At 42.2% G+C, this 257,246-nt stretch overlaps 4 protein-coding genes and 1 pseudogene across 8 annotated transcripts; 2 read left to right on the top strand and 3 right to left on the bottom strand.

The window, feature by feature from the left end:
- Nucleotides 1-2,956: 2,956 nt before the first annotated feature.
- Nucleotides 2,957-5,163, bottom strand: LOC132887823 (uncharacterized). Of its 2 annotated transcripts, none has more exons than XM_060923494.1 (5): nt 4,910-5,163; nt 4,735-4,812; nt 4,235-4,585; nt 3,690-4,034; nt 2,957-3,551 (listed from the first exon to the last, which is right to left on the bottom strand). In XM_060923494.1, exons 2-5 carry the CDS (start codon nt 4,772-4,774, stop codon nt 3,445-3,447), a joined length of 843 nt encoding a protein of 280 aa, XP_060779477.1. In that variant the 5' UTR covers nt 4,775-4,812; nt 4,910-5,163; the 3' UTR covers nt 2,957-3,444. The 2 variants fall into 2 exon arrangements, with proteins under 2 accessions (XP_060779477.1, XP_060779488.1); XM_060923505.1 differs by having other exon boundaries at nt 4,930-5,163.
- A 28,271-nt stretch (nt 5,164-33,434) lies between these two features.
- Nucleotides 33,435-35,308, bottom strand: LOC132887818 (uncharacterized; annotated as a pseudogene).
- A 26,510-nt stretch (nt 35,309-61,818) lies between these two features.
- Nucleotides 61,819-195,258, top strand: pde5ab (phosphodiesterase 5A, cGMP-specific, b). Of its 4 annotated transcripts, none has more exons than XM_060933485.1 (21): nt 61,819-61,898; nt 112,949-113,567; nt 122,217-122,306; nt 122,391-122,462; nt 125,840-125,929; nt 126,057-126,194; nt 134,324-134,391; nt 157,039-157,156; nt 157,378-157,462; nt 162,902-163,077; nt 164,633-164,692; nt 167,969-168,115; nt 173,614-173,739; nt 176,029-176,123; nt 177,054-177,141; nt 185,120-185,220; nt 186,795-186,872; nt 186,974-187,037; nt 192,494-192,568; nt 192,674-192,757; nt 192,928-195,258. In XM_060933485.1, the coding sequence occupies exons 1-21, from the start codon at nt 61,894-61,896 to the stop codon at nt 193,048-193,050; spliced, it is 2,502 nt and encodes an 833-aa protein (XP_060789468.1). In that variant the 5' UTR covers nt 61,819-61,893; the 3' UTR covers nt 193,051-195,258. The 4 variants fall into 4 exon arrangements, with proteins under 4 accessions (XP_060789468.1, XP_060789461.1, XP_060789451.1 ...); XM_060933478.1 differs by lacking the exon at nt 61,819-61,898 and adding an exon at nt 107,778-108,034 and having other exon boundaries at nt 164,633-164,683; XM_060933468.1 differs by lacking the exon at nt 61,819-61,898 and adding an exon at nt 107,778-108,034.
- LOC132887806 (protein FAM200A-like) lies at nt 96,283-97,929 on the top strand. Its single transcript, XM_060923456.1, has 2 exons — nt 96,283-97,288; nt 97,411-97,929. The coding sequence occupies exon 1, from the start codon at nt 96,305-96,307 to the stop codon at nt 97,283-97,285; it is 981 nt and encodes a 326-aa protein (XP_060779439.1). The 5' UTR covers nt 96,283-96,304; the 3' UTR covers nt 97,286-97,288; nt 97,411-97,929.
- A 7,571-nt stretch (nt 195,259-202,829) lies between the features above and the next one.
- On the bottom strand, nt 202,830-226,884 carry mad2l1 (MAD2 mitotic arrest deficient-like 1 (yeast)). The gene is made up of 5 exons (XM_060923444.1): nt 226,719-226,884; nt 225,182-225,328; nt 224,122-224,242; nt 205,768-205,871; nt 202,830-203,129 (listed from the first exon to the last, which is right to left on the bottom strand). Exons 1-5 carry the CDS (start codon nt 226,780-226,782, stop codon nt 202,957-202,959), a joined length of 609 nt encoding a protein of 202 aa, XP_060779427.1. The 5' UTR covers nt 226,783-226,884; the 3' UTR covers nt 202,830-202,956.
- Nucleotides 226,885-257,246: the final 30,362 nt, after the last annotated feature.

Here is a 257,246-nt window from a genome sequence, read left to right as displayed (position 1 = left end):
ATGGGCAGATGTCCACATATCTGAGCTTTTGGAGAGAACACACAAAAATGCCGACGTGTTTGCTGTATTCAGTGAGAAAATGAAGGAGAAGGGGTTCACGCGCTCCCCAGAACAATGTCGGCTAAAAGTGAAGAAATTCCGTCAGACCTACATTAAAATCAGGGACATTCTTTCAAAAAGTGGCGGTACTAGCAACGCAAAAAAGAAATTCATCTATTACGATGGGTAAGGCAAATATCCCGACACATACCTCCTCCGTCGTGCGTGAAGAGCCAGAACTGTCACAACATGATGTGCGCTCATCAGAACTATCCTCCGTAGCCGCCTTGCCCTTTGAAGTCGTCGTTGATAAATTACTTGTACAACAGCATAGTAATCGCACAATTGTGAAAACAATAAAAACTGGAAAAAACATATAGCTTTGACATTAAAAAGAATAACAGCACAGAAAGCCTCCATGACTACTTTTGAACTTAACGCTTCGTGCGCGTGTCGTCTCTGACCAATAGCTGAACGACCTCAGGGCGCGTGGCTTTGTTGACAGATTTTGGTCCGCTTACTAAAATGTACAGTGTGAAAGCGAACCGCACCAAAATGAAAAAATAAAAAAAAACATTTGGTTCGGACCAAAGCAAGTGAACTATCGAACTATCCTGGTCTGAATACACCCTAACAAACCACTGAGGCCTTCACAGAACAAGTGTATTTATGCTGAGAGTAAATTTTACACAGTAGGACTCTATTAACTAATTAGATGACTTCTGAAGGCAATTGATTGCACTGGATTGTATTTAGAGGTATCAGAGTACAGGGGGCTGAATACTAATACACACCACATTTTTCAGATTTTTATTTGTTTAAAATTTTGAAGACCATTTATCATTTTCGTTTCACTTCACAATTATGTGCTACTCTGTGTCGGTCTATCACATAAAATCTCAATAAAAAACTTTTAAGTTCGTGGTTGTAAGGTGGAAAAATATGAAAAAGTTCAAGGGGTATGAATGCTTTTGCAAGGCACTGTATATATAAAGAAAGACAAAAAGGAAAAAAACGGTCTGAGAATCACTATAAAACAGACTGACTACTCATATTTTCCAAGTTAAACCTCTGAAATCTCTCTTGAGAGTGATTTCATTAAGTGAAAGTTACATTTTTGTCAATCTATGTCTTTGTTTGTCAGAACAAGAATGTTCATGTTCTTTAACTGCCAAAACAAACATACTATACAGCACTGTTAAGCACTAGATTTAGCATTAGATTTCTCATTATCATGTTGCACAGCATTTAAATTCACTTCAGTTTCTTATGGCTAGGTCTTAATGTAACAAACAATCTCTAGTCACAACAGCTAGCAAACGTTAGTATATATACTGGACCTGATATCCATGCTGGCATCCTATCCAGGGTGTATTCCTGCCTCATGTCCAGAGTTCCCAGGATAGGCTTCAGATCCACTGCCACACTGATCAGGATAAAATGGCTACTGAAGATGATTAATTAATTAATTAATTGATTGATTGATTAGGGGTGAGCACCTAGTGGTTAGCATGTCCGCTTCTCAATCGGGAGATCGCGAGTTCTACTCACGGTCGGTCATACCAAAGACCATTATAAAAATGGTGCCTACTACCATCTGGCAAGGCATACTGCAATACAGATGCGAGTGGGGAGTCAAACTCTCGTGGTTACCAGAGGACTAGCCCCCCACTGTAGCCCTAGCTATGTAATATAGGCGAGAGGCCGAGGGCTATGAAACTGAGATCGGCGCTGCCAAACGTACCATGAATGGTGCAGGAAGGACTTTGACTTTTGACCTTAGGGATATGAGAAGTGTAAAATAAAAAAAAATCCAACCACAATAAAATACTGTTTGAAAAGTTCTGATTGCTGACTGAATCTAATATATTATGTTTCTTAATTTAAAATTGGCATGAAAGTCAAAGTCCATCCCGTGCCAGGACCTGATCTTCCCAGGTAGTCTCCTGTCCCAGTAGTAACCAGGCACTTAGCTCATTGGGCAACACTGATCTCCGTTTCAGTAGCTCTTGGCCTCTCACCTATTACATAGCTAGGGTTACAGTGGGGCCAGTCCTCTGGTACCTGTGAGAGTTTGACTCCCTACTTGCAAAATCTTAAAATATATTATCTTAATTCTTACAACGTGTCAGCTTTTTTTTTTACAAAAACAAATAGAAAAAAAAAACGAACAGGGAAGCCATGGCCTCCAGGCTAGAGAAGCAGCTTTGGGACCAAAAGGTCACATGCTTGATTCTCTGGATCAGTAGGAATGGCTGACATGCCATCGAGCAAGGCATCTAACCTCCAACTGCTTTGCAGACTGCCTGCTGCTGTGTGTATGTCAGGGTCCTGTTGTATGTTGCTCTGGATAAGAGTGTCTGCTAAATTCCTGTAACGTAACATATCTTTCTTCTGAATATACCTTTCAACATAAGCATAAATGTGTTTAGGCTGGTAACATTATCTATGAAGCCTGTTTTTATTACTTTTAAATGCTATTTTGTAATGGTTATTAATAGTTAGTATAAATGTGTACAATACTATTTAATAATTGCAGTAAAATGCTGTATGTTTATGTGCATTAAGATAAAGTATATAATACTTAATTCTTGATGAATAAGGAATAAAATATATATCAATTATTTTCCTTATAGCATGTTTTTATTTTTTATTAGTACATACTAAACACACTTTATAATTATACACAGGTTATTATGAGTGTGCAGTAATATACACTGTAATAAAGAATAGAGGAAAGATCATTTAAGCAATATGGTACAAGCAAGAACATTCTTGTATTGAATATCAGCACGGCTGTGATTCGGCCGGAGGTAATCACAGAAGCATGGTTGTGAATGCAATATTGATTTTACACAACAGTTCTATAAACAAACAAAAAAATATGAATATCACGTAACTGACATTTCAGACACAATACAGCAAAATCTTTTATTTATTTTTGCTCCCAATTAAGCATCAAATGGTTAGAGATAGACTGACTGACAGCCCATAGTAAGTGCAGTAATGGCTTCAATGTAATGAACTATTGTTAGAAGTTAGATTTTATGTAGTGAACACAGATGAGCAGAGTGATACAAACAGTAAAATGTACCAATGTGGTTAAACGAAATATCAGCACACTTGGGATGTCACTTGTCCAATCAAATCAGTGCACCAGAACTAACTGTTGTAGATCATGAAATTAATGTTTGTAATTTTTTTTTTTACTTTTTTTAACCTTTATGAATTTTTGTTTGTTTGTTTGTTTGTTTGTTTGTTTGTTTGTTTGTTTGTTTGTTTTTTAAGAAAAGAAAAAAGTAACCTTACACTTAATTTGCAAATACGCATAACCATAGCCATAAAGCTTACAAATACAGGCTGTTAGCAAAAGTCCTTTACAAAGAAAAACATTTACAACTTTGATTAATGATATGTATGAACATAGAGGAGACAAACAATAAAAATGCAGAGAAGCACAGCTGATCTTATAATGGAGAGAAGGACTAGAACCTCAATCTGAAAAGGAGCATCTGCACAAAAAAAAGAAAGAAAAAATAAAAAATATGTAGCGAATAAGTTTTGTTTGCATAGTTCATTTTACATGCACAAAAGCAATTTGCTCAAATGAGTGAAATAGCCAGTGTTCGACACTTAAGGAAGTACTTTACCTTTGAGGGTCACCTTAGTTCTATTCCCAAACAGAATCTCTTCACATGCAGCCACAGCACAATAGTACATTCCACCATCAGAGAGGGTGATGTTCTTGGGGAGACTGTAAACACACGTCTGTGTAGGAGAATTAGCAGTGAAGCTTGTCTCACACTGGCCACTGCTTTGTCTTTGAGTGTAAATGAGCCCTGACTGGGAATCATCTGAGTCGCGTCTGAACCAGTATACACTGTCATCTCCTGCACAGCGATTAGTGACGACTGTACACGGAGACACAGGGTCTCCTGGTTCAACCATCTGAACCTTTTCCTGCTGGGTAACTGTGCTGATTTTTAATGACTGATCTTAAAGACAAATGAACAAAATTCAGTTATATAGTTTCATCAGTCGATATAGTACAAAACCTTATAAATGGCTAAATGATTATTAAATGATGAATCTCTCCAAATATTTTTTTCACAGAAGCACACTATTATAAATGTGTTACTGACTGAGCAGTTACATTTATAAATGAGAAGTAGCTGTGAGTAAAGCAGCTTCTTACCTTTCACGATTAGAACAGTGCCTTGTCCAAATGTGATATCATAAAGAAATGTGATAGCACAGTAGTAAGTGGCTGAGTCTGATAGTTTTGCATTTGAGATTCTCAGATTAAACATGAAAGGTTTGATTTCTATATCAAAGCGGATGTTGTTTTCAAATTCTTGATAAAACGTTGCAGGTTGAAGCTGATATGATGTAGCAATTACATGTGGCTTCTCTCCAAGCTTTTGTCTGAGCCATATAATAGTGGTTATTCTCTTTTCTGTAAATTGACACGTTAGATTAACACTGCCTCCAACTTCAACAGTTCTTAGTGGCTCCTGCCAAGTATCATCTTCACTGGATGAAAGATCTAGAGTAACCCCCCACCCAAAAAAAAAATAATAATAATAATTAATCACTACTAAGACACTGACCTCATCCCCTATATGTTATAAAATACCTACAATAACTGAATTTGTATATAATTGGCAATGAAATCTAATATCTAAGTCTACTTACTGATAGATGTGCACAGCAGGAAGGAAAAAATTAAAATCATTTTCTACAAGATTGACCTGTACATAGTACAAATACCCTCTGAAAAGAAAAAGAGAGAAAGATTAAGTGGAAAAAAATCCAAACCCATCATATACGAGTACGGTGAGATCAAAATTATATACAAGAACTTACTCACAAAGCAAGATTTTTACTCACAAAAGCAACTAACGCCAGTAACTACCCAGTGTCTTCTTTCAAAAGCGTGAAAAGCTGTGAATAAAACTTCCGCTAAAGAATAACACCTTCATAACTATGCAGGAAGAGACTGACTGACAGAAAAACATATTAAAATAGGTCACCTGCACACAAGGGAGTGGCATTACATAATCAAGATTTTTTTGGACCAGTTTGTGTCATGGATGCTGGTGCCAGATGGGTTGGTTTGAGTATTCCAGAAATTGCTGATCATCTGTGATTTTCACCAAGTTTCTCACACACACACACACACACACACACACACACAACAATGGAGAAAATTGTGTGTGTGTGTGTGTGTGTGTGTGTGTGTGTGTGTGTGTGTGTGTGTGTGTGTTGGGGGTGGGGATGGAGTGCATTACTTTTGTATAAAAGGAGTGTCTTTTGTGTTATTCCTTAAACTTACCTACTTAATCTTAAAAATGAATATATACACATGTATACAAAAATACATAAATATACAATGTTTTAGAACTAATATGCATATCCTAGACATTTTATAAATATAAATTTGATAAATACATTATACTAATGCATATTTATAAATACACAATATCTGACTGTAAAAACCTGTACATTTAACTACAACCAGATGTATATAAATCTACAAACTATTTTTTTAAATAATTAAAAAGTCCCAAAAAATTAGGGGAAAAAAAACCCCACTAATGCTGGAGCACAGGGGTGAAATACTCACCACAAATACAATATTTACTGTAGATTTTATGATGAATATGAAGTGATGGATTTGGATGGGGGTGGCATGGTGGTGTAGTGGTTAGCACTGTCACCTCACAGCCAGAAGGTTCTGGGTTCGAACCAAGTGGCCGACAGGGGCCTTTCTGTGTGGAGTTTGCATGTTCTCCCCGTGTCTGCATGGATTTCCTCTGGGTGCTCTGGTTTCCCCCACAGTCCAAAGACATGCAGGTTAGGTGGCTCTAAATTGACCATAGGTGTGAATGGTTGTTGGTCTCTATGTGTCAGCCCTGTGATAATTCGGTGACTTGTCCAGGGTGTACCCCCCGCCCATAGTCAGCTGGGATAGGCTCCAGCTTGCCTGTGACCCTGCACAGGATAAGCTGTTACGGATAATGGATGGGGCGGCACAGTGGTGTAGTGGTTATCACTGTCACCTCACAGCAAGAAGGTCCTGGGTTTGAGCCCCATGGCCGACGGGGGCCTTTCTGTGTGGATCTTGCATGTTCTCCCTGTGTCTGTGTGGGTTTCCTCTGGGTGCTCCAGTTTCTCCCACAGTCCAAAGACACGCAGGTTAGGTTAATTGGTGGCTCTAAATTGACCATAGGTGTGAATGTGAGTGTGAATGGTTGTTTCTCTGTGTCAGCCCTACGATGACCTGGCGACTTGTCCAGGGTGTACCACACCTTTCACCCATAGTCATCTGGGATAGGCTCCAGCCTGCCTGCAACCCTGTACAGGATAAGCGGCTACAGATAATGGATGGATGGGCTGGATTTGGATGGACCTCCTGATAAAGTTCTCCTGAGTCTCCTTAGCAGGATCCACATGCTGCATGCTACTATGAGGGGATTCTTGACTGTTGTCCTCTTCAGCCTTCCTTCTCCTTATCCCCTGGCATTGGATGGGAATCCTCATAAGGCTGATCAACTACAATGTCATGAAAGAACTAGAGACCAGAGGTTTAAGCTGTGACACGTGGAACATGGGGTGGATGCGTTGCATGGTGAGTGGTAGTGCCAGTCTGACAGAACATGGGCTGATTACCTTTTTGATGAGGAAGGGTCCTGGGTACCTGGGATCCAGCTTGCGGGAGACAGTTCTGAGTGGCAGATGGCGTGTGGAGGGCATGACTCATTGCCCCACCCGGTAAGTGGGCGCCTTAGAGCGGCGTTTGTCGGCCTGCCTCTTGGATGCTAGGGCGGAGCGAATGAGTTTTCTCCAAGCCAATGCCCACATCCTCTGCAGTGGCATATGAAGGTCTGGGCTGAGGGTACAGCGACCTCCTCCTCTTGGTTGGGGAAGAGTGGTGGTTGGTAACCTAGGGAGCACTGGAAGGGTGAGAGACCTGTGACAGATGAAGGAAGAGTGTTATGAGCGTACTCGATCCAGGGTAGGTATTTACTCCAAGAACTGGCATCCCTGGATGCCATGCACCTGAGTGCAACCTCCAAAGCCTGGTTCACCCGTTCTGCCTGGCCATTGGTCTGTGGGTGGAAGCCTGAGGTGAGACTACAGGTGGCCCCGATGAGTTTGCAGAAGGCCCTCCAGAATTGTGCAGTGAACTGAGGGCCATGGTCAGAAATGATGTCGGTGGGTAGTCCATGTAGGTGGAAGACGTGGTGGACGAGTAATTCTGTGGTTTCTTTGGCTGAGGGGAGCTTGGGCAGAGGAATGAAATGGACAGTCTTGGAGAAACGGTCAATGACAGTGAGGATGCATGTGTTACCACCTGAGTTGGGGAGTCCTGTGACGAAGTCCAGGGCAATGTGAGACCAAGGTCGATGTGGAGTCGGGAGGGGTCTTAGCAAGCCAGCAGGGAGTCGATTGGTTGTCTTGTTCTGGGAGCATGTGTTGCAGGCTGCCACGAACTCCTGGATGTCCTCCTTGATGGATGGCCACCAAAAGCACTGCTGGATGAGTGCCAGGGTTCAAGCGGCTCCTGGATGACAGGCCAGCTTGGAGCCATGACCCCACTGCAGTGCCTGGGTTCACACAGGACAGGGAACAAACAGATGGTTAGGAGGAATGTTGTTGGGGTTACCTTCACCGGGGTCCTGCACCAGGGCCCTCCGCACAAGTGTCTCAACCTCTAGAATGGCAGCTCCCACCAGGCAGCGTGGAGGAAGGATGGTCTTGGGCAGTTTAGGCTCCTCTTGGTGGGAAGAAAACATCCTGGACAGGGTGTTGGGTTTGCCGTTCTTGGAGCCTGGGCAGTAAGAGAGCATGAAGTTGAACCAGGAGAAGAAGAGAGACCAATGGGCTTGACAGGAATTAAGGCGTTTAGTGGACTTGAGATACTCCATATGGTCAGTCCAGACTAGGAAGGGGAGCTCCGATCCCTCAAGCCAGTGCCTCCACTCCTCCAAGGCTAGTTTAACAGCCAGTAGTTCTCGGTCGCCGATGTCGTAATTCCGTTCGTCTGGGGATAGCCGGCAGGAGAAGAAGGAACATGGGCAGACCTTGTCATCACTGGCCCTCTGGGATAGTATAGCTCTGATCCCTGACTCAGAAGCGTCAACCTCGACAATAAACCGCTTGGTAGGATCGGGTATGGTGAGAATGGGTGCTGTGGTAAACCTGTGCTTGAGCATGGAAAAGGCTTTCTCTGCTTCCTCCCCCCACTTGAATTGGGTCTTGGTCAAGGTCAGGGCTGAGAGAGGTCTGGCCACTGTGCTGAAGTTGTGAATGAAGTGCCTGTAGAAGTTGGCGAATCCTAGGAAGCGCTGGAGCTCTCATCTCAAAGATGGGGTGGGCCAATTGGCAACTGCCTCGAGCTAGAGGGGGTCCATCTGGATCCTTGCTGGGGAGATGATGAATCCCAGAAATGAGACAGAGCTCTGGTGAAATTCGCTCTTTTCTGCCTTGACGAACAACTTGTTCTCTAGCAGGTGCTGGAGGACCTGCTGGACGTGACACCGATGTTCCTCTAGGGAGCCGGGAGAAGATCAGGATGTCATCCAGGTACACAAAAACAAAGATGTTTAGGAAGTCCCTTAAGACATCGTTAACAAGTGCCTAGAAGACTGCGGACACGTTGGTCAAGCCGAAAGGGACCACGAGGTACTCATAGTGACCAGTGGTGGTGTTAAAGGCCATCTTCCACTTGTCCCCCTCCCTGATCCTGATGAGATGGTATGCATTGTGTAGATCTAGCTTGGTGAATACCTTCACTCCCTGGAGTAGTTCAAAGGCCGTGGTCATGAGCGGTAGTAGGTAGTGGTTCTTGACCGTGATGGCGTTGAGACCCCAATAGTCGATGCAGGGGCAGAGTGACTTGTCCTTTTCCATGAAGAAGAATCCTGCCCCTGCTGGGGAAGAGGAAAGACAGATGATCCCAGCTGCCAAAGATTCAGATATCTACTTCTCCATGGCTTGCCTTTCGATGGAAGAGAGAGAGTAGAGTCATCCTTTGGGTGGCGCTGTCCCGGGTAGGAGGTCGATTCCACAGTCACAGGGTCTGTGAGGAGGGAGGGACACTGCTCGGGTCTTGCTGAAAACAAGTTTGAGATCCAGATATTCCAAAGGCACATGAGAGAGGTTGGGGAACTCGCTAGCTGAAGGCTGCGGTGGTTTGGCGGGAGACAGAGCAGAGTTCAGACAGGAAGCTAGGCAGGACTGGCTCCAGCCTATGATGGTGTTGTCAGCTCAGTTAAGGTGGGGGTTGTGCTGCATTAACCATGGTAATCCTAGGGCAATGGGTACGTGGGGGTTGTTCATGACGTGAAGCTGGATAGTTTGAGTAGTTACCAGAAATCCTTAGGGTGAGCGGGGTGGTAAGGTGGGTGATGCTGGTCAAGCCGATGCCATTGAGTGTCAGGACAGTGAGAGGGACGTCGAGAGCAAGTAGCGGGATTCCCAGATGCTTGGCGGTGGCAGAGCAGATGAGGTTCCTGTCTGCCCCGAGTCGACAAGGGCCTGGAGGTGGTGACGCTGGTTGTCACAGATAATGATGACAGGAAGTAATGGACAATTAGCGGGGGACTGGTTCCGAGCATTGCCCACCAGGGCCCCTTGATTCACTGGTGGGCTCGTCCTTTTAGCGGGCAGGCTCAGCAGATGTGTCCCAGCTGACCACAGTAGAAGCAGACCCCCTGTGCTCTGGTGGCAATATCATTCCTCCGCTGACACCTGAACCCGGTCTACCTGCATGGGTTCGATGGACGCAGCGGGAGGTGGAGAGGAGGTGAATCTGGAGTGGTTCTTCTCTCTCCTCCATTGCTGGATCCGAGCGTTGATGCAGTTGGCGAGGTCCATGAGGCTGGAGAGGTCTGACGGCAGTTCCCGCGATACCAACTCGTCCTTGATGGCGTCGGACAAGCCATGCAGGAACGCATTGATCTGGGCATTCTCATTCCAACCGCACAAAGCTGCCAACATCCAGAACTTGATGGCATAATCCAAGGTAGACCAGGACCCCTGATGCAGCTCCATGAGCTCTCTGGCCTCCTCCCAGCCGGACAGAGAGCAGTCGAAAGTTCATCTCATCTCCTCAGAGAAATCCTTGAAACTGGAACAAAAGGGTGCATTGGCATCCCAGACTGCAGTTCCCCACTCTCTGGCCTTGCCAGTGAGGAGCCTTATTGTATATGCTACCCGGGAGCATTCTGTGGGGAAGGCCAGAGGTTGCAATTCTAGGATCAATGAATATTGAGACAAAAACGATCTGCAAGTACCTGGTTCTCCATTGTAGGGCTGAGGTGCTGGAAGTCTCAGTTCGTGGAGAAAGGCGGTGGCAGGAGCTGAAGTAGGAGACGGCTGAGCAGGGGTAGGCACGGCTTGACAGTGCTGTATCTACGTGGTGAGAAGGTTGAGTGCGTTGGACAGAGTGGCGAGGTTCTGGGTAATTTGTTTTAGGTCTTGTTGGTGGGTCCCGAGGAGAGTCCCTTGCTGTTGGATGGCCGTTCTCAGATGGGCGAGTTCCGCTGGATCCATGTTGGCCAGAACGTACTGTTAGGGTTGGTGGAGGTATGGTGAAGTTAGGATCCAAAAACAGAACACAGACAGTAATCCAATAAATAAGATGATTTAATACAGGGAAGAAAGGGTGTGGCAAAAGATAAACAAACAGGGCAAAAAACAAATAGCAAAAATAGTCTGGACAAAACGAGAACAAACAACTTGACAAAAACATGAGACAGGCAAAGACAAAAAAGCTAGCGCAAAAAACCATAAACAAGAAAAGACCCTTAGTGCAAGAAACCATGAACCAGAAAACCCTTAGTTCAAAAACCATGAACCAGAAATAACCCTTAGTGCAAAAAGCCAAGAACCAGAAAAACACTAGTGCAAAAACCATGGACAAGAGAAAATCACTAGAGAGAAAAACCATGAGGAGCAAGAGAGGCACAGAAACAGCTAGAGAAGCAAACGAGGCATTCTGGCAAAGTCTGAATCTGAGAACGGCTTATTTATACACAGCAGTGAAAACCAGGAAGTGAATACGGGTGAGAAGGGATTCCTGACCCGGATCCAGATCGGCTCTGGTGTGAGAGATCCGTAATCTCCGGAGTGGATGTCCAGGGCGGAGCATGACAGTATATTTGTCGGGAGTGCTTCAATAAGGACACTCAGAGAGCACAGGCCTCTGCCAATACCAAATGTCAGTGTGTACATGTGGGTTTGTGTGTCGGGGGTGTTGCAGGATAAATTAGAAGAGCACTCGGAGAGCTCAGACCTTTGCCAAGGCCAAATGCCATAATGTTAGTGAAAGTGAAACTAAATTTGTTGACAATCCAACAGCAGAGTGTACATCATGCCAATGTTATTTATGAAAGGGAGCTCAAAGAGTGATTTGTATTTACAACAGAGACACGAAGGTGAATTACACTCTGCAACTGTCAGGGAGCCCAAGAGCACAAAATACCAATTGTCAAATAATAGAATAGAATAGAATAGAATAGAATAGAATAGAATAGAATGCCTTTATTGTCACTATACACATGTACAATGAGATTAAAAGCAACTCCAATCACAGTGCAAACAGCATAAAATATAAAATATGCAATAAAAAAGAGAAGGAAGGGGGAAAAAGGGTGCTATGTACAGTGCTGTGTTCCACATTATGGAGTGGGGTATTGCATATTATAAGTATTGCACAGAGAGAGTCCGGGTATTGCACATTATTGCACATTATAGTATTGCACAGAGAGAGTCCGGGTATTTCACATTATAAGTATTGCACATTATAGTATTGCACATGGAGAGTCCGGGTATTGCACATTATAAGTATTGCACAGTGAGAGTTAGGCTATAAAGTCAGTGCATATTCGAGTTCAGGGTGGTTATGGCTTTTGGAAAGAAGCTGTTTTTGAATCTACTGTATCTGTTTTTGTCTTGATGCACCTGTAGTGCCTCCCTGAGGGCAACAGGTCAAACAGATCAAAACCAGGGTGGGAGCTGTCCTTGATAATGTTCCTAGCTCTGCTGAGGCAGCGTGAGGTGTAAATGTCCATCAGGGAGGGGACAGGGCAGCCTATGATCTTCTGTGCTGCCTTTACTACTCTCTGGAGCCTCTCCCTGTCTACAGCAGTGCAGCTGCCGTACCATACTGTGATACAGTACGTCAGCAGGCTCTCAATGGATGAGCGGTAGATGGTCAGCAGCAGGTTGGAGTCTAGGTTGTACTTCCTGAGGACTCTCAGGAAGTGTAACCACTGCTGAGCCTTCTTGATGACTGCCGTGGTGTTCTCTGTCCAGGAGATGTCAGCAGAGATGAGAACGCCGAGAAACCGGAAGGTGTGGACCCTCTCCACACACTCACTGTTGATATAAAGGGGGGCTAGGTCAGTGCTGTGCTTCCTGAAGTCAACGATGATCTCTTTGGTTTTCTTGGTGTTCAGAGCAAGGTTATTCTCCGAACACCAGGCTGCCAACTTCAGTACCTCCTCTCTGTAGGCTGCCTCGTCTCCCTTCGAGATGAGTCCGACCACAGTGGTGTCATCAGCAAACTTGACGATGAAGTTGTTGTGGGTTGAACTGCAGTCGTGGGTGTAGAGGCAATACAGGAGGGGGCTCAGCACACAGCCCTGTGGAGAGCTGGTGCTCAACATGCGGGTGGAGGAAAAGTGGGGGCCAAGTCTCACAGTCTGGGACCGGTTCGTGAGAAAGTCCTTTATCCAGGCACATGTGAGACAGGGGAGGCTGAGAGTGTCCAGTTTTCTGATGAGAATGTCCATGTTTATTGTGTTAAAGGCTGAACTATAATCCACAAAGAGCATCCGGACGTAGCTCTGGCGCTGCTCCAGGTGGTTCAGCGCAGAGTGGAGAGCTACAGCAATGGCGTCCTCTGTGGATCTGTTCACACGATATGCGAACTGGTGGGGGTCGAAGTCTGGGGGGAGGTAGTCCTTGATGTGCTGAAGAACTAGTCTCTCGAAGCACTTCATGATCACTGGGGTGAGGGCCACAGGACGGTAATCATTCAGGCTGGTGACGGGAGACTTCTTCGGCACTGGGATTATTGTTGCTGATTTTAGGCAGGGCGGGATGACTGCCTGAGCCAGGGAGAGGTTGAAGATCCTGGTGAAGGTGAGGGCGAGCTGATTGCATACATGTCAACCCCTTTGGGCGTCCACCTGTAGTATTAGAGGAAGAAATCCATAAAATCAACATAAAATCCTTATAGCCTTCGAATCGCACCAAACTTAATAAATAAATAAGTAAATATAACTTGCCTGAGAACTTCGTCCAGCATGTCGAAAATCGCCTCGCCCGTGCCGATATTGCACACGGGCATGTCTATGATTCTTGACTTCGCCCCTCTGTTTATGTCAAAGATCTGCACCAAAACGGCCAGTCGCTTGTCCGTCTTTTTGTCATTGGATTCGTCGATCATCAAGGAAAATGGCGACGTCCAGCAGTGCTGGATGATCGGTAGTGTAGCTTCGGGGGCCAAGCTCTTTTTGATTATTTGCATTGTTTTGGTGTGCCTACAGCTGATAGATTTCGCAATCGTACTGTCCATGCAAATTCGTGGCAACAGTTCTGTCAGGTGGTCCGCAACGGCTAGCGGCAAATTGTGCTGCGCAATAAAATTACAGATCGTAACTTCTGCTCTTGTTACACTTGTTGGTTGATCATCAGTCTTAGGCTTTGCAAACATCGTCATTTGCGGCTGATTCTGTTTCTGGTGCAAATTTTGCTGATGTAGTTTGGACCTCATGTGTTCCCTCACGTCGCAAACTCCAGACACCGCAACTTTTATATCTCGCACACAAACTGTGCAGTGCGCGTACTCCTCATTTTTCGCCTGAACAATGACACCATTAAATGTCTCTGTGGCAGCGGGGGCGTGGTCAAGCATCGGTCTATGATGGGAGGGCGGAGTCAGGGAAGGTAAGTAGCAGAATCACTGCACCTGATGTTAATTAATGTGTTTGTGTGTCTTCCCCAGTGATCGCACCCTATTTAAGGAGAGAGAGCGAGAGCAGAGGGAGCTCTCTCCCCAACCGCCGACCACCGGCTGGCCTACGCGGACCTTCACCGGGCTGTCCTCCAGCGGGTGGGACGCACCCCCGAGCAACAACGTCAGCGCTTCCACGCTTTGCGCTTGGAGGAAGTTGGCCAGCTGTTCGCGTTTGGCCAGCAACTCCGGGATGCCTGCTGGCAGTGGTTGAGGGCCGACAACCGCGACGCTGAGGGACTCCTCGACCAGGTGGTACTGGAGCAGTTCATCACGCGTTTACCAGCAGGAACCACAGAGTGGGTCCAGTGCCACTGCCCGGCGTCGCTGGATCAGGCAATCGAGCTGGCGGAGGACCATTTGGTGGCTGTCCCGACGGCAGGACAGCAGACGACCTCTTCTCTTCTCTCCTCTCTCTCTCTCTCCCCCCTCCTCCTGTGTCTCCTCCTTGCCCCATTCCCCCACCGCGGAGGCGGCGCACCCGCGGTGCCCTCCCGTTTCTCCCTTCTGTGTCTGTCTCTCCCCCCCCTCAGGTGAGTGAGCCCCAGAGCACTAGTGCAGAGAGGAAGCCCAGGCCGGTTTGCTGGCGCTGCAGGGAGCCGGGCCACCTCCAACAGCAGTGCTCGGTAATGGAGGTGGGCACGGTGGTTCGGATCCCCGATGCGCCAGGAGCCGCCCTCGATCGGGCCGGAGCGTATCGCATACCGGTGAGTATCCAAGGGGATACATATCAGGCGTTGGTGGATTCTGGCTGTAATCAGACCTCAATCCACCAAAGCCTGGTGCAAGACGAGGCATTGGGGGGAGCATAATTGGTGAAGGTGTTGTGTGTGCACGGGGATGTTCACAACTACCCTCTAGTGTCGGTCCACATTCTTTTCCGAGGGGAAAAATTTATAGTGAAGGCGGCGGTTAATCCTCGCCTTACCCACTCGATAATTTTGGGGACTGATTGGCCGGAATTTCAGGATTTAATGACACACTTAGTGAAGAGTGGGTCCTGCCATAGTTTAACAGGGGGAGGTCCCGGTGTCGCGTTGGTGGGAGCAGCTGTCACAGAGCCGTCTACGTCAGCTCCGCGTCAGAGTGAGGAGCCGCCGGCTCCTCCTCTCTCTGTTGGGGAATCCCTCACGGATTTTCCATTAGAGCAGTCACAAGACGAGACTCTGTGGCATGCGTTTGACCAAGTGAGAGTAATTGATGGTCAAACGCTCCAGCCAAACGCCACCCTGTCCTTCCCCTACTTCGCAATTATGAAGGATAGATTATACCGAGTGACGCAGGACACTCAAACTAAAGAGCGAGTCACGCAGCTTTTGATTCCGAAGAGCCGCTGGGAATTGGTATTCCAGGCGGCTCACTTTAATCCCATGGCTGGACACTTAGGGCAGGATAAAACACTAGCCCGAATAATGGTCCGGTTCTATTGGCCAGGGATTCGCGGCGATGTCCGTAGGTGGTGTACGGCGTGCCGCGAATGCCAGTTAGTAAATCCAGCAGCCATTCCAAAAGCGCCTTTGCACCCTCTACCATTAATCGAGACCCCGTTCGAAAGAATTGGGATGGATCTCGTCGGGCCATTAGATCGGTCAACATGAGGGTACCGCTTTATATTAGTTCTGGTGGACTATGCAACGCGATACCCGGAAGCAGTGCCTCTTCGCAATATCTCAGCACGCAGTATTGCGGAGGCACTCTTCCCCGTTATCTCCCGAGTTGGAATCCTGAAAGAGATTCTGACTGACCAAGGCACCTCGTTTATGTCACGTACACTGAACGAATTGTATGGGTTGTTGGGTATTAAGCCGATCCGCACCAGCGTGTATCACTCACAAACGGACAGTTTAGTTGAACAGTTCAATCGTACCCTCAAGAATATAATTAAAAAATTCGTAAGTGAGGACGCACGTAATTGGGATAAATGGCTCGAACCCTTGCTATTTGCAGTGCGAGAGGTCCCCCAAGCCTCCACGGGGTTCTCCCCGTTTGAATTGTTATACGGGCGTAAGCCGCGCGGCATTCTAGATGTGCTGCGGGAAAATTGGGAGGAGGGACCTTCACCAAGTAAAAATGAAATCCAATACGTTATTGACCTGCGCGCAAAACTCCACACACTCACACACCTAACTCAGGAGAATTTGCGGCAGTCCCAAGAACGACAAACCCGCCTGTACGACAAGGGTACGCGCCTTAGGGAGTTCGCTCCGGGAGATAAAGTACTCGTACTGTTGCCCACATCGAGCTCCAAATTGGTCACCAAGTGGCAAGGACCCTTTGAGATCACATGGCGAGTCGGGGACGTTGACTATGAGGTGAGGCGAATGGATAGGGGTGGGGCGCTACAGATTTACCACCTCAACCTGCTCAAACTCTGGAACGAGGAGGTCCCCATGGCGTTGGTGTCGGTGGTTCCGGAGAAGGTGGAGCTGGGGCCGGAGGTTCAAAAGGGAACATTGGCATCACGTACCTCTCCGGTCCCCTGTGGAGACCACCTCTCCCCGACCCAACTCGCGGAGGTTGCCCAGTTGCAGACCGAGTTTTCGGACGCGTTCTCGCCCCTGCCCGGCCGCACCAACCTCATAGAGCACCACATTGAGACGCCCCCGGGGGTGGTAGTGCATAGCCGCCCTTACAGGTTACCCGAGCACAAGAAAAAAGTGGTTCGGGAAGAACTCGAGGCCATGCTCGAAATGGGCATCGTCGAGGAGTCCCACAGTGACTGGAGCAGCCCGGTGGTCTTGGTACCTAAGGCCAATGGGTCAGTCCGGTTCTGTGTAGACTATAGAAAAGTCAACGCGGTGTCTAAATTCGACGCGTACCCAATGCCTTGTATTGATGAGTTGCTCGATCGGCTAGGCACGGCTCGTTTTTACTCGACACTGGATTTAACAAAGGGTTATTGGCAGATCCCCTTGACTCCATTATCCCGAGAAAAAACAGCCTTTTCCACACCATTTGGCTTACACCAATTTGTCACACTTCCTTTTGGGCTGTTTGGGGCACCCGCTATGTTTCAGCGGCTGATGGATAGAGTCCTCCGCCCCCACGCCACCTATGCGGCCGCCTACCTCGAGGACATTATTATCTATAGTAATGACTGGCCGAGGCACCTCGAACATCTGAGGGCCGTCCTTAGGTTGCTGAGGCGAGCGGGTCTCACAGCCAACCCAAAGAAGTGTGCGATTGGGCGGGTGGAAGTATGGTATCTGGGCTTCCACTTGGGCAACGGGCAGGTGCGTCCCCAAATTAACAAGACAGCAGCAATTGCGGCCTGCCCGAGGCCCAAGACCAAAAAGGGGGTGAGACAGTTCCTGGGGCTGGCTGGCTATTACCGTAGGTTTATACCTAATTATTCGGATGTCACCAGCCCGCTGACTGATCTAACTAAAAAGGGGACACCAGATCCGGTCCAGTGGACGGAGCAATGCCAGCGGGCTTTTTCTAAGGTAATGGCTGCACTGTGTGGGGGCCACTTTTACACTCCCCTGACTTTTCTCTCCCCTTTATGTTACAGACGGATGTGTCAGACAGAGGGCTGGGGGCTGTTTTGTCCCAGGAGGTGGAGGGGGAGGATCGCCCAGTACTGTATATCAGTCGCAAGCTGTCGGTGCATGAGGGGCGCTACAGCACCATTGAGAAAGAGTGCCTGGCGATCAAGTGGGCGGTCCTCACCCTCCGTTACTACCTGCTGGGACACCCTTTCACCCTCTGTTCGGACCACGCGCCCCTCCAGTGGCTCCACCGCATGAAAGATGCCAACGTGCAGATCACCCATTGGTATCTGGCACTCCAACCCTTTAATTTCAAGGTGATCCACAGGCCAGGGGCACAGATGGTCGTGGCAGACTTCCTCTCCCGTCAAGGGGGGGGGTAGTCAGCTGCAGGCCAGACGGCCGCCTGGCCTGAGTCGGGCGGTGGGGGTATGTGGCAGCGGGGGGCGTGGTCAAGCATCGGTCTGTGACGGGAGGGCGGAGTCAGGGAAGGTAAGTGGCAGAATCACTGCACCTGACGTTAATTAATGTGTTTGTGTGTCTTCCCCAGTGACCGCGCCCTATTTAAGGAGAGAGAGCGAGAGCAGAGGGAGCTCTCTCCCCAACCAGATGACTGATGTGTGTGCGTGTGTCTGAGAGTGAATATAGACACTGAAAAGCTAAATAAAAGAGTTTTGTGAACTCAGTTCTGGCCTGCCGTCCTTCTGTGCTCCACCCACCTACACGAACTGTCACAGTCTCCTTCCATTCAGGAAGATACCACCTGCCGTATCTCATTTTCTTTCTCGGTGTTCCCATTCTTTCACTCAGCAGATGCTATTCAAAATCTCTCAGGTGTAAACAATGTCGCTTTGCACAATGAGAAAATCGTTCGAACAATGACCGTTTGGCGCGTTTAAATGCAGATCGTGCGCATGACCGGAACAAGCGAAGTCTCGTAGTCATGATGCTGCATGAGGCTTGAGGAATAAACATCCGGTTTCACATAGTCTGGGTTATCTGCCCCTGCATAGATGCTGTTCTTTGTCTATAAATCGAGCTTTTGTATGTTTTTGCGACGATCAGCTGACGATGTTCAAGTAAGATACACAAAATAAATTTAGGTCAGAAAATACTGAAAATCCGTAAGACTTTGTTTATACGTCTGTACGCCTTGAAATGAGCTAAAATCCTTATAATTTCCGGACAATCCGTATAGGTTGGCATGTATGTGATGGGCGCATGCTCTGAGCACCTTGCCAGGTACTCCGTCTGGGCCGGTAGCTTTCTTGGGGTTCACTGCCAGGAGTATCCGTCTGACATCATGCTCCTGTACAGTGAATGGAGTGGTGCAGGAACCGGGTGGGGGTGGGGGCAGGGCTGGAGCAGATGAGTGCTGCTGGGATGTTTCAAAGCGAGCAAAGAAGCAATTTAGCTCCTCTACCAGCAGCACACTCAGGTCTCCTGTTGACGCATCACAGCCTCTAAAGTTTGTGATGTCTTATATACCCCGCCACACCTCCCGTGTGTTGTTGCTGGACAGGTGGAACTCTATACTTATCCTATGGTCCGCCTTGGCTTTTTTAATTCCTCTTTTCAGGTCAGCTCGAGCAGCTCTGTACAGAGCTCTGTCACCTGACCTGAAGGCAGCATCACGGGCCCTGAGGCGTGAGCGGACCTGGCTGGTCATCCAGGGTTTCTGGTTTGGGAAAACCCAGATGTTTTTGTCCACTGTCACATTCCCGATGCAGAACTTAATATAGTCCAGTACCGTTCCTGTAAACATCTCCAACTCCTGGTGTTCAAATAAGTCCCAGTCTGTCTGATTGAAGCAATCTTGTAGTTTGGAGAGCGCATTGTCAGGCCAGGCTGTAACATTCCTAATGGTGGGCCTGGCTCTGCGTCTGAGGGGGGTGTAGGCTGGGGAGAGCAGGAGGGACAGATGGTCTGATTGGCCAAGATGGGGGAGGGGTATGGCTCTGTACACATGCCTGATGTTGGAGTAAACATGATCCAAAGTGTTCTCCCCTCTAGTAGAACACTTGACATGTTGATAGAACTTCGGCAGTACAGTCTTCAAGTTGGCCTTATTAAAATCTCCCGCAATTGTGTGAACACCATCGGGGTGGGCTCGCTGCTATTTGTTTATGGTGTTCAGCAGGAGAGAAAGTGCTGTGTTTACACTGGCATCGGGTGGAATATACACAGCCATGACAATCACTACAGTTAGCTCTCTCGGTAGAAAAAAAGGTCGGCATCTTACAGACATGTACTCGAGGTCTGGGAAACAGTGTTTGTCTATAATTGTTCCGTTCTTACACCAGTTATCATGCACGTAAATACAGAGCCCCCCTCCTCTGCTCTTACCGGAGTCCTCAGTCCTGTCCCAGTGGAGCAGAGTGTGTCCTGCTAGCTGCAAGCTAGCATCGGGAATTCCCAGGTGAAGCCAGGTTTCGGTGATAATCAAAATACAGCAGTCACGAACATAGCGATTTCCAGTGAGTTGTAATTCCAAGTTGTCCATTTTATGCACCAGGGATCTGGCATTGGAGAGATACAGGCTCGGTAGAGGTGGCTTGTGTGGTTGTTTTCTTAGCCTTAGCATAATACCGGACCTGTGGCCCTGGTTTTGCTTCCTCTCCCTCCTCTGTCTGCGCCACCTCCTAGACCCGATAACAATCCACAGAGAGCCCGGCGGTCTCGCTATGTCATCTGGGATGTTATGCGTGGAGTGAAAATCGCTCGAAACAGATATCTGGTATTGGTCTCTGATATCCAAAAGTGTCTGGCGGGTGTACTGGATGTTTGCAGAACCGATGGTGCACAAGCAAGCAAGAAAAATACAATAACAACAAAAAAGAGCACTGAAAAGGAGAGCCATAAGCCGCTGCAACCATGCACACCGCCATCTTGAAATGATCAATGCTGGTCATTTGCACACTGCATAGACGCATACTGATGTTGGCAATCAGTCACTCTTACAGATAATCATGGCTGTCTCAAATATTCAACATATTTTTAAAATATTTTCATATACAATTCATTCACCTAAGATATGAAATATTATATATTAATTGTTGTAGTATGTTCCAGACACACACACTTTGTTTTATTACCCATGTCAAACTTGAATTTACTCACCAAGTGGCAAGGGTTATTTGAGGTCACACAGTGAGTCAGGATGTCAACTACTATCACACGTAATGAATGGATAGAGGCAGGGTTCAGAAGATATACCACTTAAATGTGCATACCTTGATGCATGCCTCATATTGACAAATTGCTTAATTGGTTAGGTGCAGCTTGCTTTTATTTGAGTCTGTATTTTATGAAAGGATATTGGCAGATCTTCTTGACTCTATTACCCAATGAAAAAACAGCCTTTTCCACTCCCTTTGGTTTACATCAATTCGTCACCCTTCCATTTGGGTTATTCGGAGCCCCTGCAACATTTCAGCAGCTCATGGATACATACCACCTATGCCACAGCGTATCTAGATGACATTATCATTTATAGCAATGATTAGCAGTAACACATGTAACATCTGAGAGCTGTTCTGAAGTTGATGAGATGTACGAGGCTCATGGCAAACCCAAAGAAATGTGCAAGAGGACAGGTGGAATTACAGTATCTGGGTTTCCACTTGGGTCATGGGCAGGTGTGTACCCAAATTGATAAGACAGCCGTGATTGCAATTTTCCCAAGACCCAAGTGTCAGGATGCAGGTGCTTACAGATGTAAGCGCAGGGGAAAGCAGGGAACGCAGACTGGCAAACAAATCCAAAATGCTAGACGAAATCGAAGTCGAGGGACAGGCAGGGGTTGATTGAACGGCAGACAAAGGAATATGGGCTAGACTAAAGAGTAACAAGAACGAGACAATAACAAGGGTCAAGAATATGATAAGGCAGGCAGAATAACAAGTCTTGGTATGACAGGTAAGACACTGAACAATACTTTGCATCAAGTACGTGTGGGAGAGGTGTTTACAGTATATAGCGTGGACTGATTAACCAGGAAATGAGTGACAGGGGTGGCACGGTGGTGTAGTGGTTAGCGCTGTCGCCTCACAGCAAGAAGGTCCTGGGTTCGAGCCCCGGGGCCGGCGAGGGCCTTTCTGTGCGGAGTTTGCATGTTCTCCCCGTGTCCGCGTGGGTTTCCTCCAGGTGCTCCGGTTTCCCCCACAGTCCAAAGACATGCAGGTTAGGTTAACTGGTGACTCTAAATTGACCGTAGGTGTGAATGTGAATGGTTGTCTGTGTCTATGTGTCAGCCCTGTGATGACCTGGCGACTTGTCCAGGGTGTACCCCACCTTTCGCCCGTAGTCAGCTGGGATAGGCTCCAGCTTGCCTGCGACCCTGTAGAAGGATAAAGCGGCTAGAGATAATGAGATGAGATGAGATGAGATGAGTGACAGGTGTAATAAATAGACAGGCGATAGCGGGTGCTGTGGTTTTTGGGTGTTGTAGTTCAGATCGCCCATGTTTGTAGTCTGACTGGAAGTGGCGCTCTTTATCGCGTTACTGACACCAAGACCAAAAGGGAGGGCTGGCTGGCTATTGTCACAGGTTCATGCCTAACTACACTACAACCCTGCTATAATTAACTCTTTTACTGCAAACTTTTGCATATAAACACACTAAGTTCATGTCCCCCTCCTTTAATGACAATGAGTCAGTGTCTTCAAAAAAACATCACTTTGTCACATCCACGTGCGTTGGTGCTTGGAGCGCAGAGTGTGTATTTCCATAACAGATTAAGAAATCATCACCTTCCTTCGTGATCCTTTAACTCAGTCAATGAACTGGGACAGTGACTTGAAAGGAGAAATTTGTAATAAGGAGAATGTGCCTAAAATTTCACATATAATGTGAGTGTTTGGTGTGAGAAGTGGGTCCATTTCAATATTATGAACATTTTGGTATAACAAACTATTTGGACATCCCCCAAGGAGTTTGTTATAGCAGGTTATTGTTTATTCAGTTGTCACTAACCCACTGACTTATCTCACTAAAAAGGGAGCACCAGATGTGGTCCAGTGGATGGAGGCATGCCAACAGGCTTTCACTCAAGTAAAAGCTGCACTGTGTGGTGGGTCACTATTACACTCTCCTGATTTTTATCTTCCTTTTATTTTTGCAGACTTACACATCGGACAGAGAGCTGGGGGCTGTTTTGTCCCAGGTGGTGGAAGGGAGAAGCATCCAGTGCTGTATATCAGTCAGAAGCTTTCATTGTGAGACACGAAATACAGCTCCATTGAGAAGGAGTGTCTAGCCATCAAATGGGCGGTCTTCACCTTTTGGTACTACCTTTTAGCTTTTGGAAACAATGACGCACACACCCATGTTTGCTTTCTGGTTGGGTCTTATCAGTCACAATGTATCCTTCCCTGATTCATTATGCTCCTCTCACAGGATCCTTTTACAGAAGAAAACAAACCAGTGTGCATTATGCCGGCATGCACATGCCCAATGTATGTGAATGGTCATGTGACATGATTTTTCAGGCGTGTTAGTATGGTTGGAGATTATTTCTAATACAGAGCTAAAACACTTGACTGGATGGAGATCATTTTTGTTTTAAAACATCATTTTAAAACTAAAATGTATGAATATGGATGGAGCTTTAATACAGGTAACATTCTCATGTACACACACTTAATGTTCTGTTTCGAATGAGAGTATATGTAAGTATCATGCATTAAGCCACACACTGTGGCTCTTGTAGCCATCCAGGCTTATGTTTTTTCCAATCATGTGCACGTCTGTGAGTTCTCTGCTCAGTTTGCCCACCGGGAGAAGCTATAGATAAAAAGCTGAAAAAGAAAAAAAGAAAGAAACAAAGAAGTAAAAACAAACAAACAAAACTAATCTGAATTTCAAGAAGGTTAATTAAAAAATTAATAAATATAGATGTTTGGTTTTCAACCTAAAATATTGAAATTTTATAAATTCAATTGTTCTTAATTTTCATTATTAAGAATTAAGGCTTTTGGATCCATGTAAGTCATTCATATTTAATTTTCAAAACAAATACAAGAGAACAAAAAAAACAACCTGTTTTGTTTGTAATTGGAGTTTGAATATAGAAATTGCAAAATAGAACACATCTTAAATTGCACCTACAATAAAATACATAAATGATGGGTTAGGTTAAATACAACATGCAACATATTTCTTGGTTATAGACCTCTGCTATGGAATTTGCCATCATATCACTACCATAGACGTCTGGTGTAGAGGCAATAGGCATGATGGCTTTGGAGCCCGATATGGCAGCAGTATTTTCGCAATGGCTCAAGAGGGTAGGTCATCAGTCAAAATAGCTGAGACTATTACTTCAGTAGCCAGAGAGGATTTTCTGGCCAAAGCATAAGGAGATTCTGTGCTGAACGTGGATTCTTTAAAATAAGCAGATGACCTGATGCACATTTGGAATTGGAGGTGGCCAGTGCTATTACAGAGGTAGCATTGAATGACAGCCTAGGGTTTTTTTTTTTTTTTGACTATCTAATACTAGCCTACTGCCAAGTCCACAAGATTGTGCTTACTATAATCATATTAATTTTCTAGATAGGGCTAGCATTTGTGCAAAATATGATGACAGGCTATCTCTGTACAAAAAGTGTCAAAGTCTGAGAAGGACCAGTAGGAAGAGAGCTGTGAGCCATGCATCTGACATACCATGAAGCCTCTGTGAGGTTTAGAAAATTATCTGGTGTCCTGCATAAACCACAGTCTCTGTAGGCTATGTGACAAGTTTTCTTTTCTAATGTTTGGGCATAAATGACTTGTATGCACTCACAGGCCTCATCCTACTATGGGTCTGTTATTTGCAACATGTGTCCTATGCATTCTGCATTTTAAGATTGCATGAAAAATGGAAGAAAACAGTGTTGAAAATAGGCCAGTGAGGAAAATCAGAAGGTCTTCAAATCTTAGTTCAGCCATTTTGTCTGCCAATAAAAAGTAAATCTAAGTAAAATTTGCATTTATTTCTAAAATCAAATGTCTAACAAGCTTGGCATATTATTTCATGCCAGCCATTTATCATAAATGTAGGGTATATAAACATGACTGGCTTTAGAGTACACTATTGAGAAAAAAGGTACATCTGATAACATCAAAGTTTGTATGTGCCCTTTGTTCTAATAGCTTTGACTACATTGGTGTAAGATCATTATCATTTTCCTCAGCAATCCTCAGCAGCTGTTCAAAGGCACTTAGAAAAGGACGGTACCAATGGAGGCACAACCAGGTCCTGAAGAATATTGCTGAAGCAATCAGCACAGGTCTTGAGTGGGTGAAGTAGTGCTGACCCCCCCCCTCCAAGAAGATCATCAGCTGCAAGCATCCTGATCTCAGCAAGAGACTGGCAACTATTGGTGGATCTTGGACAGCAGCTGAAGTTCCCAAGCCACACTGCAGTCACCACCCTGTGACCAGACATTGTCCTTGTATCTGAATCCACCAAGCAAGTGGTGCAGTCCCATGGGAAGATCGCTTTGACCAAGCCTTCGAAAGGAAGCTCTCCAAATATGTGGAATTGATAAGCAATTGTCAGCAGTCAGGATGGAAAGCCAGGTGTCTCCCGGTGGAAGTTGGCTGTAGGGGATTTGCGGCCCGTTCTCTAGCCAGAGCCTTCAGTAGTTTGGGCATTGAAAGTGAGAGGAAGAGGAGAGCCATCTGCAGTACAACGTAAGCAGCTGAGAGAGCCTCAAGATGGCTGTGGCTACAAAGAGGAGAGCCATGGGACAGAGTAGTTAGAGCTGTCTGAACACACCCGAGGGTTTGATCAACCCCAGTGGGTTGATCATCATACACTCTCCTGGAGGAGCGTGTATGATGTTGAAAGACCCGAAACACCAGATGATCCCAGGAACATCACTGGCGATGTGTCCAGACTAAGGCATCAGCAGATGTATGTTTACAACAACAAACATGACTGGCTTTAGAGTACGTTATTGAGACAAAAGGTACATCTGATAACATCAAAGTTTGTATGTGCCCTTTGTTCTAATAGCTTTGGTTACATTGGTGTAAGATAATTAGCATTTTCCTAAATTGGTAAAACATCCCACAATAACACTTTGAATATTTGCCTTCTGTCACAGTACATTTAAAGTGAGCATTCTTGATTGTGTAGTGGGTAGTTGAATTACTAAGATTTCACAATTAGTGCGCCACAATTTTCATAAATGAATAAAATGTACCTTCAATCATTTTAAGAGCCATCTCCCAGCTGTAGATGGTGTCATCTGTCTTGTGATGGTTGGTTCCTCTACTGCTGTAATTGTATCTGAAGATGGCCTTGAAGGCTGCCTTTGACAGAAGTTCACAGGAAGAGAAGAGAAAGTCCAGATGCACACCTGTGCAAGAGGACAAGTACATCTGTCTCTAGTTTGACATACAACAAAAAAAAAACTTGTTCTCTTGGCTGGCCTGGGAACACCTCGGTGTTCTTCCCGAGGAACTGGCCGAGGTGTCTGGGGAAAGGGCTTCCATGCTCAGACTGCTGCCTCCGCGACCCGGCCCTGGATAAGTGGAAGACGACGAGACGAGACTTGTTCTAGGCATTAATGGACACTCTCCCATACCCGCTCGCTTCGCTGGAACCATGTGTCACTGGTTAGAATGTTCATGGGAGAGTCATACCAGGGAAGTAGCAGTGGCTGGTAACCAAGTACACACCGGAATGGAGTGAGCTGTGTGGCTGAGTGTTTGAGTGAGTTCTGTGCTTATTCAACCCAGGGGAGAAATTGAGACCAGTCCTTTGGGTTTTCAAGACAGAACACTCTCAGGAGCAAATCTCCTGATTTGCTCGCTCCACCTGACCATTGGATTAAGGGTGATAGCCTGAGGTTAGTCTTACCGGCACTCCCAGCTTGTCCATGAACTTGGCCCATAACCTGGACATGAATTGAGGACCCCAACTGCTCACTGTGTCTTCTGGAAGACATGGGAAAATATCAATTCTGCTGTTTTGAAAATGGTGGGTAGGCCAGGCAGTGGAATAAGTCAAAGAGCCTTGGAGAACCGGTCAATGACTACCATGATGATGGTGTGATTTTGTGATTTGGGCAGATCAGTGATGAAATCTATGGCTAGGTGGGACCAGGGTCTCTGGGGTGAGGGTAGTGACATGAGCTTGCCAGCCAGCAGGGCCCGAAGTACCTTGGCTTGGGCACAAGCAGAACAAGAGGAGACAAACTCATTAATGTCAGTGAACATGTTCTTCCACCAGTATTTTGTCTTAGGAAGCTGGTATGTACGATGGCTGTTAGGATGCCCCATGGCTGGTGATGAGTGTGCCAAAGTGAAAGGTGGCCCTGGAATCACGGTGGGACAAACATTAGACCTGGAGGGCATGCTTCTGGGAGGTTGTGAGGCTGAGCTTGAGACAATTCTTTGTCTATTTCCCAGGTGAGGGCATTAATGAAACACTTGGGAGGTAGGATAGGTAAGGATTCTTGGCTGAAGGTGATGGAAGAATGAATTCTGTATAGAGCATCCACCTTTGTGCTTTTGGAACAGGTCAGAAAGAGATGGAGAACTGGAAGCGGGTAAAAAAGAGAGCCCGATGTGCCTGATGAGAGTTCAGTTGCTTACAGTAGCTGACTTGAGATACTTGAGGTTTTTGTGGTCTGTGAGAATGATGAATGGATGTGCAGCCCCTTCAAGCCAGTGCCTATACTTCTCTAAGGCCAGTTTGATGGTCAAGAGTTCTCTGTTTCCTATGTCATAGTTTTGCTTAGCTGGTGTAAGCTTTCTAGAGAAGAATGCTACAGGGTGTAATTTGGGCCTCTCCCCAAAGTGCTCAAACAAAAAGCCACCCTCTCCTGATTCAGAGGCAACAATGTCAACGGTGAGGAGGTTATCTAACTTGATAGCAAGGTCTGTTAGAGAGTCTAGGGTTTGCTGTTCATCACAGCATGCTAGTTCAGTGAGAATGAGTGAATCTAATCCCTGGCAGAACACAGCCTTCAGAGCCGGTTCATTCCATCTGCTCCTGGTAGTGAGAGCATGGAACTTGAGAGCGTATTCGACCATTTGGCCCCTTGCTGTATAGTCAGCAGCTTTTCATGAACTTCAATGCCCTCAGGCTGGTGGTCTCTTAAACAGTACAATAAAGCGTTCATATGACGTTGTGAGCTTGCCACCTTTCTCCCACACTGCGGTAGCCCATTGAAGCATCTTACCAATGAGAAGATTGATGAATTGCCCGATGTTCTGCTGATCTGTGGTGCCAGACTGTACCGTGAAGAAGAGTGAGCATTGTAGTAGAAAGCCCTTGCATTCTGACACTTCTCCAGAGAATTTGTACAGTCAGGGCATGAGTGCAGATGGGTTTACACTGGGCACTCAACATGTTAGGAGGGCCTGCAATACAGCAGCGGTAAGTTGGGAGATGTGGATGTCAAGATCACTCAACATTTGCTGATGTTCTCCTAACAATCATCCTTGCACAGAAATAGCAGTTTGCTTCACCTCCTTTGCTGTGTCCATGATGTCAGCTAAGTATCCTGTCAGAAAAGCAGGCACTTATGGAGGCAGTCACAAGGGAGAGCAGGTGTGTTGCAAACTGATAGCCAAATCCAAATTGGAAACCTTAATTGAAGTCAGGGTAAAGCAAGGGGTCGAGTGATGTGCAGACAGAATGTTGTAGAGTAGATGAAGGCTCAGAGTTGGGAACTTAGGTCAGAGTCACAGGAAGTCAACACAGTAAACAAATGGCTTGGTAAAGTCAGGTAGTAATACACTAAGCAATACTTCACATTGATTGTGTGGAGAGAGAGCTCTTAAGTACTGGGGGTAATGAGGAGCAGGTGCTGTGACAATTAGAATTCCAGAGAGGGAGGACGATGTAGCATTTGGGAGTTGTGGTCTGTGGCAGCCATGCTTGGAGGCTGCTACAAACTCTGGTTGTTAGCGCTATCTGTGACAACAAAGGGCAGGGACGTAATCAATGCGAGCTTATGAACTGCAATTACTGGGAATTCTTCGTTCATGGTGAATAATTGCAGTCCCTATTCTCAATCATGAATGGGTTTCAGAGGCTCACCTGCGCCCCTTGGCATAGGGTAGGCACACACTGGTCTGGCCGTTGTGGCACGCATGCAGCCCCAGGCATCTAAAGGACATCACATGTGATCGCACATTCATTCAGTCTGTCAATAATGAATGAATGAATGAATGAATGACACAAAACGAAGACATTTTTAAAAATATATTTTAATAATTTATTAATAATAATAATGGGCAGCATGGTGGTGTAGTGGTTAGCGCTGTTGCTTCACAGCAAGAAGGTCTGGGTTCGAGCCCCGTGGCCGGCGAGGGCCTTTCTGTGTGGAGTTTGCATGTTCTCCCCGTGTCTGCGTGGGTTTCCTCCGGGTGCTCCGGTTTCCCCCACATGCAGACATGCAGGTTAGGTTAACTGGTGACTCTAAATTGACCGTAGGTGTGAATGTGAGTGTGAATGGTTGTCTGTGTCTATGTGTCAGCCCTGTGATGACCTGGCGACTTGTCCAGGGTGTACCCCGCCTTTCGCCCGTAGTCAGCTGAGATAGGCTCCAGCTTGCCTGCGACCCTGTAGAACAGGATAAAGTGGCTAGAGATGATGATGAATAAATAATTAACTCATTACCACACAAAAAACAAGCATTGTAATCTTGAGATAATGCAATAATGTTCTTTTTGTCATGAGAAAATGACATTAAAAATTATTGCAAGCATGGTCATTCTTGCCTTTCGTAACACACAGCAAGCTAGCTATAGAAATGCTCTGGTTGACCAGCTAATGTTAGCAAGCTTTCCTCTCCCGTAATAGCATTTGTCATGTTACTGCTGTAACTATGTAAATGATGAATAAGAGACTTAGACAGGAAAGACCCATAGTTATGATTCATGAACAAATTAATCATTCCTACACTGAGAATAGGCAGCAGTCATGCGACAAGTGAACAATGAACAAATCACTCACTGAGAATCATACAGAAGATTAGATTAAAACAAATTGTTCATGAATGACACATCACTACTTTGTCATCAAGGTCAAAAACGCCCTTACTAATGTAATTAGTGGACATTTTTGCCTTTACTAGTTAAGCAGTGAGCATTTTTGCTTTGACTTGTTACCATGTAAGCTGCAACATTCAGCTACTTGTTAACAAGCTAATGTTCCTCAGGCCAACACATTAATTAGTGTGCAACATGCAAATGAAGTGGACAGGATAATGACAAAGTCCTGAGTCATGATTGGTTGGCATTTTTCATTTTGAACTGGAGAACCAATAGGAAACCTCAATGCACACTTCTTCCCCACCTCCTCATTGCATTTTGTGCAACTAGTGTTACCATTGAGCATTTTGGTATTTGGTAGTAAACAGTTTTAGCCTCTGTAGTTAACTAGTAAATTAAAAAGACACTCCAACTAGTTAACGAGTGGGCATTTTGGCTTTCACTAGTTCAACTATTGAACATTTTGGACCTAACTAGTTAAGTCAAAATTTCTCTCACTAGTGTAACTAGAAAACATTTTGAGCCTCATTAGTTAACTAGTAAAGTCAGAAGAGATTTTAAATGGTTAACTAATCAGCATTTTGGCGTTCACTAGTTAACTAGTGCAGAAAATTATAGGTCACTAGTTAACTTGTGACTGAAAAAGTGACGAGTTGAACTCTGACTAGTCAGACAAAATGGCGAACTAGTGGGACAAAATATTCAACTAGTGCTGACAAAGACTGAACTCATGGAGGAACTGATATCTGATATCAAGGATACTACTACAACTGCTACACAAAATATTATGCTTATTTTAAAATTTCATTAAAATCCAATCACTACTTTTTGAGTTATGTTGGGAACAGGCAGACAAACAAACAAATGGAGGCAAAAATATAACCTCCTCCAACAAAGTTGGCGGAGGTAAACAGAGTATTGCTTTCTGTTATCATTTGGGATTGGATTTAGATTTATTAGCTTTGCCATAGCAAGATCTATATATGTACATACATTATGGCTGGGAAACCACTACAGCTTGCGCCAATTACAGTGGCCCCATTGTACCGAACCTGCATGTCTTTGAACTGTGGGGGAAACCAGAGCACCCAGAGGAAACCCATGCAGACACGGGGAGAACATGCAAACTCCACACAGAAAGGTCCCCGTTGGCTGCAAGGTTCAAACCCGGAACCTTCTTGCTGTGAGGCGACAGTGATAACCACTACACCACCGTACCACCATGCCGGATTATTATAATATAGTACAACAGCACAATTTATGCAAACTGGATTAATAAGGATGTTCATTCATTATGAAAGAGTAAATGTGCTGTATTAATATAAGCCTAATTGCTAAATATACAGTGGTGCTTGAAAGTTTGTGAACCCTTTAGAATTTTCTATATTTCCTACCTAAAACAACATCAGATTTTCACACAAATCCTAAAAGTAGATAAAGAGAACCCAGTTAAACAAATGAGACAAAAAATATTATACTTGGTCATTTATTTATTGAAGAAAACGATCCAATATTACATATCTGTGAGTGGCAAAAGCATGTGAACCTCTAGGATTAGCAGTTAATTTTAAGGTGAAATTAGAGTCAGGTGTTTTCAATCCATGGGATGACAATCAGGTGTGAGTGGGCACCCTGTTTTATTTAAAGAATCGGGATCTATCAAAGTCTGATCTTCACAACACATGTTTGTGGAAGTGTATCATGGCACGAACAAAGGAGATTTCTGAGGACCTAAGAAAAAGTGTAGTTGATGCTCATCAGGCTAGAAAAGGTTACAAAACAATCTCTAAAGAGTGTGGACTCCACCAATCCACAGTCAGACAGATTGTGTACAAATGGAGGAAATTCAAGGCCATTGTTACCCTCCCCAGGAGTGGTCGACCAAAAAAGATCACTCCAAGAGCAAGGTGTGTAATCGTCAGGGAGGTCACAAAGGACCCCAGGGTAACTTCTCAGCAACTTAAGGCCTCTCTCACACTGGCTAATGTTAATGTTCATGAGTCCACCATCAAGAGAACACTGAACAACAATGGTGTGCATGGCAGGGTTGCAAGGAGAAAGCCACTGCTCTCCAAAAAGAACATTGCTGCTCATCTGCAGTTTGCTAAAGATCACATGGACAAGCCAGAAGGCTATTGGAAAAATATTTTGTGGACGGATGAGACCAAAATAGAACTTTTTGGTTTAAATGAGAAGCGCTATGTTTGGAGAAAACACTGCATTCCAGGATAAGAACCTTATTCCATCTGTGAAACATGGTGGTGGTAGTATCATGGTTTGGGCCTGTTTTGCTGCATCTGGGCCAGGACGGCTTGCCATCATTGATGGAACAATGAATTCTGAATTATACCAGCGAATTCTCAAGGAAAATATCAGGACATCTGTCCATGAACTGAATCTCAAGAGAAGGTGGGTCATGCAGCAAGACAACGACCCTAAGCACACAAGTCGTTCTACCAAAGAATGGTTAAAGAAGAATAAAGTTAATGTTTTGGAATGGCCAAGTCAAAGTCCTGACCTTAATCCAATGGAAATGTTGTGGAAGGACCTGAAGCGAGCAGTTCATGTGAGGAAACCCACCAACATCCCAGAGTTGAAGCTGTTCTGTACGGAGGAATGGGCTAAAATTCCTCCAAGCCGGTGTGCAGGACTGATCAACAGTTACTGCAAACGTTTAGTTGCAGTTATTGCTGCACAAGGAGGTCACACCAGATACTGAAAGCAAAGGTTCACATACTTTTGCCACTCACAGATATGTAATATTGGATCATTTTCCTCAATAAATAAATGAGCAAGTATAATATTTTTTCTTATTTGTTTAACTGGGTTCTCTTTATCTACTTTTAGGACTTGTGTGAAAATCTGATGTTGTTTTAGGTCAAATTTATGTAGACATATAGAAAATTCTAAAGGGTTCACAAACTTTCAAGCACCACTGTATTAACTTTACACATACCTACTAAAATAAATGGATATGCAAGGATACAGTTTTTGAAATAAAAAGTACAATACCTACTTTTCCCCAGATTCAGTTGAATAATAACATCTGGATATGATATTTTATCTTTTTATTGGATTCTTGTTCTTTGGTTTGGTTTTATCTAATTTGTCTAGATTGTTTTTGCAATCTCAGTTCCAAAAAATTTGGGACGCTGTGTAAACTGTAAATAAAAACAGAACACAATTTGCAAATCATGGAAACCCTACATTACATTGAAAATCGTACAAAAGTGAAATTTTGAAACTGAGATATTTTATTGTTTTTAGAAAAATAACAATAATAACAACAATACAGGGTTTCAATGATTTGCAAATCTTCACATTCTGGGGTTTTCTATGTTTTACATAGAATTTTAGAATTGAGGTTATAGCCATCCATCCATCCATTATCTCTAGCCACTTTATCCTGTTCTACAGGGTCGCGGGCAAGCTGGAGCCTATCCCAGCTGACTACGGGCGAAAGGCGGGGTACACCCTGGACAAGTCGCCAGGTCATCACAGGGCTGACACATAGACACAGACAACCATTCACACTCACATTCACACCTACGGTCAATTTAGAGTCACCAGTTAACCTAACCTGCATGTCTTTGGACTGTGGGGGAAACCGGAGCACCCGGAGGAAACCCACGCGGACACGGGGAGAACATGCAAACTCCACACAGAAAGGCCCTCGCCGGCCACGGGGCTCAAACCCGGACCTTCTTGCTGTGAGGTGACAGCGCTAACCACTACACCGCCGTGCCGCCCACCCCTGGGGTTGTATTATTATTATTATTATTATTATTATCTGCTGCAGATGTATTTCAAGGTTCCACTCAGAAGCTGCCTCCGATATTTACAAGCACTTGAACAGACACTCATGAAACAGAAAGAAAGAAAATATATTTTATTGGGTTACACAGGCTTGTGATGTGTTGCATTAAAAAAGGTATTTCGACATGTCACACAGAAACAGCATAATTGCTATTAAATTCACAACACTGAAAATGTATTTTGGTATTTTTTTATTCTGGTCAATTTTGTTGACACAAGACCAAATGCACATGAACATTGAGCATTTTTTTTTTTCGTGAACCAATTTCATGCTTTAAAGATGTGTTTTAAAAATATATTTCCAGTAAGTCATTAGTTCGCAACTATTTTCTTTTTCTTTTTTTAATTGGGAAAGATGTTTCTTTTCTTTGTAGTCTTTCTAAAGGTGGACTTTGTTTTTGAGAACCTGCAAAAGTATATCACAGTGATGATAACACAACAGAAAAGAACACAAGTTCTTAAGATAGAAACAAGCACCAAGATGTGAACTTGTTCAGAGCAGCCCAGACCTGAAAGAGCATTGGAGAAACAAAAAAAAAAGAAAAAGAAAACAAATTTTGATTTAAAATGACAAATTGTAAGTCAATTCTTTGGAAGAAAAAAAAAAACAGAAAACCCACCTGTAATGTCCACATTCAGCTTAGTTCCATTTCCAAACAGTATCTCTCCACATGCTGCTACAGCACAGTAATAAGTTCCAGCATCAGAGAGACTGAGGTTCGTCTTGGGCAGACGGTAAATACACTTCTGTGTAGGAGAATCAGTAGTCTTCTTCTTACACCAACCATTACTGTCTCCATGAGTGTAAATGACTCCTGGATGAGATTCTCTTGAGTTATGTCTGAACCAGTACACACTGTGCTCTTCTGCACAGCGATCAGTGATGACCGTACAATGCAGAATCACAGAGCCTCCATAATGAGCCTGTTTCATAACAGGCTGCTGGAGCACAGAAAGTGTACGCAGCTGTGAAGCTAAATCAGTGTGAAGTGATTTTGTTAGTATCAGTTTCAGTGGAATAATCAGCGTAAAAATGATAGCCATGATGGAAAAAGTATGTGAAATTAACATTTTTGTTTTTGGTAAGTTCACATGTTTCACACACTTTTCGCATGTGGACTTTTCAGACATAATAAATGTATTTTAATTTTATCATATGCAATGTTTCACTTATTTTTACATGTGAATTATTTTATGCATGACCTTTTTTTACACATGATTTTCACATTAATTATCACATATTATTCGCATCTCGTCACTTGAGTTTAAAGATGTTGCCCCCCCCAAGAGAATAATTAAAAATGAATCTAACATGAATCAACACCATAATTACCTTGTACTATCAGCTCGGTTCCTTCCTCAAACTGCACTACATTGGTATGAGCACTTCCACAGTAATATGTGGCTGAGTCAGAGAGCTGTAACTCTTTTATTTCCAGCTTAGTAATGCCTTTCTCATTCACTATGCTAAAACGAGCATCATCCTTGAATTCATCATGGAATTTGGCCTTTTGTTCATATTTGTAGAAATTGGAGATGAGTTTAGGCTTCTGACCAAGGCTATGTTTGTACCATGAGAAGTGCACAGCTATAGTATTTTGGTAAATGCAAGTAATGTTCACATCATGTCCTTCTTCAACAACAACCAGACTCCTGGAAGACTGAAAATCAGTCTGTGCTTTGACAAGGTCTGAAAACACACGCGCACACACAAAACAAGTATGACATTACATTTCATGGCATTTAGCAGACGCTCTTATTAACTACATTTAATGATATAGTACGATAACATTTCAATAATTCAACTTACAAACTGGACAAAGGAGTATAATTAATCCAACAGTCAGCATTTTTTTCAGTTTCTTCACATAGTTTGTGCGACTTCTGAAGAACTGAAGAAAATGTGTGATAGACAGAAAGTTAAGAGAGGATGTACCAAACGTAAGTGTGTCTCAAATACGGGTTCTCTTTGTGCTAGTTGTGGTTACTGCCCTTCAGATATGTGGTAACTTGACTTGTGCTCCACCTAACTTTCACACATGTGCAAAACATGCATCAAAGCAGATATAGGAAAATGATGATGTGATTATACGTATGTGTGAAATAGGTTATCTTCAGATGTGTCATATTTCCTTTTGTTAGCCATGTTTTTCTTTTTTTTTCTTTGTTTTTTTTATATCAGTGCAAATTACATTAAAAACCAGTTCATGTTCTTAATGCTTAACATAAAAAAAAAATCAACGACAACTTTTCCTCCATTCGTTTCATTCTGTAGTATGTGTTTTGTCACAGACTTTTGGTGTAAAGAAGATTGTGACTACATGTGGCAAGAACAATGTGTTTAGATTTCAACTGATTTTATACACATGTATGGATTTATAATCAAAGGTAATGAATATAAAACCTCATCCTCATACTGAACCGAATGGTCATGAGGATAGTCACAAATCTGCAGAAATCTTATGTACACCATCATTTTTATTGTTCCCTCTTTCATTATTTATCACATACAGTACATATAGGACAATTGTGTACCCCTCTGGTAGAAATACAGTACTATGCAAAAGTCTTAGGCACCCTATTTTTTTGTTGTTGTTTTTTCATACAAACTGTGTTATAGATTTCTATTTTATGACTTCTACATTATCGAGTCAGGCAGCACGGTGGTGTAGTGGTTAGCGCTGTCGCCTCACAGCAAGAACGTCCGGGTTCGAGCCCCGTGGCCGGCGAGGGCCTTTCTGTGTGGAGTTTGCATGTTCTCCCCGTGTCCGCGTAGGTTTCCTCCGGGTGCTCCGGTTTCCCCCACAGTCCAAAGACATGCAGGTTAGGTTAACTGGTGACTCTAAATTGACCGTAGGTGTGAATAGTTGTCTGTGTCTATGTGTCAGCCCTGTGATGACCTGGCGACTTGTCCAGGGTGTACCCCGCCTTTCGCCTGTAGTCAGCTGGGATAGGCTCCAGCTTGCCTGCGACCCTGTAGAACAGGATAAAGCGGCTACAGATAATGAGATGAGATGAGACATTATCGAGTCAGTAAACATTTTAGAGTCCAAATGTTCGTTTTCCAGCACAAAATTAAATGTTACAGAAAAAAAAAGTTTGTATCTGAGCAGCATATTACATAAGAGACGACTTTTCAGATTAAAAAAGAAAACATAATGAAGGCTGCTGGGTTTTAGTGCAAAATGAAGAAGCGAGTGTGACAGTCAAAGTGTCCAGAAGAACTGCGGCTGCTTCTGCAAGATGCTCCATAAAACCTACAGCTCACTTCCTTATAAAACTGCACTCACTGTACCTGAGACTACTTTATTTTTGTAAAAAGGGTCGTCTCACACCAAATACTGACTTTGTTTCATTTATTATGGCTTACTGTTGTTTATAGGGTTTTTTTAATGTTGAAACATTTCATTTCATTATTTTTAAGCCGTTTTTGGTCGACAGCATTTCTTTACATGTGCCTCAGACTTTTGTACACGACTGTATGTTATACTGCATGTCACCTGCTTTAACATTTTATCATATTTGTGCAGTGCAACTGTCCCCAGATGGTTCCAAGTAATAAGTTGTGTCAGCGAGGGCGTGGTTGAGCACTGGCTGTGAATGGTGAGGAGTCAGGTAGAATCGGGAGGTAACATGTGACGAGGTAACCTGAGTCTAATTACTGGCTGTCTATTAATGTGTGTCTCTGGTTGTCTTTCAGAAGGCCGGTAATGAGTGAGAGAGCTGCGTCCTGCAATCTGCATGCGTGCTTGCATGCACGTGTGTGTGTGTCATGGGCGCCGCCACCATTGAATGTGAAGGGGACGTGTCCCCTTCACATTTCATAATTCTTCGTTTGGACCCCCCCCATTTAACATAAAATATGAGTTCACCCAGCGCCGTTTCTATTGCTTTGTGAAAGAATCCATTCCACTTGATCGATAAGAGAATACACAGACCACTGAAAATCCACTCCGGGTTTTCCGGGCGTTCCCTACAACAGCTCAACGCGAGCAGACATTTTGGTGCAGCTGCTTGAAAGTGGAGGAAGTGACGTCAGCCCCATTGCCACCTCACAATGTCTAGCTTTTGCTAAAACCTTATTCTTTTGTTATATGCCCTCAAAATTAACCCTCGGCCACGTTAAATTAATGTTCAACTAAATAAAATAAGCTTAGCCTAATGGGGTATTCTTGGTTGATGATGAATTGTTTGCAGTATTTGCTCCTCCCCAGACACAATGGACATAAGGAAATTCTTTACAAAGAAGTGGAAAGTCAGTCAAAATTTCCCCACAGCACAGGGTTTCTTTTTTTTTTTGTCCCAATGGAAATGTTAGTGCAGTTAGCTGGCTAGTCAATGTTAGGAGATGTATCAGCTAGCTTAATGTTAGCTATCATTTAATTCAAACCCAGTAGGCCTGCCTGACTGTAATGCCAAGAATGAGGTCAAGTCTGCTCTGATGATATTTACTGATTCCCTGTTGTGATTTGAAGAACTTGTTTTGTCTGGTCTTTGCCAGTTTTCTGGAAAGTAAGATGGGAAATCAGTGTATGGGGAAGGAATAGTAGAAAGGAAAGCTTTCTACTACCTCGCTGGATGTTATTCCAGGTGGCTTGTGAAGGAAAGGGGGATAAAAGTTATGAAGTGGTAGAAATTGTGGTGGCACCAATGTAAGAAGGAGTTATATCTATAAATCTATTTGTTATACTAATGTGTAAATGCTACTGTAGTACCACCATTGCATGTAGGTTGACAAAACTGCACTTGTTCATTGTGTGAAGTTCTCTTTTATGTGTCATTGCTTGACCCAGTGTAATTTTGTGTTATGAAGACTGCATGATGCCATGTCATTTTTGTTATATCGCTAAATCGGAAAAAAAGTAAAATGCACCCACTAAAGTCACTGTTGGTGGTTAACAAAATTGCACCTGTTCAATGTGTGAAGTTATTTTTTATGTGTCACCGTTGCTTGACACAGTGTGATTTTGTGTTATGAAGTTTGCATGATGCCATGTCATGCCTGTTCATTGTGTGAAATTATGAATATTCTTATTTTTAAACATACAGTTGAGTGTCACTATTGCTTGGCACAGTGGCATGTTGTGTTACATCTAAAACTAAATAAAAAAGGAAACAGAATAAAAAGTAAAATGCACCCATAAAGTCATTGTTGGTGATAAATTGTGTCACATTCATCTCATTATCTTAGGCAGAGCAGTGGGTTTAGGCTGATGAATATATGGACTATTGTAGGTAAAATTAGGTGTTTAACAACCTGTTAAAATACACCAGAATGTAGGAAATGGCATCTAATTAATTAAAAATTTTCTGGGGGAGGACCCCCAGACCCCCCACCAGTGTGTCCCCCCCCCCACATTAAAAATGCTTCTGACGCCCCTGGTGTGTGTGTGTTGTGTGTGTGTGTGTGTGTGTGTGTGTGTGTGTGTAGAGATAGACACTGAAAAGTGAACATTTAAAATAAAAGTGTGCCTCGGATTGTAGTGCCTGTCTCAAGTTCTTCATTTATCCCAGCAAACTTTGTCACACAAGTCAGTACCTGTTCCAGGATTATCAAAGACTTGGTACTCTATTTTCATGACAATTTAGAATTTACTGGTTAATGTAAGCAAGTTATGAAGGTTGGGCTCAGCCAATCTGTGCTTCTCATAAGGTCATATCCTCTCTTCCAAATTTCACACCTTCACTTTTGTTTATTCTTCTTTTGAGGCTATTGAGATTATTTCAATATCAGGATGCAGGTGGCACAGCATATAGTGTTGCTGCCTCATAGCCCCAGGGTTCCAACAACAAAAAAGCTTAATTCTGTTCTTTTTATATAAAAAAAACTCATTTTTAACATGACTCAATAGGCCCCACCCAAGACTATGCATTGCCGTATAATCTACTTTCTCTTCTACTGCTGTAGGCATCAGTGATGAAATTCATTGGTCATCAAAATTCATCAGAGATGATTTTCATTCATGAAAATAATTTGTAGTCATTTTCATACAAAATGGTGTCATGTCAAAAGATTACAAAAATATGAAGGAAGTAAATGATTCTGTGTGATTTTTGTTGTTGTTGTTGTTGTTGATGGTTGTGGTGGTGTATATTTTTTATTAGCTTCAAGATAAACTAACATGTAAGTGATAACAGGAATGAACTTGTCTCTTGGATGTTCATTTGACTTGAAATGGAACTATAAACAATTAAAAATATCCATCCATTATCTGTAGTCACTTATCCTGTACAGGGTCGCAGGCAAGCTGGAGCCTATCCCAGCTGACTACAGGTGAAAGGCGGGGTACACCTTGGACAAGTCGCCAGGTCACCACAGGGCTGACACATAGACACAGACAACCATTCACACTCACATTCACACCTACGGTCAATTTAGAGTCACCAGTTAACCTAACCTGCATGTCTTTGGACTGTGGGGGAAACCGGAGCACCTGGAGGAAACCCATGCAGATGCATGCAAACTCCACACAGAAAGGCCCCCGTCAGATGCTGGGCTGGAACCCAGGACCTCCTTGCTGTGAGGCGACAGTGATAACCACTACACCACTGTGCTGCCCAGTTAAAAATATCCTCTTCTTAAATAAATAAATATTGTTGTAATTGATAACTGTGATAGCTGTGGTGTAAGTGGGATAAAACACTGGTGTAGTAAAAATGTGGTGGTAACAGTAACTCAAACCAAATCATCTTCCTCAGTTATAATATTTTACAGTTAATACACATACTGGATATAATTCCAGTTACCAACAGTACAGGACAAATTAGTTAACCATTGCTTCTCGTTCTTTCTGATCTATTACTGGGCTACTTCTCTTTTTGTCTGAGGAAGTACTTCTAATGTCACAGTGTGGCTTCTGTCCACTGAGATTTATTGCACATAATCACTGCATGTCATATTCAAGAAAAATATTGTGCACTGTGGCACATTTTATACAAGGCCTTCATTGATCTTATATGAAAGCCTTTGATTCAGTAGCATGCCAAGCCCTCTGGTGCATACTGTCACAATCAGGCTGCATTGACAAATATGTGGGACGATTGAAGTTGCTCCATGATGGCATGTTAGCCTGGGTAGCCTTTTAATCTGACCCCTTTAGTATAGTGACAGGAGTCAAACAGGGATGCATCATGCTCATTCAGAGCCATGAGCAAACTGAGCACATCATGGAGCTTTAGTACAGGGACAACAACACCATAGCAGCACACTTCCTTGGCAGCTTTCTCTCCATGATCGCAGATATCGACTCAGAGATTAGCCATCTGAGTTGTGCAAGTGGGACCTTTGCAAGGCTGAAAAATAGAATCTTTCAGTATCGTGAATTGCAAGTCCAAACCAAAGTCCTGCTTTAAAAAGTTATCAACCTCCCAACTCCGCTGTATGGAAATGAATCATGGACTACATACTTACAGGGGGCAGTGTTAATGTGCTACAGTGTTAGGTGTATAATGTATATAAAGTGCTACAGTGTTAGGTAATGTTACATTAGCAAAATTGTGTTAGTATAATTGACTGTGCAATATTTTCATAGTATGATGTTACAACGGTGGCACGGTGGTGTAGTGGTTAGCACTGTCGCCTCACAGCAAGAAGGTCCAGGTTCGAGCCCCATGGCCGACGAGGGCCTTTCTGTGTGGAGTTTGCATGTTCTCCCCGTGTCCGCATGGGTTTCCTCCGGGTGCTCCGGTTTCCCCCACAGTCCAAAGACATGCAGGTTAGGTTAACTGGTGACTCTAAATTGACCGTAGGTGTGAATGTGAGTGTGAATGGTTATCTGTGTCTATGTGTCAGCCCTGTGATGACCTGGTGACTTGTCCAGGGTGTACCCCGCCTTTCGCCCGTAGTCAGCTGGGATAGGCTCCAGCTTGCCTGCGACTCTGTAGAACAGGATAAAGCGGCTACAGATAATGAGAAGAGATGATGTTACAACCCTTTCGCCATTCCAACCATGACACATGCACAGCTCGGCATTATACACCAAACATACCATGACATTCAACTAACAGTATATGGCAGCATTTGAGATTGGTGTAACTCTGATTAAGCTGATGCTAGTCAGTATATCACTAAACATATCAGCTGTGATGATTTGGTCCCATCTTGAAATCTCTAAGAACATAGGCATGTCCCTGTGGTCTGTACCAAAATTCACGCCAATGTTAAAAATAGATCTAAATGCTATGCACTTAGGCTTGCCTAGTCTTGCTTTCACTCATAATTTATAGTTTTATACCCTCCAATTATATATATATATATATATATATATATATATATATATATACACACAGTATATTTGCATTAGTTTGCACAGAAAATGTATTCATTTAAAATAAATAAAATACACCTGCAACATCAAGTGCAAAATTGTGCTGGAGAGCATGACACATCTGCCCAATCAGCTAACTGCCACAAAAATACCACAACCTCTCTCCACCCCATACGTTAAACCAGGTTTAACTTCACATGTTTTTCTACCAGAGAACAAGCCGGTCCTCTTAAACTCACAATGAATATGACTAAATTACTATATCTAACTTTTCTGCTCCTAACCTTGTGTAAGTATGACCCACTGTTAAACTGCTGTTAAACTAGCATAAGAAAATTCATAAGAAATGTTTTACCTTCAGCATAATAATAATAGCTCATTTATAAGAATTTATAGGAATTCGTTGTGAGATTTTAACTTTATATATATATATATATATATATATATATATATATATATATATATATATATATATATAATGATACTGATGGGTAGTTAGTGACATTCTAATATTTTAGGTGGATTTGTCAGTGGATTTGTGATCTCGCAGCCACATTCATCCATGAAAATACGTGCAGGATTCTCCACAACATTTCAGTGCCACGTAAAGGCAGAAGGCTACTATTCATTTTTTTGGATAAAAGTTCCTCTTGAAGGGGCTTCACTCTATATAGCTAATGTAAATTCACTGAGGGGTGATGTGGAAATGTTTGGCCAATTTAATAATAATCCCAGAATCAAAGTTACTTTGAAAGAAACCAACTTCAGCTTGCTGGTTTTGTCCACGGATCCAACTGATATTGCAACATACATTTGTGGAGCACTTGGCTATGAGAAGTTATATTTTGGAAACGGGAGTAAGCTGATTATTGAAGATACAACTGGTGAGTTTGAATGGAATATGTTAAAGCTAATCATTCCCTTTAAACTACACTGAGACACTGTGTGTGACTTATTATATATAATTATGTGAATACAGATCTTTACCAGCCTGTATAGCTACTGCTCTGTAGATTTTTCATTTTTAATTTTTTTGAAGACAAAATGTTCAAAATGTTTTATATTAAAATATTATGCCAGACTTCTGCTTTATGAAGATGTGAGCTTAAACAGAGGCTATATAGATAAGACTTAAACTCTGCTCAGCTGGATTCTTTGTGTGGGTTTACAAACAATGAAAACAAGTCAATAAAATAATATAATAATTGAACCAATATTAATCAATCAAATGTTGGTCAGCTTTCTCACCTAAAACAATGCTTGACTCTAAGATTTAAAAAGAAAACATTTGTGTGACGATGTATACTGTACACTGTACCTTTTTACAGTAACTGAACCAACAATGCCAACTGAAAAGGAAGACGAAAAAAACGGTGGGTACCATCTAATGTTTTCTACAACAAAAAAAAGAACCTGTAGTAATTATTTGAACGTAAAAAAATATTGCTAGTCTTAATATATGTATACCGATATCAGGTGAACTGTATACATAAGGGACAAAAATAATAATAATTAGCCACTATTTCTTGAGTATAATTGCATTATTACTTATATATTTAATTTATCTATGGTTGCTGTTGTCAAGCAATGAAGTGCCAATGCCAGTATAGCCAATAGTACATCTAAATCAGTTGGCTGGTCAAATGTTCTGTATATATTGCCCACAATCTCAAATCAGAAAACATTAGGACGGTTTGTAAATAATCTTTAACCTGTATTGCACTCAAAACAATACAACAGCACATTATTTGATATTTTATATCATGAATTTTATTACTTTTTCAAAATAAACATTTCAATTTTGATTCTTGCAACACATTTTTAAAAAAAAAAAAAGAAAAAAGTTGGGATGGTAAAGTATTTACCACTTTTATAATGTTCCCATTCCTTCTCACAACACTTAAAAGATGTTCAGAGACTGAAGACACCAAGTGATGAAGCGTTTCAGGTGAAATTTTGTCCCATTCTTCCTGCAAACAGGTCTTAAGATGTGCAACAGTACGGGCTCATCGTTGCCATACAGTATATGGTTTTTATTTGCATTTTCAATACCATCCCAACTTTTTCTCATTTGGGCTTGCACACTGGATATTGTTTTATGAATATTTCGAGGTGAAATAGTGGTTATAATCAGTTCAACCATGCACAGTTCTTAGGACGTTTAGAAAGTGTAGCAGTTATACAACTACAAAACAGAAGTTGCAATCACTAACCTCATAACTCAGCTTAACCAAACCTCAATATTAATAACTATTAGCATGAGCTTCCGAACAGAATTCCTAAAAGATTGCTATTATAAAGCCATGTTGGTGTGATTCAATGTATCCTATTAACGCTTAAAAAATCTTCTTCTTTTTTTAGTGAAATTGTCAGTTTTTGTCTATGCTGTGTCAGTACTAGCAGCGACTAATGTGGCATCAGTAATTATCATCATTGTTCTCATGTGTCACCTTTTACGAAAGAATAAACCAGGTAAGTTGGAGCATGTACAAACGCTGAGATATGAACAACAAGCAATCAGTTCATATTTTGTACAGTGCTTTTCCTATTGTACAGTTATTCATATCAATATTGATAAGCACAGCTTCCTGGATAAAGACATTTTTTTTGTATATTTGAATTATTTTTCAGGTGTCACAAGACCAGACAGTGGTACAGATGAAAATGTATGCGGTATTTAATAGTGGCTTGACTTAATAATTGCACAGCACACTACGTACAATCTTTAAGGCAATTTACAGCCTATGCCAGCTGCTTTCACCATTCAATAATGTTAATGGGCTTCATTTTTGTGCTATTGTAAGCATAACAAATGTTTAACAGTGCAGTGTATTGTTAATTTGGTTGTGTATAAGCCAGTTTTATCTCCCGTTGCCACCTAGTTGCTATTTTTGTGCTCAGAAATAAAGATGGTGAAGGGCTAATGTGGTAGGGGAACAGGGGTCTGACATTCGAAATCTGCTGGCGCAGTGGAATTTTTTACCCAGCTGAGGTTATATCTACAAAACTGTTTACCTGACCCACTTTAGGACACAAGTTAAAAGTGGAATATTCCTAAACTCTGACATAGGCTTAAACATTCAGTCTCATTTCTTACAATCTGGTGTTGTAGCTACTTTACCCAGTTACTGAATAAAACCATAACCTGGATATAAGCTGGTAGAATAGCATTCACTTATCTTCAGTAAGCAATGGATCTGGGTCAGGGTTGCACTGAGAACCCTGTAAACACTTGATGTGAGGCAGAAATACACACTGCGTGTGACGCCAGTCCATCACAGTCACTAAATAGCTACAGGTTTAAAGCCAATGGCTTATCCATTACTCACATACAGATACTGATATACCGTAGGAAAGTAATCAATGATAGAGTCGAGTGTTGTCATTTTATCTCTTTAACACATGAATTTGCCAGCGACTTCAGTTTTCCATTTATGGATGAATGACATATTGTGCTTTTTAAATGTTTATGGTTACATTTAATATTATAGAACATTGTGGAGAGACTTTTTTTTAAGTGCATCTTGATATTTTACCAAGAAACTGGAAAGTGCAAACATCCACTGATCTGAAGCATTTCTGTGGCAGAAAACTTAATGAATGTACAAAACACTAATCCTTGAGACTCCTTCCATAAATGTATCTTAACAGGAAACTCTACCATATCATGATTATTTGTTAAGTAATGTGCTTCATTAGCCTTAAACTGTGTATAGCATGGGGCGGCGCGGTGGTGTAGTGGTTAGCACTGTTGCCGCACAGCAAGAAGGTTCTGGGTTTGAGCCCAGTGGCTGATGAGGGCCTTTCTGTGTGGAGTTTGCATGTTCTCCCCGTGTCTGCATGGGTTTCCTCCGGGTGCTCCGGTTTCCCCCACAGTCCAAAGACATGCAGGTTAGGTTAACTGGCGACTCTACATTGACCATAGGTGTGAATGTGAGTGTGAATGGTTATTGGTCTCTATGTGTCAATCCTGTGATGATCTGGCGACTTGTCCAGGGTGTACCCTGCCTCTCACCCATAGTTAGCTGGGATAGGCTCCAGCTTGCCTGCGACCCTGCACAGGATAACCGGCTACAGATAATGGATGGATGGACGTTTGCATTATGATCATGAAAATGAAGCCTATTATCATTTTAAATTGTGATGAAAAAACTATAATGAGAATCGCTAACAAGTGACTCTTTGTTTTAAACAGGATACAGGTGATGTAAATTACGCTGCTCTCACATTTAGCCATAACCCGAAAAAATCTCTACAGAGAAGAAGCAGTGTGGACACTGAGGTCATATACAGAGCTGTGCAGCACCAAACAAAGTAAGGGTGATAGTTAGCTAAATAATCATTATATTTTACATTCTGTATGTTCATTATTAATTTATAAATCCATTATATTATATCTATATCAACATTCAGCTTCCTGTAAAGGCCAAGCTTACATTTAACATTTATTATCATGAATTTCATTAAAACAGCATAAATGATTAGGAATGTGTTTGGTAATTGTATATTTTTGGTTTTGGTTTGAATATTTGTATATTTTAAATTGTGACTAATATTGTATTGTTCTTTTATTTGAAGAAAATATGTTTAAACTTTAATTTTAATGACTGTATTAATAATATCTATGTCTCTATGTATATATGTTTACATGTTACATACATGTTACATCTGCATGTGCTGTTTCAGCCATAACTGCTGTAAACTTTTGTTAAGAATTTACTTTTGTAAAATGGCTCATATGGAGGGCAAAGTTTCATCATTCTTTTTTTTTAAGTGCGCCTACAATAGTTTAAAATGAATATTTTTTGTGAATGAATAAAAAGCTAAATAACTTTTTTATCAGTGTCATGAGAGTCTGTCTGGGAATCAACTTTAGCCACAGAAATTTTATTTGTAACTTAATTTCACAGTGTCTTACAGTGTAAATAATTGTTATGAAATATAATAAGGTTTTACAAAGACCTGCACATCCAAAACATCTTTGTTTTTTCTCTTACTTTAAGTCAACAGCACTGGAATCCTTCATGCACTATTTTATACACAACATTCGGTATTTCTTCTTCACTGCAACAGAACTATAATCCTAGTACTGATCTATAATGTCTATTTTTAAGAAATTTGTATTATTGAGCAACTTTGTTCAATCCCTTTCAGTTTCAAAGTTCCTTTGGTCCTGAGAAAGTGCTGCTAAATTATTGTAACCACATGAAAGTGCAATGAACAGTCTCACACACACACACACACACACACACACACACACACACACACACACACACACACACACACATATGAATGCTTTTGCAATTGCATGGCAGCCTTATTAAGAAATTGTCCATAATCTACAAAAACATCGAGCAGAGGTAAAAATCACAAGTAGACTAGTTATGGATATGAAAACATGGAAAACCAGGGAATATAAAAAGCCTGAGGTAGACCACTGGATCCAAAACCACTAGATGGAGTAAAAGTACTCAGAAAAAATAATAATAATTTCACACACACACACACACACACACACACACACACACACTTTTATATTTATTTATATATAATGAGATATATTAATATCTCATTATACTCTGGGGTTAATTTTTTTGTGTCCTTGTAAGATGAAACTCAGTAGGATAGTCAGCACTATTATTTTACAGATTTAAAAAAAAAAATCTCTTCACTTGTACTAATAAGACATTGTTACACTTTATATATATAAGAAATTGTTCTGCATAAATCACTGTTCCAGCTTCAGTTTAAAATTTATTTCAAAGTTTGGTTTAAAGGGAAAAAAATTGTTCTTTTCATACTACAGTACATCTACATGACACAACATCCAATACATAAACACATACATATAACAGTAAGTGTGCAAATATAATCCACATACATAAATATGTGGATTATATTTACATAACAATTGTGAACAAACTGATGAAAAAATTGTGAACACTTTGAAAACAAATTCAGACTTAATTTCACTTTTAAAAAAAAGAAAAAATTAAATGTAGTACAAGTCACCTGATTGATTAAATGCCTTTAATACAGATAATGCAATATGTAAAACAGTTGGGCTGCAGATTGACAGTAATTTTAGAGCAGCATAGAATAATTCATAATGTGAAACATTAAGTGGTGTGTCAATCACTGACACTGCACTTGCTACTGTATAACTGACAGGCACCGAGGCCCTCGGGATATGTGAATATCTTATTATACTCTGGGGTTCATTTTCTTTGTGTCCTTGTAAGATGAAACTCAGTAGGATAGTCAGCACTATTATTTTACAGATTTTAAAAAATGTCTTCACTTGTACTGATAAAACATTGTTCAGTAATTTGTACTAGCCTACTGATCAGGTTTTAGCATAGAAAGGTCTGCTATGGGAATTGATGCTGCTTTACTAACACACCAGCAGGAGGTGTGTAACACACACACACACACACAAAACCCTACTTACACTGTAATTCTATCATGCATATGTGTAGTGAAGCAAAAACACAGAAACCTGATGACAAATGAACAAATTACCTACTCTGTCAGAAGCTGAACCTCTGATCAAGCCGCTGTGTATAATATCTTGAAATTGCAATTTTCACCTCTAACTCTGGTTACATTAATGGTTTTATATTATAGCAAGCTGCTGAGGTGGATCAGATGAGCTCCCAGATAGCAATGTGACAATTCATGGAACGTTCTATTAACTATACGCATCTTTTTAGTGCTATAGGAATATTCAGTCCGTCAAGATTTCTGGGTGTTCTGAGAACATTTTTACATAAAGTTAGTCAATGTCCCCACAGTGTTGCTGCAACATTTTCAGGAGGAACACTATCAGTAACATTTGCATAATGTTCATCTCCGACTACTTGGGAACATTGTATGATCAACATGCTAAGAACATTGTAAATATGTTTAAAGAATGTTATTTTTGTAACATTACTGTCTGTTCTGAAAGATTCTGTTTGGGGTGTTAGAGCAGTGAATTCTGGTTATTTATATAAGACATTGCTCCTCAGTTTACATTAGTAGTAATTGATAATTTTTTTCAAAAATCTGCTCTCACTTTCACAAGTCTTTACACTTTACACCAGCCTAAGTGGGGATTGAACCCATGGCATTCACTTAGGCTGGTGTAATCTGGGACTACAATGGAAACAAGTGTTCACACTTTTTTGTGTAATCCTGGTTTTTATGCCATGTTCATATTGTATTTTTGTATGTACTGCATTTTAACCAAATAAATCAAATCAAAAACCATAATGATTTCAAATTGTAATTCAGTAAACATACAGTAGTTTTTAAAATTCTGCATTAATTTCTTTCTCATACTCTAAGAGCAGCAGGACAATGCCGTTCCTCCACACAGTCTGCACATTTTTGCATCATCTCTTTAAAAGCATATTGCACTCAAATCCAAATAGTTTTAGGTTTTTTTTTTATTTTTTATTAAGCTTTCACCTCAGATACAATAAATAAACACATAATAATAAAAGGGGGGGGAAGGGGGGGTCACATAACAGAGCTAGGCTCCAATAACTGTGCCCTATAATAATAAAAAGGGGGGAGGGGAAAGATACATATACATATAAATAAAACTAAATAATAAATATAAATACATCATCACATCACAAAAAAAAAACTAAAAAATAATAATCTTTACTTATTTGATATTCAAAAGCCAATATTCAATATTCAAAATACTCAATATTCAAAAAAAATATTGAGTTACATGTTGATCCTGGGATTGAGATGCTGGCCTCTTCTGCCCCTCGGACCTGCTTGATCCATCCTGGTGCCCTGTGTCTGGTCGGAGTTTTATCGCCCCACTCCTGTGAAGGACGGCCCCATGAGGACAGTTGAGGGTTATACCTGTTAAAACTGTTAATATTATAGTCAGGCTGTCTGTTGTTGCCCAAATGAGGATGGGTTCCCTTTTGAGTCTGGTTCCTCTCGAGGTTTCTTCCTCATGTCGTCTGAGGGAGTTTTTCCTTGCCACCGTCGCCACAGGCTTGCTCATTGGGGATAGATTAGGGATAAAATTAGCTCATGTTTTAAGTCGTTCAAATTCTGTAAAGCTGCTTTGCGACAATGTTTATTGTTAAAAGCGCTGTACAAATAAACTTGATTTGATTTGATTTGATTTGAAAAGCCCATTCAGTAGAAGCCTAAAAAATATTCACCTCACAGAAACGTATTTGTGGATACCATGAATTAAAATATATCCTAAAAATCTCATAACAAAAGAATATAAAATATACAATTATAATATTCCAATTACTATAACAATATCGTTTATAATATTATTTATATTTAAAAACTGACTGAAAACCTCTAAATCTACTCAATAACAGCAAGCATTAGTTGTTAAAATATTTCGGGAAGAGCAGCACTTAAGGCAAATGGATTTCCAAGTATTAAAAGCATTAATGTCAAAAGCATTGTTAAAAGCATTAGTATAGTACCGTAAGTAGTTAACTGAGATTTAAATTGCTTAACAGATCTACTGTACAAGAACGTAAAGAAAGAGGCAGGGTGTTCCAAAGCTTAGGCAATCTATTAAAATAACTAGTCTGAAAAAGTTTAGTTTCGCACTTCGGAATTATCAAATCAAAAGCAGAACTGTTACGAGTAGTACGAAATGGCACCCTAGGTTTAATGAATTCATGAATCGGAAAGTCTAAGAGTCCTAAATGACACTTAAAGTAGAATAGCAAATCACTGATTTCATGACGATAAGATATTGGCAGTAAATTCAATTTAACTAATAGGGCTTTATAACTAATAGTATCTCTCCAAATAGTCAACAATTATTGAGTATTAACTAGAGCGCAATTACCAAACTATCCATCCATCCATTATCTGTAGCTGCTTATCCTGTGCAGGGTCACAGGCAAGCTGGAGCCTATACAAGCTGACTCTGGGTGAAAGGCGGGGTACACCCTTGACAAGTCACCAGATCATCGCAGGGCTGACACACAGAGACAAACAACCATTCACACTCACATTCACACCTACGGTCAATTTAGAGCCACCAGTTAACCTAACCTGCATTTCTTTGGACTGTGGAGGAAACCCGAGCACCCGGAGGAAACCCACACAGACACGGGGAGAACATACAAACTCCACACAGAAAGGCCCTTGTTGGCCACTGGGCTTGAACCCAGAACCTTCTTGCTGTGAGGTGACAGCGCTAACCACTACACCACCGTGCCGCCTATTACCAAGCTAAACAGCAAATATTTTACTGAACTACAATCAAAACACTTAAAATTACTGTATACAATTACAGAAGCATAGAGGAAAAGGCAGTAAAGGATGTTCTGAACAAAACAGGGTCCAACTTCAATATGCATGCAGCAACATCTTACAATGAAGCACTGAAGGTGATATGTATTATACTGGAAAAAATTGGTATGTTCCAATTAAAAAAAATTGGATTCTTTTCCCCCTGTGAATACCTGACAACAATAAAATCTATTCCATATGGCCATTTTGACCTATCCTATGTTATAACAAATGCTGGAAAGATAGTGTTGTCATCTCTGTAGTATGTTTTGAGATTTATATTTTTACGGGAAAGGCGACAATCATCCTGCAAATTTGTTGAATATAGATTTTGAAACATGGATCACCAAATCCCACTTAATCAGCATTGAGAAAGTATCAAGAATAAACCAAGAGCAAAAAAGAGCAATGTAGTAAGAAATATATAAAGAAGGAGGGATTGGATAATTCTTAAGTATGTACCTTTTACACTGTTTGATTCAAAGACAATTACTTTTCCATCACACACATTCAACCCCAAATCAGAAAAAGTTGGGATGGTATGGAAAATGCAAATAAACAATGCAAATAAATTCACTTTGAAGAATGAGATGGTACCTGTCCCCTCGTTACAAATAGTTAGTCCCCAAATTTTGAAATGGAAAATATGACAATGATGACCATATACCGTTGCACACTTTAAGACTTGTTTGCGGAAAGAATGGGAGAAAATACCACCTGAAACGCTTCACCGCTTGGTGTCTTCAGTCCCTAAACATCTTTTAAGTGTTTTGAGAAGGAATAACAACATTACAAAGTGGAAAATGCTTTACCATCCCAACATTTTTTGAAATGTGTTGAAAGAATCAAAATTTTAATGTGTTTATTTTGAAAAGCAAAAAAAGCAACAACAAAAAAATTCATGAGGTAAAATATCAAATAATATGCTGTTGTATTGTTTTGATTGCGATACAGGTCAAGAATTATTTACAAATCATTGTTTTCAGGTTTAATTTCAATTTCAACATACCATCTCAACTTTTTCTAATTTGGGGTTGTACATTTTAGTCTCTGAACACAGTTATAAAATCATTCTGTTTTATTTACTGATTTTCTACATAATTTAATAATTTTAATTCAATTTCCTGGTGGTGCGGTGGTGCAATGGGTAGTGTTGGTTCTTTACAGATTCAGGGTTCAATCCTGAGCTTGGGTTACTATCTATATGGAGTTGTTGGGCATGTTCTTCCCATGTTCACGTGAGTCCTCTGGGTACTCCAGTTTCTTCCAACTGCCCAAAAAAATGTCAGTAGGTTGATTTACTAATATAAATTACCCCTAGGTGTGTGTGTGTGTGTGTGTGTGTGTGAGACATCTGCATTCTGGACTCCATTCTGGTGCTGTATTCTGGACACCATGGCTTACAAACATGGCCATCATGGACAACAACACCCATGCACCACATTCATCAGACTTCTGATCATACATACCTGTTCACAATCACGCCACACACATAAATACTGACTCTAAACCTCAGTTCATTGTGAAGTAAATGCTTAGTGTGATTTTTGCCTGACTTTACCAAGCCGTTTGTTTTTGAGTTGCATTTCTGATTTTGACTTTGTTTGTTATTTTGATTCATGTATTTTGTGCATTGCCTCTAATATCTTGTTTGCACATCACCTTATTTATTTGCCTGTTCCTGATTATGACTTTGAATCACATTTTGGATTTGTCTGCCCTGTCTTTTCAATAAACTCTTTAAATTTCAACTGCCTCCACCTCCTGACCTTACCTGATAGATTACTTAGCCAATTCCATGGATGCAGCAGGAGAGGCAGGCTGGTGAAGTGCTATGGTATCTCAAGGGAAGCTTGTCAGATGAACAACAGCAACATTTGCTAGATGTCAAGATTAATCTGCTCACCAGTGCCTTCTCCCAAACCCTCAGGTCTCATCACAACTCAAGTGTATCACCCAAATCTCTCATCTCCTGTCACAAAAATTTCTTGGGTGAAACTGCAGAAGGTAAAGGCTTCCTGCTTCAAAGTTCCCTTTATTTCTCTGGCCAAGTTAACATTTCTGATCACCAGAAGATTGCACAGTTTCTCAACCTGCTCACTGGAAAAGCCTTCAGATGGGCTATTGCTGTGTGGAAGCAAGGCAGTGGGTCCCTTTCCTCCAATGAATGCTTTATGGAACTGTTTCACAGAGTCTTCGACTACACTTTGGAGAATTACTGCTTGCTGTGAGAAAGGGAAAACCGTGCATGGCCAAATATGCACTTGAGTTTTACATGCTAGCAGCACCAAACTTGCCTGTCAAGATGATAAGATGTCCCTTAACACCCTTATCCATCTGAACATCTGCCTTGACCACCTACTCAAGAACCGCCAAGCCCTCTGAGGAACAGCTAATCAGGTACCCACCACTGGTCCTCCTGAACCCATGAAGCTCAGATGATCAAAGCTCAGCCTCACTGAATGTGAGAAACAAAAAAAGGCAGGACTATGCTTTTACTGTAGCATTACTAACCACTTTGTTGCCCAATGTCCTAATCATCTTCGAAAATCTGAGTCATTACCCTAGGCTGACAGAATGCCAGCATCCTTGCACAGATACTCGGTGAGTCTTTTTTTAGTTATTACCTCACCAATTTTTCAAATTGTGAGTTCAGATATGGCACTCAGGACCTGTCTCTGCTCTCTCAGCTCTAAAGCCGCAGGCAATTTCATTGACCATGACACAGTAAATCAATTCAATCTGTCTGTGCAACCACTACAGCACCCTTTATCAATCAGCTCCATCGATAGAGAGTCCACTGGAACCGGCAGTGTAAACTACTGTACTGAGCCCCTCTTACACCAAGTCAGTGTCCCGCACCACAAATCCATTTAATTTCTGGTCACCATCACTAATAAGAACTCAATTATCCTGTGGTTCCCTTTGATGCACCTTCATGACCCTCAGATTTCATGGCATGACAAGGAAATTACCAATTGGTCTGAGTAATGCCTCCACAAATGTCTGCATCTCCCATGCATTGTTGTCACCTCCACCTCTGTAGAGAGCCCCAATGCCTCAGTCACTGTGTACATCCCAGAAATGTATCATGATGTACAAGACATATTCAGTAAAGCCAAAGCTAGTGGTGTACAGCCCCTCAGACCCTATAATTTTGCCATAGACCTCTTGCCCAGCACCAAGCCTATATCCACTGTTCCTCACTGAGCAATGTGCAATGGAAGAATATGTTCAAGAAGCTCTCCAACAGAGGTATATTTGACCTTCCACCTCTCCTGCTTCCTCTGTTTTTTCTTCATATAAAAAAAGGACAGTCTGCATCCCTGTATTGATTATCAGGAGCTAAATCAGATCACTGCTAAGTATACCTACCTACTTCCACTGATACCATAAGCCCTAGAAAAACTGTGTCCCAGAAAGGTGTTCACTAAGCTTGACTTCTGCAGTGCTTTATAACCTGGTGCGCATCAGACCTGCTGGTGAATGGAAGACTGCCTTTAGCACCATTTCTGGCCACTATGAGTACTGTGTCATGCCTTATGGGTTCTCTTGCTCCCCCTTGGTGTTTCAATGCTTCAGTAATAACATACTGAGGGATGTTATGGGCAAATTTCTATTGCATACATAGATGACATTCTTATCTGTCTCATGACACCCATGTCAAGCTAGTTCTTTCTTGTCACCTCTATATATAGGAGGATAAATGCAAGTTCCATATTTCAGACATTTAATTCCTACAGTAGGCTATATCATAAGCCCAGAGGGGTCAAGGACCCCTAATGTTTCCTTCAGTGTTTCCTCAGTTTCCCAAACTTCTATTGGATGTTCATTCAGGATTTCAGTTCTGTTGCCAACCCCCTCACAACCCTCCTCAGGAAGGGCCCCAAGTGTTGAACCCAGAAGCTGATGAGGCCATTGCAAGACTCAAGACCGCTTTCATCACAGCTCCCATTCAAAAGCACCCCGATCCCTCAAAGCCATTCATGGTCAAAGTTAACACCAGACAAATCTTGAGTGGGAGCAGTGTTGCTGCAGCATTTGGTGGATAAACATAAACCACACCCAATAGAATTATTTTCAAAGAAACTCTCGCCGGCTGAACAGAACTATGACATTGGAAATTGGAAGCTGCTAGGAATCAAGCTCACCCTAGACTGGAGGTGGAATTGACTAGAGGGGGATAAGTTTCCTTTCACAATCTTTGCTAACCATAAGAACTTAGAGTACTGAAAAACAGCAAAACACATTAATCCAAGCCAAGCCCAGTGGGCTCTCTTCTTCATGTTCTTTTATTGACCTGGCCCAAAGAATGTTAAGGCTGATTCCTTCTCCGATATGTACCTACAGTGATGCTTGAAAGTTTGTGAACCCTTTAGAATTTTCTATATTTCTGCATAAATATGACCTAAAACATCATCAGATTTTGACACAAGTCCTAAAAGTAGATAAAGAGAACCCAGTTAAACAAATGAGACAAAAATATTATACTTGGTCATTTATTTATTGAGGAAAATGGTCCAATATTACATATTTGTGAGTGGCAAAAGTATGTGAACCTTTGCTTTCAGTATCTGGTGTGACCCCCTTGTGCAGCAATAACTGCAGCTAAACGTTTCCGGTAACTGTTGATCAGTCCTGCACACCGGCTTGGAGGCATTTTAGTACAGAACAGTTTCAACTCTGGGATGTTGGTGGGTTTCCTCACATGAACTGCTCGCTTCAGGTCCTTCCACAGCATTTCGATTGGATTAAGGTCAGGACTTTGACTTGGCCATTCCAAAACATGAACTTTATTCTTCTTTAACCATTCTTTGGTAGAACGACTTGTGTGTTTACGGTCGTTGTCTTGCTGCATGACCCACCTTCTCTTGAGATTCAGTTCATGGACAGATGTCCTGACATTTTCCTTTAGAATTCGCTGGTATAATTCAGAATTCATTGTTCCATCAATGATGGCAAGCCATCCTGGCCCAGATGCAGCAAAACAGGCCCAAACCATGATACTACCACCACCATGTTTCACAGATGGGATAAGGTTCTTATGCTGGGATGCAGTGTTTTCCTTTTTCCAAACATAACGCTTCTCATTTAAACCAAAAATTCTATTTTGGTCTCATCTGTCCACAAAATATTTTTCCAATAGCCTTCTGGTTTGTCCACATGATCTTTAGCAAACTGCAGATGAGCAGCAATGTTCTTTCTGGAGAGGAGATGGCTTTCTCCTTGCATCCCTGCCATGCACACCATTGTTGTTCAGTGTTCTACTGATGGTGGACTCATGAACATTAACATTAGCCAATGTGAGAGAGGCCTTCAGTTCCTTAGAAGTTACCCTGGGGTCCTTTGTGACCTCGCCAACTATTACACGCCTTGCTCTTGGAGTGATCTTTGTTGGTCGACCACTCCTGGGGAGGGTAACAACGGTCTTGAATTTCCTCCATTTGTACAGTGTCTGTCTGACTGTGGATTGGTGGAGTCCAAACTCTTTAGAGATGGTTTTGTAACCTTTTCCAGCCTGATGAGCATCAACAGCACTTTTTCTGAGGTCCTCAGAAATCTCCTTTGTCCATGCCATGATACACTTCCACAAACATGTGTTGTGAAGATCAGACTTTGATAGATCCCTGTTCTTTAAATAAAACAGGGTGCCCACTCACACCTGATTGTCATTCCATTGATTGAAAACACCTGACTCTAATTTCACCTTCAAATTAACTGCTAATTCTAGAGGTTCACATACTTTTGCCACTCACAGATATGTAATATTGGATCATTTTCCACAATAAATAAATGACCAAGTATAATATTTTTGTCTCATTTGTTTAACTGGGTTCTCTTTATCTACTTTTAGGACTTGTGTGAAAATCTGATGATGTTTTAGGTCATACTTATGCAGAAATATAGAAAATTCTAAAGGGTTCACAAACTTTCAAGCACCACTGTATCTGAGAACTGTGACCTCAAAGCCAAAACTATCCTGTCCCCTTTTGCTTCATCAATAACATAACCTAGAACTTTGACAGAGAGAGTGCCAATGCTCGTGCTCACCAAGTCCCTGCTGCATACCCTGCCAGCCATACCTTTGTTCCCCAAGCACTTAGAAGCTAACTTGGTCACACACAGTTGTCATCGCCTGGTCAAACACAACTCCAGCTACTGGTCACCCAGGCATGCAACATACCTACAACCTGCCAAATATTGCTGGCTCAACGTGTTGACCAATATGTACAGGTACATTTCTTCAAGTAAAACCTGTGCCTGAGCCAAGGTTTGCTTCACCCTGCCTGCTGATAGTCACGCCACGGCCCATTCCGCAATTCCCCCGGTCACATATAGCCATAGATTTCCTCATCAACCTCCACAAGTCCAAGGGAAACATAGTCATCATGGTAGCCATTGACTGTTTTTCAAAGTCTGTGTGCCTAGTCCCTTTGCCTGGCCTACCCACTGCCTTTGAGATGGCCAAGCTCATATTTAATTGTGTGTTCTGCTACTTTGGAATCCCTGAGGATATTGTAAGTAATCGAGGCATGCAATATACCTACATTGTGTGGTATAGCTTCATGGAGAAGTTGGGGGTTTCCATGAGCCTCACATCAGGGAATCATCCACAAGCTAATGGTCAAGTCAATAGGGTGAATCAGGAAATAGAATGTTTTCTACAAGCCTCACAATCCATGTTCACAATCACCAGATCATACAATTAGGTCACAATTATGCCACACATAAATATGGACTCTAAACCTCAACTCATTGTGAAGTAAATGCTCAGTGTGATTTCTGCCTGACTTTACCAAATAATTTGTTTTCGTATTGCATTTCTGTTTATGACTTTGTTTGGTATTTTGATTCACTTATTTTGTCCAGTTTACACATAGTCTGACTTATCTGTCTGTCCCCGACTATGAATTTGAATAATGTTTTGGACTTCTCTGCCCTGGCTTCTCAATAAACTCTTTAAACTGCAATTGCATCCACCTTCCAACCTTACCTGACTCTCTCTGTGTGTGTGTGTGTGTGTGTGTGTGTGTGTGTGTGTGTGTGCGCGCGCGCGTGTGCGCGCGTGTGTGTGTGCACACATGAATGCACGCGTGCAGTGGTGCCCTGTGATGAATTAACGTCTCATGCAAGGTGTGTTCCTGCTTCACACCAAGTGTTCCTGGGATAGGCTTTGAATCAATTGCGACCCTGACCAGAATAAAATGACAACTCAATGAATAATTATATTTCCTTACTTACATTATGTCACATTCTCTCCCTTTGTATTTCTTCTGGGTGGCAGGGTGGGTCACTTGTTAGCAATGACAGCAAGAATTTTCTGGGTTCAAACCTCGCAGCCGACTGGAACCTTACTGTGTGGAGTTTGCATGTTCTCCCCATGCCTGCATGGGTTTTCTCTGGGTATACCAGTTTCCTCCAACAATCCAAAGACATGCAGATTATGGTGGGGTTTACATTAGACCGTATCAGCGGATCATCAGATTAACGTTTTTAAAACGATTAGCGTGCACACAGCAACACCAATACACGATTCGCGTGCACACAGCAACACCAATACACGGATACGCTCGGCTCCGCAGGCATCCTGCGCTCCAAATCACTCCGCCCTGAACAGCGAGTGCCCTCTGGAGGGTGCGCACTCCGGCCCTGCGCAGCTCACAGAGCGCGCGAGTATAGCGCACGAGCAGTGATTCGGGACTGAGCCGCTGTGTGTGTGATCCCAGCGCATATCACTTACCACTTGCAAGTGGAAGGATGGCAAGCCTAAAGACAATCATAAGTACACAATGGGCAGTATTTGCATCAGTATTTGCAGTATTTTCATACTTTTGTACTCTTTAATGAAAGGTGATACAAGGCGGAAGTCCGCGCTGTTTTTCAGCAGTCGCGTCACATGACCAACGCCAGCGAATCAGGAAGGTGGATGTCACAGTGACGTTGTCCAATGACGACGCCAGCTAGAGCTCAGCACAGCGTATCCGCGTATCCTCAATGTTTACACAGCACCGGACCAGACACAATCTAAATTGAATACGTGGACCCTGGCGGATTCCCGTTTCCCAGCGTTTCCAGGTGTTTTAATGTAAACAGACAGTGCATCCGCGAAGAAAACGAGACAGATACGGTCTAATGTAAACTTGGCCTATGTCAACTGGCTCTTCTAAATTGCCCATAGGTGTGAATGTGACTATGAATGGTTGTTCATCTCTGTGTTAGCCCTGCAGTAGATTGCCGACCTGCCCTGGGCATATCCTGCCTCCCTCCCAAAAGTCATCTAGGATTGGCTCCAACTTCCCCCGCGAACCTGATGGATAATTAGTTTAGACAATGGATGGATGGATGGATGTAATTCTTCTATATGTATTTCTCTACTGTATATATTACTTTTCTCGGACAGAATGTTGTCTTTTGCATTTATTTTGAACAATTCAGTTTCTCCAAACTTGATATTCCAGGAAGGATCTCATTACAGTCCTTGAATTGAATTCTAATGTTTTCATGACTCTGTATTTGATTGTGATTCATAAAAACCTAAATATCTTTGCCCGTGCTAGGTATTCAAACTAATATTTGTATAGAGCAGATTTATTGTATTGTGTATTTATTAGATTTCTGGCCATGTTTACACAGAATATGGCATTCCATTCTTGATGGATTCCATTAGGACTGCATCAGCTTGGTAATGTTCATTAGACACATCACTGAGTAAAACATTGAACATGTTGAGTGTCTGGATAGTCATATGGCTCAGTGATTACTGCAGAGATTAGTGTTATCTCTTGGACCTAATCTCATGAAAAATTCTAACAAGTAAGACATATTCCATGTGAATAACTTAATCCTACCCTACTCACCTGCCATCAACTACTACTCATACCTTTGCACTCTTTTTGACTCATGAAATTTAATAGATTTAAAGTCATGCCCTTATAAAATTACTTACATCTCACATGTGATCATCCATTTTTAACATGTGCTTATCTCAGTTTTATGTGACCAGATGTGGAAATTAATGTGAAAGTAAATGTTATGCCCTGAAATTGCACATGTGAACTGAGGTAAATATGTGATATTGTGTGAACATATCATAGAGACAGGAAATAAATGTATGTCCTATATGTGAGAAGAATGAATCATACATGTCTACATGTGAAAATATGTGAAATGACCGAAAACCACAAATGTAAATTTCACGTGTAAATTATATGAGGTCCATGTGATGTTTCTGCAAGGGTGACACCATGTTGCTCTGACTACTACAGTGATTCACTTGATGAGACTTGCACTTGCCCATGAGAAGTCTCTTGCACTCTCCTGACCAATATTTTATTGTGCATGCACCAAAACTAATTAATTGCAGTGAATTAACTCTCCTGAGTTCATGGCCCAACTGTTTTCTTACAACCTGTTTACATGTCTTGAACCCAAGAGTCTAGTTACCTCGAGGTGTTGTGTGCAGAGGGAACCAACAGTTTTTCCATACTGGATCCCAGTGGCCAACCTGCTTTAGAGTCCATTTACTGAGAGCTGTGTCTTTTCATTACTTACAAAAAATAAAAATAAAATTAGTGTAAGAACAAAAATAAAATGAGAAACGCAACAAAATGCACAAAAATGGGACAAAAGGAAAATGCATCTTCAAATTATCTTCAATAGTCAGACAAATATTTGTCTTACTATCCTTGTGAGGAGCTTCCACTGATGGAACTAATTAATGGTGCAGTTTTACAAGGAAAAAAAAAAGCTTTCCTCATGAGGACCTGACAAATGTCCCCACAACTCTGATATTCCTATTCCTATCCTCCAGCATGGTGGTGTAGTGGTTAGTACTGTCGCCTCACAGCAAGAAGGTCCGGGTTCGAGGCCAGAGGGCCTTTCTGTGTGGAGTTTGCATGTTCTCCCCGTGTCCGCATGGGTTTCCTCCGGGTGCTCTGGTTTCCCCCACAGTCCAAAGACATGCAGGTTAGGTTAACTGGTGACTCTAAATTGACCGTAGGTGTGAATGTGAGTGTGAATGGTTGTTGGTCTCTATGTGTCAGCCCTGCAATGACCTGGTGACTTGTCCAGGGTGTACCCTGCCTCTTGCCCATAGTCACCTGGGATAGGCTCCAGCTTGCCTGCGACCCTGTACAGGATAAGCGGCTACAGATAATGGATGGATGGATGGATGGATGGATCCCCATGACGACATTTTGTTCTCTACCAAGATATAAAAACATCCCATAATCCTTGTGAGGACCTTCCACTGACATAATAATGATCGTAGTTAATTAATGCTAAGCTACACCTAAACCTAACCATAACCTTATCCTCAACAACCAAAAGGAAATTTTATTTTTTTAAACAAAGCTGCAATTTTTGTATAGAAGAAAAGAAAAGAAAACAAATCCTTATGGGGAATAGCCAAATGTCCCCACAAGGTCAAAATCGTTAGATATTCCTATCATTGTTGGAAGTTTGATAACCACCAAGATATTTAAAAAAAAGACCCATGCAATATTAGGTTTTAAATTAAAATTTAATTTAATTTGAATTTTATTTTAAATCTAACCTACTGCAGCATCTGTGAGAATGTGCAAAGTGCAAACTAAGAATTTCACTGTACAAGGAAGCTTGTGCACATGACAGCAATGTTTTGGAATCATCTTGAACCTTGAAAACACACGCACGCACATGCACACACACTTGATGCCTCAGGAGAGAGATAGTTCAAAGGCTAAGGGAATTTTCTTCTCTCTAATAGCCCGAGAGTAATTCTGCAACTCTTCATCTCCTCCAGTCCCAAAAAAGGACATAAATAAAAGCCAGGCCAGCAGGAGCCTCTGTCAGAGAAGGGAAGTTTAAAGGAGAGAGAGAGAGAGAGAGAGAGAGAGAGAGAAAGAGGGGGGGAAGTATAGAGAGGCAAAGATAACGTGTTTTATTGGAGACACTGTGCTTATCTGTGCAGCATTGATATGAAACTTCAGCATGGGGTGAGTCAAAAAAATGTGACTGTTAAAAATTTGTTTTGGGTACCTGATAGTGACAAGTGTGTGTGTGTGTGTGTGTGTGTGTGTGTGTGTGTGTGTGTGTGTGTGTGTGTGTGTGTGTGTGTGTGTTTTATGCCAATATGACTTACATGAAGGAATGATTTGTATTTGTATCAGCAAAGGAAATCCAAAGAATATGAAAAATAATATTTCAGAACATCACAGTGGCTTTTTTTTTTCTCACACAAGCTATGACAAGAAAAAACACTAAGTTGGATTCTCCTGATGTGCTTCAACCGCAGCCTGCTGGTTCAGCTCTCAAATTGTTTCAGCATAATTTCCAATTTTAACACCTAACTCTTCGGTTCTCATATGTGAGTGCTTACATGGGAGAACATTTGTGAATATTTGCCCACATCATCATAAAAAACTGAGCATTCCAAGCTCCCACGATAGCCAGCTTCACTCTAGGGAGGACTAGGTCGTGAGAGTGTTTACGTCTGACTTTAGAAGAACATTCGTTCTAGTCTATTGCACTAGTTTGGCACATGTTAGCTTTGAGTACACACTAAGCAATTGCCAGACCTTGTTATACTTGCCTCACATGCTTGCCTGCATAAGAGCCTGTGTATGACAGTGTGCATGACCTTGAATTTCCACGAGACAAGGAAGGAAATTTCGTTCATCATGACTGGACGAATATATTGATTTTTACTCAAACCATCAGGATGTTGCAGGCAGACATGCATCAATTTACTCGCTAATTGTATGTTTCTTCTGCAGAAGGTTTTAGCCTGCTTATGATATGTTGTGCGCTGGATTTTGTACTAAGCTTTGACTTTATACAGAGAGTTAATAATCTTGCTACAAGACTGTTGAATATCAACAGCAGATTTTTGATAGATTACTTGCAATTCCCTTCTCTGGTAACCTTAATAGATTGGGTAGGATGTAGGTGATGAAAGCAATGAATCAATGTTAGCTGATGCGCTCTTGTTGTTCATGTTTTGAATAGTTTGAAGGCTGAAACAGGTGGTATTGTTTAGTTTGTGCCCAGGGCAAGGAACGCACATGATGAAGTATGAGGAATGGCGATCACTCTGGATTGTGCTTAATTTAAGTAAGAATGTGAATATTGGTAAACATAACCTATATTTTTAACACAAGAGGTTTTTTTTAAACACATTAGGTTTAAGATATGCATGTGCCGTTTTATTTTCTTGTAATCTGACAAACATTTTATGTAATCCAGTAGTATAATATCTATAGGAATTTTCCAAATCTATCATAGCCAACGGCATGATCATTTCAATGGATAGAAAAGGACTTTATTCAACTAAATATTTATCAGTAGAATCCGAAACCTCATTCTATTTCTGTCACCATACCAGATTTTGAAGTTATTGCCAAAGTCATATGCTTTTCATCATCCAGGACAGAGAACTGTCCAGAAAGACAGCAAAAGTGAAGATGATGCATATCTCAGTACCGTTAAGAGGATCTTGCACTTCCTAGTATTAGTATCTGGAGTACTTTTATGACAATAGTGGACATCTGAGGCTTTCATTCTTTTTTTTTTTCTGAGTCATTAATTCCCTTAAGGGGAAATAGCTGCAAAGTCAAGTTCTCATGTTGATCTTTAATTTCCATTTCAGGATGTAAGCTATTCCAAGACCTTGTTTCTAAAAATAATGGCGAGAATATGATGTGTGAATGAAAATAAAAGACATACCTGGAAAAAGTCACAGTTCTAAGTTTTATCTTCGATTTATCTTCATTAGTCTCTGTGTGCAGGGTAGATTCATCTAATGGCTTTTTTATTTGTGCTTAGAACAACAGGATAATAATACCCAGAATGTCTGAAGTCAGTGTATGTGGTAAGTAAAGAACCTTATTTGTAGGGAGGTAGTAAAGAAGGTTATTTTGTAATAAGGCAATTAATGCAATGTACTGACACAGAGTAACACACCATGTGGTCTTTAAAACCAAACAGAATAATTTGGGTTGAAGTCTGTCAAAGTCAGCATGAATGAGGTCCAGGAATAATATACAAAATTTTGGAAAAATATTGTTGTAGGTTGGTTAGCATCATTTAAAAAGAAATGTGTATAATGATGAGTTTTTTTTTTTTTTTTTTTTTACTTTTTTTCACCACTACTATCTGGAAGGCTCTTAACCACCTCATACCCCTAATACCTAATACACTAGTAAACTTATCAGATGAATATTTGTTAGTTCAACACTAACTTACTTACATCTATCTATCTATCTATCTATCTATCTATCTATCTATCTATCTATCTATCTATCTATCTATCTATCTATCTATCACTTCTTTATTATCAACACTTTAAGATTTTGTTTGTTTGTTTGTTTGTTTGTTTGTTTGTTTGTTTGTTTGATCGATCTGGAAATTACATTACAAGCTTATCAACATCCAGCACCAATAGTTTAGCTTGATACTGCCTGACAAGGAATAGGTTGATGTTGGGATTTCAAGGGATTTGGGATTTCACAATCTGATGTAGGTGACAGCATTAATAGTAAATCAGTAAAAGAGACACACGTCTGCTATGGCTGGTGTCCTTCAGCTTGTATGTACTTCCTGCCTAAAATCTGTTGTTTATTTATCACCTAATCAGTGCCACAAAATAATTCAGCCTCCAGACTCAATCTGTGCTGCCAGATGGTCTACTGCTGCAAAGAAATGAGCGGGCATGTGTTTTTGACATTCCATCAGAACATGAATGATTTATGTAGTTTTCTGTAATGGCCAGAATATTAGTTGTGTAAGATTGTACTTTCTTTCAGTTGTTAGATTTGTTTTTTTCTTGCCACTGGTGTAACTAAGAAATTAAGGTGGCTGGAAGTCGAAAGTCGCCTTTTCACTTTAAACCACACATAATATTGGAACAGCCTGATGGGCCTTGTACGGAACATTATTAATGAGTGTATTCTACCGGTATATACCTGATGTGTATATTCTGTGTGTGAGTTTTAATGTGTTAAGTACAGTATATTTTGCACTCAGAATATTTATCTAGATGTTGCACCATCTGATTGCAGTTTTCCATGCCAAACTATTTGATGTTGTTCTATTATCTGTTTTAAAATATTTCTTGCTAATAGTTTTGATTTGCAGTCTCAAACAAGTATTCATTCATTAGTTTTTTCCACATTTTGTAGTGTTACAAGCTGGAATTAAATTGGACTTACTTGGAGTTTTTTAGCATTTGATTTACACCTTATAGCCTAAAGGTTAGAAAAGCAGCTTTGGGACCATAAGGTTGCTGGTTTGAATCCCTGGACCAGCAGGAATGGCTGAAGTGCCCTTGAGTAAGGCACCTAACCCCTATCTGCTCCCCAGGCTGCCCACTGCTGTAGGTATGACAGGGTCCTGTTGTACGTTGCTCTGGATAAGAGTGTCTGCTAAATGCCTGTAATGTACGCAATATAATGTACACTGAGGGTACAAAATAAATTTTAAAGCAACACAATGGGGTTTTTTTTAATAATTAATAAATTTTTAAAAAGCAGATTTTTTTTTGGTTGCATAAGTATTTCCCACCCGATGTCAATACTTGGTCGGAACACTTTTGGTTACAATTACAGCTGCAAGTCTTCTGGAATATGTCTCCATCACCTTTACACATCTGGATCCTCATGTTTCTCCTGGCAAAAGTTCTATGAGATTGGATGAAGACAGTTGGTGAACAGCAATTTTCAAGTCTTGCCACAGATTCTCAAAGAGAGTGAGTTTTGGGCTTTGATTTGTTCATTCCAACACGTTCAGGTTCTTGGTTATGAGGTACTCCAGTGTAGTTTTGACAATAAGCTTAGGGTTATTGCCCTGTTGGAAGGTGAACATCCATGGCAGACTTGCAAACTGGAACAGGTTTTCTTTTACAATTCCCATATTTGGGTTCATCCATCTTGCTACTCTAACTAGTTTCCCAGTTCTGCTGATGAAAAGCATCCCCACAACATGATGCTACCAACACTATGCTTCATTGAGCAGTTTTGGGTTTCTGATAAACGTAATGCATCGTGCAAAGGCTAATTTGCTCAATGTTAGTCTCATTAGACAATATAGCCTTTTTACTTATGTTTGCTACATTTCCAAAATGGATTTTGGCAAACTCTAAATGTGATTTGGAATTCAGCTTTGTAGTGAATTCCACTGTAGCACTGTGGTATTAGTGCTAGGGTTGTCCTGTGAACAGCTTCTCCCATCTGAGCTGTGGATCTCTCCAGCTCTATCAGAATCACTCTTGACTTCTTGGATGCTTCTCTGAAAAATGTCCTCCTTATCAAGTCATTGACTTTGTGGACAATCTTCACTAGGCAAAGATGCTGCTGTGCCATATTCTTTCCATTTTTAAAATGGTTTTAATGGCATTTTACAGGATGTCTGGGATATTTTTGCATAGCTCTACACAAAAATATCTCAAACATTCCATGCCATAGCACTTAATTGATTCTTTGTCTCAGATTTTTTTTGATAATTTATTGGTCTTCGTGATGCTATTTGTTTAGGTATTTTCTTTGACACACACTGAAGCCTTTCAGGAACATCCATCCATCTATCCATCCATCCATTTTCTGCCGCTTATCCGGGTCCGGGTCGTGGAGGTAGCAGCCTAAGCAGAACAGCCCAGACTTCCCTCTCCCCAGCCACCTCCACCAGCTCTTCTGGGGGAATACCGAGGCGTTCCCAGGCCAGCCGAGAGATGTAATCTCTCCAGCGTGTCCTGGGTCTGCCCCGGGGTCTCCTCCAGGTGGGGCATGCCCAGAGAACCTCCCCTGTGAGGCGTCCAGGGGGCATCCTAACAAGGTGCCCGAACCACCTCAACTGACTCCTTTCGATGTGGAGGAGCAGCGGTTCCACTCTGAGTCTCTCCCGAATGACCAAGCTTCTCACCCTGTCTCTAAGGGAGAGCCCAGCCACCCTGCAGAAAAAACTCAATTCAACAGCTCTTTCAGGAACATGTATATTTATATTGAGATAATTTGATATTTTACTTGCATGCAGGTGGACTCCATTCACCTATTTACAGTGGTGCTTGAAAGTTTGTGAACCCTTTAGAATTTTCTATATTTCTGCATAAATATGACCTAAAACATCATCAGATTTTCACACAAGTCCTAAAAGTAGATAAAGAGAAGCCAGTTAAACAAATGAGACAAAAATATTGTACTTGGTCATTAATTTATTGAGGAAAATGATCCAAAATTGCATATCTGTGAGTGGCAAAAGTATGTGAACCTCTAGGATTAGCAGTTAATTTGAAGGTGAAATTAGAGTCAGGTGTTTTCAATCAATGGGATGACAATCAGGTGTGAGTGGGCACCCTGTTTTATTTAAAGAACAGGAATCTATCAAAGTCTGATCTTCACAACATGTGTTTGTGGAAGTGTATCATGACACGAACAAAGGAGATTTCTGAGGACCTCAGAAAAAGCATTGTTGATGCTCATCAGGCTGGAAAAGGTTACAAAACCATCTGTAAAAAGTGTGGACTCCACCAATCCACAGTCAGACAGATTGTGTACAAATGGAGGAAATTCAAGACCATTGTTACCCTCCCCAGGAGTGGTCAACCAACAAAGATCACTCCAAGAGCAAGGTGTGTAATAGTCAGCGAGGTCACAAAGGACCCCGGAGTAACTTCTCAGCAACTGAAGGTCTCTCTCACATTGGCTAATGTTAATGTTCATGAGTCCACCATCAGGAGAACACTGAACAACAATGGTGTGCATGGCAGGGTTGCAAGGAGAAAGCCACTGCTCTCCAAAAAGAACATTTCTGCTCATCTGCAGGTTGCTAAAGATCATGTGGACAAGCCAGAAGGCTGTTGGAAAAATGTTTTGTTGACGGATGAGACCAAAATAGAACTTTTTGGTTTAAATGAGAAGCATTATGTTTGGAGAAAGGAAAACACTGGATTTCAGCATAAGAACCTTATCCCATCTGTGAAACATGGTGGTGGCAGTATCATGGTTTGGGCCTGTTTTGCTGCATCTGGGCCAGGACGGCTTGCTATCATTGATGGAACAATGAATTCTGAATTATACCAGTGAATTCTAAAGGAAAATGTCAGAATATCTATCCATGAACTGAATCTCAAGAGAAGGTGGGTCATGCAGCAAGACAACGACCCTAAGCACACAAGTCATTCTACCAAAGAATGGTTAAAGAAGAATAAAGTGAATGTTTTGGAATGGCCAAGTCAAAGTCCTGACCTTAATCCAATCGAAATATTGTGGAAGGACCTGAAGCGAGCAGTTCATGTGAGGAAACCCACCAACATCCCAGAGTTGAAGCTGTTCTGTACGGAGGAATGGGCTAAAATTCCTCCAAGCCGGTGTGCAGGACTGATCAACAGTTACCGGAAACGTTTAGTTGCAGTTATTGCTGCACAAGGGGGTCACACCAGATACTGAAAGCAAAGGTTCACATACTTTTGCCACTCACAGATATGTAATATTGGATCATTTTCCTCAATAAATAAATGAGCAAGTATAATATTTTTGTCTTATTTGTTTAACTGGATTCTCTTTATCTACTTTTAGGACTTGTGTGAAAATCTGATGATGTTTTTGGTCATATTTATGCAGAAATATAGAAAATTCTAAAGGGTTCACAAACTTTCAAGCACCACTGTATGTGACTTTTGATGGTAACTGGTAGCATCAGAAATAATTTGCAAGTTTCACAACAACATGGATGAGTACTTATGCAAGGTACTGTAAATCACTGATTAGTATTTGTGATGGGGACTGAATGTATTTTACTGACAGCCTGATAATATCATTATAATTTCACATGGATATCTGGGATAAATGAACAAATGCTTGAATTTCTGTGGGTGGAAGAAATGTTCCAGAGATATAGTATTTACTGGCTGGTTGGTTGGTTGGTAGGCAGACATTATACTAAGTGTAATTTAAACAATTATAAATGAAACAAAAAAGAATAAAGATATAAAAATGAATGTAGTGTAAGAGTGTGATGTGGTAGTGCAGTAGGGTGTAAACACTGTAGATATAAGCAGTGGACTTGAGTGGACAGTGCAGTGCAAACATTATCAACAGTGTAAACAGTGGGTAAACAGGAATAGGAATGGAAGTAAAGTGGCAGCGCATATGGATATAAATAGTGGATAAGGTAGCTCAACTATTCAAATTCAGCTATTGACCAGTGAGCTTATGCTAAGACTGGCTCAGGGCAAAATCATGTCCCAGCACAGTGATGAGCAACTGGACAGTGTGATCATTGTGGGTACAAATGACCTTTCTACAGTGGGGCTGAATGAGTCCTCTACTAAACAAGCTTTGCTGTTTAACCAGTAGATCAGAGAGGGGATGCTGTTTATTGTCCCAAATGACTGCGAGTTTATTTAGTGTGCTCTTTTCCACCACCACCTCATACCCATCAAGACAGTAGCCCAAGACTAACCCAGCCTTCTTAATCAGTTTGTTGAGGTTTTTTTTTTCTTCATCTCCAGCTCTGGTTCTGCATCCCCAGCATCCTGATTCAACGAAGACCATACTGGCTACCACAAACTGGTAGAAGATCTCTAACATCTTGCTACAAACATTAAAGGAAATGAGCTTCCTCAAAAAGTAGAGTCTGCTCATCCATTTCCTGTACACAGCCTGAGATAACCTTCCAGTTTAGCTTGTTGTCAAGATGGACACCAAGGTGTCAACTAGCCTGGCTAACGCGACTTCAAAGCTCTCCGAGCATTTGGTCTGGCCAAGCGATTAAGCCAAACCGTTTCCCAAAGCCCGTGGTTGACCCGCCTCCCTGAAATGCCTCAGTTTGCTACTGGTCGAAGCCAGAAAAGGCTGTGACGAAGCTTAAACCAATCACATCACTCTTTCCTCTGACGTATGTGACGCGACGGGGCTAACTGGTAGATTAAACTCTTACCGAAGCCGGTCGGGAGCAAGGCGAAAACGTCCTTCCTTTCAATAAATACCTCCAGGGCTGCTCTTTGCTCCGTTTTCAATGAGAACTTGCTCCATGTTTGTAATGTTTCTAGTGAATGAAGCGCTTCCGGCATAGATTCTGTAAACAATCTATGGCTTCCGGTCGCAGTTCTACTACGTCACTGCCTTGAACACGCCTCTACCCAGGGCCATTGGAGATGCTCAAAGTTGATTGGTTCCCGATTTTTCGGGAGCTTGGAAATGCTGTAGATAGCCTGCCTGGCCAGACTAAGCTCGGAACAGGCCCTCGTGTTGCGTCACGCTTAGGATGGGCGGGCCCAGGCTAGGTGTCAACCAGCTCAACGTCCTGAACCATAATGGTAATGGGACTGGTTCTGGTCTTCTTCCTCCTGTAGTCCACCACCATCTCCTTGGTCTTGCCCACACTGAGGAGTAGATGGCTCTTCCTGCACTACTCCACAAAGTTGTCCTTGTACTCCTCTTCCTGTCCATCCCTGATGCACCAGACCACCACAGAGTTCATCTCATCTCATCTCATTATCTGTAGCCGCTTTATCCTGTTCTACAGGGTCGCAGGCGAGCTGGAGCCTATCCCAGCTGACTACGGGCGAAAGGCGGGGTACACCCTGGACAAGTCGCCAGGTCATCACAGGGCTGACACATAGACACAGACAACCATTCACACTCACATTCACACCTACGCTCAATTTAGAGTCACCAGTTAACCTAACCTGCATGTCTTTGGACTGTGGGGGAAACCGGAGCACCCGGAGGAAACCCACGCGGACACGGGGAGAACATGCAAACTCCACACAGAAAGGCCCTCGCCGGCCACGGGGCTCGAACCCGGACCTTCTTGCTGTGAGGCAACAGCGCTAACCACTACACCACCATGCCGCCCACCACAGAGTTGTCAGAAAATTTCTGAAGTTGGCAGATCTGACCTGTACTGAAAGTCTGCAATGTACAGGGTGAAGAGGAAGGGGAAGAGAGTGGGATGGAAGAGAGAGAGAGAGAGAGAGAGAGAGAGAGAGCAGAGAAGGATTTAGATATTATGGCTACTTCTAATTCTAAATCACACCTGTTAGTAAGTGATAAATGACATGAGAGGTAGTGAGATATAACGTGACAAAGGCAAACACATACTATACAGTCATACAACATAGTGTAAATACAATACAATACAATACAATCACTGGCTGCTGGTGGTAAATCTTTTTGGGGATGGGACACAGTGAATAATATATATCACTAATATATAATTTAAAAGTTTATATATAACTTTTGGCATTTGAATCTGAACTGTATTTCATCTGAATAACAAACACGGTACACAGAAAAGTTGCAACACTTTTTTTTTCCTTTTGTGTAATTTGTACTTTGATTAGACAATGTGTGCTCAGTCTATCAACTTTTAGCTTCTCCTCCAAGCATGTTTTAGTGGAAAAATCATGATAGAGTAAATAATCCACTTCGTTCACATTCATTACACCTGCAACTGAGTCCATAACACACCCACTGGTGATTGTATTATGGAAATGTCAACAAAATGGGTTAGAATACATTAGCCCATTGGAGCGCAAAACTAGGTGGGCGTGTCATGCTGTGTAATAACATGATGCGACTGCTGCTGACTGTCTGCATGAATCTATAGCAGAGAGAATCTCTGCCTACAGCACTGGGCTCAGTTAGCCCACAGCCAGGCTTCATATCATTCTGTGTGTTTTTTGTATGACCACTAGTGATGCTGTTACACGTGATTTAAAAAAAAAAAACACAAATAATCCTCTTTAAAACATCTTTTAACTATAGATAAGATGACGTGGATGCCCCAAATAGGAAACCTAATCCTGAATTTTCTTTTTCCTTTGAAAGATGGGGGGAGCTTAGCTCTCCTAATTCACTGAGATGAGCTACCCCTGAATACAATACATTTTGTATTTAGTGGACCCTCAGTGGCCCGTGAGCAAGGCCCTTAACCCTATGTGTTCCAGGGACGCCATATCATATGCTCTGACCCCAGCTTCCTAACAAGTTGGGCTATGCAAAGAAAGAATTTTACTGTGCTGTAATAGATATGTGACAAATAAAGGTTTAGTTTCAGGATCACATTCCTAATGACGTGTTGCTTTGTGGTCACTGATAGGACTCATAAAATTATAACTTTTAAAACCTCAAGGTCATGTTTGTTACTAACTTTCCATTTTCTGTTTGTTGGTTGGTTTGTTTGTTGTTTTTTAATCAATTACATAATTTCACAAACAGTACCAGTCATAAGTTTGGACACACCTACTCATTCACAGCTTTTTCTATATTTTGATTATTTTCTACACTGTAGAACAATGCTGAAGACATCAAAACTATGAAATAACATCTGGAGCATATATGGAATTATGTGGTAAATAAAAAAGTGTTAAAAAACAAAAACAAAATATGTTTGATATTTTAGATTCTTCAAAGTAGCCTGCGTTTACCTTGATGACTCTTTACACACTATTGGCATTATCTTAACCAGCTTCATGAGGGAGTCACCTGGAATGCTTTTCAATTAACAGTTGTGCCTCGTCAAAAGTTAATTAGTGCAATTTCTTGCCTTCTTAATGCGTTTGAGATCAAACAGTAAATAGTAAATAATAAAAATACAGTAAATAGCCCTATTCCACAACTGTAGTAATCTATATCATGTCAAGAAGCGCTCAACTAAGTAAAGAGAAATGACAGCCATCATTACTTTAAGACATGAAGAGTCTTTTAATTAATACAAATAAGGAAAAACCATTGAATTAGAAGGTGCATCCAAACTTTTGACTGGTCCTGTGTATAATATTAGAAAAGAGTTTGCAGCCATCATATGAATGGTAATTTAGCAAATGTATGTTCAGTGTGCTTTTATATAATTCTGCATCAGAAAATTATGCATTTAGATCAATTTTGATCTGAATTACAGGCATAAACACCTGCCTCTCTCAAACACAGTGGGTTAGTGATAACTGGGAAACCCTCCTGATTCTAAAATATTGTGCATTTTGTCCTTTTGTCACATTAGTCTGATGCATTCTGCACTTTTGTGTTGTCATAGCACAACAAATTGTACAAAGTGTGAAGTGTCCTCTTTTGTGTGTGCGTGTGTGTGTGTGTGTGTGTGTGTGTGTGTGTAGGGGGCGAGGCGAAAGAGCATGGTATGACAAAGCGATCAGGTTGCCTGAGGGAAATCAAGGCTGTTGTTTTACACACACACACACACACACACACACACACACACACACACACACACACACAAAATGAGCGTCTCTGTTTGTTCCACTGACTACACAGTTGGACTTCTTTGAACAGGTTGCTCTGAGGAATACCAAATAAGCCACAAGAGTTGAAATACAATATAATCATCCTAAGATGGAATAACATGAGATAAGGAGAAAGAGAGAATGAGGGACAGGAGTGTATTATTGGCAGAATAAAACTGGTGTGTTGCCATCAACGCTAATTTTGACTAAAAGCAAATTTTATGCCTGGCTTCTAAAAGCATCCAATAATCTGAGAGATAAGTAGTGGATAAAAGGCTCCAGAACGAAATTGCATTTAAATACCTCATGAATGCACATTAAGTCAAAGTCGGATCAGTAATGGAAACTATAATACGTAACGCATAATTGATGGACCATTTTGGGTTCACTGGACGAAAAAATGGAGTTCAAGCTCCGGTAACTAACAATATACTCAGTCAGCTGAGTGACTGAAAATAACTGCAGTTATTACCTTTGCCTGAGAGATGAGTTCCAGATGGACTTCCATTATGAGCATGAAGCTGTTTATCCTGAATTACATCTCTTGTTATATCTGTGAATGTGGGTATAAATCCTGGGGGTCACAGAGAGGCTGACAAGCATCTTTAATAAAAGACGGATTAGATGTGTTGCACATTGTGCTAGATTTGATACAACAGTAAGTCCCTTGCCATAGATAACATCTGCAATGCACGCAAGGACGACATGCCTGTGAGTTATTGCTATGTTGCTTTTGTTATGTAACAGCAAAAAATGTATTTCTGGACTTTGCAACTGCTTATGGGTTTTACCTCTGCATAGTATTTTTTAATAATGATTTACAGCCTACGAAATACTTCAACACGTGGCACCAAGTACAACGTGTATACGCAGAAGGTCATGGGGACGTAAATAACAAATCGTGGAAGTGGATCTGTGGATTTTTACTGCACCTATGGTTCACAATGATTTATCCAAGCTATTTCAAATGTAATCTTAGTGGTCTGCTAACAAGCACACAAAAACTATCTGTATATGCACCACTGTTTATTCAGCTGCAGGTCAGTTTATTTAATATCAGCAAAGGTTCATAATTAGCAGTTTGCAAACTTTTACCATAGTTGTAGCAACCCACAACAGTGACAGTGTCCTGGTTTCCAAGATTAAACCGAAGGTAAACAGTGGTGTGTATTTTTTCAACTATTTCACAGTAACAACTTCTTTCACATAACAACCCACTGCACAATACACTTGTATGCCCAGTCATATGTTTGATGAGAAAACTGATTATTAAAGCATCACATAAAATGCCTCTAGTCACTAGTTTATAACAATTTCTGAGAAAATTATATAAATATAGATTGGTATAATTTTCAGCCCTGCCATAACTTGGCGACTTGTCCAGGGTGTACCCCGCCTCTCACCCACAGTCAGCTGGGATAGGCTCCAGCTTGCCTGCGACCCTGTAGAACAGGATAAGCAGCTACAGATAATGGATGGGCGATATAATTTTCAGTGAGAAATTATAGAAGTGAAAATTATATTCAAGCTGCAAATTATATATCTAACAGGTCAAATAACTCAAACCTGTGTACATCATGTTCATCTATTAGGCCTGAAAATGTCATGGATTTCACGAGTTAACAATTATTCGCCAAAGGTGAAGTGATTATCGGTGAATAATAACCGAAGTGAAGTTGAGGTTTTTATTTAAATAATATTAGCTGGTGTTGAGTGGTACGGTATATCAGATATATTCCATTCAGCTAGCATGATATTGAACGAGTCGAAGACGAGTAGCTGAATGGACTATATCTGATATACCATAAAAAAGCCAGCCAATATTATTATTATTATTATTATTATTATTATTATTATTATACATTCCTTTTGAGTGTTCAACACGTCTTTTTCTTTCAAAATTCTTTCAAAATCTTCCGTATTTAATGAAGCAAACCTGGCGGCCATGTTTGTTTATAAACTGTCACAGTTGCTCCCTAGCGCTGAAGTTTTATGTTTCCAATGTATCTCTTTTCCAGTTTTTCAATGTCCATTGGTATGTTTTTTCTCTTGTAAATATGCGTGAAGAATATCTAATGAAGTTTTGGGAGCCTTTCAGGTGTTCAACGCATCTGCCTTTTTCCTGGCGAACAAAGTAATGCTTCTGTGCATGCACAGCAGAAAACTCTCTCATTGGATATTTGCATCAGCTCCGACGTGTGATGTCATGTTGCATGTTGTCTTGACAACCATGCAATATCGTAAACCATATTCAATGCTCATTCTCCATTGGGTAGAGTGATATAATGCGCATAGGATAAGTGATATGCTAACAATATTGCATGCTATCAAACCAAATGAATGAAACCCACTAGAAGGGAACATAACACATGTTTTTATTCCATGAAAAAAGCATCCTGTATATAATATATATAATAATTGCCAATATTCACTGAGCCTGAGGCAGATAATTGTTTTAGTATGAATACACAGGTGATTTTTTTTTTAAATCATATTAAAAAAAAGTCATTTATTTCAGACTTCAAAAGTGGCATGCAAATGTAATAACGGTGCGGCACAGACTTGTGTCACTTGTCTGTGCCTACTCGCATAAAATATTTTGTTTTGAAATCGATAAAATAAATCATAATTCCACCTTCCCTTTGAATAGTTTTAGACCAAACTTCGTAGCATCTTTAGTGCCTTTAGGAACAGCATTTTCTTTCATCATTTGTAATTCTTCCTCATTTACGGTGACAAAGCGATTGGCCGCCATTTTGCCGAGTCGCTCGAGGTGATTATCGAGAAATAGTCTGAATTTCTCGACCAATCAGCGTGCACAATTTTCTATAATCACCTGTGTATTTATACTAATGGTTATTAATGGCCTTTTTAATACTAATGTTGGTCATTTTGCTCAGTATTTTGTATTAGGTACAGTATGTCCTGATGTTAAATTTCTGTGTCAGGTTTACCTGACATTTAAAATATTAACTGTAAATGTTAGTCAACTATTTAGATTGGTGACCTGCCCAGGGTGTACTCCACCTCTCTCACAAAGTCAGCCAGGATTGGCTCCAGCTTCCCCTGTGACCCTGAGGGATAAGATACTGGATAGATGCATGGATGGATGGATGGATGGTCAGTGCTTAATATATTGTATGTATACAGTACTGTGCAAAAGTCTTAGACAACGAAAATTTCTTCTTATCCTAACTTTGTGTTAGATTTTTTTATGAAAAAAAAGAAACCTTACAGGAAAAAATTTCTATGTTAGTATAAAGAAGGTAACATATTATGTAAAAGACAAAAAAAGTGAAGATTTCCAATTTGCAGGGGTTACCTGCAAAAACAAGTATGATATTCAAAGTTTCCAAAAGAACTGTGGCAGATGTTTAGAAAACCCTCCCAGCTAATTTATTCATAAACATGCATTAAATATACCTGAGACTACTGCTGGATTTTAAAGACAAAGGGTTGTCAGGTCAAATATGTACTTCGTTTAATTTAGTACTGTTTACTGCTCTTTATAGAAGTTTTTCATGTGAATAACAATTCATTTCATTCTAATCTTTGCTTTAACTCTTTACCCCTTAATGACGACATATGACGACCCCATGTATATCCCATAATGACGACATATGATGCCTTGTCTAAAACCTTGTCAAAATCTTGTCTTTAGACTTTTTTTTTTGTACAGTGCCTTGAAAAAGTATTCATACCCCTTGAACTTTTTCACATTTTTCCACCTTACAACCACGAACTTAAAAGTTTTTTACTGAGATTTTATGTGATAGACCAACACAGAGTAGCACATAATTGTGAAGTGAAATGAAAATGATAAATGGTCTTCAAAATTTTAAACAAATAAAAATCTGAAAAATGTGGTGTGCATTAGTATTCAGCCCCCTGTACTCTGATACCTCTAAATACAATCCAGTGCAATCAATTGCCTTCAGAAGTCATCTAATTAGTTAATAGAGTCCTATTGTGTGTAATTTACTCTCAGCATAAATACACTTGTTCTGTGAAGGCCTCAGTGGTTTGTTAGAGAACACTGAAGAACAAACAGCATCATGAAGACCAAAGAACTCACCAGACAGATCAGGGATAAAGTTCTGGAGAAGTTTAACGCAGGGTTAGGTTATAAAAAAAAATATCCCAAGCTCTGAACATCTCAAGAAGCACTGTTCAATCCATCATTCAAAAATGGAAAAAGTATGGCACAACTGCAAGCCTACCAAGACATGGCCGTCCACCTAAACTGACAGAGCGAGCAAGGAGAGCACTGGTCAGAGAAGCAGCCAAGAGGCCCATGATCACTCTGGAGGAGCTGCAGAAATCCACAGCTCAGGTGGGAGAATCTGTGCACAGGACAACTATAAGTTGTACACTCCACAAATCTGGCCTTTTTGAAAGAGTGGCAAGAAGAAAGCCACTGTTGAAAGACAGGCATAAAAAGTCTCGTTTGCAGTTTGCCAGAAGCCATGTAGGGGACACAGCAAACATGTGGAAGAAGGTGCTTTGGTCAGATGAGACCAAAGTTGAACTTTTTGGCCTAAATGCAAAGCGCCATGTGTGGCGGAAAACTAACACTGCTCATCACCCTGCACACACCATCCCCACTGTGAAACATGGTGGTGGCAGCATCATGCTATGGGGATGCTTTTCTTCAGCAGGGACAGGGAAGCTGGTCAGAGTTGATGGGAAGATGGATGGAGCTAAATACAGGGCAATCCTGGAAGAAAACCTGTTGGAGGCTGCAAAAGACTTGAGACTGGGAAGGAGATTCACCTTCCAGCAAGACAATGACCCTAAACATACAGCCAGAGCTACAATGGAATGGTTTAGATCAAAGAATATTCATGTGTTAGAATGGCCCAGTCAAAGTCCAGACCTAAATCCCATTGAGCATCTGTGGCAAGACTTGAAAATTGCTGTTCACAGACGCTCTCCATCCAATCTGGCTGAACTTGAGCTATTTTGCAAAGAAGAATGAGCAGAAATTTCAGTGTCTAGATGTGCAAAGCTAGTAGAGACATACCACAAAAGACTTGCAGCTGTAATTGCAGCAAAAGGTGGCTCTACAATGTATTGACGCAGGGGGGCTGAATACTAATGCACACCACATTTTTCAGATTTTTATTTGTTTAAAATTTTGAAGACCATTTATCATTTTCATTTCACTTCACAATTATGTGCTACTCTGTGTTGGTCTATCACATAAAATCTCAATAAAAAACTTTTAATTTCGTGGTTGTAAGGAGGTGGAAAAATGTGCAAAAAGTTCAAGGGGTATGAATACTTTTTCAAGGCACTGTAAATATGTTGTCAGGGTGAACAGTATATACATATACAAGGGTGGCTGTAGCAACAGCTTTAAGGGGTAAAGAATTAAAGCATTTCTTTGCATATGCGTAACACTTCTGCACAGTGCTGTACACTCACCATCTACTTTCTATGGAACACTTGTACATCTGCACAATCATGCAGTTATCTAATCTGCCAATCATGTGGCAGCAGCACAAGGCAAATAATCATGCAGATGCAGGTCAAGAGCTTCAGTTAAAAGTAGACGGCCTTTCGATTTCATAAAATCGATGAAATTTAGTTCCCTCTGAAATTTGGTCATCGTGATATATGTTTATTTCTGTAATATCAAAAAAAAAAAAAACAGGCCATTAAATAACCAGGAAGTTATTTTAATTTAAGGGGATTCCCTAGCAAATAACACGCATGAAATTGCTCGCTTCGTGCAGTCAAGTAAACAGAGGAAGTCCAGTATGTGCATGTGCAAGTTCACCTTTCAGCGTCATCTTCTTCTTCTTCTTTAGGGCTTTATGGTAGCTGGCATCCAGTGTTGCATTACTACCATCTACAGGTTTATCTTTGACCGTGCACTGACAGTTCCATCATTCTGTCACTAAACGAACAGCTGATCACACCGAGGTGCTCGCTGACCGCAGATATTTATTAGTTTGGTCCTGCGTTTCCTTTCCTTCACAACATAACATCTTTTCTTCTCACTTTCCATTACTGTAGTCGGTCTTTCACGTTTCATTTGCGTCCTCCATTTTCCTTTCCTGTTTCACATTTGTATCCCACAATGCCTTGCGCGAACGGGGAAAGCCCACCACGTGATGTGTCACGGTGCAGCAAGAAATAATAGTGGAGAATTTAGGGCCATGTGGCCCAAAATTTATTAATTGTTTGATTTAAAAAAAAACTAATAAAATTGGAAGACTGTGATTTGAATTCAGTAGCTTTCGGTACACTAAACAAAAATAATTGGATGTCATGAAAAATTCTTTTTATGACCTAAACCTGAAAAATCTGAAAGTCAGTCTACCTTTAATGTTTGTATCAAATATCAGAATAAAGAAAATGTATGATCTGTGTGACTTTGATTGTGGCATGGTACCAGATGAGCTGGTTTGAGTGTTTCAGAAACTGCTGATCTCCTGGGACTTTCACACACAACAGTCTCTAGAGTCTAATAATAATAATAATAATAATAATAATAATAATAATAATAATAAAAACACTGAGTGAGTGACAGTTTTGTGGATGGAAAAAGACAGAAAAAGAAAAGAAAGCACAACTTTATTCATGACACACTTGTGAAATTTCCTCTCTGCATTTAACCCATCTGAAGCAGTGAACATACACATGCACACACGTGAGCAATGAGCACACACACACACCCAGAGCAGTGGGCAGTCATTCTAACAGCGCCCGGGGAGCAGTTGGGAGTTAGGTGCCTCGCTCAAGGGCACCTCAACCCAAGGCCGTCCCATATTAACCTAACTGCATGTCTTTGGACTGTGGGGGAAACCGGAGCACCCGGAGGAAACCCACACAGACACAGGGAGAACATGCAAACTCCACACAGAAAGGCCCTCGCCGGCTGCTGGGCTCGAACCCAGAACCTTCTTGCTGTGAGGCAACAGTGCTTACTGCTACACCACTGTGCCACCCAAGAGAGGTCCGAGGAAAATGGCCAGATTGGTTTGAGCTGCCAGGAAAGATACAGTGACTCATATAATCACTCTTTACAACTGTGGTGAGTAGAAAAGCATCTCAACCTGCACAAACCATCAAACACTGAGGTGGATGGGCTACAACAGCAGAAAACTATACTGAATTCCCCTCGTGTCAGCCAAGAACAAGAATCTGAGGCTATCATTGGCACAGGTTCCCCCAAACTTAATCATGTCAAGGTTGAAGGATTTTAGTCACATGTCTTCAGACATTCAGTGGATTTTCTGTTGTGCATGCACTGTCAGAAATAGGGGTACAGTAGGAGTCAATTTCTGTTCCTGAAAGGTGCAATCTACACTAATGTACCCCCTACTGTACCTCAAGGTAACTATGTGTACCTTTTTAGGTACATATATGTTCCCAAGCATATACAACCCCAATTCCAAAAAAGTTGGGACAAAGTACAAATTGTAAATAAAAACGGAATGCAATAATTTACAAATCTCAAAAACTGATATTGTATTCACAATAGAACATAGACAACATATCAAATGTCGAAAGTGAGACATTTTGAAATTTCATGCCAAATATTGGCTCATTTGAAATTTCATGACAGCAACACATCTCAAAAAAGTTGGGACAGGGGCAATAAGAGGCTGGAAAAGTTAAAGGTACAAAAAAGGAACAGCTGGAGGACCAAATTGCAACTCATTAGGTCAATTGGCAATAGGTCATTAACATGACTGGGTATAAAAAGAGCATCTTGGAGTGGCAGCGGCTCTCAGAAGTAAAGATGGGAAGAGGATCACCAATCCCCCTAATTCTGCACCGACAAATAGTGGAGCAATATCAGAAAGGAGTTCAACAGTGTAAAATTGCAAAGAGTTTGAACATATCATCATCTACAGTGCATAATATCATCAAAAGATTCAGAGAATCTGGAAGAATCTCTGTGCGTAAGGGTCAAGGCCGGAAAACCATACTGGGTGCCCGTGACCTTTGGGCCCTTAGACGGCACTGCATCACATACAGGCATGCTTCTGTATCGGAAATCACAAAATGGGCTCAGGAATATCTCCAGAGAACATTATCTGTGAACACAATTCACCATGCCATCCGCCGTTGCCAGCTAAAACTCTATAGTTCAAAGAAGAAGCCGTATTTAAACATGATCCAGAAGCGCAGACGTCTTCTCTGGGCCAAGGCTCATTTAAAATGGACTGTGACAAAGTGGAAAACTGTTCTGTGGTCAGACGAATCAAAATTTGAAGTTCTTTATGGAAATCAGGGACGCCGTGTCATTCGGACTAAAGAGGAGAAGGACGACCCAAGTTGTTATCAGCGCTCAGTTCAGAAGCCTGCATCTCTGATGGTATGGGGTTGCATTAGTGCATGTGGCATGGGCAGCTTACACATCTGGAAAGACACCATCAATGCTGAAAGGTATATCCAGGTTCTAGAGCAACATATGCTCCCATCCAGACGACGTCTCTTTCAGGGAAGACCTTGCATTTTCCAACTTGACAATGCCAAACCACATACTGCATCAATTACAGCATCATGGCTGCGTAGAAGAAGGGTCCGGGTACTGAACTGGCCAGCCTGCAGTCCAGATCTTTCACCCATAGAAAACATTTGGTGCATCATAAAACGGAAGATACGACAAAAAAGACCTAAGACAGTTGAGCAACTAGAATCCTACATTAGACAAGAATGGGTTAACATTCCTATCCCTAAACTTGAGCAACTTGTCTCCTCAGTCCCCAAACGTTTACAGACTGTTGTAAAGAGAAAAGGGGATGTCTCACAGTGGGAAACATGGCCTTGTCCCAACTTTTTTGAGATGTGTTGTTGTCATGAAATTTAAAATCACCTAATTTTTCTCTTTAAATGATACATTTTCTCAGTTTAAACATTTGATATGTTATCTGTGTTCTATTCTGAATAAAATATGGAATTTTGAAACTTCCACATCATTGCATTCCGTTTTTATTTACAATTTGCACTTTGTCCCAACTTTTTTGGAATCGGGGTTGTAAGTATATAAAGGGTACAAATAAGTACCTTAGACAGTACTGCCTCAGTGACAAGTTGTTGTACCCCTAAAGGTACAATAATGTACTTTATTTCCTGAGAGTGTGTCTATTAATTTAATTTAACATTTTCCCATGATTAATGTTATTTCACACATGATTCTTCTTACACAATTCACGTATTTCAATTATTCACGTGTGGCATGTGGCTTTGGTTTTTACATGTACTTTTCTCACATGGATAATCCTTTTTCACATGTGATCACATATTGTTTACAGAATCTTATGATAAACTTATGACCATCTGTGCAGTGCATGCGATTTTTCCATAAGGTCTGGTTTTCTGGCATTAGTACACTTTAGATTCCTCATAAAATATTTCATCCTACACAGAGTATTCAGATAATCTAAACATGTCCTAGCAGAAACAAGCCTGCTCTAAATTTATGCAGGAAACGACACAGAGGAAAACTCTGAGGACATTAAAGAAAGTGTAGTGTTTTCAGTTTGACTGCAGGTGTGCAGAGAAATGCAGATATCCACCACTGCATGATTACATCAAACGAGCTTATTTGCTCAGCGATCATTTGCATTGCACTTTTTAAGTCCTAATCACCAATGCAAATGTATTCCTATCAAATTTGCATCAGCGCTTTTCCTGCCAAGACAAAGCTGCCTCGGGTTTCCTTGGAGATGACAAAGTAAAAGTGCTAACAAGTATACACGGCCCACGTTTGTACATGGACACACTCACACATGCACTGTCTCAATCTTTAAAAAATGGTTCTTTAAGGGTCCATTAGATTGTTACAGGTTCTTCCTTAGCTTCCCTTTTTATTCTAACACTCTGTTGTAGGATTCGACATAGAATTTAAGGGTTCTCCAGAGGGACAACTAAAGAACCCATAATTATCCGATGAACCTTAAAGAACCCTTGAAGAATGTCAGTAATGGTTCCTTAGAAATCTAAGAAACATTAATTATTCAATTAATTTAAAGAACCCTGTTTTCTAAAAGTTATCATATATGCATGTGCATGTATATGTACAAATAAAAAAAGGCCTTTCTGTGTAGAATATTTAAGGGTTCCCCAGTGGAGCAACTGAAGAACTGTTAAGGGTTCCAGAGGAAGAACATTCTTGAGTAATTGTACTTCTTTGTACAACCCTGATTCCAAAAAAGTTGGGATAAAGTACAAATTGTAAATAAAAACGGAATGCAATAATTTACAAATCTCAAAAACTGATATTGTATTCACAATAGAACATAGACAACATATCAAATGTCGAAAGTGAGACATTTTGAAATTTCATGCCAAATATTGGTTCATTTTAAATTTCATGACAGCAACACATCTCAAAAAAGTTGGGACAGGGGCAATAAGAGGCTGGAAAAGTTAAAGGTACAAAAAAGGAACAGCTGGAGAACCAAATTGCAACTCATTAGGTCAATTGGCAATAGGTCATTAACATGACTGGGTATAAAAAGAGCATCTTGGAGTGGCAGCGGCTCTCAGAAGTAAAGATGGGAAGAGGATCACCATTCCCCCCAATTCTGCGCCGACAAATAGTGGAGCAATATCAGAAAGGAGTTCGACAGTGTAAAATTGCAAAGAGTTTGAACATATCATCATCTACAGTGCATAATATCATCAAAAGATTCAGAGAATCTGGAAGAATCTCTGTGCGTAAGGGTCAAGGCCGGAAAACCATACTGGGTGCCCGTGATCTTCGGGCCCTTAGACGGCACTGCATCACATACAGGCATGCTTCTGTATTGGAAATCACAAAATGGGCTCAGGAATATTTCCAGAGAACATTATCTGTGAACACAATTCGCCGTGCCATCCGCCGTTGCCAGCTAAAACTCTATAGTTCAAAGAAGAAGCCGTATTTAAACATGATCCAGAAGCGCAGACGTCTTCTCTGGGCCAAGGCTCATTTAAAATGGACTGTGGCAAAGTGGAAAACTGTTCTGTGGTCAGACGAATCAAAATTTGAAGTTCTTTATGGAAATCAGGGACGCCGTGTCATTCGGACTAAAGAGGAGAAGGACGACCCAAGTTGTTATCGGCGCTCAGTTCAGAAGCCTGCATCTCTGATGGTATGGGGTTGCACTAGTGCGTGTGGCATGGGCAGCTTACACATCTGGAAAGACACCATCAATGCTGAAAGGTATATCCAGGTTCTAGAGCAACATATGCTCCCATCCAGACGACGTCTCTTTCAGGGAAGACATTGCATTTTCCAACATGACAATGCCAAACCACATACTGCATCAATTACAGCATCATGGCTGCGTAGAAGAAGGGTCCGGGTACTGAACTGGCCAGCCTGCAGTCCAGATCTTTCACCCATAGAAAACATTTGGCGCATCATGAAACGGAAGATACGACAAAAAAGACCTAAGACAGTTGAGCAACTAGAATCCTACATTAGACAAGAATGGGTTAACATTCCTATCCCTAAACTTGAGCGACTTGTCTCCTCAGTCCCCAGATGTTTACAGACTGTTGTAAAGAGAAAAGGGGATGTCTCACAGTGGGAAACATGGCCTTGTCCCAACTTTTTTGAGATGTGTTGTTGTCATGAAATTTAAAATCACCTAATTTTTCTCTTTAAATGATACATTTTCTCAGTTTAAACATTTGATATGTCATCTATGTTCTGTTCTGAATAAAATATGGAATTTTGAAACTTCCACATCATTGCATTCTGTTTTTATTTACAATTTGTATTTTGTCCCAACTTTTTTGGAATTGGGGTTGTACTTCCTGTACTTAAGGACCATTTTGGAAGATTTGTATTCAATATTATTGAAGTTGAATGCTTGTACTCTTACTCAAGTAATAATAATAATAATAATAATAATAATAATAATAATAATAATGCTTCTATTGCACACATTTACATATCAATATGATCAAATGCTCATTACAAGATTAAAATCAACATAAAATATGACAAAGACACAAAATAGCTACAAAATATTTACAAGAGAAAACCCGATTTTACATTTACATTTTCATTTTGCCCAACACTCATTAAAAATCTCAAGTAACATTTTCTATTTTTCTGTTTTTTTGTTTTTATCTTTTGCTGGATTCATCAGCAATTTGTAGAATGACACGTCTCCTTCAACTCCTGTGAAACAAAATATCAGCTTTTAAAAAACTGTCAGCAGTCAGGAAAACTCTAATTAATTAACTAACTAACAACACTTTTTATCAGCTAAAAATATTTACATTTACTCTTGAATATTTGAATGATTTGTGACTTAGATGACCAGTCAAAAATTTGGACACACCTTTGAATTCAATGTTTTTTTCTTTATTTTTATTCATCAAAAGTCACTTCATGTCTTAAAGTAATGATGGATGTCATTTCTCTTTACTTAGTTGAGCGCTTCTTGACATAATATGGATTTCTACAGTTGTGGAATAGGGCTATTTACTGTATTTTTATTATTTACTATTTACTGTTTGAGCTCAAACGCATTAAGAAGGCAAGAAATTGCACTAATTAACTTTTGATGAGGCACAACTGTTAATTGAAAAGCATTCCAGGTGACTACCTCATGAAGCTGGTTAAGATAATGCCAATAGTATGTAAAGAGTCATCAAGGTAAACACTGGCTACTTTGAAGAATCTAAAATATGAAACATATTTTGTTTGTGTTTAACATTTTTTTTGTTTACCACATAATTCCATATATGTTCCAGATGTTATTTCATAGTTTTGATGTCTTCAGGATTGTTCTACAGCGTAGGAAATAGTCAGAATACAGAAAAACCTATGAATAAGTAGGGGTGTCCAAACTTTTGACTGGTACTGTACGTTCAAGTACATTTTTGGCTCCATTGTTCCACTTTAACTGAATATGGTTTTGACACAGTACCAACACTTTTACTTAAGTGCATGTATCTTTTCCAACCCTGAAGGGTGAATGGGCTGTTTGGGCTCAGCGATCAGGTGAAATCTGAAAGTTAGTACCAACAGAGACTGCTATTACTTTTGATAGGGCAGTCACTACCTTCCTTCCCTTCCTCTCCTTAAAGGAGATACACAGAACCTTTATTTTTAAATAAATTTCTGAGTGGACAGTATCTCCATCCTTGACTCTTGTATGCTGCATAAATGGGAATAAAAAATATACATATTTTTGAGAGTTAAAATCGACTGCAAAGTTGGCATTCGAGCCGCCCCGCTGAGCCAGCCAGCCCTGAGCACGTGATGTCACAGCGGGAACCGGTTTTAAGACCAAGGCCTTTTACAGCTATAGTCCAAAGTCATATAAATAAAAATTTTATGGCGAAAGTAAGAAATACCGTTACTGACTTGCTCAACTAAGACTGATTTGACTTCATTGATTGTGGGTTGACTCTCATTAAAACAGGATAGGTGTTGTAAGTTATGCAACATGCATGTACATGCATGCATTTTCACTGATAAAATGTAAAAGGCTGATTAAATAATCAGATGAACTGAGACAATCACATTCTGAAGCAAATTAAATAATCTTATACCGGTAACTTAAACACACAATACAAGTTACATGTATTAATCTAAATGCAGGTAAACAACGAGTGTTGTTTTTGTTGTTTTGTATCCGAATGAGAGTCGGAGCTTACCCGTCTGTGTTCTCGCTTCTTGAAGGCCGACCTTGTGGCTGAATGTTTTGAAACAATCTGACTTTCAGTTGTTTGTTCAGTTCTCCGTTCATTCGCTTCTTCCATGTAATAAAAATAATAAAAATAATAATGCATTTTATTTAGAAGTGCCTTTCAAAACACTCAAGGACACTATACAAACAGTAAAAACAAGAGTAAAAACAATGGTAAAAACAGTAAAACAAGACACAATAAAAGCACAGAGAAAGTAAATAGAGAATTTAGAGATGGTAAAAGTCACAATGAATATGCTAACTGAAACAAGTGAGTTTTCAGTCTGGATTTGAATAGAGGTAGAGAGTCGATATTACGTATGTCGGGGGGGAGTGAATTCCAGATTGGGGGAGCAGAGCGACTGAAAGCTCTACTCCCCATAGTACTGAGGCGGGCAGAGGGGACAGTGAGGAAGATGGAGGAGGAGGATCGGAGGGAACGAGAGGGGGTAGCCATGTGGAGAAGATTGGACAAATATGGAGGGGCAAGATTATGGATGGCCTTGAATGTGTGGAGGAGAATTTTGAAATTGATCCTGTATTTGATAGGGAGCCAGTGGAGAGTCTGTAGTGTTGTGGTGATGTGATGAAAAGAGGGCGTATTGGTGATGATACGGGCAGCTGAATTCTGGACCAATTGGAGCTTATGAAGGGATTTTTGAGGGAGACCAAAGAGGAGAGAATTACAGTAGTCAGTGTGGGAGGTGACAAGACTGTGTACAAGGATGGAGGTGGTGTGGGAGGTGAGGGAGGGGTGAAGACGATTTATGTTGCGTAAGTGAAAATAAGCAGACCGTGTAATGTTATTGATATGAGAGAGGAAGGATAGAGAGCTGTCTAAGATGACACCCAGGCTCTTGACCTGAGGGGAGGGGGAGACTATGGAACCGTCAATTGAAAAGGAGATACTGTCAACTTTGGAGAGGGTGGATTTGGCGCCTACAAGGAGGACTTCAGTTTTGTCGCTGTTCAGTTTCAGGAAGTTAGAGGTGAACCAGGATTTGATTTCAGCTAAGCAGGTGGTAAGGGAAGGGGAAGGGAGGGTGGAAGAGGGTTTTCCAGACAGGTAGAGCTGGGTGTCATCTGCATAGCAATGAAAGTTGATATTAAATTTACGAAATATATTGCCGAGGGGAAGGAGGTAGGTGATGAAGAGGAGGGGCCCCAGGACAGAGCCCTAGGGCACGCCAGAGGTGACGTAAGGGGGAGATGGCAGCAATATCCAGTTTAGAAATAAGACGGCTGCTTCATTCATTCTCCATTCTCTCCATTACTGAGTACTCTGCCATTACTGCTCGGCTCAGGCAATTACTAAAACCCGGGACGGAATGGGACATCACTGGTTTTAGCAACAACCGTGGGGAGGTCACTGCCCGAGCAATATGTCCTGTCCCGTTCCATCCTGGGTTTTACCAACAACCCTTGGCTCACTCCAGTATAACTGGTGCAACTAGACTCACTTTCCTTTTAAAAAAAAACAACTTTCCTTTTCTTGTAGTTTTATTTAATTGTTGATACTGCACCCTCTTTCAATATGGGCTTATAGCCAACGCTCCTCAACAGATCAGAGGTCTTGTACGAGTCTTCAGTAAAATGTGCAGAGCAAAGGAGAGACCACTTCATAGGTGCCCAATGTGCCCGTGAACTTCTCGCAAAATGCATCCAAATCTTTGCAGTTTGAACATTCTTGGGCTATGAATGCAACGTAAATCCACCTTCTGTCATGTTGCTGCACCCGCCAGTAACACATCTACGTGGCATGGTGATAAATTTGCTCAAAATGGAAGCTCAAAGTTGCAGTCAGCTCTGTGTTTTAGTATAGTGGAAATGGCGATGAGACCGATAGAATTCCTGCTGTGACGTTACAGACGTCAAGGTCATTCACTCAGACCGCTACCTATATAAATCACTTTAATCATAAAAATTACTATATTAGATTTATTGTTAACGCTTAAAACTATCCCTGTGCCATTCTTGAGATCTCAAGGCATTTATAAACGAAAGTGAGGCCATGGCTCTGCGTATATGCTTTAAGCCTTAACATGTAAACATCCCTGCATTTAAGGCAGTTTCATGATGGTACCGCAGAGCACCTTCAAAACAGGAACAAGAAAGTTCAAACTTGAAGGTGGAGCAGTGCTGGAGTTTCCTCGCTGTTCAGAAATGTGAATACAGGAGCTCCATATATTCTTCCACCAGCCGTGCCCCCCCCCCCCCCCCCCCCATCTAAATTTGTATTTATTTCATGTCATGCTGGACCTTCTGAAGCTCAGCAGGGATGCTTCTGTGTTTTCTCATGTTCTGAGAGAAAAAAAGAGAGACGGCTAGAGCAAAAGAGAGGAAGGGTGAGAGCACAGAAATGTTTGTTACCCCCTCCCACACCAACCCCACCCTCCTTCTCTATTTCTCTACCTGTAAAAATCACAGCATTTCAACCACGCTGATAAGTTATTCACTCAGGACACTGCCTTCTAGAGCATATTTTCTCCAGAAAATGCAGCTTGTGACCCCTGCGATCATTTCCAAGGAGACATGATGCTGTGGAGAATGAGGTGCCCGTTGGAGGTAACTGTGCCTGAAAAGCATGCTTGAGTTTGGGGTATGCATGTCACACTTCAGAACAATAAACAGTCCATGCATGTGAAGTAATGCATGTTAACTGCACGCAATTATCCATATTACTATGTGGGAGGAAAGATGAGATATATTTCAATACAAATTCATTTACCACTAAATTATATGTAAGGTTAAGTTTACAGTACAGTCTAAGTAGTATCCTTATCTTGTAGTTTCACTTCACCAACTTCAGGAAAACCTTTCAATATTACTCTTTTTTTTAGATTCTCTTCCACTTTAATGCCAGCCAGGTGTAAAGATCAGATTATTATATCTTTGTGGCATGGGAGTTCATTGTATTGTTTTTAAAAATATTAAAAGTTCATTTTAGGCCTGCATGTTTACTGAAGGGTTACTTTCGTAAAATGGCTAGAGGGCAGAGGGCCTGACCTGGCTAGTCTGTGCTTAAAAAACTTCTTCAGTGCAGTAGTGTTTGCATAAGGGTGTGTATTGGATCGTGGAGTCATTCAAATGCTAATAAGTAAGGCTGCACATATGGTTTGGAGATGACATAAATATTTCAGAAATAGCGTGCTATTTTATCATTTATATTTTATGTATATATCTTGCACTGCATTCACTTTTACAGTGCATTTTGACTTCATGTAAACCCATTACGCTCATACATATAATCTTCCTTCCAGCCTAATCTTTATGTAAATGGTTTCTCCAGTAAAATGACCTTGTTGAATAATGTTCATTGCTGCACACTGAGTGCACAGATTTTTCCATTTAGGCATTGTGTACAGAGACTTCTCTTTTGCTGTTATCTTCCCTGGCTACGCTTCAGGACAGGGTTTACAATAGCACGTTGAAATGTTTAATGTAGTCCAAGGGGAATTATACAACAGAATAGAGCGTTGTTTGATTTGTGACTGAAAGGCAAAGCAGAGAAGTTTAGCTTGAGCTAAAATGAGTGACTGTATCTGGACTGTGTTCCACTGCAGCGCCATGACTTTTGTGTGTTCACGTATGCACACAAATGTATCAGGTGACACCTTGACTGATGTTGCTTGGATGTTGTGGCCATCTACTCTGGTGGCGAGGAAGGAGACGGATGGAGGGAGCAGCAGACGGGGAGGAGTGGAGGGGGAGAGAGAGAGAGAGAGAGAGAGAGAAACCCCACCTTTATCCCCAACGTGTCTTAACCAGTTTCTCACACAGTCAGCAATGAGCAAACGAACCAGTTTAAGGCTGTGTTGTGCATCCTTACATATAAAAATTTACACAGCTCACTGAACATTATTCCACCAATCAAATTACATTACCTAGATATTACCAAAGGGCTGCAATTATCTCACTCCAATCAAGTACATGTGGAATCACATTTGTGCCCAGGAGAGCATATGTCTCCGACGTTTCCCTTGTTCCCTCTGGAGAAAAGGAGGCACCATCTGCTTGTAAGGCTACACCAACAGGGCAGGCAGCATAGTCTCATTGAACATACTCACCAATAGCAAATGTCACTGATCTGGTTTCCTTTTTTGTTTTCTTTTTTATTTCATGCTTTTATTTATGTCTGAGAGTAATCTGATAATCGAATATTTCTTGAGAAAATGATTGCTGTCTGAATCGTTGACAATCTTTGGCACAATTTATAACTCTTAAATGGTGACTGAAAATAAATCACTAAACAACGTTAGTTTAGCAGGCTTCAAATACATAATATAGACCTAGCCTGCACAGAAGCTTGAACAGATATTCATTGTGAATATGTGTGACGTTGTCCTCATTAAAGGTTCTAACTACCCGAATGCTGACTCGAAATATATCATTATTCTTTTTTTTTTGGGTTATTCATTTTGAACTTTCCTACAGTGCATTCATTTTGATAGATGACTTGCAACCACATGATCAAAATATGCTAGGTCATGAGCGTCCGCCATGATGGTGGATATACTAGGATGGCAGCCGCTGAAAGCGTGTCTGTAAACAATGCTGAATTTTCTCAGTATTACCACGATTTGAACGGTCGAGTGAAGATTCAATACAAAGAGAAGATAGATATGTGTGGTTTTGACACATATTATTGAAAAAAGTCAGACTTTTCTGAAGATAAGACACTTCTACAGACCATCGAGTACCCAGATATCGCGTTCTATCTGGTTTGGCTGCTGAAGAATCAAATCTGACCTTGGGCGAAACATAGCCCATGTTCTGAGTGGGTGCCCAGTCTGGATTGTTTCTATCATATAATTTTGCTGGCGCTCCTAGAAGCGAAATAGTAATACACGTGTTAAAATTATAACAACGAGTGAGTGAACCACAACAAGAAAACGCTCATTTTTTAGCAAAATTCTAGCAACACGAAATAAAATTCTTCCATGATATTATTGAGAAAGCTTTTGAATCTCACCTGAGATAAAATGATGACTGCAAACACAAGCTGTTTTGGTTTTAGCCTCTGTTAGATCAGCCCTGCCGATGTTGTTCAGCCATGCTCGTCTCCTCTCCGTACTAAACCTCAGGGTTTCCTCACCCTCTTTCCGAATCACGGACAGAATTCTAAAAAATCGGAACGTGCTGCAGTCACGAGTACTGTTGTGACCACAACCATCTCATCTCATCTCATCTCATTATCTCTAGCCGCTTTATCCTTCTACAGGGTCGCAGGCAAGCTGGAGCCTATCCCAGCTGACTACGGGCGAGAGGCGGGGTACACCCTGGACAAGTCGCCAGGTCATCACAGGGCTGACACATAGACACAGACAACCATTCACACTCACATTCACACCTACGGTCAATTTAGAGTCACCAGTTAACCTAACCTGCATGTCTTTGGACTGTGGGGGAAACCGGAGCACCCGGAGGAAACCCACGCGGACACGGGGAGAACATGCAAACTCCACACAGAAAGGCCCTCGCCGGCCCCGGGGCTCGAACCCAGGACCTTCTTGCTGTGAGGCGACAGCGCTAACCACTACACCACCGTGCCGCCCGACCACAACCATATACAGCAAAAAGATATGGCAAAGCTAAAAGAACACTTAAAGCAGTGAAAAAACAAAGAGAGTCACACACGCGTGAGTATGTTTTGTATGGAATGTCGCTTGACCTTGCATTTGTATCTCCACCAACATGGCTAACATCTGGGTTTCTATTTTGCTTTGACATCACTTGCAAGTCAAGGATAGCTGCGTATTCTTGAAATTAAACCTGTATATATTGTGATCAATTCTGTCTACGACTAAATTATATATTTTTTAAATACTCACACAACTCACATTGCACAAAATTTATTCATTCATCTTCTTACTTACAGTGGGGCAAAAAAGTATTTAGTCAGCCACCAATTGTGCAAGTTCTCCCACTTAAAAAGATGAGCGAGGCCTGTAATTTTCATCATAGGTACACTTCAACTATGAGAGACGGAATGGGGGGAAAGAATCCAGGAAATCACATTGTAGGATTTTTAATGAATTAATTGGTAAATTCCTCGGTAAAATAAGTACTGTATTTGTCACCTACAAACAAGCAAGATTTCTGGCTCTCACAGACCTGTAACTTCTTCTTTAAGAGGCTCCTCTGTCCTCCACTCGTTACCTGTATTAATGGCACCTGTTTGAACTCGTTATCAGTATAAAAGACACCTGTCCACAACCTCAAACAGTCACACTCCAAACTCCACTATGGCCAAGACCAAAGAGCTGTCAAAGGACACCAGAAACAAAATTGTAGACCTGCACCATGCTGGGAAGACTGAATCTGCAATAGGTAAGCAGCTTGGTGTGAAGAAATCAACTGTGGGAGCAATTATTAGAAAATGGAAGACATACAAGACCACTGATAATCTCCCTCGATCTGGGGCTCCACGCAAGATCTCACCCCGTGGGGTCAAAATGATCACAAGAACGGTGAGCAAAAATCCCAGAACCACATGGGGGGACCTAGTGAATGACCTGCAGAGAGCTGGGACCAAAGTAACAAAGGCTACTATCAGTAACACACTACACCACCAGGGACTCAAATTCTGCAGTGCCAGACGTGTCCCCCTGCTTAAGCCAGTACATGTCCAGGCTCATCTGAAGTTTGCTAGAGAGCATTTGGATGATCCAGAAGAGGATTGGGAGAATGTCATATGGTCAGATGAAACCAAAATAGAACTTTTTGGTAAAAAACTCAACTTGTCGTGTTTGGAGGAGAAAGAATGCTGAGTTGCATCCAAAGAACACCATACCTACTGTGAAGCATGGGGGTGGAAACATCATGCTTTGGGGCTGTTTTTCTGCAAAGGGACCAGGACGACTGATCCATGTAAAAGAAAAAAATGAATGGGGCCATGTATCATGAGATTTTGAGTGAAAACCTCCTTCCATCAGCAAGGGCATTGAAGATGAAACGTGGCTGGGTCTTTCAGCATGACAATGATCCCAAACACACTGCCCGGGCAACGAAGGAGTGGCTTCGTAAGAAGCATTTCAAGATTCTGGCGTGGCCTAGCCAGTCTCCAGATCTCAAACCCATAGAAAATCTTTGGAGGGAGTTGAAAGTCCATGTTGCCGAGCGACAGCCCCAAAACATCACTTCTCTAGAGGAGATCTGCATGGAGGAATGGGCCAAAATACCAGCAACAGTGTGTGAAAACGTTGTGAAGACTTACAGAAAACGTTTGACCTCTGTCATTGCCAACAAAGGGTATATAAAAAAGTATTGAGATGAACTTTTGTTATTGACCAAATACTTATTTTCCACCATAATTTGCAAATAAATTCTTTAAAAATCAGATAATGTCATTTTCTGGATTTTTTTTTCTCATTTTGTCTCTCATAGTTGAGGTATACCTATGATGAAAATTACAGGCCTCTCTCATCTTTTTAAGTGGGAGAACTTGCACAATTGGTGACTGACTAAATACTTTTTTGCCCCACTGTACTTCCTTATGGTCTTCGTCATGTTATGATGATGGGGGACCCTTGAATGCCCTCAGTCGTTGACAATCATGTCTTTTGGCTGCCTTCGTCTGGAGGCATGCCTTGCAGAGCTCCTTTCCCGATGAGAGAGCGGTCTGCCAGGTGCTGCGATTCAGCGCAATCTGGTGCCAGTTGGCATTTATGCCGAAGAGCCGCAGGTCCTCCTTGGCAAAGTCTTTCCAATGCTTATGTGGACGATGCTTATCGCGCTTGCCCTGCTTAAATTCACCAAACAGCAGTTGCTTTGGTGTTCTAGAGTCATCCATTTGTGCCACATGGCCGAGCCAGCGTAGTCTGTTGTTTCGAAGCATGGTCTTGATGGTAGTAGAATAGTTGCGGTGGAGGACCTCAGCATTGGTCTTACGCTGCTGCCACTTGATGTTCATTATCTGTCGGCGCGATCTCTGGTGGAAAACTTCCAGACGGCTGATGTGGTGAACTAAGGTCGGCCATGTTTTGGAACCACGGAGGAGAGATGGTAGAATTATCGCCTTGTAAATGGTCAACTTAGTTGACAGACTAAGGCCTCTCCTGTTCCGGCACCTAGTACACAAAGCACTGAAAGCTGCTGCAGCGCGAGAGACTCAATGTTGGATCTCGGGGTCAAGAGGTGAATCATCTGACATGTTGCAACCAAGGTACGTAAACATGTGTGCATGCTTTAGTGGATGGTCATCGATCATGATGGAGGGGGAGTGATCGGACAGTACATGCATCACCTTCATCTTCAGTAACCTCTTTATCCTGGTCATAGTCAGGATCTAGAGACTATCCTGAGAACACTGGGTTCATTCTCAGGAAATAAAGTACATTATTGTACCTTTAGGGGTACAACAGCTTGCTACTGGGGCGGTACCCTCTAAGGCACTTACCCATACTTACCCTTTATATCTGTGGTCTCCAAACCACGGCCCGCGAGCCAACTACGGCCCGCGGGCAGCGACTTTATGGCCCGCCAAGTGACGTCTAAACAAAGGTCAGGCATGCGCAATGCGATCCCTCCACATCCCTGGGTGCCTTCCGCTAATCACAGAGTGAGTAAAACAATATATCATTGACAGATGAAATACTAACAACAGACAATGGCTACCACTTCAAAGAAACGTAAAGTTGACCGCGAAAATTGCCAGTTTAAACCGGAATGGACGGATGAGTTTTGTTTCATTTTACCGGCATATCAGAACGCTAAGCCAACATGCCTGATATGCATGCAAACTGTCGCAGTCTGCAAGGTTGACAACATCAAGAGGCACTTCAGAACTATGCATGCTAGCTTTAATTCCAACTTCCCAGAACATTCTGATCAACGCAGACAAAAAATAACCACCATGCAGTCTTCTTTAAAGCGCTCAGTTTTTAGAATTGAAACGTGTAACACGGCACATCAAAGGGCAAGAGCAGCGTCTTTACGTGTTTCGTGGAGTCTCGGAAAAGCAAAGAAACCTTTCACAGACGCAGCCATGGTTAAAGAGTGTGCGATTGGTATGGTGGAAGAGGTTTTATGCCACGATATGAAAACCCAGCAAACTGTCGTGGAGCTATTAAAGCAGGTACCGTTGTCAGCCAACACTACCGCAAGACGAGTCGAAGTTTTAGCCGAGGATTGTACATCCAAACTGAAGGCGGATCTCGTTAAAGCAGATGCCATGTCCCTGGCAATAGACTCGTCGTGTGACCGAACGGATATGGAGCAACTGTCTGTTTTTGTCAGATTTTTTGATGGGAATGCATTCAGGGAAGAGCTGCTATGTTTGCTTCCTCTACCTGGGCGCTCAACGGGGGAGATTATCTTTAACGAGCTGACACGGTTCTTTGAGAAGGCTGGCTTGGACGTGGACAAAATTGTGTCAGTTGTCACTGATGGAGCCCCGTCCATGGTGGGACTTCGACAGGGATTGGCGAGCAGGCTGTCCGCAATTAACCCAAAGATGTTGACATTTCACTGCATCATTCACCAGTCAGTGCTGTGCGCGAAACTCGACAACAAAATGAAAGATGTCATGGATTTTGTGACCAGGCTAGTGAATTTCATTCGAGCGAATTCAAGTCTGCAACACCGGGTTTTCCGAGCCTTCTTGGAAGAAATGTCAGCTGAGCACAGAGACCTTTTGCTGCAGAACGACGTGCGCTGGCTGAGCAAAGGCCGTGTGTTGGAGCGTGTGTGTGACCTGCACGCCGAGCTTGTTTCGTTCCTCTCCAGCCTGCAGAGTCAAAAAGCGCAACAGTTCCAGACTTTTTTGACCGATCGGAAGGAGATGGCATACGTGTGTTTTTTAAGCGACATAATGTCTCATCTGAATCACCTTAACCTTAAACTACAAGGCAAGAATCACACTGTTGCAGACATGTACGAAGCTATTGAAGCATTCCAGGGAAAGCTGAACATTTTCGAGAGAGACATTCGAGGGAGAAAGTTGCACTTTCCTCGTTTGCAACAGCACTGTGAAAAGAACGGCATGCGCGAAGATCCAGCAATGGTGCACTTCGTGACCAAACTGGCGGAGAACTTCAAGGAGCGATTTGAAAGCAACCGCAAGCTCTCCCGTGACATCCTCCTTTTTCTGAGACAGCCGTTCTCTGTGACGCCTGATGGCCAGTGGACATCGGAGGCCAAGAAACTGCTGCCTTCTATAGATGAAGCATCGCTTCAGATGGAGGTCTCGGAAATGGCAACATCCGACACGCTTAAAGCGCACCACCAGGAGCGCGAGTTGGCTGAATTCTGGATCAATGTCGACCGTGATCGATTCAGAAACACCAGATCAGTTGCAATGCTCCTTTTGACAAGTTTCCCCTCCACATACATATGTGAAGCCTCATTTTCGGCAATGAACTGTCTCAAAAATGACGCAAGAAACAGATTGTCTGACGCACACCTTGGCGATTGTTTGAAGATTGCCACAACAGAATACAAACCAGACTTCATGAAGGTTGCCTCCTCATCCAGTCACTGCCATCTCTCACACTGATTGGTGAGTAAAATATTTGTGTCTATCAGTAGTAGGCCTATTACTCAGTAAGCATTTTATTATCCCAGACATTTAATATCTGGTCTGTTTGCTCTCTCTCTATCTCTCTCTATCTCTCTCTTCAGTGACTGACGTGGCTGATATGGTCCTGCAGAATCCTCTATCTCTCTTCAGTGACTGATGTGGCTGATGCGGTCTTGTAGAATCCTGCACCTCTCTCTCTCTCTCTCTCTCTCTCCCCGGCTAGGAAGGTGGTTAGTTGTGTATAGTTTGTCCATTGCCCATGTATACTGCTTTTCCTGGCACTAGTGTGGCAGCAGATATAGTTGTGTGGCAGCTGATGTTTTATTTTACATTTTTAAAGAAAGCTGATGTTTTATTTTACATTTGTAAAGAAAGCTGATGTTTTATTTTACATTTTTAAAGAAAGTGATAATTCTGTGCACTGTCTCCCTCCCTCCCTGTGTGTGTGTGTGTGTGTGTGTGTGTGTGTGTGTGTGTGTGTGTGTGTGGAGGATGGTTGTTAGTTGTCCATACTTTGTAATACACAGCCCTTCTGGACACTTAATATTTGTTTTTTTTTTCATATTGCAAAATGTTTGCTACTGCGAGTAGGCCTAATAAAAATTACTATTTTTTTAGTACCACCTTCTGTGTCTTGCATGGCCATGTGGGGTGGGTGGGTTTGGGGTGGGGGGGTGGCTGCGGCCCTTGGCCTCACTTACTGTTCATAATTTGGCCCTCCATGAAAACTAATTGGAGACCACTGCTTTATATACTGCTTGGGAACATATATGTACCTTTTTGACCCTAAAAAGGTACAATCAGTTTCCTTGAAGTCCAGTAACGAGAAAGCCCTAGAGGGTACATTAGTGTAGACTGTACCTTGAAGGACAGAAATGGACTCCTATTGTACCTCTATTTCTAATAATTTGTGAGGTGGGAATACACCCTGGATGGGACCCCAGTTCATCGCAGGGGTTAATAAACAAAATATGTTTCATTGCTTTTCTTCAGCAAATGGGGATCTATCACTAGTGATTGATTTCAAAAGTTCTAAGTGATGTTAATTGCTACATACTGAGTATTATGCCAAAATAAGAGCAAAGTTGTAATACAGTAAAGAATGGATATATTCATTGTGATGCTTTTACATCTTAGGGGAGCTAAATGTCCCCACAAGGCTAGAAATATCTGACAGATTTTAGCTTTATTATTATTATTATTATTATTATTATTATTATTATTATTAATAAACCTTGCTTTAGTCACATTTCCTTCTGGTTACTGAGGTTAAGGCTAGGGTTAGGTTTAGACAAAGGGGTTATTAAAGGCAGGGGAGGTAATTTTGGAGAAACCAGCAAGAGTAACCTAGCTTTTGAAGGTATCCAAATGAAAAATCTCACCCCTTCCCTCCAAAGCCACTCCTCTAAAACACAGGAACACGCACTGCCTGATTACTGCTGCTGGAAAAGTCCACCAGAGAAAGAACTTGGCAGGGGTTGGAGGGTGTAGCGCGTTATAGTAATAGCCGAGCTCCCGAAGTGCTCAAAGCAAAGCTCTATACAGTGGGGCAAAAAAGTATTTAGTCAGCCACCAATTGTGCAAGTTCTCCCACTTAAAAAGATGAGAGAGGCCTGTAATTTTCATCATAGATACACTTCAACTATGAGAGACAGAATGGGGGGAATGAATCCAGGAAATCACATTGTAGGATTTTTAATGAATTAATTGGTAAATTCCTCGGTAAAATAAGTATTTGGTCACCTAAAAACAAGCAAGATTTCTGGCTCTCACAGACCTGTAACTTCTTCCTTAAGAGGCTCCTCTGTCCTTCACTCGTTACCTGTATTAATGGCACCTGTTTGAACTCGTTATCAGTATAAAAGACACCTGTCCACAACCTCAAACAGTCACACTCCAAACTCCACTATGGCCAAGACCAAAGAGCTGTCAAAGGACACCAGAAACAAAATTGTAGACCTGCACCACGCTGGGAAGACTGAATCTGCAATAGGTAAGCAGCTTGGTGTGAAGAAATCAACTGTGGGAGCAATTATTAGAAAATGGAAGACATACAAGACCACTGATAATCTCCCTCGATCTGGGGCTCCACACAAGATCTCACCCTGTGGGGTCAAAATGATCACAAGAACGGTGAGCAAAAATCCCAGAACCACACGGGGGGACCTAGTGAATGACCTGCAGAGAGCTGGGACCAAAGTAACAAAGGCTACCATCAGTAACACACTATGCCGCCTGGGACTCAAATCCTGCAGTGCCAGACGTGTCCCCCTGCTTAAGCCAGTACATGTCCAGGCCCGTCTGAAGTTTGATAGAGAGCATTTGGATGATCCAGAAGAGGATTGGGAGAATGTCATATGGTCAGATGAAACCAAAATAGAACTTTTTGGTAAAAACTCAACTTGTCGTGTTTGGAGGAGAAAGAATGCTGAGTTGCATCCAAAGAACACCATACCTACTGTGAAGCATGGGGGTGGAAACATCATGCTTTGGGGCTGTTTTTCTGCAAAGGGACCAGGACGACTGATCTGTGTAAAGGAAAGAATGAATGGGGCCATGTATCGTGAGATTTGGAGTGAAAACCTCCTTCCATCAGCAAGGGCATTGAAGATGAAACGTGGCTGGGTCTTTCAGCATGACAGTGATCCCAAACACACCGCCCGGGCAACGAAGGAGTGGCTTCATAAGAAGCATTTCAAGGTCCAGGAGTGGCCTAGCCAGTCTCCAGATCTCAACCCCATAGAAAATCTTTGGAGGGAGTTGAAAGTCCATGTTGCCCAGCGACAGCCCCAAAACATCACTGCTCTAGAGGAGATCTGCATGGAGGAATGGGCCAAAATACCAGCAACAGTGTGTGAAAACCTTGTGAAGACTTACAGAAAACATTTGACCTCTGTCATTGCCAACAAAGGGTATATAACAAAGTATTGAGATGAACTTTTGTTATTGACCAAATACTTATTTTCCACCATAATTTGCAAATAAATTCTTTAAAAATCAGACAATGTGATTTTCTGGATATTTTTTTTCTCATTTTGTCTCTCATAGTTGAGGTATACCTATGATGAAAATTATAGGCCTCTCTCATCTTTTTAAGTGGGAGAACTTGCACAATTGGTGACTGACTAAATACTTTTTTGCCCCACTGTACTAAAGAGAATATGGTAATGCATCGACCTTATTTTTGATGGCTTTTGCCACCATTTGACGTTCATACATGCACCACCACAGGGTACCTAGTCTTAAGTGCAAGGCAACATATCTCATAAACACGACCACTGGACAACAACATTTGTATCTTTATTTACATAAGATAGATAGGGTTTTATCCAGCGCTTATTCTTAAAGGTAGACTGCCTTTCGGATTTTTCAAGTTTAGGTCATAAAAAGAATTTTCCCTGACACCCAATTATTTTTGTTTAGTGGACCAAAAGCTACTGAATTCGAATCACAGACTTCCAATTTTATTAGGTTTTTTTTAATTTAACAATTAATGACTTGAGGGCTACGTGGCCCTAAATTCTCTACTATTTTTTCCTGCTTCACCATGACCCAATTCAAGATACTACGTTATGCATCATGTGGTGGGCTTTCCCCATTCGCGCAAGGCATTGTGGAATACAAATTTGAAACAGCAGAGAAAAATGGAGGATGTGAATGAAACGTGAAAGACTGACTACAACAGAAAAAGTAACAGAAAGCAAGAAGAAAAGACGTTATGTTGTGAAGGAAAGGAAACGCAGGACCAAACTAATAAATATTGGCGGTCAGCGAGCACCTCGGTGTGATCAGCTGTTTGTTTAGCGACAGAATGATGGAACTGTCAGTACACGATCAAAGATAAACCTGTAGATGGCAGTAATGCAACACTGTGGATGCCAGCTGCTGTAAAACCCAAAAGAAGAAGAAGAGGAAGGTAAACTTGCACATGCGCACACCAGACTTCCTCTGTTTGCTTCAAGTTTACTCAAATCAAGTTTATTTGTACAGCGCTTTTAACAATAAACATTGTCGCAAAGCAGCTTTACAGAATTTGAACGACTTAAAACATGAGCTAATTTTATCCCTAATCTATCCCCAATGAGCAAGCCTGTGGCGACGGTGGCAAGGAAAAACTCCCTCAGACGACATGAGGAAGAAACCTCGAGAGGAACCAGACTCAAAAGGGTGCACAAAGCGAGCGATTTCATGCACATTATTTGCTCGGGAATCTCCTCAAATTACATAACTTCCCAGCTACAGAATGGCCTGATATTTTGTGAGATATTACAGAAATAAACATATATAACAATGATCAAATTTCAGAGGGAACTAAATTTCACTGATTTTATGAAATTGAAAGGCCGTCTAGCTTTAATTTGCTTATTTTAAAAAAATAACATGGGATAATTTACTAACACATTTTACACTCAGGTGGTGTAGTGGTTAGCACTGTCGCCTCACAGCAAGAAGGTTCTGGGTTTGATCCCAGTGGCTGACGGGGGCCTTTCTGTGCGGAGTTTGCATGTTCTCCCCGTGTCTGCATGTGTTTCCTCCAGGTGCTCCGGTTTCCCCCACAGTCCAAAGACATGCAGGTTAGGTTAACTGGTGACTCTAAATTGAGCGTAGGTGTGAATGTGAGTGTGAATGGTTGTTTGTCTCTGTGTCAGCCCTGTGATGACCTGGTGACTTGTCCAGGGTGTACCCCGCCTCTTGCCCATAGTCAGCTGGGATAGGCTCCAGCTTGCCTGTGACCCTGTAGAACAGGATAAGCGGCTACAGATAATGGATGGATGGATTTTACACTCATCAGGAACTCTGCTTTTACACAGTGCTTAAATATATATTATCCAACTACCTTATGCCTCCTTCACATATAAGAAACCATCTAACATTATCATAATGAATGTTAACAATGAACATGACTATTATTAGTTCTGACAGCTGTCGACTAGCTCACTAGCCTTAGCAATATGTCTGCAATATGGTTTCCTAGCCTTGTGGAAGACTCTGGTCATGTGTAATGAGTTCACAGACAGAGTGTGTACAGGTAGGTATGCCAATCAATTATTTCATTCAGACTAAATGAAATAACTAGATAGGCTTTTTATAGCCATACGACTGCCAGAGATGATGGATTGTTTTTATACCCTGCCCAAATGAGGTTTGGCGGGGGATATAGAAATGGGTTCCCTCCGGCTGACCGTCCAGTCACGTTTTCATTTCCAAGCCATATCTTTAAAACTACTGAAGATATCTTCATGAAACTTTGTATGCATATCAAGCAACATGTGAACTGATGCCTTTTGGTATTTTGGATTTTTGAAAAAAATATTTTACAAATTTTTACATAAAAAATAGATTTTGACTTGGTTTCTAAGAGCAATGTTCGTTTCCGGAGCATATATCCAAAATTATTCATGGTACAGATTTGAAACTTGGTATAGATGTTAATAAGGTGATGTAGCTGTGCCTTTTCATACTAAGAAATCTGAGAAATTTAAATTTTTCATGTTTCCATGGAAACAATTTCAGACTTGGTCTCTCAGGTTAGTCTTAGGTGTAGGTTTTGTTTCCGGAGCAGAACTTGAAAACTATGAGTGGTATGGTCTTGAAAGTTGGTATATGTGTTGATGAAGTAATGTATATGTGCCTTTTGATACTAAGAAATGTGAGAAATTTTAATTTTTAGCTCACCTGGACCAAAGGTCCAGTGGGTTTATGCCATGGGCTGCTGAGGTCGGTGTAAAGAGGTAGGGTTGGTTTCCTGCAGCAGAACTTGAAAAATGTGACAAATAATATCTTGCAACTTGGTATATAGTTGGTATATAGGGCGGGGGATATAGACGATTCTGTCTTCTTGTTGTTGTTTTTTTCCCTTTTTATTGTCAGAGTGGAGTTTGCATGTTCTCCCCGTGTCCGCGTGGGTTTCCTCTGGGTGCTCCGGTTTCCCCACAGTCCAAAGACATGCAGGTTAGGTTAACTGGTGGCTCTAAATTGACCATAGGTGTGAATGTGAGTGTGAATGGTTGTCTGTGTCTATGTGTCAGTCCTGTGATGACCTGGCGACTTGTCCAGGGTGTACCCCGCCTTTCGCCCATAGTCACTTGGGATAGGCTCCAGCTTACCTGCAACCCTGTAGAACAGAATAAGCGGCTACAGACAATGGATGGATGGATGGATGGATGGATGGATGGATGGATATTGTCAGAGCATTTGATTTATTCATTGATTGATTGCTGTTGGGATGTAATGATAATTTCAAGAAATACAGGGTTAGTCAAAATGATGTTAACACTAATGGATTATTTTTCTCCTGCAGATAGATGTACGCCACGGGTGACAGATTAAATGGTACTGTTGCTCTCTGGTTTTTGTGTGTTGAATATGAAGTTGAACAGGTTGAGACCGTCCTGTAAATCATCTTGCACATACAGTATGATGTACGTTTTGTGAATAAATGGTTTATACATAGTTTTCACTGATGTCACAGCATTCCGGGGAAAGCCCTTCAGCCGCCATCTTGTGGGGCAAACAAAACGGACCATCGCCATTACCGGCTACGTTATCTCGGACGAATTTATGAAGTTATATAGTCAGTTTTCTAAAATAAAGATCAATGTCGGCAAAATCAAGCAAACAGAAGTATATAGATACATTAGACGACATCTCACGACAACAGTATGCAGCCAAACTGGCCTTGATTGGGGGAATTGACCCCTATGAAGTGGACAAAGATGCATTTTCAAGTGACTATGCAGGGCTGCCAAAGCCTGAAACTGCCAAAGCCTGAAACTGCCAAAGCCTGCTCCAAAGCCTGAAACTGACTTCATCAAACTTTAAAGGCTGTCTGATATATACAACTTTATATATTCTGCAGCGCGCCTTTTGGCGGATGCCGCCTTTTCACGGCTGAATCGCGCAGATCCGATTTTTTTTGGGGGGGGGGGCGTTGGAGTGTCTGATTATAATTTCAAAGTAAATTCTGTATTAAAATTACTAAATAAGCAAATCCATTACAGTCCATGAAACATAGGAAGTATAAGGATGAGAAAAAAAACAGTTTAAATCGGAAAGCTGTGGGGGAGGAGAGAGAGAGTGGGAGGGGGGAGAGAGAGAAATAGGGAGGGGGAGAGAGAGAAAGAGGGAGGGGGAGAAAGAGGGAGAGAGATAGGGAGGGGGAGAGGGAGGGAGAGAGGGGGGAGAGATGGGAGGGGAAGAGAGGGGGAGAGAGAGAGGGAGGGGAGAGGGAGAGTGGGAGGGGGGAGAGAGAGAAAGGGGGGGAGAGAGAGAAAGAGGGAGGGGGAGAGAGGGGGGGAGAGAGAGAAAGAGGGAGGGGGGAGAGAGAGAGGGAGCGAGAGAAAGAGGGAGGGGGAGAGAGGGAGGGGAGAGGTAGAGAGAGGGGGAGGGGGGAGAGATGGGAGGGGAAGAGAGAGGGAGAGAGAGAGGGAGAGAGAGAAAGAGGGAAAGGGAGGTAGAGAGAGAGGGAGGGGAGAGGGAGAGAGAGAGGGAGGGGGGAAAGAGGGGGAGAGAGAGAGGGAGGGGAGAGAGAGAGAGGAAGGGGAGAGGGTGAGAGGGAGAGGAGAGGGAGGGGGCGGGGGAGAGAGGAAGGGGGAGAGGGAGGGGGCGGGGGAGAGAGGAAGGGGGAGAGGGAGGGGGAGAGAGAGAGGGAGGGGAGGGGGAGAGGGAGGGGGAGTGGGAGAGGGAGAGAGAAGGAGGGGGAGAGAGGGAGGGAGGGGGAGAGCGAGAGGGAGAGGAGAGGGAGCGAGGGAGGGAGGGGAGAGAGAGGGGGAGGGGGAGAGAGGGAGGGGAGAGGGAGGGGGAGTGGGAGAGAGAAGGAGGGGGAGGGGGGGAGAGGAAGGGGAGGGGGAGAGCGAGAGGGAGAGAGAGAGGGGGAGGGGGAGAGGGGGGGTTGGGGGAGAGAAGGGAGGGGAAAGGGAGAGAGGGGAGAGGGAGAGAGAGAGGGGAGGGGGAGAGAGAGGGAGAGAAGGGAGGGGGAGAGAGAGGGAGAGGAGAGGGGAGAGGAGAGGGGAGGGAGAGAGAGGAGGGGGAGAGACAGGGAGAGGAGAGGGAGAGAGGGGAGGGAGAGAGAGAGGGAGGGAGAGGGAGAGAGAGAGGGGAGGGGGAGAGAGGGGGAGAGGGAGAGAGAGAGGGGAGGGGGAGAGAGAGGGAGAGAAGGGAGGGGGAGAGAGGGGAGAGGGAGAGAGAGAGGGAGAGGAGAGGAGAGGGGGGAGGGGGAGAGAGGGAGGGGAGAGGGAGGGGGAGTGGGAGAGAGAAGGAGGGGGAGAGAGGGGGGGAGAGGGAGAGGAAGGGGGGAGAGGGAGGGGGAGAGAGAGAGGGAGGGGAGGGGGAGAGGGAGGGGGAGTGGGAGAGGGAGAGAGAAGGAGGGGGAGAGAGGGAGGGAGGGGGAGAGAGGGGGGAGAGGAAGGGGGAGAGCGAGAGGGAGAGGAGAGGGAGCGAGGGAGGGAGGGGAGAGAGAGGGGGAGGGGGAGAGAGGGAGGGGAGAGGGAGGGGGAGTGGGAGAGAGAAGGAGGGGGAGGGGGGGAGAGGAAGGGGAGGGGGAGAGCGAGAGGGAGAGAGAGAGGGGGAGGGGGAGAGGGGGGGTTGGGGGAGAGAAGGGAGGGGAAAGGGAGAGAGGGGAGAGGGAGAGAGAGAGGGGGAGGGGGAGAGAGAGGGAGAGAGGGAGGGGGAGGGGAGAGAGAGGGAGAGGAGAGGGGAGAGGAGAGGGGAGGGAGAGAGAGGAGGGGGAGAGACAGGGAGAGGAGAGGGAGAGAGGGGAGGGAGAGAGAGAGGGAGGGGAGAGGGAGAGAGAGAGGGGAGGGGGGAGAGAGGGGGAGAGGGAGAGAGAGAGGGGAGGGGGAGAGAGAGGGAGAGAAGGGAGGGGGAGAGAGGGGAGAGGGAGAGAGAGAGGGAGAGGAGAGGGAGAGGGGGGAGGGGGTGAGTGGTGGGGGAGTGGGAGGGGGAGTGGGAGAGAGAAGGAGGGGGAGGAGGGGGGGAGTGGAAGGGGAGGGGGTGAGCGAGAGGGAGAGAGAGAGGGGGAGAGGGGGGGGTTGGGGAGTGAAGGGAGGGGAGAGGGAGTGAGGGGAGGGGGAGAGAGGGGAGGGGGGGGAGGGGGAGAGAGAGGGGGAGGGGGAGAGTGGGGGTTGGGGGAGAGAAGGGAGGGGAGAGGGAGGGGGAGTGGGAGAGAGAAGGAGGGGGAGAGAGGGGGGGAGAGGAAGGGGAGGGGGAGAGCGAGAGGGAGAGAGAGAGAGGGGGGAGAGGGGGGGTTGGGGAGAGAAGGGAGGGGAGAGGGTGAGAGAAGGAGGGGGAGAGAGGGGGGGAGAGGAAGGGGAGGGGGGAGTGAGAGTGGGAGAGAGAGTGGGGGTGGGGGGGGGTTGGGGAGTGAAGGGTGGGGTGTGGGAGTGAGGGGTGGGGGTGTGAGGGGAGGGGGGGGGGTGGGGGTGAGAGAGGGGCTGGGGGAGGGAGTGTGAGAGGGGGGGGAAGAGTGAGAGGGAGTGAAGGGAGGGGGAGTGTGAGTGAGGAGAGGGGTGGGGTGGGGGAGAGTGGGTGAGAGAGAGGGAGAGGAGAGGGAGAGAGAGGAGGGGGAGAGAAGGGAGAGGAGAGGGTGTGTGGGGAGGGGGAGTGTGTGGGAGTGGTGAGGGAGAGAGAGAGAGGGGAGGGGGGGAGAGAGGGAGAGAGGGGTGGGGGAGGGAGTGGAGAGGGGTGGGGAGGGGGAGAGAGGGGAGAGGGAGAGTGAGGTGAGGGTGTGAGAGGTGGGGGAGAGAGTGGGTGGGGTGAGGGGGTGAGAGAGGGAGGGGAGAGGGTGAGAGAGAGGGGAGGGGAGAGTGAGGGAGTGAAGGGAGGGGGAGGGAGTGGAGAGGGGAGAGAAGGAGAGCAGAGGGGAGGGGAGAGAGAGAGGGAGAGGAGTGGGGAGGGGTGAGAGAGGAGAGGGTGAGGGGTGGGGAGAGGGGTGGGGAGGGGTGGGGATGGGGAGGGGTGAGGGGTGGGGTGGGGTGGGGTTGGGGAGGGGGTGGGGTGGGGTGGGGTGTGGGGAGGGGTGGGGTGGGGGTGTGGGAGAGGTGTGGGGTGGGGTGGGGTGGGGTGGGGGAGTGGGTGTGGGGTGGGGTGGGGAGGGGTGGGGGTGTGGGGAGGGGTGGGGTGGGGAGGGGTGGGGTGTGGGGGTGGGGAGGGGGGGGGGAGAGGGAGAGGGGAGGGGAGGGGTGGGGGGAGTGGGGTGGGGTGGGGTGGGGTGGGGGAGAGGGGGAGGGGAGGGGAGGGGAGGGGGAGAGGGGGAGGGGAGGGGAGGGGAGGGGGAGAGGGGGAGGGGAGGGGAGGGGAGGGGGAGAGGGGAGGGGAGGGGAGAGGGAGGGGGCAGGGAGGGAGGCGCGTGCGTGTGGAGGTCAGTCTCCTTGTGTTTAGGAGGCTGCCGCGTGCGCGCGCGATGTCGTCAAGTGCCGGCGGTCGGTGTGTGTGTAATGTGTGTGTGTGTGTGTAATGTGTGTAATGTGTGTGTGTGGTGTGTAATGTGTGTGTGTGGTGTGTAATGTGTGTGTGTGTGGTGTGTAATGTGTGTGTGTGGTTTCGCCTCGACATTCCCACATGAGCGCGTGTTTTGTTGGAGTGTGTGAAGCGGAGCGGCTGAGTGCTGTGTGCTGGCGGCTGTGAGAGCGCTATGGACGCTGCTCCTCCTGTCACTGAGAGGATGGAGGCTTGGCTCGACGACAACCGGGATTTCGCTCACTCCTATTTCATCCGGAAAGCGAGCCGGTGAGTGGGGGAGAGGGGCACTCAGGGGCTTTACTCTCAAACAACTCAACTCAACTGAGTCCCTGGGAGAGGACAGTGAGGGATGCCGCGCGTCAGTCTGTAACTTTGTTGCCGTCGGTGTGTAATGTGTGTGTAGTGTGTGTGTGTAATGTGTGTGTAGTGTGTGTGTGTAATGTGTGTGTGTGTAGTGTGTGTGTGTAATGTGTGTGTGTGTAATGTGTGTGTAGTGTGTGTGTGTAATGTGTGTGTGTGTAGTGTGTGTGTGTAATGTGTGTGTTGTGTGTGTGTGTAATGTGTGTGTAATGTGTGTGTGTGTGTAATGTGTGTGTGTGTGTGTGTGTGTATAATGTGTGTGTGTAATGTGTGTGTGTGTGTGTAATGTGTGTGTGTGTGTGTGTGTATAATGTGTGTGTGTGTGTAATGTGTGTGTGTGTGTGTGTAATGTGTGTGTGTGTAATGTGTGTGTAATGTGTGTGTGTGTGTGTAATGTGTGTGTGTGTGTGTGTAATGTGTGTGTGTGTGTGTGTGTGTGTGTAATGTGTGCCGGTGTGTAATGTGTGTATGTGTGTGTAGTGTGTGTGTGAATGTGTGTCGGTGTGTAATGTGTGCCGGTGTGTAATGTGTGCCGGTGTGTAATGTGTGTGTATAACGTGTGCCGGTGTGTAATGTGTGCCAGTGTATAATGTGTGTGTGTAATGTGTGTGTATAACGTGTGCCGGTGTGTAATGTGTGTGCCGGTGTGTAATGTGTGCCGGTGTGTAATGTGTGTGTGTAATGTGTGTGTATAACGTGTGCTGGTGTGTAATGTGTGCCAGTGTATAATGTGTGTGTGTAATGTGTGTGTATAACGTGTGCCGGTGTGTAATGTGTGTGCCGGTGTGTAATGTGTGTGTGTAATGTGTGCCGGTGTGTAATGTGTGTGTAATGTGTGTGTGTGTGTGTGTGTGTGTGTAATGTGTGTAATGTGTGTGTGTGTGTGTGTGTAATGTGTGTATGTGTGTGTAGTGTGTGTGTGTGTAATGTGCGTATGTGTGTGTAGTGTGTGTGTGTAATGTGTGTGTATAACGTGTGCCAGTGTGTAATGTGTGTGCCGGTGTGTAATGTGTGTGTGTAATGTGTGTGTAATGTGTGCCGGTGTGTAATGTGTGTGCCGGTGTGTAATGTGTGTGCCGGTGTGTAATGTGTGTGTGTAATGTGTGTGTAATGTGTGCCGGTGTGTAATGTGTGTGCCGGTGTGTAATGTGTGTGTAATGTGTGCCGGTGTGTAGTGTGTGTGCCGGTGTGTAATGTGTGTGTAATGTGTGCCGGTGTGTAGTGTGTGTGCTGGTGTGTAATGTGTGTGCCGGTGTGTAATGTGTGTGTGTAATGTGTGTGTAATGTGTGCCGGTGTGTAATGTGTGTGTTTAATGTGTGTGTAATGTGTGCCGGTGTGTAATGTGTGCCGGTTTTCGCTGCGCGACTCTCTGCGGTTATTATTACCCCGGAGCGGGTTTGTTTTCCCACATAGTGCAGTTGTGTATAAAGGCAGACTTTAACTCTGGGGTTTTGTTGCTGTGCTTATAGTTTACTTGTGTTCTGGTTTGCAAAGCTGGCAGTGTTAATGTGACTCTTCACTCTGAGCGTCTCATGTCCTGTTTCTGCCTTCTGCTGCTTCTGCGGCTCACCTGCATCACCTTACTGTGGTGATAGAAGGGCCAAAAGAAGGAATACCATTTACAGAAAGAAAACACTGGGTCACTGAAATTGCACTAATCTTTTTCATGAATTTTGTGGATAGTTTCACACACTGTAAAAAAAAAAGAAGACATATATCTAGAGAAGGGCGGCACGGTGGTGTAGTGGTTAGCACTGTCGTCTCACAGCAAGAAGGTCCTGGGTTCGAGCCCAGCGGCCGGCAGGAGCCTTTCTGTGTGGAGTTTGCATGCTCTCCCCGCGTCTGCATGGGTTTCCTCTAGTTTCCCTCACCGTCCAAAGACGTGCAGGTTAGGTTAATTCAAACTCCTTCCCACACCATGTGGCGGCGCTGATCTCCGTTTCGTAGCCCTCGTCCTGTCACCTATTACATAGCTCAGGTTACAGTGGGGGGCTGGTCCTCTGGTAACCGCGAGGGTTTGACTCCCCACTCACATCTGTATTGCAGCGTGCCTTGCCAGACAGCATATTTTTATGATGGTCTTTGGTATGACCTGACCGCGAGTAGAACCCACGATCTCCCAACTGAGAGGCGGACACGCTAACCACTAGGCCAACTCGCAGTAGGTTAACTGGTGACTCTAAATTGACCGTAGGTGTGAATGTGAGTGTGAATGGTTGTCTGTGTCTATGTGTCAGCCCTGTGATGACCTGGTGACTTGTCCAGGGTGTACCCCGCCTCTCGCTCGTAGTCAGCTGGGATAGGCTCCAGCTTGCCTGCGACCCTGTAGAACAGGATAAAGCGGCTACAGATAATGAGATGGGTGGATATCTAAAGTATTTACATGAAACACCGGGGTATTTAAATAATACTTCAGTGTCTTCGTGGGTGTATATGAGGGATGCAAGGAAACACGCGTGTCTTATCAGTAGACACAGAACATGCTAAATACCCTAGACATGCCTTCTAAGTGTTACTTAATTTTTATTTACAGTGCACCTGTTGAACTGGTCCAAGGTGTACACATTGCATTACACGCTTGTTTCTGCGTTTCGCTGTGTAATAAACTGACCTCGGCTCACATCACCCTCTCTTCTGTCCGCTTTGAGATACCCCATGGTATCCCTCTTACGCCCTTTTTTTTTTTGCATGTATGGGTTTCTGCTCTGTTCTGTTTTTTATTTTTTTTGCTTTACTGGAGACGCAAATACTGGATCAAGCCCCAGAACGAAAGCGTGGCTAGTCAGCCTGAGCCTCAGTGAATCAACATGTTTTATGCATGGAGGAGATGAGTGATGCTGTTCTAAGTGAGTGCTATCTATCGATTTAGCTATACAGACCGAAGACACTTACTAGACCCTGGAGATTTCCCTGAAGATCTCTCTCTCTCTCTCTCTCTCTCTCTCTCTGGATAACCTACCTCTTATAACCTTTTGTTTAGATAGAATTAGAAGATTAACTCCAGCAGATTTACAGCATTGAGTTTTATAGCCACAGGGGTTTTCCACTTGACTTGCAAAAGCCAAGGCTTCATTCAGTTTTATATGAAAGCAGAGGGACTTTGGACTTTAAGCACTTGAACGTATGGGCATGACTCTGTTAGAAACAGAACAAAATGATCTCTTCAGTTTCTCCTCATTTTGTGCGCGCAGAAAAATATCATGATGTAAAATTGTGCACGCAGTATTATTTTGAGCTGGCTGTACTAGTTATCATTTTAAAAGGGCAACTTTGTACTGTAGAATACTGCATCTAGTTTCACATGAAGTCATGCTGTTCAAGTTTTCAGGAAGCGTCACCGACATAATGACGGAGCTTAAGAACACTTTAGAAATGCTTATGCTTTTTCAGTGTATCATTAGTTAAGTGTTTTATAGTAACTTGAAAGTGCGGGTCTATATACACACATAAAGTACACTACCGTTCAAAAGTTTGGGGTCACTTTGAAATGTGCTTATTTTTGAAAGAAAAGCACTGTTCTTTTCAATGAAGATCACTTTAAACTAATCAGAAATCCACTCTATACATTGCTAATGTGCTAAATGACTATTCTAGCTGCAAATGTGTGGTTTTTGGTGCAATATCTCCACACTCAAAAAAAAAAACCCATTGGATTTACTTAACCGAGTTATGGCAACCGGTCCCACGAAACTGTGTTAATTTAGATGTATTGAATACAGTTATGTTGAGTTATTCAAAACATAACTGTATTCAATACATCTAAATTATCACAGTTTCGTGGGACCGGGTGCCATAACTCGGTTAAGTAAATTCAATGTTTTATTTTTTTGAGTGCATAGGTGTATAGAGGCCCATTTCCAGCAACTATCACTCCAGTGTAAGGTGGTGTTTACATTAGACCGTATCAGCGGATCATCAGATTAGCGTTTTTAAAACGATTCGCGTGCACACAGCAACGCCAATACACGATTCGCGTGCACACAGCAACGCCAATACACGGATACGCTCGGCTCCGCAGGCATCCTGCGCTCCAAATCACTCCGCCCTGAACAGCGAGTGCCCTCTGGAGGGTGCGCACTCCGGCCCTGCGCAGCTCACAGAGCGCGCGAGTGAAGCGCACGAGCAGTGATTCGGGACAAATAGCAGGAAGTGAAAGTCAGCGCCATTTTTCAGCAGTCGCGTCACATGACCAACGTGGCATGACCAACACCAGCGAATCAGGAAGGTGGATGTCACAGTGACGTTGTCCAATGACGACGTCAGCTAGAGCTCAGCACAGCGTATCCTCGTTCCTCAATGTTTACACAGCACCGGATCAGATACGTAATGGATTGAATACGTGGGCCCTGGCGGATTCAAGTTGTTCCGCCTGTGGAGTCGTTTCCCGGCGTTTTAATGTGAACGGACAGTGCATCCGCGACGAAAACGAGACGGATATGGTCTAATGTAAACACCACCTAATGGTACAATGTGTTTGCTCATTGGCTCAGAAGGCTAATGGATGATTAGAAAACCCTTGTACAATCATGTTAGCACAGCTGAAAACAGTTGAGCTCTTTAGAGAAGCTATAAAACTGACCTTCCTTTGAGCAGATTGAGTTTCTGGAGCATCACATTTGTGGGGTCGATTAAATGCTCAAAATGGCCAGAAAAATGTCTCGACTATATTTTCTATTCATTTTACAACTTATGGTGGTAAATAAAAGTGTGACTTTTCATGGAAAACACAAAATTGTCTGGGTGACCCCAAACTTTTGAACGGTAGTGTAGATCCTAGGAGCTCTTTGTTGTTCTTATAAATTGTTTTTGGTCGTTTTCAGGGAAATGGTCAATGCTTGGTTTGCTGAGCGTGTGCATTCCATCCAGCCATCCCGGGAAGTATCCAAGACTCTTCCAGACGGCTCGAAAACTCTTGCAGAAGCAAGCGCCCTGACCGCTTCAGGCTCCACAGAGACTCCTTCACCCAGTCCGGTTCCTTCTACACCCACACGCAAGATCTCTGCATCCGAGTTCGATCGGCCGCTACGACCTATCGTGGTGAAGGACGCAGAGGGCTCGCTTACTTTCCTCAGCGACACAGAACGGGTGCCCATGCCACCTCCAGCTCCTTCGCACAAGCTGGAGCGGACAGGGGGGGACCGTTGCGCCCGTCTTCTCGAGCTTGTGCGTGATGTGTCCAGCCACTTAGACCTGACGGCGCTCTGCCACCGCATCTTTTTACACACACACGAGCTAATCGCAGCTGACCGCTACTCACTGTTCTTGGTGTGTGAGGACAGCTCCAACCGAAAGTTCCTGGTCAGCCGGCTGTTTGACGTTGCTGAAGGCTCCACGCTCGAGGAAGCATCCAACAGAGGCATCCGCCTGGAATGGAACAAAGGCATCGTGGGACACGTGGCAGCCACAGGCCAGCCGCTGAACATTAAGAACGCCTATGAGGTAAGGCCACTGCGTACTTCTATCTGAATGCTTTTTTTTTTTACTCCCACTTTTTCAGGCTTGAGGAAAGGACATGATTGTACTATAATTAATTGCAATTTAGTCATGATCACAGTCTTTGCCTTATCAATCTTAACGGACTGTGACATCGATTCACTGAGGGTTAGCTACTCGGTTGATGTTATGTATCCGATTTGATTGACTCTGGTTCTGTAAAATCTCTGTCATGATTGCTTTCTAATTTGGTCAGCACTGGATCTGGCGTATGCAGCAGGGGTTCTCAGACTTCTTGCAGATTGACTCTAAAATAAATTTCATGGACCTCTAATCCAACTATTCAAATATTAGGGTCATTTGTCCAATAATATTCTGGCTATATATCGGTGCCATCGAGCTTATTATTCCTGGACTTTCCAGCAACACATTAGGTAGAAGTTGACATTATTAAAAGGTCAAATTGTTTTTGAGTGATTTTGATTTGGATTAAACCCATTCGATTCAGGTAGCTCATCAAATCTACAGTAATAATAAATAGCAATAAGAACTCAATCATAAATAGATTGTAATAGCTTTGATAATCGCGGGCTGTGATTCTCAGAGCAGTAATAAACTCATTGTATATTCTTTACATACCCCACTTTTAGAAACCCTGATGTACATAGTATGATTAATTGACGATATTCCAATGTCTGCATTTACTCTGTATTGCAGTATTTACAGAGTTTTTCATCTTTCAGTGTTAAGTGAGCAGTCCTATTCCAGAGACTCAGATTGTTTTGCAGGTCAAGGGGCCCACAGGGCCCCTCCTGGGAAAAAAAACAGGGGCCCGTTTCTACAATGGGGGCCCAGTGATTATCCTTCAGTTGAAGTGAACCTAGTGAGCGAAGCGAGCCCAATGAACAGCTGGGGCAGCCCAGGGGCTGTTTTTTTTTTCTTCTCAATTCTGTTTTTTTTTGGTATTAGAAGCCATATGAAGCAATGTAGATGACAAAAATCAATGCTTCAACCAAATATATTGAGATATTGTTTAATCAGTGGCAATATTTTGGAATCCAACCACAGGCCACTATATATCACATCTATATTATCTCCTCCTTGTAAATTATAATTTATTTTATTAACTTGTTTTCAGTTTGGTGTAGGTCTATAGTAGTAGTAGTAGTCACCAGTGGTAGTGGCAGTAGTAGTAGTGGTTGCTGTTGTAGTAGTTGATGTTGCAGTAGTAGTTGTTGTAAATCTAGTATAACTAATTACCTTGGGTATCAGTTTTTTCAGGTGAATGTACCGAAGAATGACAAAATAGATGTATTTTTCTTTTTTTTCTTATCCATGTTTTCTTGTCTCTTTCGAATATTCGTACATAGACCGTAAGACGCCACCTAGCGAAAGACTTAGATCAGGTTTTACTCGCTTGGGACGCTACAAACGGGGCGGCGTAAATACACGAATGGGTCCGACGTATATTCAATATGGCGGCAGTCAAAACAAATTCATCCGATGCTGAAATCTGTTGAATATCCAGATAATTATGTTGGAAGTTGCATATTTGTGCAAGATTTTCGATATTGAGACCATGAAGTCAAGTAATACCAGTCCCCCCAGGATTCCGCGGGCCTTTTTTGTGATTGTTGCGGGCTAAAATGTCTGATGTTGCGGGGGGGTTTTCCAAAAAATTGCGATGAAAGTTGCGGTGTTTTTTAGGTTTTTGTTGCGATTACATTGCGGGAGGAAGTGAAAGTTGCGAGAAATTATTGCGATTTTCTCTTTTTGTGATTAAAATTGAGTGATATGTTAAATATTAAGTTATTACTGAAAAACTATTGATTAAAAAAAAAAAGACACTGAGAAATGGTCCTATAAACAACTTTACCAATATAAAAGATTACCAGGACTACAAAAATGCAGAAAAATAGGCTTTACTTATCCAAATGCACCTGTTGGTTCAAAAGTTAAAGTGCAGAGAACCTCACAGCACAACATGAAGTTACCTTCAAATATAATATAAATGCCTCAGCTTTCATGTAAGAAAAAAAACTAGTAATACTAGTACTGTGTGCAGGCAGTCTCTCCTGAAGACTAAATTAAACAATAATTATAAACTAATAAAATAAATGGCTCAGGCTTCACAGAAGAAAAAAAACAATTGGAACAGAATCTCACAGTATGATGCTGAAGCTGCCTAAACAATGGAAAATAAAATACCATTTTGGTAAAAATGTTGGCATCCATTAATTTCTTGTATTAAGTAAAAAAAAAATAATGTGAAGTGCACACAGTCCTTCACTGTAAACATAACACACTTTCAGTAACAGAATTTAAGCCTATATAAACACTGACTCGCACATCATACATGCTGCTTCTCTTGAACGGAAACACAGAAGTAAGCAGTGTTGCCAGATACTGCTGACGTTTTCCAGCCCAAAATATGTTCAAAACCTGCCAAAATGCACTTTAAACCCCCCAACTGGGCGGGAAACCACCCAATCTGGCAACACTGGAAGTAAGGCAGAAGGTAGTTTGTCGACATCACCTCAAGACGACGCCAACGATTGGTCAAATTTGCAGGAAAGTTGCGGTGATTGGACATAATTGCAACACCACCCTGAATTCGCGGGGATTGGTTGAATTTGCAAATTGCAACATCGTGAAATCCTGGAGGGTCTGTAATACGCCACGAAACGTTCCAAATAGGGTATAAAATGCTCGTGTCCATATTGGCCCCTGCCCCTCTCAACAATGCGTTCATTATTCGAAATAGTGCGTCTTAGACGCGGGCGCGCCAACAATCTGAGTCTCTGCTATTCTGGTCCAGTCAGTAACTTGTGCTATTGTGTTCAGTTCTGTTACACTCCAGCCAGCATGTTGTGAGGATCTAGTGGGAAAAGGCAGTGACTAAACTAGTAGCGTAAATAAATTAACACTGTTAGACATATAGAAATAACAAACTTTGGTATTTAGTCAATTGATAATTAGATATTGACAGGTTTTTTTTTTTTCACAGTACTAATTTCTTGGGAAACACATACTGTAAATTCTCATGTTAGCCATTTTTAGCATTTACTTTTGGCCAAGTATAGTTAATAAAGTCAAGTTTATTTGTATAGCACTTTTAACAATAAACATTGTCACAAAGCAGCTTTACAGAATTTGAACAACTTAAAACATGAGCTAATTTTATTCCTAATCTATCCCCAATGAGCAAGCCTGTGGCGACGGTGGCAAGGAAAAACTCCCTCAGACGACATGAGGAAGAAACCTCGAGAGGAACCAGACTCAAAAGGGAACCCATCCTCATTTGGGCAACAACAGACAACCTGACTATAATATTAACAGTTTTAACATGAAGTCAGTTTCGTTGATGTTATAAACTCTTCATTGATGGAAACTTGAGTGCAAATTCAGCTTTTTAACTGCCGGTTTTTACACACTCATATCAAACATGTATTAACAATAACGTACTACTTTCTTGTTTCCTCAGGTAAAGTTACCTGAGGAAAGGCAGGCAATACACAGGACATTTCGCAAGAAACGTTGATGTTACTAAACGAGATTTTAAACAAGGTTTCTCTCAAATCGTTGCTATCTGCTGTTCCCCAGCCCAATGTCAAAAACAAAGTATTTCTTCAAGATGATGTTGAAGTAATTCGTATAAATAATACCTAAGATTAACACGCAAATTTTTTTTTCTGAAATTACATAATCTGTACCATACAAAAAAATAAAATGTAAAACAAGATAGACGTCGTGTCCTGTTTACCGTTTTGCCATTTTTCTGTTTCTTACCATTCTGTCGGAGCGGCATAGCGGGCTCGGAGTCTCAAACAAGAGCTAAGGTGCTCAGTAGAATATTAAGCCATACCGTATAGTTCTCAGATCCGTCAATTAGAGTTTGTTGGATGTTTACCATGGTGTCCAAACCAAACATTTTACTACTCTACAGACAGCTAGCTATTCATTCATATGCTTTAAAGCTTTGATTGTAAATGGTGGCGGTGTGTTTATTTCACTGCTCTTATTTAGCGGTTAAGATCTGCTCAGTTGATGTGACTAAGAAGTAAGTTTTTATTATGATCAACTGGTTATGCCATGGCATATATACTTACAATAAATAACATAGAAGAAAAGATTTTTGTTTATTTTAAATAATGAAAATTAAAACTAAATCCCAGCTGCTACTCAATGTGGATTAAATAATCACGATCATTTTAGTCCTTGTTTTACCGCATGTTTTATTACAATTATTTGGCAGTTTAAAGTGTCATTCCACCATTGGATGTATTTTTTTGGCATAAAATACAATATATTTTATGACAACATGACTAGACAGAGAAATCTTTTAGCTTCAAAATGATATATCAAACATAATTTTTTGACAACGACAAGTATATTAATTTTGCGACCAAAGTCACCTACCCTTTCAATTTCCGCGCGGTAGTGAAACGTGAGGTCATCGGCAGGTTCCCCTTCTTGTGTACCACGTCATGTGTGACGTGGCACAGATTATCAGCAATGGCGGATAGAACGCGATTGTCAGCTTCGGAAAAGAAGCGAAGGAAAATAGCAAGTGATGCCCAAAGGAGACGGTCGATGGTGAATATCGGCACAGCAATCGACAAGTGGAAATCGCGTTCTATCCGCCATTGCTGATAATCTGTGCCACGTCACACGTGACGTGGTACACAAGAAGGGGAACCTGCCGATGACATCACGTTTCACTACCGCGCGGAAATTGAAAGGGTAGGTGACTTTGGTCGCAAAATTAATATACTTGTCGTTGTCAAAAAATTATGTTTGATATATCATTTTGAAGCTAAAAGATTTCTCTGTCTAGTCATGTTGTCATAAAATATATTGTATTTTATGCCAAAAAAATACATCCAATGGTGGAATGGCACTTTAAGGTGTTTTATTTACTCTGATTTTTGTTTTTTTTTGTAAGCCCTTTTCTAAAACCTAGTGAAGAAAGATTCCATGTCTGTTTAGGCCTGTATATTTGACTCTATAAATTAAAAATATGTAAATGTTATTCCAGCACTGTGTGCAACATTTACACATGATGTTTTATTTATTTATTTATTTATTTATTTTCAGGCCACCTTTACAAAAACATGTAAAATATGTAAATTGCATATCTCTATTGTTATGCTTAAAGTATCAGCAACATCCATAAAAATATTTTCCTTCTTTTTTTTTTGACTTATCAAAAGGACATTTCAATGATCGTACATTTCTGGAGAATTGTAAGACGTATGAAATAGGAGACGAATTTATATGTACCCTGCCATTTTAACCCTTTGATGCAAAACATGGGTCAAAAGTGACCCGGCTGAGTTTTTATCTTCTATATCTTTGCAAGAAATTAATTCCATCATCCAGTATTCAAGGTATTCCTCAATTAACTTGTTTTTGATCATCATATATCCTTATTTTATTTTTTCCTTTCTTACTTTTTGAATAAAAACCCTTTTTGTATCACTACCCTTCTAATGCACAACATGGGTCAAAAACGACCTGCATTCATTTTCCAGGTTATTTCATGTACGGCTGAGTGTTTCTATGATATACTTTTGAAATACATTCATTTTGTCATTTACTTTTCCAAATATGCAGTAAACATCTTGTTTCTGTTTAGCACAAATCATCATTTTTATTTTTCCTTTCTTAAGTTATGAACAAGCACAGCTTTTGTAATTCTACATCAAGTTTACACACATGGGTCAGAACCGACCTGCATGCATTTACTCCAGCGTTTGGTGGGAACTGTGGATTGTGCTTGTGTCAGACATTTCACAGCTCAGCACAGCACAGCGCCCTTTGCCCATCTCATACATGCAAGTAATGTTTTTCAATTGTTCTGATGTTTAGGTTCCCTTGAGAGTGAGTAGATTACTCGTCAGAAAGTTACAAGTAATTACTATTAGCTACCGAGCTGTTGACATGTTGTTAGTTTTTTCTTTTTTATCAGACATCTAATTTTTTAGGTTTGTTTACCTGACATGTTTCGACGTACGACTGTCGTCTTCCTCAGAGTGTCACCGGATGTTATTGGTGACGCATCTTTTATCAGCTGATGTTTCCGAAGGCATGGCCTTCCTGTCTGGTTTGACAGGTCGGTCACGCCTTCTACTGTCTGTTCGTCCCCTGCAAGATGGCACTCCAGGTATGGGAGAGCATGTATGCTCCCTCATCCCGGTTGATGGTCCTCGGGCTTCGCTTACAGATCTCCATGGCCTCCCTGATCCAGCGCTGATGTTTATTATCTTCTGTGCGGAGCCCGAGGACCATCAACCGGGATGAGGGAGCATACATGCTCTCCCATACCTGGAGTGCAGGGGACGAACAGACAGTAGAAGGCGTGACCGACCTGTCAAACCAGACAGGAAGGCCACGCCTTCGGAAACATCAGCTGATAAAAGATGCGTCACCAATAACATCCGGTGACACTCTGAGGAAGACGACAGTCGTACGTCGAAACATGTCAGGTAAACAAACCTAAAAAATTAGATGTCTGATAAAAAAGAAAAAACTAACAATATTCAATATAAGACATAATGAACATAATCGAAAGAGCTGTTGACATATTCTACTTTAGTTAGCTAATTTTATTGTAGTTGGCTTAGCTAACTACATAGTTAATAAATAAATAATTGGCCCCATTCACCGCTAAAGTAATTACTTGAAACAAATTATTATTATAGTATTAAGACATTTAATTTTAAATCACACTTGGATGACCCATGTGTAGTAATATAAAAAGTATTTTTGTTCATAAAGTAGGAAAGAAAAAATTAAATGAATGATTTGTGGTAATTAAAAACAAGATATTTAAAGAATACTTGGAATATTCAATCATAAAATAAATTGATTTCAAAAGATAGAGCAAAGAAAAACTCAGTCAGCATGAAATAACCTGGACAATGAATGCGGGTCATTTTTGACCCATGTTGTGCATTAGAAGGGGTGTGCGTATGTTTTGCATCAAAGGGTTAAATCAGATGGGTGTACGGTGATTTCTGTATTAGTGTGTTGATGTTAAAGCAAAGCACTTCTGTCGAGCCCGTATCTTGGTTTATTCTATATCTGCTAAAGATATCTGCTGGTGATAACCGATATCGGTTTGTGGCATCAACTTGCCTTGTTATCTCTCATCTATGTTATACGTTTGTCTTATTATCTATGTAATAGATAATAACCTGCTCTCGATTTAACCTTTAAACCCATCTAAAGTCTCCCTGTATCTTAGGCCGAATCCCATTTCACCCCTTGGACCAACCCCTTGGCCCTTCCCCTCCATTTTGCGCGTTCACGTGAAGGGGTAGGGGTATCCCAATCCCAGTTAACGCGGAGGGGTAGGGGAAGGGGGAGGGCTTCTGTACCCCTCCAAACGGAGATTTTCCTGGAGCAGACTCCGAACGAAGGGGTTTGAGTGATTTCCCACAATGCCATGCGGATTTCAGAAAGATGGCGGTTCCCGCGGCGAAAGATTGTCATAAATGTATTTTCTCCATTATTTACGTGTTTTAAGTTGTTATCCAGAGGAAACACGCCGCTTGATTTGCTTTCGAGCTGAGAATGAGCAGCGATTTCTGAAATCCAAGCTGCTGCTAAAAAGCTTTGGGAGTGAGTATTGTTTTCGGTTGCTTGACTGCGTACGTTTTGTTCTGTTATTCTCGCTTTTATTGTTTACATGAGTGTTCTGACACCTCATTCTGTCGGATGTGGTGCACGAAGCGCCAAAGATATCCCATTCAGTGGTGTTAGTTAACAAATCACACCCTGCCAGCAGAGATTTCTGCCTCTGACTGTAGCGGCTGGTCGCAGCCAATGACGCGTTGCGTTTTGCTAACGTAAACGCTGACGGAGGTACGCGATGACGTATGCGATCGTTGAAGGGCTATCCCAATACGTAAGGGTTGAATTTCAAGCCCTATCCCTTGTAGCTCAGTTTCAAGGGGAAGGGCCAAGGGGAAGGCGGAGGGGAAGGGGGAGGGGTAGGGGTAGAAATTAGAATTGGGATTGGGCCTTACTACTCCAAACAGTTATATTCAATTCCTCAAGTTTTTAAATGGTCTTCTTAACTCCTAAATATATTCCGTGGTTATTATTACAGCAAGCACACTGGCTTTGGGGTCTGAAAGCAAACGTGCACTGTGTATAATATGGTTTTAGATATAAAAACCATTGTCTAACCCACACTGCTCTTGGAATAATAAAAACCATTATCTGTCTTGTTTACTTTATATATCGGTAGTTACAGAAGCCAGTTGCTAGCCAACAGTTTAAATGAGCTCATAGCTGGTATTTTTAGGCATTCTTAATTTAGTTAAATTGTGGTGCTCCCAACAACAAGTCTATAGAGAAATCAGAGAGAGTGTACCTACATTATTGACGTTAATTAGGGAGTTGTTTGTCTGAAGCAGCCTGGCTTAGAAGCACTAATCTTTTGCTTGAGAATTAAGGTTATGCTTTGAATTGACAGGGAAGCAATGTACATGCAAAAGCAATACTGTCATGCAGAAATTATAGACATCCGCAGATATCTGTACACTAGGCAACTAGTGCAGATTAAAAAAACAGCAAGTCATTTTCAGTTTTGCGTCTCTGGTTGTTCCCAAAGTATTTAAAAGCTACTTTTTTTTTTATCTCTAGGATCCTCGTTTCAATGCAGAGGTGGACCAGATCACAGGCTACAAGACACAGAGCATCCTGTGTATGCCCATAAAAAATCACAGAGATGAGGTGGGATAAAAAAATAAAAAAAATTTGAGGTGTAAATGTTTCTTACTGCTTAAATTGCTCAAATAGTGAATCATCTTCCCAAAGGTTGTTGGTGTGGCACAAGCAATCAATAAAAGGTGTGGCGAGAACAGCACCTTCACAGAACAAGATGAGAAGGTAAAAAAAAAAAAAAAAGCGTGGATAATAATTATAGACTGGTACCAAAATCCAGAATTGTGACACCCAAAGGCATTTTTGAGACAAAGTCGGCAACAGTGGCGGTTCTAGACCAGAATTACTAGGGGGGCCGAGGTGGGGCCAATGTTTTTTCAGGGGGGCACATATGGACAAAACATGGCAATGTTTAAGCGTTCAAAATGTTTTGTTTAGTTTATTTAAAACCAAAACAAAATACTGTACATTGAGCATAAATACAATGAGAGAAACATTCTGTCTCAATAGCCTAAACATAAAATAAATTGTGCTCAATAAATCTTAAAACCATATTTCTCTTTTTTGTAAAATAAGATTTCTATTTTTGCACACAATGAACCTTTTCTTCAGATGTGGCTGCACTGGAGTGTCGTCCAAGCACTTGCTGATATCCGGAGAAAGATGAATACAGTAAATATGAGAGTGCGACTGAGAACAACATTTATTTATCATTATTCATTTATTAATTTATTATTATATCTATTATTTTTATTTTATATTTATTAATTATTATTCAGACTTCACACTTTCAGGGTAGGCTATATGAATTGTAGGCCAACACTGCTCATACACACACACATTTGTTCAACATCACAAACCTGATGGTGCTGTACTTGATATGCATGCTGAATCTGGTTGTCCCAATGACTCGTTGGGTTGTCCCTCATTCTGTCCCTCAATCTGATCCTGAATGTCTTCATCCTCACTCTCAGATTGCCTCTCAGATGCCTCACTTTCCACCTCTCCAACCACCACCTCTGGCTCTCTCTCCACCTCTGGCTCTCTCTCCTCTTTCATAATCTTCATCTTCCTTACTCTCTCTATGTTGCTTTTTGCCAACAGGGGCAAAAAAGGACATAATGTCCTTCTTGCTCCTTTTCATGATGATAGCCTACAGTAGGCCTATACTAAAAAGTAAACGGAAAGGAATGTAGCCTCTACATATCACAAGGCCATTCAAGTTTTACAAGAAGGTTAAACACTGTCAGTTATTTACCCATTTCCCAAAAATCTTAAGTTAGGCTACTTATTGCTGTGCAACACACTTTTAAGAAAGTGCAATAAAACGGATTTATTATTGTAGTGAACAACAACAGTAAAACACGGATATGTGCAAACACTGACATTACGAAATTGAATAATTTTCCTTACCTTCGCCTCTTTGCAGTAGCCTAGTTCTTGCAGGGCTGCAGCTGTTATCTCTCACGTCCGAAGTTTACAATTCGCGCTGCTGCTGGTCTTTCTGCTGCAGGTAACAGTGTGTGTGTAGCGCTTTAAGGAGTCCATGTAGAAACTCCGTCATGTCAGTTCCGATCTTCGAGCCAGCGCACGTCGAAATTAATAAAGCTTATTATCTGTTCAGCACAGGGGCCACAACAGGGGCCAGGAGCAATTTTACAGGGGCACTGGCCCCCCCGGCCCCTATTTAAAACCACCTATGGTCGGCAAACAGTCTTATTTTGTCAATTTGGGTGTGCCGAATTCAAATCTGCAATATACCGAGCTCTATCTGACCTCTGTTGACCTCTAGAGGTCATTGAACTTTGGGCCTGTAAACGTCTCAGCTGAACCCAGTTTCTCAGCTTTCTAAGGAATGAAATGTACTAAAATGATTAATGAAGTTAGCAAATGGCCTTGTTTGTTAAATGTTTGGGTGCTGAATTCATTTTTCATTTGTAAAACGACATGAGAGTTTTTTTCTTTGTTGTTTGTTTTTTGTAAAGGCTTTACCCCGTTTAAAACAAAACAAACAACAAAGAAAAAAACTCTCATATATACTAACCCTGATTAACCTGTATACCCTGTATGCCCCCACATTTTGTATGCTGCTGAATCTGTCCTTTTTTCAGTAGCTTTGTATAAACAATAACCGCTAAATGTAATGCAATGTTATGTAAGGTGATCGCCTAGGCATTCTCATTGTGAAAAGTAAGTCACATGTACATGGACTGGCATTTAATGTTGTATTTGAGCAATTCCAGCGTTATGGACATGACACTTGAACTCAAAATGGCAACAAATGACCCAGTGCATGTTTTATTGTCTCCCAATATTTAAACAGGTGTTGCATATTTTAAGGCTGTACCATACTGGAGAAGTGATAGAACAAGAACAATTCCCATAGTACATCTAGGGCATGCCAGAAAATGCCAATAAAAGATGCGTTATGGATGTGACAGAAAAAGTATCACTTTTCTTGGGTGACTGTACATTTTTATCAAACTCTGTGAAATTGTAAACCTAATGTCGAAATGGAGATATCCATTTGATAGAGGGGTCCAAGGTGAATATTAAAAAATCTTTGTTTAAAATATTTTGTATTTCATGCAGAGTTTCGGAAGGAAAAGTCAGCGTTATGGATGTGACGAAATTCCGTTATGGATGTGACGCGTCTGAAATAGACATGGCATATGTTTAGAAAATCAGCAATTTAACCACCATAACCCTTTGAAAAAAACTCTAAATATCAGCTAAAACTATCACAGTTCTTAAATAATATTTAGGATGGCTATTGTTTTGCTGTTTTGTGGATTTTAGCATACATTTCTGTGGCTTGTGGCAATAATATAGAATTGTACGTGATCAAAGTTGATTTTAGCTTGGGTTTTACATTATAAGAAAGAAAGACTGACAGTGACACATTAGGTTGGTTACAAATTGGTTCAGCTTGTTCACATCTGTAAAATACAGGCCTAGGTGATATCTCTGGGAGTGGTTTTGATGTATTACATGTTGCTTTATTTTTGCATGGTGAGGTTGACATTTACATGGAATTGCCCATTTGTTCCTTTCTATTTGTTTTTTGTCTGTTCATATTCTTTTTGGGGGAGTAAAGTCAGTTTAAAAATGCCGTTAAATGCATAGGCCTATAGGCCAAGTTTAATGACCTTGAGGTTATCAGAGGTCATATGTCGTTTTACAAATGAAAAATGAATTCAGCACCCAAACATTTAACAAACAAGGCCATTTGCTAACTTCATTAATCATTTTAGTACATTTCATTCCTTAGAAAGCTGAGAAACTGGGTTCAGCTGAGACGTTTACAGGCCCAAAGTTCAATGACCTCTAGAGGTCAACAGAGGTCAGATAGAGCTCGGCATATTGCAGATTTGAATTCGGCACACCCAAATTGACAAAATAAGACTGTTTGCCGACTTTGTCTCAAAAATGCCTTTAACTCCTTAAATAAGCACTTTTTTGAATTTTGGTACCAGTCTATTAGTTCTGTAGTATTTTTAGGAAACGTCCCAAATGAGTAGGACTGCAGACATTGCTGTCCTTGTAGATGCTGTTTAACCCTAAAACAGTTCATTAATTTTTTTTTTTTTATGCATACACAGGAGTTTTCTTCCTACTTGGCTTTCTCTGGGATTGTTCTGCACAATGCACAACTCTATGAGACATCACAGCTTGAGAACAGGAGGAACCAGGTATCCTGCTGTTGTTGTTGTTGTTGTTGTTGTTGTTTGACTCCTGAAAAATAAATAATCTGAATTACTTTTAAAATGTAGCTTTTAAACTTTGTGGCTTATGTTGTCACATGTCCAATTGGTTTAGGTGTTGTTAGATCTGGCCAGTCTTATTTTCGAAGAACAGCAGTCTTTGGAAGTCCTGCTGAGGAAGATCGCAGCCACCATCTTGTCTTTCATGCAGGCTCAGGAGTGCACTATATTCATTTCCGATGCTGAAACATTGGTAAGTACAAAAAACGAATATTTTCCTTTTTATAACCTAGCCTGTCAAAAGGATATTTCAACATTAGTGCATTTCTGGAAAGTTTCTAACAGATGTCGTATGGACGAGAAGACAAATTATCACGGTCCCTGACATTTTAATCTTGTCATATAATATGGTTTTAAATACTGGGCTGGCCTCCGCAGGCCTTTCTCACTTCTTTAGCTTTGAGCCTTCAGCCAAAAATACCTGCTTTTTAGCTGCTTTGATAATCCAGCTTGTCTAGTGTCACAGCTGATGAAATTACTGTATAACACAGTGTTCTCCACTTCTCAAAAATAAAAGGTGGTGGCAGGGGTATGAGGGCCACCTAGGCCCCCAATGGGGTCCAGGGGGACAAAGTCCCCCTGAAGCTGACAGATTTTGGGCTTTTTTGACAGTGAAACTGGCCAATAAATGGATAGGAAATGCTAAATCATTGTTAAAATCTCATTCATTCATTCATTCATTATCTCTAGCCGCTTTATCCTTCTACAGGGTCGCAGGCGAGCTGGAGCCTATCCCAGCTGACTATGGGCGAAAGGCGGGGTACACCCTGGACAAGTTGCCAGGTCATCACAGGGCTGACACATAGACACAGACAACCATTCACACTCACATTCACACCTACGCTCAATTTAGAGCCACCAGTTAACCTAACCTGCATGTCTTTGGACTGTGGGGGAAACCGGAGCACCCAGAGGAAACCCACGCGGACACGGGGAGAACATGCAAACTCCGCACAGAAAGGCCCTCGCCGGCCCCGGGGCTCGAACCCAGGACCTTCTTGCTGTGAGGCAACAGCGATAACCACTACACCACCGTGCCGCCCATTGTTAAAATCATTTTACAAAAAATTAACACATCCTTACTGTACATATCATCTTTATTGTCAATGTGAGACTCATTTGACATTTCAGTTGAGGCTGATGCGCATCCCTGAATTAATTTTCCGTGTGTGAAAAATACATGAACTTCCATGCATAAACAAAATACCCAATTACAATAAATGCATACATTTTTTACAATACGCATAATTAATGTTAATTGGGTGAAACCACTCCAGTCCACGCACGAGCTGGTGCGTGTGCCTGAGACTGGCGCTACAAAGCCACCCCGGACTCCGTAGTTCGGGTCCTTTGACCCAGGAACCCGGGAGTCCTGCAGTAAACAACCACAGGGAAGCAACGGGAAAATGCAGCTCTCGTTTACACAATCACAGATGCGTAAAATAAAAGACCTGAACTTAATGTGTGTGCGCTGTTACAGGATTACTGTAACTGTGTACGGTCAGAAAAGACGAGAGATAAGCGTAACCGTTGCACAATAACGCTACAAACACCCACAAAGTTATTTAGCTGCTGGCTAGCTGCAGCTTCCAGCATTACTATGTGTCAGTATAGTGTAATGTGGTGCGGTGTAGTGTAACGCAGGGATAGACCTCAATCTGCACAGCTCTGTGTCGCAATCTCCATGCAGCCGGCCGGATGGTTTTCTATTGCAATCGCGTGGCCACTTCAGGTTAGCCTGGGCCCGCCCATCCTAAGTGTGACGCAACACGGGGGCCTGTTGCGAACTTAGTCTGGCAAGGCAAGCTATCTCCAGCTCTTCCAAGCTCCCGAAAAATCGGGAGCCAATCAACTTTGAGCATCTCCAACGGCCCTGGGTAGAGGCGTGTTCAAGGCAGTGACGTAGTAGAACTGCGACCGGAAGCCATAGATTGTTTACAGAATCTATGCCGGAAGCGCTTCATTCACTAGAAACATTACAAACATGGAGCAGCGGCAAGCCTTTGACACAGCGGTAGATGCTGTATTGAAAGCATTCAACGGGAAGTTCTCATTGAAAACGGAGCAAAGAGCAGCCCTGGAGGTATTTATCTTCTTCCTGTTACTCAAGCAATTTCCGTCGCGTCACATACGTCAGAGGAAAGAGTGATGTGATTGGTTTAAGCTTCGTCACAGCCTTTTCTGGCTTCGACCAGTAGCAAACTGAGGCATTTCAGGGAGGCGGGTCAACCACGCGCTTTGGGAAACGGTTGGGCTTAATATCTTTGCCAGACCAAATGCTCGCAGAGCTTTGAAGTTGCGTTAGCCAGACTAACTTCAGGTAGCTCTGTATGCATTCGTTTAATGGTCTTCTGCGTGTTAAATAGTTGCAAAATTATAATAAAGTGAATACGATTTATTTGGTGTATACTGATGAAGTTACTTTTTTTTTTTTTGGCCAAGGGAAGGGTGACGGGCCAGAATTATAATGTGGCAGTGTGCCACTTTAAAAGCGCCCGTGGAGAACACTGTAACAATTATAGTACAATAAAAGAAAGAAACATTTTTCATGTGATTCAAAAGGTTAATTACTAGAATTAGTAGTGCATTTGAGGAAGAGAAATCACTAAATTACTCGACTCTGGACTCACAGGATCAAATTTGGGCATCTCTGCTCTACATTATTTTAAATGCACATGTGGCAGCGGGGGCGTGGTCAAGCATCGGTCTGTGACCGGAGGGCGGAGTCAGGGAAGGTAACTGGCAGAATCACTGCACCTGACGTTAATTAATGTGTTTGTGTGTCTTCCGCAGTGACCACGCCCTATTTAAGGAAAAGCTAAGTAAAAGAGTTTTGTGAACTCAGTTCTGGCCTGCCGTCCTTCTGTGCTCCACCCACCTACACGAACTGTCACAGTGGTGCCGAAACCCGGGAATGAGCACAGGACGGCAGGCCAGAACTGAGTTCACAAAACTCTTTTATTTAGCTTTTCAGCTTCTATATTCACTCTCACACACACACTCAGACACGCACACACATCAGTCGTCTGGTTGGGGAGAGAGCTCCCTCTGCTCTCGCTCTCTGTCCTTAAATAGGGCGCGGTCACTGGGGAAGACACACAAACACATTAATTAATGTCAGGTGCAGTGATTCTGCCACTTACCTTCCCTGACTCTGCCCTCCGGTCACAGACCGATGCTTGACCACGCCCCCGCTGCCACAGCACACTAATCTAAAATATGTCATTCTTACATGCACATCTCCTGACACAGTTCTTTCCTGTTTGTTATTGTAATCTAATACAATACCTATCAACCAAGTATAATATTTAAATTATATTGGCTGGCGCTGAGTGGTATATCAGATATCAATATCATGCTAGCTGAATGGAATATATCTGATGTACCAAGAAAAGTAGCCAGCCTATGTTATTATTATTATACATACACACTCTCTTTTCCAGTTTTTCGATGTCCGTTGGTATGTTTTTCTCTTGTAAATATGCATGAAGAATATCTAATGAAGTTTTGGTCGCCTTTCAGTTGTTCAGCGCATCGTTCTCTTGCCCAGCGAACAAAGAAATGCTTCTGCGCACGCGCAGCAGAAAACTTTCTCAGTGGATATTCGCATCAGCTCCGACGTGTGACGTCATGTTGTCTTGACAACCATGCAATATCGTGAACCATATTCAACGCTCATTCTCCATTGGGTAGAGTGATATAATGCACATAGGATAAGCGATATGCTAACAATATTGCATGCTATCAAAAAACCAAATGAATGAAACCCACTAGAAGGGAACAGAACACATGTTTTTATTCCATCCAAAAAGTGTCCTGTACGTATGATAATATCTAGTATTGTTAAACATCTGCTGAAAATATTTCTACCGATCGAGCACTATATGATGTAGAAAATATGCAGAATAACAACACACAGTTGAGAAAAAAGTCAGTGTACAGTTCTGTTTCATAATGCGAGGCAGTGCTGCGGATTTGGGTTGAGTTGTGCTGAGTGGAAGAGTGGCAGGCCAGTCCGTAGGCAACACTGGGTTCATTTATAGTAGAACCACGAGCAGAAAACAGCCTGAATCGCTTCCTTATTCAACACTGCCAAAGAGGCAATTACAGCGTACACACACACACACACACACATACGCACCAGTTTTAGCTGTTCAAAAACACATTAAAAAGTAAGAATTTTGATAAATCATTATATTTACCAGCAGTAAGTTCGAGATGTACTTTACATCCATTTGAAAATACTTTTAAGTAGTAAGTCCCTGTACAGAATACAGTAAGTTACTCATGTTGTCTGCAGTATTGTGAAAATTGTTTCTGACCTGCTACTTTTTTATTATTATTATTATTATTATTATTATTATTATTATTATTATTATTACGTGTGTTCTAGATAGTATGGCTAAAAACTGTCATAATACATCTTTATGAAATCCTGGATACTGGAAAAAAGTAGAAGTCAAAGTTACTTGAAGAATATTTCTGACTTGTAGAGGGATTGGTATACTCTGTATTTATGAGTAGCACGCTGTGTGAGCACAATCGCTATCAGGCACGTTAAAATGTAAATAACTTTTCTAGAATTTCACCAAAACTCATTGAATTTTCGGCATTGTAAGAGAACTCCCTAAAGTATTATTCAGCAAAACCCCAGAATGATAGCACAAATCTAGAATTTTTAACAGAATTTTAGTTCTTAAAATTTAACGTAATTATGGACATCACGTGTGACATTTACACCTGTGAAAAATCACTTTGAATGCTGTTTTGAAAGTTTTGATCAAATATTCTCTATAATAAAAAATCTCTTAAATATTATAAACACACAGTCTTTTAATGTATCAAAAAATAATTTTGATAAAGCAAGGAAATTCGGAAGAAAATTTGTTTTTTCTTTTGCTTGTTGTGCGCGTCACGCTACCAAAATCTAACTAACCCCTTCATGAACAATTCCAACTTTCATGGACTTGTAGCGCGAATAAACCTTTAAAAAATATATGTAATACTTCTCACCCAGTAAATTAGAATCCTGGTGATTTATATCCTCGTAGCTTCAGTAGATCTAGAGATTTAGTCAGTTTAGTAAATCCCAAACGCTGTGAAACACGCCAGCCATCTATGGTGAGAAGTGCTGCTGTAGTTGAGAAACTCTCATTTCTCCCGCTTCCAACTAACTCCGTGACCCATACCAAAATAACAATGTCACGCTTATCACTTAAGGATGATTTATGCCAAGTTTCACAGAAAAATACAGTGAAATAAACTTGCTAGAAGCATTTTTCAAAATCCCAAACATTATGAAACATTTCTTGTAGGGTTTCAGGTTACAAATTTCGAGAATAGAGAGATTGCGGTGCAAAAGTTTGCCACTAAACTCGCGAAAATACTCCATCCTAGCGAGTTTCACAACCGAACTAGGCTACGTGACAGTCCGTGACCACCTAGGAATGTTCTAGAAGGTACGCTTCTAGGCACGTGCGTTCGAGAAAGACGCCACATGAAGGTAGTAAAGGTAGTATTTTCACTGTCTTATGACGTTTTTGCTTGTTTTAACGCGATAAACAATGCATTATGGGTAATCATTAAAATGCTGATTTCAAGGTTAAAATGGGTAAAACCAACTAATTTATATAGATATTGTAAAAATTGTGCCTAATAGTTATTTCAGTACATAAAATCAAAACCTGAATTTTTTATTTTTTTCTCTATGTTACACCATTGTGCATCTATAGCATGATACTCATCACTGGAGAGTTATTGATGTGCTGCTAGACTTAGATTAGATTAGATTAGATTAGATTCACTTTATTCATCCCACATCGGGGAAATTCACGTGTTACGGTAGCAAGAAAATGTCAAACAGATAACATAAAACTGAAATAAAAATTAGACAAACGAAGGATTAAATACAGAGGGCTATTTGTATTATCTACCGTGAAAAAGTATAGAAAAATTGCCTTATTGAGAGGCTCGGAAAAAATTGCACATTATAAGTAGACTCTGTATATATACACACATATATACATAAATAATATTTATATATAAATATAAGTATGCATAAAAATAGTTTAGGGCCTATATTATTGCACATAATAATTGCGTCGATGAGAGATGGCATAGGTAGTAGTGGTGAAGTAGTGCAAATTAAACGACAAAACAGGTTATTGGTGCTACGTTACAAGTTGTGGATGTTATACAGTCTGACAGCAGTAGGTAGGCTTCATGACTTGAAGCAGTCATGAAGCCCTCAGCAGACCTGAAGTATGTAATATCTGTTGGTGGTTGTGGTTAGAGATGTGAGCTAAAGCCATACTTTCTGGGAGGTTGGACTAGAAGACAACATTTTCTAGCTTTGGATGATAGAACATGATTTCTTTTGATTATAGTCATCGATTTGTCTCAATAGTGTATGCAGATGTGGTATCATATAGGGCTGGGCAAAAAATCGATACGATTTAAAAATCGAGTGGGCACGTCAAATCGATTGATTTTTTAAGAAACTCAAGTTTTTAAGATTTTTTTAAAATCCCCTGTCCCCATACAGTTTATATTTCCAAGCGCACAGCGCACGCATTTCATTTTTACATTCGCCAAGACCCCTCGAGACTTTCCGTAATGCACTTCCTGCAGTGCGTTTCTCTCGTCCCCCAGTAACATCACATGCACAAACAAACATGGCGACAGAAACAGACAGCGAGAAAGAGGGGCTCCTGCCCAAAAAATGTCCCACAACGTCCGTAATTTGGAATTGGTATGGTTTTGCAGCATCTGATGAATGCCAAACAACACCTCGTTGTAAATTGTGTCTGAAAGCGGTTGTCGTGAGTGGTAGCAGCACGACCAATTTGTTTCAGCATTTGAAGCGAAAACATCCGGCAGAGTGGGAGAAATGCTGCCTTCTTCGACAAGAAGACTTTCCTAACACTAGCTCTAATGCTAACACTGTAAAGCAAACTACTCTCCTTCAAAGCTTTTCAAGCTGTGTACCATATGAAAAGAGCGGAGCAAGGTGGAAAGCAATCACAGATGCGATTACCTACTTTATAGCTACGGATATGCTTCCAATTTATTTGGTATAGACTGAAGCACTTATTTTTCTCAAAATAAATTTATATTTTGGAAATAAATTTACAGTGAATAGTTATTTCATTTTAAAATGGGGGGGCGCATCGAAACGAATCGAATCGTGAATCGAGTTTTTTATGAAAAAAACGAAGATTTTTTGGGGGGGGTGAATCGCCCAGCCCTAGTATCATATACAAATACGTTGCTTATTCATTGCAAAGCAAATAGTGTTTAGTGTGCTACAGTGTGCTCAGCTTTTAAAATGAAGGTTTAATAGAAAGGAGCTGGGCTTTTATTAGCCTAAACAGAAAGTTTTAGTGTCCTCATTCTCGTTTTATAAGGAAATGTCTTACTGTTTATGATATCATGCAAGTCAACGCAGAGGGCCACTTTTCACATGATATCTGATCAAAGTTGACATTTTGCTCTGCGTGTGGGAGGTCTGTTTTCCTCTGCGGTGGTCTCCTGCAGTGTCAACTCACTTGCTGAGAGAGATGTGTATTAGTGGTCCTGGAAGCTATGCGTCGGTAAGAAACCCACATACACGAATCAGGCTGATGCACCCAAGCCCAACGAGAGCCCTGCAGTTTGTCAGCTTGACACAAAGTTTTTGTAGGCCATTGGTACATTACCATTGTGCCGTTTAGCAGAGGAAAGCCTAGCTTACATTTGGTCTTCTCGTAGGACAGTGAGTTATAGCGAGTGTTATAAATAGAGGTCAACATTAGCTAAAACGGAGACGTTAGAAAATGAGTTATCGTAGGATACTTCCTCTTCAATTGAATCAGGTTTGTTTTATCCGGTTTTCATGGTCTCTTTAAATTTGGAAAAGACAGCTTTTTCGAAGCGAGTTCAGGTTTGCAGACAAGTCCCTATAAGGTAGTAACCATGTGTCCAGGAATGTTGAAATAAACTCAACTTCTGGCAGATCTTAGATAGTATATTACATTTGTTCTGTGTTTATTGTGGAGAGTCATTACAGGTTCTTCTGATACGCCTGCTTGACTAAAGCCATTTGTCTACAGCCATTTTACAAAATGATTTAAACGTTGAAAGCGGGAAATTTGAACCCCTCAATAAGCCACGTGGCTGCTTAAATACCACTATGGTAGATTAACACGGGTAGTCATGAGAGCCGAATAGGATTTTAAAAAGCCACAGAGACTGCTGTTTTTTCTTCTGTAAACGTTTGCCCAAGTTCACCTCAGCAAAGAGCGCCGTTATTATTGAATTCTGTCTTTTCTTGATGTCTCACAGAATGCTTTCTCCAGTGTGTTCCACATGGAGTACGAAGACCTAGCCGGATCTATGGACTTCCCTAACAGGTAAAAAGTTCAAACACAAGATTATTGTTTTCTTGTGTACTTACTGGTGTTACAAATAAAGATTTGGATTCAGTGTTGCAGGTAGAGCAGAAGGAGATGAAAGAATCGCTATGTACAGTTCATTGCAAAGTTTTGGGACAAAAAGACAAATATTTTAACCAACAAGACAATCAGTTGAGATTAACAAGTCCTCCTTGATTATTTTCACAATGATGGTTTATATATATATATATATATATATATATATATATATATATATATATACACACACACACACACACACACACAGTGGGGCAAAAAAGTATTTAGTCAGCCACCAATTGTGCAAGTTCTCCCACTTAAAAAGATGAGAGAGGCCTGTAATTTTCATCATAGGTACACTTCAACTATGAGAGACAGAATGGGGGGAAAGAATCCAGGAAATCACATTGTAGGATTTTTAATGAATTAATTGGTAAATTCCTCGGTAAAATAAGTATATGGTCACCTACAAACAAGCAAGATTTCTGGCTCTCACAGACCTGTAACAACTTCTTTAAGAGGCTCCTCTGTCCTCCACTCGTTACCTGTATTAATGGCACCTGTTTGAACTCGTTATCAGTATAAAAGACATGTGTCCACAACCTCAAACAGTCACACTCCAAACTCCACTATGGCCAAGACCAAAGAGCTGTCAAAGGACACCAGAAACAAAATTGTAGACCTGCACCAGGCTGGGAAGACTGAATCTGCAATAGGTAAGCAGCTTGGTGTGAAGAAATCAACTGTGGGAGCAATTATTAGAAAATGGAAGACATACAAGACCACTGATAATCTCCCTCGATCTGGGGCTCCACGCAAGATCTCACCCCGTGGGGTCAAAATGATCACAAGAACGGTGAGCAAAAATCCCAGAACCACACGGGGGGGCCTAGTGAATGACCTGCAGAGAGCTGGGACCAAAGTAACAAAGGCTACCATCAGTAACACACTACGCTGCCAGGGACTCAAATCCTGCAGTGCCAGACGTGTCCCCCTGCTTAAGCCAGTACATGTCCAGGCCCGTCTGAAGTTTGCTAGAGAGCATTTGGATGATCCAGAAGAGGATTGGGAGAATGTCATATGGTCAGATGAAACCAAAATAGAACTTTTTGGTAAAAACTCAACTTGTCGTGTTTGGAGGAGAAAGAATGCTGAGTTGCATCCAAAGAACACCATACCTACTGTGAAGCATGGGGGTGGAAACATCATGCTTTGGGGCTGTTTTTCTGTAAAGGGACCAGGACGACTGATCCGTGTAAAGGAAAGAGTGAATGAGGCCATGTATCGTGAGATTTTGAGTGAAAACCTCCTTCCATCAGCAAGGGCATTGAAGATGAAACGTGGCTGGGTCTTTCAGCATGACAATGATCCCAAACACACCGCCCGGGCAACGGAGTGGCTTCGTAAGAAGCATTTCAAGGTCCTGGAGTGGCCTAGCCAGTCTCCAGATCTCAACCCCATAGAAAATCTTTGGAGGGAGTTGAAAGTCCATGTTGCCAGCGACAGCCCCAAAACATCACTGCTCTAGAGGAGATCTGCATGGAGGAATGGGCCAAAATACCAGCAACAGTGTGTGAAAACCTTGTGAAGACTTACAGAAAACGTTTGACCTCTGTCACTGCCAACAAAAGGTATATAACAAAGTATTGAGATGAACTTTTGTTATTGACCAAATACTTATTTTCCACCATAATTTGCAAATAAATTCTTTAAAAATCAGACAGTGTGATTTTCTGGATTTTTTTTTCTTATTCTGTCTCTCATAGTTGAAGTGTACTGTAATACTCCCTACGTGTGGGTGGAGCACTGAGGACGGCAGGACAGAGATCAGGTTTGCAAAATGGCTTTATTGCCACACTTTTCAGTGAACAATCTTATATGGGCTAGACAGACAGACACACACAGCCAGCGCCTAGTCCGGAGATCAGCCCCTCTGCTCTCACTCTCCCTCCTTAAATAGGGCGCTGTCACTGGGAAGACACACACAAACACAGGTTAATTGTTCTCAGGTGTCGTGATTCTGCCACTTACCTTCCCTGACTCCGCCCTCCTGTCACAGACCGGTGCTTGACCACGCCCCCGCTGCCACATACCCCCACCGCCCGACTCAGGCCGGGCGGCCGTCCGGCCTGCAGCCGACTCCCCCCCCCCCTTGACGGGAGAGGAAGTCCGCCACGACCATCTGCGCCCCCGGCCTGTGGACCACCTTGAAATTAAAGGGTTGGAGCGCCAGATACCAACGGGTGATCCGCGCGTTGGCATCTTTCATGCGGTGGAGCCACTGGAGGGGCGCGTGGTCCGAACAGAGGGTGAAAGGGCGCCCCAGTAGGTAGTACCGGAGGGCAAGAACCGCCCACTTGATGGCCAGACACTCCTTCTCTATGGTGCTGTAGCGCCCCTCACGCACCGACAGCTTCCTGCTGATATACAGGACAGGGCGGTCCTCCCCCTCCACCTCCTGGGACAAAACCGCCCCCAGCCCCCTGTCCGACGCATCGGTCTGCAACACAAAGGGGAGAGAAAAGTCAGGGGAGTGTAGAAGTGGCCCCCCACACAGTGCAGCCTTTACCTCTGAGAAAGCCCGCTGGCACTGCTCCGTCCACTGGACCGGATCTGGTGCCCCCTTTTTAGTGAGATCAGTCAGCGGGCTGGTGACGTCCGAATAATTAGGTATAAACCTACGATAATAGCCAGCCAGCCCCAGGAACTGTCTCACCCCCTTTTTGGTCTTGGGCCTCGGGCAGGCCGCAATTGCTGCCGTCTTATTAATTTGGGGACGCACCTGCCCGTTGCCCAAGTGGAAGCCCAGGTACCGTACTTCCACCCGCCCAATCGCACACTTCTTTGGGTTGGCTGTGAGCCCCGCTCGCCTCAGCGACCTAAGGACGGCCCTCAGATGTTCAAGGTGCCGCTGCCAGTCATTGCTATAGATGATGATGTCATCTAAATATGCTGCCGCATACGTGGCGTGAGGGCGGAGGACTCTGTCCATCAGCCGCTGAAATGTCGCAGGCGCCCCAAACAGCCCAAACGGAAGGGTGACGAATTGGTGTAAACCAAACGGTGTGGAAAAGGCCGTTTTTTCTCGGGATAGTGGAGTCAAGGGGATCTGCCAATATCCCTTCGTCAAATCCAGTGTCGAATAAAATCGAGCAGTGCCGAGTCGATCGAGCAGCTCATCAATACGAGGCATTGGGTATGCGTCGAATTTAGACACCGCGTTGACTTTTCTATAGTCCACACAGAACCGGACCGACCCGTCGGCCTTGGGTACCAAGACCACCGGGCTGCTCCAGTCACTGTGGGACTCCTCGACGATGCCCATTTCGAGCATGGTCTGAAGTTCTTCCCGAACCACCTTTTTTTTGTGTTCGGGTAGCCTGTAAGGGCGTCTACGCACTACCACCCCCGGGGGTGTCTCTATGTGGTGCTCTATGAGGTTAGTGCGACCGGGCAGGGGCGAGAACACATCCGAAAACTCGGTCTGCAACTGGGCGACCTCCGTGAGTTGGGTCGGGGAGAGGTGGTCTCCACAGGGGACCGGAGAGGTACGTGATGCCAATGTTCCTTTTTGAACCTCCGGCCCCAGCTCCGCCTTCTCCGGAACTACCGACACCAACGCCACGGGGACCTCCTCGTTCCAGAGTTTAAGCAGATTGAGGTGGTAAATCTGTAGCGCCCCACCCCTGTCCGTTCGCCTCACCTCATAGTCGACATCCCCGACTCGCCGTGTGACCTCAAAGGGTCCTTGCCACTTGGCGATCAATTTGGAGCTCGACGTGGGCAACAGTACGAGTACCTTATCTCCCGGAGTGAACTCTCTAAGGCGCGTACCCTTGTTGTACAGGCGGGCTTGCCGTTCCTGGGCCTGCCGCAAATTCTCCTGAGTTAGGTGGGTGAGCGTGTGGAGTTTTGCGCGCAGGTCCATAACGTACTGAATTTCATTCTTACTTTGTGAAGGTCCCTCCTCCCAATTTTCCCGCAGCACGTCCAGGATGCCGCGCGGCTTACGCCCATATAATAACTCAAACAGGGAGAACCCCGTGGAGGCTTGGGGGACCTCTCGCACTGAGAACAGCAAGGGTTCGAGCCACTTATCCCAATTACGTGCGTCCTCACTTACGAATTTTTTAATAATATTTTTGAGGGTGCGGTTGAATCGTTCTACCAAACCGTCCGTTTGTGGGTGATACACGCTGGTGCGGATCGGCTTAATCCCCAATAACCCATACAGTTCGCGCAGTGTCCGTGACATAAACGTAGTGCCTTGATCAGTCAGAATCTCTTTCGGGATTCCAACTCGGGAGATGACGCGGAAGAGTGCCTCTGCAATACTGCGTGCTGAGATATTGCGCAGAGGCACTGCTTCTGGGTATCGCGTTGCATAGTCCACCAGAACTAATATAAAGCGGTACCCTCGTGCTGACCGATCTAATGGCCCGACGAGATCCATCCCAATTCTCTCAAACGGGGTCTCGATTAACGGTAGAGGGCGCAAAGGCGCTTTTGGAATGGCCGCTGGGTTTACTAACTGGCATTCGCGGCATGCCGTACACCACCTACGGACATCGCCGCGAATCCCCGGCCAATAGAATCGGGCCATTATTCGGGCTAGTGTTTTATCCTGCCCCAAGTGTCCAGCCATGGGATTAAAGTGAGCCGCCTGGAATACCAATTCCCGGCGGCTTTTCGGAATTAAAAGCTGCGTGACTCGCTCTTTAGTTTGAGTGTCCTGCGTCACTCGGTATAATCTATCCTTCATAATAGCGAAGTAGGGGAAGGACGGGGTGGCGTTCGGCGGGAGCGTTTGACCATCGATTACTCTCACTTGGTCAAACGCATGCCGCAGAGTCTCGTCTCGCGACTGCTCTAACGGGAAATCCGCGAGGGATTCCCCAATAGAGAGAGGAGGAGCCGGCGGCTCCTCACTCTGACGCGGAGATGACGTAGACGGCTCTGTGACAGCTGCTCCCGCCAAAGCGACACCGGGACCTCCCCCTGTCAAATGGCAGGACCCACTCTCGACTAGGCGTGTCATTAAACCCCGAAATCCCGGCCAATCAGTCCCCAAAATTAAAGAGTGGGTAAGGCGAGGATTAACCGCCGCCTTCACTATAAATTTTTCCCCTCTGAAAATAATGTGGACCGACACCAAAGGGTAGCTGTGAACATCCCCGTGCACACATAACACCTTCACCCCTTGTGCTCCCCCCAATGCCTCGTTTTGAACCAGGCTTTGGCGAATTGAGGTCTGATTACAACCAGAATCCACCAACGCCTGATATGTAGCCCCTTGGATACTCACCGGTATGCGATACGCTCCGGCCCGATCGAGGGCGGCCTCTGGCGCGTCGGGGATCCGAACCACCGCGCCCACTTCCATTGCTGTGCACTGCTGATGAAGGTGGCCCGGCTCCCCGCAGCGCCAGCAAACCGGCCCGGGCTTTCCCTCTGCACCGGTGATCTGGGGCTCACTCACCTGAGGTGGGGGAGAGACAGACACAGAAGGGAGAAACGGGAGGGCACCGCGGGTGCGGCGGGCCGGCTGGGGTGGAGCCGGCCCCCGCCTCCGCGGTGGGGGAATGGGGCGAGGACGGGACACAGGAGGAGAGGGAGAGAGAGAAGAGGAGAGAAGAGACGATGCCATCTGCTGTCCTGCCGCCGGGACAGCCGCCAGATGATCCTCCGCCAGCTCAACTGCCTGATCCAGCGACGCCGGGCGGTGGCACTGGACCCACTCCGCGGTTCCGGCTGGTAAGCGGGCGACGAACTGTTCCAGTACCACCTGGTCGACGATTCCCTCGGCGTCGCGATTGTTGGCCCTCAGCCACTGCCAGCAGGCGTCCCGGAGCTGCTGGCCAAACGCGAACGGCCGGCCAACTTCCTCCAGTCGCAGCGCGCGGAAGCGCTGGCGCTGTTGCTCTGGGGTGCGCCCCACGCGCTGGAGGACGGCCCGGCGGAGGTCCGCGTAGGCCAGCCGGCGGTCGGCGGGGAGCTGTAGCGCGGCCAGCTGTGCCTCTCCCGTGAGCAGGGGGAGGAGGCGCCGCGCGCTGCTCCATCGGCCACCCCGAGGCTTCGGCGACCTGTTCGAACAACGTGATGAACGCCTCGGGGTCGTCCTGCGGGCCCATCTTGGTGACGATGAGGGGAGACGGGCCCGCGGCCGGAGCGCTGGTGGACCCCGCCGACGCGAGGAGATGCCGGAACGCCTCGCGGTCTTCCTGCTGGGCCAGCACCAGGGCTTCGAAGCGCTGCTCCTGCTCCTTTCGGAGCGTGACGAGTGCCTGGTGCTGGCTTTGCTGAGCCGTGGCGAGGGCGTGGACCAGATCGGCGAACGGGGAGGATTCCATGGGGCTGCTGATTTGGTGCTCCACGTCCCGGGTTTCGGCACCACTGTAATACTCCCTACGTGTGGGTGGAGCACTGAGGACGGCAGGACAGAGATCAGGTTTGCAAAATGGCTTTATTGCCACACTTTTCAGTGAACAATCTTATATGGGCTAGACAGACAGACACACACAGCCAGCGCCTAGTCCGGAGATCAGCCCCTCTGCTCTCACTCTCCCTCCTTAAATAGGGCGCTGTCACTGGGAAGACACACACAAACACAGGTTAATTGTTCTCAGGTGTCACAGACCGGTGCTTGACCACGCCCCCGCTGCCACATGTACCTATGATGAAAATTATAGGCCTCTCTCATCTTTTTAAGTGGGAGAACTTGCACAATTGGTGACTGACTAAATACTTTTTTGCCCCACTATGTGTGTGTATATATATATATATATATATATATATATATATATATATATATATATATATATATCAGGGCTTTACATTAGCACCCGCCCACCCGCCAAATACGGGTAAAATTCGGCTTTGGCGGGTAATAACTTTAGTCTCACTAGCCACTTTGGTGGGTGGTTTATTCTGTGGTATGACAATATATTTTAATTGTAGTTTTCTCTGAAGGCATCTGATATAATAAATGCATTGCAATGTAATATTGCGCGCCTACAACTCCCATGAGCACCTGCATAAACATTCTGACAACATGTTAGAATTGTTTAGAACGTTCGTTAACGTCTCAGTTAAAATCAATGATACGGTAACCTGCGGTTAATGAACGAAGCAACAAAGTTGCTGACGACTGACAAGCGCACTATGTGGCGGCATATAGCTGGAGTTTCAAACCCTGCTGTTCAGGGAAAAAGGGGCAGAGATGATCAGGGCCAGAGCAGCATTTTAAAATCACCGAGGTCCGTGATGCGCAAAGCGCGCGCCGAAAAATGTTCGACATATTTAAATGAGAGGGGTGAATTACACATCATACAAGAGATCTATTCCTGAAATTACTTTTAATGGTGTTTGAACTGAATATCATCAGTTTTGAAAAAAAAAATCATGTATGTGGCAAGAGTAAGAATAATTTAAGCTTGTTTAATGGTTTGATCTGGCCCAAGCAATGAGGACAAAAGATACCCTAACCATGTAGCCTATGGAACCTGGCATCCGTTACACCTACACACAAAAAAAAATAATAATTCTGGGGAAAAAAATCAGTATACACCACCATGTTTTAGGCAAAGTTATCCAAGGCAAACATAAGTTGAAACTTTCCACTCTATTGCTTTGGCTTATTGAATGATTTATTTTTAAAATCACAAACAAGGCAGGCTACAACTGCACTGCTTCAAAAATGTAAATTTAACAGCTTGATGAAAGTGCGCTGATGGTTACCATGGAAACCCCGTGTCTCCTGCACTGCATTCCTCCCCTGAGTCGCGCACTCATTCGCTTTTGTGTTCTTGGTCTCAGAGCCGCGCGCACCAAACACACACAGAAGACAGAATCAGCGTGTAACATCATTAACAATGCACTTTTTATGGAGACGTTTTAATGTTATTCTTTATTTTTTTATCCAGTTGAATATTTAGCGTACAAATGTATTTTCAGCTCTTAAAAATGACTGAGGTCCGGACCTCGGGGGCCTCATAGCTGGCTACGGCCATGGAGATGGAACAAGACGCAAATAGGAAGATAAGACAGTTCAATGACAAATGGAAGTTCGGGCGAGATCGGCTAGTTCATAGCAAAACCGAAAATACCATGTACTGCGAAGACTGTAGAAAGTCTGGCAAAGACAGGCACCAGTAATTTTAAACTCGAAACTATAAAGGACCACGAAAAGTCAAATGCACACATCGGCAGTATAACATCAAAACAGGCGAAGACGGCTGGTTCACTACAGGACAGCATTGCTTTCAAGTCCCTGGTTGTCATGAAGTCGGCTGAGCTGGAGAGGATGGAGCTGCTGTTTAGAAATGTTCACGCGATTGGAAAGAAGTTGATCCCGCCCCAGCTATCAACTTACGGCCTGCTGGAAGCCTCGGGTCACGAAGACCATTTTTCATGGACCATTCAGACTCATCTGATGATGAATGTAATGAGGACATTTAATGTCTCTCTCTACACATGTTCTCACACACACACACTTAATAGATAATACATAATATACATAATACTTGATAATACACAATACTTGCATATCAAAACATCAAATGTTTTTCAATGATAAATGTTTTGAATTGGACTTTTAATTTTAGAATCAGTTCAGTTGTACTGAATGTTATTTTTCATATTATACGATATTTCATATTGTAAGGGGCTTGAATTTGAGTTCAATAAACAGAATACTCTGTTTATATTTTTGTCTGAATTGGTTGCATGTTTTCATATAGGGAGCTACCTTAACAGCACTGAATACTTGAGTGCTACTGTAGAGATGCATTATACACTGCCATTCATAATTAAATCTAGATCTTCCAAACTTTAACGTATCATGGTGAAGAAAAAAACTGCGATTTCCTGGCAACAAAATTGTGGCTAGTGATAAGGCTGAATGGCTAGTGACTCGGGAAAACCACTAGCCACAGTGGCCGGTGAGCTAAAAAGTTAATGTAAAGCCTTTATAGTCTCAGAAACTGGGTACTGTGGGGGAACCCCAATAAATATACTCACAGTCAATAAACTATACGGTTTTGAATGGTGATGGTTTTAATTTGAAATAAAATGATGAAAGAAATAATACAGATAAAACTAAATCTTTGATGTGAATATTCAGAATTTGGCAAAAATTCTGCAAATTTGTGGAAAAATGGAGGCTTGATCTGGGACATGATAAATGGTTGACTACATCGCATTCCCTTAAAAAGGTTGTAGTCCACTGAAAAGTCTACAGTTATCACTAATTGTATTTTAAGTTGTAACTTTATACACCTAAGGATTGGTGCGCTCACAGAATAATCATAACCGTAATAAAACATCATGCAAAATATTTGATCACCGTTGTAACTCCGTTTTCCGCAGACCCAAAACCAATACGATCGTGTGTTTTGATCTAAATGGAAAGCCTCAGGGTCAAGGTCACTACCTCACCAAAAATAGTAACTTAAAATCACTACGCCATATAAACATTTAGTTATAAATCTGCGATTTTGTTTTTTAAAATGAAAGCTGAAAGTTAGGTATAGAGTATGTTTCTTACAGAATATGTTACGATGGTAGCTGGTCTTGTATGAATTTCTGAGCTATAAAATGAGTTGTGGTCTATTTTTTACTGTAGCGTGTTATTTGTGTGCGGGGAAGGACACACATTAACAGTGTGCATGTGTAGAATGGAATTTTCCACTCCAACAGTTAGAAGTTGATCGTGCTTCCATTTGCGGGCTCTCTGTTACGCGAGTGATCTGTTCGGATGTTATCACTGAAAAGGTGAGTTTTGACAGTTTTATTTTGTTTTAGTCTTGCAGTATAAGGCAATAGAATGTTTCTTTTTCATCTTACTTTCATATTTCGTAGTGTTTGCGTATTTATGGCCAATATTTTGCAACCATGGTCAATTTAGATCGAACTTTTGATAGAATCTACGGCCAGTCATTTTGCTCCGCCCTCGCCTCGCGCTCCGTCCGGTGCGGTAGTGATGTCCCGTTGCTCGTGTGCTGCAGCAGAGACCCGCGCGACCTTCAGCCGGTACAGTCGCTGTTCTTTTACCACCGCCGTTATTCTCATCTTTCCGGTGTGTTCTTGATTTTTCCATTGTGTCCTATTTCGCCATATCAAATACCCAAAATGTATCATATTATTCATATTTAAGTGAATAATCAATTCAGTCATCATAACTTGGCATTTTTAACCCAAGCAATCAAAAAGAGGAAATTTATTCAATATTTTCACTCATCTGTGAAGGAGGAGCTTTAATTCTTCATGATGGAGTTATTCTATATGTAAATCAATTTTACAAAAACATTTGAATTGTAATCAAAAAAATTTTCCACAGTAGAGGCCAGATAAAGCAAGATGCTATCCTTATTCTTATTAAACATGACAAAAGAAACATTGAGTGTTAGGTAAATGCAAAAAAAATAGTAAAATTAGAAAATTTATTTTTTGACCACAATGTCCCAAATGAGAGACCAGTTTCTGAGACGGACCCATATAGGTAGTCGTCAACTTATGACTGCGTTTGGTTACAATTGACCGGTCGTAAACCGATCTGGTCGTAAGTCGGCCTGTGTTAAATGAACGTAAGTATATTGTGATGTGTAGTGATATTGTAATCATCTTAAAGTCTTATTTTATAAACATTTTCTTATTTCATTACCTTGGCTCATTATTTGGTTTAAGTCAAACACTGCATACTCAGGGGTGAAAGTAACTTTTATTTTATGCCGGTATATTATTTTGAGTCATAGTGCGCGTGCGCACAGCGCGTGCTGAAAAATACACCTAATTATTTATTATTGTCTACTTATCAAGCATTCACTAGGACTTCTTATCACTCAGTAGTACTAGTATAGTACTTTTTTATCACACTATCACTCTTTCATCCACCTGTATCAGTTTTTGATTATAAATAAATTGCAAACAGATCATTTCAACAACACAATCGTTTTAATTACATTTTTTTAGCTGAACAGTTGAAAACTAACTTTTCATTTTGGACACAGAACAGTGTAACAGAACAGAAAAGTGAAAGTTACTTTGATTACCAGCTGCGCACGTTATAGCACAAGATCTGGTTAAGCTGTGCGCGCGCTGTAGCTCGCTCATTGTTTGTCCAGCGAAACACTGCACACATAATAGAAGAGGCTGGATGCAGTGTTGCCAGATTGGGTGGTTTTAAGTGCATTTTGGCAGGTTTTGAACATATTTTGGGCTGGAAACCATCAGCAGTATCTGGCAACACTGGCTGGATGCTGGGCGCTGCCGGGAGCTGGGGCAGAAACTGTCGTACGCTCAGCTAGCTCAGCTGGGAAACGGTCGTAAAGTCGATCAGTCGTAAGTCGCATAGGTCGTAAGTCGACGACTACCTGTATATACAGTGGTCAAACTTCTGCTCATGACAGTGTAGGAGTTTAACAGTACAGAGTATCAAATTGTTTTATTTGAGGTGATGCTTTCGATTTGATACGTCTGCACATCGAACAACACGTTCAATATGCTGCATAATAAAGTAGGCTGTTTATCATAAAATGCTGTTCCGAGTACCTGAAGTGAAATAAGGCTTTAAACCTGATTAAGCGCACACTCACTCCTCTGAAAAAGTCATTTCCACTTTAGCGTGCTGAATCTGCCAAACGTGTGCAATACACCTGCACTAATACTGCAAACATACCGTATGGCACACTCACATGCCAAACTCCCTGCCACCTTCAGGCAGGCTTTCCTCGCCTCTATCCAGGTTAAAGAAATCAGAGTCTGACTTGATCACACAAACTCTGTCATTAAGTTTCAGTTACAGTGCTTTTATAATGTTGAACGTTTTAATGAGTCGAAAATTGAAACTCCATGCACATATTCAGCCAATGCTTATTTTTGCTTTATTGAAAATATATAGTATTGAGACACCAGTGTTGTATTGCATCACATGGAAGTAAAATTTCTTGTTTCCTTATACTCCCAGGTATAAGACATTAATAGGGAAAAAATCTAAGTATCAGTTTAATTTTTTCTTTATGAATATAATAAGAATAATGGGCGGCACGGTGGTGTAGTGGTTAGCGCTGTCGCCTCACAGCAAGAAGGTCCGGTTCGAGCCCCGTGGCCGACGAGGGCCTTTCTGTGTGGAGTTTGCATGTTCTCCCCGTGTCCGCGTGGGTTTCCTCCGGGTGCTCCGGTTTCCCCCACAGTCCAAAGACATGCAGGTTAGGTTAACTGGTGACTCTAAATTGAGTGTAGGTGTGAATGTGAGTGTGAATGGTTGTCTGTGTCTATGTGTCAGCCCTGTGATGACCTGGCGACTTGTCCAGGGTGTACCCCGCCTTTCGCCCGTAGTTAGCTGGGATAGGCTCCAGCTTGCCTGCGACCCTGTAGAACAGGATAAAGCGGCTAGAGATAATGAGATGAGATGAGAAGTTAGATTTATATAGCGCCTTTCTCAAACTCAAGGTCACTTTACATTGGTCAGAGAAAACACACAAAAAAAGTTGCTAAAGAGTGGTGAGTTTATGCACTGGTGGAGAAATGTTCATGAAACAGAAAGGTTTTGAGATGAGATTTGAAGAAAGGAAGAGAAGAGCAGTCACGGAGGGGTTGAGGAAGGGAATTCCAGAGCTTGGGGGCCATGGCATTGAAGGACCTGCCACCCAGGGTAGCGAGTCTAGTGCGAGGAACAGCAAGGAGATTATAGCTAGAGGATCTGAGATGGAGTATAAGGGGTCGGGAGAATACAGATGTAAAAAGGAGCAAGGTTATGGAGAGCTTTGAAGGTGAGTAGTCTCATCTCATCTCATTATCTCTAGCCGCTTTATCCTGTTCTACAGGGTCGCAGGCAAGCTGGAGCCTATCCCAGCTGACTACGGGCGAAAGGCGGGGTACACCCTGGACAAGTCGCCAGGTCATCACAGGGCTGACACATAGACACAGACAACCATTCACACTCACATTCACACCTACAGTCAATTTAGAGTCACCAATTAACCTAACCTGCATGTCTTTGGACTGTGGGGGAAACCGGAGCACCCGGAGGAAACCCACGCGGACACGGGGAGAACATGCAAACTCCACACAGAAAGGCCCTCGCCGGCCACGGGGCTCGAACCCAGACCTTCTTGCTGTGAGGCGACAGCGCTAACCACTACACCACCATGCCGCCAAGGTGAGTAGTATGATTTTATATTTAATTCTGGACAGAACAGGTAGCCAGTGAAGCTGAGAAAGAATGGGGGTGGTATGAGCAGATGGTTTGGTATGGGTGAGGAGTTTGAGTCGAATAACCAGTATTTTACTGGACTTTCCTAACAGGTAAAAAGTTAGGAAACTAAAAGTAAACTTCTTACTTTTTACTTCCATCCTTAAATAAAGATGCATTTTCCTTTTTTATCCCCCGCTGGCCGAAAGGCCCGAAGGGGAATTATGTCATGGCGATGTCCGTCCGTCCCAGGAAGGGTGCTCACCTTCTGAAATCAACTTACTTCACAATTTTTGGAGGAATTTCACGAAACTTGGCAGGATTCTTTCGTATATGTTGCTAGTATGCATATTGTAGTTTTGTTCATTTCAGTCACATTTTACCAGAGTTGTGGCCCTTGATTAACAACCTTGTACTTTGACAATTTCATGAAGGTGTGCTCGCCTTCTGACATCAACTCCTCTCACAATTTTTGGACAAATTTCTCGAAGCTTGGCAAAAGGCCTTGTTATATGACGGTAATACGCATATTGCGATTTAATTTCGTTTGTGAAAAATTTTGCCAGAGTTTTGACCCTTGATTAAATAACTTTTACTTTGACAATTTCACGAGGGTGTACGTTCTTCTGAAATCAGCTCCTCTCACAATTTGTGGAGGAATTTCACCAAACTTGTCAAAAGGCTTTGTTATATGAAATTTTGTTTCGTATATTAAAATTTCGTTTAATTTGGGCAAATTTTACCAGAGTTATGCCCTTGATTATTAACAAACGTGTACTTTGGCAGTTTCATCAAGGTGTGCTTGCTTTCTGAAATCAACTTCCCTCACAATTTTTATTATCCTCCGCTGGCCAAAAGGTTCGAAGGGGGATTATGTCGTGGAGCGGTCCGTCCGTCCATCCCGGGAAGGGTACTCACCACAGGCGATTGCTCTAAGACAACGAGGGAGGCTCAGCCTCCTCTAAAAATGACAAACATCGTGTAGGATGAATTGCGCTAGGCTTATGTTATAGCCGACCTTATAACATTCCTATTTCAGATCCAGAATCATAGAAATATATGTGCTCAACCCAACTACAGTGCAAAATCATTCCGTTATAACTTTCCCCAGTTCGCCTAATGTGCGCGTGAGTTTTTCCCCCTCGTGACAGCGCGATGCAGCGCAGCCTCAGTGGACTTCAATGACATTTGGGAGCTATGCGCTTTTCAATCTCAAAATGCAAGACGATTATTGGACAAATACTGCGAAAACGCCCGCCCACCCGACTCCCAGCCTCAGTGGACTTCAATGGCATTTGGGAGCTATGCGCTTTTCAATATCAAAATGCAAGACGATTATTGGACAAATACTGTGAAAACGCCCGCCCCACGGACTCCCAGCCTCACAGTGGGAGGGACATGGCAAAGCTTTCCGCGAGGAGACTGGTGATTGGTGAAAGCGGCCGGATATTTTCTTTGATTGACAGCTCGTTTCAAATATAGACAGGCAGCGGTGAATTTCAGTTCAGTTCCATGTGGATTCGCAAGTGCTGTGGTGTATTGTAAGAGATCAGCTTACATTTCGATTTCATTCATTACATACGGTTTCTACCAGCTTTTTTAGTTTGTATATATTTTCATTGTAAATAAAGTGTAAATATAGTGTTGTCAAGTTTGCTATCTTAGTTCCAGAAATTTCGTTTATTTGAGTGACTGAACTTGAACTTGAGGGGGCTAGTCAGCTAGCAAGAAAGCTGCGCACGGATGCCAAGCATTGCTGATTTAATTTTGGCGAAGCCATTTGCCAGTCTTCCTTTCGAGGAAAAAATTAAAATTAAAGAGCAGGGTAGACCAACGCCTCAAATTGACTTGGTGAAAAAGGTAGGGAATAATACTCGTTCCTTTCAGCTCTCCTGGTACGAGAAAGTGAATTGGCTAACAGCAAGTGACCCACATCAACAACAGTAAATAGGCTACTTTAGTAATATGTCATGGATGGACCAAAAATATAGAATCTATTTAAAATGTTTATGCTGAGTATATTATATTGGAATATATATTTCTCTGGATATGAATTAAACACAGCTACAATTTGGAAAACATTTTTAAACAAAAACGCAGCCGAGAACATTTCACACTACAGACCTGGATTAAAAGTGAAGGGTTATCAAAATTGTCAATAAAACATTTCTCAGTCAAAATAAGTAAAATATAGGGAAAGTGTCATTGAATGAAATGTGTGGCACCCAGCTCTATGTTTGGCTCCCCAAGGTCAGTGCTTGTGCCTATTCCAGAACACTCTGCTGTTACTGCTGAGGTTCCTGACAAAGAGCTGCTTTCAATAATGATCAATTTTTAAACAACATGCCACAATTTTAAAATATAAAATGTTAAAATATACCCCCCCAACACCACCATCATGTATATTGGACAGTAGGCTAATGGGCCTAAAGAACCTGTTATTTCACAGTTTGTGACCCTGCCAACAATTAGCCAGATCAGAGGCAAGAGTATGGGCAAAATTGATGTGTTTTTTCTTTTAAAATCTGGAAATGTCGTAACCGACCAGCCTCCCCGTTTGAAAGACTACCAGCCGCCACTGGTACTCACCTTCTGAAATCAACTACTCTTACAGTTTTTGGAGGAATTTCATGAAACTTGACAGGATTATTTGGTATATGTTGGCAATACACGTATTGCAATTCTGTTCAATTCAGTCGCATTTTACCAGAGTTATAGCATCGTTGCCAGCGGGGGATATTGTGCTGTCAGAGCACTCTCGTTCACTCAAAAACCATGGATATCTTGCTGCCTTTTTTTTTAAACCATGGTCATGACAATTCTGACTTGTTTTAGAGAAAATGTTCTGTGCCAAAACATTTCATGATGGAATGGTATTAGCCTGGCTAAAGTACATGAGTTCTTTCTAAGTGCCTTTGACAGGTGCTTAATCAAATCTGTTTAGGTAAACCTGTTTCAGTGGAAGGCTTTTCTTTCTTTTGGAAACTTTCTGAGGATTTTACTGAAGCATGTTCCCAAACTACATGTTGATGGCTGTTTTTTTCCCTTCTTCTTTTTAAATTTTTTTATTTTTTGTTTATGTTGGAACTCCATAAAAGCCACAAGCCTATTTTTACAAATATTACGCACACATGTGGCTCGTAATCTACGATGTGAAATCAACAATGTAGTAATCATTTAGTAAGTCACGTAGTATAAACACTCAAGTATTGTTTCACATTGAAAAAGAACAGAATATTTTTTCATTAAAACTTAATGAATACAGTGTTTTGTTTTTTTTGTCAGAGACACACTAGCGTTGGATTCTGCAAAATGGCTAATCACAAATAGACTCATTTTTATTTTACACTGTCAGATGAAGTACAGATACAGTGGATATAAAAAGTCTACACACACCTGTTCAAATTGCAGGTTTTTGTGATGTAAAAAATGAAACCAAGATAAATCATGCCAGATCTTTTTCACCTTTTAATGTGATGACAGAATGCAAGAGAAAAACAAATAGAAACTTTTTAGGAAGAAAAAAAACCCTTATAATAACCTGGTTGCACAAGTGTGCACACCCCTTAATACAGCACTCATAATGCTTGTTATTGTCGTTTTGGGTAAACACAGAGCTCATCTTGATTTGGCAATTTTATCCTGGCAAAAATGCTCCAGTTCTGTTAAACTGAGAGGGGATCTCCTGTGCACAGCACTTTTAAAGTCATTCCAGAGGTTTCTGATGGGGTTTAGACCTGGGCTCTGACTGGGCCTTTCCACAAAATTGATCTTCTGAAGTCATTCCTCTGCTGACTTGGACTTGTGCTTTGGATTATTATCATGCCAGAATGTGAACCTTTTCTTCATCTTCAGCGATGTAACTGAGGTGTCTTCAGGTTTTGTGCCAAAATAGAGCTATTCATGTCTCCCTCTCTCTTGAATAGAGCCCTAGTCTCAGCTGAAGAGAAGTAGTCCCATAGCACGATGCTGCCACCACCATGCTTCACCATGGGTATGGCATTCTTTGGGTGATAATCTGTTTTAATTTTGTTCCAAACATATTCCAAACAACAGTTTGGAAGACGTCATGTTCTTGGTAACGTCACTGTGGTGCCTGATTTTCTTCGCTTGTTGTTGATAATCTTCAATGTTCCATGGTCCAGCTAATGTTTTGGAAATTATTTTGTTCCCCTCTCCTGATCGCTACCTTTTGGCAATGAGATGTGGTACAGTGGTGCTTGAAAGTTTGTGAACCCTTTAGAATTTTCTATATGTCTGCATAAATATGACCTAAAACAACATCAGATTTTCACACAAGTCCTAAAAGTAGACAAAGAGAACCCAGTTAAACAAATGAGACAAAAATATTATACTTGGTCATTTATTTATTGAGGAAAATGATCCAATATTACATATCTGTGAGTGGCAAAAGTATGTGAACCTTTACTTTCAGTATCTGGTGTGACCCCCTTGTGCAGCAATAACTGCAACTAAGGCCAAGTTTACATTAGACCGTATCTGTCTCGTTTTCTTCGCGGATGCACTGTCCGTTTACATTAAACCGCCTGGAAACGCCGGGAAACGGGAATCCGCCAGGGTCCACGTATTCAATCCAGATCGTGTCTGGTCCGGTGCTGTGTAAACATTGAGATACGCGAATACGCTGTGCTGAGCTCTAGCTGGCGTCGTCATTGGACAACGTCACTGTGACATCCACCTTCCTGATTCGCTGGCGTTGGTCATGTGACGCGACTGCTGAAAAACGGCGCGGACTTCCGCCTTGTATCACCTTTCATTAAAGAGTATAAAAGTATGAAAATACTGCAAATACTGATGCAAATACTGCCCATTGTGTAGTTATGATTGTCTTTAGGCTTGCCATCCTTCCACTTGCAAGTGGTAAGTGATTTGCACTGGGATCACACAGTCCCGAATCGGCTCAGTCCCGAATCGTGGCTCGTGCACTCCACTCGCGCACTGTGTGAGCTGCGCAGGGCCGGAGTGCGCACCCTCCAGAGGGCACTCGCTGTTCAGGGCGGAGTGATTTGGAGCGCAGGATGCCTGCGGAGCCGAGCGTATCCGTGTATTGGTGTTGGTGTGTGCACGCAAATCGTGTATTGGTGTTGCTGTGTGCACACTAATCGTTTTAAAAACGTTAATCTGATGATCCGCTGATACGGTCTAATGTAAATATGGGCTAAATGTTTCCGGTAACTGTTGATCAGTCCTGCACACCAGCTTGGAGGAATTTTAGCCCATTCCTCCGTACAGAACAGCTTCAACTCTGGGATGTTGGTGGGTTTCCTCACATGAACTGCTCGCTTCAGGTCCTTCCACAACATTTCGATTGGATTAAAGTCAGGACTTTGACTTGGCCATTCCAAAACATTAACTTTATTCTTCTTTAACCATTCTTTGGTAGAACGACTTGTGTGCTTAGGGTCGTTGTCTTGCTGCATGACCCACCTTCTCTTGAGATTCAGTTCATGGACAGATGTCCTGACATTTTCCTTTAGAATTCGCTGGTATAATTCAGAATTCATTGTTCCATCAATGATGGCAAGCCGTCCTGGCCCAGATGCAGCAAAACAGGCCCAAACCATGAGACTACCACCACCATGTTTCACAGATGGGATAAGGTTATTATGCTGGAATGCAGTGTTTTCCTTTATCCAAACATAACGCTTCTCATTTAAACCAAAAAGTTCTAGCTTGGTCTCATTTGTCCACAAAACATTTTTCCAATAGTCTTCTGGCTTGTCCACATGATCTTTAGCAAACTGCAGATGAGCAGCAATGTTCTTTTTGGAGAGCAGTGGCTTTCTCCTTGCAACCCTGCCATGCACACCATCTTGTTCAGTGTTCTCCTGATGGTGGACTCATGAACATTAACATTAGCCAATGTGAGAGAGGCCTTCAGTTGCTTAGAAGTTACCCAGGGGTCCTTTGTGACCTTGCCGACTATTACACGCCTTGCTCTTGGAGTGATCTTTGTTGGTCGACCACTCCTGGGGAGGGTAACAACAGTCTTGAATTTCCTCCATTTGTACACAATCTGTCTGACTGTGGATTGGTGGAATCCAAACTCTTTAGAGATGGTTTTGTAACCTTTTCCAGCCTGATGAGCATCAACAATGCTTTTTCTGAGGACTTCAGAAATCTCCTTTGTTCATGCCATGATACACTTCCACAAACATGTGTTGTGAAGATCAGACTTTGATAGATCCCTGTTCTTTAAATAAAACAGGGTGCCCACTCACACCTGATTGTCATCCCATTGATTGAAAACACCTGACTCTAATTTCACCTTCAAATTAACTGCTAATCCTAGAGGTTCGCATACTTTTGCCACTCACAGATATGTAATATTGGATCATTTTCCTCAATAAATAAATGACCAAGTATAATATTTTTGTCTCATTTGTTTAACTGGGTTCTCTTTATCTACTTTTAGGACTTGTGTGAAAATCTGATGATGTTTTAGGTCATATTTATGCAGAAATATAGAAAATTCTCAAGGGTTCATAAACTTTCAAGTACCACTGTACATGCTTTGTAAGTTTTTTGCAATTTATTGCTTCAGCATTCAGATTTCAAGAAAATCCTACAGAAACTCTTGATCTTTGTTTGGGGTTAATCAGAATCACTTCATTAATGACAGATGTATGGTAATTATTATTTCCAAGTGACTGGTTAATTGTAAGCACAGTCGTATGACCTATTATAAAAGTGTGTGCACATTTATGAAACCGGGCATTGCAAGTTTTTTCTGTCACCATTTTTTCTCCTAAACTGTTTACCTCGCCCGCTACGGAGTAAGCAGGGTGAGGTATTGTTTTCAGTTGGGTTTCTTTGTTTCTTTGTTTTGTCATTAACTATATTACGGGAAAACAGCTGGATCAATCTTCATGAAACTTTCAGGATAGATGGGCATTGGTCTCACATAGAGCCTCCAACATTATGAGGGTCATCCAGTCAAGGTCACCAAAAAGGTCAAAATCGTTGTTGTTGTGGCTACTGCCGCATATAGAGGTGTTAGCCACCATGTCATCGTGCTGTAAGAATGTAAGAGTGTAACAATCGTGCACTGCACATGCGCGTACACATGTTCCAATTAAAATGGCCAGTGAGTGTATACAATTCAGGTCACCATTCAAAATAAATGGACTAGACTAAAGAAATCGCTTTCAGACATGTTTATGCTTATTACAGAGGGAAAGCGCGTTCCACTGAGCTCTAGCGCCGGGCCTTTTCCAGGAAATAAGAGTTTGGGTCATGGCGACAGCGTGTGTGTGTGTGTCAACCTCAGTTCGGAGGTTTCAGTTTTGAAAACTGTGATGATACACGGGGCAACTTTTTGGGCAATGTTGCTGAGCAATGTTGCTGGGCAATTGCGTTTTGACTCTTTTCTATTGAGATTGGGTAATATTGTTTCTTTCTGAATGGTTTTGATAATCTCTGGCAACTTTTTGAGATAAGCCAATCAGAACGCGAGTATCGAGTCATGTGACCTCCGGTGAGGTTCGGATCAGAAATTTCAAACAAATATGGCAGCCGCTCAGTGTCAGTGGAGTGAAGAGATGGAGAGACTCCTCATCTGTTTTTATGCCGGTAAGTTGTTATTTTAATATTCTATATGGAGGAATTTACCGCACCAAAGCTCTAAAAAACAACAGACAGCTTGATTAAATGGTCACAGCAAAAATTAAGACATCGATTTTTTTTAGCTAACTGTAAACTGCCGTTGCTAACTGTTGTTGCCCATTGTTAGTTGCCCTGAAAAATTGCCCTGTGTCTCACCTAGTTGCCCGTTGCCAGCAACATTGCTCGGCAACATTGCCCAAAAAGTTGCCCCGTGTATCATCACCATAAGAGGTAAGAGTAGAATAATATAAAGTACACACACTTGGTATATTTTACTTCTCTGATTTTTAAATTGTTCATTTTTGTGGCTACTGCCTCATAGAGTAAATCTATATGCTATATTTACTGTATAGACATGGGATCAGAAAACAATTTTATTTATAAGCAGTAGCCACATGTACCCATAGGGTACCTATTTTTTTCGTGATATCTTCCTTCATATTCATCATAAGTGCTACTGGGCGAGGTTTGTTTTGCCTGGCAACACTTGTTCTGTTTGTTTTTCACTTGAGCATTGTTGGTTGCTGTAGCCTCTGAAAGGTGGAAAATGATCTGACATGATTTATTTTAGTTTAATTCTTTACATCACAGAAACTTGCAATTTTAACAGGCATGTGTGGCTTTCTTCTTGTAACCACTTACACTGAAAATAAATGATTTATCGCATCAATTTATTGCACTTATCCATCAAAAAGAACAGCAGACTTGTGTTCTTAGAGCATCTGTGTTTGCAAATATCTACAATCCTTTAAGTGTCAGGAAATTATTATATTTCACCTTGGTTAAAAATGTTAAATGCTACCTGGGTTTCCTCCTCTTTTAGGAGTCGTTTAAAGATGTTCCCAGTCAGAATACTCAGTTTTTGAAAGGATGTTTGTGTCAGATTTTCAGTTATTTTGAGAAACATCTGCATTTCTGATCGGAATGCTTCAGGGAAACATTCTCAGTAAGAATTCCAGTAGCATAACAAGAACACATTTCATCCAGCTGCTTGCTTTTGGCTGTGGTGACCTCCTGACTACATCATTATTCAGACTTTTTTTTTTTTCCAGTAATCAAAGCGCTTTGTGTCTTGTGAACTTTCATGGTATGTACAGTCGTGTGCAAAAGTCTTAGACACATGTAAAGAAATGCTGTCGACCAAAAATGGCTTAAAAATAATGAAATGAAATGTTTCAACATTAAAAAAAAACCTATAAACAGCAGTAAGCCATAATAAATGAAACAAAGTCAGTATTTGGTGTGAGACGACCCTTTGTTTTAAGGTACAATGAGTGCAGTTTTATAAGGAAATGAGCTGTAGGTTTTACTGAGCATCTTGCAGAAGCAGCCACAGTTCTTCTGGACACTTTGTCACACTCGCTTCTTCATTTTGCACCAAAACCCAGCAGCCTTCATTATGTTTTCTTTTTTAATCTGAAAAGTGCTCTCTTGTGTAACACGCTGCTTAGATACAAACTATTTTTCTGCAACATTTCATTTTGTGCTGGGAAACAAATGTTTGGACTCTAAAATGTTTTTGTACCGACTCGATAATGTAGACGTCATAAAATAGAAATCTATAACAAAGTTTGTATGACAAAAATAAAATAAAATAGGCCGCTTAAGATTTTTGCACCGTACTGTATGCATGTTAGTCTGTTGTCAGGAATTGCAAGAATATCATTTCTGTTTAGCAGCTCAATACAGCTGTTTCAATAAAGTATGTTGTGACAAGAAGTCTCCATTCTAACTGATGATGTTCTCCACAAGGCTTGTGTCAAAGTTGCTCAAGTTGCACTCGTAATGAAAATATCCTTTTTCCACAACAGAGACAGCGATGTAAGTAAGATCAACTACATGTATGCTCAGTATGTGAAGAACACCATGGAGCCACTGAACATTCCTGATGTCACAAACCTGATGTCTGATCAGCGATTTCCTTGGACTGTGAGTAATCACAAGAAAAATTCTTCTGGAAAATGTTATATAAAAGGATGATCTCATTCTGGGGTCAGGAATTTTCCCATAATCACAGTCCTGTCATGAATTTCTTTTCTTCCTACTCTCGGTGCCCATCTTAAAAATCTTGTTTATCTTGTCGTGGAGTTTAATTCACTGTTTACAGAAAATCAATGAATGAATCACTCTCTAAAATCACTCTGTTCCAGAGTGAGAACCCAGACTCCCCAACCTACCATGTGAAGAGTTTGTTGTGCACACCCATTAGGAATGGGAAGAAGGATAAAGTGATAGGTAAGTCTGTGTTAGGGTTCAATCTCCACCTCGTCTGTCCTTCTTCCTGTTGGTCATCGATTACAAGCCCGGAGAAAGAGAGGAACGAGACACACAGTTGTGCAAATTTTTGTGGTCTATTTAATTTTCTTTCAAACAGCTGTAATGTTTAATGGAGGCTAGTTACTAATACTGTTAATAATATAAATACGTTTGTATCTATAAAATATGGACACGAGTGTTTTACTGGGAAATCCACCACTTGTATTTTTCATACGAGCTACATTCAGGACATGGAGATCCAAAACCATGACATAAATCTCTATAAGTCACTCGTGAGGAAATCGAATTGTTTATTTATATATACGGTTCCTTGTGTGTTGTATGATACACAGCGGCATGCACAGATAGACACGAGGTGGTGCTCAAGCACCTGCCCCTCTGCCCTCTGTCCAAAAAAGTGCCCTTTTGAAATTTTTTTTTACAGTTTACTGAGGCCAATGTCGACATGATCTTTTAGAAAAGCCGCGGCATTAAAAGCGTGTTTGAAAATAATGTCCCGATGTGTGCCCCCTCCGCACACACACCGGACCTCTGTCTCTCTTGCTCTGTCACGTGAACAAGCGTGCAGTGCATTCAATGTGAGGTTGCAGCAGCATAGCGTCCTGGAAGCCACGGCCTTGTCGTAGCGCAGACAACACATCGGGCAGTCAGTCAGCTCTTCCCCTGCCCCACCAGCCAGGTAACACATGAATCGAGTGAAAATGTATTGTTTGCCCTCTAAGCCCAAGCTGTAATTATTTTGTCGTGAAGTAGCCCGTCGCATACAGAAACAGCTGCACATGGCAGCCTTTGCCAGCTTATTTGCTCCCTTTCCATATGGAGAAACAAACTGAACAACATTTTAAATGTAGCCTAAACCATTGAGGCAACCCCACTCTCCATCAATTCCGACCTGTTTTTATAACATGATTAAGAATATCACGTTATGCTAGTATGCACGCCATTATGCAAATAAAGGCGAGCTCCGTTGAGCCCATTGAGTGTGTATATTTCGTTACAAATTTTAAGATGATCTCACAGAAATCTGTGAATAAACACAGTCTTGAGACTCAAGTCAGTGACGGGAAGATCAGACTTTCAGACTTTATCAGACTTTTTAAAGATGGAACTACAGAAAAATACCCAAAACTTTGATATGATTATGAACACAAGAGGAGGGTTAAATCTCAGACTTTTATAATAAGGTGTTCCACATGCGCAAAAAAGTGCCCTTTTTTCCCCCCAGAGCACTTGCCCCCCAAAATGTCTGTGCACTCCACTGATGATACAGTACTGTATGTCCTGTAAGAACCTCATGGCCCAGCCAAATTCATACACTAAAACTGAAACAGACATGTTCTCAAATTATTCTGACTTTCAGATGTCTACATTTTTTCTCATGCTTTTTCAAGTGACGTCATTAGAAAGCTTGAAAGACACCATCATATTGCTGGGTTAAATGACACACACTAACTGCTGCGGTCAGTCCTGAACAGTACAGCTTCATTTCTAAAGCACTCACTTGATTTTAATAGCCATCATTAGCAATCATTTCCGTGGAAATTCCATTTCCACGGCTGCCAAGCCATGACAAATCTGTCTACTGCATTCACTGTGTTTTACGCTGTTTGTTTACTGTGAGTACTGTGCTTTTATTTATTTATGTAGACACGAGTGTTTTACTGGGAAATACGCCACTCATATTTTTCATACGAACTATACCTGGGACATTCAGAAAAATATTTTCCAGTACCTTCACTCATGAGGAAATCAATGAATTGTTTTGATAAATTTGTGTCCTTTTTGTTTGTGAATATGTCTAGATAATAAAAAGAAAAGCACACGCTGTCTTGAAGATATGAAGTTTATCTTCTCGTGTTCAAAAATTCGTATTTTTCGTACGAAATACATCACGGCTCTGAGTAACATATTTAAATAATATTGGCTGGCATTGAGTGGTATCTCAGATATATTCCATTCAGCTAGCATGATATTGAACGAGTCGAAGACAAGTTCAAAATCGTGCTAGCTGAATGGAATATATCTGATATACCATGAAAAAAAGCCATTATTATTATTATTATTATACTCTCGGGGCGGCACGGTGGTGTAGTGGTTAGCGCTGTCGCCTCACAGCAAGAAGGTCCTGGGTTCGAGCCCCGGGGCCGGCGAGGGCCTTTCTGTGTGGAGTTTGCATGTTCTCCCCGTGTCCGCGTGGGTTTCCTCCGGGTGCTCCGGTTTCCTCCACAGTCCAAAGACATGCAGGTTAGGTTAACTGGTGACTCTAAATTGACCGTGAGTGTGAATGGTTGTCTGTGTCTATGTGTCAGCCCTGTGATGACCTGGCGACTTGTCCAGGGTGTACCCCGCCTCTCGCCCATAGTCAGCTGGGATAGGCTCCAGCTTGCCTGCGACCCTGTAGAAGGATAAAGCGGCTAGAGATAATGAGATGAGATATTATACTCTCTTTTCCAGTTTTTCGATGTCCATTGGTATGTTTTTCTCTTGTAATCAGAGGGGAACCGTCAAGGCCTTCAGAGAAGGCCCAAACATATCAGCATTTCAAATGTTATATTTAATTTCTTTCATTTGTTCATTGATTTAATTCTTTCATAATTTCATTACAATTATTCTTTTCTAATTTTGCCTCATTTTCTATCAAATTTGCTTCAGAAATGAAAGGGTTACTGTCTGAAAACATTAAAATTGAGTTATCCAATGAGATTTTTTTTTGGTTTGTTTGTTGTCTCTATCCTGAGAAGAGTTTAGAGCCGGCTCACTCATTGGTTAGGACTTCATTGCCGGGACAGAAGGCCATGGCAATGTATGTTTATGTAGGAGGTGACAGATGAATTAACCAATCAGATTTTGATTTATAGTGAGAGGGACCAAAAATGTATCACCCTCGGCCTTCGAGAAGGCCAATGCGAGCTTAACCGCGAGTCGGCGCTGTCAGCGCAGCAGTGAAGTCACCTTCCAGCCGGTGTAGTGTTCATCAGTAGTGTTAGCAAATGCTAATAAAGCAGTCAAGCCAGTGCTATCGAGAGCAAGTAGCACAGGCTAATGACCTAGAAACTAAGATTTCTGTCTCCAGACTCTTCTCCCATGCTCGCTCGCTACAGTATTTTTCACTCTGACTTAAGTGTTCATTTCCCTGTGTAATTTACTGAGTTACTTTTAAAATCAACATTGACAGCTACACACAACGGAGCGACCTGGCAGCCTGCTGCTAATCCCTTGCAAAATCCTTTGCCTTGTTGCTTTTTTGGTGTCTGGCTAAGCTTTGGCTGAGCTGAAGTCCCAGCTCTAATAGTAACAGTTCGCCACTGCTTGTAAATATGTGTGAAGAATATCTACTGAAGGTTTGGTAGCCTTGCGGGTGTTCAACGCATCTTTAGTTTCAGTTTTTATTTTATTTATTTAATGCTTACTTACAGCATAGATAATCCTGGCACTGGTTTACCCTAGTCTTTCTCTTTCACAGCGAACAAAAAAATGGTTCTGTGCATGCGCAGCAGAAAAGTTTCTCATTGGATATTCGCATCAGCTCTGATGTGAGGTCATGTTGTCTTGACAACGTGCAATATCATAAACCATATTCAACACTCATTCTCCATTGGGTAGAGTGACATAATACACGTAGGATCAGCAATATGTTAACAATATTGCATGCTATCAAACCAAATGAATGAAACCCGCTAGATATTGCTGTTTTTATTCCATGGAAAAGTGTCCTGTATGTCTCATCTCATCTCATCTCATCTCATTATCTGTAGCCGCTTTATCCTGTTCTACAGGGTCGCAGGCAAGCTGGAGCCTATCCCAGCTGACTACAGGCGAGAGGCGGGGTACACCCTGGACAAGTCGCCAGGTCATCACAGGGCTGACACATAGACACAGACAACCATTCACACTCACATTCACACCTACGGTCAATTTAGAGTCACCAGTTAACCTAACCTGCATGTCTTTGGACTGTGGGGGAAACCGGAGCACCCGGAGGAAACCCACGCGGACACGGGGAGAACATGCAAACTCCGCACAGAAAGGCCCTCGTCGGCCACGGGGCTCGAACCCGGACCTTCTTGCTGTGAGGCGACAGCGCTAACCACTACACCACTGTGCCGCCCCTGTCCTGTATGTATAATAATTAAATAATATTGGCTGGTGTTGAGTGGTATATCAGATATATTCCATTCAGCTACCATGATATTGAATGAGTCGAACACAAGTTCAGTATCATGCGAGTGGAATGAAATATATCTGATATGCCATGAAATAAAACCAGCCAATATTATTATTATTATTATACATTCCTTTTGGGTGTTCAACGCGTCTTTCTCTTTCAAAATTCTCTCAAAATCTTACGTGTTTAACGAAGCAAACCTGGCAGCCATGTTTATTTACAAACTGTTACAGTCGCTCGGTAGCGCAGAAGTTTTACATCTCAGACGTGTGACGTCATGGCGTCTTGACAGCCATGTAAACCATATTCACCGCTCATCCTCCATTGGGTAGAGTGATGTAATACATGTAGGATAAGAGATGTGCTAACAATATTGCAGGCTATCTAACCAAATAAATGAAACCCGCTAGAAGGGAATAGAATACATGTTTTTATTCCATTGAAAAAGTGTCCTGTATGCATAATAATTAGCCTTAGATTATGTATAGCTCCCAACCATCCAAGTCCCTGTGAATAAGTTTCTATTATAAAACCAATAACATTCTAGAATGAGTGCATTAATATCAACATATCTTTTGAATTACAGCCAACATTACGGTCACGGCCATGCTGGTATAGGATATTGATCAACACTTCCTAATTTGAGAACTGTGATATAAATGGTATAAAGTGTAAATAAGAAGCATGATGAATATTTCATCTAATTTAAGCCAGTATCTCACTGGGCTGGGACAGTCTGCGACTAGTTGGAGACACAACAATTCTGATAAAATATGCGAATTAGCGACAATTTTCACTTGGAATTACACCGAATTGTTATTCGCATATTTTATCACAATTGTTGTGTCTCCAACTAGTCGCAGGCTGTCGCAGCCCAGTGAGATACACTCGCACTTCCTGTTTTACGGAAACTGACTTGAGAAGGGTTCGTGACGGCTTTGCGACACATTTGCGGCTATTTTGAGAGAAATTTTGTCGCACTAATTTTTTTTGAACATATTCAAAATTTCAGCGACGAAGGAGCAACACTTTGCTGCTCATGCGAGGAAAGTGAGAAGCCCCACGGATGTTTCAAGACACTTTTGAAACTCTCTCGCGAATGACGTGCGCAATTTGTCGCAAGCTGTCGCAGCTCAGTGAGATACTGGCTATACTCTATAGTTACCTGAAGACCCTTATCACTAAACATTAGATATCAAAATATACCTATTTGATTTATCATTCACACAAAGGTGTTTGCCAGTTGGTCAACAAGATGGATGAATCTATGGGTGAGGTGAAGGCCTTTAATCGGAACGATGAGCAGTTTCTAGAGGCCTTTGCCATCTTTTGTGGGCTTGGCATCCAGAATACTCAGATGTACGAGACTGTGGAGAGGGCCATGGCCAAGCAGGAGGTCACCCTTGAGGTCAGTATAATTTTTTTTATTACTAAATAGCATTTTAAAAAGAACAAAAAATGTAAACATTTAAGCAGTGAAACCCGACCGGTGTCCCATCAGGGGTTAAAGGAACAGTCCACCGTACTTCCATAATGAAATATGCTCTTATCTGAATTGAGACGAGCTGCTCCGTACCTCTCCAAGCTTTGCGCGACCTCCCAGTCAGTCAGACGCAGTCAGACGCGCTGTCACTCCTGTTAGCAATGTAGCTAGGCTCAGTATGGCCAATGGTATTTTTTGGGGCTGTAGTTAGATGCGACCAAACTCTTCTGCGTTTTTCCAGTTTACATAGGTTTATATGACCAGTGATATGAAACAAGTTCAGTTACACAAATTGAAACGTAGCGATTTTCTATGCTATGGAAAGTCCGCACTATAATGACAGGCGTACTAACACCTTCTGCGCACTTCGGCAGCGCATTGATATCTGAGCTCCGTATCAATGCGCTGCCGAAGCACGCAGAAGGTGTTAGTACGCCTGTCATTATAGTGCGGACTTTCCATAGCATAGAAAATCGCTACGTTTCAATTTGTGTAACTGAACTTGTTTCATGTCACTGGTCATATAAACCTATGTAAACAGGAAAAACGCGGAAGAGTTTGGTCGCATCTAACTACAGCCCCAAAAAATACCATTGGTCATACTGAGCCTAGCTACATTGCCAACAGGAGTGACAGCGTGTCTGACTGCGTCTGACTGACTGGGAGGTCGCACAAAGCTCGGAGAGGTACGGAGCAGCTCGTCTCAATTCAGATAAGAGCATATTTCATTATGGAAGTACGGTGGACTGTTCCTTTAAAGGCAGAATATTATAAATAGCTCATTGTTTTGTTTGTGTTTGTTTTGTTTCTGAAAATTCATCTTAAAGCATATTATTCAGTAACAAAGCATTTCGTTTGACGGAGAAGACCACTTCCTCCAGCTGTGTACGAATCTCATCTGATCATATACTCCCATTGACACTCGGCCCACTTAAGGCTTTATCCTTCCTTCTTCTCTTGTTCTTCTGCACTCCTCCTCTGATCCCTCCATTCTGGAGCTGTCACAGTCAGAAGTACCCCAGTGACAAGCACTCGCCTGCAGCTGACAGAATGGCAAGGCTTAATTTCAGACCTTCCCATTTCAGTCCCTCAGTCACACCATTCCTCTCGTGGTGTTTCTCTGTTACTCATGGTCCTCCCAGCAGCAGTTAGAAAAAATAAATTATGGTTGGTGTCAACAGACGAAGAGCAGAGGAAGTTGTGTTATTTACACTTTGACGGTTTGGTCAGACTGAGCTTGTTATTCAGGACAGTCAAGGACAAACATGCTGTGACTCCAAAGGCAGCCGATCCGGTGTCATACAGTGTACACTGTGAAGACGGTTATGTTGAGTTAGGAAACAGTTATATAAATAGATAGCTTTTTCATGGAAAGAAAATCAAATTAAATTGTACGTAAATAAAACTAAATCAGGTAGAGAAATGTGGAAATAAACAGTATGTGTGTTTCTATGTGCATTGGTCTCTGTATGTTTCTCAGGTTCTCTCTTATCATGCCTCCGCTGCTGAGGAGGAGACGCGGGCGCTCGAGGTAACTGCGGTAAATTACAATTTATTTATTTATCATTTCCTTTTACCTTTTATCACCCATCACTTTTTAAACAAACCAAGCAGTAAAATCTCAGCATTTATACATCAGAAATGCAAACATCCTGATGATTATCACCAGAAATGTATTCAGACATTAATAAGTAGCGCAGTATTCCCAGATCAGTCATCCTAATATTGTTAGTGTTGCCAGGCAAACAAACCTCACCCAGCAGCACTTATTTTATACCTATATGTTGATAATGGTGATTGTAGACAATTTCCGGATGTGGGTGGAGCACAGAAGTACGGCAGGCGGTTGTTTGCTTCGGAGTTATTTTTTTTATTTCTGCTTTTCAGCACAAACTCAAACACACACTCATACACACAGACTATTATCAAGTTGTCTGTGCCGATCTCCCCTCCTCTCTCTCCATTTATAGGGCGCCGTCACTGTAAGAGACACACAAACGCACGTTAATTGACAACAGGTGTAGCGATACGAACACTCACTTTCCCTGACTCCTCCCTCCATTCACAGACTGACGCTCGGCCACGCCCCTGCTGCCACAGTAATATTTCTCAATCATCAGCTGTCAAGTTATAGTCCTGTGAAAATCCATGGCCTTGAATTTGACATTTCAAAGTCATTCAAGGTCAACGGTCATGGTGGCAACTGAAAGCCCATAAGGGGCTTCTTATATGTTGATAATGGTAAACATCTGGCTATCATGAACCATTTTAAAGTTATAGCCCTTTGAAAACCCATGACCTTCAGTTTGACCTTTCATGGTCACTCAAGGTCAAAGATCATGGTGCCAAATGAAAGGCCATATGGGAGGTCCTATATGCTCATAATAGTAAACATCTGTCTTTCAGCAACCATTTTTGAATTATAATGGAAAATATGTTATTTTGACCGAAAGGTTGACCTTTTCGGTGACCCTGACCTGATTTACCCCCAAAATTTAATCAGGTAATCTACGGACCATTGCCCACCTACCCTGCAAATTTGAAGTCAATCGGTGCAACCGTCTAGACGCTAGATTGTTAACAGACAGACAAATAAACAAACCGCACTGATTACAATACCTCGCCCCGCTTACTCCGTCACGGGCGAGGTAAAAAAAAAAATCATTTTCATGTCTTTACTTTTAAAAACTCAGCTAACCATCCAGCCATCAAAAGTATCACATAACTGAAAATAAAAAATTTTCCTTCTAATGCCTAATAACACTACTGCTTGAGAATGGCATTTTCTGCAATTTCATAACAAAGCCTCATTTCTGATGGCCTGAGGTCAATTTGAAAAATCACTGAGAGGCACGGGACTCTCAACTCACAGATTACTTCAGAGTCGAACCAGCACCAGTCTCCCAAAGTAAAGCCTGGGAGACTGGATCTGCACAGCTTGTGTCCTACAGGGAACTGTTGAAAATGAAATGCTTTTGCATTATTTTCTGCTGGAGCAGTGATCCATTCCAGAAAGCCAGTTAGCCTAATAATGTCAGCTGAGAGTCAGCAAAATCCATCCAAATCCAAGAGTTAGATGAAATGAAGATCAGTTACCTTGATCATTTATGTTCTAAAACTAACCTGCAAAATGCTGGGTTTAAAAATAAAAATAAATAAATAAAAAGCCTGAACCTGTCAGCAATATTTAACATGCAGAGAATACGAGGATAGGTTTAAACAAGTCATGCAATTAATATATTTGACTCTGTGCATGTATGTAAATTTTGTGCAGCCCTTTTTTTTTTTTTTTACTCCACATGTTGTAGCTTGGCGGCACGGTGGTGTAGTGGTTAGCACTGTCGCCTCACAGCAAGAAGGTCCGGGTTCGAGCCCCGTGGCCGACGAGGGCCTTTCTGTGTGGAGTTTGCATGTTCTCCCCGTGTCCGTGTGGGTTTCTTCCGGGTGCTCCGGTTTCCTCCACAGTCCAAAGACATGCAGGTTAGGTTAACTGGTGACTCTAAATTGAGCGTAGGTGTGAATGTGAGTGTGAATGGTTGTCTGTGTCTATGTGTCAGCCCTGTGATGACCTGGCGACTTGTCCAGGGTGTACCCCACCTTTCGCCCGTAGTCAGCTGGGATAGGCTCCAGCTTGCCTGCGACCCTGTAGAACAGGATAAAGCGGCTACAGATGATGGATGGAACACTGCTGGCTTTAGTTACATTTTAATAGCTGTTAAACATATTTGTATTTATAAAATGAGGCAAAAGTCATCTATTGGTGATTTTTGCTGCTTTCTACTATGTTTTACAGGAATATTGAACACAAATAATTGGCTACAGAACATTATAATGTTAAGCATCAACTCTCAGCAGCTCATTGTCATTATCCCTTCTTTCGCTGTGGTCACAGCCATTATTTCATCTCATCTCATTATCTCTAGCCGCTTTATCCTGTTCTACAGGGTCGCAGGCAAGCTGGAGCCTATCCCAGCTGACTATGGGCGAAAGGCGGGGTACACCCTGGACAGGTCACCAGGTCATCACAGGGCCGACACATAGACACAGACAACCATTCACACTCACATTCACACCTACGGTCAGTTTAGAGTCACCAGTTAACCTAACCTGCATGTCTTTGGACTGTGGGGGAAACCGGAGCACCCGGAGGAAACCCACGCGGACACGGGGAGAACATGCAAACTCCACACAGAAAGGCCCTCGTCAGCCACGGGGCTCGAACCCGGACCTTCTTGCTGTGAGGCGACAGCGCTAACCACTACACCACCGTGCCGCCCAGCCATTATTTATTTATTTCAAATAAAATAGAGTATATGTTATTAGTCTTCATAAGAAATCACAAAACCTTTTGTTCTGTGACTGAGACGAGCTTCAGGATTGACATGAATGTGCACAGTTATGACGCAGTACATTTTGACTAACAAATTGCAATCTGGATTTATCGACGTATCTACAGGCCTTAAATTTGGCTAATTCAATTCAGGACTTGTGATTGAGTTTAGGCTTTTTAAAACCCTCTTCCTGGAATGGACATCAGAATGCTCGAGTAAAATGTCAGTTAAAAGCATGATACAGTGTACCTACACTGATCACAGCTCATTGTTAATTAATGTCCCGTAAACAGAACGTTTGAGATTGAGAGTCTGTGTACAAAGGTTGTTTGTGTAACAGCGAAACTAATCTCAAATGAGATTGTGTGCTGGTAGCATCCCAAACTAAAAAAAAAAAAATATGTTCGTTGTGATGTGCTTTATTCTTACAAGCTTGCACATGTATGTATTTGTGTTTCTTCATGTACATTTTTTTTTGTCCAAAGGCAGCCACTGTTCCCTCAGCTCAGTCTCTGAGGCTGCTGGAGTTCACCTTCAGTGACTTTGACCTGTCTGATGCTGAGACCACCCAGGCCACTATCCGCATGTTTGTAGACCTCAAGCTTGTGCAGAACTTTCAGATGAAGTACAAGGTACGTGCTCACACAGCCCTTTAATGCAAACCATAGAATAAGTAACAAATAATGATAAATATACGAATATATCAATCGTACAAAAATTCAACACTTTGAGGAATCACCTTGTTAGTCATATTCAGATATGAACAATACATATCACTAGCACTTTAAATTATCCTGACGTCCTAAAGATGTAGTAGATTTAACAAGATGAAACTAGTTGACTGGGCATTTTCCAGTGTTGGGCATATCATGTATAATGTATTTTTTGTGGTCCAGTATCAAGAATGCTATCCAGTCATAAAATGTAAGTCCTGCAAAATACCTGCACCGGCTCAGAACAGAAAGTCCACGCTAAGTTTAAAAACATAAGCATCTCCTTTAATTTAGTTCATCATTGCCAGATGAAGTCCATACCCCTGGCTATCTGAGCATAGATACAGTAAAAACGGCTGTGTACTTGGCTCGAGAACAAACTCCTTTTATGGTGCTTGATGCCAGCAGAGACGGCATACAGATGGGGCACAAAGACAGGCTTTTTATTGATTTCCTAGGCAGCACTTACTCTGAGCTGTATGAGTGTAAGCAGGCACTCTTTAACCACTCTGGCATAGATTCCAGATCAATCACAAAAAACTCTGCCAGCTGTGACTGACCACCTACTGAGAGCCAACAAAACCGTGTAGTTTACATACACTACCGTTCAAAAGTTTGGGGTCACCTTGAAATGTCCTTATTTTTGAAAGAAAAGCACTGTTCTTTTCAATGAAGATCACTTTAAACTAATCAGAAATCCACTCTATACATTGCTAATGTGGTAAATGACTATTCTAGCTGGTTTTTGGTGCAATATCTCCATAGGTGTATAGAGGCCCATTTCCAGCAACTCTCACTCCAGTGTTCTAATGGTACAATGTGTTTGCTCATTGCCTCAGAAGGCTAATGGAGGATTAGAAAACCCTTGTACAATCATGTTAGCACAGCTGAAAACAGTTGAGCTCTTTAGAGAAGCTATAAAACTGACCTTCCTTTGAGCAGATTGAGTTTCTGGAGCATCACATTTGTGGGGTCGATTAAATGCTCAAAATGGCCAGAAAAATGTCTCGACTATATTTTCTATTCATTTTACAACTTATGGTGGTAAATAAAAGTGTGACTTTTCATGGAAAACACAAAATTGTCTGGGTGACCCCAAACTTTTGAACGGTAGTGTACACCAACTGATCCAAGAACTATGCACAATTACTGACATTTTACTGAGGCGCTGAAATTAACAGCAAGGAACTGTTTTGTCTGCACTGTTCTTTTATTTTGGATTTTCTTCCACATTTTCTCTCTAATTTGGTCACCTGCCAGTTCCCACCCACCAACCAGCTCTCTGTTATCACACAACAATTATACCATCATATGACAACTACCAACTGGGGAGGGTGAACACTAAAGGCCAATTTATGCTGACAACGCAGTCCTCGCAGATGGTGTCGCAGATAGCGTCTGTGTAGCCCCCCCCCCCCCTTCACAGACGCTCTGCGTGCACCTCCCAAAAATTGTGACCACCGCAGAAGCCTCGCAGACAGCGTCGCAGACAAGAGGGCTCTGATTGGTCCACTCTGCATCCGCTGTATACACACTTCCGCTTCCTTACTTTCCCGGTTTGGTTTGTTTTCACTACCGCCATTTTTAAAAACACGAGCGAAGATGGAGCAGCACGAAGAGCGGTTGATCGAGGAAGCGAGGAAGTACGTACATCTATACGACTCCAGTTCTAGTCATTATAAGTAACCAGAGGATAAACACTCCACTAACCACACCCACCAACTACTCCTAGCGATTTCGTGACTTCGCGCCCCCTTGTGTTGTGGCGGTGAATAACATCGCGCACGCCTATTACTCCCCGCTCAACGATAAATTACAACTGTCTGCGAAAAGCTATCTGCGAAAGCCTCGTCTCAAGAGCATGCAGAGGCCCTTACACAGCCTTCATCTGAGACATGTAAAAGCCAGCCAGCTGCATCTTTTCAAACTGCTGCTCATGCTGGGTCACACAGGGTGGCATAACACACTCAGAGGAAAATGCTGTCTGCCCCCTTCTGCATACATGAACTCACAGACACATGCTTGGATAATGTCATTGTGATTTACAGATGAAAGAACATAAAGAAAGTTGACCTCTACTTGGGGGATATTGTTGAGTGATGGAAGGAGCACTTTGATGGATGTGCCCTCCCTTCAGGAAGCAGTGCCAGAAATTTCTGGTGTTTTGGAATGCACCTCTATGGCTGAAGTTAAATGGAAGTTAGAAACATAGGGTGGCAGCAAGGCTGCAGGGATGAATGAGATTTGAGGCCTTGGGCAGTGATTTGAGACTGGCAATATAGGATAGTGATTGCTATTTTTATCCCTCACTGGCCGAAAGGCCCAAAGGGGGATTATGTCGTGGCGATTTCTGCCCATCCATCCGTCCGTCCCGGGAAGGGTGCTCACCTTCTGACATCAACTCCTCTCACAATTTTTGGACGAATTTCTCAAAGCCCGGCAAAAGGCCATGTTATATGACGGTAATACGCATATTGCGATTTAATTTCGTTTGTGAAAATTTTACCAGTTTTTGATCCTTGATTAAATAACTTGTACTTTGACAATTTCATGAGGGTGTATGTTCTTCTGAAATCAACTCCTCTCACAATTTGTGGAGGAATTTCACCAAACTTGACAAAAGGCTTTGTTATATGACCGTTATACACATATTGAAATTTCGTTTAATTTGAGCAGAGTTTACCAGAGTTATGCCCTTGATTATTAACAAACTTGTACTCTGCCAATTTCATCAAGGTGTGCTTGCTTTCTGAAATCAACTTCCCTCACAATTTTTATTATCCCCCGCTGGCCAAAAGGCCCGAAGGGGGATTATGTCGTGGCGATGTCTGTCCTGAAGGGTACTCACCTTCTGAAATCAACTCCTCTCACAGTTTATCAAGGAATTTCACAAAACTTGACAGGATTCTTTATTATATGTCGGTAATACACATATTGCAATTTTGTTCAATTCAGTCGCATTTTACCAGAGTTATGGCAGAGTTGCCAGCGGGGGATATTGTGCTCTCAGAGCACTCTTGTTAAGAGAGGTTTTTCAGTCCCTGGTCTCCCAGGATGCTGAAGAGATTTGTCTGATAATTGAACCCAGGATTCAGGAGCAATACTGTGGGATCAGCCAGGCCATGGAACAGTGGGCCACTCGACATGTTTTGTGGATTTGGATCTCGTGATTTGATATTTGTTGTGGGAGGCACTGTGGGAGGATGGGATATCTGGGTTGCTATTTTGTGCATTCACATCTCTTTATGAATTCAGTGAGAATTATGTCCACATTCTTAGGAGACAAAACCATTTAGGAGGGTTGTTGGACACCAGGGGTCCATACTCCTGTATGTAGTTTTCATCGCTTGGATATCAAAACCCAGCCAAGGTTGGAGAGGCGTCCAGTATATGAGGTTAAAGGTAACATCACTGTTATTTGCAGATAATGTTCTTTTGGCACTATCCAGAGAAAAACCCCGAAATGGACTTGAACACACTGAACTTCTTGCTGCTGAATGTAATGTGGGTGGGATAAGCATCAGCTCCAAATCTCCAATCTCCAAGTCCACCAGAAGCCTACCTTGTCTATCCTCCTGTATATAGGTTTCCTAAATTGGATATCAAGGCACAGCCAAAGTTGGAATGGTGTCCAGTATGGGAGTCACTGTTATTTGCAGATGATGTGCTCTTGGCCCCAATCTGAAGAGGACCCCTGACCTGCATTAGAACTTCTTACTTGAATGTAATATGGATGAGAATCAGCACCTCCAAGTCTGAGGCCATGGTTCTGTCCTGGCAAGTAAAATGCTCCCTCAAATGAAGGGAGAGACCTTGATCCTGCTGGAAGAGTTTAAGCATATTGGCATCCTATTCATGTGATGGAAAAAGAAAGGATGAGTTGAGGTGGTTTGGGCACTTTATAAAGATACTCTATGGCTGCTAGCGATGTATTAGGCCCCAGGGCAGACCCAGGAGTGTATAGCTGGAATTCTTCCGTATCACAGTTGGCTTGGGAAAGTTGTGGAATCACCAGTGGGAGCTTAAATCTGTGGTCAGAGATAAAGAACCCTGGACTGACCTTATCCTTTTGCCACTATGATCCTCACCAGGAAAAGCACAAGGAAAATGAAAGAATGGATTTATTCCTTTTGCTATGAACCTAAGGCATGTCACAGAATACCGTATACATCCAACACTTTGCTTTTAGCTTTACAGCTAGTCAGGTATCTACCAATATTGGGCTTCATGAAAGATTATCAAATATTTAACAAAATTAGATTTTAAGGGCTACTCTACAAGATTGTGTAAACATTAGTAAAGTGTGGTGAAAAGTTCTTGAGTTGATGGCACAACTGTTTACTTCATTTATCTGGAAAAACAAGACTAAATAAATCTCATCTCATTATCTGTAGCTGCTTTATCCTTCTACAGGGTCGCAGGCAAGCTGGAGCCTATCCCAGCTGACTACGGGCGAAAGGCGGGGTACACCCTGGACAAGTCGCCAGGTCATCACAGGGCTGACACGTAGACACAGACAACCATTCACACTCACATTCACACCTACGGTCAACTTAGAGTCACCAGTTAACCTAACCTGCATGTCTTTGGACTGTGGGGGAAACCAGAGCACCCGGAGGAAACCCATGCGGACACGGGGAGAACATGCAAACTCCACACAGAAAGGCCCTCGCCAGCCACGGGGCTCGAACCCGGACCTTCTTGCTGTGAGGCGACAGCGCTAACCACTACACCACCGTGCCGCCGACTAAATAAATATTACATTTATTAATATATTTATAAGATTAGGAGGGGAAAAAACCCACATGTACTTGCACGTGTTTAGTAATCAAACTCCACTGCTCCACTAACAGCATTTTAATCTAGTTGGATGTCTGTACAACAAATGCACCAGTCATAAACTAAAGCACAAGTAAAAGCTTGAAATGGTTAAAGGTCACTCATATAACAATCGACAGACACATAAATATGTAACCAAAGAACATTCATGACCTTTAAACCTTTCTAATCCTAAATTTTCTGTAGAAATAACACATATTAAATACTAACACATATTAAATTAATAAACTCAGGATATATTACCTGTTGTCTGCTTTGTTTTCTCAAAGTAATAGTTAATTAATACTAAAAGGAGGTAACCCAATCTGTTGTGAAATACATCCATGTTTGTACTTTGGTTCTATTTTGGCTACTTTCTCGAATTGTCCTTCAGGGTTAAGACAAGCACATGATGATGTATGAAGGAAACGTAATTTAATTTGCAATTTTCTTGACAATTGAATTATAAGAACGGGTAAATTAAATTTGTCTTATTCCATCAAGGATGCACACGTGATCCAAGATCTGTTGCCACCATTTTTTGTTACTGTGAATTTTTATTCTTTTTTTTTTCTTTTGCGTTTGGGTTCTGTTTACAGAGCCTGTGTCAGTGGATCCTGAGTGTGAAGAAGAACTACAGAAAGACTGTGGCCTACCATAACTGGCGACACGCCTTCAACACGTCTCAGTGCATGTTTGCCATACTCAAATCTGGGAGATTACAGGTCAGTGCAGCTAACTGATGACCCAAACAAAAGGCCACAGGTAATTTCATACCGAAGTTTAGAGTCGCATGAAACAAAGCAGTTACCATGTCTGACATGTATTAACATGAGTGTTTATTTATACAACCCCGATTCCAAAAAAGGTAGGGCAAAGTACAAATTGTAAATAAAAACAGAATGCAATAATTTACAAATCTCAAAAACTGATATTGTATTCACAGTAGAACATAGACAACATATCAAATGTCGAAAGTGAGACATTTTGAAATTTCATGCCAAATATTGGCTCATTTGAAATTTCATGACAGCAACACATCTCAAAAAAGTTGGGACAGGGGCAATAAGAGGCTGGAAAAGTTAAAGGTACAAAAAAGGAACAGCTGGAGGACCAAATTGCAACTCATTAGGTCAACTGGCAATAGGTCATTAACATGACTGGGTATAAAAAGAGCATCTTGGAGTGGCAGCGGCTCTCAGAAGTAAAGATGGGAAGAGGATCACCAATCCCCCTAATTCTGTGCCGACAAATAGTGGAGCAATATCAGAAAGGAGCTCGACAGTGTAAAATTGCAAAGAGTTTGAACATATCATCATCTACAGTGCATAATATCATCAAAAGATTCAGAGAATCTGGAAGAATCTCTGTGCATAAGGGTCAAGGCCGGAAAACCATACCAGGTGCCCGTGATCTTCGGGCCCTTAGACGGCACTGCATCACATACAGGCATGCTTCTGTATTGGAAATCACAAAATGGGCTCAGGAATATCTCCAGAGAACATTATCTGTGAACACAATTTACCGTGCCATCCGCCGTTGCCAGCTAAAACTCTATAGTTCAAAGAAGAAGCCGTATCTAAACATGATCCAGAAGCACAGACGTCTTCTCTGGGCCAAGGCTCATTTAAAATGGACTGTGGCAAAGTGGAAAACTGTTCTGTGGTCAGACGAATCAAAATTTGAAGTTCTTTATGGAAATCAGGGACGCCGTGCCATTCGGACTAAAGAGGAGAAGGACAACCCAAGTTGTTATCAGCGCTCAGTTCAGAAGCCTGCATCTCTGATGGTATGGGGTTGCATTAGTGCATGTGGCATGGGCAGCTTACACATCTGGAAAGACACCATCAATGCTGAAAGGTGTATCCAGGTTCTAGAGCAACATATGCTCCCATCCAGACGACGTCTCTTTCAGGGAAGACCTTGCATTTTCCAACATGACAATGCCAAACCACATACTGCATCAATTACAGCATCATGGCTGCGTAAAAGAAGGGTCCGGGTACTGAACTGGCCAGCCTGCAGTCCAGATCTTTCACCCATAGAAAACATTTGGCGCATCATAAAACGGAAGATACGACAAAAAAGACCTAAGACAGTTGAGCAACTAGAATCCTACATTAGACAAGAATGGGTTAACATTCCTGTCCCTAAACTTGAGCAACTTGTCTCCTCAGTCCCCAGACGTTTACAGACTGTTGTAAAGAGAAAAGGGGATGTCTCACAGTGGTAAACATGGCCTTGTCCCAACCTTTTTGAGATGTGTTGTTGTCATGAAATTTAAAATCACCTAATTTTTCTCTTTAAATGATACATTTTCTCAGTTTAAACATTTGATCTGTCATCTATGTTCTGTTCTGAATAAAATATGGAATTTTGAAACTTCCACATCATCGCATTACATTTTTATTAGTGTGCTTGAAAAAGCACACTATTGTTCTTCTTAAGTTTTATTTTTACACCATTCCTAAGTTTTTTATTTTTACACAAGCTGGAGCCTATCCCAGCTGACTACGGGCGAAAGGCGGGGTACACCCTGGACAAGTCGCCAGGTCATCACAGGGCTGACACATAGACACAGACAACCATTCACACTCACATTCACACCTACGGTCAATTTAGAGTCACCAGTTAACCTAACCTGCATGTCTTTGGACTGTGGGGGAAACCGGAGCACCCGGAGGAAACCCACGCGGACACGGGGAGAACATGCAAACTCCGCACAGAAAGGCCCTCGCCGGCCACGGGGCTCGAACCCAGACCTTCTTGCTGTGAGGCAACAGCGCTAACCACTACACCACCGTGCCGCCCCCACAAATTATTAAATATATCATATATAATTTTTAAAAAAGAAATAATGGAAAAGATCACAATTTATGTTCATTTCAACCATGTTTACTAATTTAGGCAATAATTAATTAAATTTAGACCTTAGGAAAAAGTCCCTACTGTTTTACAGGAAAAAGCTGATCACATGACCAGATAAAGTAATTATTCTATTTTAAAACTGACAGAACCATCTAAGTGATTTGGAGATACTGGCCCTGATGATTGCAACTCTGTGTCATGATTTGGACCATAGAGGTGTCAACAACTCTTACATCAAGAGGTATGTTTGTGTTATTTTTACTAATGTAAAGGAATGGAAATTCTGTGTGTTGCTTAAAGGTAGACTGCCTTTCAGATTTTTCAAGTGTAGGTAATAAAATAATTTTCCCCGACACCTAATTATTTTTGTTCAGTGGACCGAAAGCTACTGAATTCAAATCACAGACTTCCAGTTTTATTATTGTTATTTTTAAATAGAACAGTTAATGAATTTAGGGTCGCATGGCCCTAAATTCTCCACTTTTTTTTTTGTGTGTGTCACTGTGACGCAATACAAGAGACTACATCATGCATCACGTGGTGGGCTTTCCCTGTTCACGCAAGGCATTGTGGGATACAAATTTGAAACAGAAGAGAACAATGGAGGATGTGAGTGTGCGAATGAAATGCAAAAGACCGACTACAGTAACAGAAAGCGAGAAGAAAAGACATTATGTTGCGAAAGAAAGGAAACGCAGGACCAAACTAATAAATATCGGCGGTCAGCGAGCACCTCGGTGTGATCAGCTGTTCATTTAGCGACAGAATGATGGAACTGTCAGTGAAGCCATCAAAGGTAAACCTGTACATGGCAGTAATGCAACACTGGATGCCAGCTGTCGTAAAATCCTAAAGATGAAGAAGACGACGACGACTAAGGTAAGCGTGCGCATGCGCACACGGACTTCCTCTGTCTGCTTGACTGCGTAAAGCGAGCGATTTCATACACATTGTTTGCTAGGGAATCCCCTCAAATTAAATAACTTCCCAGCCACAGAATGGCCTGGTTTTTTTTGTTTGTTTGGTTGGTTTTTTTTAGATATTAAATTTCACTGATTTTATGAAATTGAAAGGCCGTCTACTTTTAAGTAGTTCACTTGGGGGGGTGGAACAGAAACAACACAGGAAAGACAGAAGAAGAAAGCACTCTGACTGTTCATTATGTCGATAGGAGTGACCATCCTCTAGCTCAGCTCTACTGCCACTCCATTATGGAGCACCACCACTTCAACCAGTGCCTCATGATCCTCAACAGTCCAGTAAGTAGAACTTCTAAAGTGTTTTGAGAAAAGTTTCAATAAATAAATAAAATGTATTTATTCATCAAATGCTTCTATCCAAAGTTAATACTGTACAAATATGAACTCGGTTCGTCATTGCGGAACATTTATTTTAGGTGCATTATGGACCATGAGACTGAGACATTCTCTACTGACATGATAGACATGTATTTTTAAAATTTTTGCCTTAGACTTGACAAGTCTCTGAAACTGTACTGTAACGCCACTCTCCAAAAAGATATTCCCTCACTTCGTGTTTTGATGACAGTGGTAGAGAGTGCTGCTGAACACATCAGTCCAAAATCTCCCTTAGATTTTGAATCGGGTTGAGATCTGGTGACTGTGAAGACTATAGAATTAGTGAGCTCTCATGCCCTGTGGATTGATGGACCACTCCCATCAGAATAGAAATGTTTACTTATAGGATAAAGGTAATTAACAAGAATTACTTAACAATGCCTAAAAGAGGGCAGCACGGTGGTGTAGTGGTTAGCGCTGTCGCCTCACAGCAAGAAGGTCCGGGTTCGAGCCCCGTGGCCGGCGAGGGCTTTTCTGTGTGGAGTTTGCATGTTCTCCCCGTGTCCGCGTGGGTTTGTTCCGGTTTCCCCCACAGTCCAAAGACATGCAGGTTAGGTTAACTGGTGACTCTAAATTGACTGTAGGTGTGAATGTGAGTGTGAATGGTTGTCTGTGTCTATGTGTCAGCCCTGTGATGACCTGGCGACTTGTCCAGGGTGTACCCCACCTTTTGCCCATAGTCAGCTGGGATAGGCTCCAGCTTGTCTGCGACCCTGTAGAAGGATAAAGCGGCTAGAGATAATGAGATGAGATGCCTAAAAGAACCACCATTTTAATTTAACACTTGTTTGTATTTTTGTGCAGTAATTGACCTAAAGATAAGGCCAGGTGATATCTCATCTCATTATCTCTAGCCGCTTTATCCTTCTACAGGGTCGCAGGCAAGCTGGAGCCTATCCCAGCTGACTACGGGCGAAAGGCGGGGTACACCCTGGACAAGTCGCCAGGTCATCACAGGGCTGACACATAGACACAGACAACCATTCACACTCACATTCACACCTACGGTCAATTTTTTAGAGTCACCAGTTAACCTAACCTGCATGTCTTTGGACTGTGGGGGAAACCGGAGCACCCGGAGGAAACCCACGCGGACACGGGGAGAACATGCAAACTCCACACAGAAAGGCCCTCCCCGGCCCCGGGGCTCGAACCCAGGACCTTCTTGCTGTGAGGCGACAGCGCTAACCACTACACCACCGTGCCGCCCCGCCAGGTGATATAAACCTGATAAAGATGAAAAGTACACACAGTCATAGTCATTCAGATAAATTCAGTTGAAGGGGAAAAAGTGAGCTTTTTCTAATTTTTTTTTAAAACTATTTTATTAGGATAGCAAATGTAAAGATCTTTATTTTTAACTAGAGCAGCGGCTACAGTTATCAACAGTCCATAATTATCGACACCTTTTCAGATTTACCAATAAAAAACAATTTTACAAAGGTGAGTTTCAGTTACAACAGTTATTATTGGTTAATTAATTAAACCCCTCTCGCCCTTTGATATTGTCGTCTGATGACACAGCTCACTACCTGAGATGGAATTTTTTTTTAGCACGATCAGCAATTTGAGGAAAACCCGGACGTTATCATCGCAGGTACCGTAAGCATGGTGGAAATATCATGGACATGTTTTTACTTATCAAATTCACCGATATTTCATGATCTCCTTGTCAAAACTTAATTTGTTTCTTACTCTTTCGTTTGACAGTCGCCATTTTGTATCTAAACGTGCGTTTGAGAATCACGTGAGGTGTCGATAATAGTGATCACTTTCACCGGTGTCCATCATTATCGACACCCTGTAGAATTAAGGGACATTTACAACTGTTATGGATCAATCTTTGTGTAACATTGTTGAAGTAGATGAAGTACTTTACAAAAATAAAAGTGCTGTGATTTATAATAATTTTTTTCTGATCCATAATAGAATGGAATGTTTATAGAGTATTTGGAATCCGATTGCAGTAAATAGAATTAGACCGGAATTAAATTCCTAGCCTATAACAAATTACATGCTTGAAATATTCAGATTTTTCTATTCCATTCAGAAAATATTTTTTGCAGTTTGCTATAAATATCTACCATATATTACAATATCAGTAGACATTTTATATTTTTTAGATGTAAATTTAAAATCTCAATTTTAAAAAAATCAACCTTTGACCTGGATTTCCATGCGGTTACAATGTCAGTTGCCTGTTGACATTTATCGGTAAACTACAAAACCAGAAATTAATACAAACAACAACGAATAATTAACAAGATGTGATCTACGAAAATACTTAGAAAGTGGAACAAAAAGATTTTCTGACAGGTTAAACATTATCACTTCATTTATTTACAAACATTAGAATTACTTCCTCATTTATGTAAGCACGGACATCAGTATATTTATATAAAAGATATTTTGTACTAAATATTCGTCTATGTAGAACATATTTTAAATAAAAACTATGGTTTGTTAACTTAATACCACATACCAGTTTTTTTTTTTTGTTTGTAAATAATCATCTGGATGTCAGTAATTGTGGAATGGTGTCACGTGATCTGATACACTAAGTAATCGGGAATCAACTAATTTTTTTTTTTCCAGTGGAAGTTTGAGTAACTATTCAGTCACAATTTACATATTGAAAGTCTTTTCTACTTTTGCAATGGCCAAAAGATCGTTAAGGTGTCGATAATTGTAGCCGCCGCTCTAGTAAACTTGCTCTTATCAGGAAGCATGAAGACCTTAATGGCTTATCATTATAGATTTACTGAAGCAGTCTGTCAGGGTTGTGTTGGTACTTGCTTTGTTTGAGTTGCCTTTATGGTTTGACATTCTGTGGAATTAGTATTCCAAGGTCCTATCTAGGTTAAAGCAGATACGCAGAACCTTTATTTTTAAATACATTTCTGAGTGGATAGTATCTCCATCCTTAACTCTTGTATGCTGCATAAATGGGAATTATATATATATATATATATATATATATATATATATATATATATATATATATATATATATCGTCTTGTCTCGTCTCGTCTTCTTCCGCTTATCCGGGACCGGGTCGCGGAGGCAGCAGTCTAAGCACGGAAGCCCAAACTTCCCTTTCCCCAGACACCTCAGCCAGCTCCTCGGGAAGAACACCGAGGCGTTCCCAGGCCAGCCGAGAGACATAGTCCCTCCAGCGTGTCCTGGGTCTTCCCCGGGGCTTCTTCCCAGGGGGACATGCCTGGAACACCTCCCCAGGGAGGCGTCCAGGAGGCATCCGAAAGAGATGCCCGAGCCACCTCAGCTGATTCCTCTCGATGTGGAGGAGCAGTGGCTCTACTCCGAGCTCCTCCCGAGTGACTGTGCTTCTCACCCTATCTCTAAGGGAGCGCCCAGCCACCCTGCGAAGGAAACTCATTTCGGCCGCTTGTATCCGCGATCTTGTTCTTTCGGTCATTACCCAAAGCTCATGACCATAGGTGAGAGTCGGAACGTAGATCGACCGGTAAATTGAGAGCTTCGCCTTTTGGCTCAGCTCCTTCTTCACCACGACGGACCGGTAAAGCGACCGCATCACTGCGGAGGCTGCACCGATCCGCCTGTCGATCTCACGTTCCATCCTTCCCTCACTCGTGAACAAGATCCCGAGATACTTAAACTCCTCCACTTGAGGCAGGACTTCTCCACCAACCTGGAGAGGGCAAGCCACCCTTTTCCGGTCGAGAACCATGGCCTCGGACTTGGAGGTGCTGATTCTCATCCCAGCCGCTTCACACTCGACTGCAAACCGCCCCAGTGCATGCTGAAGGTCCTGGTTTGAAGAAGCCAACAGGACAACATCATCTGCAAAAAGCAGAGATGAAGTCCTGTGGTTCCCAAACAGGATTCCTTCCAGCCCCTGGCTGCGCCTAGAAATTCTGTCCATAAAAATTATGAACAGAACCGGTGACAAAGGGCAGCCCTGCCGGAGTCCAACATGCACTGGGAACAGGTCTGACTTACTGCCGGCAATGTGAACCAGACTCCTGCTCCATTCGTACAGGGACCGGACAGCCCTTAGCAAAGAGCCCCGAACCCCATACTCCCGAAGCACCCCCCACAGAATACCACGGGGGACACGGTCGAATGCCTTCTCCAGATCCACAAAGCACATGTGGACTGGTTGGGCAAACTCCCATGAACCCTCGAGCACCCTATGAAGGGTATAGAGCTGGTCCAGTGTTCCGCGACCAGGATGAAAACCGCATTGTTCCTCCTGGATCCGAGGTTCGACTATTGGTCTAATTCTCCTCTCCAGTACCCTAGAGTAAACTTTCCCTGGGAGGCTGAGAAGTGTGATTCCCCTATAATTGGAGCACACTCTCCGGTCCCCTTTCTTAAAAAGAGGGACCACCACCCCAGTCTGCCACTCCAGAGGCACTGTCCCCGACCGCCACGCGATGTTGCAGAGGCGTGTCAACCAAGACAGCCCCACAACATCCAGAGACTTGAAATACTCAGGGCGGATCTCATCCACCCCCGGTGCCTTGCCACCGAGGAGCTTGCAAACCACCTCAGTGACTTCGGCTTGGGTAATGGACGAGTCCACCTCTGAGTCATCAGCCTCAGTCTCCTCAGTGGAAGACATGACGGTGGGATTGAGGAGATCCTCAAAGTATTCCTTCCACCGCCCGACAATGTCCCCAGTCGAGGTCAACAGCTCCCCACCCGCACTGTAAACAGTGTTGGCAGAGTACTGCTTCCCCCTGCTGAGGCGCCGGACAGTTTGCCAGAATTTCTTCGAGGCCGACCGATAGTCCTTCTCCATGGCCTCCCCGAACTCCTCCCAGTTCTGAGTTTTTGCCTCCGCAACTGCCCGAGCTGCAGCACGCCTGGCCTGCTGATACCCGTCAGCTGCCTCAGGAGTCCCGGAGGTCAACATGGCCCGATAGGACTCCTTCAGCTTGACGGCATCCCTTACTTCCGGTGTCCACCACCAGGTTCGAGGATTGCCGCCACGACAGGCACCGGAGACCTTGCGGCCACAGCTGCGTCCACAATGGAGGTAGAGAACATGGTCCACTCAGACTCAATGTCCCCCGCCTCCCTCGGAAGCTGGGAAAAGCTCTCCCGGAGGTGGGAGTTAAAGACCTCCCCAACAGAGTGCTCGGCCAGACATTCCCAGCAGACCCTCACCATACGTTTGGGCCTGCCAGGTCTGTCCAGCTTCCTCCTCCGCCAGCGGATCCAACTCACCACCAGGTGGTGATCAGTTGACAGCTCAGCCCCTCTCTTCATCCGAGTGTCCAAGACATAGGGCCGGAGATCAGATGAAACGACTACAAAGTCGATCATCGACCTCCGACCTAAGGTGTCCTGGTGCCACGTGCACTTATGGACACCCCTATGCTCGAACATGGTGTTCGTTATGGACAAACCGTGACTAGCACAGAAGTCCAATAACAAAACACCACTCGGGTTCAGATCGGGGAGGCTGTTCCTCCCAACCACGCCCCTCCAGGTGTCACTGTCGTCGCCCACGTGAGCATTGAAGTCCCCCAGTAGCACAATGGAGTCCCCAGTCTGAGCACCCCTCAGTACCTCTCCCAGGGACTCCAAGAAGGCCAGATACTCTATACTGCTATTTGGCCCATAGGCACAAACAGCAAGAGCCCTCTCCCCAATCCGAAGGCGCAGAGAGGCGACCCTCTCGTTCACTGGGGTAAACTCCAACACATGGCGGCTGAGCTGGGGAGCTATAAGCAAGCCCACACCAGCCCGCCGCCGCTCACCACGGGCGACTCCAGAGAAGTGGAAAGTCCAGCCCCTCTCGAGGAGCTGGGTTCCAGAGCCCAAGGTGTGCGTGGAGGTGAGCCCGACTATCTCTAGCCGGTACCTCTCAACCTCCCGCACAAGCTCAGGCTCTTCCCCCCCAGCGAAGTGACATTCCATGTCCCAACAGCCAGCCGCTGTGTCCGGGGATCAGGTCGTCGAGGCCCCTGCCTTCGACTGCCACCCAATCCACACTGCACCAATCCCCTACTGCTACCTCTGTGGGTGGTGAACCCACAGGAGGTCGGGCCCACGTCACCTCTTCGGGCTGAGCCCGGCCAGGCCCCATGGGCAAAGGCCCGGCCACCAAACGCTCGCATACGAGCCCCAACCCCGGGCCTGGCTCGAGGGTGGGGCCCCGGCTGCGTCATACCGGGTGACGTCACGGTCCTTGCTTTTTTCTCCATAGGGGTTTTTGGTGAACTGCTCTTGGTCTGGCCTGTCACCTAGGACCTGTCTGCCTTGGGAAACCCTGACAGGGGCATAATGCCCCCGACAACATAGCTCCTAGGATCATTCAAGCACACAAACCCCTCCACCACAATAAGGTGGCAGTTTTTTTTTTATTTGAGAGTTAAAATCGACCGCAAAGTTGGCATTCGAGCTGCCCCACTGAGCCAGCCAGCTCTGAGTGCATGACGTCACAGCGGTAACCGGTTTTAAGGCGAGGCCTTTGACAGCTATAGACCAAAGTCATATAAATAGAAATTTATGGTGAAAGTAAGAAATATCGTTACCGACTTGCTCAACTAAGACTGATTTGACTTCATTGATTGTGGGTTGACTCTCATTAAAACAGGATAGGTGTCATAACTTATGCAACATACATGTACATGCATGCATTTTCACTGATAAAACATAAAAGGCTAATTAAATAATCAGATGAACTGAAACAATCACATTCTGAAGCAATTAAATAATCGTATACCGGTAACTTAAACACACAATACAAGTTACATGTATTAATCTAAATGCAGGTAAACAACGAGTGTTGTTTTTGTTGTTTTGTATCCAAATGAGAGTCGGAGCTTACCCGTCTGTGTTCTCGCTTCTTGAAGGCCGACCTTGTGGCCGATTGTTTTGAAACAATCTGACTTTCAGTTGTTCGTTCAGTTCTCCGTTTATTCGCTTCTTCCACGTAAGGGCGAGATATTGCTGCTGAGGCAAGCATATCCAGCGGAGAAATCAGACGGCTGCTCCACTCATTCTCCATTTTGTCCATACTGAGTACTCCGCCATTACTGCTCGGCTCAGGCAATTAGTAAAACCCGGGATGGGACGTCACCGGTTTTAGCAACAACTGTGGGAAGGTCACTGCCCGAGCGATATGTCACGTCCTGTTCCGTCCCGGGTTTTACCAACAACCCTCAGCTCACACTCCTGGAGAACTGGTGCAACTGAACTTAATTTCTTTTTAAAAAAATAAAAATAATATAAAATAAATACTTTCCTTTTCTTGTAGTTTTATTTAATTGTTGATACTGCACCCTCTTTCAATACGGGCTTATAGCCAACGCTCCTCAACAGATCAGAGGTTTCGCACGAGTCTTCAGTAAAATGTGCAGAGCAGAGGAGAGACCACTTTGTAGGCGCCCAATGTGCCCGTGAACTTCTCGCAAAATGCGTCCAAATCTTTGCAGTTTGAACATTCTTGAGCCATGAATGCAACGCAAATCCACCTTCTGTCATGTTGCTGCACCCGCCAGCAACACATCTACGTGGCATGGCGATATATTAGCTCAAAATGGAGGATCGGAGTTGTAGTCAGCTCTGTGTTTTAGTATAGCGGAAATGGCGATGAGACCGATAGACTTCCTGCGGTGACGTTACGGACGTCAAGGTCATTCACTCAGACCGCTACCTATATGAATCACTTTAATCATAAAAATTACTATATTAGATTTATTGTTAACGCTTAAAACTATTCCTGTGCCATTCTTGAGGTCTCAAGGCATTTATAAACAAAAAGTGAGGCCATGGCTCTGCGTATATGCTTTAAGAATAATGAGAGCCATATAGTACAAAGGTCACAATTCTGTGTGTTGTTCCTCTATTTGTACACTAATATTTATCCATTCTGCTTTCTCAGGGCAGTCAGATTCTAAGCAGTCTTTCACTGGATGAGTATAAAACTACACTGAAGATGATTGAAAAAGCTATCTTGGCCACTGACCTGGCCCTCTACATGAAGTAAGTACCAGACATCAGTTACAGCTGAGAGAATAAAATTAAACGCTCATTAGGAGTCAACACAGTAGTTAAAATCCATTTGTTTAATTACAGTAAAATTTACTATCCACTGTAAATATAAAGGATTAAATATTAGAGACTCAGACCATTTTGTACACATTTCGGTGCCATAATTGTACATTTTAAGTACAAACTTAACACATTTATGTTTAGTACATGATCATATTTAGTCCGTTAACTTGTTCTGAACGGTCCAGTAGAGGCTTCTGTGTAGAGGATATCATACCAAAGTAATGGCACCAGCACTGCTTGAATTAAGATTTTTTTTTAGTGTAATAGCACATGCTGCCTCACGGTAAGAAGGTTCTGGGTTCTAACCTCATGGCCAGCTTAGGTCTTTCTGTGTGGAGTTTGCATGTTCTCCTCTTGCCTGCATGGGTTTCCTCCAAGTGCTCCAGTCTCCTCCCACAGTCCAAAGACATGCAGATTAGGTCAACTGGCTACTCTAAGGTGGTGTTTACATTAGACCGTATCAGCGGATCATCAGATTAACGTTTTTAAAACGATTCGCGTGCACACAGCAACGACAATACACGATTCGCGTGCACACAGCAACGCCAATACACGGATACGCTAATCACATGACTAATTAGACGGCACGTCACATGATCCCACTGCATATCGGGCATGCGCAAGTCACTCACCACTTGCAAGTAGAAGGATGGCAAGCGAACACCTTCTCCAGCAGATAAACACACCTGGCTGTGATGTTCATGTTCTCACTGAGTTTAAGCGCCTGAAGGAGGTAAATAAGTTGAAATGTGTAAATAAACCTCAGTGCAGCTCAGCGCTTCCTCCTGCGCTCCAAATCACTCCGCCCTGAACAGCGAGTGCCCTCTGGAGGGTGCGCACTCCGGCCCTGCGCAGCTCACAGAGCGCGCGAGTGAAGCGCACGAGCAGTGATTCGGGACTGAGCCGCTGTGTGTGTGATCCCAACGCCAGCGAATCAGGAAGGTGGATGTCACAGTGACGTTGTCCAATGACGACGTCAGCTAGAGCTCAGCACTGCGTTTCCTCGTTCCTCAATGTTTACACAGCACCGGATCAGATACGAACTGGGTTGAATACGTGGGCCCTGGCGGATTCAAGTTGTTCCGCCTGTGGAGTCGTTTCCCGGCGTTTTAATGTGCACGGACAGTGCATCCGCGACGAAAACGAGACGGATACGGTCTAATGTAAACACCACCTAAATTGTCCATCGGTGTGAATGTGAGTGTGAATAGTTGTTTGTTTCTGCGTTAGTCCCATGATAGATTCCTGACCTGCCCAGGGTGTACCCCGCTTCTCACCCAAAGTCATCTGGGATTAGCTCCAGCTTTCCCTGTGACCCTGATGGATAAGTGGTACAGATAATGGATGGATGGATGGATGGATGGATGGATGGATGGATGGATGGATGGATAGTACATGCCAGTATTTCTTTTCTGTTGCCTTCTTTTACAGCAGTAAAAGGTATAGTTTATCTATAGGTGGATAAGAATGCAATGACTGAGGGTTTTTCTTTACTACTCCAGGAAACGCACAGAGTTCTTTGAACTTGCAAAGAACAACCAGTTTCATTGGGAGGACGAGTGTCACAGAGACTTGCTAAGGTGATTTCTATACCTACATCTCAGAACAAATATATATATAAAGTGTAGTTATTTTAAACAAATTGTCGCACATAAACAGAGGTGTTTTTTATCCACTGCAGGTCCATGCTGATGACTGCATGTGATATCTCTGCCATTACTAAACCCTGGCCTGTACAAAAGAGAGTAAGAGCTAAATGAGTCAGTAAAGTCATGGGCACTAATTGTATATCCATTTTAAATGTACTCGTGCATCTCAAACAATTAGAATCTCGTGAAAAAGTTCAATGTTTTCCATCAGCTATTTAAGAAAGTGAAAATTTAATATATTCTAGACTCATTGCATGTAAACTAAAATATTTCAAGCATTTTTCTATTTTAATTTTGATAATTATGGCCTACAGCACAAAAAAAACTCAATACGAGAATTTCATTTTGAGTAAAACAGTATAAATACCGTGTATCTCTGAGTCTAGTTCAGTACACATAACCACAATCATGTGGAAGACTGCTGACTTGACAGTTGTCCAGAAGATGATCATCGACACCCTCCACAAGGAGGGAAAGCCACAGAAGGTCACTGCTGAAAAGGCTGGCTGGCAAAGGTGCACAAGCAACAGGGATGACTGCAGCCTTGAGAGGAAAAGAAAAGTTGATTCAAGAACTTGGGAGAGCTTCACAAGGAGCAGACTGAGGCTGGTGTCAGTGCATCCAGAGCCACCACGCACAGACGTCTTCAGGAAAGGGGCTACAACTGTCGCATTCCTAATATCAAACCATTCCTGAACCAGAGACAGCATCAGAAGTGTCTTACCTGGGCTAAAGAGAGAAAAAACTGGACTGTTCCTCAGTGGTCTAAAATCCTCTTTTCAGATGAAAGTAAATTTTGCATTTCATTTGGAAATCAAGGTCCTAGAGTCTGGAGGGAGAGTGGAGAGGCACAGAATCCAAGGGGTTTGAAGTCCAGTGTGAAGTTTCCGCAGTCTGTGATGATTTGGGGTGCCATGTCATCTGCTGGTGTTGGTCCACTGTATTTTATCAAGTCCAAAGTCAACACAGCCATCTACCAGGAGATTTTAGAGCACTTCATGCTTCCATCTGCTGACAAGCTTCATGGAGATGCTGATTTCCTTTTCCAGCAGGACTTATCACCTGTCCACAGTGCCAAAACTACTACCAAATGGTTTGCTGACCATGATATTACTGTGCTTCACTGGTCAGCCATCTCACCTGACCTGAACCCCACAGAGAATCTATTGGGTATTGTCAAGAGGAAGATGAGAAACACTCGACCCAAAAATACAGACGAGCTGAAAGCCACTATCTGGGCTTCAATAACACCTCAGCAGTGCCACAGGCTGATCAGCTCCATGCCACGCCGCATCGATGCAGTAATTCGTGGTAAAGGAGCCCCAAACAAGTATTGAGTGTATAAATGAACATACTTTTCAGAAGTTGGACATTTCTGTATTGTAAATCCTTTTTTTGATTGATCTTAGGGAATATTCTAATAATTTGAGATACTGGATTTCTGATTTTCATGAGCTAAAACCCATAATCATCAAAATTAAAACAAACAAAAAAAGGTTTGAAATATTTTACTTTACATGTAATTAATATAGAATATATGAAAGTTTAGAATTAAATTATGAAAAAAATGAACTTTTTCACAATATTCTAATTGAGGTACACTAGGATATATGGTATTATAATATATCATGGGTGGCACGGTGGTGTAGTGGTTAGCGCTGTCGCCTCACAGCAAGAAGGTCCGGGTTCGAGCCCCGTGGCCGGCAAGGGCCTTTCTGCGTCGAGTTTGCATGTTCTCCCCGTGTCCGCGTGGGTTTCCTCCGGGTGCTCCGGTTTCCCCCACAGTCCAAAGACATGCAGGTTAGGTTAACTGGTGACTCTAAATTGAGCGTAGGTGTGAATGTGAGTGTGAATAGTTGTCTGTGTCTATGTGTCAGCCCTGTGATGACCTGGCGACTTGTCCAGGGTGTACCCCGCCTTTCGCCCGTAGTCAGCTGGGATAGGATCCAGCTTGCCTGCGACCCTGTAGAACAGGATAAAGCGGCTAGAGATAATGAGATGAGATAATATATCATGTCTAACAAAGAAATGTTGTCACTGACATTTAATCACTTTCTACCTTTATGGCTTTCTAACTTGTCTTACATGAGCTTTCTCTTCCTCTCCTTCCACTGTTCTGCAGTTAGCAGGCTAGGATGCTCATTAGAGGAGTTTTGCTCCTGTCAGCTGCGCGCACACACACACACACACACACAAATGCACTGAAGGGTTAGATTTCATGACCTTAAAATGTGCATAGACATACTTCAGACTGACACATACAGCAGGGCCTGAAAGACAGAAAAACACAGCTCATACAAGAAATGTAATATCTTAAATATATTTTTAAGTATGCTGTATGTTTTTTTTTATTATTATTTTTTGCATTGTATCATCAACATATTAAAATATTTTCTATTTCATGTTGTAAGTTGTCTAGGTAGGATTAAGCAGCCAATTTTTGGCACCAACTGCACATGGCAAACATACACAGAATATTTATGTTCAAGTGAAATGCCATGGTCACTTGGTGATGTTCAGGAATTTGAAACAGAAATTTCTATACACACGAGACATGAATGGTAATATTCGTGGTGGTTTAAAACTTTTGAGAATTAAAAGAATACAATTCTGCAGGAGTCACAAACAACTCATCATGCAGCACTGACTTGTATTATGAGTCTGATGCAGACTTCATGCAGTAGTTTGCTCTGAGTTGATCATGAAATTTACTGCGAGCTCAGAATCAGCAGCTAGAACTGCGCTCTGACTGGCTGGCGAGCGGGTCCGTATCCTACGGTACGGACCCCGGTTATGGACCTCTGGCGACTCGCTCGTTCACAACAACAACAAACATAGTAGCATTTTTTGTCAACATTTATCTTTTTTTTATAAGATGTATTTATAAGATTATCAAAAATCTTAAATTTTTGCCAGCATTTCTCAGGAGAATAGCATTAATTTTACAGCATGGATAGCGATAACGACGGTGTTCACAGCGAAAGCGAGTTTTACTACCCTGAGGAAGAAGAAATAAAAGAAAACATTTCAGGAGAAAGATAAAAACCTGTAACTGTTGCTAACGCTGAGCAAAAACATGGCTGAATCCTGAATGACTCCTATTTGTATAAATAGGGGACTACACAGGCGGCAAAATGTAGTTTTTTTCCTGCCATGGAAGTGCACTTGTATACTGAGGAGGAAGCCATTTGCATTACAGCCGTGAATGAGGATTCAAAATTTCTTAATTTCCCTGAGGGAACCCTCCCAAAGGGATCAATAAAGTTTTATCTAATCTAATCTAAAAATGGCGGCTCGGCTCGGGTTTCCCTTTCGGGCGCTCTCGTTTTCTGTTAGAATTTGGTAAAGAAAAAAATAAATATATTATTTACCAGCTTAAGGTCGGTCCGTATGGTGAAATACCGTGACCTCAGCCTTGAATACTGACCTCGACCCAGAGGGCCTCGCTCAGTACTTTCAAGACCTCGGTCACAGTATTTCACCATACGGACCTCCCAGCCGGTAAATAACATACATATATATATATATATATATATATATATATATATATATATATATATATATATGTACACTAATCTGTCAGTATCTAAAATACAAATTTGGACTAAACACATACATTTAACATGAATATGAAAAAATATGGAAATAATTTAGCCTTTAGTTTAGTGGCCAGCTTAGAAAAACAACATAAATAACATTCTATATATATAAGATTGTATGTGTGTGCTATTAGTACAGGGGTTTAGGGTTTGAATCTCATGTCATCTCATTATCTGTAGCCGTATCCTGTATTATCTGTATCCTGTTCTACAGGGTCGCAGGCAAGCTGGAGCCTATCCCAGCTGACTACGGGCGAAAGGCGGGGTACACCCTGGACAAGTCGCCAGGTCATCACAGGGCTGACACATAGACACAGACAACCATTCACACTCACACCTACGGTCAATTTAGAGTCACCAGTTAACCTAACCTGCATGTCTTTGGACTGTGGGGGAAACCGGAGCACCCGGAGGAAACCCACGCGGACACGGGGAGAACATGCAAACTCCACACAGAAAGGCCCTCGCCGGCCACAGGGCTCGAACCTGGACCTTCTTGCTGTGAGGTGCCGCCCCTGGGTTTGAATCTATAAAAGAATATTATTTTGTAATAGTAAGGACTAAATGATTTTGGGACATGTTGTTTTAGGAAAATAATCAATGGCAGGGTCCTGTGATGCATCCTGACATGAAGCACAGCTACTGTTACCACCTTAAAGTTGATTGTTTTCCAATAACAGCATGCCCCAAAGCATTTTAGTTGTCTTATATAAAAAGAGTTTGCCAACCCTGACAGTTTTTATTTATTATCCTCCGCTGGCCGAAAGACCCAAAGGGGGATTATGTCGTGGCGATGTCTGTCCGTCCCTCCCAGGAAGGGTGCTCACCTTCTGAAATCAACTCCTCTCACAATTTGTGGAGGAATTTCACTAAACTTGGCAAAAGGCTTTGTTATATGTCAGTAATACGCATATTGTAATTTCATTCAATTGGGTCACATTTTACCAGAGTTACAGCCCTTGATTAACAAAATTCTAATTTGACAATTTCATGAGTGTGTGTTTTCCTTTTAAAATCAGCTCCTCTTAAAATCTATGGAGGAATTTCACGAAACGTGACAGGATTATTTGTTATATGCCGGTAATACGCTTATTGCAATTTTGTTCAATTCAGCCACATTTTACCAGAGTTATGGCATCGTTGCCTGCGGGGGATATTGTGCTCTCAGAGCACTCTTGTTAAATAATGGCATGTCATACACCTTATCTTTTTTATAGTTATATTTAATGTGGTGGCGCATATGCAAAACATGTTCCTGCTATCACGTTATGATATACAGTAGCTATAAACAGTCATTCCCTTACCGCATGCTTTCTCTTTCTAACTCGTTTTTTTTTCCTTCGGCATTTACGTGAAGCATCTGCCATTATTACTACAGAAAGCACAACACATAAGAACGAGTTCCATTAATATGAAACGTGCAGACATCATTATTGTCAAAGCCATGCTGTTCTAGACAATTAATCGACACTCCTCTGAGATACGCAGCTCTGTAAATGGAGGTGATTGTAGAGAGCTGATGGGAAATCAAAAGGCAATTTCATCCCAGCAAAAATTTTGTGGGAGAGAAAAACCAGTAAGAACTTGGAAATTTGTGTCCACATAAAATTTGGTGGCGTTGCAAAACAGTGACTTCTAAAATGGTTTATATGCTGTACTGAAACAGCGTGAACGTTTGTAAAACGTGAATAATAAATTGGCAGTGTAGCGTGTGAATGTGTGTTAAGTGGAGCGTTTGTGCAGGAAGTGTGGAGCTGTTTGTACAGACAGTGTGTACTCGTAGTAGGATTGTAAATCAGTGAAGACGAAGAGAAGCACAGAGCGAAACAAGGTCTGGAATCTCAGTGCTATAAAAGAAAGACAAATGAAAGGAAGTGATCTTAGTACGAAGGTGGAGGGTTCTACCAAGTGCTGACATCCTGTTTGAACACTTTTATCTGCTTGTCTTCACAGATAGCTGAGCTCGTTGCCACAGAATTCTTTGAGCAAGGGGACAAAGAAAGACAAGAGCTGAACATTGAACCCATTGTAAGTTCACTTCCTGCACGTTACATCGCACTGGCCGAACAGCAGGGCCATGTCAAGAGCAGCATCAGATTTCACAACTTTAAAGAATGCCATTGTCTCTAATAGGATCTGATGAACCGAGAGAAGCGTGATAAGATTCCCAGCATGCAAGTGTCTTTCATTGATGCTATTTGCACACAGTTGTATGAGGTAAAAGGCTCAGTCGTTTATCCTTTCATCTTTATCCTATCCATTTATCTTTATCTCAATTTATAGCACTGTTGTAAATAAGTTGTGTCGGAATAATAGCTTGTCGCAAAATGTGTGGTAATGATGCGTTGTTGTTTTATACCCACGTTTTTTTGTACGTGTGTTTTTAGACACTGGCCAGTATGTCGGATTTCTGCTCCCCTCTGCTGGAAGGCTGCAGGAAGAACAGGCAGAATTGGAAGCTGCTCGCTGAACAGGCTGAGGAAGCGAGCTTACCGAACGGAGGACTTTAAACGGCTCATCCCAGTCAGCACATGATAAAGTTTACCCCGTTCCCTTACCTCCAGGTCCTTCTTCGTACCACACACACCCACACACCACACTGAAGCTAATTATTTCCAGTCATGATTCCTGTTATGAAGAATTCACCAACCACTATGGAGCGAAATATAATTGTACCTTTGGGATGTAGCTGAATCATATTGGTTCCATGCAGCTTGGGGGGTAAGGGAACGCAGCCTTAAGCAATAGATGACTTGCAACCACGTGATCAAAATGTGCTACGTCATGAGCGTCCGCCATGATGGTGGATATACAAAGCAACTAGGATGGCAGCCGCCGAAAGCGTCTGTAAACAATGCTGAATTTTCTCAGTATTACCACGATTTGAACGGTCGAGTGAAGATTCAATACAAAGAGAAGGTAGATCTATGGTTTTTGACCCATATAATTGAAAAAAGTCAGATTTTCCTGAAGCTAAGACGCTTCTACCGACAGATATCGCGTTCTATCTGGTTTGGCTGCCGAAGACTGGATTGTATATAATTTTGCTGGCGCTCCAAGAAGCGAAACGGTAATACACGTGTTAAAATTCTAACAATGACCGAGTGAACCACGACAATAGACACTCATTTTATAACAAAATTCTAGCAACACGAAATAAAATTCTTCCATGATATTATCGAGAAAGCTTTAGAACCTCACCTGAGATAAAATGATGACTGCAAACACGAGTTGTTTCGGTTTTAGCCTCTAGCACTACGTTCAGACTGCAACCTGAAACGACCCATATCCGATTTGTTGTGAAATCCGATTTTTTTGTTAGGCCGTTCACATTACCAATTATATGAGACTTGTATGCGATCTCCAATATGAACAGAAAACGACCCAAAAGTGTCCCGCATGCACAAATTGACACGTAATAAGCACATCTACGTAATACGTAAACAAAAAAAAAAAAAGCGCACTCTTCAAGTTTGCAAGTAAAGCATGGAGATGAGGCGAGACCTGGCGATGTGGTTTTTGTGGCGGTGGTGGAACTCACACAATAATCTGATTAATGTGGGCAGCAGACTAACGAGACCGAAGGTGTCAAATTACTGGAAATTTCCAGAACAATCTTATAATCTTGTAATACAGGATGGTTTAAGTTATAAATCAGTTATAGAAACTGTTTTATTTAATCAGGCTAACAGATCAACATCCAGGTCCCTACCAAATCCACCATTAGCTTGATCAATTCTATAAAAGTCTATTTAAATTCTGAAAACTGTACAAATGTTGTTGTTTTCCACCAAAGAGGCGGGATTAGCCAACGCAGAATAGTGACGTTTGTCTCTTGTTGATGACGTGTAGGTCGCATGAATGCGACCTGTCCGGTCAGACTGCAGTCGCATGTGAAAATAACAGATATGCATCGGATTTAGGACCACATATCCAAGCGGCCTGGGTCGCATGTGAAAAAATCGGATCTGTGTCGTTCAGATTGTCAATAACAAATCGGATACAGGTCGCATATGGGCAAAAAATCGGATATGGGTCGTTTCAGGGTGCAGTCTGAACGTAGTCTTAGATCAGCCCCGCTGATGTTGTTCAGCCGTGCTCGTCTCCTCTCCGTACTAAACCTCAGAGTTTCCTCGCCCTCTTTCCGAATCACAGACGGAATTCGAAAGAATCGGAACGTGCCACGGTCACGAGTACTGTTGTGACCACAACCATATACAGCACAAAGATATGGCGAAGCTAAAAGAACGCTTAAAGCAGTGGGAAAGCAAAGAGAGTCGCGCACACGAGTATGTTTTGTATGGAATGTCGCTTGACCTCGCATTTGTATCTCCACCAACATGGCCGACATCCGGGTTTCTATTTGCTTTGACATCACTTGCAAGTCAAGGATATGGTCTAAAGTACAGACATTATTCTGAGTCACCTATATGTGTTTGTTACTTAACCCTTTGATGCAAAACATACGCACACCCCTTCTAATGCACAACATGGGTCAAAAATGACCCGCATTCATTTTCCAGGTTATTTCATGCTGACTGAGTTTTTCTTCGCTCTATCTTTTGAAATCAATTTATTTTATGATTGAATATTCCAAGTATTCTTTAAATATCTTGTTTTTAATTACCACAAATCATTCATTTAATTTTTTCTTTCCTACTTTATGAACAAAAATACTTTTTATATTACTACACATGGGTCATCCAAGTGTGATTTAAAATTAAATGTCTTAATACTATAATAATTTGTTTCAAGTAATTACTTTAGCAGTGAATGGGGCCAGTTATTTATTTATTAACTATGTAGTTAGCTAAGCCAACTACAATAAAATTAGCGAACTAAAGTAGAATATGTCAACAGCTCGGTAGCTAATAGTAATTACTTGTAACTTTCTGACGAGTAATCTACTCACTCTCGAGGGAACCTAAACATCATCATTTTTTTTCTAAGGTAATGTTAGAACAATTGAAAAACATTACTTGCATGTACGGTATTAGATGGGCAAAGGGCGCTGTGCTGAGCTGAGCTGTGAAATGTCTGACACAAGCACAATTCACAGTTCCCACCAAACGCTGGAGTAAATGCATGCGGGTCGGTTCTGACCCATGTGTGTAAACTTGATGTAGAATTACAAAAGCTGTGCTTGTTCATAACTTAAGAAAGGAAAAATAAAAATGATGATTTGTGCTAAACAAAAACAAGATATTTACTGCATATTTGGAAAAGTAAATGGCAAAATGAATTGATTTCAAAAGTACATCATAGAAACACTCAGCCATACATGAAATAACCTGGAAAATGAACGCAGGTCGTTTTTGACCCATGTTGTGCATTAGAAGGGTAGTGATACAAAAAGGGTTTTTATTCAAAAAGTAAGAAAGGAAAAAATAAAATAAGGATGTATGACGATCAAAAACAAGTTAATTGAGGAACACCTTGAATACTGAATGATGGAATTAATTTATTGCAAAGATATAGAAGATAAAAACTCAGCCGGGTCACTTTTGACCCATGTTTTGCATCAAAGGGTTAAAACAAGTCACACAAGCTCTTGTTTCCTGGAAAGAAGAGGACTGATAACAGTTATGCTTTGTGTTTATATCAGTTTTGGAAGTTAATTGTTTCTGCCTGTCTAGTCACTGAAACTCAAGCTTTCAGAATTGAGTCTACTTGGGCATTTAACAGCGAATGCTTCCTTCTAAAGCCATTGATTAGGTAGTTTTGAGTAAAATAGCTATTACTTGCTTGGACCTTTTCAGGTAATCTTAGAGTAAGGGAGCTGGTGAGGAAAAAAAAGATTATGATCTTTTTATAATCACTTCAAACCCTGCATAGCGTCTATGCGAGGACATTTATACAAAGTTTTATTTATTGTTTTAGTTTCTTGTCAGTTTTCTGTAGCTCACTCACTGAAATGAAAAAAAAAAAAACTAGAGGCACAAAGGAAATAATTTATTCATCACTACAGTGCACCGTACAATTAAGCTAATATACTAAACTTCAAAGGAACACACCCACTTCAGATATGTAGAAGAATGTCATTTTTTTTCCCACATTGTGTTACTGTTTTCACCTGTCTTTTGTATATTTATTAAATTTATATCATGTTGTGAGAACTCTTGGTTACTTCAAATGTAACTCTTGCATAAAAGTAAGGAAGGAAAATATATTTAATTGTTCACAAATATTGTGTGCATTTATTCGAGTTTTCTGATGTATGGGGAATATTATTGGCGAAAGTGTTGACTGACTGCTGAAATTAAAACATTTGATTCTAAGGTATTATCTATCCAGAAGGCATATGGCATATTCACTTGAAACCACCTTGAAGTCTGTTCCTGAGTTTTATCTGTCAGGAACATGTCATTATTACAAAATCTTTTCAGGAGCTGTGGTATGCTTTGTGGCCGGGGAAGCCATGGCCTGATGGTTAGAGAAGTGGCTTTGGGGCCAAACAATCACTGGTTCAATTCCCTGGACCAGTAGGAATGGCTGAAGTGCTCTTGAGCAAGGCACCTAGCTCCCCAGGCTGCTCTGGATAAGAGCATCTGCTAAATTTAAGAAGAAGAAACCTTTATTTGGTACATGCAGACTTCAAGCACAGTGAAATTCATCCTCTGCATTTAACCCATCTGAAGCAGTGGGCATTAGGGTGCATCAGTTGCCCCCTAAAAATGAAAAGTTCCTCCGATCATGATGCATTTTTGTTTTTATGTTCCTTTTGGTAAGAAAACACACTGGGTGAAATATTTTGACAAAATTCAAAAGTTTAATGGTGGCACCAGGAGCTCAAAGTTATGGAAAAAGCTGCTATTTTATGACTTTTATGACAAAATTTCGATCACTTTTCATGAAACATTATGGCACCTTATAGAGTATACCAAATATCTTAGATACACATTTTTAGTACATATTCTAAATATATTATCAAGCACAGTTTGACTTTTAGCTGTTCATTGAATCATTGTTCAACTACTTTTAAACAATACAAATGTATTATGAATCACATTAATGCTTCTCGATCCCTTGCAAAGGTTCTTAACATGATCTCTGGGTCACAAGAAATCAATAAATGGAGTCCAACATTGTGATTCAAACCTCACGCGAAAACATAAAATAAGCGTTTTTTGGCAAAAAATGAACCTCATGGTGCCACCATTAGACTTTTGAATATGGTCAAAAAATTTTACAGGATGTCTTTATTGGTGAAAAGGAACACCCAAACAAAAATGCATCAGATAGTAGTTGAAAGTGAGGGCAACTGATGCACCCTAGTGGGCAGCCACACTACAGCACCCAGGGAGCAGTCAGGGGTCAGGTACCTTGCTCAAGGGCACTTCAGCCCAAGGCCACCCCATATTAACTTAACTGCATGTCTTTGGATTGTGGGGGAAACCCACGCAGACACGGGGAGAACATGCAAACTCCGCACGGAAAGGCCCTCACCAGCTGCTGGGTTCAAACCCGGAACCTTCTTGCTGTGAGACAACCATGCTAACCACTACACCACCGTGCCGCCCAATGAATGCCATGAATGTGAGCTTTGTAATGTTTCCTTTTACTCCAAAAGTAATGTTCTTAATATGTTCAAACTAGTGGTTGACTGATTGATCAGCCTGGCCAATTATTTAGTCCAATATCATGTACAGTACTTTAAAGTAATCGGCATTGACCAATCAGCATGCATCCATGAACAATTAATAAAAGTGCTTGAGGTCCTTATTTTGTCCATCTGGAAAACTCATACTGCATTCAGTATCCATCAGAATGCCTCAGAGAAAGCATTAGCATTGGAGCCGAACACCTTTGAGATGAATTGGCAGAAATTCCCACAATCAGCTTCCAAAATGTAGAGGAAGCCTTCCCAGAAGAGTGGAGGCTTGTTATAACAACAAAGAGGGGAACCAAATTTGGAATGAGCTGTGTACACATGGGTGGTATTGTGGTTAGCGCTATCGCCATACAGCAAGAAGGTCCGGGTTCGAGCCCCGTGGCCGGCGAGGGCCTTTCTGTGTGGAATTTGCATGTTCTCCCCGTGTCCGCGTGGGTTTCCTCCGGGTGCTCCAGTTTCCCCCACAGTCCAAAGACATGCAGGTTAGGTTAACTGGTGACTCTAAATTGAGCGTAGGTGTGAATGTGAGTGTGAATGGTTGTCTGTGTCTATGTGTCAGCCCTGTGATGACCTGGCGACTTGTCCAGGGTGTACCCCGCCTTTCGCTCGTAGTCAGCTGGGATAGGCTCCAGCTTGCCTGCGACCCTGCACAGGATAAGCGGCTACGGATAACATATGTACTGTATGACGATCGGGTGTCCAAATACTTTTGTCATAGGATCCAGAAATGTGTGTAGATCAGTGAGTACTTCACTCACTGCCATTGTTACAAATTGCATACACAGTGAATGTTGGCTCTGATGGTAGTTTTTATCTTTGCACTAGTGTTTCATCTTGCTTCAAAACTGATGTTCTTAACACTCAATAATATAGTCAAAGGCATAAAAACCTTTAAAGTGCATATTCTGGACCAATTTAGTGGTTTTTTATATGAATGTCCCTTTACACACTCATCCAGAAGGGTAATTTTGCACAAGGCCATCTGTCTACAGCAGAAAAAAATAAAATAAAACGCGTCTGGAAAAATCCCAAGGGAGTCTAGAGCCAGATTCGTGACATCACGTGCGGAAGCGCCAGCAGGCTGCGAGAGCTTGCACGGTTTCAATGCACAGCCTGTGTAGACCAAGTTTAGCAGCGAGCGATTTTGCATTGAAATATGGAATTGTCACCTGAGCTTCTAAACCCATGGATTCATGTATCAATGCTCATCTATCTATTGTTACATAAATCATATTTTTTCTAATTACTGTGATGTATTTATATATTTGTTCATTTAGAAGAGTGCTGGCTACTGTAGGAGAAAGATTTCATAAGCTACACACGTGGAATCGGCTAAGCAGGGTTGTATATACATTTAATGTGTTTGACACATCCCAAGATCTCGAGCCCTGACACGCCGTATATCCCTTGATGCATGTGACGTAAACGTATTATTGCCCAGCGCTTTCATGTTGTTTACTTTTGTGTATGTCAATAAATAACAACATTATCCGTGTACCACACAAACACAGGAACACCTAATTTAGTGTCTCTTATTTCTTACCCTGGCTGGAAACAGGCAACTTGTGAATCGCTGATTTACTTGGTCTTTTTCTCGGCTCTGCTTTGGTCCTCGGCTTTTTCCGGGTGCCTCGCACGAAGCGCTCCCATTTCTCTCTCATTGTCCAGTCTTTTGGGAAACGATGAGTACTAATCCCATCAAGATTGGTGTTGCTACACCCTCCTACGATACATCTGTTAACCATTTTAATAATTACGCGATAACGTTGAAGAAATTTGCAGAAAACCACCAGGTCGTTTTCTCATAAACAAACCAGCGCTGACGTAGGATTCAGAGGGAGGCGTCCCGCACGCGATGTCACGAAAATCAATGTTTGCCAGGAAATCCAAATGCCAAGTTTTTTCAGAGGCGGACCAATTCGCCTCATTATGGCTTGATTTCAACTGAATTTTTCTAGTATTGCGCAAGGTAAAAAAATTGCACAGAATGCAAAACGTGACAGATATTTGACCAAAGTTTAATATAAAATAGGAGAATTACATTGATCTTGCTCCTGAATTTACCCGTGATGTGCACTTTAAAGCTGATTCAGAAACACCAGTATTATCATTTCAAACCTACGAAACAAGAATGAAATTCATAAGTTCTCCTACCGACGTCATACACTTGAATTAAATTAGTGTCCTTGATTCTGCCGCAGTGTAGAACTCGAATGGTTTGATGTCTTTTCAGAAGCTTCACAGTACGAGCAGCACTCTCATCCTTTCTCATGCTGATCAGATCAGCAGGTGTCGAGGAACCCAGGCTCTGATGTGTATAACACACGCAGTTCAAAGAGGAACATGTCAACACTCTCTCTAACGCAGACCATCACAGCAAATCACACTGCATGTGCCTGGACCTTATGGACAGTTATACGTATATGATACTTGCTATTAGGTCTGCCTTCATGAGGATGAATTAAAAAAAAAAAAAATGTGCTAATTAATAAGTCTAGTATTTCAATTTCAGAGCTTTATTAAATGTCTAAATAAGTATACATGAGCTTGTGCCATTTCAATACCACACTAAACTTTTAATCACACGTTCAAATCTGAACACTGCATTCTCATTAACAGCAACACTGCTATCATGTTACTTCCTGGTGGGTGTCCCATAGATTAACAGGAATTCAGGCCATTGCACAGGGAAGTCTTATGTTTCAGATACAGTGGATATTAAAAAAAAAGTGTACACACCCCGTTAAAATATATTTTTTAATATCAGAAAAACCTGAGACCATGATAAATAATTTCAAAACTTTTCCCACCTTTAATGTGACCTATAACCTGTACAGTTCAATAACAAACAAATCTGTTAGGGAGAAAAACAAAATTAAAAAACGTACAATAAGCTGGTTGCGCAAGTGTGCGCACCCTTAAACTAATACTTCGTTGAAGCACCTTCTGATTTCATTACAGCATTCAGTCTTTTTGGGTTCACACCTGCCATCAATTAAAATGACTCTGATTAACCCCAGATAAAGTTCAGACATTTACTCAGTTGCATCCTCCAGCAAAAGCCAGGGTTCGCAGAGAGCTTACAAAGCATCACAGGGATCTCATTGTTGAAAGCTATCAGTCAGGAGAAGGGGACAAAAACATTTCCACGGCATTAGATATACCATGGAGCACAGTGAAGACCGTCATCAAGAAGTGGAGAAAATATGGGACAACAGTGACATTACCGAGAACTGGACGTCCCTCCAAAATTGATGAAAAGACGAGACGAGAACCGGTCAGGGAGGCTGCCGAGAGGCCGACAGCAACACTGAAGGAGCTGCAGGAATTTCTGGCAAGTACTGGTTGTGTACTACATGTGGCAACAACCTCCCGTATTCTCCATATGTCTGGACTATGAGGTAGGGTCAAACAAAAACATCCAGGCCCGGCTAAATTTTGGGGGGGGGGGGGGAATAAATAAATAAATAATAAATACTCTCCCAAAAGCATGTGGGGAAATGTGTTATGGTCTGATGAAACCAAGGTTGAACTTTTTGGTCACAATTCCAAAAGGTATGTTTGGCGCAAAAACAGCACTGCACATCACCAAAAGAACCCTGTCCCCACGGTGAAGCATGGTGGTGGCAGCATCATGTTTTGGGGTTGTTTTTCTTCAGCTGGAACAGGGGCTTTAGTCAAGGTAGAGGGAATTATGAACCGTTCTAAATACCAGTCAGTTTTGGCCCAAAACCTTCAGGTGTCCGCTAGAAAGTTGAATTGGAATTTCCTCTTTCAGCATGACAATGACCCCAAAAAAGTTTTGGAATGGCCCAGCCAGAGCCCAGACCTAAATCCAACTGAAAATCTGTGGAGGGACCTGAAGAGGGCTGTGCACAACAGATGCCCTCGCAATCTGACAGATTTGGAGCGCTTTTGCAAGGGACAGTGGGCAAATATTGCCAAGTCTAGATGTGGCAGGCTGATAGACTCCGACCCAAAAAGATTGAATGCTGTAATTCAATCAAAAGGTGCTTCAACAAAGCATTTAGTTTAAGGGTGGGCACACTTACACAAAAAACGTACAATAAGCTGGTTGTGTATGTTTTTCCCCCCAAACACATCTGTTTGTTCTTCAATTGAATTGTACAGGTTATAGGTCACATTAAAGGTGTGAAAAGTTTTTAAATTATTTATTGTGGTCTATTTCTTTTTACATTAGAAAAACTTATTTTAATGGGGTGTGGACACTTTCTCCACTGTACATAATCCACGTAGCCTTCAGTGTAACTTTTGTTGCTAAATTGATCTATAATTTTCATATTTATTAATTTTATCAATTCTCTAATATTTAGTGTCGATTATCATGCTTCAATGTCCTCAGAAGTCATCAAAGGAAGTGTCAGTCTTTTTAGGTCATTATTTATATATTGTTGTCGGAAAATATTTCTATTAAAGCTAAAACAAAATCAAATTCCTCTAGAGAAGAACAACCGAGATGATGGCATCTTTATTTTTTTTAATTAACCCAAAACGGAAGTATATGGGATGGTGTATTTACTGGAGAGGAATCTCAGCCCCTTGTGTTCTCTAATCCCTCACTTGCTTTCATGCTTTACTGAAAGACTGGTGCCACCTACTGGCCATCTGCAGTCATCACATTGAAAGTAACAACAGTAAAGAAGCCTGAACTCGGTGTTAAATCAGGACATTTTTTATTTTTACAGATACAGTCATAAAAACCTCAGTAAAGCAGAGAAATGTTGGGGGGGGGCATAAACTATGTACAGAAAACAAAACAGGGAGAGAGAGACAGACTCTATGGTTACATAGAGTTTGTTCTTTTGTAGGCCACCATACCGTTGACCTTGTGGATGGATGTGGTGAAAGAGCGAAGCTGAACCTCCTCTGATTGGTTAATAAGCTGAGGTCCAGACTCCTCCCACTGCTCAGGGACCTCCAGATTCTTATCCGTGTAGATCAGGAGGTCGAACGCACCTGTCGCAATTCAGAGGATCAAAAACATGAGCAGGAATATGGCTTAAAAAAAAAAAAAAAACCACAAAGGAGAAAGATTAGATAAATATTTATTTAGAAAGAAAGAGACACCCACAGCATGACCCCATGAAATACTTGAGGTTTAGTCAGTTCTACAGTTTCTGAAGGGATTTATTACTTAGTCCTACTGCGATGCAGTTTGATTGAATTTTAGCCAAAGTGTTTACACCAGAAATACCATAATCATTACTATAAATTTATAGGGCATTGAGATGTCGAGCTGCATTATGGGATTGTTTTAGGGGAAGTTCTTCTTTTGCATGTTACAAACCTGTTTAGACACAGCTGAAAGAGACTTATTTTATTGTGTGCGTGTGTGTTTTAAAGACTTTTCATGCTTCAGAGAAAGATTCAAAGTGTTGCCAAAAACTCCAGAGGTATGCCAAGCAAGGATATATTGGGGGAGGAGAAAAAAAAAAAAAAAAAGTGTGTGTTTTATTCCTGGTGTGGACCTATACGAACACCTAAACAAAGTGGAGCAATGATCTGGTTAGGCGACTTATTTTAGATTTTTCGGATCACGGATCCGCTGACGGCAGTTAAATACAACCACTAGAAAAATAATAAAGTCTGTGCGTATTTTTATTTTAACTGCCGAAACATACAAAAAGAAATGTAAAAAGTCACATTTTTCTTGTAACAGCACTGTATCCCTGGTACTAGGTCATATTTCTTTAAGTAAAAAGTATTAGAATCACAAATACAAACGACAATGTGTGTTGTATATATCCACTTCAGCCGAGTCAGAAAACGAAACTATTTACGACATTGAGTATTCACTTGAATGTTTTTATGGTATTTACGGCCGCTTTACGACAGTGTCAACCTTGTGCTGACCATAGCGACGCTGACAGCATGGATTCTGAGCTTTCGCCTCAACTGTACGTAAGTATAAAGTGTGGTAAAGAAAAGTCTTTTCACTGTCTCACTAACCAAAACGTGGGCGATTTCGCCTCTCAAGCGTTGAAAGTAAACAATGAAAAGATCAAAACGATCTTTGGTTCTCAGAAAGGTGGTGGTGATGTAACGAGCGCGATGCCGAATATGCCTGCCATAACATTAGTTCGCGATTTTGGCTGCAAGTATCTGACTGTGGGATTAGAAGAGGATGGTGCCGCAGAGTCCTATCGAATCAAGTAGCACGAATGTATCAGCCTTCAATGTGCGCGCATATATATGTGTGTGTGTAAAGTGTCTCTTGAATTTAAATCATCTTAATCCGACATTGAAATTTTGCCATGCAAAAAAAAAAAGTTTGGACAAGGACACTTATTTTTATTTCGACCGACATCAAAAATATATTGAAAAAAATCTGTGAACCTAAAGATAAAAAATGGGTGGCCTTATGCCCCCTCCTCTTACAGTTCCATACATGTTTTCATCTCAGGTATAGTAAAGTTTGTGGACACCTGACCACCACACCTGTGGTTCTTCCCCAAGCTCCTGCCACAAAGTCGGAAGCATATAATTGTCTAGAATGTCTTTGTATTTTGTAGCATTAAATATTTCCCTTCATTGGAACCAAGGGGCCCCAAACATGTTCCAGCATGACAATGCCCCTGTGCACAAGACAGACATTGTGCAGGACACTCGAGTTTTTCCACACCAGCATTGATGCCAACGGAGTTCCGACCTCAGTGCCACTGTATAGCTTTTGAATGAACTGGGACATGGATCGCTTGACATTAGCGCCTACCGTAACTTCACTAATGCTCTTGTGGCTGAATGAACAAATCCCCACAGCCACGCTCCAAAACCTGGAGAAAAACCTTCCCAGAAGAACGGAGGTTATTATAACAGCAAAGGAGAGACTAAGGGCCTCTGCATGCTCTTGCGACGAGGCTTTCGCAGATAGCTTTTCGCAGACAGTTGTAATTTATCGTTGAGTGGGGAGTAATAGGCGTGCACGATGTTATTCACCGCCACAACGCAAGGGGGCGCGAAGTTGCGAAATCGCTAGGAGTAGTTGGTGGGTGTGGTTAGTGGAGTGTTTATCCTCCGGTTACTTATAATGACTAGAACTGGAGTCGTATAGATGTCCGTACTTCCTCACTTCCTCGATCAACCGCTCTTCGTGCTGCTCCATCTTCGCTCGTGTTTTTAAAAATGGCGGTCGTGAAAACAAACCAAACCGGGAAAGTAGGGAAGCAGAAGTGCGTGTACAGCGGATGTAGAGTGGACCAATCAGAGCCCTCTTGTCTGCGACGCTGTCTGCGAGGCTTCTGCGGTGGTCACAATTTTTGGGAGGTGCGCGCAGAGCGTCTGCGAAGGGGGGGGGGCGCTACACAGACGCTATCTGCGACGCTATCTGCGAGGACTGCGTTGTCAGCATAAATTGGCCTTAAATCTGTTCGGCAAGCACATATGGGTGTAACGACCAGGTGTCCACAAACTTTTGGCCTACTGTGTTTGCCTTATGAAACATTGCTAGTTTGCGATTATTTCAGAAACATACGCTAGAAATCAGCACTTACTCTTACGTAGACTTCTAAGACTATTCTGAGCATCTTGCATAGAAAGCAGTGGGAGCTGGGGAGTTTTGGTGAACCGACAAACATTTCAGCTGTGCTGTACTTACAGGCCGTTTCCAGTAAAGGTAAGAAGGTGACTGTGGCAGTGATCTGTCTGATAACTGAGCGAATTTCTTCCTGGATGGCTTTCATCGACTTCTCCCTGGGAGCGCTGTGACACACAACACAACTTACTACATACAAGCAGGAACTATAAGTCAATGCAGGGGCAACTCAATTAAGAAACTTCAAAGATTTCAAGCCTATAAGTCATATACACGGTGCTTTACCAACAAACTAATGTAGACACACCATAAAAAGCCATTTATTTGATGTTTTACCTCCTGAATTTTATTTTTTTCTAAAATAAAAGCATTTCAATTTTGATTCTTGCAACACATTAAAAAAAAAAAAAAAAAAAAATCAGGCTGTAAAGCATTTGCCACTTTATAACATTCCCATTCCTTCTCACAACACTTAAACAATGTTCAGGGTCTGAAGACACCAAGTGATGAAGTGTTTCGGGGGTTATTTTATCCCATTCTTCCTGCAAATAGGTCTTAAGATGTGCAACAGTACAGGGTTGTCATATTTTTCCATTTCAAAATTCACCACACATTCTCTATTGGGGACAGGCACCCTCTTCTTCCACAGTCATGCCTTTGTAATGTGTGCAGAATGTGGTCTTGCATTGTCATGTCTTTTTGGTCATACTTCTCTGCATTAAAGGTGGGGTATGAGATTTTTTTCAGGAGTATTTTTACCATATTGCTTGAAAAGCTCCTCACACCCATGTTGCAAGCAGTACAATAGAAGGTTTGACCCAAAAATGAAATATTTTAATCCAGTCTACAGTGTAAAAGGAAAAACGCCATCAAATCATATTGAGGTACCACCTCAAAATGATTGGATACTGACACATCAATCAGACTGAAGCCCGAGCAGCCCGTCCCTTGTGTGTGTGTGTGTGTGAGAGAGAGAGAGTGAGTGAGAGAGAGCAAACAGAGTGTCACACAGAGCACAGGATTTTCTCAGTGCGCTCCCTCCAAACAACGGGGATTTACACGAAAACGGAAGGAGATATTCACAAAATTCTTTCACAGTGAGGCGTCAAAAGGCTCTCCTGAACACACTGATGTAATTTTTTTGTCTGTAGTGTAAAAAATGAGGTCACTAGAGCGAGTTAAAAACGAGTGACTTTTCTGCCAAGTTTATAATGGCAGTCTATGTGGCTGCGCGCCTGTCCTCTCCTCACTTTCAGGCTTCTCATTCAAAAACTGCAAATCCTATCATGTAGGTCAGGGGTCACCAAACTACGGCCCGCGGGCCAGATCCGGCCCGCCACCCCCCTTTGACCGGCCCCCCATCCCCTCTACCCCCCATCACTTGAACCGGCCCTATGAGGCAATCCCCAAAAGTGGTCATGGCCTATTTTTTTTAAATTGCTTTTTGGCAAATAATAACATGTCTGCATCTTGTATTTTGTTGATTTTATCAATTAAAATTGATATTTAGTTATAAAATGAACTATTCATATTTTCCGAATTTGTGTCATATGCTCGCGATCAAGCAGTGACAGGCAGCGCACGCACAGAGAACTGTCAGTGTTCAGGACAGCAAAATGGCTAGCGGTAAGCGAAAAGCTGACAGAGTGCAGAGTTTTTAAAGAACAGTGGACCACCGATTATTTTTTCGTTCAGTGTAAGGACCGTGCAGTTTGTCTTGTATGTAAAGAAAGTGTGCCGGTTTTCAAAGAATATAATCTGCGTCGTCACTATGAAACCCGCCACAAAGCAGGGTTCGAATTATAAATTTGACCCTATGGGGGTCTCTATTTAATAAAAAAAAAAAAAAAAAAAAAAAAAAAAAAAGCAATGCATACTCGCTCTCCTGGACCAGCGCACTTTTGCGCACTGCAGTGCACAGCTTTCACACACAGGCGCGCGCATGCACGCACGCACACACGGTGTTGCGCATATATATATATATATATATATATATATATATATATATATATATATATATATATATATATATATATATATATATATATATATATATAGTTAAACAAAGGAAGATCGTTGTGAGATAGAGGACAAGTCTTCTTCGGACTAACTTCACATTCGATTTCGCAGGCTGCAAATTTCAGTTTGCGCGCATAGTGTTGTGGTGGTGAAGTACAGCTGTACATGTTGCGGTTTAATAACACGTTCAATACAAAGTTATGGCTGCATGGTGATCGGAAATGAAATGAGTTTTATTTATATTTATATGGTGATATAGGCTATTCAAGCTTATTATGGTGATATATGACGTGTTTGAGAGACTTCCACAGAAAATTAAGTTTGCTTCTTTCATGGGAGCCTGAGGGAATGGGAGCTCAGCTCCCATTGGCTCCCACGTAATTCGAACTATGCCACAAAGAGTATGCTAGTTTGCGAGGGCAAACAAAAGAAGACAGGATTCGGAGGATGAAATGCGGACTGGCTGCACAACAGAATGTATTCCTTCACCAAACCCAGATCAACCAGGCTGCTGTCCGAGCTAGCTATAAGGTAGCTCACCTACTAGCTACCCATGGAAAGCCGTCTACTGATGGGGACTTTGTTAAAGTATGCATGCTTGCTGTGGCCGAGGAGGTGTGTCCCGACAAGAAGGATGCGCTCAACGCGGCGAGTCTCTCCGCACCTACTATGACCAGGCGAACCGAAGATTTGGGGGACAACGTGTATGACCAGCTGAATGAGAGAGCGTCAGAATTCGAGTTTTTTGCTTTGGCCATGGATGAGAGCAATGACGTGCAGGACACAGCACAACTGCTGTGATCTATTGCTCATATTATAATTTCACTGTTTTTTAAAATGTATTTATTTTATATGCCTATTTATTTGACCTTTATTAAGTGCTGCATACAATTATTATTAATATTATTAATAATATCAACAGGCTTACCTACAATTTATAGTTTTCCACTCACCTTTGCCAGTGTCAATCACCTCAACTAGGCAGATGTTTCTTACCTTGACAGCTTTGATATTATTTTTATTAGAAAATAAATAAATGGAATATCTGTGGTATTTCAAATTAAAACAAAGTGTGAAGACTTGATTACTATTTTTGCAAACCACTAGTAAAGATAAACAAATATGTGCCAGGAATCAAGTGTTGATATAGTAGTGTGGATATAGTAGTGGGGATGGCCGTGCCAGGCTAGTAATCTCTACTACACAATGAGGCCTGCTGGTGGTCATATTTGTCTGGGTTATACAATTCTATGTGATATAGCTGACCCGACCCCGGCCCCCATCACAGTCAGGAACGACAATGTGGCCCCCAGAGAAAAAAGTTTGGTGACCCCTGAGTTAGAGTGTAGAGAGCTTGGAAAAATAGCTCAAACTTTCTCATTTAAACTGTGTTTTCAGCCCCAATTTTCACTCCCCACACACAATTTTCTCAAAAGTAGTAGCCACACTTGTCCTGATTCACACAATGTGTCTACCTACATCAGGGGTCACCAAACTTTTTTCTCTGGGGGCCACATTGTCGTTCCTGACTGTGATGGGGGGCCGGGGTCGGGTCAGCTATATCACATAGAATTGTATAACCCAGACAAATATGACCACCAGCAGGCCTCATTGTGTAGTAGAGATTACTAGCCTGGCACGGCCATCCCCACTACTATATCCATACTACTATATCAACACTTGATTCCTGGCACATATTTGTTTATCTTTACTAGTGGTTTGCAAAAATAGTAATCAAGTCTTCACACTTTGTTTTAATTTGAAATACCACTGATATTCCATTTATTTATTTTCTAATAAAAATAATATCAAAGCTGTCAAGGTAAGAAACATCTGCCTAGTTGAGGTGATTGACACTGGCAAAGGTGAGTGGAAAACTATAAATTGTAGGTAAGCCTGTTGATATTATTAATAATATTAATAATAATTGTATGCAGCACTTAATAAAGGTCAAATAAATAGGCATATAAAATAAATACATTTTAAAAAACAGTGAAATTATAATATGAGCAATAGATCACAGCAGTTGTGCTGTGTCCTGCACGTCATTGCTCTCATCCATGGCCAAAGCAAAAAACTCGAATTCTGACGCTCTCTCATTCAGCTGGTCATACACGTTGTCCCCCAAATCTTCGGTTCGCCTGGTCATAGTAGGTGCGGAGAGACTCGCCGCGTTGAGCGCATCCTTCTTGTCGGGACACACCTCCTCGGCCACAGCAAGCATGCATACTTTAACAAAGTCCCCATCAGTAGACGGCTTTCCATGGGTAGCTAGTAGGTGAGCTACCTTATAGCTAGCTCGGACAGCAGCCTGGTTGATCTGGGTTTGGTGAAGGAATACATTCTGTTGTGCAGCCAGTCCGCATTTCATCCTCCGAATCCTGTCTTCTTTTGTTTGCCCTCGCAAACTAGCATACTCTTTGTGGCATAGTTCGAATTACGTGGGAGCCAATGGGAGCTGAGCTCCCATTCCCTCAGGCTCCCATGAAAGAAGCAAACTTAATTTTCTGTGGAAGTCTCTCAAACACGTCATATATCACCATAATAAGCTTGAATAGCCTATATCACCATATAAATATAAATAAAACTCATTTCATTTCCGATCACCATGCAGCCATAACTTTGTATTGAACGTGTATTAAACCGCAACATGTACAGCTGTACTTCACCACCACACCACTATGCGCGCAAACTGAAATTTGCAGCCTGCGAAATCGAATGTGAAGTTAAGTCCGAAGAAGACTTGTCCTCTATCTCACAACGATCTTCCTTTGTTTAACTATATATATAAAAATTTGTTTATATATATATATATATAAAATTTGTTTAAATATATATATATGCGCAACACCGTGTGTGCGTGCGTGCATGCGCGCGCCTGTGTGTGAAAGCTGTGCACTGCAGTGCGCAAAAGTGCGCTGGTCCAGGAGAGCGAGTATGCATTGCTTTTTTTTTTTTTTTTTTATTAAATAGAGACCCCCATAGGGTCAAATTTATAATTCGAACCCTGCTTTGTGGCGGGTTTCATAGTGACGACGCAGATTATATTCTTTGAAAACCGGCACACTTTCTTTACATACAAGACAAACTGCACGGTCCTTACACTGAACGAAAAAATAATCGGTGGTCCACTGTTCTTTAAAAACTCTGCACTCTGTCAGCTTTTCGCTTACCGCTAGCCATTTTGCTGTCCTGAACACTGACAGTTCTTTGCGCATGCGCTGCCTGTCACTGCTTGATCGCGAGCATATGACGAAAATTCGGAAAATATGAATAGTTCATTTTATAACTAAATATCAATTTAATTGATAAAATCAACAAAATACAAGATGCAGACATGTTATTATTTGCCAAAAAGCAATTTAAAAAAAATAGGCCATGACCACTTTTGGGGATTGCCTCATAGGGCCGGTTCAAGTGATGGGGGGTAGAGGGGATGGGGGGCCGGTCAAAGGGGGGTGGCGGGCCGGATCTGGCCCGCGGGCCGTAGTTTGGTGACCCCTGCTCTAACTTAACGAGACGCGGGGGGTGGGAGCATGGCGAGGGCGGGCTTGTTTCTTTTCAAAATATGGCTTTCGGGAACCGCTATTCCAAAATCTCGTACCCCACCTTTAATGCTGCCATCACATAAGTGTAAATTGCCAAGTCATTAGTTTTCTTTTGTTACAGACATGTAAAAGTTTTTTCCTTTACCTGACATGTTTCGACGGTGTAACTTCCGTCTTCATCAGAGGGTCACCCGGATGTTGGTGTGTGACGTGCTTTTATAATCAGCTGATGTTACAGAGGTGTGACCTCCCTGTCAATATTGACAGGTTGGTCACGCCTCCCGCTGTCAGTGCTGCCCCCTCAGGACGGCGCTCCAGGTGTAGGAGAGCATGTATGCCCCCTCATCCCTGTTTATTGTTCTTGGGCTACGCTTTCTGATTTCTATTGACTCCTTAATCCACCGGTGGTATCTGTTGTTCTCTTGTTGTATGATTTGAGCATTGTCCCAGTCCATTATATGATTTTTCCCTTCTGCAGTGGTCTGTTATTGCTGATTTGAGATTCTCTTGCGTGGCTATATCTTTTTTTGCTCGTTTGTCTCTGTTCTGTTTCTTTTTCATGGTCCTTTTTTCGTATACTAAAACGCCTTCCTGTCTCCCCAACGAGGGGGCAGCACTGACAGCGGGAGGTGTGACCAACCTGTCAATGTTGACCGGGAGGTCACACCTCCGTAACATCAGCTGATTACAAAAGCACGTCACACACCAACATCCGGGTGACCCTCTGATGAAGATGGAAGTTACACCGTCGAAACATGTCAGGCAAAGGAAAAAACTTTTACATGTCTGTAACAAAAGAAAACTAATGACTTGATTTAATAAGACATAATGAACGTGACATCTATTAAGTGTAAATTGCCTTTGCCAGGGGCACTGACAACCCCATATCATGACAGACCCTGGCTTTTGGACTTGTTGCTGCTAACACACTAGATCTGGCCTCGCCAACACAGTGCCCGCAGGCAGCAGGTAGCCCGCCGGGAGCCTGGGAGGTGCACACAATGGATATTCTAAAAATAGCCAGTGACTACTACACTGTTCAAATCATATTTGGTAATTTTTAAAATAAAAACTATTTTTATTGCTTTCAACACCTTGAAGTTTAATCCAGAAGTATTTTCTAAAAATCCCCCTAACATTTTTTAAATTAAAATAGAAGCCTAATGTAGAGAATTTTCTTTGCCGGGTCAAAGTTTAGCCTACTATGCCACTGTGCCAACTCCCCTTTGCGTTCAGTCCTCAGTCATTAGCCTGCCAGTGGACAGAGATCAACACAGTGCGATAAGTTGTAAATTTTCTGTAAAGGTAGTTTTGTAAAAAAGTGTTTAAACGTGACGCCGGAGAGCAAGAAAAAGAAGACTTACTACTTGCAGGATGAATGGGAGAACGAGTTCTTTACACAAGTTGGTGAACGTTGTGTGTGTCTGATCTGTGGAGCTGCCGTAGCCTTGGCTAAGAGACACAATGTGGAGAGAAATTTTTCTACTTGCCACAGAACGTTTGATGCCAGCTACCCTCCAGGCAGCGCATTACGTGCTCAAGACTTGTGACCTCAAGGCAGCTTTGGGCAGACAACAGTCTTTTTTCACCAAGCCGGCAAAGCAATCAAAAGCGGCTATGGAATCTTCCTCCAGAGCAGCTCACTACCTGACCAAGCACAAAAAGGCATTTTCGGACGGAGATGTGGTCAAAGGGGTGATGTCAGTGGTTGCAGACACTTTGTTTAAAGATCACAAGAATGGGAAGGAGATCCTTGCTGCCATCGTGGATGTTCAGCTAAGTGCCAACACCATCGCCAGGAGAGTATCAGCAATGTCCACTAACTTGGTGGAACAGCTGAATGGTGACATGAGTACATGCAGGTATTTTAGCATCCAATGTGACGAGGCGGTGGATAAAACTAGCACAGCGCAGCTGATGGTCTTCATCAGAATGGTGTTCAGTGATTTCACTGTGAAGGAGGAGATGCTTACTTCGCTGCCTCTGAAAACCACAACAAGGGCTGTTGACGTCGACGAAGCCATAAAGCGCCATTTTACAGAGAAAAACATCCCACTACAAAAGTTGGTATCGGTAACTACCGATGGAGCCCCTGCAATGACCGGCCGTCATTCTGGTCTTACTGCGCGCTGCAGAAGCGATCCAGATTTTCCTCAGTTACCACTTTCAACCATCAGCAGGCAATTTGTGCCAAAGTGATGGGTTTTGATCACGTCATGACTCCGGTAGTGAAGATTGTCAACAGTATCCATGTGAATGCCACACAACACCAGGCATTCAAACTTCTTCTGGAGGAGCTGTCAGCCGAGTACGGTGGCCTCTTGCTGCACACAAAGATATGATGGCTCAGCAGGGGTAGAGTTCTGCAGCGCTTTTTGTCACTTCTGGACAAAATCAAAGTTCATGGAATCCAGAGGGCAGGACACAACTTGGCTCCAGGACACTGAGTGGGTGCTTGACCTTGCCTTTCTGACAGACATCACAGGGAAACTGAATCACTTGAACTGTAAGGCAAAGGTAAGATTGTATCGGACATGATCAGTGCTGTGAACGCATTCAGAGCAAAGTTGAACAGTTTCTCTGTGCATTTGCAAAGTAAGAAATTCCTGCACTTTCCATCTGTGCAGTCAGTTTTGAATGGGAATGCCCCTGCATCCATAGCCTTAGACGGGGCTGTAGAAAAGTACACCCAGCCAGGGCCGCGTTAACCCTTGCCGAGGCCCTGGGCAGACACCCCCCCCCGAGGCCCCACCCCCGCTCAGCAAATTCACCCCCTCAGACGTGCCTGTCTAACTAGACACAGCAACTTAAATAATGACGGTGGCACAATTAGAAATACTATTGAACGATAAAACTTTATATCCATCAACACCTATTTAATCGAGAAAAAGCAATGGTGAAATAGGCAATTGCATGGTGAAAATATCCATCAGACATCACAGTTAACAAGTCTGGTTAACTAAAGTTTAGCCTCAAGAAGCCTTTGAATGAGTGAGTCAATGAACAACATGTCAAGAACATAACCTCGGCCTACAACAGTTTCTTTAGTATTCAGAACAAGAACATTCATTTGGTATATAACTGTTCGTTTTCATTTTGGAATCCAGGCGACTTTTAACTTGTGAAAACAAAGAGCGATAAAGAAAGAAAAATATCTCGCTTCTCAGAAATAAATCTCAAAATGTTAGGCTATGTGAGACATTTCATCCTTTCACACATGTAATGTCCCAAACAGCAGTGGCACACAGCTTTGCGCATTCAGTTTGACAGCCATGGGCCAACTTACAAGGGCACTTTCCTACTTTTCTGGAACGCGAAGTCATTAAATCATTGAACTGGCGTAGCGTGTGAAGACATGGTGGACAGTGATCATATTGACAATGACGGGTGATTTATGCGACGGGACAAGGTGGGCTTCCTTACGGGTGGCGAAATGCATCAAAAATGTTATCAATATGATCAAAACTTCTGAAAATATCGTTTCATATTTTCCGATCTCGCTACCTCCGAGGCCCCCTAGTGGCCGAGGCCCTGGGCAGCTGCCCATGAAGCCCATTAGGATAACGCGTCCTTGCACCCAGCTAATATCTAAGCTTGGGCAAGAGTTTGAAGAAAGATTTCATGACTTTGATAAACTGCACTAATGTGTTGCAGTCACTGCTAATCCTTTCATGCAATGTGACATCACATACATTTCTGAACAGCTAGGTGAAATATTCAACTTGAATGCTGATGAGAGTGAAATGGAAATCATTACGCTGCAAAACGACATTACTCTCAAAGCCCACCAGGGATCCTCAGACTTCTGGTATCTTGTGGACTCAGAAAAATACAAAAAGGTGTGCACACAGTAGCCTTGAAAGTTGCATCTGTTTGGTTCGACGCATCTCTGAGAGTCAGCGTTTTCTAACATGAATTTCATTAACAAACACACACAGAACTTGCTTAACTGATCTACAGCTTGAAGATTCACTCGGAGTTGCTGTGTCAAGCTATACCCCTGACTACAGGGCACTGGCGGACTCAATGCAGTGTCCGGCTTCCCACTAGGAACCATTCGCAAGCAAAAATCAATGCATTTTAAAACTTAGAAGAATATTAAGAGAATGCTTAGAGAATGATTTCTTGAATGTTATGAATCTGCAATAAGGTGAAATCATTTAAGGACGCAGTTAAGAGTTTCAGCTTGTATGCTATGTTAGGAGTGTGAGTGTTATATTACTGTTGCACTGCAGTTTAAGGAATGGATTTTGAATAGTTTTAACTTTCACAGAATTGTTGTGTGTTGAAAAGGGAAAATTATAGCCTTTTATTATTGTGCCTCTGGCATTTCCAGACCTGTTTTTATGTAACAGCTATTAATTGCAGTGAGAATATCAGAATGTTTTTGTGTGTGTGTGTGTGTAGAATTCTAAAAGAGGGCAAATGGACTTTCCCAACATGAGATTACAAGAAACAACAGAATATGTTCATTATTATCATTATTAACATTAGCTAATACAGGGCTCCCACACTTTCTTAAGCATCAAATTCAAGGACTTTTCAAGGACATTCAAGGCCTAACTCCATCAAATTCAAGGACCCAACACAGTAGAGTTTGAGAGATGGATCAAGGTTAGGCCAAAAAAAAAAAAAAAAAAGTGTGTTTCCGGTTACCCGACCGACCCTAAACTTTTTTTTTTTCATTTTTTTCCCAGTCGTGGCTTTTACATATAACCCAACCGCGTGAACCGGAAGTTTTTGTCACTCACTGGGAAAATTAGGGCTTTCCACAAGCGCCAGCTGCCGGCCATACAGCCGACTACACAATTAAGTCCAGCCGGCTACTTTAATGACTATTATTTTTGTAGCCCACAGGCTCTAAATATTAATTTTCTATTTTAATAAAATTAAATGTTTATCTAACGGACTGACAATAATGTCAAACTGAACCTCACTCTTAAGTTGTGATTCGCGCTGTTTGTACCGATAATAACCACAAATTCCCCGCTGACTCCGTTGATCAGGGGAGAGTAACTCATCCGCGGCCCCGACATGCAGTGTGTGCGCGCGCACTCAGCGGAGGCAGTAGTGTGTCGGGGCCGTCGGAGTGAACAGAAGCAGAGATAACGCTTATTTTGTCCTTCACCTAGAGACATGATTCAAACTTTAAAACAGAGACAAAATTCTCCTGTGTGGATCTGGCATTTAAGTTTTTTGCTAGGTTGTATACTTTTTGATCAGTCACAGATCAAACACCATGATCACACCTGGAGAAATTCAGGCTTTATAATGGGTGTCTATTGCGTTACACACCAGTGGCGCTCAGGAGTTTAGAGTGTAGGCAGCTTGAAAACAAAAAGCTCTAATTTTCTCATTTAAACTGTTTTCTCAGCCACAATTTTCACTCTACACACACAATTTTCTCAAAAGTTGTAGTCACACATTGTGTGAATCAAGACAAGTGTCTCCCTGAGCGATAGAATTTACAGTTTTTGAATGAGAAGTCTGAAAGTAAGGAGAGGACAGCCGCGCTCTCCCATAGACTCACATTATAAACGTGGCAGCGCTTTTACTGCAAAATCAGAAAAGTCACTTGTTTTTAACTCGCTCTAGTGGCCACATTTTTTACACTAGGGACAAAAAAAAATTACATTTGTGTGTCCATGGGAGCCTTGTAGCACTCAATGTGCAAGAATTTTGTGAATAGCTCCTTTCGTTTCCGTGTAAATCAGCGTTGTTCGAGGAGAGGGAACTCTGAGAAAAAGCGCTCTTTGCTTGTTATATTGTGTCTTTTCCCTGCACCGTTACCAAGGCGACGAGCTGCACTCAGGGAGCAGAGAGGGGCGGGGCTGCTCTCTCTCTCTCATGGTGTATTGAGCTGTTATATTTACAGAAAAATTCATGTTAAAAGGTGTCTCATGCTGCATCAGATTCATCAGAAGGTGGTAACTCAGGTGACCTGCAAAGAAATTAATTATATTTTGTGAAATTATTCCTGTCTAAATATAGGTTATGGCAGCCATCTTGAAAAAAAAAAATTCAAAAAAAAAAAGCCTGCCTACCGACCCTAGTTTTGAAATCTACGTAACCGGAAACACACACTTTTTTTTTGGCCTTACTGTTACAACACTAAGAATTTTTATAATGAGAACTAGCAGGCTTTACAAAAGCTCACAGTCAACAATTAAACAGAGAGAGACAGGCTTGAATGTGTCAAGACTTCTCTATTGTACTGTTACAGTGATGGCAGACTGTTGCCCCTTTTCCACCAAAGCAGTTCCAGGGCTGGTTCGGGGCCAGTGCTTAGGGCCCGTTTACACGAGGACGCTGTCGGGTAAAAACGACTAAATATTTTATCAGAAGTGCCTTTCGTTTACACGAGGACGGTGTTTCCGAGGCTGAAAAATGGATAAAATTGAAAACGCCTTCCAGAGTGGATAAGTTAAAAACGGCCCCCGTTGCATATCCGTCTAAACTACCCAATACGCGAAACTCTGCTCGGATCTGCTCACGTCGGGTACGCGTTTACGTCATACATATGTCATATACTGCACATGCCAGCCCGGGAAGTAAGAAAGTAAGTAAAAAAGTAAGAGCATGTCTGATTACATCGATCCAACGGACCTTCAAGCTGCCCTGTGTTTTAATGCAGTAGGTGTGTTTTCCTGCTCACCCGCCCGGCTGGAGCTCCTCAGTTTGGTGTCGCCAAGTTACACACACACGCACGCGCGCGCCGCCTATTCAAGCCGCTCGTGAAACCATAAACCCGAGACTGAAAACAAAACTAGCAGCCGAACGGGTTTATTTTGCTGAGATGGACACTGCCTTTTCTCCTCTTCACCGAAACAAGAGTGAGTGTTACTTAATAAAGGCAGATTAAAAGAGTTTCGGTTTGCTCCTGCTCCTCCCTCGAGCACTACAGTACCTCAGCCGGACCGGTGTTCTGTAAAGTTATCCTAGCAAGTTCTCATACAGACCGTTTTATTATTCAAAACAAGTCATTACAAATTATTTGACTCGGCCAAAGACTCGACCAATACGCACAAAACATAAAAATCGGCAAATGCGTGAAATTCTCACCGATTTTCGCCCAGCTGATCAGCCCAGCTGATCGGTGGGACAAAACTACTGTTGAATTTTCCTACCCTCCTGGATTTCGCGCATGCTTGGTAGGATAACTTGACAGAACAGCGGCGCAGATGTGCAGATCAGACAAGACAGAAGACGTTGCGCATGCGTGCAGACGTAGCGGAGACATTTATGCGTCACCGTATAGACGCAGATTTCCTCCTTGAAAATGGTCGTGTAGACGCGGAAAAAAGTGAGAACGAAAACGGACTTTTGCGTTTTTGTTTTATACCGTCCCCGTGTAAAGTGGGCCTTAGTTTGGAACCGGGTTTTCTGTTTCCACTGACAAAGAACTGGCTCTGGGGCCAGAAAAACCGGTTCCAGGCTAGCACCAACTCTCTGCTGGGCCAGAGGAAAGAACTGCTTACGTCAGCAGGGGGGCGGAGTTGTTCAGACCAACAACAATAACAAGACCACGAAAGATCGCCATTTTTAAGCGACGAGAAGCCGCAGCTGTACAAACGTGAAGTCATCCATTATTATTATTATTGTTGCTGCTGCTTCTTCCTTGTTGTTTTTGCTTTGATATTCACGCCAAGGTTTATGTAAACGTAGCGCCGTAACTGACGTATACAGCGACGTAATGACGTGGCTCCTCTTAGCACCACGAGCTATAGAAAAGCAAACTATGTGGTCTCTTGCCTTCTCTAACACAGCACAGCAAAACAGTGTGCAAGTTGAGCGATAAAGTAAACTGCTTGTTTATTTCATTAGCACCAGTTTCACAACACAAACACATTTCTGATGAACATGGCCAAATGAGTAGACAAATAAATTCCACCTGCCTCAAGAAAGTGCGACAGTCACCATCACGTGTGCATGAGTGACTGAAGTTGAATGATGCAGGTTAAACAGCGGCAAGAGAGCGAACGTTAAGCAAACTTTGTGGATGTAACTCTGTATTGTAGAGCTTGACAAAGGTTTGCCAAAGTTAATTCCAAGCCCATGTGGTTATATCAGCTAATGATGAATGATGGTACTTGATGCAATGCTGTCTGAGGGTCTTCAATTTCTATTTTTGCACAAAATATATAAATTCAAGGACTTTCAGTGACCCATGTCTATTTATATACAGTGGTGCTTGAAAGTTTGTGAACCCTTTAGAATTTTCTATATTTCTGTATAAATATGACCTAAAACATCATCAGATTTTCACACAAGTCCTAAAAGTAGATAAAGAGAACCCAGTTAAACAAATGAGACAAAAATATTATACTTGCTCATTTATTTATTGAGGAAAATGATCCAATATTACATATCTGTGAGTAGCAAATGTATGTGAACCTTTGCTTTCAGTATCTGGTGTGACCCCCTTGTGCAGCAATAACTGCAGCTAAACGTTTGCGGTAACTGTTGATCAGTCCTGCACACCGGCTTGGAGGAATTTTAGCCCATTCCTCCGTACAGAACAGCTTCAACTCTGGGATGTTGGTGGGTTTCCTCACATGAACTGCTCGCTTCAGGTCCTTCCACAACATTCCGATTGGATTAAGGTCAGGACTTTGACTTGGCCATTCCAAAACATTAACTTTATTCTTCTTTAACCATTCTTTGGTAGAATGACTTGTGTGCTTAGGGTCGTTGTCTTGCTGCATGACCCACCTTCTCTTGAGATTCAGTTCATGGACAGATGTCCTGACATTTTCCTTTAGAATTCGCTGGTATAATTCAGAATTCATTGTTCCATCAATGATGGCAAGCCGTCCTGGCCCAGATGCAGCAAAACAGGCCCAAACCATGATACTACCACCACCATATTTCACAGATGGGATAAGGTTCTTATGCTGGAATGCAGTGTTTTCCTTTCTCCAAACATAATGCTTCTCATTTAAACCAAAAAGTTCTATTTTGGTCTCATTCGTCCACAAAACATTTTTCCAATAGCCTTCTGGCTTGTCCACGTGATCTTTAGCAAACTGCAGATGAGCAGCAATGTTCTTTTTGGAGAGCAGTGGCTTTCTCCTTGCAGCCCTGCCATGCACACCATTGTTGTTCAGTGTTCTCCTGATGGTGGACTCATGAACATTAACATTAGCCAATGTGAGAGAGGCCTTCAGTTGCTTAGAAGTTACCCTGGTGTCTTTTGTGACCTCGCTGACTATTACACGCCTTGCTCTTGGAGTGATCTTTGTTGGTCGACCACTCCTGGGGAGGGTAACAATGGTCTTGAATTTCCTCCATTTGTACACAATCTGTCTGACTGTGGATTGGTGGAGTTCAAACTCTTTAGAGATGGTTTTGTAACCTTTTCCAGCCTGATGAGCATCAACAACGCTTTTTCTGAGGTCCTCAGAAATCTCCTTTGTTCGTGCCATGATACACTTCCACAAACATGTGTTGTGAAGAACAGACTTTGATAGATCCCTGTTCTTTAAATAAAACAGGGTGCCCACTCACACCTGATTGTCATCCCATTGATTGAAAACACCTGACTCTAATTTCACCTTCAAATTAACTGCTAATCCTAGAGGTTCACATACTTTTGCCACTCACAGATATGTAATATTGGATCATTTTCCTCAATAAATAAATGAGCAAGTATAATAATTTTGTCTCATTTGTTTAACTGGGTTCTCTTTATCTACTTTTAGGACTTGTGTGAAAATCTGATGATGTTTTAGGTCCTATTTATACAGAAATATAGAAAATTCTAAAGAGTTCACAAACTTTCAAGCACCACTGTATATTTTCAAAAACTTTCAAGACCTTGATTTTTTTTTTCTCAAATTCACAAACTTTTAAGGATTTCAAGGACCCATGCAAATAAGGGTTAGCATAATTAAACTTTGGAATTTGAAAAAAAAAAAAAAAAGGTTGATAATTCCTAACAGTATTGATGTGTTGAGATTATGATTATTCATAATTAAAAATGTTCATGTTAAAATGCCAGTTTCTATTCCTTGATTGTTGTTAATTAAAAGAATATAACCCTACATAGTCTTATTTTAAAGGGATGTTACGCCTTTTATTTATTTTAAGTAAATTATTTTGAATGACTAGCCCTGCATATAGTTTCTCATCCTTTGGGTAGCCCTCAGTCCCAGAAAAGTTGGAGACCCCTGCTCGAGATGCTCTTTTTCGTCTTTGGTCAAGAGCACACAGGGTCCATTTCTTACCAAAAAAAAAAAGGACACGGAATACCAATTGGTCTGAACACAATACACATTTCCACCGTGTGATGGTCCATCCCAGATGCCTCTGAGCCCAGAAGTAGTTGACGTCACTTCTGGACACAGTTAACATAAGGCTTCCTATTTGAACAGTAAAATTTTAACTGGCATTTGTGGATGCAACTCCATACTGGTGCTTGACACAGGGTTGCCAAAGTAATCAATCCCGAGTCCATGTGGTTATATCAGCTATAGATGAATGGCGGCTCTTGGTGCAGTGCCGTCTGACAGATCAAAGATCATGGGTGTTTAGCTTAGACTTGTGCCCTTGCCCTTTACACACCTAAATTCCTCCATATTCCTTGACTTGTTTAATGATATTATGCACCTTAGATGGTGAAAATACAAATCCCTTCTTATCTTTCTTTGAGGAACTTTGCTTTTAACCATTTCAATAGTTTTCTAACAAATCTGTTGACAAACCGGAGATCCTCAACTTATCTTTGTTCCTCAAAGACTAGGCCTTTCTGAATACTGATTGTACTAAATCATGATTACAAATAACCAACAAATGAAATGAAAATGATCAGACAAAACATGAAATATCTTGGGTTCATACTGCCTGCAATGAAATACAACTCAAAGTAAATTTAAGAAAAAAAAAAAACGCTTTCCTTTTTTTTCCCACCCTCATTTTCCTGACCGTCCCAACTTTTTTCGGAGTTGAGGTTGTACATCATTCATGCTATTCGTACATATTGTACACTGTAAGCTCAGCAAACTTTGTGTACACATGGTGATACATTTTTATATGTATCTTATACTCAAGACAGATATTTGCAAATTATATCTGCATATCCACAGAAAGAAAGCAATGAGATGAATGCCTGACATTTTTCCTACAGTGGTGCTTGAAAGTTTGTGAACCCTTTAGAATTTTCTATTTCTCTGCATAAATATGACCTAAATAATAATCAGATTTTCACACAAGTCCTAAAAATAGATAAAGAGAACCCAGTTAAACAAATGAGACAAAAATATTGTACTTGGTCATTTATTTATTGAAGAAAATGATCCAATATTACATATCTGTGAGTAGCAAAAGTATGTGAACCTTTGCTTTCAGTATCTGGTGTGACCCCCTTGTGCAGCAAGAACTGCAACTAAACGTTTCCGGTAACTGTTGATCAGTCCTGCACACCGGCTTGGAGGAATTTTAGCCCATTCCTCCGTACAGAACAGCTTCAACTCTGGGATGTTGGTGGGTTTCCTCACATGAACTGCTCGCTTCAGGTCCTTCCACAACATTTCGATTGGATTAAGGTCAGGACTTTGACTTGGCCATTCCAAAACATTAACTTTATTCTTCTTTAACCATTCTTTGGTAGAATGACTTGTGTGCTTAGGGTCGTTGTCTTGCTGCATGACCCACCTTCTCTTGAGATTCAGTTCATGGGCAGATGTCCTGACATTTTCCTTTAGAATTCGCTGGTGTAATTCAGAATTCATTGTTCCATCAACGATGGCAAGCCGTCCTGGCCCAGATGCAGCAAAACAGGCCCAAACCATGATACTACCACCACCATGTTTCACAGATGGGATAAAGTTCTTATGCTGGAATACCAGGGTTTTCCTTTATCCAAACATAACGCTTCTCATTTAAACCAAAAAGTTCTAGTTTGGTCTCATTCGTCCACAAAATATTTTTCCAATAGCCTTCTGGCTTGTCCACGTGATCTTTAGCAAACTACAGACAAGCAGCAATGTTCTTTTTGGAGAGCAGTTCTTTCTCCTTGCAACCCTGCCATGCACACCATTGTTGTTCAGTGTTCTCCTGATGGTGGACTCATGAGCATTAACATTAGCCAATGTGAGAGAGGCCTTCAGTTGCTTAGAAGTTACCCTGGGGTCCTCTGTGACCTTGCCGACTATTACATGCCTTGCTCTTGGATTGATCTCTGTTGGACGACCACTCCTGGGGAGGGTAACAATGGTCTTGAATTTCCTCCATTTGTACACAATCTGTCTGACTGTGGATTGGTGGAGTCCAAACTCTTTAGAGATGGTTTTGTAACCTTTTCCAGCCTGATGAGCATCAACAACGCTTTTTCTGAGGTCCTCAGAAATCTCCTTTGTTCGTGCCATGATACACTTTCACAAACGTGTTGTGAAGATCAGACTTTGATAGATCCCTGTTCTTTAAATAAAACAGGGTGCCCACTCACACCTGATTGTCATCCCATAGATTGAAAACACCTGACTCTAATTTCACCTTCAAATTAACTGCTAATACTAGAGGTTCACATACATTTGCCACACAGATATGCAATATTGGATCATTTTCCTCAATAAATAAATGACCAAGTATAATATTTTTGTCTCATTTGTTTAACTGGGTTCTCTTTATCTACTTTTAGGACTCGTGTGAAAATCTGATGATGTTTTAGGTCATATTTATGCAGAAATATAGAAAATTCTCAAGGGTTCACAAACTTTCAAGCACCACTGTACATGACCCACAGGAGTTGTGATAAGTGTGAAGTGTATTCATCTGGGGAGGTGTGTCCACTGGTTGTGAAATAGGTTTTATAAGCCACCATGTTTTCAGATCCAGTCCTTTATAAGCATACCCGCTCTCCTTGGCTGTCTTGTCACACTCTATATCGAACTGCCATCGCTCCAGGACTTCACTTGTCTCAAGGCATGTGATCACCACCACCAGCTTCTGCACCGTGCAGTCAAACAGCCACTCTGGCAGGGGGGAAAAACATAGGTGTTCAGCACTGGATGATATGCAGGAATAATCATCTCATCTCATTCTCATCTCATTATCTGTAGCCGCTTTATCCTTCTACAGGGTCGCAGGCAAGCTGGAGCCTATCCCAGCTGACTACGGGTGAAAGGCGGGGTACACCCTGGACAAGTCGCCAGGTCATCACAGGGCTGACACATAGACACAGACAACCATTCACACTCACATTCACACCTACGCTCAATTTAGAGTCACCAGTTAACCTAACCTGCATGTCTTTGGACTGTGGGGGAAACCGGAGCAAACCCACGCGGACACGGGGAGAACATGCAAACTCCACACAGAAAGGCCCTCGCCGGCCCCGGGGCTCAAACCCAGGACCTTCTTGCTGTGAGGCGACAGCGCTAACCACTACACCACCGTGCCGCCCAGGAATAATCAGAACACCAAAATAAGTATTATAAAAAAAGGTAGCAGACTTAAATGACAACTGATCAGATTATATGATAGCAGTCTGATGAAGGAAAGCTACAGAAACCTTGAGTTCTGACAGTATTTGGGCAGCACAGTGGCATGGTCGCCTCATAGCAAGAAGGTTCTGGTTCGAGCCCAGTGGCCAGCGGGGGCCTTTCTGTGTGGAGTTTGCATGTTCTCCCCGTGTCTGCGTGGGTTTCCTCCACAGCCCAAAGACGTGTGGTTAGGTTAATATGGAACAGGCTTGGGCCGAGGTGCCCTTGAACGAGGCTCCTAACTGCTCACTGAGCGCTGTTAGCATGGCTGCCCACTGCTCTGGGTACGTGTGCACGCACATGTGCTTTAGATGGGTTAAATGCAGAGAGGAATTTCACAAGCGTGTGATGAATAAAGTTGTTGTTCTTCTACATTAAAACTACTAGAATGGCCGTCTAATATCCGCAGTGTGTGCAAAATAGGCAAACCTTTGAGTTTCATCACGACGTTGGTGAGGTAGTTCTTCAGTTTGGGGTCTGTGGTGAGCTGGAGACTCATGTCATACTTGGTGACTCTGGTGAAGGTCTCTGCAGGATAGATGCCTCGCTGGTATAAAATGCTGTTGATCCCAAATGCTGCACAATGAGAGTCACAGAAGAATATTTGAACCAAATCTACTCAGAAAAAAAGTCCTAAGGGTTGTTTTACAATCAGGGTACGCAAGCTAAAAATCACATTTAACACTTATCTTCAATATCAAAAGGCTTGACTAAATAAACTTGGTTGTTTATTGTAGCCCTGTGATAGCTCTATTTACCATGCAAAAAAAAAAAAAAAAAATTGGTGATAACGTTATTTTTGGTGAATGTATGGCAATGTGTCATATTTAGCAAAATTACTCGTGTCATTTAGAAAAAGTGCTTTTTTGACCACAGGTAGCTCCAAAAGGGATGCACTTACATCATTCTTTATACCATAAAACACATATTTGGTTCCATATCATTGGAAACATAGTTAAGTTTTAATGTTGAATGCCAGTAAGTTTTCAGACTATTTTGATCAAATTAGTATGTAATTGTGTAAAAAAAAAACGTCCTCTCCGAGACAGCTAATTTTTCAATATAAAATAACATATCTAAAATGATTATTTTCATCCTAAAATGTGGTCAAGATATTGGGACATAAATACGGTATTAGAGACAACTAACACAAAGCTTACAGCCTTATATTTAAAAGCACTATGGAAGTAGTGGATTCTGAATTGTCAAAAAAAAAAAGTCCTCTCCGAGAATCACTTCATTTGTTTCTCCCAGCCCTGCGTACAGCTACACTTAATCTTCTTTATCTTATAGCAGATTACACAAAACTACCATACACACATGTCAAAAAAGTTACCTGAAATCTGTTCTTTAACTCGTCCTTCACTTAAAAACTGGTACAAGAACCAGTTTGAATCAATTTGAATTTTGGACCCCTGTGACACAAACTTTGTACCCTGATTGTAAAACAACCCCTAATGGCAAAAGATCTAAAAGTGGGACACTAGACAGGAAGTAAAGGTGGAATGAATAACTTGGATCATGATGGTATGTGTCTAACTCTGACAGCCACGTTATCCAGGTTTCATCACAACAAGATCAATTCAAGAGATCATTTAAAACAATAAAACAAACCCTACATCATTTGGCTAAATCGATGATTGGTCAGTACAGTGTATTACATGGATGGACAAGTGAGCTAAAGCTAATGCTAATTCCCATCATGGACCAGCTGGGTGAATGAATAAAAGCGCAATAGAAACTTCATTTTAGTCATACCAGCATCCAAAAATACTGCACCAAGCATTACATTTCCCTGAACTGGAAAACAAAAAGGTAAATGCAATTAAATATAATCAGGTCACGTGACTGTGAAAGGCCCATTTCTGATGTATGCTAAATGCAGCTAGCTTAACTTAAGTTAGCTTAGCTAACTCTGTATACTGTATCTCACTGGTTAAACACAAAAATAAATATTTTCACTTACTGAAAAACTCAGCAACGAGTTCAGCACTTCCTTTCAAAGTAATTCCTTGTAAAGTTTGGGACATTTTATCGTGTTTTAGCTTTCCACAGCTCTCTCTTTTACCGTCCTACAGCAGCTAACTTGTTTTCTTTTTTACCCGCCACACGGTTTGAATTCAGACCGCGTTTGAACTTTTGCGCATGCGCACATTCAAAACACCGACGTCAGCTGATGACGTCACACGCCTCGTTCATGTTGAACGCTTTGAATTTTTTTTTTTTTTGTCTCAACATGGGACATTTCATGCAAAGAATGGCAGAGGCTATTAAATGAGTGTTGAGTGTAAAAAAAACATTTATAAACATTCAGTTTTTAGTTGATGAAAGCATTTGCGATATTTGTGGAACTCAAGACACAAAATGTTCTAATTTAAAATATATTTGTTTGTTTCAATCCATCCATCCATTATCTGTAGCCGTTTATCCTGTACAGGGTCGCAGGCAAGCTGGAGCCTATCCCAGCTGACTACGGGCGAAAGGCGGGGTACACCCTGGACAAGTCGCCAGGTCATCACAGGGCTGACACATAGACACAGACAACCATTCACACTCACATTCACACCTACGCTCAATTTAGAGTCACCAGTTAACCTAACCTGCATGTCTTTGGACTGTGGGGGAAACCGGAGCACCCGGAGGAAACCCACGCGGACACGGGGAGAACATGCAAACTCCACACAGAAAGGCCCTCGCCGGCCGCTGGGCTTGAACCCGGACCTTCTTGCTGTGAGGCGACAGAGCTAACCACTACACCACCGTGCCACCCGCCCATCCATTATCTGTAGCCTCTTATCCTGTTCTACAGGGTCGCAGGCAACCTGGAGTATTGCAGGAATATTACAGAATTTTTGTTACATACACACAGTTATTTAGAAATGATACAGTGGTGCTTGAAAGTTTGTGAACCCTTTAGAATGTTCTATATTTCTGCATAAATATGACCTAAAACATCATCAGATTTTCACACAAGTCCTAAAAGTAGATAAAGAGAACCCAGTTAAACAAATGAGACAAAAATATTATACTTGCTCATTTATTTATTGAGGAAAATGATCCAATATTACATATCTGTGAGTGGCAAAAGTATGTGAACCTTTGCTTTCAGTATCTGGTGTGACCCCCTTGTGCAGCAATAACTGCAACTAAACATTTGCGGTAGCTGTTGATCAGTCCTGCACACCGGCTTGGAGGAATTTTAGCCCGTTCCTCCATACAGAACAGCTTCAAGTCTGGGATGTTGGTGGGTTTCCTCACATGAACTGCTCGCTTCAGGTCCTTCCACAACATTTCGATTGGATTAAGGTCAGGACTTTGACTTGGCCATTCCAAAACATTAACTTTATTCTTCTTTAACCATTCTTTGGTAGAACGACTTGTGTGCTTAGGGTCGTTGTCTTGCTGCATGACCCACCTTCTCTTGAGATTCAGTTCATGGACAGATGTCCTGACATTTTCCTTTAGAATTCACTGGCATAATTCAGAATTCATTGTTCCATCAATGATGGTAAGCCGTCCTGGCCCAGATACAGCAAAACAGGCCCAAACCATGATACTACCACCACCATGTTTCACAGATGGGATAAGGTTCTTATGCTGGAATGCAGTGTTTTCCTTTATCCAAACATAACGCTTCTCATTTAAACCAAAAAGTTCTAGTTTGGTCTCATCCGTCCACAAAACATTTTTCCTTCTGGCTTGTCCACGTGATCTTTAGCAAACTGCAGACGAGCAGCAATGTTCTTTTTGGAGAGAAGCAACTTTCTCCTTGCAACCCTGCCATGCACACCATTGTTGCTCAGTGTTCTCCTGATGGTGGACTCATGAACGTTAACACTAGCCAATGTGAGAGAGGCCTTCAGTTGCTTAGAAGTTACCCTGGGGTCCTTTGTGACCTTGCGGACTATTACACGCCTTGCTCTTGGAGTGATCTTTGTTGGTCAACCACTCCTGGGGAGGGTAACAATGGTCTTGAATTTCCTCCATTTGTACACAATCTGTCTGACTGTGGATTGGTGGAGTCCAAACTCTTTAGAGATGGTTTTGTAACCTTTTCCAGCCTGATGAGCATCAACAACGCTTTTTCTGAGGTCCTCAGAAATCTCCTTTGCTCGTGCCATGATACACTTCCACAAACATGTGTTGTGAAGATCAGACTTTGATAGATCCCTGTTCTTTAAATAAAACAGGGTGCCCACTCACACCTGATTGTCATCCCATTGATTGAAAACACTTGACTCTAATTTCACCTTCAAATTAACTGCTAATCCTAGAGGTTTACATACTTTTGCCACTCACAGATATGTAATATTGGATCATTTTCCTCAATAAATAAATGAGCAAGTATAATATTTTTGTCTCATTTGTTTAACTGGGTTCTCTTTATCTACTTTTAGGACTTGTGTGAAAATCTGATGATGCTTTAGGTCATATTTATGCAGAAATATAGAACATTCAAAAGGGTTCACAAACTTTCAAGCACCACTGTATCGTATATAATTGCACTCCAAAATTAAATCCATTATTTGATTCCTATCATGTTCATGTTTTTCTCAAAAAGTTAAAGAAGTAATTTTACAGTCTTGCAAAGTTTACACATTTTACAAATACTCAAATCTAAGTCACTGGTTAACCATGTAGGAATTCTGCAACTAAATATGCAAAACTAAATGTACTACCAAACCATAAAAATACACTTACTTGCCACTTTATTAGGAACTTGTTCTTGATTCTAAGATTCCTTTTCTTGGCTCAATCAATCAATCAATCAATCAATCAATCAATCAATCAATCAATCATAGCTTTATTGACTGATTGATTGCTTTATCTGAACAGTAAAGAAAATAAACAAATAAAATAATGCAATAATCAAAACATCAAAGACATGCAGGTTAGGTTAACTGGTGACTCTAAATTGAGCGTAGATGTGAATGTGAGTGTGAATGGTTGTCTGTGTCTATGTGTCAGCCCTGTGATGACCTGGCGACTTGTCCAGGGTGTACCCCGCCTTTCGCCCGTAGTCAGCTGGGATAGGCTCCAACTTGCCTGCGACCCTGTAGAACAGGATAAAGCGGCTAGAGATGATGAGATGAGAAGATGTCTCAGTTCTGTAAGGAGACTGTTCCACATGCGAGTCACCAGATAGGTAAATGATCTGTGACTCCATTTGCTGTTTGATGTTGGTTGTGCTAGTCTAAGGTTACCCCCTCTTAAATTATAATGGCTTTGTTGTATTTGAAAGAGTTCCTTTATGTAGTTGGCAGGAGTGGAATCCAATGCGGGCTTCTGCTGTTGCATGCTGAGATGCTTTTCTGCTCACCACGGTTGTAAAGAGTGATTATATGAGTTACTATATCCTTCCTGGCAGCTCGAACCAATCTGGCCATTTTCCTCTGACCTCTCTTATCAACAAGGCGTTTATTTCCACCCACAGAACTGTCACTCACTCAATGTTTTTTTGTTTTTCGCACCATTCTGTGTAAACTCTAGAGACTGCTGTGTGTGAAAACCCCAGGAGATCAGCAGTTTCTGAAATACTCAAACCAGTCCATCTGGCTCAAACCAACACCCATGCCACAGTGAAAGAAAGTCACACTTTGAGATCACAATTTTTCCATTCAGATGTTTGAAGTGAACATTAACTGAAGCTCTTGATTTGTACCTGCGTGATTTTATGCGTTGTGCTGCTATAAAGGGATTGGCTGATTAGAGAATGGCATCAAGCAGTAAGCGGATGAGTGTTCCTAATGAAGTGGCCGGTGAGTGTATACACATGCATACAACATACACTACCGTTCAAAAGTTTGGGGTCACCTTGAAATGTCCTTATTTTTGAAAGAAAAGCACTGTTCTTTTCAATGAAGATCACTTTAAACTAATCAGAAATGCACTCTATACATTGCTAATGTGGTAAATGACTATTCTAGCTGCAAATGTGTGGTTTTTGGTGCAATATCTCCATAGGTGTATAGAGGCCCATTTCCAGCAACTCTCACTCCAGTGTTCTAATGGTACAATGTGTTTGCTCATTGCCTCAGAAGGCTAATGGAGGATTAGAAAACCCTTGTACAATCATGTTAGCACAGCTGAAAACAGTTGAGCTCTTTAGAGAAGCTATAAAACTGACCTTCCTTTGAGCAGATTGAGTTTCTGGAGCATCACATTTGTGGGGTCGATTAAATGCTCAAAATGGCCAGAAAAATGTCTCGACTATATTTTCTATTCATTTTACAACTTATGGTGGGAAATAAAAGTGTGACTTTTCATGGAAAACACAAAATTGTCTGGGTGACCCCAAACTTTTGAACGGTAGTGTACATGTAATTTAGGATATATTTTATTTCTTATTAATTTCATGTGCCATAGATATGTACAATGGCTAGTTAAACTTTTTCAAAGTACACAGTGTTGAATTCCATGACTTCATTTCCAGGATTTGGAGGTTGGTCTCAGAAATATTCTGCATATTACGTTAAACTGGCCTTCGGTGTGAAAGGAGTGAATTCGTATGTGCATGCTGCCCTGCGATGGACTGGGTGTATTCCCTCCTCATGCTCAGTGTTCCCAGGATAGGCTCTGGATCAAGGTGTTTATTGAAGATGAATTTATTAAAATATGTGCAAACGAAAAAGAAAAAAACACATTTTGGGTTTGAAAAGTTAGCACTTGTGCATATGAATTCCCAATATAAATAAAAAAATGTGCATGCCATTTAAAATTCCTACCCAGTATTCCAAGGTTACTGAAGGTGAATTAAATTGTAAGATGTATATTCAGTTATTTATACTTCCTGAAAGATACTTATTTCCCAGACTTCCTGGTGCTTTATATCTTCTGCTCATAGTGAAAAACGGCTGATGAATTTACTCATTTAGTTTTGATTGTAAGCATAAACATGAGTGATGCAATTGTTATCAGATGTCCTTGCCCACCATTTTCTTTCCACAAGTGAATCGTGAACAGATATATTGCACATGGCAATTCATTTCTATTGTGTTATGTGTATTGTCCTGTCATCAGCTGATGTCCGTGTGCATCAGGCTATTACAACCTCAATTCCAAAAAAGTTGGAACACATAAATAAAAACAGAATGCTATGATTTGCAAAACATGGAAACCCGATATTTAATTGAAAATAGTACAAAGACAACATAACAAATGTAGAAACTGAGAAATTTTATTGTTTTTTGAAAAATATATGCTCATTTTGAATTTAATGTCAGCAACACATTTCAAAAAACAGTTGGGACGGGGCATGTTTACCACTGTGTTGCATCACATCTACGTTTAACAACACTCTGTAAATGTTTGGGAACTGATGAGACCAACTGCTGCAGTTTTGAAAGAGAAATGTTGTCCCATTCTTGCCTGATATATAATTTCAGTTGGTCAAAAGTTCTGGGTTTCCTTTGTCCTATTTTGCACTTTATAATACACCAAATGTATAATACTGTTATATTATTTGGACACGAGTGTTTTACTGGGAAATACACCACTCATATTTTTCATACGAGCTACATCCGGGACACGGAGAACCAAAACTGTGACATAACTCTCGTACCCCTACGATACATACCCCAGTTACGAACCTCTGGCGACTCGCTCGTTCACAACAACAGCAAACATAGTAGCATTTTTTGTCAACATTTATCTTTTTGTGAAATAAGATTTATTTATAAGATTTTTATCAAAAATCTTATAAATTTTTGCCAGCATTTCTCAGGAGAATAGCATTAATTTTACAGCATGGATAGCGATAACGACGGTGTTCACAGCGAAAGCGAGTTTTACTACCCTGAGGAAGAAAAAATAAAAGAACATTTCAGGAGAAAGCTAAAAACCTGTAACTGTTGCTAACGCCGAGCAAACCATGGCTGAATCTTGAATGACTCAATTTTGTATAAATAAGGGACTACATAGGCGGCAAAATGTAGTTTTTTTCCTGCCATGGAAGTGCACTTGTATACCGAGGAGGAAGCCATTTGCATTACAGCTGTGAATGAGGATTCAAAATGGCGGCTCGGCTCGGTTTTCCCTTTCGGGCGCTCTCGTTTTCTGTTAGAATTTCATTCATTATCTCTAGCCGCTTTATCCTTCTACAGGGTCGCAGGCAAGCTGGAGCCTATCCCAGCTGACTACGGGCGAAAGGCGGGGTACACCCTGGACAAGTCGCCAGGTCATCACAGGGCTGACACATAGACACAGACACCCATTCACACCTACGGTCAATTTAGAGTCACCAGTTAACCTAACCTGCATGTCTTTGGACTGTGGGGGAAACCGGAGCACCCGGAGGAAACCCACGCGGACACGGGGAGAACATGCAAACTCCACACAGAAAGGCCCTCGCCGGCCCCGGGGCTCGAACCCAGGACCTTCTTGCTGTGAGGGGACAGCGCTAACCACTACACCACCGTGCCGCCCCTGTTAGAATTTGGTAAAGAAAAAAATAAATATATTATTTAGCAGCTTAAGGTCGGTCCGTATGGTGAAATACCGTGACCTCGGCCTTGAATACTGACCTCGGCCCAGACAGCCTCGCTCAGTACTTTCAAGATCTCGGTCACGCTATTTCACAATACGGACCTCCCAGCTGGTAAATAACATATATATGTTACTCGTGATGAAATCGATGAATTGTTTTGATAAATTTGGGTACTTTTTGTTTGTGAATGTGTCTGTATAATAAAAAGAAAATCACATGTTGCTTGAAGATATGAAGTTTATCTTCTCATGTTGAAAAACTCACACTTTTCATATGAAACACATCAAAGATCTGAGTGATGTATTTCCCAATATTTCACTCCGATGATGTTGTTTTCCCACTGACTAGATGCGCGTTGTCGAAATGGTGAACCGGTTCAAAATTTAAATTCTTTTGATTAACTTGCATGTAGTGGTTAGCACTGTCGCCTCACAGCAAGAAGGTTCTGGGTTCGAGCCCCGTGGCTGGCGAGGGCCTTTCTGTGTGGAGTTTGCATGTTCTCCCCGTGTCCGCGTGGGTTTCCTCCGGGTGCTCCGGTTTCCCCCACAGTCCAAAGACATGCAGGTTAGGTTAACTGGTGACTCTAAATTGACCGTAGGTGTGAATGTGAGTGTGAATGGTTGTCTGTGTCTATGTGTCAGCCCTGTGATGACCTGGCGACTTGTCCAGGGTGTACCCCGCCTTTCGCCCGTAGTCAGCTGGGATAGGCTCCAGATTGCCTGCAACCCTGTAGGACAGGATAAAGCGGCTACAGATAATGGATGGATGGATGATTAACTTGTATGGGGTTTTTTTGTGTGTGTGTGTCCATAAACAACATTACACCATGGTGCGAAAATATGAAGTTTATCTTCTCGTGTTGAAAAATATATCACTTGTTTGCATTCCTCACTTGTGAATATGTTCACCACTCAAAGATAAACTTCATATCTTTGCACCACTATGTAATGTCCTCTATATACAATACTCCTTAATTCGTACTGTATATACACAGTAATCTTTGTCTATATTTAAACTCAACTAGAGTTGAGCACTCAGTATTCATTACACACTTACAGCCGGATGTTTACTCACAGTCCTGCATAATCTCCCCAATGAAACATGATTCTATTCAGCTGCAGCCAAAACGCTACACATCATCTGGCTGTCTTTTGTCACTGATCATTCTCCTGCTTGTCACAGCTGGACAGCTGCAGTTTAATAAAAGTTAGGGAACGGAGCATCCGGCTGCAGTCTCTGTAACCATCTTTATAGCTTGTGCAGAATTTCCCTGAGGACTATAGGTCATCTGACTCGCCATAATAGGGCGATAAAGGTTCTAGATATTACAGGTCTTACAACAGTTTTCAAGAAAGTCATCTGTTTATCAGCAATTCAATTTCACCGTTTCGAGTTGTGCTAATGGTTAGGATCATTTTATCTATTACTTAGCCATTACCAGAGAATTACATTATTTTAAAACCTCCTATTCCAGGCACTTTAATGAATCAAGTATACTGTGTCACATATCTAATTTTCAAAAGGATTCATATGCAAGCTTATCAGAGTTAAACTGACACACTACCTTGGCCCTACTACCCTGTTTCCATATGTTTCCATTCTGTGGCGGTTTATATTATTCCTGGAAGGGACTAAATGACGGTATCATAAAATGGTAATGGTTTTTACAAACACATCTGTTATGCTCTAGGGGTACAAACTGAGGGGTGTTAAGGAGAATTCTCCTCCTCTCCACCATATGTGCCTTTCTGTCATGTGTTAATGAACTGATATTTTAAAGCTGGATCACTTTTGTTCTACACAAACCAGAACCCAGTACAAATTAATTAGACTTTTAAGCAATAGCTGTTAGACAGCTTACTTTTTATGAATGATTCTTTTGTTTTGTTTTTGAAGTAATAAATAAATAGCTGGAGAATTACTTAACGGGGGCGGCACGGTGGTGTAGTGGTTAGCGCTGTCGCCTCACAGCAAGAAGGTCCTGGGTTTGAGCCCCGGGGCCGGCGAGGGCCTTTCTGTGTGGAGTTTGCATGTTCTCCCCGTGTCCGCGTGGGTTTCCTCCGGGTGCTCCGGTTTCCCCCACAGTCCAAAGACATGCAGGTTAGGTTAACTGGTGACTCTAAATTGAGCGTAGGTGTGAATGTGAGTGTGAATGGTTGTCTGTGTCTATGTGTCAGCCCTGTGATGACCTGGCGACTTGTCCAGGGTGTACCCCGCCTTTCGCCCGCAGTCAGCTGGGATAGGCTCCAGCTCGCCTGCGACCCTGTAGAACAGGATAAAGCGGCTAGAGATAATGAGATGCGATGTTTTTAAACAAGACAGAGTCTATGATCCAGCAGGCAATGGGCAGTGAGGTAGAAGTGATCTGTTCATTGACTGTATGTATAGTGAAAGAGAACTAGTGTGCAGCTAAAATGGCATTCATTCATCTGATGTCTGAAGTATATAGCCAAGAAGTGCTGATTACTGAGCTTACTCAGTGTACCTCCACTGGCCATACCCCAGAAGGCACTAGTCAGCAGTATAAATAGCATATACATGTCTAATAGTCAGGTTTGTGTGTTCAGGATTAGCATGTAAAAGCAACAGAGTTAATTTTGGAAAAGAGGCCGGGAGCTGCTGGGAGCTGGTTACTGCAAGGTCCTTTTTTAAAATCACAAATACAAGATATACAGCATATACTGTAACACAGAAATTTATACACAGTAAGTGGTGTTTTTTTTCCTGTCTTTGCATGTGCACTTACAGTCCATTCGTCCACCAGCTCAAGAAAAACAACAGGCTTTCTGTGTAGCTGAAAGCAGAAAAAAAAGTGAGGAGGGGTAAATAGATTCCTCCCTCAGGGCTTTACTGGATCTCCAAATACTACTAACCACTGGAGCACAAAGTGCTGACTAAAATCCCAGATGGACATCTAGTAGAATTAGATTTCATTTAAAATGTGTTCAATGGACTTTCACAATTAATCTAGTCATTAATAAGGTCCTACAGTTCTGAATGCATGTACAGTTGTGGTCAGAAGTTTACATACACTGACATGGAGGTCATCTTGGATATGAATGTCACGGCAATATTTAGGCTTTCAGTAATTTCTTTGAACTGTTCTTTTTCTGTGGCAGAATGTACAGCATACATATTTAATAATAATAATAATAATAATAATAATAATAATAATAAAAACTAGAATTTGGTGCACAAGTTTTAATTTTCTTTGGATTTTCTGAAATCAACATCACAGTGTCAAAATTATACATACAGGCTCAAACTTATACATACAGTACAATTAATATTTGGATAAAATGTCTCTTCGCAAGATTCACCTTGACCAAACATTTTTGTTTACCATGAACAAGCTTCTGGCAGAATTCTGGTTGGATATTTCACAACTCTTCATGGTAGAATTGGTAGAGTTCAATTAAATTTGTTTTTTTTCTTGGCACGGACTCGACTTATAAGCACGGTCCATATATTTTCAGTAGGGTTGAAGTCAGGATTTATTTTAAGCTTAATGTTAGCCTGCTTTATCTTCCACAACCAGCTCTGATGTGTGTTTGGGTTCACTGTCCTGTTCTGAGTCCCAAGTCGTGTTCAAGTTTCTGATGGTTTATGCTGAAGAATTCTGAGGTCGTCCTCCTTCATTATTCCATCCACTTTGTGCAATGAATCAGTTCCACTGGCAGCAAAACAGCCCCAGAGCATGATGATCCTACCACCACCACCAGCTGGTACAGTGTCCCTCTGTACATGGTGGTCATTGTGGCCAAATAACTCAATCTTTGTCTCATCTGACCATACAGCTATCCTCCAAAAGGCTTTTTCTTTGTCCATGTGGCCAGCTTCAAACTTTAGTTAAGGTTGAAAGTGTCAATTTTGGAGAAGGGGGTTATTTCTTGGATAGCAGCCTCTTAGTCCATGGTGACCTGAACTGTAGACAGTGATCCATCAGCTTCCAGTTCATGGCAGGGCTGCGCTACGGTGGTTCCCAGGTTGTTCCTGACCATTCAAACCAATTTCCTTTCAGCTGAAGGTGACAGTTTGGGTTTTCTTGAAGCAAAGTGGCTTGGCAAAGTGACTACACCTCACAATAACTTGGATACAATTGTTTGAACTGATCTTGGAATTTGCAGTTTTTTAGAAATGGCTCCAAGAGACATTCTGGAGTTGTGTATATCTGCGATCCTCTTTCTCAGATCTGCACTGAGCTCCTTGGACTTTCCCATTTTACTGTGTGTTGGTCAATACAATGAGTGCTGTAAACAAACCCTTTTTATGAAGGCACAGAGAAGCTACCAGCTGTAGTCAATCATGATCACTAACAGGAAGTTAAGAGACCTCGGCCTTGGCAAGATAAGAGACATTTTGGAAGTTTCAGCACCTCAGAATTAAGAATCTAAGTGAGCATATGTACATTTTTGACTCTGTATGTATAATTTTGACCCTGTGTTGATTTCAGAAAACCCAAAGAAAGTTAAAACTTGTGCACCAAATGCTAGTGTGTTTTTTTTTTAATTAAAGATGTATGCTGTACCTGGGATAGGCTCCAGCTTGCCTGCGACTCTGTAGAACAGGATAAGCGGCGACAGATAATGGATGGATGGATGCTGTACAATCATTCTGCCACAGAAAAAGAACAGTTCAAAGAAATTATTGAAAGCCCAAATATTGCCATGACATTCATATCCAAGATGACATTCATGTCACTGTATGTAAACTTCTGACCACAACTGTATGTCAAACCAAAAACCAAGCCATAGAATCCAAGGAAAGTTCTGTATACCTCCACTGTCAAATCAAGACATAGATCTGGGAAAGGTAATAAATTTAGAAATCCATGAAATTTTGAATGCTCCCAGGAGCACAGTCAGCTCCATCAGTGTGAAATGTAAGAATTTTGAAGCCACCAGGACTTTGCTACAGCTGACCATCCAGCCACACCCAGTAACCAGGCTAGAATGGTCTTGGTCAGGGAGGTCACCAAGACCCCAATGAGCACTCTAAAAGAGGTTTAGAAGCCCTCTACAGAGATGTTTTTACAGCCTTGTTTGCTAACTTGGTCCTTATTTAGGCTTTCCTAATGTGATCTCTGAATGCAGAGAGCAGAGGTGAGGCTATAAGGTAAATATTTAACAGTTATTCCACAAAGTCAAGTCATACATGAGCTGATGAGGCGCGTAGCCCCAAGTTGGCTATAAGCCATGTACGACGAGATTAAGTGGAATCACTGTTTTATTATACTCACATTCACTGGATTTTGAGAAACAGAGCTGCTTTTTTTTGGCAAATTCGGGGGGGGGGTATTATTTTTGCTATTTCTGCTTCTTTTAAATACTTGATAAAGACGCCATTTTCTTTTTCTCTACTCACAGTATATGAGCTGATATCCTAGTAGTAGAGTAGCCAATCAGAATGCACGATTGCTCATATCCAGTGAATGGGGAATGAATGAATTCATTCATTCATTATATGAGCTGTATTACCACAAAATGAAGTTGGTCAAAAAATGAAAAGTTGTTTTATTGGATATTCTAAATCTACACGTAAATTATCTTTATATAAGGGGTTGTGGGTTAAAATTGGTGAAGCCAATACAGATAAATTAACGAAAATGTTTAAGGTATCATCATCTGAAGAGAAAATCAAGTTTGGAGAAAATCATCTGTAAAATTTGTGATATGTATTAAAATTGAAATTAATGAACATGACACATTTATTTGGCCTACAAAGTTGTATTTATAGGTTGTTTTACAGTTTAATATTTCGGTGATGCACTCTTGTTTCAAATTGTTTTATCTCAGAATTAACTTTTGCTACACTGGACTCATTTTGTGATGACGTCACATATGTACAATGGTGCTTGAAAGTTTGTGAACCCTTTAGAATTTTCTATATTTCTGCATAAATATGACCTAAAACATCATCAGATTTTCACACAAGTCCTAAAAGTAGATAAAGAGAACCCAGTTAAACAAATGAGACAAAAATATTATATTTGGTCATTCCTTAATTGAGGAAAATGATCCAATATTACATATCTGTGAGTGGCAAAAGTATGTGAACCTTTGCTTTCAGTATCTGGTGTGACCTCCTTGTGCAGCAATAACTGCAACTAAACGTTTCCAGTAACTGTTGATCAGTCCTGCACACCGGCTTGGAGGAATTTTAGCCCATTCCTCCGTACAGAACAGCTTCAACTCTGGGATTTTGGTGGGTTTCCTCACATGAACTGCTCGCTTCAGGTGCTTAAACAACATTTCGATTGGATTAAGGTCAGGACTTTGACTTGGCCATTCCAAAACATTAACTTTATCCTTATTTAACCATTTTTTGGTAGAACGACTTGTGTGCTTAGGGTCGTTGTCTTGCTGCATGACCCACCTTCTCTTGAGATTCAGTTCATGGACAGATGTCCTGACATTTTCCTTTAGAATTCGCTGGTATAATTCAGAATTCATTGTTCCATCAATGATAGCAAGCCATCCTGGCCCAGATGCAGCAAAACAGGCCCAAACCATGATACTACCACCACCATGTTTCACAGATGGGATAAGGTTCTTATGCTGGAATGCAGTGTTTTCCTTTATCCAAACATAACGCTTCTCATTTAAACCAAAAAGTTCTAGTTTGGTCTCATCCGTCCACAAAACATTTTTCCTTCTGGCTTGTCCACGTGATCTTTAGCAAACTGCAGACGAGCAGCAATATTCTTTTTGGAGAGCAGTGGCTTTCTCCTTGCAACCCTGCCATGCACACCATTGTTGTTCAGTGTTCTCCTGATGGTGGACTCATGAACATTAACATTAGCCAATGTGAGAGAGGCCTTCGGTTGCTTAGAAGTCACCCTGGGGTGCTTTGTGACCTCGCCGACTATTACACGCCTTGCTCTTGGAGTGATCTTTGTTGGTCGACCACTCCTGGGGAGGGTAACAATGGTCTTGAATTTCCTCCATTTGTACACAATCTGTCTGACTGTGGATTGGTGGAGTCCAAAGTCTTTAGAGATGGTTTTGTAACTTTTTCCAGCCTGATGAGCATCAACAACGCTTTTTCTGAGGTCCTCAGAAATCTCCTTTGTTCGTGCCATGATACACTTCCACAAACATGTGTTGTGAAGATCAGACTTTGATAGATCCCTGTTCTTTAAATAAAACAGAGTGCCCACTCACACCTGATTGTCATTCCATTGATTGAAAACACCTGACTTTAATTTCACCTTCAAATTAACTGCTAATACTAGAGGTTCACATACGGTACTTTTGCCACTCACAGATATATTGGATCATTTTCCTCAATAAATAAATGACCAAGTATAATATTTTTGTCTCATTTGTTTAACTGGGTTCTCTTTATCTACTTTTAGGACTTGTGTGAAAATCTAATTATGTTTTAGGTCATATTTATGCAGAAATATAGAAAATTCTAAAGGGTTCACAAACTTTCAAGCATCACTGTATGTTTTCCAAAGGTTGAGGTGTCAAAGCATGTTATATGGAAAAAAGAAAAAAAAATTGGTCAAAATTCAGCCCCTGGTTTTCCCAAATTGCTACATGTAGTATATTATGCAGCTTTGACTTCCAAATATCTGTAGAGGAGTGTAAATGCCATGAGGGTTAAAAACTATCTGATTGTCTACACAGTCATTTGTCATCATTGTTTAGTAAAATGGGCCATGGATAAATCTCACAATAACTAATCTTCTAATGGTGGTTATGAGTCAATCCTATGTTTTCCTCCACTGACACCAAATCCATGCCAAATCCATTTTCTATTTAATCATTTGGCACTTCCCACCAATGACCTTATTCTCTTCTTTTGCACACTAGGATGCATACTGCATGAATAAATGTTGTCAACTCTCAACTGTCTATTATTGAGATCACTATAAAAATGCATTACGTAGTAGCCTATAGTATAAGTGTGGAAGTCTCTTATCTTAATTTTATGGATATGGAGCCATGCCTCCCAAAAAATCTATGGTCACGAGGCATTGCTGACCATCACAGAGAGAAGGACTTAGCCCGTGTAAACTCTCTGGATGAGGTCAACACAGTTGTTGGTCAGTATATTATGGCAATCATAAATGTGGGTAAAAAGCAAGAAATACTAATTTAGAGGAGCAAGGTTTAAGAGCTTTCCTGACGCTGACTAGAGCCATATGTCACACTGATCTGTGAGTGCTCCCATCTGGCACAGAAGCTTTGTGCCTTTAAATTAGTCATCTGGACATCGTGCAGAAACTCTAAGCCTCGGAATAAATTGAATATTAAATTTATATACTGTGTCCCACACTCTGTGTGTGTGTGTGTGTGTGAGAGAGAGAGAGAGAGAGAGAGAATGGCTACATGTGACATACTTTCTTTATGTAGTAATTATGCTCTTGACTGCACCTATTGCTATGCCTGAGTGGAAAAACCTTTTGACTTAGAACTTGGCATTTTTTTGGAACTTCATCTCCTCATACAAAAAATGGACACAACAAACTAAATGATGAAAAATGGAAACGGGAACGTTTGTGTCTTGACATAAACCTTGGCGTGGCAAGCTTTATAGAAAGGCCACAAGAGCTGGCAGCTACAATATTAGGATAAATGTTATGTTTTGTTAGGCAGACACTGAGGTACAGGACAGCTTGACTGAAACATTACACTTAGACAAATATCAATATTTAGCTAACATATTCTTATAAAATATACATATACACAATGTGGCCAAAAGATTGTGGACACATGACGATCACACCCATATGTGGTTCAAACTATTTAAAGCTAGAAACATACGATTGTAAAGAAGGACTCTGTATGCTGTAACATTAAGCTTTTGGGAGTAAGAGACCCAAACCTGTTCCAGCATCACAATTCCCCTGTGCACAAAGTGAGCTCCATGAAGACATGGTTTGCCAATGTTGGAGTGGAAGAACTTGAGTGACCTGCACAGAGCCCTGAACACCTTTGGAATGAAGTAGAACATCGACTACACCCCAGACCTCCTCACACAACATCAGTGCCTGACCTCACTAACGCTCGTATGGCTAAATGAGCACAAATCCCCATAGTAACCTTCCAAAATCCAGTGGAAAGCTTTCCTAGAAGAGTGGAGGTTATTATAACAGTGCAGTGGGAAATAAATCTGGGATGAGACGTTCAAAAAGCACAAACGAGTGTTATGGTCAGGTGTTCACAAACTTTTGGCCATAAGGTGAACTTAAAATATGATTTTGATGCAATCTGCTTCAATTCTTTGGTATGCCAAAATGAGCTTATGCTGACAGCTATAGCATAAGATGCTGACTAGAAAAGGGAGAGAAAGAGACTGGGAGGCTCAGGAGTGATAAAATGAGTGATGATTGATCATCACTTTGGTATTTCTTACTTGACTCCTCTTTTTCTTCCAGCGTGACCTCGAAGCAGCTTGTCAGAACTGTCAGTTGCCAGTTACTTTATTTTCAGTTACTTCTCTTTCACTGTGTCAACCAACCCACTGAGAATATGGCACAGGTCCAATTTCAGACAGATTGACAAGATTAAGAGGGGAACCATACAGAGCGAAGCCAAAGTCTGACCTGCTCAGAATCCTCTGGTTCAAATCCCACATAGTCACTTGAGATTATATTCGCTTCGGGTCAGTAGTGGTTCTCCCCTACCACTTTCTGTACAAGTATGCTAAAAATGACAAGACACACCTAAAAAAAACCCTAAGTTAATATGTGTACATAAATACATGTGCGGTGCTCTCAGTTTTCCAACATAAAAGGTAAAGCAAAAGGTCCTGTTAATTTAGGGGGCACGCTAGCAAAACATGGTGTTGTTGATTCAAGCCACCTGGATAACACATTAAGCAGTCGCAGTGCACAGGCACAATAGCGGCTCTCTCTCAAGCCGCTGTGCATGTGGCTGCAAAAAAGCACACTGGGGAAAATAAAGAAATAATCATTAATTGATTGCATATAGTGCCAGGGAAAGTAGTCCTCAGGCGACAAAAATAATTTACCAATTTGGAATAGAAGCACATGGGAGACAGATTTCAGCTTTATGGTACACAGAAGCCTACTCATATACTGTAATAGCTGTCAAATAATGACAGATCAGGCCACTGAGGACACTTAGTTGGAATTTCATCCATTCATTATGCGTAACCGCTTTATCCTGTGCAGGGTTGCAGGCAAGCTGGAGCCTATCCCAGCTGACTATGGGTGAGAGGCGGGGTACACCCTGGACAATTCACTAGGTCATCACAGGGCTGACACATAGACACAGACAACCATTCACACCTACGGTCAATTTAGAGTCACCAGTTAACCTAACCTGCATGTCTTTGGACTGTGGGGGAAACCGGAGCACCCGGAGGAAACCCACGCGGACACGGGGAGAACATGCAAACTCCACACAGAAAGGCCCTCGCCGGCCACGGGGCTCGAACCCGGACCTTCTTGCTGTGAGGTGACAGTGCTAACCACTACGCCACCCATTGGAATTTCAGCTGATGAGTAAAGTGGATTTTTGCCAATGAGTATAATGACCATGGTGACACAAATCATTTTATAGTGATTACTATGCTGTTGAACATACTGTACTGTCAGTAGCAATACTTAGTGAAATCATTGTTAACAGGATGCAGAAATGTCATTTGAACAATAAAATATACACTACCGTTCAAAAGTTTGGGGTCACCCAGACAATTTTGTGTTTTCCATGAAAAGTCACACTTTTATTTCCCACCATAAGTTGTAAAATGAATAGAAAATATAGTCAAGACATTTTTCTGGCCATTTTGAGCATTTAATCGACCCCACAAATGTGATGCTCCAGAAACTCAATCTGCTCAAAGGAAGGTCAGTTTTATAGCTTCTCTAAAGAGCTCAACTGTTTTCAGCTGTGCTAACATGATTGTACAAGGGTTTTCTAATCCTCCATTAGCCTTCTGAGGCAATGAGCAAACACATTGTACCATTAGAACACTGGAGTGAGAGTTGCTGGAAATGGGCCTCTATACACCTATGGAGATATTGCACCAAAAACCACACATTTGCAGCTAGAATAGTCATTTACCACATTAGCAATGTATAGAGTGGATTTCTGATTAGTTTAAAGTGATCTTCATTGAAAAGAACAGTGCTTTTCTTTCAAAAATAAGGACATTTCAAAGTGACCCCAAACTTTTGAACGGTAGTGTACCTACATGTTTTCTTCCTTTATGTTCTCCCATTTGCTAAATATTGGAAGGATGTGTCAAATACACACATTCTGTTTTATTCTGTACACTGCCTTGTTCCAGCTTGCCTCTCAGACAATATAATACGTTTGGAAGGAAATCAAGAGTTTGGCTATGCATATTTAACATCATTTAATGTCCAAATGGAGCCTTGTACCTCATGACATTACATAACAGCTGAGCTCAGACGTGAGTATGAATTCAATTACCTCTGCAGGAATCCTTCTTTTGGAAGAGTAAACACACTCACATTCCAGAGTCACATTCCTTATGATTGGCAGGTGTAACAGATTTCTATGTGTCCTGCTTATTCCCTCATTCAAAAGGCCAGGCATGGAAAGTCACATACCTTACAGAGCTTTAAAAAAAAACCATGCAAACAAAACCTTTTCTTTAAGCCAGTAAGAAGAAAGTCCATCCTGTCCAGACATGTTGGACATCTCGATTGTGATAGTGGTGGTTGCAGTAGTTATAGCTGGATGTAGCTTTCAGGAGTTACTAAGCCACTGATGTCTACATTTACACATGGCGTGCTTGGTATGAAGGCGTTATTAACGACAGTTACACCATGCTCCATTTCAGCATGGTGGTTAGCACCACTATGAGAGTTTAAATATGACTACTGTACAGTTTCTTGTTTTGAAAAACTATTAAAAACTAAGAATTGCTTAAGTCTCCATAAACAAACACCATCCACCCACTTTTGCTGCAGTATTAAGCCATTTCAAATTAGAAGGGAGTTATCAGCCTACACTTAAAGGAGAACTGAAGGCAAATTTTTTATTATCAAAATTTGATTTATGTCATTTTATTAAATATAGGAATGCATTTTTGATAGCTGTTTTGTCACTGCTATAGCAAGTTATGAGTGTTTGAAATATCCACCCATCCATCTAATTATCTCTAGCCGCTTATCCTGTTCTACAGGGTCGCAGGCAAGCTGGAGCCTATCCCAGCTGACTACGGGCGAAAGGCGGGGTACACCCTGGACAAGTCGCCAGGTCATCACAGGGCTGACACATAGACACAGAACCATTCACACTCACATTCACACCTACGGTCAATTTAGAGTCACCAGTTAACCTAACCTGCATGTCTTTGGACTGTGGGGGAAACCGGAGCACCCGGAGGAAACCCACGCGGACACGGGGAGAACATGCAAACTCCACACAGAAAGGCCCTTGTCAGCCGCTGGGCTCAAACTCAGGACCTTCTTGCTGTGAGGCGACAGCGCTAACCACTACACCAGCGTTCCGCCCTTGTTTGAAATGTGCTCTGTAATATATCAGTCCATATGTCAAAGCAATAGCCGTAAACGAGATTCGTTGAGACCTGTGCGAGACATCATAGAACGGAAGTAAAACGTACAGCGGAAATCAAAGTGACCAACATCTGCCAACGTTGTCAAAAGACGCGCGCGCCCTCTTTCGAATGCTGACGTAATCAAGCCGGAAGTTTTATTTGTTTTGATAACAATCGGGAAAGTTTGAAAAAAGCAGGCAGTAATCGTCATTTAAAACTTGTTTTTGTGCAATATTTCGTTTGGAAAACAGTTTTCAAAATGGCAGCACTGACACCTGGCTGACACTTCACGTTTCGAAGTCTCGCACAAGTCTCGTGAAGATCGCGCGGATAAGCGACACCTGCCGTGGACCAAACGAACTAAATTCAACATGGCTAAAAACCGAAAAGGCCGATAAGTATAATATTTAATTGCAATTAGTTGCCAATACGAGTCACGATATAAAGTTACTGAAACCGAAAATGTAATTGAATAACGCGTTCATTAAGAAATAAAGCAAGTTTAAAAATGACTTCAGTTCTCCTTTAAACTCTAAAAGGCATGGACAGAATCTTGTGTTAGCAAGAGAAGCCCAATGCCAAATTTACATGTTGTGCTGGTTGTGGTTCTCCCTGGCAGAGCCAGACAGCCTGCTGGAACAAGTGTTTCTTGCCTATATTTGGCCTTATATGCTTTTTTGCCTCGCCTGCTGATTGCTCCCATGGTGCACAAAATTCAGCACTGAGTCTCACGGCTCATGGCTCTCAGATAGCCTGCAAGACAAACAAACAACCAACAAAAGTACTTATAAAGCACTCATAGCAAAAGAGTTCTGAGCGCTAAATATACAATATGTAGATACATATTGATGGACAATAAGAGATACTAATATGAAGTTCTAAATAGATGGAGTTTAAGTTTTGACTTGAAAAGAGAAAAGGAGTCACAAGATCTAATGTCTGTGGGTAACGTGTTCCAGAGGTGAGGCGCAGTTACCGGCTTTAAAAGAATAGCATTTCTGCTTTAAAAGAAAGCTTCTACTACTGCATTCAGTCATGTTTTCCTAGATCCATCTGCAGTCAGTCATGTTTTCCTGTGCAGGGTCGCGGGCAAGCTGGAGCCTATCCCAGCTGACTATAGGTGAGACATGGGGTACACCCTGGACAAGTCGCCAGGTCATCGCAGGGCTGATACATAGAGACAAACGACCATTCACACTCAATTTAGAGCCACCAATTAGCCTAACCTGCATGTCTTTGGACTGTGGGGGAAACTGGAGCTCCCAGAGGAAACCCGGGCAGAACATGCAAACCTCATACAGAAAGGCCCCCGACAGCCCCTGTGTTCAAACCCAGAACCTTCTTGCTGTGAGGCAACAGTGCTAACCACTACACCACCGTGCTGCCCTGTTTTCCTAGATGTACCTCTGATATGTTTGCTCTTAAACTTTGCTGAGAAATAAATTCTTTAATATCTTTTTAAAGGCTAAGAAATGTCTAAATTGGCTGCTGAACATCTCTTTATCTTTACCCTCTTAAACACAGACTATGATTTATGAATATTGAAATTAGACACACACACCCCATCCTCTTTATCCTTCTGCCATTCCAACCCCATGCCTCCTCCCTTACACTGATTACTCTATTATCTTATTTCTGGGGCACTACACTATTACAAATACCACAGGACTAGTCCCCCACTGTAACCCTAGCTATATAATAGGCGAGAGGCCGAGGGCTGCTGAAATGAAGATCAACGCCACACCCATGCGCCTCAAAGAGCTGGGTAGTACTGGGACAGGAGACTGCCTGGGAAGACCAGATCCTGGTGTGAGAGGGACTTTGACTTTACTTGACACTATTACAAAAAGAGGAGACATCTGCTTACCAAGATCAGGGAATAATTGACATATATTCATATAGCGGGCGGCACGGTGGTGTAGTGGTTAGCGCTGTCGCCTCACAGCAAGAAGGTCCAGGTTCGAGCCCCGTGGCCGGCGAGGGCCTTTCTGTGCGGAGTTTGCATGTTCTCCCCGTGTCCGCGTGGGTTTCCTCCGGGTGCTCCGGTTTCCCCCACAGTCCAAAGACATGCAGGTTAGGTTAACTGTTGACTCTAAATTGACCGTAGGTGTGAATGTGAGTGTGAATGGTTGTCTGTGTCTATGTGTCAGCCCTGTGATGACCTGGCGACTTGTCCAGGGTGTACCCCGCCTTTCGCCCGTAGTCAGCTGGGATAGGCTCTGGCTTGCCTGCGACCCTGTAGAAGGATAAAGCGGCTAGAGATAATGAGATGAGATATTCATATAGCAACTTTGTTTATTGTCTTGCATTTATTGTCATTTGCATACAGGGTCTGTACATTTGTAACTTTCCAGTTACATCATCTTTGTGATCACAATCTGTACTTATAGTTAATATTCATCAATTTTAATTTTAATTTTTTTTGGGGGGGGGAGAGTTTGGATCTGTTTTATATTAGAAAATGTGAATTTATTAATTTACTAAATCTGACCCATGTACCTATCCATAATCAAAATTGGTCATCCAAGAGGAATTAACTATTTAGAAGGCATGTTTTCAAGTGCAGAGATACTTTACAAGATGTTTTAAACATCCTGTAGCAAAGTTTAATGTATATATCCATTCATTATCTCTAGCCGCTTTATCCTGTTCTACAGGGTCGCGGGCAAGCTGGAGCCTATCCCAGCTGACTACGGGCGAAAGGCAGGGTACACCCTGGACAAGTCGCCAGGTCATCACAGGGCTGACACATAGACACAGACAACCATTCACACTCACATTCACACCTACGGTCAATTTAGAGTCACCAGTTAACCTAACCTGCATGTCTTTGGACTGTGGGGGAAACCGGAGCACCCGGAGGAAACCCACGCGGATGCGGAGAGAACATGCAAACTCCACACAGAAAGGCCCTCGTCGGTCACGGGGCTCAAACCCGGACCTTCTTGCTGTGAGGCAACAGTGCTAACCACTACACCACCATGCCGCTCTTTAATGTACACACTATATTGAAAATGAATAACTGCATAATTATGTCATTTTGCCTTATAATATCCCAGCAGTATACCAACATACTCCTAGTCCCATAAAAACAAGATCTCATATAAAGTTGAAAGATTTCGCAAGACTTTAACACTGATTCCATACAGCTGATATATGACCCTCAAGTCATGTTACTATTCCTTACAACTGCACTAACAGCTGCTCGTGAAGTGACTCACCAGATAATGGGATGCAGAATGCTGGTAAAATTTGCTCATTTTGTCTTAAGGTCAGAAATCTGCAGGGGATGGTGAAGTCAGATTAGTGGAAAAAGGAAATTCTGGTCTTGAGCATCTCAGAAAAGGAGGATCGCTTGCTTGAATGTGCTCTGAGGCCATTTGGCAACCAATATACTGTAATACTGAGTGAGTCAGGCAATAGAGGGAGGATGCCTGAAATGTCTTATTTTACTGATTATAGAAATAAAACCATGCTTTAAGTTCACTGTGGTCCATGCTTGCTAAAGGTAACAGATATGAAAAGCCTTTCCGATGGCCAGCAATCCTCAAAATGAAGAGGATGTGTTTGAATGGAAAATACATTAAGCACATAATGTTGTAGGTGGTAAAAACGAGGCATACAGAGAAAGCTTTGAAAGATTTTATTGTTTTAGAGTGGATATGAAAAATGCATAATGATACAAGTAATCCATGTAACATCCCAAAGCCCACTAGTGTGCTGTAAAAAGAAAAGGGGGAAACAGTGTTTTTTTGTCCAGGGATTACACTACCGTTCAAAAGTTTGGGGTCACCCAGACAATTTTGTGTTTTCCATGAAAAGTCACACTTTTATTTACCACCATAAGTTGTAAAATGAATAGAAAATATAGTCGAGACATTTTTCTGGCCATTTTGAGCATTTAATCGACCCCACAAATGTGATGCTCCAGAAACTCAATCTGCTCAAAGGAAGGTCAGTTTTATAGCTTCTCTAAAGAGCTCAACTGTTTTCAGCTGTGCTAACATGATTGTACAAGGGTTTTCTAATCCTCCATTAGCCTTCTGAGGCAATGAGCAAACACATTGTACCATTAGAACACTGGAGTGAGAGTTGCTGGAAATGGGCCTCTATACACCTATGTTGCACCAAAAACCACACATTTGCAGCTAGAATAGTCATTTAGCACATTAGCAATGTATAGAGTGTATTTCTGATTAGTTTAAAGTGATCTTCATTGAAAAGAACAGTGCTTTTCTTTCAAAAATAAGGACATTTCAAAGTGACCCCAAACTTTTGAATGGTAGCGTATATCAAAGCACTTTATTTTATGCTTTATACATAAACGGCTTTTAAAATCGCACGCTCCCTGTTAATTGTTTTTTAAAAATCACAATGAATTGATTGTTCTTTTAGAGCTATCAGATTTGGTTAGAATTAAGGAAAACCCCGAGCATGATATAAGAGTTTTTAGTTACTAATCACCAGTAGCCTGATCTATCAGTCCAGTAGTATATTATACACTTTAATCCTGACTTGAATGGGCTTCAGCTGCTTATATGGTAAATGCCAATCCTGTTTCTTCTCAAGTTTTCATGAGAAAGTATAAGTAAGCAAATGTGTCTGGGCTTCTCACATTCATTTGGCAACACTCACTGATTCTTAGATTTCAGTCACACAGAAAATGCAAGACAGAGGCAGGACTATGTAGAATATGATTTTCATCTGAACTTTCCTTGGATCATATCAAGTGATACTCCCTTTGTGCATCCTATCACCTCCCATCCACTCCCAGTCCCCAACCCCCTCACCTCCAGCCAAATGGAGATCAGATCTAGAGGGCATTTCACTCAGTATAATCACCCGACATGACTCACTGACCAGCTGCATGAATTTACAGTCTGATCTACGGTAGAAAGAAGTCAGCCTCAGCTTTGCTTGTTCATATCATTCGGTGTGTTTCTTAAGACCATTGGTAGTGATGTTGCTGTGGATCCACAAAAGCTCTAAATACTGTAATCTGTCAACAGCAAGTGCTCTGATGTGTATGGTAAAAATGAACTCTTTTTTTATATCGTATGCCTATGTTTCCGACAAAGTTCAGTACATGGGATATAGGCTGACTTATTACAGGCAGCTTCAAGAGCTCTTTGATCTCATCTCATTATCTGTAGCCGCTTTATCCTTCTACAGGGTCGCAGGCAAGCTGGAGCCTATCCCAGCTGACTACGGGCGAAAGGCGGGGTACACCCTGGACAAGTCGCCAGGTCATCACAGGGCTGACACATAGACACAGACAACCATTCACACTCACATTCACACCTACGGTCAATTTAGAGTCACCAGTTAACCTAACCTGCATGTCTTTGGACTGTGGGGGGAAACCGGAGCACCCGGAGGAAACCCACGCGGACACGGGGAGAACATGCAAACTCCACACAGAAAGGCCCTCACCGGCCCCGGGGCTCGAACCCGGACCTTCTTGCTGTGAGGCGACAGCGCTAACCACTACACCACCCGTGCCGCCCCGAGCTCTTTGATTACACAGATAATGAAGGACTTTTGTCTTTTATCCAAAATGTATTGTTTTTCTCTGCAATTCACAGCTGCTATCGAACAGAACTCAAACATTGACAGGAAACATCTCAGGTCAGGGGTGGTCACAGGGGTGGCAGCTGAACAACCAATTGTTCTAAACAGTCAACTTGCACTGTAAAAAATAGAATTACGCTTTGTTCAAGTAATTCCATATTCACAATTGAATGGACAAGAAAATATGAATAATTATTAACGAACAGAAAAATCCACATCAAACTGATAGGGTGCACCTCAATGATGTGTAAATATCCAATAGTGAATAATCTGAATTGAAAATACATAATTGCCAGAGGTGTTTATTCAGCACATGCCCTTAATGACCAAGACACGGGGTTTCCTCTCCCAAATGCAAGGGCTGGGCAAGAACATGCAAACCAAGAGTTTGCATGTTCTCCCCGTGTCCGCGTGGGTTTCCTCCGGGTGCTCCGGTTTCCCCCACAGTCCAAAGACATGCAGGTTAGGTTAACTGGTGGCTCTAAATTGACCGTAGGTGTGAATGTGAGTGTGAATGGTTGTCTGTGTCTATGTGTCAGCCCTGTGATGACCTGGCGACTTGTCCAGGGTGTACCCCGCCTTTCACCCGTAGTCAGCTGGGATAGGCTCCAGCTTGCCTGCGACCCTGTAGAAGGATAAAGCAGCTAGAGAGAATGAGATGAGATGAGATATATACTGTATATATATATATATATATATATATATATATATATACACTACTGTTCAAAAGTTTGGGGTCACCCAGACACTTTTGTGTTTTCCATGAAAAGTCACACTTTTATTTCCCACCATAAGTTGTAAAATGAATAGAAAATATAGTCGAGACATTTTTCTGGCCATTTTGAGCATTTAATCGACCCCACAAATGTGATGCTCCAGAAACTCAATCTGCTCAAAGGAAGGTCAGTTTTATAGCTTCTCTAAAGAGCTCAACTGTTTTCAGCTGTGCTAACATGATTGTACAAGGGTTTTCTAATCATCCATTAGCCTTCTGAGGCAATGAGCAAACACATTGTACCATTAGAACACTGGAGTGAGAGTTGCTGGAAATGGGCCTCTATACACCTATGGAGATATTGCACCAAAAACCACACATTTGCAGCTAGAATAGTCATTTACCACATTAGCAATGTATAGAGTGCATTTCTGATTAGTTTAAAGTGATCTTCATTGAAAAGAACAGTGCTTTTCTTTCAAAAATAAGGACATTTCAAAGTGACCCCAAACTTTTGAACGGTAGTGTAATATATATCTAAACTCTAAATGTGATTTTGCCTGCTTAAATAAAGGTTAAATTAAATTACACCAAAGTGAACTCAGTCTTAGTTCTGGGCTGGTGCCAGTGCTGGTTCAGAGTTGGTTCAACTTGCGAACCTTCTAAGGGCCAGTCTGCTTTTCCACAAGCTAGAAAGCTACCATACAGTCATGTCACTACATTATTGTATACGTCTCTGTTTCCCAGCAACACTAACACCAAGCATCGCACCATGAATTGAACTGCTTTGATTTCACGTCCACATTGAAATTCTTCTTCTTCTTCGGATTAGATTAGGTACCCCCATAGCAAGAGGATTTGGCCCGGAGCCATTTTCAGTAAGACAAATCCATGCTACATTTTCCATACCTTAAAAGCAATTTGCTAATACGACAATAAATGCACAACACCCAAACAATGAGGCCTGGGTTTGGGCCATTGTGCATAACTAAACTGACCCAGATTTTAAGGATGGTCCATGCCATATGGGGGCCGAACAAAATTTACTGTCAGGGTAGACTAGATGTTACACTAGCTCTGTTTTTTTTTTTAATCGTAGTCACAAAGTTTTATCTGATCTTGTTGGTTCCAATACTCCAACCCTAGCACCCTGACATAAGTGGTCCTTGGTTTTAAACCAGCAAAGTGCTGGTGCCATACTCGAACGGACCCTCAAAGTACCTTGATGGAAAAGGGGTAATGGAGGATCAACTGATTGTTCAGATGCCACATAGTTATCCTAAACCCAAACAAAGTTTGGCAGGGGATTTAGAGACAGGTTCTGTCTGTCCATCCGGCCGGCCGGTCACATTTTCATTTCCGGGCCATATCTTTAAAACTACTGAAGATATCTTCATGAAACTTTGTATTCATATCAAGCAACATGTGACCTGGTGCTTTTTGCTATTTTGGATTTTTTAAAAGTATTTTTCAAATTTTTACATAAAAAATAGATTTTGACTTTATTTCTAAGAGCAATGTTCATTTCCGGAGCATATATCCAAAACTATTCATGGTACGGATTTGAAACTTGGTATACATGTTAACACGGTGATGTAGATGTGCCTTTTCATCCTAAGAAATTTGAGAAATTTAAAATTTTCATGTTTCCATGGAAACAATTTCAGACTTAGTCTCTCAGGTTAGTCTTAGGTTTTGTTTCCGGAGCAGAACTTGAAAACTATGAGTGGTATGGTCTTGAAAGTTGGTATATGTGTTGATGAAGTAATGTATATGTGCCTTTTGATACTAAGAAATGTGAGAATTTTTAGCTCACCTGGATCAAAGGTCTGGTGGGTTTATGCCATGGGCTGCTGAGGTCAGTGTAAAGAGGTAGGGTTGATTTCCTGCAGCAGAACTTGAAAAATGTAACAAATAATATTTTGAAACTTGGTATATAGTTAGTATATAGGGCGGGGGATATAGATGACTCTGTCTTCTTGTTCTACCTTAAATCACATGTTCCTCTTATTCAATTTGTGTAGACTTACAGTAATTGATGTATCTATAGGGTTGCGATAGTGAGGTGAGAAAGAGAGTGCAGGAAGGGTGGAGCAGTTGGAGAAGGATTTTGGGAGTCATTTGTGATAGGAAAGTCCCAGCAAAAGTGAAAGGTAAGATGTATAAGACGGTAGTGAGACCAGCTGTGATGTATGGATTGGAGACCGTACCCTCAACGAAGAGACAGGAGGCAAAGTTAGAGGTGGCGGAGTTGAGGATGTTAAGGTTTGCGATGGGAGTGACAAGGTTGGACAGGATAAGGAACGAGCACATCAGAGGGACAGCACATGTGGAGAGCTTGGGAATTAAGCTAAGAGAGAGAGATGAGACTGAGATGGTATGGGCACATCCTGAGAAGAGATGCAGAGCATGTTGGAAGGAGAATGTTGCTGCCAGGCACACGAAAATGGACGAAGGCCAAAGACAGGGACAGTTGAAAGTCCACTTGGAAGACACTCTGGACTCTTACAGTAATGCTTTTAAGGCTGAGGACTACAGTTGACTTGCTAACTTTAGGACTGCAGTTATCATGAACAGTTTTGCACTCAAGTTTCCATCAATGAAGAGTTTATAACATCAATGAAACTGACTTCATGTTAAAACTGTTAATGTTATAGTCATGTTGTCTGTTGTTGCCCAAATGAGGATGGGTTCCCTTTTGAGTCTGGTTCCTCTCGAGGGTTCTTCCTCATGTCATCTGAGGGAGTTTTTCCTTGCCACCGTCGCCACAGGCTTGCTCATTGGGGATAAATTAGGGATAAAATTAGCTCATGTTTTAAGTCATTCAAATTCTGTAAAGCTGCTTTGCGACAATCCATCCATCCATTATCTGTAACCGCTTATTCTGTCAAGCTGGAGCCTATCCCAGCTGACTATGGGTGAGAGGCAGGGTACACCCTGGACAAGTCGCCAGGTCATCGCAGGGCTGACACATAGACGCAGACAACCATTCACACTCACACCTACGGTCAATTTAGAGCCACCAGTTAACCTAACCTGCATGTCTTTGGACTGTGGGGGAAACCGGAGCAAACCCACACGGACACGGAGAGAACATGCAAACTCCACACAGAAAAGCCCCCCCCATCAGCCACTAGGCTCGAACCCAGGACCTTCTTGCTGTGAGACAACAGTGCTAACCACTACACCGCCTGCTTTGCGACAACGTTTATTGTTAAAAGCGCTATACAAATAAGCTTGACTTGACAGGGAGCAATGGGGATGAAAGATCCGCTGTGGTGACCCCTAATCAGGAGCAGCCAAAAGAAGAAGAAGAGGATAGGGTTGTACAGTGCTCAGTGTAAATGAGTACACCCCCTTTGAAAAGTAGCATTTTAAACAATATCTCATTGAACACAAACAATTTCCAAAATATTGACAAGACAAAGTTTAATATAACATCTGTTTAACTTATAATGTGAAAGTAAGGTTAATAATATAACTTAGAATACACATTTTTCAGTTTTACTCAAATTAGGGTGGTGCAAAAATGAGTACACCCCACAACAAAAACTACTACATCTAGTACTTTGTATGGCCTCCATGATTTTTAATGACAGCACCAAGTCTTCTAGGCATGGAATGAACAAGTTGGCGACATTTTGCAACATCAGTCTTTTTCCATTCTTCAACAATGACCTGTTTTAGTGACTGGATGCTGGATGGAGAGTGATGCTCAACTTGTCTTTTCAGAATTCCCCATAGGTGTTCGATTGGGTTCAGATCAGGAGACATGCTTGGCCACTGAATCACTTTCACCCTGTTCTTCTTCAGAAATCCAACAGTGGCCTTAGATGTGTGTTTAGGATCATTGTCATGTTGGAAAAGTGCACGACGACCAAGGGCACGGAGTGATGGTAGCATCTTCTCTTTCAGTACAGAGCAATACGTCTGTGAATTCATGATGCCATCAATGAAATGCAGCTCCCCGACACCAGCAGCACTCATGCAGCCCCACATAAGGACACTGCCACCACCATGTTTCACTGTAGGCACCATGCATTTTTCTTTGTATTCCTCACCTTTGCGACGCCATACAGTTTTGAAGCCATCAGTTCCAAAAACATTTATCTTGGTCTCATCACTTCAGAGTATAGAGTCCCAGTAGTCTTCATCTTTGTCAACATGGGCCCTGGCAAACTCTAGGCGGGCTTTTTTGTGCCTGGGCTTTAGGAGAGGCTTCTTTTGTGGAAGGCATCCATGCATGCCATTCCTCTGCAGTGTACGCCATATTGTGTCACGGGAAATAGTCACCCCAGTTTGACTTTCTACTTGTTTAGATAACTGCAGTGAACTTGCATGCCGATTTTCTTCAACCCTTCTCATCAGAAGACGCTCCTGTCGAGGACAACCTGGACGTCTCTGTGAGATGATTGCAGTTCCAGCTTTCTTAAATTTTTGTACCACTTTTGCTACAGTATTCTGACTGATAAGTAAAGCTTTGCTGATCTTCTTGTAGCCTTCACCTTTGTGGTGTAAAGAAATTATTTTCTTTGGGGAATTCTGAAGAGACAAGTTGAGCATCACTCTCCATCCAGCATCCAGTCACTAAAACAGGTCATTGTTGAAGAATGGAAAAAGATTGATGTTGCAAAATGTCGCCAACTTGTTCATTCCATGCCTAGAAGACTTGGTGCTGTCATTAAAAATCATGGAGGCCATACAAAGTACTAGATGTAGTTGTTTTTGTTGTGGGGTGTACTCATTTTTGCACCACCCTAAATTGAGTGTAATCTGTTTATATTATTAACCGTACTTTCATGTTATAAGTTAAGCAGGTGTTATATTAAACTTTGTCTTGTCAACATTTGTGTTCATTGAGATATTGTTGGCAGCACGGTGGTGTAGTGGTTAGCGCTGTCGCCTCACAGCAAGAAGGTCCGGGTTCGAGCCCCATGGCTGGCGAGGGCCTTTCTGTGTGGAGTTTGCATGTTGTCCGCATGGGCTTGTGAGTAGGCAACTGCTTGGGGCCTCCTGAAAATCGGGGCCTGAGGACTGTTTCATGTACCGAAATGTCTCAAAAATATATATGTTTGAAAAAACAATGACAGAGAGAATTGAAAAAGACAGGTTGCTCTCAACCGACCTCCCTGTTAAAAATAAAGGTTAAATCAAATAAACAACAATGGGCGATTTGCAATGACATCATCTCAGTAGGAAACCTCCCGAACGGGGCC

Source organism: Neoarius graeffei, chromosome 1 (genome assembly GCF_027579695.1).
Source record: "Neoarius graeffei isolate fNeoGra1 chromosome 1, fNeoGra1.pri, whole genome shotgun sequence".
In the NCBI taxonomy this organism is placed as follows: domain Eukaryota; kingdom Metazoa; phylum Chordata; class Actinopteri; order Siluriformes; family Ariidae; genus Neoarius; species Neoarius graeffei.
Note: the sequence above shows the minus strand (reverse complement) of the source record. Positions and strands in the feature narration are given on the sequence as shown.

Coding starts and splice junctions, on each gene's coding strand:
- LOC132887823 (XM_060923494.1), bottom strand. CDS start 4,774: ATGATTTTAATTTTTTCCTTCCTGCTGTGCACATCTATCA. Junction 4,586..4,734: donor CCTGCTGTGCACATCTATCA/GTAAGTAGACTT, acceptor GGGTTACTCTAG/ATCTTTCATCCAGTGAAGAT. Junction 4,035..4,234: donor CACTGTTCTAATCGTGAAAG/GTAAGAAGCTGC, acceptor TTTGTCTTTAAG/ATCAGTCATTAAAAATCAGC.
- LOC132887806 (XM_060923456.1), top strand. CDS start 96,305: ATGAAAGATGTCATGGATTTTGTGACCAGGCTAGTGAATTTCATTCGA.
- pde5ab (XM_060933468.1), top strand. CDS start 107,940: ATGGACGCTGCTCCTCCTGTCACTGAGAGGATGGAGGCTTGGCTCGAC. Junction 122,463..125,839: donor TCACAGAACAAGATGAGAAG/GTAAAAAAAAAA, acceptor ATGCATACACAG/GAGTTTTCTTCCTACTTGGC. Junction 173,740..176,028: donor TCAAATCTGGGAGATTACAG/GTCAGTGCAGCT, acceptor TAAAACTGACAG/AACCATCTAAGTGATTTGGA.
- mad2l1 (XM_060923444.1), bottom strand. CDS start 226,782: ATGTCCCAAACTTTACAAGGAATTACTTTGAAAGGAAGTGCTGAACTC. Junction 205,872..224,121: donor AAGACAGCCAAGGAGAGCGG/GTATGCTTATAA, acceptor TGTGTGTCACAG/CGCTCCCAGGGAGAAGTCGA. Junction 203,130..205,767: donor ACCTTTACTGGAAACGGCCT/GTAAGTACAGCA, acceptor GAATTGCGACAG/GTGCGTTCGACCTCCTGATC.